Below are 213,024 nucleotides of genomic sequence, written 5' to 3' on the forward strand. Positions count from 1 at the left end.
GTTGTGTTACCTAAGCTGTCTTTTAGAGAAAGCAGTCAAGGATATACTTATATAATTTTCCAACCTGAACTCTTATTGGTACGACCTGAGGACAATGACACGCACACATCAGCACAGTCAGTTCACATTTACATACAGCTAAGAAGACAGAGATGGAGGAAAAATAAAATGGAAGCCCTCAAAGCTTGTCCTAAATTACCCTGCAGATGAGCCAATCAAGTCTCAGTTGGCCATATGTGATTGGGTGTCTGGATCAACACACTCTCTCTGAGGGACAACCCCACATATCCAGGAGATTCCGGGATTAGATGTGACATTTAGGAGTCACTGAAGGACTCTTATCTGTCCTGTGCTGCTTCACATTCATAGTTATGATAAAGTTTCATGGCAAGGACATTTCCCGGTTGTAAACGTGGGTCTTTTGCAGGCAGTTGTAAACTGTATTTGAAAGCCTTGGTGGGAAACTAAGTCAATATAATCTGGGTCCAGGGGTCCAGATGGAGAGGGTAAAGAGGATACAGCAGCCCAGTGCCAACCCCTTGTTGAATGCTAAAATAAATAGAGAAAACAGTTATTTGCTTGCCGCAACAACTACTTTAATGCTCAGCAAACATATTTCTAATACAGATCAAGACCTAGCTCATCTCCTCTCCCCCTTCATCCATATACTATAATAGATGAGGTTAAGATAGTCAAACATAGGTTTGACTAGGTCAAGACAGGACAGACAAGACAGGAGGAGGTTCATGGTTTTAAGATTGACAGATGGAAAATAATTGGTTTTTCAAAAGAGCGATGGGGAGAGAGAGAGACCAGCCGTGTTAATCTGTGTCAGTGCTCTTCTATTCTTAGCCGGTCCCGCCGGCCAGCAGAAATATGAGAGACACACGTGATGACAAGGCCAGATAAATTTAGAGAGCGGGTCAGAACAGTGACAGAACCCCACAGACCAGTACTGGACTCCAGCTGTGTGGATTGTATGTATGTACAGTCTGTGTGTGTTTGTGTCTGGATGGTATGGATGAGCTGTCCAGGAGTATTTCTGCCTGCAACCTTCGTTGAGGGATTACTTCCCTGTATCCTGTTTTGTGCTTTTTTCCCTCCTATCAAAACTCAAGTCATATTTAACACCAGTCCCTTGGCCTCGTGTGGCAGTCAGTTTAAATGGATTTAACATATACTGTACATTTACTTCAGATCAGAAAATGTCAGAGACTGAGTAAAAGGCTCCCTCTAGTGCCTACAACATAAAATACATTTCCTGAAGAGAGAAAAGGTCCAAGCACTTTGTTTTGACGCACAGTATCCGCATGAAACGACTTTTGAAGCACAAGTGTCACAACAAACAGTGCAGGTCTGGTAGGTCATCATTTCATCCACAAGGCACAAAATGTGTGGGAATGGTTGAATGGTGTGTGCATTTTGTACTCAGCCATGTTGGTTAATTACACATCAGTCACTTAGTGTTGCAATACATGTGACATTTAAGTTATCAAGCCTCTTTTGTGGAAGTATCACAATGCAAAAAATGTAGGATCATCAAAAACCACTGATTGCAAACATTGTATAAACATTTCAAAATATAGTCAAATGCAGATATGTGAAAGGCAAACAAATTAAATTTATATTCAAACTCAGTCTTTGTAAACTAAATGTAACAGTTATTTTTGAAAATGTTTGGACTAACAATTGTTAATTTTAACTTCAGTCATGTCTCTGTCTTCAAGAGTATTAGGTCTGCTGTCATTAAAATCAGCCCCAAATCAAATAGTTGACCACTGAATCCATAATTATGAAGGCAATTTTGGGCCTGAATGTTCAAAAGCAAAAATATAACAAACCGTGAGTGTAAAATGAAAATCCATAAAATGAAATCCATAAATGAAAAAAATTAAACTCTAAACGTAAATCAAGAATGGGAACACTAAGCTAAGAATGATCTTAGATTTAATTCCTCGCTTACAGATTCTTTGGTTTGCCTTACAGGGGTTTTCTCATCCAGATTTTTTGTCTTGTTTACAGTTTGGTTTTTGAAGTTTTGAAGTTTTTGAAGAATTTTGTCATTTATGGATTTGGTTTTACATTCCCAGTTGTTAGTTTTTTTGCTTTCAAACTCTCAGACCAGTTTGTAAAGTTACTGGATATACTTATTGGTTGGACAGTGCGTCGTTTGACTGTTAACACCAACTTTCTCAGTCCAACACAGCCTTAAATTTGTCAGCTTGATCACCAAGTGTCGACGCTAATCATTATATCTGATTATCGATCTACTAAAATAAGTTAAAAACTGATAAGGTGATCGACTTCAAACACTTACACAGTAAAATATTAGTAAACTACTACCTTACAGTTCGTACGCAACTTGTCAGTGATGAAGCAAATTTCTAAGCAGAAAATTTTCATTTGGACACAAATCTTATGTGGATAAATGGGAAGTCATTAACTTCACTAACCTCATTAGCTGAGGTTGACATTATATATCGTAAAAAGTTATAAACTCACCGATAAGCATCGTCTCGTCCGGGATTTCCACTCTGAAACGTTTCTCCTCAGTGTTTCTGATTTGAAAATACAGAAAAGGAGACAATAGGAGAAAAATAGAAGCAAAACCGTCATTACACCATGGATGTATGATAAAGTTTTCTTCTCAGGATGTTTTCACTTATTAAACTACCTTCACCACACCTTCCTGCCTTTGTGTGTGTTTGCTTTTAGGTCCTGAAATCCTTAAACTGTAATAAATTTAATCCAGTGTTTCCCAAACTAGGGATTGGGCCCCTCCAAAGGGTCTGAGGGGTCACGAGAAATATGAGGATATTGATTATTAAGGTACTTTACAGCATGTAGACAGTGTTAGACACACATTACTATAAGGACAAACTCCAAAAAGTAGTGTATAGTGTAAGGCACTGCTCAAACTAAAGCACTGCTAACAAAAATGCAGAAACAACTGTGAAAAGGAATTAAAAGGAGTAAAAAAGGAGTAGGTAAACAATTTGTTCTCTCACCCATCGTAACCGTACTGTCGATTAAAAGTAAAAATCATTTCTTCTGGTGAAGCAGAGAAAAAAAAAGGAAACTGGACAAATCAAAGGAGTAGGATTATGAAGTGGTGGATATTGCATTTTGTTTGGTGCAAATAAATAAAAAAGTTTTAAAGAAGTTTGAATCTGCTAGATTGCGGCCTTTACAGTCTTTAGACTTTGCGCTGTCTCATTGAAGAACCTCCCTCTGATCCATTATTTTCTCCCTGCATCCTGATGAAGGCTTCAAAATTTACATCATGCAAAAAACCACAAACATGTGCATCAAAGTTTAAGACATATCACTGCCTCTTCCTAAAAAGGCACCATTCATAAAGGGTTTAGAAGCTGTAATTAATGCTTGAGTCCTGTGTTAATGTTTTATCAATCAGTTAATAGTTTATGTAGTTTATGAAGATTATAATTATAACTAGAGCTGTAAATGTGAAGTGTTGATGCTAAGAGTTGTTACTACTTTATAACATTTTTAAGTTCCCATTCTGTTGTTTGCATGAAGACTCTCTTTGATCAGTCTACTCTGTTTAAATAAGATGTTTTGGCAATGACATGGCTGTGTTTCTATTCAGTGATAATGCACTGAATGTTGGTAAACCATTTATCATCAGATTAACAATTATAAATGTCAATTTCAAGTTAAAACACAACATACTGTACAATACACTACATCCTACTTCCTCGCGCGAGGCTGGACAGCCCGACCCCCAGGCGGCCCTGCGCCCAGCCATCGGGCTCGTTCAGCCTCGCGCGAGGCTGGACAGCCCGACCCCCAGGCGGCCCTGCGCCCAGCCATCGGGCTCGTTCAGCCTCGCGCGAGGCTGGACAGCCCGACCCCCAGGCGGCCCTGCGCCCAGCCATCGGGCTCGTTCAGCCTCGCGCGAGGCTGGACAGCCCGACCCCCAGGCGGCCCTGCGCCCAGCCATCGGGCTCGTTCAGCCTCGCGCGAGGCTGGACAGCCCGACCCCCAGGCGGCCCTGCGCCCAGCCATCGGGCTCGTTCAGCCTCGCGCGAGGCTGGACAGCCCGACCCCCAGGCGGCCCTGCGCCCAGCCATCGGGCTCGTTCAGCCTCGCGCGAGGCTGGACAGCCCGACCCCCAGGCGGCCCTGCGCCCAGCCATCGGGCTCGTTCAGCCTCGCGCGAGGCTGGACAGCCCGACCCCCAGGCGGCCCTGCGCCCAGCCATCGGGCTCGTTCAGCCTCGCGCGAGGCTGGACAGCCCGACCCCCAGGCGGCCCTGCGCCCAGCCATCGGGCTCGTTCAGCCTCGCGCGAGGCTGGACAGCCCGACCCCCAGGCGGCCCTGCGCCCAGCCATCGGGCTCGTTCAGCCTCGCGCGAGGCTGGACAGCCCGACCCCCAGGCGGCCCTGCGCCCAGCCATCGGGCTCGTTCAGCCTCGCGCGAGGCTGGACAGCCCGACCCCCAGGCGGCCCTGCGCCCAGCCATCGGGCTCGTTCAGCCTCGCGCGAGGCTGGACAGCCCGACCCCCAGGCGGCCCTGCGCCCAGCCATCGGGCTCGTTCAGCCTCGCGCGAGGCTGGACAGCCCGACCCCCAGGCGGCCCTGCGCCCAGCCATCGGGCTCGTTCAGCCTCGCGCGAGGCTGGACAGCCCGACCCCCAGGCGGCCCTGCGCCCAGCCATCGGGCTCGTTCAGCCTCGCGCGAGGCTGGACAGCCCGACCCCCAGGCGGCCCTGCGCCCAGCCATCGGGCTCGTTCAGCCTCGCGCGAGGCTGGACAGCCCGACCCCCAGGCGGCCCTGCGCCCAGCCATCGGGCTCGTTCAGCCTCGCGCGAGGCTGGACAGCCCGACCCCCAGGCGGCCCTGCGCCCAGCCATCGGGCTCGTTCAGCCTCGCGCGAGGCTGGACAGCCCGACCCCCAGGCGGCCCTGCGCCCAGCCATCGGGCTCGTTCAGCCTCGCGCGAGGCTGGACAGCCCGACCCCCAGGCGGCCCTGCGCCCAGCCATCGGGCTCGTTCAGCCTCGCGCGAGGCTGGACAGCCCGACCCCCAGGCGGCCCTGCGCCCAGCCATCGGGCTCGTTCAGCCTCGCGCGAGGCTGGACAGCCCGACCCCCAGGCGGCCCTGCGCCCAGCCATCGGGCTCGTTCAGCCTCGCGCGAGGCTGGACAGCCCGACCCCCAGGCGGCCCTGCGCCCAGCCATCGGGCTCGTTCAGCCTCGCGCGAGGCTGGACAGCCCGACCCCCAGGCGGCCCTGCGCCCAGCCATCGGGCTCGTTCAGCCTCGCGCGAGGCTGGACAGCCCGACCCCCAGGCGGCCCTGCGCCCAGCCATCGGGCTCGTTCAGCCTCGCGCGAGGCTGGACAGCCCGACCCCCAGGCGGCCCTGCGCCCAGCCATCGGGCTCGTTCAGCCTCGCGCGAGGCTGGACAGCCCGACCCCCAGGCGGCCCTGCGCCCAGCCATCGGGCTCGTTCAGCCTCGCGCGAGGCTGGACAGCCCGACCCCCAGGCGGCCCTGCGCCCAGCCATCGGGCTCGTTCAGCCTCGCGCGAGGCTGGACAGCCCGACCCCCAGGCGGCCCTGCGCCCAGCCATCGGGCTCGTTCAGCCTCGCGCGAGGCTGGACAGCCCGACCCCCAGGCGGCCCTGCGCCCAGCCATCGGGCTCGTTCAGCCTCGCGCGAGGCTGGACAGCCCGACCCCCAGGCGGCCCTGCGCCCAGCCATCGGGCTCGTTCAGCCTCGCGCGAGGCTGGACAGCCCGACCCCCAGGCGGCCCTGCGCCCAGCCATCGGGCTCGTTCAGCCTCGCGCGAGGCTACTCCCCCGACTTACTCCCCCGACTTACTCCCCCGACTTACTCCCCCGACTTACTCCCCCGACTTACTCCCCCGACTTACTCCCCCGACTTACTCCCCCGACTTACTCCCCCGACTTACTCCCCCGACTTACTCCCCCGACTTACTCCCCCGACTTACTCCCCCGACTTACTCCCCCGACTTACTCCCCCGACTTACTCCCCCGACTTACTCCCCCGACTTACTCCCCCGACTTACTCCCCCGACTTACTCCCCCGACTTACTCCCCCGACTTACTCCCCCGACTTACTCCCCCGACTTACTCCCCCGACTTACTCCCCCGACTTACTCCCCCGACTTACTCCCCCGACTTACTCCCCCGACTTACTCCCCCGACTTACTCCCCCGACTTACTCCCCCGACACCTATATAGGCTCAAATTAGGGTCCAAATGATTTTGAATTTGGGAAGTAATGTTTACAAATACTTCCAAAAGTTGTAGTTGTAAATCAAACTTTGTAAACCTGTAAAATAAATCTGCAGGAGAAATGGAAGTTTGTGCATGTGAAAAAAAAAGTTATCCTTTGGCAAAGACATTTGTATTTGCTGCAAAGACAGACTCTCTGAATAAAACTACACAAATGGTCAGTGGTGAGGGTTTAACACATAAAAGAAATGCTTTTAAGTGTCTGTGTACAGATAAAAAGCAGAAAACTGTAAAACTTAGCAGGTCACACACAGCAGAGTTTCACAGTTTCCTGCTCTGTATCAGCACAGTTGTTGACAAAACCATTTATTTGGTGTTTTTGTTTAACCTCAACACTGATCAATTGTTCATAGTTTTGAGTCACAAAGTCTTTTTTTGTAACAAATACAAATGTCTTTGTCACAAGGACAAAATAATTTTCCCATGCACAGACTCGACTTTCTCGTACAGATTCATTTCACAGGTTTACAAAGATTGATTTACAACTACAAACTTTGGAATTATTTGTGAACATCACTTCACAAGTTCAAAATCATTTGGACCCTAATTTGAGCCTATATCAGTATGGGGTGGAGTCATGAATATATATGACTTACCATTTTTGCTGGTTGTAGAGGACAACAAGGTGTGGTATTGGCCCGAGTTGGATTCCGGCATCCCTATGAAAACATACAATGGTACTGTATTAAATAAAATGACTTTCCATTGCAGGGCAAAGTTGTAGATAAAGTGATATTTTACACCTTGTAGAGTCTTGGTCAGTAAAGTGATAAATCAAACAGAGTTGTTACCAAGTAGTTCCTCAATAATTCATCATTATATCATCAAATAAGTCCCTTAACAACCAATCAGAGACAGCATGTTTCCAAACAAGTATATTAATTGTCATCAATTATCAAAAAACCAACATGGATGTGATTACAAATATGAATACTTGCATTGAAACTTGCCGTCTCTATTTGTTGTGAAGTAATTCATTGTGATATAATGACAAAGTAATGAGGAGCTACTCTGTAACAACTCTGTTTGATGCATCACTTTGCTCACCAAAGCTATGCAAGCTGTAAAAAAAAAAAAAAAAAAAAAAAGAAAAAAAGAAAGTTCCCTTTAGTTTACAACATAGTTCTGTTCTAATGTGTTGTAAATTACTTTATATATAAATATTAAGAACATAATTCTAGTTTTGTCTAATTTGATACCAAGTACAGCTTGTTATGTCTTATTAGTGTACAGTGAAAAGTGCAAATAATATTTGAATTTGTAAAAAGAAAAACTGAACTGAAAAATAAAAACTGAGCAACTGATATCAGTGGTGAGGTAACGCAAAGACACTGTGGAAGACGGTGCTTTTGCCAAATCTGTGAACAGATAGAGAGCAGCAAACTGGAGAACTTGATGCTCAAAATTCCTACACAGTGTACGACCCTGAGGTTACAAGCAAAATTTTGACTCCATCCTTACACTTTAAAAATGATTGGACAAAGACGGTCCAATCACAAAGCAGATTCCACTCAGAGGGCAGGTGGTTCTGTTGCCTTCATCTGTCGCAGACCCTGAATGGTGTAGTAGATTTTAAAGCCAGCGCTGTTGTCCATCTTGAAAATCTACCACATCTTTCAGGATGTGCGATACAGATGAAGATACCAGAACCACCTGCCCTCTATTTGGACTCTGCTTTGTGATTGGACCGTCTTTGTCCAATTATTTTAAGGTGTAAGGATGCCGTCAAAATTGTGATTGTAAATTCAGTGTCACACACCGTGTAGGAGCTTTGAACACCAAGTTTTACACAGTTGTCTGCTTTGTATCTATACACAGACATTGACAAAAGCAGTTCTTCCACGGTGTCTTTGTGTTACCTCACCACTAATTTCATTTGGTCAGATTTTAAAATCACACAGTCTTTTTACAAATACAAATCTCCTCTACACAAACACAATGTCTTCACGTGTTTCTCATACAGATTTTGCAGGTTTACAAAGATTGATTTAAAATTACATTTGGAATTATTTGTGAACATCACTTTATAAGTTCAAAATCCTTTTGATCCTAGTTTAGGTATAGGTATGTGATGGAGTCAGTGACTTACCATTTTTTGCTGGGTGTGGGGCACCATACAGGATGTGGTCTTGGCCTGAGGTGGGTCCTGGGATCTCTATGAAAACATACAGTTATATGAAAATACATTTTCCATTGCAGGACAAATCAAGACATTTTAGGCAGCTTTTCACAAAACAATATTGAGAAACATTTTTACTTTAAATAATTCATTTCACTTACCATTATAAACTCAGTCAAGTGCAAGTTATGAAGTTAGCTCCCATCGGTTTCAAAGGAGGTGACCGCACACAGCTCCAACTGCAGACACTGTTAACAGGAATCCTGGAAAGATTTTTTAAAACCTTACATTACTTGGTTGTGGTTTAAGTGGCATTTACTGGTGCCAAAAAAAAAAAAAAAAAAAAAGAGAAGTTGTTTTTTTTTTTTTGTTTTTTAAACCTTACTGATTGGACAATGACAATCCAATCACAAAGTTCAGTCAGAGGGCAGGTCATTCAGTTGCGTTCAGCTCCATGGCAGATCCTGAAAGGTGTAGTAGATTTTCAAGATGGAGGACAGCATGGGCTTGAAAATCTACTACACCTTAGGGTATAGGCAGAGATGAAGGTGAAGGAACCACCTGCTCTCTGATTGGACTCTGCTTTGTGGGGTTGTGACTGTCCAATCAGATTAAGTTAAAAAATAAATTAAAAAAAAAGAGTCAGTATGTGTACTTGTCATTTTTGAGCATAGGGGTGGGCGATCTGGCCACAGGTCATATGTCAATCTTTCGAGCTTTATCACGATCTGCATTGTTTCCACTGATTTTATTGTGAAAGTCCTAACCGGAAGTAGCGACGTCTTTTTCCGCCGTTCTGACACCAGCTCCAGATGTTAGCTAGCTAGCAGCTCTTCCCCCAACAATGTTGTCTTTATGTACAAACTGTGCCACAACCACAATCACATTTCTGGCTGAGCCCATATGGAGTATTCTTTTGGACAGCACAGTAATTTATGAGGTGTTATAAGCGCTTTGATTTGAAAGTGAAGTCGCTGCTAACCAGCTGCTAGCTAGCTGCTAACCAGCCGCCCCGCCTCCTGTGTGCCGCCTTTACCGCAGGTGTCTCATTGGCTGGTGACATTAGCTCTTGTTCTGCTCAGATGAAGAATAAAATATAATATAATATAATATAATATATGTCTGTGAGCCAAATGCTCCAGGCTGCAGAACAAGGGCCGCTGTCGCCAGCTGCGGTTAGCATGCTAGCTGCGGTTAGCATGCTAGCTGTTTAACAGGTGGCAGTGGGCAGGTTAGCAGCGTTAACCCTGGACATTAACCAGGGCTCTCTAAATGTAGCAGCTTTAATGAAGGCATCTGTACATTCATATTAAAAGTTGATCATATGCCAAAGTCAGATCACCCAGCCCTGGTTTCACAGTTGTCTGCTCTGTATCTGCACAAAGACTTTAACAAAAGCACAACTTCTGTCACATCGTCTCTGCATCAGCTCACCACTGGTGTCTCCAACAATAATATCACTTCTCAGAGATTCAGCAGCTACAAAAACTCTGTTCAATATATCCAGCGTCTCATTTGTGCCGAGTTTCCCTCTTTGCAAACAAAACAATAAGCATCAATATTTCAGTTCATTTCTCTTACGATGCAAAGGCCTCGTCCTCCAACCAAACAGGCTCTGATGAATAAAGTGACCTCTCTTACCTTCGGTGCTGCAAAGGAGCAGATCCGCTGGAGACTGTTGACAGAGCAAAGCCTCAGTTTCTGCCTCATGTTTGTTTGTTGTTGGTTTTTAAAGAAGAAAACGCGCGTTTTCTGCCCAATCAGCGCAGGAGGCAGCGGATAAACAGCGGCTCTCTGCGGCTCTGCGGCTTCCTCTTCTCTTCCGGTTCACCGGCCTCCACACTGCCACAAGGATCAGCTGTTTCTGCGTGTTTGTTCCCGGTTTATATTTCTGACATTACTCATATTATTCTGGCAAAGACTCGACCGAGTCTAACGAGTTTGTCTCCGGTTTGTCTCACGGACACACGGGAAATATTAAAGCAGAAACATGAAGGCCAGAAAAACCAGGAAGTGCCGGTGAAGGAAATGTTTAAGGTTCATAAACTGCAGCGGTGAGTGAAGGTAGAAGCCCAACAACAGCTGTGCACAAAGTTTTACAAACTAGTAAATAATAATCACAACATTCAGAAACATACAGTTCATTTTGAATAAATAAAAGGCTTAAATGTCAGAAGTGCTTCCTGGACCCCAGGAACAGTGAAGTCTGTGTCTGAAAACACGTCACTCTGTCCTAAAGCTGGAAACCAGAGAATCCTCCAGAGACAACACAACAACACTGACTGTGAAATGTTCGCAGCTGTGTCTTCCATCAAAATACTGATTAAAATCTGTCAGTGATCAATGAAAATGTGGAATGCAGGAAATGCATCAGTCTTTGAATCACTCACATTGAGAGCAAATGAACAAATACAGCAGAAAAACAGACTCTGGAGCGATCGACTAAAAAAGTCAAAGGTTTGTTCTCATCATCTACCGCTGAAATTAATTTGAGCCACTGGGGGGAAATGAGTTACCGTGCTGACCCTATAATCTACAGTAGCTGTGTTGTGTCTCATTTGGCTTTAAATTGGGCACAAAATTTGAAATTTGAATCTCATTTCGGGCCGAGAAATGATATAAACATTTTATGGCCTCACAGCATCAGAGCCCCGTTCACTGTTAAAGAGCAAACCGGGTCGACATCGAACATTAATGTTCCCTCTTTGGTTTCTAACTTCAGTGAAGAGCTGCATGTTCACAAATACTGACCAAACTGTTCTGAGGCACAGGAATAAGAACAGTGAGTTCTGTCAAAGGGTTGGTTCTCCTTTAAATGCACAGTCCGGATTATGATTGTAGTGTCCAATCCATGATTATAGTGGTCTGTCCTCAAAGCATCTGGTGCAGAAAAATAACAGACTACATTATAAACATTAAGGTCATTACAAAAGCCTGTAGAAGACTCCAATAGAATTATCATATAAACTTGAAACTGAAAAAAAATCCATGATAGAATTGAGATTTCTGACACATGTATGTGTTCGAGGACAAAACACTGGACTGAATGAACATGAGCAAAGCAGGACAAGCATCTTCCATTTGAAGGTGTTTAATCTTTTGCTTGCAGTCAGTCAGGTGTGAGTGGTTACATGTCTACAAATGAAAGAAAGCGAACATACAGGTCAAATTCTATCACTTTATCTTGAATAAAACAACAAACAATTCTAAATCAAAATCAGTACATACATTATCGCTTTAAATATATAATGGTGGGAGAACAAACCAAGGAGATTAAATGTACCACTTAACAACAAAATACACATGACTTGAGGAAATATAATGAAATAAATGACTCACTCAGGAACAAAGGTGAGAGCAGCTCAGCTGAAGGACAAACGGAGAATGAGCTCAGGACACAGAACAAAGAAAACTCAGGACACCTGTGTGAGCTGCCCAGTCAGCACACCTGTGCTGCTCAGCCCAGCAGTCATGTGACCCCACTTCCCACAAGACGCTTTATTTAAATATCATTTAAAAAGAAAATGCAGTACTCCAATTTGCATTTTCATTTTCACATACTCATGTGTGTACTCATCTACGAACATATTAAAAGGATGATGTTCAAAGACTGAACCTGCTCTGCAGTGACAGTATTTAAACATAATGAACAAACAGCCCTCAGGCCACTGCATTTACATTTACATGTCACTGCGCTCTTTAGGGCTCAAAATGAAAATGCACTCAGTCCTCTCATTGAGGCAGGTCGTCAGTGAGGACGTCACTTCCCTGTCAATTATAATGTTTCTGTCACTGGGGCAGTGGTTGTAGCTTGTTCCCTGTAAGGAAATGACCAGGGATGAGATTTAAAGATTTTTAAATGTATTACAATAAGTGATAAGATGCTGAGAGACAGTCTCATCTCATCAGTGAGGACGTCACTTCCTCGTCTCTCGTCACTTTGTCTGGGGCAGTGGCAGCAGCTTGTTTTACCGTCTGTGTCTTATATCAATACAATTCAATGGAAATTACCAGACACATGATTTAAAGAATTTATCTGTGGGCGTGAATCTCCATCAGCTGAGTCTGCTCCCTCTGCAGCTCCACCTTGATCCCTCACCTAAATGCACTCTCCTTCTCAGTCAGCGAGATCTTGAATTCATTTCAGATATAAAGCCTGTAAAATGATATGAGGGTGATGAGTATGTGATCACTTCCAGTGGTGATGGCACACACAGTAAACTCAGAATAACAAACCTAAATAAATGCAGGTGAAAGACCTTGTGAACATGTTTGTTGTCTCCATTTTCCTGAGAGTCACTCAGCAACAGTTTTTTGACTGATAAATCAAAGTTTAGGAGGATGTGCACACGATGAAGCCACAGGAGGAATCTCCTCTCTGAGCTGCAGGTCTGTGGTGACCTCTAGTGACAGGACTGAAGTGTTGTTCTGTGTCTGAACTAAGTTCAACACTTGGAGGAAGAAAACAAGAAAACAAGACAAGGTTCCTACTATTTAAACATGCGTTTTCTTCAAGACCATGAACTCAAATATTAAACCATAACAACCATATAATTTGAACAGGTTTGTTTGGTGTGTGTGTGTGTGTGTTTGGGGATTTTTGCTGCTAAAGCTGAGTAATCTTGCCCCAGAAACCTGCTAACTACTGTTGATTTTCATACGATTTTTAAAAAATATTAAGATGAGTGAGATTTTCTTTCCACAGGTGACCCACAAACACAAACTCCAGACTAACTGAGCCTCCTTCAAAATAAAGAAAAGCCTCTGCAGCAAACTGAAAACGGCAGCTGTGGTCGTCCTGGATTTCAGTGGTGTCCAGTTTACAGTTTGAACCTCATCTGACACCCTGCACCAATCAAGGCTTCATTGTTTGCTCATAAAGTCTGAGTGTGAAGTGAACACAACACAACTGCCAACATTTGAATCTCAAGTGAGTAACTAATCCAGCTCACCAAGGAGATTAGATGTTCAACAGGATAAACATGACTTGAGGGAATATAATGAAATAAACTACTCACTCTACACGCTCAGGAACAAAGGTGGAAAGATGGAGGGAAGCAGCTCAGCTGAAGGCCAATCAGAGAATGAGCTCAGGACACAGAACAAAGAAAACTCAAGACACCTGTTCGAGCTGCTCAGGCCAGCAGTCATGTGACCCCACATCCCACAGTACACACCATTTAATGAAAAAGAAAATGCAGCAATCCAATTAGCATTTTCATTTTCACACACTCATGTGGGCGTCCTATGACCATATAAAATGAAAATTGAAAAGTGGCAATATTCAAATACAAACTTTACATTTACGGGCTGCTACTGAGTCTGCGCAGGGCCACAAGCTGCTGGGTGTTGTAGTTCTTACGGCTGTGACAAAGGTGCGCTTACAGTCGGTCTTCTGTTTGTTTACCTGCCTGTGAATTTGTACTTTCAACAAATAAACAAAGTAAAAAATGTGAAATATATCAAATGGCCAAAAATGTGCGTATACTACATACCTTTGCTCTGGGGACAGTATGGAAAATTTGAAATGCTTGTGTTAAATACAACACACGCTGACCTGCATATATTTTGTTTTCATGTATGTGTTTACTTGTGATAATTTGAATATGTTAGATGAATGAACAGAATAGATATAACTTTCTTTGATAACTAGATATGTTTTTTTCCATTGTGACATGAATTTTCCATACCACGTTAAAATGAAATCACAAGATAAAGTGGAGAATTGTATTATCTCACCTTCAAATGTCTAAAACAGCTCATGCTAGCCTTCTTAGCAGCTAAAATTTCTATCTTACCAATATTCTATCTTACCATTAAAGCTACCATTAAAGTTATGAAGACCAAAGTTAGCAGCTAATGTTACTGGCACTGTTTGCTTTTCTGAAATTAGATTGTTGGAGACCAAACTTTGCAGCTAAAGTAATTAAAAAGTTAAAATTTTCATAGAACATTTAAGTTCAATAATATTTATGTTAGCTGTCACTGTTCTCTTTCATAACAATATCAATGTTTTGATGGCCAGATAATCACTGTAATTACTGTGACTTAATATGTACATACTAAAAAATCTTGTGTGTCTTGTGAATCCTTCAATGTAAGATGCATTGATGCAAAATGAATGAATGAATAAGCAGCTGGGTCAAAGTAACACAACCAGCTGGTCAGGTGTGAATGAACACTTTAAAATATCTTTGACCCAATGTGTTCATAGTATCCGAAACAACCCAGAATTATGTTATTTATTTATATTTTTCCTACCTCTTTATCCTGTGAAAGTTGTGCATCTTGTATTTTCCTTTCTCTTCTTTTTGTGAAAAACACTATTCAAAGGGGATACTGACACAACAAATATACTTTATATGCCATCAGTTGTCAGAAGCCTTGTTTATGATGTGACAAACCGACTGGATCCACAGATGGAACATCTCACATTTACCTTCCATTCTACATGCACATATGTATAAGACAATATCATCTGCAGTTATTGAATGCTGTAATCTTAACTTGTACAGCTGAGGGTTACTTGGCAATATCTATGAACAGAAAGATTTAGTCCAAGACATTGCATAGGACAGAAATTTAAAACGTTTCCATTGCTTCCACATGGTGGCAGTGTAGGCCTGGTTGAGTTTTTTGGGGCCAGTCAGTTTGAATTAAGAGACAGATCAAAGTTCACAGCCAGTAAAGGATATACATAATTATCGTTCCAAAAGTGCGTGACTATTTGCTGAATCTGGCATGTTTATCCAGATATTCCTGTTTTAATGCTGTGCTCTCACTTCATCTGGGCTTAAAAAATGTATATTGTGAAAAAGTTTTTCTTTTAAACAGACATTTACTTTCAGGGTTGAGCTTTAGTGGCCACATCAGTGCGATAACTAAATCAGCATTTTATTATCTCAATCACATAGAAGGAATTAGAGGTCTCATGTCCAGACAAGATTTAGAGAAAGTCATTCATGCCTTCATCTCCAACAGAGTGGACTATTGTAACTTGTCTGGTCTCGCCAAGAAGACCATCAGACCACGTCACCTCCTTCACAACGCTCCAGTTTTAACAAGACACACATGGCTGTTGTTGAGTCTTTACACTGGCTTCCACTTGTGTGATAGATTTTAGTGATGATGCTGGTTTATAAGTCACTTTACCTGAGGCCAAAATACATTTCTGGTCAGTTAGAAGTATATACACCCAATAGGTTTCTTATATATTTAGGAAGCAATCAACTTGTAGTGCCTTAAGTCAGAACCAAAAATGGTTTAGGTGCTTTCAGCTGCAATGCTTTGTATTTTCTTTTAAACTCTGATTTTATTGCATTTGAATTAGTTTTATCTTCCTTTTAACAGTGATTTTAAATGTTTTTTCTATGCCTTATTGTTTGTTAAGAACTTTGAATAGCCTTAATGTTTGAAAGATGCAACACAAATAATATTGTCTTTCCTTAAAAAAAAACAGAATCAACTGAAATGAGTGACTTTACCTCACAGATATAAGCTTATTCTAATATTTACATTTGAGTTTCTATCCTCATACAACAGGCCTTGTGAGTGATTTCAGCTACTAATTAAAAAATATATATTTTAATTTGATGGTAAGTCTGCTTAATATCAGCATTATTACCATATTTTTAAATTTATATAGACTGATATTCACAGACAGTAAGTGACAAACCATGACTTGACTTACATTTACCCCATACACGTTATTAAACACAATGTTATTTTCAGATATCTTGGAAATCAGTTTATTATGTACCTCATACCATGTGTCTTTCTATGAACAAAGCAGAGCTAAGTGTGTGTATATGTGTGTATGTGAGGAGAAAGTATGCAACAATGTGTAAGAAACATTTTACTGTTGGAGGAGCTTGGGGGGACCACTTTTTATTCATACTTATAAGTAATGTAGTTAGGTAACATAGGGGTCGCTCTTTCCAAAGGGTCACAAGATAAATCTGAGGAGTTGTGAGATAATAGAGCAAAAAAGAAGAAAAAAACCCACTTCTAAACACAAATTTAAATTCTTTTTGGACTTTCCTCTAGTCTCCAGAAATTTTGAATAACTTAAATAAACCCATCTGAACCTCAACTTGTCATGGGCCAAAATGGAAAAAAGACAGGAAACACTTTGGGATGATATTTTTAACCTGTTACTTTTCTGCATGTATTAAAATACAATCTCATCCAGCAGAAGCCTTTGATCCTAACGCCTCACTGTGTTGCCTCCATGAAGCAACATGTATATCGTCCCCTCTCTCCGACTTCCCATACAGTTTGGTCAGGTTGCTGAATCAACAGCATTGTTACCAGGTTGTCATGGTGTCTGAGTGTTGAGTATCATGTCACGCGCCCCATCACAGCTGGGTGTCCCTCCGAGCCTGCAGCCGATCCCATGGTCGCCATGACGTTTCTTACCTTGGCAACCACACGAGGCTGGCAAAGACGGGGGAAGCAGGAGAAGTTGGTGTTGTTGGGTTGTGTCATGTCGTGGCCATAGTGTTTAATAAAAACAGGGTTGAAGGCCAGGCCTCCCATGGGAAGCATCCAAACACTACCACCAACTTAGTTATTTTTGGACAATGTCATTGGGTTTCTGTGTTTGAAGGTAGTTGATAAGTGTTTGTTTTCTCGTCAAAGTAAACTTTATGAAATACGAAATAAAGTCCACACAGCCTGTTTCCGTGGTATTTTTTGGGGTTAGTTTTCACAGTGACTGGATGATGGCAAAACGAGTATACAGTAATTATCACTGTAATGCAATGCAAGTTTTATTTAATCTTAATTTGAGTTCAGTGACCACTTGAATATAAGTATATTGTCAAAGTACTTGTTATGCGGAATGGTCCCTTTAAGTATGTTATATTATTATTATTTTGTGTAATTGGATTATTAATACTTTTATTGATACATTAACATGTAAAGAGCATGGAGATGTTGTTGCTGGATGAAATGGAGCTAATCTTAATTCTTTTTCTTTTTCATTAAAATTTTAATTTTATTTACTTCTGGCTAGTTTCATCTATAACAATAAGATTATCATTATTGTTATAAAATTATTGTTGTAAAATCTCAATCTGTAGTGAGCCATGAGTAACTATAGCTGTCGAATTATTATAGTAGTGGACTACAAAGTACAATATTTCCCTTTGAAATGTCGTGGAGTTAAAGTATACAGTATAGTACTTGTAAGCTTCACCAATGGACAAGGCCAAGTCCTAAATGTTGAAGCTCTGCAGAAGTGTTCAAACTGCCTGCATACTGAATACTGTTTAAAATACTGAATTGGAAAAAGATCTGAGCTTATGTCGGCTACAGCATTTGCACGAGAGGTGATTATTGGTAAACCAGGACTCCGGGCCTCTCCAGGGTCCTGGTGTCTCCAGGGCTCCGAGGTCTCAGGGGCAGGAGTCTGAAAGGGAAAGCCAGAGAGGAGACTCTGAGGCCAGGCTAGCTAACACACCAGCAGGGGGTCTCATCACTCTCTCCACACTTCTGCTGTCAGAGCTTTTGTTTCAGCAACATTACTCACTTGCAAGGCCCTGCATCCCAGGTAACTATACTGCTGAGCTGGTGCTGCTGGAGGGAGAGACAGTACACAGTCTCAGCACAGCGCTCACTAAATGTGGATCAACCAAATGACAGCCAAAGAAGGAAAATACATCAACCACCTTACTGAAAACTTAAATTTAAGATGCTATCACACAACACTGAGTAGCATATTATCTGAGCACAGACAAGACTGTGTCTGTGTCAGCTGCAAATGTATTAAAGTACATTTACTCAAGTATAGTACTTTCAGTTACTTGTATTCTCCTTAGGTTTTTCATTTTATGCAACTCCACTGTGTTTTAGAGGAAAATACTGTACTTTCTACTCCACTACAAACTGAAAGCTGTTGTTACAGGTCACATTACATATAAAGATTTGACATACAAAACATACTGTAGGATCAGCCTATAGGATATTTTGTTACAGGTTAAAATATCCAACACTCAGACATGGATGAGGTTATTTTCACTGAGCTCCTGATTTGATTTAAATTAAATGGAGCTGATTCATGATGGGATCCATTTACATCAAATAAATACCAATATTGCAATAAATGCTCAAATATTATCTTATATTTTTACATTTCTTCTAATTCCACACATTAGTAACACTCTTTCCTTTTGATTATCAGAAAATAATATTTTGTAAAGAAACAGTACACTCTAAACAATCCAAACAATATTGCCTATTTACTTGGAGAAGTAGTCTGACATCTCGACGTGGGAAATGAAAATAAAATGATAAATGCTGCTGACTGAACTTAACACAATCCAGGTTTGACACTCTGTGTAACTTCTGAAAGAACAAATAACACGTTTTTTCTCATACAAATGAAAAGTACAGTTAATTTACAATAGAGCACACTGTTGCTGAATTAAATACTCTCAGATCTTTTCCTGCTTCAGCCTTACTAGCTTGGGTGTGACCAGTAGCATCTGGTTGCTTATGTTAGAAAATGAATAGAGATCATCTTGCGATGGGATCGCACCAGCCACCATGCCCGTCTACATGATGATGTTCCGATACATAAGTACTTATTACTACATTATTATATGAGTAGTCATTAGTCATTACTACATTAATGTTTGAGTACTCTGTATGCACGGGTTGGACCACACCCATATTCATTTTGATCTCAACTACACACCTGTAAAGTTTTGTGACTGTATCTTGTGTGGTTGTGACACTGTTGCAGACAGACATATAAACACCTGCCAACGTACTCCCACTACATTAGGTGCCTCCAGGACCACATTTTGCCAAGATGACACACACACACACACACACACACACACACACACACACACACACACACATCCACACCAGAGATGACCCAGCATGGCTGGTAAGTTGCTGAATAAAGCACATTACTGAGTTAATCATCTGACTTGATGATTATTCTCTGCCAAATACTTAACAGTTAAATTGTACCTCTAAGGACACCGCAGTCTCAACCCAAAGCTGTCTTGTTACTAATATGATTAAATAAGAAAATTAACTGTGTAGGTGTCGAAATAACTACTTCAGTCAAGACACAGAGAGATTTAATATTCAGAATATCGCCAACTAAAAGAAAACTTTACCTCTTTATACTCAACATCACAAAACAATGAGAATTTTCCTCATATACTGGCAGCACATAAGCAGAGAAAAGTACATTGTGTATTTAACAGCACAGAATAGTCTTGTAAAATATTAAAGATGCTGTAGGCAGCAACGGGTAAGTTCAACTTTCTGAGTGCTTCTTATTCTAATCCCACAGTTGAATATATCATTTTGTGTTTCTTTGAGTAGAAAAGTTTGTGTTCACTTCTCCTCACATCCATCTCTGGTGAAAAGATGCGGTATAATAACAGGGTGCAGATTTGATTTCGGTTGTCTCCCATAACCACAGAGCTACTCTTGATTTTAACGACGTTGTGTCTTCTGCTTTCCTTCCATTTACTTCCACTGACTATTCAAATTTACAGCTTCCCCCCTGGTGTCATGGCATATAGCAAAAAAAGAAAAAAAAAAGAAAAAAGTAAACAAAGAGGTAACATGTTGAACATTCTTGCGGGAATCACGCTGTGTTTTTAAATGTTCCTTTTTTTGTTCTAAATGTTTTTGCATTTACTCAGTAATTATCTATGCTTTAATTCTCATCAACCAAATTTGAAATACCCTGAGTAAATATGATTGTTTACCACATTTTGCTGTTTCAAGACTCTTATCAATCATTTCCAAACAATTTTCTCTTTTCCTCAAACAGAAACTTTTCTGCCTAAGCTAAGAGTTTTTTTTTCACACCTCTGACCAAGACAGCTGGAAATATAAAAACACAACTTCCTTATATTGTGTTGTATCATGACACCATATAAATCTTATTAAACCTATTATAAACAATAATGTTTTTCTCAGTCTTGTCTGGCACGTCAAAGGGAGGACCTTAGCAGCAGGGTTCATTTAATCTTAATTTAACCAGAAAGTCTCTTGAGATAAATGATCTCTTTTACAAGAGAGACCTGGCCAAAATGGCAGCCTAGAGTAGATAATACGAGTCACATAAATAATTTACAGCCTTCACATACAGTGTAGCACATAACATAGTGGGATAATTTATAACAGATAAATTCGTCATAAAACATGTTTTAAATGTGGAGATTGAATGCCTGACACGACAGTAATGTTTCCAAATGAATTATTATTACGAGTCCAGGGTGCACGGTATAAATCGTTTTTTTGAAATTCACAGTTGACTCTGGGTTTTCTGAAAATTATCCATCTAGAGAACCTTAAACAAGAGAAAGCGTTTCACAGAAGTTAACCAAGAATGTCTTTGAAAATTAAACGGTACAGTAAATATGAATCTTTCCTTTGAATCTTTTCCAGTTGACTCCTAAACATTACAGTGATGAGCTTGTGATCCAACTATCAAAAGATCAAGCTAATGCAAGAGTGAGTCTGATACATCCATGTACTGGATGTCACTATAAGCCAGAACAGATAAACACAACCAGACAACTGCAAATGAAACAACAAAATTTGTCATTTAAACTGTTCTCCAGGACCACACATAGGCTAAAAGTGTAACTTTGTCAGTTGAACATTAATTGTCATTTCTGGTCATTTGCTGAAACGACTGTTTGTTCCATCTTTTTCTCAATATAAAGGTAAATTGAATGGGTTTTATTTTTCTTGCTGCAAATTGTATGCTTACATATGTGATGATGACCTGTGGACAGATGCCATCTATTTCCTAAAGATGTTTTTAAATACTGCTAAATGCGTTTACCAAGTATGTTTCAAAGGAAAAATTATTGCTGCCTCTGCCTTGCCTCTTGTGCCTTGCTCCACATCTTCTCTCTGTGCCATATTCTTCATATACTGTATATTTGCACTTCGTTTTTTTTAATGTTGTCATTCTGTTTCCTCTGCATTTATGTTTCCAGTTCAAGATTCTCAAATAATCTGTTCAGTTTATGCATTTCACTTTATGTGGAAGACTACAATTTCTCCAGCCTCCCTAATGTACTTTAAATTAACCACCTAAAATTACTCTAACTGCACAGTTGGGAACTTTGTTAAACCAGCTTTCCCTGGATCTTAGTGTGTGCAGCATGACCCAGGCCTGAAAGCACCTTCCACTGTCACACCTGTTTCTCTTTTCTCCCCTAACACCACTGACCCTCCTCATGTCAGACTCCCACACACCAAAACTGACTTGACTGTCTAGGCAATGTTATGTTCTGGTGGCACAAAAATTACTGCATGGATTGTGATGAAATTTTGCACACACATTTATGTCTCCCTCAGCATGAACTGAAACTTTGGTGATCCTCTGACCTTTAATCTAGCATCATCTTCAAGTTATAATCTTCGTCTTTCTGGCACTATTCTATATAGCAGATTAGTGGAAACAATCCCCGTTTGTGATTGGTGTGTGATTTAGCAGTTTAGGTTTGTGTTTATCTGTGTGTCGGTAAACATCTAACATTATTTTTGAATAAAAATTAGAAAAAAATAAAGACAAAATGATCAGATCAGGTGTTATTCCTGTGTTTGGAAAGCATTTTATGAAACCTGAATCTAGTCTTTAATCTCTTATTGAAACTATGTGTCTTCAGCTTTTATTGGTAACAAAAATTTAAAATAACAAAACTCAAAGATTTAAATGAGATCTGTACATTTTGTTAATTGTGGAGGCAGAAACCTTATATTAAGTACTGCATCACTGTTTAGCCTCTTAAAACCCACCTGGTCGCTCTAAAGTTTTTAACAAAGTTTTTGACATGTCAGTGCTTAAGCTTTGGTCAATATTGACATGCTGTACATGGTTGGTTATTTACCAGCAGGCCTGGGTCCAGACTGCTTTGACTGGGGGGCATTAAGAGATGCTGACTGGTCACTAACTGCCACCAGATGACAACTCATTCATGTAGGAGGCGACCACTGACGTTAACGTCACCATGTGACCTGTATTTTCTCACGGCACACACAGCTCGTCAGTCAGTGCTCATTGATAAACTTCTTCAATCGACATATAGGCTAGAGCTGGTTTGGTTTATCTTGACATTACATTATTCATTAGTCATTTTCAAATATAGGGTGATCCCGTATTATAAGCTACGGGACGAGAGGCAACCCTAATTTAGTGGGGCAGTTCTCCCCTGTGCTCATGCGTTGATTTGGGCCTGTTTACCAGCATCATGAATAAATAAAACCAGTGGTGGCATCTCCCTACCTTTGAAGAGGTCGTGATCGTCTTTACATTCCTCCTTTTGTCCATGAATGTTGTCATAAAAGTATTCTAAGTTATGATTATTGTCAGTCCTTTGCAGACTGTCGAGCGACTTAATTCACATCTTCTCTCCACGTTTCTCTCCCACCAGCTGCCTGACAGCGGGTACGCTTGTATTTCTTACCTTACTAGTTACAAACTGGATGTCTCCCTGCAAAGTTATGTTTAGATGTCACACCAGGAGGCCTGGGTAGATACGGCAAACACACCTGAGCGAAAAACCAATGACGCGTTTCTTTCAGTCAGAGAAAGCCCTGTTATTGGTTACTGCCCCTGTCAATCATTTTGAAAACAGGCATTTCAGAGCCAATACTAATTGGCTGTGAGTTATTTAAAAATTCATGTCATGAAGAAGGAAAGTAGCTATAGAGACCAAAACTGTTTTTTGTACCAGGCTGTAAACATGTTTATTTCTGCAAAGTTGGACGTTTTAACATGGGAGTCTATGGGGATTGACTCACTTTTGAAGCCAGCCTCAAGTGGCCATTCAAAGAAGTGCAGTTTGTGGCACTTCCGTGTTGTGGGGTTGCCGCTTGGTATTTATGAGAAAAAAAAGAGACCAACCATAGACTGTATATAAAATCACTGTCCACTGATCAACACTGTTTTGAATGATGGAAAAAAGCCATCAAAATGCTTTTACTACTTGGAGACAGTTATAGACTTTGTTACATCTAATCATAAAAAGTACTAGAGAAATTTAGTTCACTTACTTTTACTTCCTTGTTTACTTATCATTTATCCAGAAAATGAGATGAATAGCAGAAGATAGAGAAGTGGTGTAAATATGTAACTGACTCATTAAAATAACAGCTGTAGCCTGCTGACCTCCACATCTTCTCTCTCTCAAACGTACTGATCCAAGTACTGGAGGTTCACTATTATCTATTAAGATGACCATCTTAAGATACAGATATGATATCGATGAAAGTTTAACTGGCATCTTTTAATAATGCATAATAATATAGATGACCCTAATATTAATATCACATTATGAGAGTGTATTTAAAGATGAGTAATTAATGTGAAAAGAGAAAACATATTACACATCAGAAAATTACTTCTTCTCACTTCATCATAATGATGTCGGTTCAAGTCAGATTTTATCTGTGTGTGTATCACGCTGAGGGAAAGAGAAAGAGGGGGGAACAGAGAGAAGCATTGACTAACATGTCAGGCTGTTGCTTTATGGTTTATTGCTCAGGCTGTTGTTACACCTGCATCATATTTTTTCCTGATTATGATCATCAGTCATTGGCCAGTGCTTGTGCCTTGAGAAAACATCATTACTATAGTTTAGTCTTAGCCAAGCCTGGATCCTATGAGTGCTGGCAGAAGGGAGCCCAGTCAAAATAAGGCAAATTTTAATGTATGAGCATAGTGAGGATATAAGTCATTCCAAGTCCGTGGGCATCAGTCCAAGTGAAATTACAAGTCAGAGGTGCTTAATTCTGAGTTGAGCTGCAAATCTTTTATGATTTTGTCAAGTCGAGTCTAAAGTCATCAGATTCATGTTATGTGACCCGATTCCACACCTGTGATATGCATTGTTATGTAGTCATACCTGCATTATATGTACATACACTGGTTTGGAGATAGAGAGATAGAGAGAGAGAGAGAGAGAGAGAGAGAGAGAGAGAGAGAGAGAGAGAGAGAGAGAGAGAGAGAGCTGTCTGCTAACATGAGTGCAGCTCCACCACCTCTCCCTCTCTTTGGGTGCAGCTTTGTGCGCCATCAAAGGCCCTGAGCAAAGAGACATGAGCCTTAATTGTTGTGCTTTATCAGGGGAATAAAGGCGGGATGGGCATCAATTTAGGACGCCTTTATTAGACTACAAAGTGTGACAGACTGACGGAGAGATAATTGGCAGAGAGGGGAAAGGAGGATGGGATAAAAGAGTAGAAGGACGGAGAGACGAGGAGGAGAGGGAATGTGGATGGAAGCGTATTTGATCAGGCAGTTATGGAGCTGAGAGGAGCAGAAGACTCAGAGGACGGTGAAATGAAACTGAACCAGATGAGCTCGCTCTTTTGGCTGAAGCTACGCAGCTTCTTTTGCAAGAAAGAAAATGAGTCCCTCCATCCATAACTTTACAATTTTCAACTGAGCGTGAGCTGTTTCTTAAAATGCAAAATGTTAAACATTTTGTGGAAAAAAATGTCACAAGTTCAGTGCTCAGTTGTAAAACGTGTTGGATCCTCAGTCTTTACTGCCTGTGGTAATTTAAAATGTGTTCCCTATAGTATTTCTAAAATTTGAATCCTAAATACTTCATTGATTTATTCAGTAATCACAGTTAAATGTCGCTCTCTTTGACATTTTGAAGGATTTCTTGAATTTAAATGTTTGCAGAGTTGAGAGTCGGATATTTGTTGGGGTGTCATATGGTATTTTAAGGCTTTGTGTAGTGTCAGGATGCACTAGCTGCTCAGCTTTCCCGCACTCCACAGCTTGTTAATGTGACAGGATAATGTTGGCCTCCTTCTATTACATCTGAACTAATGTGTTTGTCTGATCATACTGTGACGATATGAGGACTGTAAAACAAAAGCTTAGCATCATTTCCAATCTGTCCGCTACACAACACACTAATTACATCATTTAGTTTTGACGCATGTTGTCTAGAAAATAGTCAAAAATCCATTTTATTCTTTTCTATCCTGTTCTACTTAAGCGGCACCAGATCAGTTGTTGGGTTCACACTCTCTATGTTACACTGTCATTCCCACAAATCACACACACACACTCATCATTCCTGAGTTCACACACTGACTGTGCAGCCCCGAGCCCCCGTCCCTCTCCTCTGCTCTCCACCCCTGACATGAATATATGAGTGTTTTTATGTGCGCAGTGAAAAGGCGTCGCTGAGTTAAGTGGCCTTGTTGTATTCTGCTCGGGCTCTAACGGCTTCCAGTGGGGGGTGTGGATGAGAGGGGTGGTGGTGGTGGTGGTGGTGGGGAGGGTGGATGAAGGAGAGGCCTGCAGCACCATGCCTAATCAGCCTTTCTCGCCAGGGTCAAGACTTTCTGTCTGGGTCCGCGGTGCTCCCTGCCACCGAGGACTCGTCCATTCAAGCGCACAATGTCCCTGTCAGTCCCGACAACACTTCCTGCCTCTGCTGGCTCCAGCCCTCGCAGGGATACACAATATTTCACAGCTCCCAACAATGGCCTGTCTGCCTGCACCCACCATATGGTTACTATGGGCCACAATATTGACACACATCACTAATTATTCAAAGAGCTGAGCGAGTGAGAGAGGGAGCTGAGGAGAAGTGAACTGAAGGAGGCGTCTGTTGGTCAGTTTTCTCTCTGTAGTGTAATGTGAGATTACACTCTGCCTTATACAAGTGCCTATGCAAACACTAAGGGTTTATTTATTTTGGTTTATTACTGTCATCACATTTTACACTGCCTTTACTCCAAATGCACAGCCTCCCTTTATTTTCGGCACAAGCTCGGTAACAAATCTGACAAGGTGCTTATAAAATTTTACAAATCTTAGTCATACTTACTCAACATATTATTTTAGCACAATGCTAGGTTGTAAAAAAGAAATTCCAAAATTTTGTTTTGTTTTTGTCCCTTTTTCGTTGACAGTCTGTGTATGCCTGTAAATTACTGACAATAATAATAATGATTCACGGTTCATGACAAGAATTTCTCAACACTTGTCTCAACATGATGTATAAATAAAGTTATGCGACTCTAAATAAAAGATGCTCCAGAGGGTGATAAACTGATAGATTCATACACTAAATTAATGAATGTTAATGAAAAAAATTCTTGTTTCAAAACTGACTGCTTTTGAGTAACACAAAGAAAAAGTTCTTAAAGTTTGGGATGAGAGGATGTGATCCATGCAGACTGTGCTTTGTGTGAACAGGAGGAGGACATCTGGGCTACAGTCTATGGGCATCCAGCACACCTCTGTCCGACATATGTCTGCTCTTATTCCCACAGGAGCTTCCCTCTGGTGCAGGAAATAATATAACACCATTAAACGATGTGATCTTTGAACTGCCAGGATGCAGAAGTTGCTGGTACTTAACTCGTGTAGAGAGTATATTGGGACCCGTATTGTCTGGTCTTTGACTATAATACATCTTCAAACATAAAACTAAAAATATCAATTTTATTCAGGCCTTGCAGTAGACAAAGAGAACAATATGACAGACTGCTTGTATCCCACAGAGGAAGAGGTACACAGGACAGTTTCATTAATCGTAACGTAAAGATAACAGCTTTTACTTCTCTGAGCATCTCACCCTGCTGTCCAATGTCTGTGTCCTGTATGTTACAATGTACAGTAAAACAAAATACAATTGTTTGCTTCATCCTCACCCTGGAAAGTTAGTTAATTACCTGTTGTCTGCTCTACTGTGAAATTGTTCTCTGATTGTTTAATTGAGCTTCAGTTGCTGTTCCAGTGTGTTATTATGGTTTACCTAATGTTGAATATTATCTGTGAAACACACTGCACTGAATCACTTTTTTCCATCACAGCCTTGGCAGGAGGGAAACTTATTTTCAGAATGACTCAACTACATATTCTTGTTTTCAAATCTCAGAATTAGTTTTAGATCCAGCAGATTTTTACAAACTTTCCACATTTGGGGTCATCAAACTGCGCTGTCAAAAGAATAATAATTATTGTGATGTATCATGAGGAGTGGGTTATAACCCACTAAAAACTAATTGCATCTGATATCTTTGGGGAGTCAGCCGCTACACAGCATCCTTTCACATTCAAGAACAAGACTGATTTTACAGCGGTGATTTGAGCTAAAAGCTAATGCCATCAAAACGACAATGCTGATGTTTTTTTTTTTGTTTTTTTTTTGGCTATTAGAACTAAAAGTATGGTGCAGTTGTGGATGATGGGAATGTCATTACTTTGCAGGTACTGGGTCATAAAGGAAATAAAGTCATTACAAATCATCCTGAAGGGAACAGAAATACTTGCACCAAATTTCATGGTAATCCGTCCAGTAATAGCTGAGACATTTCACTCAAAACCACGTATGCCAACCTCATGGTGGTGCTACAGGAAATGTCAGAGGATTACCAAAGTCTTGACGGTACATTATCTGAGAACCATGAACATTTTGCCAAACCACCCAATAGATGCTGAGATATTCCACTTAGTAAATGGAAACTTTGACCTGCTGGTGGCAGTAAAGGAAAAATCAAGGGATCACCAAAGTTTTGGTTCATCCCCGGGGGACCATGAATATCAGTACAAAACTTCATGAAAATCCATCCAGCTGGTGTTGAGTTATCTCTAGTTTAAACCAACAATGCAATCCACAATTAAGAAGTACATATAAAAGAAAATGAACAACGGCAGTGTTGTCCATGATATTAGATTTTGTTATATTTTAAGACTATATTACAGTGGGAGAAAATGCTGCTGTATCACTTGCATAAGCGAGAATTCACTCCTAAGCCTCTTCCAGTGTCTTCCCAAGGAGTCCCTTTCACAACCCTCTCTCCTGTTCCCATCACTGCCTCTCCTGGCCGGCTCTAGTCCATCTCTCACCACCCCCGGCCCTGGTAGAAGCTCCAGTCTGTCCCTGCCAGGCCCCCGTTCTGCCCCCTGAGTGGTGGGAATGTACTCCTGTGCAGCAGGCCATGACAGGCCCATGTTGGGACAGGCCTCACTGCTCCACTCCACGGAGCAATTGATTGACAGCCCTCACTGAGGGAGGTGGGATTCTTCATCTGTCAGTCAAAATGCTGCTGAGATGAAGATGCGATGTAAGGGACCATAAGGACTTGTGACATATTACGAGCCGAAGCTTCTTCCTCTCCTCTCCTCTCCTCCCAGGTCCTTAGCAGCTAGGTAAAGTTAGCTTGTTGGCTGAGGGTGAAGGTTGCCACAGGTCCAGATGTTCCTGAGGTTTCTGATCCCTCTCGTGGCCCACTGTGATGTGCTGTGCCACATCTGTCTGGGCAGAGGTGTGCCATATTGCTTCCCATCTGCCACATGGCACACCCACACTCACTCTCTCTCTCACACACACACACACACACACACACACACACACACACACACACACACAGAAACAGAGGCACACACATGCAGCGTGCCCAGAAACTGCCCATTTTAACCAGGGCCATAAATAGTGTAATTCATGGGTGTGAAACAGCGGGTTTTTAAGAGTGCTCAGAGGAACGGAGCGGAGCTGGAACCTTTGGCAGCTGACGGACAGATTTTCTGTTCCTGGTAGCCACATGAAACTCTGTGAACTGCACACTGAACACACTGAGACAGAGAGGCAATGAAGACCGTCTGGTGCAAGAAAATGAGAGTCAAACCATCTTTGTCTTTCTATTTCTTTCCCTCTGAATTTCTCTGTCCTTGTGCGTCTCACCATCTGTCTGCTCTCGCTCTATAGCTCTGTCTCAGTCTCAGTCTCACTCTCTGTCTCTCCCCTGTCCTCTTTTTGAGCCAGGGGGGCAGTATGCAAGTGAATGTCACCCCTTTCCCAATGTTACATAGGGGAAATTGACTCCTTAGCCTCGGTGCTGTTGGCAGCCATATGCTGATGTTTTCATATTCCAGAGAAATGAGGAGAGGGAGTCATAAAGACCGCTAAAGCCAGAATTACAACCCTGGCTACCACTGGTGAGGAGAGGAAGAGGCCCCTTCTGTCACACCACGAGCGCTGTTAAAGCCCCAATCCCTCAGACCTAGAAAGTGCAATGGGCTCCTGAAGCGTCACATTAACGCTGGCTTTTTCGTCGAAAGTTGGACTTTTTTTTTTTTTTTTTTTACACATTGCTCCATTAGCAGGTTCTTTCTTATCAAACATTCACAGTCGGGTGGAGGACAAGGCGCAGTTGCTCTGCTGATTGTGGCTTTAAGGGGACATCACTGTCTTCCTCTGTACGGACTGTGGAGCTATAGACAGCGTTTCCAGCTTATCTATATTTCATGCTTTTATTTGCTCTCAGCGTTTAATTAGGCAGTTAGCAGCTCGTTAAATTCTGTTGAGAGCAAACTTTTACCTCGTTGCAAAGTTGTGCTGATGTTGAGCTTTTCCAGGCGATGGAGGATTTTGATTACCTTGCATCCGGAGTGTCATAAGTTATTATTGAGTTATGTTGCCTTTGTGGTTTAGCACCTCATTTTTTCAGGGAGAATATTCTCTTCTGACATTTTAGTCTTCTTATTGAGACAGATGGAGGAATAAATAGTTGTTAAAGAAACCAGAGTCTCTTTTATACCACACCAGTTTGAAGGAATTTTTTGTTTAATTGCTGTGTGAATATGCAAGTTTGGACCCACATTTTATAATTAAACGTCTTATTTATGGTCACAGCTCCCAAAAAGCAAGAAGTTAGCAATTATTAAACTTGCAGTAACTGACCGTTTGGCTACTTGGGGGAAGCATGAACAAGTTAATATGTAGCCACAGTGTTTTTGCTAATCTGACAGCAGAGAATCACAGCCTTTAATCTGTGGGTCATAAAACCAAAACAATGAGCTGAAAGATGCTAAAACGCTTTACACAGATGAGAGGAGCTGCAGAGTCGGGTGATAATTCTCTGTGGGTTATTCACAAAGAATGAGTCCTTTCACATTACGTGTTACATTTGATCCATTGTTATTAAAGATATATCAGTTACAGCCACTTTAAAGATATGGATGCATATCTATTGTGCACTTGCATATAAATAAATTAAAAAAAAAATTGACCTCTCCAAATTCCCAAGTAAAACAAATGTTTCATTCCCGATTTTACAAACGTTTTGCACCCATAGTTCCCCTGTCCACAAAGAGCTGGGTCTCAAACCACAACCAGTGCAAGATATATATGCATTTCTTTTAGTTTTTCATAGACAGAAACATGCACAATGGCATATTAAAAGTGACTCTCAGTTTATGAGCCATAAGTCTGTAGTTAAAATGACCTGGACTTCATCTCTTGCCCTGGGAGCAGGTTGTTATTCTTGGTGTGGTGTCCATTCTTTGCTTCGGTGTTATGGGCCACCGTTAGCAGACGGCCTTCCAAATCAAACTGCCAGCCTGCCGCTCGTAACGAAATGACAAAATGACATGTGTTGACCCCTGATATAGCAGAGAGCATTGCCTCCCTCCACGTCTCGGACTGCAACAATTTTCCAACGTGAAGCCTGTCAGTGGACCTCAAGGTCCCATGTGAGCCAATCAGGGCTGTTATGTAAGTGTAGGGTGTTTGAAAATGGCAGTGGCCGGCCACTCAGATATGGCTTGTTGCTGATAATCGGTGGCGTGGCGTGGTGCGGCGTGCGGCTGACAGATGCCTGCTCCAGCTGGTACAGGGGGGGTTTATCGCCCGGTTGGAACGCGGGTCCTCACACCCCTCCACTGTGCTGGCCACCGTCGCCGTGTTTAATGAGTCACGAATTGCCTGTTTGTCTTCTGCTCCCTGCTGTTTCTGCACTCCCCCTTCCAGAACAATCCCTGAAACACATGCTGCTGCGGTCCGCAGAGCAGCCAGACAGGCAGGCTCAGCCAAACTGTTGTAAAGAACAAAGTTGTCATTTTTTATTTCTTCCTTTTTTGTCATTTTTTTTTCTTCTTGGGTGTTCATCTAAGAGAGGGATGGGTTGTTCTGTAATAAAGCTGCCTTTTCAGATGCTGTGCCTGACCTCGCCAATATGGCTACCCCGAGAAACCAGTACCCATTTGAAGCCCCTGACAAACACATAAATGGCTCTATAATTGGGCCGCTTTGTTGTGCGAGGCGCTGGCTCGTCTGAAAGTGCAGTTCGACACTTTGTGGTAAATGGAGTTACATTATGACAACACATGGCAGTTGCTAAAGGAGCAGAAGCTGGCACACTGATAAGACATAAGCAGGTGGTGTTGATGCAGAAATGGTTTGTTTTAAGTCATTAGAAAACCACAATTTGAAAAAAAAAAAGAAAGTTTTCTGCGGCAGCTACGCAGATCACAAATTCATCTTCAGGCCAGCGACAGAGCTGTGTGACTCGGTGAGAGAGGAAGGATCTGCCTCCCAGACCAAGTAAACACACAGAGACGCTTGGATGACCATCAAATGGAGCATGCACACACACATTTACACACCCACAGAAGGGGTGTTTGTAGCCTGTGTTTGGGGATGTTCTGCAAGCTGCCCAGAACTTTGCCTTAATCTCACCTGTTTAATCTGCAAGGCTGGGCAACAGTTTCTGTAACAGGAACAGGTGGCTCAAACAACTGCTGCTGGACAAACTAAGACAGACTATTCTGTAAGAGTTGATTAAAGCCTCAATCACATTTTTGAGCATATTAATTAGAAATTTATACTTTGCGAATACTTTGATGGAGAAGAAACTTTTCGTGCTTCTTTGTAAACCAGTGTGAATGTTTTTTTTCTTTCCTTTTTTTTTTGGAAATTTGTCACTGTTGAATGCCTTACAAACTTTTTTGGCACCAGCCATATTATTGATTTGTCTTGTTAAACTTACCTGTGCCACTGAATATATGCAAAACATCAGTAAACTAGCCAATGTCCCCCACACACACATACATACATTCACCCACATGGTGGCTCAGGGTGTCTGATGATCAGAAGAGGTGAGAAGTATCCATGGAATCTTGGCAGCGTCCGGATTCGGCCCAGTGCCGTGAAATCCTCATTCTGCGGGGCTGCTCTTTGTGGCTGGCTCTGGGTTCTCAGAGTGGCATTCTTCTCATTGTACAGGTCACCGAGACAGAGGCGGCCGGCCTGAAAAGATCCTCGGTGGTGGGAAACAATGGCTTAAGGCAGCCCATAAATGTCTCCTGTTCAGCTTCGGCCCATTGACTCTTTGCCTCCCCGCCAAGCAGGGCCCTGTCAGACCAGCCCCTCTCTCTAACAGCTTAATTAGCAGAAAGAACAACAATGTCCGAGCCTGTTTTGACTGAAGTAAAAACAAGGAAAGACCCCAAAGCTGCTCTCTCCGCCTGTCATTGTCCCAGTACGGCCCGAGATAACAGAGCTCTGACTTTTCTGTTCAGCTTAGTACAAATAAAACAACATTCCTACACTGTTCCACGAGGAGCATGACGACCGGCTGATGGACAAGCAATGAGGCGAGTTCTCAGCTCTGATCATGTCAGGTCTAAAAAGGCGGGGTTCTGATTTATTACTGTGCTCTTATGCAAATTTTACAACTTCTACCTTTGTCAAAATGTCTCAGTTAGTATGTTTTGCCCATTTTCTATGAATTTACAGCTCTTGCTGAGCAGAGATGCAGAGTGATATAACCTCCACATTCCAGAGGGGTGAATCCTTTACCGAAAGCTGTCCGACCGAAGGCTTTGCTACAAACTCAATATGATTTTCATTTTTCATGATAATGGTGATGGTGATGATGATAATGCAGTTTGCATTGTGATGCTAATGCAAGTTCCTGGCGTCATGGGGAGCACTGTGTGAGGAGACACTGCACTGGTGTCCACCACGCTGGCTTTGAACCTTCTGTTGCCCTTCGATGTCTGACTGACTGATGGATCGTGTCTGTCTGACTGAAAGACTGTGTCTGTCTTTCACTTTGTCCTCCTACTTCTGTGTTTCTGTCAATCAGTTGGTTTGATTTGACTTTTTTGTCAGCCTTTTCCCACTTATGTCTCTTGCCTTTCCATGTCTGTACACATGCTTGTTCCATCTTATTCACACACAGTATCCCTGGCCTTCTCTGGTAAATGTGGCCCTCTGGCACCTCTTCATACCTCGACATTTTTTTATCTGCCTGTCCCATTAATCTCCCTGTCTGTTTGTGCCCCATCTTTCCCTATCCCTGCTGTCATTCTTTGTTTCGTTTCTTTTATCTGCGGCTCACATCAAACACTGGCACCAGATTGATTCTCATGTGAACAAGGCTGCAGTAGGGGGCCAGGGACCTCTTCCCTGAGCTTTGAAGCTCCTTCCCATCCCGTTCACTGCTTCTCGGACCCCCTGCCCAAACACACACACAAAAACACACACCATCTTTCCACTTCCCACTCACACCACCCTGTCCCCCGTGGAAAATTTCAAAACATACCAACTTTTACTTGTCATGTCAGAGGCAAATAAAACCCATTTGTTTTTATTGTGTTAAGCAGAAAATCAGCCCAACCTCAGCCCAAATTAGAGTTGTGCTGTTTGTAAAAGGTGTGCAAGTACAAGTCATCACATTTGCACCTGTGCATCCATTCTTTGCAGCACAATCATCTGCATAAAATGACTAAATAAGGGTCTGACGCCACACTTGTGGAACAGGTCAGTCTTTTTTTAAAGACAAGTCATAGAGAACTGGGAAGCTGGTGTAGTGACTGCCATCTACTGTGCTGTGTTCTGCTGGGGGAGCAGCATCTGTGCCAGAGATGCCAGCTGGATCAATAAATTCATTTGCAAGGCTGGGACCATCATTGGTCAGACCCTGGAAAGGTTTGAGTCAGTGAGGAGCGGGAAGTCACTGATCCCATAGAGAGTGTTATCTATCAGGGACAATCCATCCTATCCCCTCCATGATACACTGCAGAGACAATGGATCTATCTAATTCACAACATTTGTAATTGACAGGACTGATTTTTAAGCAAACAGAGCTGTAAAGTCAGAGGGGCTCTGTATTCCCATTTCAGATTCAGATGTAATTAAGTGATTATTATGGGATCACAGGCAGAAGTCAGGTGAAGTTGTAACTGAGTTACAAAGGGAGGAGGTTGGGGAGGATGGATGTATCAATAAAAACATGGGAGGCTGCTGTTTGTTTCACGTTTAAACAGACCACTATCGTTCCATAATCTAAACAAAGTAAGCTACTTTTTCTAACCCTGTTTCTAACCCTGTTTTATGATGTAACGCTGTCACATCATAAAACAGACTTATCTTGCAACAGAGATTTGTATCGGTTTAAGAAGGCACGGACAAATGATGTCTGCCAAGGGCAATGAGAAATGATCTGATCACTTGTCACTTAATTTGGTGAACTTGTTGGCCTGTCAGAGGTGCAGATTAGCGCTGTACCAATTTTAAAATGTTTTGTAGTTGCAATTGAAAACCAAACATGGAGCAAAAGCTGCTGAATTCATCGAGAATTGAACCAGAATTTAAAACTTTATAACTTTGTTTTCAATATCTTAACAGAAAATAAAGTAATAGTTTGGCCTCTTAAACTGGTCTTATCCCCTGTGTGAAAATATGCTTTTCTGTCATTTCAGGGAACTTAGCCCTTAATACAAAGCGGAAATAAATAATCAATTAACCAGTGGCATGTAACAACAAGCAGCACAACAATAACACACAGGAGCTCACTATAGCTCTTAGTCCAGTGTCACTCTTAGCATCTAAGGCACTTAATACTTGCACTGTGTTAAGGTTTCAACCATTTATTTTCCGTAACGGCTACATTTTAGTTTACTTCCATTTTTCCTGTCACTGAAGAGTTCAAGTATATTGTCATAGTTTTATACAAAGAGGTTCAATGACTATAACCATTATATACGCATGGTCATTGTGGTGATTTTACACCTCTTGTCTAGCCGGGGCTTTGATGAGTCGTCAATAAATCCACCGGAAACAAGTGTTGTTGTGACTGTTTTCTTCACTTGGACGGTCAACCATGAAGTTCAGCCCTGGGACAGCCTTGTGCCTCACTGCGCCAGTATTGTCAATTTCCTGACTGCGTGAAGACGTACAACCCACATAACTTATTTTTTTAACAGCAAAGCCCTTTGAGAGTGTCCGTGGCTGAACCATATTTAACCTTTCTGTGTCAGACCACCCGCTAGTGGCTGGGCCTCTAGTGGCCCTTTCACCACCTCAGTGGCACCGACAAGCTAGCTGAATATGATATAGAGCTGGACCGCAGACGAACCGCACAATTTATTCACCACAAAACCCAAACATCTTTAGAAGATGCGTTGTGCGCTGCCTGACAAAGGCTCTGTAGGCCACAATGCCTCAGCAGCAGTATAAATTACCTTCAGTTTGAGGTGGTGGGTTTTATGTAGAGAACGTCCACACCATGCTCTTCCCATGATAAAAAAAAAACACTTTTTCCCAGGTTATGTCACACACAGGGGTCTAGTTGAGTGAGTAGAGGGAAGCAGGAGCTATATCAGATTTTGTCCTCTTTGGTTATGTTTAGTTTGGGAAACCGTAAGATCACAAAAAGCTGTCAGTGACATTTTAAAAAGGTTTAGTTAACCTGACTATCTAGCTTTTGAGATAATTAATATTACTTCATTATATCTGAAACAAAAAGTTAAACTTTGTTTATTAAGTTGCCAGTAGGGCTGCAACCAATGATTATTTCATTTTTGATTAATCTTCAGATTATATTCTCATTTAATTTATTGAACATTTGGTCTATAAAATGTCAGGAAATAGTGAAAAATTCTTATCATAATTCTCCAAAGCCCAACATGACATCTTTAAATTGCTTGTTTTGCTTGTCTTGTTTCCAAAACAAATGGGCATTGCAGATTTCAGCAAACATTACTCAAAACAGGGATAAATAGTTCATTTGTTGGGGACTATTTTCAGCTGCGGATTAAAACACATTTGGTGCTTTACTGAGTATTTACAGCGGGATGTTGCATGTGAAACTGACTCAAAATAAACTCCAGTGCCTATGTTCATCGTAAAGAACGTTTCCCTTAGTGAAACACTGTTGCTCATTTGCGTGTTTATAATTATAATTTGGACAACAATGGAGCACTGATTCACAGAGGAACAGTGACGGGCATGTTTGACTCCATGAACAAAATAATGTGTGCTTACTAATTACTGGACAGCAAAAGAAATAAGTTACATTACCTTGTTACTTTACTTTCATTACTCAACCCAGCTCCATCAAATGCCTTTAAATAATGGAGCCTCCACTCAGCCTATGTTTTGGAGGTATGTATTAGCTAGCTAGCTTTAAGCTGTAAGACCAAATCCATTAAAAAAACGCAGCTTTCTCATTCATTTGAGTGGACTGGCGAGACAATGTTGGGTCATCCAGCAAAACGGTTTGACCAAGCTCAGTTTTTGCTGCAATGCAGTATCATCTGGCAAGACACCACACTGGCCACTCATATATGTGCAAGTAAAATCACATATAAAACACATTAATTTGTTGCTTCCTGAATCGTTCTTCATGGTCCCACTGGTGCCTTTAACAACACCCCCTGCCCCACCAGTGCAGCCGCCTGTGCAATTTTCAAGACTGTTTTTGACAGTTCTGTTCTCACAGTGAAGCTGTGGGGTTCCTGGATGTACAGCGGCCAACATTAGCATGTCAGCTAAGAGGGTACAAAATGTAAATAGAGCCTGTCTGCCTCCATCATGCTACCATGTACCGGACTGAGGGACAAAACTGATAACAACCCACCACCTAACTCCCAGTCTGAAAGCAAACGAGCCAGCCCCCAAACTGTTGAGTAACAGAGTGTAATCCCTTACACTACTTATTGCTGCAAAAAGCAGTCACAACACTGTAATGTGTTACTGAGTAATTCATTACTTCACAACACTGCAGTGGTGGAATCATTACACAGAATATTATCAGACCTATCCTTTAAATGTTTTCACAGAGAAGTGTGTCATCAGTTTTTCACGCCTCTTGTTATAAAAGTGGTCTAATTTTCCTGTTTGATTTTAATTCATCAGTCAGTCTCTGTCTCTGTCTGTTTTCACTTTCTGGCTCCTTCATCACTGTGTCGCCTTGTCATGACCTTTGCCGATTGACACTCAGCAGTCCCAGATGACTAGAGGACTGCTGAACAATCCCAGTAGGTTAATAATTACTCTGAGTTCACAGTGTAGGTAGCCTGACCCCAAGCACAGCACAGCAAGGCATGGGCAGCCCACGGTACTGCTGATAAATGAACGACAGCTACTGTGGCTCCCCCTGTTTGTTTGTGTTTAAAAGGGGAGCAAGGAGAGCGGGCAACATACCTTCAAAGCGTTCCCGTCAAAGATCTTGGGAATGAGTGGGGATGTCTGAGTATGGGTTTGAAGCGAAGGCACATTGGGAAGTAATTTAAACATAATATTACCTCTCTGCAGCACCACAGTTTCAAAGAACTATCGTAGCTTTCAGTGTCCCAAAGCAAAAATCAAAGATCTGGCAAATCTTTGTCTTATTATTACAACTGATGGATGTAGCTCGGAGAAAAAAAGAGAAATTTTTCCAGCAGAAGTTTCTTTTGTGTTTCTTAAGTTTTCTTGTGTGTGCGTGTGTGTCTGACAGAGAGGATACAGCACGGAGATGGCAGAGCTGCATGGAGAGACAAGAGAGAAAGTCCAGCAGAGAGAAAACGACAGCGCGATGCAGAAGCAGCGAGGCAGAGGCCGTGGCTTTTCTCAGAGATGAACATTAATAATATGACTCGCCACAAAAGAAGCACTGAGATCAGAGAGATCACCTCCATTGTCCCACCATCTCCTACTGACACCCACCGCTCTGGTGAAGGAAGAATAAGAAGAATAGAGGAGCATAACCTGGTCGCTCACCATGCCCCTCTTTTTAAAATACATAATGGCCTGTGGTCCTCCGCTATGCCTTTTAAGTCTGTGTTGTGTTCAGACGTGATGTGCAGAGATGTAGAGGTAAGGGCCATGTGTCAGCTCAAAGTCAACACTGACTTATGGTGGGATTTCAGTTGAGTTATTGTGATCTCTGCAGAGTTTAAACACATTGTCAAGTCATCCAAGCAGTTTCAGGGGATAGTGCTTTCATTTTTTGCCTTAGTCTTCTTTTATTTTTTTACTTGTGGATGGATTTTTTGCTATTCTAGCTGAGTTTATGAAACATCCCTGGGTAGATTTTACCATAATGTTTTCTTTTTTGTGTAACATATTCATTTTGAAACTTCCTGTAATCCTATAATGACCAACATCTGACACTAACCTAGATAACCGATAAAACATAATGTGAGAATTATAGGACACTCATAAGCAACTAAGTGTTGGACGGTTTAACCTGTAAAAATCTTGATCTTTTAAGACTTTTCTGTAAATAATAGATTTTTAAAACCTTATTTTACAGCATAAAGGATTTAGTTCATTGGAGTAATGTTTTGAAACAAGTTGATTAACATTGAAAAAAATACTGAGACGTTCTTGCTGCCCTGGCAGATTTGGAATTTGGAATAAAACTTTAGGAAACTGACTTTAAGATCCTCAACTCCTTATTTTTCTCAGAACCATACATAATGTTTCAGTATCTGATATATAATCTGCAGAATGTACAAGTGCAATAAAAAAGTACAATATGTACCGCTGAAATGTACAGTAAAACTATAAAGTAAAACTATAAAGCAAGTAAATTAAGTAAATTACAAGTATTTAAAATGACCTTTTTTCTGAATAAATGTACTGAGTCACATCCTGAGTTGCTGGCAGGGAGATATGACTTAAATCAGCAGAAAGTTGCATTAGCAGTTATAAAGTGCCCTGAAGTGTCAGCACAACAAAAACATACAGGTAGGCACATAACAAAACCATCAGCGTCACTAACTAAACATGACGGAGATAAATCAACAAGGAAACGCTTCACACTAACACATCAGGGAGGAGATCTACACAGTGCAGCCCACAGCTGAAGGCTCAGTGAGGCCCTGAGGTGCTGCAGAATATCACTTGTGAAAGGTGGACCAGCATCAATAGAGCAGAGGTTCAGTGGCTGACCAGGGGAATCCCTCCGGTCATTAATCATAAGACTGGACAGCCACAGACATGCCACTCTGAGGTGGACAGGTCTGGGCCACTGGACTACAACGTGTCCTTGACCTCATCTATGTTTTTATCCACTTCATTTCTGTGATTTTTTTTTTTTTTTTTTTTTTTTTACTTATCTCTGTTTCTTTATCCTCTTGATTGTAACACTTCCATGCTTGTTGTATCACACCTTCATGGATGAAACAGGTTTTGCGGATACATTTTGACTGATTGATTAACTGCTAAAAGAAGACAGCTCTTTATTCTGCTGATCGGACCCCATATAGCAGAGGGCAGTGTCCCAATTTAGCTTTTCAGTTGTTATTGGCCCCTAAATCAGTGTGAGCCCTAAAGCAATGTTGTTCTAAGATTGGGTCATGACCTCAAAGTGGGCCACAGGAAGATTAATATGGATTATTTCAGGGGGGTTGCTATCCAAAGCCACAATTTTACATCATTTTATAATGTCAAAAGATGCCTAAAAGAAGCTCGGAAAGATGCTCAGAAAAATAATTGAATAAGTAAATAATGCAAAACTGACCACTGACTTCCTGCCCCATTTCCATTCTCTGTCCATCTGCATCTTTTTTCCACCTGTGTTTCTTCTCCTCAAGCTTTTCCTGTTATCTTTCAGGAGTGTTTATTCAAAGCCTGATGGACCTCAAGGCCGCCACACTCGAAGTGTTAAACTCAGCCCTCCGCCACTTTGGCAAATAAAGAAGATGAATGTGTACAAATCTGAAAGCAAACAGCCGAGATTGTCAGCACCGCGGGAACATGATAGGGGCCAAGTGAATGATGATGTCGCTTAGCTCGCTGACAGATCACTTAGCGGGCTAGTGAGAAGACCGCTTTCAGATTTTCCTCTCTTCTCCTCTTCCTCTCCTCTCCAGGGACGGAGCTTTCATCCAGAGCCATTTTTCAGCCAATTTATTTCTTGATGTGGTCTAACCTGGGGCATCTCCCGCTGGGGAGGATTTATGTGGTGATTAATGACGGGTATTTAGCCCAGGTACCTGGGGGAGATGGAGCCCATCTGCACAACACTGACAGGTACAACACTGCACTCCAGGACCAGACAGGACAGGACAGGCCTACAGCAGACTGGAGAGTGGCAGACAGGTGTGATCAGTGTCACTGTGCCACCACCAACCTCCGTTACATGTAGTTTATTACTGTTGCCAAGTGGTTGCTGCCTTGTTTAACCAGCTAGAAATAAAACTTTGCGGAATTATACAAATTCCAGGTGTCTTGTTTCTATTTCTTTCTCCCTCCATCAGCCTTATCTGGAGTGTTTCAGGTCGTTTCCCCTGCATGCTTCCAGAGCATCACATGAAAGAGTGCGAGGAGCCGCTGGCTGAGGCCAGATGATTTAGACATCTATTATACGCTTGAACGCTCTGTCTTCTTCACTCCATCATGGACCATCCCTCAGCAGAACAGGCCCAGATGCCAGAAGGACCCTAATGAGATTAGGCTGCGGACAGGTTGGTGGCCAGTAGCTGTCACAACTACTCTGTCGATGTGTGGAGAGATTTATGTGTATGTGTGTGTTTGCATGAAGGCATACTTGTGTGAGCTTGCGTTAGTGTGTGTGTGTGTGTGTGTGTGTGTGTGTGTGTGATACACAGGTCTATGTGAGTGAGTGCTCGCATGCTGCCACGTTGATGGTGATTAATGAGCGAGATAATCCATAGTCTCGTTCTGTCAGTGATAGACACATCAGCAGACCCCCAGAGCCTGAAGAACAGACTGTGCAGCTCCATCAGTCAGAGCACACAAACATAAACACACACACACACATAAAGGGTAGCACAAATAAGGAAGGAAAGCTGCTGTCTACTTTGTGACAGACTCCTGGTTGCATTCCAGTTTAATATTGGATCAGAAAAATCAAATTATGCCCAGATAATTGATGATATATTTCAGACAGCTAGTTTTACTTTTCTTCTAAATCATTAATTGTCCTTTCCCCTGCACACAGTTTCGTGGACACCTCAACACTAAGGGCTAAGACCACGGTAATACAATGCTAACGATAGGCTGTCCATAAAGAAGCAGTCTGTGTGCACAATGCTTGAAACCCTGTGGCCCCAGACTCCTTTGAAGCCCACTGAGATCAAAAAGCAATGCTCCATGGAGCACAGACTAGGTGAGGAGTATGGGCAGAACAAGAGACGAATGGTTGGAAGCAAGGAGGGAGGGATGCAGGACAATGCCTGCGGGACAGGGCTGCTGACTTCCGAAGATAAAATCATATTTTGAGGGCAGGCGTCCAAAACTCCCCGTCTGCCTCCATCTCCCCTCCTGCCTTCCCTCCTTTCTTCTCTGAATATGGACAATGACTGTTTGCGTTTACAGAACCATAAATCAGAGGTGCCCATTGCCACAGAGCAGCTGGCACGTTTGCCAATAATTATAATTATTAATCATGCTGATTTCACGGTCTTCAGCAGGACGGCAGGAGACTGCACGGGACAGGGTGCGGCTGGCGCCTCCGGGACCGCAAAGCAGGCTGGGAAGGGAAGGGTGGCCTGCAGAAGAGTGGGGGAGGAGGAGGAGAGTAGAAGGGAGGAATAGTAGCTGGAATGGAAGATCAGTGGAGAGCATGAGCAAAAAGACAAGGCTGGAATAAACTCAAACGATATTTCTGATAAACGGTAGTTGTGGTTATTACTGTAACCAGAACAAACCTTCATGAAGTCCTTATTTTACCCCAAACCATAATCTTTCACAAAATCTAACCAAGTCGCTTTTGTGCCTAGACCTTACCAAACCTTGTCAACAGATTTATTCTCCAACTGTGATTTGTAATGGACACAGAGACAAAAGACTATGTCCTGCTGGTCGGGACGTCAGATTAAATGAAAAAATACATAGTTTGTGTGTGCCCTTTTCAACGACATACAGAGAGATTTTGTAGCGACAATGCTTTGGTTAGATTTGGTACGAAAACAATTTAGTTAAGTTTAGGGAAAGATGATGATTAGGGTTAAAATACACACTTAAAATCTGTTATTCCTTGGAAAGTTTTGTTGTCATAGTTAAAGTAATTAACATGTGGTTAAAGTTAAGGAACAATCATGGTCATGCTTTTCAAAATCAAAGCTGACTCTTGGTTGGAAACAAGAAAGGAACAGTAATCTCCATCACTTTGGAGGATGTCACCTGTCTATCCGCTTTGCTCCCATCATCATTTGTATGGATGTAGGTATAATATAGACATATGAATGACATTTTGCGGCGCTTGCTGAAACAATTAACTCTGTTGTTATCAGAAGGACAGTCTCTGTATCAATGTGTTGTTCTGAATGGCAACTATAAACAATGTATTTTGTGATTCAATTTGGAGGACTTGTTGTTTCAGAAACTGTTTTGTGCCATCTTTTCCTCCCACGACTGTCATTTTCATCTTATTTTATTCACTGTGCAGGAATATAGAGCTTCAGGTGATCATTCCAAACACAGAGCCCCTGGAGGACTTGTTGTTTAACTACTCACATTCATTCCAACAGCTGTTGCCAGTTCCCTCCTCCTACCCAGGCCCTCTGTGAACCAGCTGCCTTGCAGAGCCCAGTAAAGCATAGTGAGGAACTGCCAGCTTGTGTCATCTGCCTTTCACATCGACAATACTGTAAATACGAGGACAACTGTATAATTAGACGGTTAACTAGCAGAATATGGTGTTTTCCTTGTTAAAACGTGTGCGCCTTGGGAAGCTGGCCATGTTCCTAACTTGTGTACGAACATATGTGCACCTGTGTGCTTTCATCTGCATGTGTCTATTGTTATACTGTATGTACTTATCGGTGTACTTATATGTACAGTATATATTGCACACTGGACAGATGGGTGCTGCATGGGTGTGATCAATAGAGACTTGAACCCTGTCTTCCTGATTGCCAGTACAAACCCAACAAATACCTTGAGACCTGCAGGGTCCAGCTCTGGTCTGAGGTCAACACATGTCTGTGCTGGCACAAACACACACTGAACAGATGTGTTATTCAAAGCTGGGGACAAACAGCAGCTCAGAGAAGTGTCTCCAAGTCCTAATCACGTGTCCCTGTGTTAACTATTTATTTATCTCTTTTTAAATGTTAAATTTTTTTTTATCATTTAAAATGATTGATGACTAGCTAACTCTTGCTAAAATCACATTTACCCACAGTTAGCTAGTGGGTAGCTAGCAGAGCACATTTCAGTCTGCAACTTTTTTTAGGAATGTGGTTGTTGCCCAGTTCATTCATTTCCCCCATTTCTCCACAGCTCTGTATCGTACGATATGAGCCCCATCTGCTTTTGTTACAATCCAATCACATCGAAATGATACGACTTAAATCCCTCTTGAACCAAACGCCCACAAATTCTCTTTCGCTCGTCGCAAACAAAACATAAAACTAAAAGCGTGATAGGTCACCCTAAATGCTTAATGCGTAATGTAAAGGGACAAATGTCTTTAACATCTCGCTAACATGGAAGCTATTTTAGCTGCTTTAACCTAGTTAGACGTCAGATTCGGTTCATGTCATTTCAACACGTGCTGAGTCACTGGCAGGTCTCACACTCTCGGTGCAGTGTTCGCTCTACATCGTGGTAGCTAGTGGGAACTCTCTCTCTTTCATGGGTCCATTTGTGCTGATGACAAATAACCAGAGTGGGGAAACTCCTCAGCGTGGACAGAGTTTGAACTGTTACTCTCAGGGTGTCGGTTTAGGGTGCCTGTTATGAGGACACGGAGATATCAGTTTTCCTTTGTTCTATAAATGGCAGATAATATTTTAATGTTGTCTGGAGATCGCTTATTTACACAGACTGCTTACTTGACTTTTGCACTTTGACTTTGATGAATGATTTCTTACATATTACTCTGGCCATCATGCCATACTGTCTGTGGATATCCATATGAATCATGGAGTAATTATAGGGAATACTCAAATCACAGATCAAATGGGAATAACAGCAAAAAGCTAGTAGACAGAAAGTATCTAAGTTAAAACAAAAACCAAGGATATATATGCTGATTTCTTAGAACAAAATGAATTTTAATTTCAGTTTGACTCCTCCTTCTGGTTTTACACTGGCAGTATTTAATGTCTGTCTTTCCCTCTCTCTGTGTCTCTACAGGAGGTGGGAAAATTGACAGCAGGTTTGATGGATGACCTCCAGTCAACTCTCCTTCTCCATCACCTCCCCTCTCCATCCTTCCTTCTCCTCCTCTCTCTGTCCCTCTCCTCTGGCTCTCCTTATCCCCTCCATGCATAACATAGCGTCCCCTGGGCAGGCCCGGACAGGGGGCCGGTCTGGGAGGCCAGACCCAGAAACAAAGCACTCTCTGCCATTCGAATGTCCTCCCCCCGGGGCTCTGTCCTCCAGGGAGAGTGCTCTCTGCTGGGCCGGGGCTGTTAATAAGCTGCTAATGAGGAAACAGACCTCTATTCTCTGCTAACATCAAGACAGATGGACGCACACGATATGTTTGTTTTAAACTTCCTACTGATATGACAGATTAGAGGGAAGAAAGGCTCTGATTGGTCTAGGTGGCAAGATCTGGAGGTGTGTGATTGGTAGTGATTTTTATGTCATTATCAATAATTGAAGTAACATTAGTAGTAACAATTACACTAATGATACTGATATAAATGAGAATGCAATAGTTTGCTAAAATGAGCACTTTAATCATGTATGTGAAATGGGAGCTTTTTAAGTCAACATGAATGAGAAGTAGCTAAAGTGCTTATAAAAAATAAAAAATAAAACATGTACTGTGCTGATGAAAATATATGATACGGTCAAAAGCTCCAGAAACGGCTGCTTAAGTTACCTTGAGTTTGGATTGTTTTGGTAAGTGCTGATCAAGGTCGAGCATGAACACTGAAACTCAACACATGTGATTACCTTAAATACATTAGCTTGACAAACAGTGTTAGAATACAGCATTAGTTTGCACAAAATTTTGCCAGCAGTAAAAAGTGGCTTTTCAGAAATGTCTGAAATCTCAGGCATCAGTTGTCTCTGTTAGTTCAAGATTGTTTTGTTATAGTTGCATATGACAAACATTGCAGGCACCAAGAGTTAACAAGTTTAACAAAAGGGTAATGTCAGCTGTCTGACTGAAATATAGCATTTTTCAGGTTGAAATAAGAGAGGATGAATAGATAGAGAGAGACAGACAGAGGAGCCTGGTGGCAAAAGAAATATAATTGTACATTTTATGCATCATATAACCAGAATTTGGTCCATGTTAAACGGTTTGTTTCCGGGTATGTCTTTGCCACTTTCTCCCCACCTCTGTAGCCTCCTTTCCTCCCAGCTTGTCGGAGGAAGCGGCATGCTGTAAACTCTGCAGGCCAGATGTGATCCAAAGAGACAACTGATGGTATTAAAGACACCAACAGGACTAGGAAGTGTGCCTTTTCAAACTCTGCATTGTCTGCTTAGTTCCATCAGTGCAACAGGAGGACTGACAGGAGGTCCACACTCAAGTGCCACGCTTGCATTGAAACCCCATCCTCCCTGTGTCTCGACAGGGGGCCCATGCAGTGCTGTCTGTGCCAAGCAGGCAGCCTGGCTGTGTCTAGCGGTGGGAGGCATAACAGACAGGTATTGATATGGATTTCTCTCCAGTAGGCCCCAGCAGAGAGCCCGGGGGCTGTTAATAGGCCTCTAACGGGATGACCAGCCCGTGGACGGCCCCCACCGACCCCCCAGCACTCGTGGAGAAGGGGAGATGATAACAGATGGAGGGGGGGAAAGGCGCTCTTCCTGTTTGATGGACAGACGGAGAAAGGTGGGGATAAACAGGGGGTGGGGTAGAAGTGAGTGACAGCTCTTAGTGGGGCATCAGAAAGTGACAGTGCTCATGTGTCGGTGCATTTGCTGAGGACAACTCTTCCTCTCTGTGGCACTGTCTGTTTAGACAGCTTAAATAACTGTTCGGGAAATATTTTGCAAGTTCAAGTTACAATGAAGAATTATGAGACTGTTCTTAATATTGATTTTAAAATATAAAGTTTCACATCCAGACTCACCAAAGTTAAAGAGAACTCAACTCATTTCATCAATCAGACTCTTTTTACACGTCTCAGTTTGTTCTACATATGTGAAAAAGTTGTTGAAAAGTCTTTTGTGGTTCCAGAGGGAGCTGCACAGGGAAATACATGATGATCAACTGCATTTGAATCAGCAGCTCTGGCTGTGACTGCAAGTTTTAAAATAAAAAAAAAAATCAGCTGTTGTGGAGTCAGAAACAGATGAGCTCCCTGTGACCTGTTTCTCATCTCTGCTTGAGGAAAGCAGCTTGAGGCTTCATTAGCACAACACACCTAAATCTCTGACTGACCTGTTGGCAGTCAAGCTGCATTGTGGGTAATGTTAGCAGCCGGTTTTGATGAGACGAAGAAGAATGTGTAGAATAAAAAAATTTAAAAAATCATCTTTTAAACAGCCCAAATCTGATCCTGAATAAAGGGACAAACTGTGTTTTCAGCATGAAAACAAACTTTCTCTTTGCCTCAGGCTCTGCTGAAGCCGTTTTGCTCACCACCTATAAACTGAGGCCTATGTATTGCAATGCTCACAGAAACTGTGATGAAGTGTTGTGTACTGCTACTCGACTGCAACAGGGTGGTGGATAGCTTGGCATTTCTCCCTGGTGGTAGTTAGTGTCATGGTTACCAGCTGCTAGATTCCAGTGCAGCATCCAGTGGCTATTAGCACAACATCTGCTGCTGCTGACATATTCAATATAGCAAATCGGAGCACTGCTGCTTTAACGACATCATGTAGTACAGAGAAAAACTGCAGCACAAAGAAACTTTCTCTTCTTTTTACAGAGCAGGACTGTGTGTGTGTGTGTGTTTTATTATAGCTTCATACTGACTGTCATTTAAATGAATGTATGCACAGGTATTCTTTGAAACTTGGATCCACAGGCAGATGTTTGTCTTAAACCTTGCAGCTGCTTCCAGTTTCACCAAGACTAGGTTTTATACATTTAGTGATTAATTTAGATTATAGGGCTTTTATATTGTACTAAAGTGCAGAGATATAAGATGAATCTTGATTTTCATTGACATATTATTCTTTTTTTAAAAAAAAAAACAAACAGAAAAAGCCACTCCTAACTGCATCAAAAGAAATAAAGAAATAAAATAACAGACCAGAGCTGCCAGATTCATGCTCATTTCATCTGTTAACCCTACAACATATTAGTGAAAATAATAACCTGACAACAACAGCTACACAATAACGACAACCAAACTTTTTTCCATAACCATAAAAAGAGAAAGAACCATGTCCACTATACTATAACATGACAATCTCTTAATGTCAATCATTCACATGGTCCAAGAGAGGTAAACAAAAACAAACACAATACTAAAAAATCATTATTTGTGATTAGTTTGAAGACGTATGAACAGCTACCTCTCAAAATATCAAAAACAGGAAACAAACATTTTTTTTTCTATACAAGTACATTTACCAAGCTTTTCATTGCTCTTATCATCATAAACTAGATTTGTAAATGTGTTTGTGTCCTGCCTTAATTGATTTGATCATTTTATTGTACAGATTTTGCTGTGATACGCAATAAAAACCTAGTTATTCTTTGAAATATGCAGTAGTCAAGCATGAAATGACTCCGTGGTAGCAGAAGGGTTCCTCTCTCTCTCTCTCTCTCTCTCTCTCTCTCTCTCTCTCACACACACACACACACACACAGAAGCAATTTTAGATGGTTTATCTGAAAACTCTGACTAAACTGAAACACATAAGATGCAAATATTACAGACGTTCAACAAGGTTTAATGACATGTATGAATTTGAAAATCACCTACTGCAACACACACACACACACACACAGACACACACACACACAAACCTGCACGCACACAGTGAACACACATCCCCCTGCACATCACTGTGTCCTGTCTGATTGGGTGAGGTCTCGAGGGAGTCATTAAGTACAAAGCGTTAACATCTGCCAGACATTACTGAGCCAGAGCAGTTGTGATTTGTCCATATGATGACTCTGGCCCATACAGACGTTGTTTGTGTGTGTGTGCGTGTGTGTGTGTGTGTGTGTCCCTGGCTGCCCACTGCTGCTGTCACTTCTGGTTTCACACCCATGATAATGCCTGTTTATAATTAGAGCTGTGCTTTCCTCGTGTATTTCCCTCTCCTCACCAGTGCCGTGTTCACACCGCTGAGGCGTGCCAAGCGAGGAGTTGGTGCGGACCGGTCGAGACTGGCCGTCTTCACAGCATCATGGCGAGATCGGTTTTAGCTTTTTAACTTTTGGTGAGCCTAAAGTCTGGTTCTGCTCTGCTTTGAGTAGCAGATACCTTTCCTTGCTAGCTCCAGGGTTGCTCCAGATTGAGGGAGACCAGAAAGGTGTTTCGTAGACAAGGCTCAGAAAAGCAGGGCTTATTGTGAAAAGCAAGGTTAAGTGAGCTTAATGGCCAAGTCACGCCAGTGCAGGAAAGCCACACAGATTTTTCTCTTCAACTTCAACTTTAGTGACACACAAATCTGTGCCACTGACCAATAGCAGGCTGTCTTGAAAATGTTGTCCCTTAACCTTTAATATGAAGAATTAACCAACTAAGATAAAGAACTAATTTGACTTGACTTAACCTTGTTTAACTGAAAATCAGAAATCAAAAAGTTTATTTTACTTAATTTATGTATAAAATACATGTCAGACTGGATGGACTTATCTGCACCACTGTTTTCACAGTCCATTAATCTTTATTGAGATGGAGAAATGCTTTCCATGTCTAACTGAAGAAATATTGAAAACTGAGAACTAAAATCTGGAAAATTAAATCAATAATTTTGTGATTAGATTTTTGTGTTAGGTCTCTGTCGATCTGGCTTGTTTGTTGTTCATGGCTGTTTATATGTATTTTATGCCTTAATTAAATTAAAAGGTGAATCGAAGTTAGACTACTCTTATCAAAAGAGTATTGAAATACATACAAAACACACATTGTAACTACAATCCACTGACATGATCTCTGAGGTGACATAAATGTGTGTCTGTCTTTGCCCTCTCCACCAATAACCACCCCGTCCAGAACGTCAGAACGTGTTGACGCATTATTAACATGTTTGTTTGTTCTCCAACAAGCTGTCTGGGTGTTGTTAACGTGGATATTGATCAAAATCACCAACTGTGACGGAGTCCGCCTGGCAGCAGCATCACTGGGGTCCGAACGTGCCAGCTGAATCCAGGCCAGAGGGAGGAGGCTAATGTCTGCTTTAACATCACTGCCAGCTCACAGAGAGGGTTAGGTAGCGGGCTAACGCATGGGTTAACAGCACTGCCAGATCACATACTCAGAGACAAACCTGAGGAGATGTAATGAAAAGGTTGGGTGGAAAGCCTCAGAGAAACCTTGAAGGTGACTGAGTTTCTTTGTTGAAAACCTGCTCAGATATACTTCCATCAGGTCGTCTGGCCAGTGGAAGTGAAGCAGCATCTGGACAGAGTGAAGAGGTGTAATGTATATGTTACTTCTGCTGCCAACTGATGGAAAAGGTTAGACAAGCTGCAAGGTGTAATTGTGGAAAAGTTGGAGGGGTGTAATGTCTGTTTTTCTACTGCTGCTAACAGAGCTGGTGTGATTCCCTAAGGTCTGTTTGATCCATCATTTGAGTTCAACTACAAAAGAAGAGAAAAGCCAATGAAAAACTTGGGTCACCTCAGTCACTCACTGTAAATGCAGTGTTCTCTTTTTGTTATAGATGTTTTTATATAATATAATGTTATTAATGCTGTCAATAGTCAGTTATATTTCAGTTTGAGTGTCACCAGTAGACCATTTTTAATACTGCCATTGTCTCGTCTGAACAAATCATTAAATCCACAATTACACACATGCACCTGAAGTGGTTTTTAGGGTCAGAAGTAATAAAGTAATTAAGTTTTTGTAAGACATTTAACAGAGTCTGCAGAGTCTCAGCAGATTTCAGGCTCTTTTCTTAACAGACTCTTGTACTATGAGCTACTGAAGCCTTATAAAACATTAATTATGTTGTTATGGGGGGGGGGGGGGGGGGGCATCTTACTTTGGACTCTACACTGAGAAAGAATAACTAAATTATTGTATTTCATTATAAAAGACAACAGAATGAGGCCACACTTTAATCGTGTGTGTCAGTCATCATAGACTTGTTGAAATGTTAAAATGCCAAACTTCAAAGCAGAAATATGTTTATACAAAAAACAGTTTTAGTCTCTTTACCTAATTTCCCCTTTAATGACGACTGTTGGTGCCTTTTGCCTTGTTTTGTTGTGAACTGAATAAGAGTAACGTGAGGAAATCTGTGCTCCAGTTTTTGAGGTGAATTAAATTCTAGTATTATTCAATATATAGCAATAATTAGCAGGTATCAGTGTCTGCGCTCACCATACATGGCTTGTTAACCTAGCTCGTTAATTAACTAGTTAGCCAGCAAATTAATTAGCTTCGGGTTAGCCTTCGAGCAACACAACCAGACACCCAGCTGTGCTAACGATGCTAACGGGAGCGCATTCTTACCACAGTTACTAAACTGGGATGCACCAAAGTCTCGGCTCCGGTCACGCCCCACCTCTTTGCCCATTTTTGAATAAGCTGGGAGTTAGGTGGAGTCTGGCTCTGCCACGATGGCGACGGTGGAGGAGCGCGCTCTGAGCTTCAGAGCCGCCCTTCAGATACCCATGGGTGACTTCACGGAGGCTACGTCCACCTTTATTCACAGTGTATGGTGCTAACCCATTCTGCTGCAACACATAAGAAGCATAATAAAGGCATAATTTACATATGTTGAAAAAAGGCATAAGCAGCATTACGGGTGCACTCACTTTTTTAACCTCATGTGGTTTATTGAACATAATCTGGCAAAACTGTAGGTTTGTTTACTTTCTGTCCTATGGTCTGGTGCCTTTTTCATACCCACAATAATGCATTGTTTTAATGCTTCCTGCCCTACCAGATCTCAGCGATTCACTTGGTGAGTACAATGTTATGATAACCAAAAAAAAAAAATTCGAAATTGAAATTTAGAACTAAGTAGTAAAATGTTTGATTAATACTACATTACTGGTGTAAAGTTGCACACTGTTTGAATGTATCTACAGTGGAAGTGATTTCACAGCAGCAAAGACAAAGGGAGATTTTCCTGCTTTAATGACCATTAACTACTAATTTCACTTACTGTAGCAACCACAAAAGGACACCATGTTGCCATCAAAGCCAGAAAAACTTGGTCCACATTCAAACTCCCTTCATTTCAAAACTTTTTTTGTCCCCTGTTTTCATTTTGTTTTCACTGAAGAAACATTATCAAACACATTTTTATTTCATTTTGGACCGGACCATACAAAGACGTGGTCTGATCTCTCTATTTGTGTTGTCTGTTCTTGGCTTCAGTCGTGGCTCGCTCTCTCCTCACGACCATGTTTCACTTTGTCGCCCAGCTCTCCCTGCTGAGAGGGGACTGTCACCCAGCACTGCGCCAGGCCCGGGGCTGGCACACACACACACACACACACACACAAACACACACACACAATTAAGTCTCCAGCTCCTATATTTAAAGGAAAAAAAAATTCTCCTGCTCTGTTTTCCCCGTGCTTAGAGACTTGTTCCTCCGGGCAGATTTTAAGCATGTGGTGGCCAGAGATTCAGATAGATATATCTCTCCCATTAACATCTGCTCCTCTGGCCTGCTCGGCTCATTCCAGAAGGCCACCGCATACACACCCACCCACACATACATTTATACACACACACACACACAGGCACGCATACACTGCGGTTCATCCATGGTTGACAATCAAGGACAGTTGGTTTTGAGCAGTGTCAGGACAGTTAGACTCTCACGGGGAGTCTCCAAACTACAGGCGACTGGCACACAGACAAACACTCAGAGAGCACATTTACGGCCAAACACTGAACGCCATCTGTCAGTCACTGTAGGAGGATATTACTGCTGACACACACACACACACACACACACACACACACACACAATTACGCGCACTCACACAAGCACTTTCCGTCTGGCTGAATCTGTATTTATTACACAAAATTCACACCAAAACTGGGTAGTGTATGGACAAATCAAAGTGTGACTCTGTGTGTGTGTGTGTGTGTTTGTGTGTGCACCAGTATGTCTTCTTGTGCATATTTTGAACATGTGTGTAAACACAGCATGTCCGTTTTGTCAGGAAGACTGCCTGCGTGTTGTATTTCCTTTATTTTACAGGCCCGTAATTAATAACATAGACAATGATCATGCTCACGTGGTTATTTACCGCAGGAAGTAGCAATAACCACAATGTAACCTTGTTACAAGTAAAAGTCCTGCATTCAAAATCTTACAAGATGAAATAAAGAAGTATTATTGGCAAATTATTATTTAAGTATCACCACGCATTATATTTTTATATGTGTACATATAATATAAAAAGAGGAAATTACCCAGAGCCCAGGGTGATGATTTCAAATTACTTATTGTATTTGACCAAGATTCAACATTTTTTAACAAAATCAACAAAAACACACACACACACACACACAAAGTTAGAGAAGTTTCTGTTTATTAACCATCTGTCGATCAATTAATTGTTGCATTATCATACTACTGGATTATTATTATAACTGATGCATTAACATGTCGGCAGCATTTTAATGTTACGGTCATTTTAACCGTTTTACATACGGTTAAACAATGGTGGAAAATATTTATGTACATTTACTCAAGGTCTGTACTGAAGAGCAAGTTCACTCTTCTATCCCGTTACATATCAGAGGGAAATATACAGCTACTTTTCACTCTACATTCATTTGAAAGCAATAGTTACAACTTACTTAAGATTTTACAGACAAAACATCTTTCAAGATAAGACAAATTTGTTATCGATGAAATTACTAAATAATACATTAAGAAGGTAAAACTAGCCTCACCTTGACTAGCTTCAGCTGTAAAATGCTAATTACACGTTCATGCATCATAATAATCCACTGAGGTGCAAATCTGATCCGAGTACTTTTTCTTTTAGTATATTTTTCTGATAATACTTCTGTACTTTTATTTAAGTCGATTTCTGAATTTCTTTAACTGCAGTTAGGTAGTTTTCCATCTATAACAGAGCCTCATGTTTTGTGTGTAAAATCTTAATCTTCAGCGTAACTACAGCTGTCAGATAAATGCAGCTGGACAAACTAATTACCTAATTAATATAAAGTAGCATAGATTTAAGGTAAGACTTAAAAATTGTTTTTCATGCACTGGTCCATTTTGAGATTTGGGGCTGTTTTGCTTCAATAACATGCCTTCTTTCAGACTACTGGGAGGAAATGTCCTAAATACACATTTAGGTGTTTCCTTTACTACACTTTGCCTCTTTGCATCTGTAGATTTCTCCTAAATTCTCCAAAAGTTAGCATACCACCCCACACTGCAACCATCGTCTGCACCATGTTATCACCGGCATCTTGTAAGCTCTCTCTCACCTGCGCAGTGTTACCAGATCCAAACACGGTCACTTCCTTTGTATCAGCAACCAATTGTGAAAGTGCAAACCGGATTTACACTTAAGCACAAAAATCTCATCGGTTGGTGTCAATTTCTGATAATACACTTCTTTTAGATGCATCATGTAACATGCTTTGTTGTTACTGTTCACTTCCTGGTTTAGCTTTCTGTGGGCCCTGGTGTGGAGAAGCTTATCCCGTGTACGACCGTATGTCAAGTGGCAGACTGCTACGGCAAATGCAACATGGAGGCGCTAAAAATGCAAACGAGTGTCGCAACGCCATCCAAAAACCTGTCTTTGTGGGGAAAAGCGGCGCTGAGGCAGCAGCAAGTATGACCATCTCCACTTTTAATGAAGATGCCTCTGTCGTGCTTGCTGCTGTGGAGAGGTTGTGGCTTCAGAGCACAGCTGGCAATGCAATGAGGGAAACTGATGTTTTTGAATCTCAAAATCTGTGGCTGCCACAACTGCCAGTGTGAAACTGTGCGATTAGGCTGTGTTTGCGTGTGTGTGTGTGTGTGTGAGAGACTGTGTTGCTGTTGTGATGTATTATTTAGTTATTGTTGTCCTTCTGGATTTGATTTGATTTGATTTGATTAGATTTGATTATTGATTGTGTAAATGGTGGTTTCCAATAAAATGTATGAAATTTTACAATATATATCTTTAAAAGCTGTTTTCTCCACTTCAGCAGCACTTACACACACCAAACTTTCCACACCAACTTTTTTTAGTGGCTCCTGACAGTATTTTCTGATTTGAGAGAAAATCCTCTGCGTTATAACTTTGACTCTATTATATTATTAAAATGAAAACAAGAACAAGAGTTCATATTTCTTTTCAGATTTTACTTATGCATGTTAGCACATAGTAAATTAGATAATGCATCATTTGTGTATGTAAACACACAATTTAAGAAAACTTGCATTACAGAAAATAATTACCTAGTGTAGGTAATCAACTGGGGAAGTTTCATGGGGATATTTATTAGTTAATGTTTCACTCTATTCACCTGCAGTGAATATTTGAGTAAACATATTATTTTTCCACTTTTCTTATTTTTCACATATTAACAAATTTATGTCTGATTAGCATTATTATTATAATTCTCATCATATATTACATATTATATTATTATGATTCTAACACATTTTCTGATGTTATGTGCTATGTTTTTCACAAATGTTTCTATAGATGAGCGCTTTATTTGAATCTTACAGTGTGAATAACACCTTCTTAAACTAACTTCATCTATTTTCTATTGTCTCCTGGTAACAGATGATATGACCAGCATGAAACAATAACGCACATGGATGTCATTCTGCTGCCCCATCCTCTCACTTCCCGCGACCCGGCATGGACAAAGGGAAGTGTCAACACCACCTCTCTAACTGCACAATTAACATGCAAATGAGCTCAGTCGCTAATGGCAATGGCAAAGCGCTCTTATGATGGAAATATGCTTTCTGTTTTGGCAGTATGGGTTAAACATTAGTCTATGGAATCAGCTGAGGACAGGAGGGCAGAGGGCCCCGAGGCTTCCCTGAGGGCACACACACAGAGAGAGAGAGAGAGAGAGAGAGGTAGACTCAAAGAGGGAATGGCCTCTGCACCTGCTTCACTAACTATGACTATGACACACACACACACACAGAGCATGACCAGGCGGTTATAATCAGCCTCGTTCAGGCTGTCAGCTCAGCCAATAACTTATCCCCTCAACTGCTTTTGTTCTAGCAGCAACTCGGCTGATGCGGCTGCTGCCCCTTATTCAACTGAAATTTATTTTCAATTGCTGCCCTCAGGCATCGGCCCTGCAGCAGCTCACTGACCGAGCGAGTAAACAAACCAGCGGACCACTTCACACACAGGCAGGACTCTTCAGATTGAATGCAGCAACATCTGCGATTGCCAAATGAGATGTTTATACAAACTCTGGAGATATAAAAGCCTTAAATGCCCCTACTGTTTGTACACATCTGACTAAAAAGCTTTATATTTGAAGCTTTGTAAAGCTCATATCTATGATGGAGCTGGCAAGCATCTGCCAGTGTTTTTTTAATTGAAACAACTTTGCAGATTGCAGATTTGGAGGTTATGTTTTGGAAAAGGCAGCTCGGTCACGGGGCCACAGACTGAGGCTGACAGCATTTGTTGCCTTGTTAGCATCAATGTCCAAGAGTGAAAAAAAGGCCTGTTAGTGTGTGTGCATGCTTGAGTGTGTGTGTGTGTGCGTGGAGAGGGTGAACAAAGCAGTGTTGCTCTAAGTGATAAACCTCGAGTGGCTCCCAGTAACAGGTGTGTGCTCTGTAAAGGACCAGTCGTTTGTCAAGCTTCATGAAAAGAGGAGCTGATGGCCACAAGTCCATTCAGTCAGCACTGACCGGCCTGCAAACCCAAATACACAGGATTTATGGAGAGGTCGGGGAGCCTTTGTTATTATTTATCGTGTTTTGGCCACATGACTTCTTAATTTGAAACCTTTCACATGTCAAGGTATATTGTTCTTATCTTTTATATTTATTCTACTTTATGTATTTCAATACGTTCTCACTGTATAGATGTAATGGTTTGCTGTGCAGAATGTTGTCCTGTCTGTCCTTCTGCACTATATGAGCTTACCAACTTCCTAACAATGACTCAACAACTCATTTATTTTGGCTCATTTATTCATCACTTCACACATGATCTATCTCCAATTTATGCTTTGAGGTTTTGAAGCCTGCTGCAGACTTTTACAAAGCAGAACAAGTGGAAAGAAAAGTGCAATGTAAGTGTTTTCTCAGTTTAAAAAAGTTACTCAAATCGCCTAAACATGAAACAAAAATATCTCTGCATTTCTAGTTGTTTTTCACAGCACCTCTCTGCCTCTCTTTTCTTTTCTTTATTCAGTATTTTAATCCTTAAGATATCCTCTCTTTTTTTTATTTTATTTTGTTGTGCTGCATCATTATCACGTCCTCTGCAACTTTCTGTCTTTGCCTCCCTGAATGATACAAAGGTATTTGGATCTCAGTGGGATTGTCATGATTCGGTAAAAGTATAAATTAGGAGTATTTTTGTGAACCCATGCTAAGAAGATAAGCGCTGCCACGATGAAAAACAAAGTGTCAGAAATCATTGTTTGCAAGTCTATAACTTTTTCATGTTTACGTGAAGTGTAGGGTTTTAACTGAAGTGCAGCAGAAAAAAAAAGGGAAAACTTCCACATGACCAACATTTCAGAGTTCAAGCCAGTGGCCATGACACAGTGATATTACCATGTGATCATCATACAGCCTGAGAGCAAAATGCAAGATTTACACTTTCAGAATAAACGGGAAAAAGCAGCAAAAACAAAAAGCAGTGATTTGCATTAATCTCTTTACCATGCAACTGCCATGATTTGCATTTGTCTTGTGCATGTTATTTGCATGTGCATGATTGTTTTGTGCATTATTCTGTGGCTTACTTACAAATGATCCCCCTCCATGAATGTAGCAGTGCTTGGTGGCAGCAGCAGCAGCAGCAGCAGCAGTTGTCTCTGCTTTACTCAGCTCCTAATTAGCCAGAATTAAGAAGTATTTCTCGCCCCATTGAAGAGTCCATTTCCTTTGAAACCAGAGCATAATAAACCTTAAGTAATTACCCCAACTCATGACTATTAACTCGCAAACCGCCAGCTTCCCTTGACAACATCCTCCTCAGTGTTGTGTGGTTAAAAGGCCATTGCAGCTACCCAGCTATTTACATCCCATCTGGCAGCCTGCGAGGGACAGACAGGCTATACTCATTCCTAAAGACAAAAAAAAAAAAAAAAAAAGGAGAAGAAATGTAAAATGAACTCTTTCACTCTTTCTCAACTTAGCCACAAAACTTGTGTTTTCTTCCCTCCAAATACGTTACAAAAGGGCTTCGTCTCCTTTTCTTTTTCTGTCTTTCTTTTTTTTTTTTTTTTTTTAATCCACACACTAATTTGCATGCGGCGAGGCCGAGGAGGGGGTCTGAATGTATAATCTTCTGCATTTAGTAGCCTGTAATCCCGACGCCTTTCTGTGATGTGATTTTCTCCCCTTGGTCCCCCATGAACAATTAACTTGTAATCTCCACAAACATACATTCTGTCGCTGCAGAGATGAGACGGAGAAACACCCAAGGGACCCGGCGGACAAACTGCTCTGCGCTCCCCAAGGCGGATCACTTTCTAGCTGCTACAGGGAACAATTCAACTGGGCTCCATTAGGGCTGCAGCCCACTCCCTCATTTCATCCTCATTTCCCCCTCTCTCACCGTTTGTGTCCGCTGCTCGGAAATGTTAAATAAATGCTGCCTGACCATGTCTGTGTAACTCATCATAAGGTGGTGTTGGTGTGCAACATGGGGCCTGGGGGGCACAGATGAGACGGGAGAAACATCAGATGACCAGCTGATTGTTACCAGGTGACAAATTGTTTTTAAGTGGTTTGTAGTTGCAGAAAATCCAAGTATAGCTCTCGGGATTTCCTCACTTAATTTTAGACCTGTGTTAAAATTATTCATCTTAAGAAACAGACAAAAAAAAAAAAAAATCTTTAAAATGCTGCTATACTCATATAAGGAAGTTTTAATGTCGTTATAATTTAAATGAAATAAACAACGGCACTAATCCGAGGGCAATTTCCCTCCACTAACTCCTCCATATTTAGTTTATCATTAATATAGTTGATCAGTTTCCTGTTATAATCATCCCTGCACTGAATTTCATTATCTTCGTTTATTTCAAATAAGTAAAAAAAATCAAATAAGCGACCAGTGGTAATATAGTCTGTGAAAGTAAACACGTCGTGGCGGTTTCAAATTGAGGCCTAGCTTGAGTTTAAAGTATTACATTAAAAAAAAAAGATCTTTTAAAATAAGATTTGAAAAATGTGCGAGAGGTAGGCTAAACATGCTTTGGTTGAAATAAAGGAACAGATTTGGAGGAATGAAGGTTTGATTTTATCTGAAAATAAATGAAGTTTGTGTAGAAACTATCAATGTGCACACAAGTAAAAAGAAAAACATTAAAACTATTATTTTTAATGTTCTATTTTAAAAGAGGAGAAGAAGAAAAGAAGACAGTGGATATGATCGATAATTTCAGTTTTATTGAAATTTCATCCAGTGACGCTGGGCGATAATAAATATTTCATCAGTCATCGACAATGTACAAAAATAAAGACACGGGGTCTCTGGGCATAACAAATTCAGTTCAGCAAAAACAATCATGCTGGGAAGATTAAACCACCATGCAAAAAGATTTAAAAAAATAAAATACAAATAAAAAACTGGAAATCAGAGCACAAATGGACATACAATGAGCCACGAAATAAAAACAAACCTAAAACTTAGATTTGAAAACAAATTCCCGCGATGGCAGAATCATTTAGCCAAATACATAAATGCCATTAATTTCATACAGAACTCAAGTTTAAAATCCTTGGTACAAGGCACAGAGAGCATTCTTCGTTTTCACAAAATGACGCCTGATACAAAAAAATGTAAAACTAAATCATAATGTTCATGCAGCCTCAGTCACCTTTCACATTGTGGTGTGAGACAAAAAAAAAAAACTCAGTCAAACACAAGAGGGTCGTGGCATCTTGTTGCATGACACAGAACTTTTTTTTTTTTTTTTTTTTTTACCGTCAATTGGCAAAATCATCAGTCTTCATAAGTCCTTGTTACAAGGAGGAAAATAACACTTTTTTTTCTCATACGCCAAACAAGAAAACAGACTAAACAACAGCATGCATCAGTGAGGCCAAATCACCCTCATGCCCTGAATTCTCTATTTACAAACATGATTACATCTCAGTCTCTGCGTGTCTGTCAGGCACACCGGGCATCATTTCATCCCGTCCTTGCCCTCCCCTGTGAGTCTTGTGAGGCCGGTGGAGGTGATGGGGATGTGTGGAGGAGGGGGCACCTGGCAGATGGTGCAGGGACACGGCAGCCCAGCCCAGTGCTGGAAGCCGGAGCCCAGCTGCAGGGCCGGGGGCGCAGCCGTGGAGCCCTTCATCAAGGCGTGGGGTGCTCGGATAGACGTGAGCCCCGGCAGCGCGCTCGACAGGGTGGAGGACGTTGAGGACGTCAGCGCGCTCCCGAGGAGAGGATGCACCTGGTGCGCAGCGGCGGCCGCGGCTGCCGCGGCTGCAGCCGCCGCCGCGGGTCCCCCGGAGTGTCCGCCGGCGGTTCCGCAGTGGAAGGCCGAGTGCTGCCCTCCGTAAATCTCCCCCACCAGCCGCTTCATCTCGTCCAGGGAGCTGGTCAGCATCAGGATGTAGTTCCTGGCGAGAAGCAGCGTCGCGATCTTGGACAACTTCCGCACCGAGGGCCCGTGTGCGTAGGGCATCACCTCCCGCAGGCCGTCCATGGCCAGGTTCAGGTCGTGCATGCGCTTCCGCTCCCGGCCGTTGATCTTGAGACGGAGCTGGTACATTTCCGCCTCCGTGACTTGTTTCTTCAGTTTGTACTTGTTGCTGCTGCTGCTGCTGCTGCTGCTGCTGCTGCTTCCCACAGACGCGGACTTGGCGTCTCCAGACCGCAGGTGCTCGGTCATCTTCTGGCGCTGCTGCTCGCCGCTCTGCGTGGAGGAGGACACGGAGGAGCCGACGTGGTGGTGGTGGTGGTGGTGGTGGTGGTGCGGGTGGTGGTCTCGGAGAAACATGTCATCCATGTCCGGGGAAGAGGCTCTGCTGCTCGGGCTGGAGTCTGAATTCATTTTATGGGTTCGCTTCCGAGGTTGTTGGGTAGGAGGTCGCTGCTGGCTTCCTCCCTCTCTCTCTCTCTCTCTCTCTCTCTCTCTCTCTCTCACTTTCACTCTCTCCTCTCTCTCTCTCTCTTCGGTCTCCTTTTACTCTCTCTGCCCCTCTCTCCTTCTGGAGCCTTAAGTCGCTCCGGTCACCTGATTTTGTCTGCGTCCCGTCTGTCTCACACTCTCATCACATCGGCGACCACTTCTCCTCCTCTGTGACTGCCGCCTCTCTCTCTCCGTGTGTCTCTGCGGTGAGGAGGACACTGATTGTGGGTATTTATACAGGCGGGCAGACAAAAGCGGCTTTCCTATTCATAACGCCTAGTTAGGAGGATGACGTGCCCGTTAGAAAGGGGGCGGTGTGCTTTGACTGTCCCAGTGACCGCGGTGCGCAACCATTCACTGCCATTGTCAGGAGACTGTCGGGGGGCACAGCTTCTTCTCTTCTCTTCTCTTCTCTTCTCTTCTCTTCTCTTCTCTTCTCTTCTCTTCTCTTCTCTTCTCTTCTCTTCTCTTCTGAGATTTTTGTAAACATTTGCTCATGTCGCAGAGGTTGTTTTGATATCTCCTACACTTTATTTTTCAGAAGCTACTGGAGAACTCATTCCGTTGCGGTCGATCCTTGTCTGCTGAGATTTTTTTTTGCGCACATTTTACGCACAGATTCAACTTCTATATCATCGAGAAAAAAATGTTGTTGTTTTTTTTTTTTTAACACGTTTTTATCTCACAGACATAAAATAATAATAATAATAATAATAATAATAATAATGCAGACTGGGAAGAGGAGAGGCCGTGCTGTGTAACCTCTACAGCCTCTCTCACACCGTGGAGAGCGGTGTTTACCGGACAGACAGAATTTGAAACCAAAAGTCTCCGCGGTTCGGCCGGTGGTTGCCCGAGGGAATGAGGAGGAATGGGAAGGGAAATTGCTTTCTCATTCAGCGGCTCCTGCTGCAGCAGGGGTGCAGGGCCTCCGCTGGGACAGAGGTAACATGCCCGCTCCGACACTCGGCACTCTGCCGGCCATATGGCAGCATGTGGGCGTCAGAGTTTACCCAGATACCTCATGTCTGGACCCCCATAAAACTTCTAATCGCTTCCATGTGTTCCTGAAGGATAATTTTTCATTTAATCCCATTATTATTATTATTGTATTTTTAAGTTTTTTTTCTACTCTAAAATAAATTATGAACAAAGTTTATCTTTACTAATACTCAACACTTTATCTAAAAATGTAGACTAAATGACAATTGATGTACTAAAAAAAAACTGCTTACAGTCATTTCAAGAATTCAATTTAATTCAAAATATCTTATTGGTCTCTCGAGGGGCAAACACAAATACACACTAAGGATTCATTCACACATAAAAACGATCTAAAAATACTAAATAACAAGAGTTACAAATGACAAACCACATTTAAAAATAATTACAAACATTAAATATCAAAATCAGGCATAATCATAAAAACATTAAAACATCTTTTATTGAGGAATAAAGCGGACAGACAGATCTGTGATAGTTCTGCTGTGTTAAAATATTGGGAGAATACACTAAATTGAGTCAGTATTGTCTATATTGAGCTGCTGAGAGCGCTCTCTCCACTCTGAAGAGTCTACTCCAGATCTGTTTTGTGGAGCTGGAGTGGAGGAACGGGCCACCAACAATAACACGTGGAAGTAACTGAAGCACTCTTCCTCTGACCACCACCTCAGCATCCCTCCATCCATCCATCCATCCATCCATCTGTCTGTCTATCCGCCCATCCATCCGTCTGCACACCCAAACACCCACCCACCCACCCAGCACTTCAAACCTGGATAATAAAGTCTGTCTCAAACTCTACTCGGTGCTCTATCCTTCTCCAATGAGATCCCCCTGGTAGAACAGTAAAAATGTGTATTCACGGCCTCATTGTTGGCCCAGCAAAAGAGCCCTTCTCATAAAGGTGCTGCCAATGCAAAGAAAAGCGCTGGTCGGCTTTGCTCTCTCTTGGTGGCATTTGAAAGTGTAAAGCTTTGAATACCAATTGCTTGAACTGGACATATGTGAATCCGCTGTAAGCCTACTAATCCTGTCCCCAAGTGTTTCTTTGTGTGTGGGGCAGCCTCGCACACCCAAGAGAAAGTGTTCCTAATCCGGCCAATGTGGAGAAATGTGTGAATGAGAGGGACAGAGGAGAGCTCAGAGGAGGTGTGTGAGAGCATGTGTGTGTGTGTGTGTGTGTGTGTGTGTGTGTCAGGCATCAATTTGTGCAGGAACACATGCTTTTGAATGGGTTTCTTTTGCTTTATTTATGTATTTTGGTGTTTTTCAGTGTGCGTGTTTGTGTGTGTCCATCTGAGGCCCCCAGCTCCACACCACCAGGACACTGGTCTAAATGGAGGCAGTTATTCACCGTTCCCCACACTACTGTCGCAGCAGGTCGCCCCTAATGTGCTCTTTTCACTGCGTAAGCTCTTCGCTTTCCTTTCATTCCTGTGTTCGTATCTTTTTATCTCTTCCCCTCTCTCCTCCTCTGGCACTCTCTGTCTCTGCCTCCTCTTCTCTCCAGTTTCTGGCTCCGCTGGCTTCTTCTCTTGCAACCATCTCTCTTTTTATCTTTCTCTCTTTCATTAGCTCTCTGCCCCATCACATCAGTTTTTCTGGGCAGCAAAAGGACAGTTACACACTAAAAATCATTCGGTCAAAACTGATGCAGTCTTGACTGAATGATTACAAAATACACTAACATTGGTCAAATCAACCCACTGGCACTTGGTTAATTTAATCCAGTATTGCATCTGTGTTATATTAACACTCGAATCAAACTGAGCATTTATTTGCTTCTTCCAAAGATATAATAAACTCTTAAACACATACAACACAGACTTTTTCTTTTTCTTTTTTTTTAGCAACTTTTCTTGGACAGACTATTGGTTCAAGCTAAATACTATGATTTAGACCAGTGGCTCTGTTATTTGGCAGCGGTATTACTTGTTTTATTCAAGGGTCATATATTTTCCTATTTTCCACTTTTCCTGTGTTTCATTTGAAGTTTATTTATATTCATAAGAAGATGCATAGTATTGGTGGTTATAAGTTAAAAGAAACAACATATATCTTGTCTCTCATGCTTCTCTCTGGAGCTTTAACAAGAACGGGGCATTTTGTGTCGGTCTCTCTTCTGATTGGCTGTTTTCTGAGTGAGGTACAGCTGCTCTCTATGCAGAGAGCAGGTATGCATGCATCGATATTCTCTTCTGGCCTTGTTTCGCTGATAAATTAACAGACAAAAGGTTAGTTTTGGGTTTTTTTAACGTTAGCTTACTGTCACAGTAACATGACTGATCAAACTAATGTGAGCCTATCACCAAGATCTAAGGCTCCCTTCAGTTTTTCGTTTGTTTTGTAGGACTAGATGTTAGCATCCATCTGTCTTACCGTTCTCCTCGGCTTTACAGAGCTTTATAGTGAGTTTCAGTTCATTGTTTAGCTGTCTGGCAGCAACTTTGTTTTTGGTTCATTCTCACTTCTCCATTTTTGGCCGCAGCAGGCTGCTGTTTACAGAGAGAAAGCTCTAAAGATCCTGTACACTACCTGCTCAGCACCAGACAGCAGACACACACAGCAGCTGGTGAATATAGTGGAGCATTTAGACACTAAAGAGCCAGATATTTCCCTCAGGAGTTCACAGAGACCACAGGGTATAAGCGAGTGAATATTGGAGTTACATTAAGCAGATAGCCAAAAACTCCAACATGCATGATAATGTTGCCCCATAACTGATGGATGAGCCTCTCTCTTACCCAACTTACAGACATGGGCAAATGTCAAGCACCTTAGCTTGTTGAATGAGCAAAAAACAAAACAAAAAAACTGCTAACACCAGTGTGTAGGCTGGATAAGTAACTAGCTGGCCAGCTGCAGGACATTAAACAGCAGGTAAATGTACCTGCTTTGGTCCGTTTAGATGCTGGTTTGCACTTCAACTTGTTAGCTACAAATTTGTCAACTTTTTCTCTTGTTCCCTGCTGGTGCTCATCCTACCAGTGGCCTGATGATTCCCCAAATACTTTTTTTCCCTAATCCAAAACTTTTTTTTTTTTTTTAATGCAGAAAAAGTGATAACTTATGCGATTTCATCTGCGCTCTAATATTGGAGGATTTTAATGACAATGGAAATGAACACTAAATGAGGGGTTATAATTGTTAATACTATGCTCTATAAAGTTTACAAGCAATCATATTTTAATTTTTAGCTCAGGCTGTTGCATTAGTAGCAGGACTTAAAAGACTCGCAGTATGCAGACATTTTTAACAAAACATCCATACATTTAAGTTTTAAATGCTTCCAACCAGTCCCCCTCTCCTGGGTGGGCCAGGCCACTAGACCCCTTCTAATGAGCTCGGGGCAGTAAACAGTGAATGGAGGCGTCCCTCCAGCAACATGTGACGACAGTAGTCGGCAGCGACTGTCTCACTGTCACTGACACAAACAGTGTCAGCGGAACATCTCTGAGCTGAAAGGCACACGGTGCTTAACAGGAGACAATACACACCCAGAGGGACACACAAGGTCAAGGTCACAGCCGAAGCTATTAAAGTATAAAAAAAATCTAACATTACCTGTTGCATTCAGGGCATATTTTAGGAATGATTACTGTGTAAAATACACAGAAAATGAAGTTAGTTTCTGTTACTGTTTTTGAGTATTTGTGTCAATCAGGAACAATTAAAGCACTGTTTAAGCTATTTCATGTAAACTCCTTTTAGTAATCCCAGTATTGACATTTGATTATGATAAAACATTCTGTAGCTCTGTCTAAAACAGCCTCACACAGTCTAAATAATAATTCAGAACCACTCTGAGTTATCCAAAGTCCAAATCTCTAACACTGTTATGTCTGAAAAAATGTATCTAAAAATCAATGGCTCTAAATAACATTGCCAGTATTTTAATAATTTCTGAATTATCCATTGTGTTACTGCAAGCAGAGGCTCAATTTAGATTTTAATTTGCAGCATTCATTATTTCTGAGTCAGTGTGAATTCAAACCATGATGGTATCATATTGCAATAAATGTGGAATAAACAAACTTTTTCCACTTTTTTTTTGTCACTCACGCATTAACCAATCTCACTACATTTGATACAACAATAATGGCTGCTTTTACATGTTCGGTCATATATTATCCCTATTATTTGGCCACTACTGGACTACGAGTGTGTTGTCCACTGATTTTGTTTTGTTTCTTTTGTGTGAATGATTTAAAAATGATGCACATTGGGTTTTTTGTTTTTGTTTTTCCTGTAGGAGGTAAATATGTCTCTACATGTACAAAATGTTACAATTAAAAAGATATTTTATAACTTTTACAGACTTTTAAATTACATTCAATTGACTCACTAGTCTGTCTGTAGGAATATATATGAGCTCTGTTTAGGCTGAGGCTCTGCTGTTTCTTTCAGGACTACATGAAATATGAATATCAGGGTGCTTTTTTTTTCAACGGTAGCGATAAAGTCCAGACCATTTTACAAAGTGAGTAGGTGTATAGACCAAATGCATGTATAACTGTTGATCTGTACTCCTTTCATTTTGCCCATCAAAGACACCAGCAAACTGCAGTTTGAAGTTTCACAAAAAGAGATTTCACAAAGGTTGAAGCATTCGAACGGCAGATGGAAGACAGCAACACAAGTATTGAGATCCTAGAGTGAAGCCAAGCAGAACCCTCCAGCCTCCATCAAAAGTAGTTCTGAGGTTTATTTTTGAGATTAAAGTGTGACATTTGAAAAGTAAATGATGACTGCACCGCTCAGAAATGTTTGGGTAACTTTTAAAAGCCCGATTTTTCCCCTCTTAGTTTACTTTGGGTAAATTCTGGGTAAAAGAGAATATCAATAAGATTTCTGTCTTTCTCATTTTTGTTTTGTGAAAAGTAAACAAACCTTCAAATTATAGCAAGCCTTTAATTAAGGAGACGATCAAACGACTAAAAGCTCGTTAATTACAGACCTCACAGCCATCTCCGCCAACATGAATATTGAGGTCCTAATTAATATTTGTGAGACTGTTTTGTTCTTGGAAGACATTGGCGTTAATTAGGCAAAAACAAGTCAAATTAACATTTCAGTAATGAAGAAACATACCTTCATGTTCTTATTTCTCTCTGTCTGAACGCGCTCTGATACAAATTTGGCATCTCAAAGCTTTCTGAAGCATGTTGATGATGAGTTTTATCAAACAGAAGCAATGATGTTTTCTGTTGTGCATTTTTCATCCCGATGCACAGCTGCTCAAGGTGTGTATTTCTTGATTGTCTCTCTGCAAAAAGCAATATTTAGTGGTGTGAGAAAAGTCACAATTTAATTGGAATCAGTGCTTTGCCACCTATGGATGAAAGAGCTATCGAATCCAGATTCAGGGTCAGATCTCACACCTTTAAGTAAAAAAAAAAAAAGTGTCAAGCAAAAGTTCAATACTTTTGGGGTGGTAGTGCTGAGTCAAACCTCACCATGACAAAAATACTGGGCATGCAGTCACTCGGTTTTTTACTTTACACCACTACTGACATCATTTGCAAAACGATCCTACTTCTAACCCAGCCAAGTGTTTTCTAAATGGAGAATTAAAACAGGCTTAACCACACAAACTAGTCCTCATGTACAGATCAGTTGTTAAAAAATATTTACACCCAGTGACTGCCAGGTGTAAGCGTTATGTAGCTAACTGAACCAAATGACAAAGCTGATGTGAGCAAACATATGACCCATGGAGCCAATATGGACCTGAAAATTGACCAACAATGCTGATTAATAATGATATCAATCTTGAAGATACCACATTTACCCAGTGCAGGACTGATAAAGGACTATCTTGTCTCTAGCATTTGACTAAATGTATGAATAAAAAAAACTGTGAAACATGCATTTCTGAATGTATGCAAGCAAAAATGAAACAGTTACACTGTCATTTACAAAAGACATATCTATCTATCTATCTATCTATCTATCTATCTATCTATCTATCTATCGAGCTAACTAGCTAAGATATTTTTTTAAATTTTCATGGTGCAACCAGCTTAACTAAATCACTTTATTAAACTAGCTAGTTGGTCCTATTAAACTTGGGAAGGATGATAACTTGAAAACTCAGACACTGTTTATGAATAGCTGGTGTGAAACTGGATTCTCCAACGGTTTTCTGGTACCTTTGGATGGAGACAGGTCAGTAGTTTGCCCCCTGTTTCATGTCTTTATGGACAGCTGAGCTAAGCTAACTGGTCGCTAGCCGTAGCTTTATATTCAACAGACAGATGTGAGAGTGGTATCAATCTTCTCATAGGTGTAAGCATATTTCCCACAATGTGAAAATATTCCTTTAACCTTGATAATTAACTCCAGTATCATCCTCACTTCGGTCATCAGTCATCCTCCTCCTCCTCATTAGACTCACACAGACACTGACACAAGTACACAAAGACACACACACACACACACACGGTTACACACACCACCAGCACTTAACCAGCCTTGAGCCCGGCCCACCAGCTTTTGCAACAAGGTTCTCCTTTTAACTGTCCCTTTCAGTGCGGGACAATTGGACACCTCCCATCGCCTCCTTTCAGGCTGCAGCTCCAGCATCGCCTCCTCTCCTCCCCATTCTGCTCCCTGTGTCACTTTGTGTCCGCTTCGCCCCCTCGCAATGGGTGCACATGACCAGAAAATGAAGCAGGGGTCTCTGCAAGTGGAGAATGAAAGCGAGTATGTTTGTGTGTGTTTGAGAGAAAGCGAGAGAGAAGGAGAGAGATTAACATGTAGGATTTAAGCCGGTGTGATGGGGTGAGGGTGTGTGAGTGGGGTTACATGTAGAGAGGAAAGTTCGGATCAGGTCTGGCACATGCACGCATTTGTGTGTGTGTGTGTGTGTGTGTGTGTGTGTGTGTGTGTCTCACTGACTAATATCTATCTTAATCTAAAAGTGACAAGACCATCACATGCACAGGGTGTGAACCACGCACATTCACAAATACAGTACTCTCATACAAGCGTGAGTGTGTGGGACTGCAGACACACACAGGAAAACACACACACTCCATTAGAGGAGCATGTGAGGCTGCAGGGTGTAAGGCCTGGTTACTGTTAGAGAGATTATCACATCATTAACTGCTAATGAAAAACCAATTCAGACAGCTCTCCTCCTGCGCTCTGTGCTCCCTCTTTCTCGCTCAGTCTGAGATTTTCTTCTTAACGGGGGCAATAAAAAAAATGAGCCATTCATGCTTCTTGCTTATTTTAGTCGAAGCTCTGGATTGTTTTTAATCAACAACAAATTCCAGACACAACGGCCATTGCTGCTCAGACAAAAAGAGAAGAAGAGAAGAGAAAAGATGAGAAACATCCATAAGCAAATCTACATTCAAATATAGCACAAATTTTGACCAACTCTCCTAAAAGTCGGCAGAAAATGCAGATTAATGAGCATTTTCATCCACTAACGGTATGCAAATATTAGGAGATTGGCACCTAAAGATAAACAGCTGGTGCCACAGATTCTCCAGTCAGGTGACATTAAACATCATAGAAGAAGAAGAAGGCACAAAGAGATGGAAGAGATGGTGTATGAAAAAAGCACTGGTCAAATGTTAGAGAAAACGTGGAAATGGTCATTTATCTTTGTTTCATACAATTTTAGGAAATCTCCGCACACAGAGCAAACCTTTTTGTGATATTTTAGAATAGAATAGAATAGAATAGAATAGAATAGAATAGAATAGAATAAAACAGACACTGTAGTGTCATCTGCAAACTTGATAATGGTGTTTGTGCTATGGAGCTGAATGCAGTAATTGATGTAAAGAACGTAAAGATATTTTCTTTTTTTCCGAATTCGCTGCCTCTTCGGTGAGATTTTTAAACACACAAATTAAAAATGTGTATACAAAACAGGTGGCAAAAACTCAATTAATCTGTTACTTTCTTATTTTCTCTTAACTTTTCAAAACAAATAAATGTGATATTTATATACTTTGTGTTTCAAAGGTCAACACTCTTCTGATTTGAGTCCCATTAATGAATCACTAGCAGGCCTGTGGTATAGAGACAGCAGTAGTTACTGTTCACTCAGATTGTTCATCGTCGACACTTCTTGAAGCTGAGACCAGACCTTCTTCTGGAAAGATGAATTTGTCACAGAAATGAATCGTCTGCATATTCTAATGCTTTGAGAGAGAGAGACTGAAGAAACGACTTCATCAAACACATCATCCGTCCTGTGACTTCTTGCCTAGTGACATCAGTTTGCTCCTGTATACAACAGGTTTATATTTATGTTTCTGCTCATGCACACTTTTCTGTACGTGTGTGAAGGCACGTGTGGCATGTGTATGTGTGTTTTGACTGCATGCAGCGATATAAAAACCTCACCAGCACAGGCCACATTTTTCAAGTTTGTTTGACGCATTTAAAATGCTAATAACCAGTTTATTATGTGCTACATCAAATGCAAATGCTTTGTTTTACTGCCGTGAAGTTGGGCCGACGTTAGCATTTGCATATCTTATGTCTGTCTCCTTAGCATGCATGGAGGAACTGGATAGCGGGCAGACTCCCAATAAATAACATTAACAGGCGCATTAGATAAACAAGCGGCAATGATGCTGCTATTAGGGAATGCAGAGCCATAGCCCGCTTAAATGTAGGTGTTTGACACAACAGCATATGGTGTGCAAATTTCCTCCAAATCAACTGAACACCAACGTTCTCTGGAAATGTCAGGGAGAGCAGACGGATTGAAAAAACATCGCTTTAACAGCAGACGCTTTACGATGTTGAGAAAATGCTGCAGAGGAATTTGCCTCTTTAAGACCAACTGGCGGCTGGTGCTCCTTGTGTGTATGTGTGTGTGTGTGTGTGTGTGTGTGTGAATGAGAGAGACAGCAGTTAAGACAATAGTTCAAACTCTAATTGTAAATGAGAAACTTTGTCTAATTTAATGTTCAGCTCACTTTAAGTCTTAATCACCTTCAGGCTCCATTCAGAAACCCACTAAGATGTGAAGTAAATGTTCCATAAAGAAAGTCATATATTCCCATTAAACCACCTCTGGCTGCTGTAGCAGCTATGCATTATGAATATGAGATGGGACATGATGACACTTTAAGGTAGTCAGTTTTGTCCCTTTTTTTTTTTGTTACAGTGGTTGTGCGATGTGGCCTGTTGACAGGTGTTTATTCGTGTGTGTAACACACTGATGGGAAGCTTTAAATGAAATACTGAATGTTGGCTTTATATCACTATTACAACACACAACTGAAAAATCATTTACACTGTGGGTCACAGAGCAATATATACAATAACGTGATAAGATTCAGAAGATTTCAGAAGGTGGTTCTAATAGCCACCATAGTGACTTGTCTAACTTAAACATTAAACATACAAATGCTGCATTTACCTTTTGGTGTTTTGTGATGGGACGTTAGCCCCCAAATCAGCTCAATAAATAGCTTTGTCTGGAACACCTGCCTGTGATTGCACTGATAATACAGGGTGACCCGCTGTAGCTTAAGCTCTATGCATGTTTAGGTTACATTAACAATTGCTTTCTAGTTTTACCTATTGAGCTTTTTGACTTTATATAACATAAAAGTATTAAGGCGTAAGTGTCCTCTTGTTTCTTTGGGACCAAACTCCCAAAAACTCTAAGTGTGTTTTGTAGAGGGCATTACCCAGGTGGCTAAATGAAACTCCTGGACCAACGTATGCCTGGATCATCAGCCTGAGTCTGGCCCACATATTTCTGCATCTGGGCAGATTCCAGCTGTTATCCTCTGGTATTGTCTGACAGCCAGAAGATTTGAAGATTTGTGTGAGCACCAGAATTGGTCCAGATGTGGGAGCAGCATCTGACAATCATGCTGTACATGGGCCAGATTCAGGCAGCGGAACCGAGCTTTAACTGGTCCAGAAAAAAACAGGCCTGTGGCCCAAGTATGGGCCGGATTTATTTTGCTATCTGGATTTGACTCAATGTGCGTTTCAAAATAGAAAATGTGAAAAAAAAACCTCCGTAATAAAATAAATTGAAATAACTGAACTATAGCTGAATTCTTGTTTTGAATTGAAAAGTAGCTGATGAATAGTTTAGTTTTAATCACAACAATAGAAGTAGTTTTGGTCATAAACAAAATCCTGTAAAATATCTGTCCAGCTGAGAGAGGGTGACCAATAGATCACTGTTTTCTTTAGCTTTACGCCATGAAACAAAGCATGTAAATTGGTCAATAACTGACATAAAACATCCTGCTCAGTGTCAGCTCAGCCGCTGCTCTTACACCTCGGCCTGCACAGAATGAACCTGACAGTTTGATGAGAGTGAACATCAAGCTTATTGCTCTCTCTTTTAAAGTGTTGTGGCATTGTGTAAATATGTAATTATAACTGTGTTGGGATAGTCTCCCTTTAACCCAACATTGTCCTCTCTCCTTTCTTCAGACCTCTCCTCTCCTCTTTGTTAAAAGGCCACTTGTGATGAGATGCCAGCGTTCACTTGTTCCTTCATTTGTAGTCACTGTACGCCCGGGCACTCCGGATGAGTGTCAGCTACATACCACAAACAAATGCTGAAGTGTAGATGCTAATGCTCTCTTTTTGTGATTCTCTCCTTCCTCCTTCCAGCCTGCCCAATAATCTCCCCTCCTCTCTCTCCTCCTCTCTCTCGCTCCGTCTCCCTGCTCCTAATCCGCTCCACAGCCATGAAAACTCTCCATGAGAGAGAGATGACCCGTTGTAATGGGTGGAGGCAACCACCCACACACACAGCCGCGGAGGGTCCAGCCAGCACACACACACACACACACACACACACACACACACTTGGCTTGGTTTAGATGGCCCAAATAAGACGTACCGAGCTGGGAACACACAACTGGTTTTCAAGGTTGTGGAGAATCTGCTCTGCTGTCACCATGGACAGTCAAAGTACTTGTCTGGTGCTCAAATGATTCACTGATTCACTGGTTAACGAACTAACAGGAAATGAATCACCAGAAATTTTGACAATCAATTAATTGTTGAGTAAATTATCAAACAAAAATGCCAAACATTGTCTGCTTTCAGCTGCTAAAACATATGGATTTTGCCGCTTTTCTCTCTTTTACGTTGTCCTAAATCACCATGGGCTCTGAGAACATGTGATGCAAATGTTTAATTATCTTCTGACGTTTCACAGATGGAAAATTAATCAGTAATGAAAATAACTGTTCCAACTCTACACTTGTCTCATAGTGTGCGAAGTGTGGGTTTTAGCATTTAAATCTCTTCTTTCCTGTCTGACAACTTTTCAGATGGTCAACTACACAAAAACAAAAGAACAAAAAAAAAAGAAAGCAAGGTGTGACAAAGTTTTTGCATCTGAATGTCTTTTGGCGGGTTCATGGATTCAGCCAATCAGCATGCCTGTTTCATCTGTAGTTGTGACTTAATGACAAATTTATCTAAGGAACAGCACATTTGACCTTCAGAGTAACTAACCCTGTGACTAAAAAGAAATGATGTGACTTTCCTGTATTTTGTGCACCTTTGAACACAAGGATTGAGTCCTTGAGCAAAATTTTTTTTAAAAATCCAAATGTTTAGAAATGGACAGTCTGTAAACTGTCACAGCGAAGTTTTAATGTCCCCGTACAAGAAGATTCCTGCAGCAGGTTTCTGTACCCTAAAGATAACTGAAGCCGCACAGAGTAAACAAAGATCTGATTTCCTGAGCAGATCTCTAACAGGAGGGAGAGACCTCGCCATCAGTGCAGCGCAGCAGCTGTTTTGGTGAGCTGAGTGCGTGCAGGTGTCGAGCCCTCAGTGGGATCATTCAGCCTCTTTCCTGCTGGCTCCTGGACTCCTGTTTATTAGACTGCTTAAAGGATCATACAGCTGCTTTTGAATGTTGTTAGCTAAATGAGTGAAAATTGCACACGTTTTACAATCCCTGCTGACCATTTTCCAAAGCGTGCCGCAAGGTTTGAGTCGATAGTTCTAAACTATAAAAGTTTTAAGTTACTTGAGAAAGATGATCCGTCACAGTAAAAATTCAATTTCTTGGTCCTGTGGTAATGCAGCTGAGAGAAGAAAAAAAAACAAACAAACAAAACGCTTCAAAACAAAAACCTTGTGTAAATGTGTAGTCTGTGGGGTCAGGAATCTGTGCACATGGTTTATAAGCCGAAATCCATATCCAAGCCCTCAGATTTGTGACCCGCGCCCTCAGATTAATGCGTTCAAACAACTTGGTTTGCAAAGTGAGAAGCACAATAAATACAGCGTTACACAATGAAAACACTGCTTCACAGTTGGCAGTGCACTTCCTCGGGTCCTCAGGAACACACCTGCCAAGTCTGAAGTCGATCAGATGAGCTGTGGTCGAGAAAATTGAAATATAGACAAGTAGACAGACCGGTAGAGATTCCTCTATTTATAGTAAGATATAGACTTTTTAATTCCATGGTCCTTTAAAGCCAAACTTACATGAAGGAAATATCCAACAATTCATTACTTCCACTAAGGAAATTATGTTTTCACCCGTGTCTGTTTGTTTGTCACCAGGATTATGCTAAAAAGTACCAAACCAATTTGCACCGAACTTGGTGGAGGGATGGGACGTGGGCCAGCGAAGAACCCATTAAAATGTGGTGTGGATCTGGTTAAAGGGGAATTTTTTGTTAGAATTTTCCTTCACATTGTGAGATAGGACATTTTTTGATATTTTCTCAGTAAATATAGCATGAATCTTGATGTAAAGCATCAGACATATTCATGGTGTTGAGATCTGTGAGTTTGTGCTAATTGGTGCAGATCCAGATAATAATCCAGATCTGGTGGAAGAAAATGATTAGCCTTGGCGGAGGTACGCGCTCCACTGAGTGCCATTCTAGTTTTTGCTGTGAGGGGCCTTCTACCCAGGGACACCCAGTAACCAACACATGCTCCATCTCCACTAAGCTCTCTCTCTCTCTCTCTCACACACACACACACACACACACACACACACACACACACACACACACACACAATACCCCTCCTAGTTAGCGACAGCGAGTCAAGCCACATAGACATGCTACAGTAGCATTTCCTTGAGACCAGCTCCTCTGGTCCTGCTTCAACAGATGGCCCGACAGGTCCCTGGACAGGCCTGCAAGGTGGAGGGAGGGGGCCAAACTAGTGAGGGGAGGGTGGAGAGAGGTTGTGGGGAGGGGGTTTGGCACCCTCTTAGGAGGACTGACGGGGGGTGTAGGGTGGTTGAGGGAGGGAGGAGACATATGTCCACAGCCCTGGCCCCTGCCGATGGACTGTCCCTGCTGGCTGCCTGAGGCTGGCTCGCTGTCACACACACACACACACACACACACACACATCCATCTTTGTGAGGACACTAACTAGCAAACCCTAAACTGGTCCTCACAAAGATAGTGCACACACACACACACTCACACAATAACCTGCTTCTGTCACTTATGAGGACACTGACTTTTATCCTTTGATGACCTGACTGTAACCAGCTTTTGTTCCCATATGGGAAGTGTGTCCTCATGATGTGACACATTTTTGTCCCCACAATGTGAGTAATATAGCACAGACACACACACACACACACACACACACACAGCTACACAAACTTCCTCCACTAAGCCTGGCAGATCGCTGCAGTACAGCTCCTCTCCCTCTCCATCTGCACCTAAAAGACCCACGCGCCCCGACAATGAGGTGACCATGTCACTGCCTGAGCCGAAGCAGAGGGATGGAAAGAGAGAGAAGGAAAGAGAGAGAGAGAGTGAGAGAGAGATGCAAGAAGAAGGGGAGGAGGGGGGAGAGGGAGGACACATTAACAAGCTATAATCTCAACTGCCTTATCCATAATGCATTGTGTGGGCCAATTTACATGGTGCTGGTCCCTCCGGGAGAAAGGAGATCATCCATCACATTACTTTATTAGCTCCCTCACACTCTCTCACAGATGCACACACACGTGCACGCACCCACGTGCACACAAACACACACACATACACTATTATTTGTCTCTGCCTCCCCGTCTTTCTGTCCCTCTGTTTTGTGGGCCTGTTCTGTCATGGTTGTTGTTTCAAACTGCTGCTGCCTCTATAAAACAACTCCAAACCGAGTTGTGTTTTGCAGCCTGTGACAAGCAGGGGAAAAAAAAGAAAGAACAGTAGTTTATCTAAAAAAAAAAAACAAAAACGAGGCAGCCTCTGGTTATGAGTCATGGAAGAGTTTAGAGTCAGAGGATTTAGGTAAATGTCAGAATCCTAATGCTGAGTTTTGTTTTCTGAAGCTAAACTTTGTGTGTAGATGAATAAATCTCACAGCTGTAGATCCACAGAATACAATTAATCCCTGGAATATTTCCTTAAAATAACATAAAGCTCGTGAATTTTCTATGAATTTTGCAAAACTTTAATCTGTACACATCTGGCTAAACATGGGCCCACGATGTATTTCAATGTGGTTATTTCAGACCAGTAATATCTGCTCTATTTGCAAGATGAGAAAAAAAAGAAGCTTTTTTCTTGAACCATATTCATCAGAATTATTTGTGATAGAACATTCAAGATATACTCTATGAACTCTAAATATAACACGATCAAACTAATTTAACTCACAATGTTTTTTCTGTAGGCTAATGCAGATTCCAGTTCAATTTAATTGAACGGGACTTTTAAAGGACTTCAGCTGAACATCAGTCACTGAATAATTTAGATACAGAAAACCAGTGTTTTTTCCATTTATGAAGAAAACATTTTGTCTGTCTCTTTACACCTATCCCATCTTTAAAATCATTAGGCTGCTTTATTTTTCTAAATTGCCCATTCATTTTGTTCTTATCTAGCAGGCTGCTCATGTGGGCTATTTCTTGTGGCATCAGCATACATACATACATTTCTATTATAAAGTAAATCTTAACTTTTTTTGTAGTACTTGTTATTTTTAATTAACTTTTTTTTATTCAACTTTCTATATGATTATAAGACACAACGTTTAGGCTTAAGAAGTTTGAGTTCCGTTTGTGTGTGTGCATAAACTCAAATGGTCCATGCCTATGTCAGTGAAATTAATTGTTGGCACCTTAGGCGCACACACACACACACACACACACACACACATCCATCAGATTCCGCGGTCACCCGGTGAATAAAAAGAGCTGTAATTGCAATCATATATGTGGAGCTTCAGCACTGTGCGCCATACCGTACCATTAGTAGCCTATCACAAATAAGTAATAATTTGCTAATGACAACATTATGTTGAGTCAGTTTAGGGGCAATTAAAGTGAGTGATATTTACATATGCCTAATGAATCACCGAGCGTGGCAGTTCGGGCGGGCTCTAATGAATATTCATCCAGGCATTTCTCCCCTGCGCGCCGCAGTTTATAAACTGAATTATGGCTGATTTGCCCTTTTAAAAAATGAACATGGGCGCATCTCCCACAAGGAGGCGGCGAACAATAACGTCTGATTATAAAAATGTTTTACTGCTAAACTGCCGGTGAGGAGACGGCGGCAGCGTGGTTAAAGCCTCACTTGGAGGGGTGCAGAGAGGGGGGGGGGGGGGGGGACCACCACCTAAAATCAATCCAATTTAGTCCCGGCCTGTCCACCTTTTTAGACTGACATAAATATTTACAGTGTGCATTCAGAGGGCAGCGCAGCATCAGACTGAACATGTAATTGATTTGCTTTAACTGGAGGTAGTTTGTCTTCAGATTTATCCCAAGTGCAGGTCACGGTTCACACCAGCCCTTAAGCACAGAGGGTTGATTTCCATAAGGAGAGCGGCCGATCCTCCCTCCGGAGCCCGGCTGCCTCACCACCGCCACCGCCGCCGCCGCCTCCGGTGATTTCTCCGGTAATTGCCGCCGGTGTGTGTCGGGTGCTGACCCTCTCAGGTGCGGGATCAACAGGCGGCATCAGTTCGCATTCAGAGGGGGCGGAAACGAGATGGGCTGCGCGTTTATCATGCAAATACGCGGCTCTCTGGCAGGTGTCAGATGCAGTCATGGGTTGGTTATGTGGTTTTAACCTGACAGATACAGCTTGTGCCTCTTCAGGACGAACAAATGTCCATTTAACAACAACAAAGCAAAAAAATCAAACTGTGACACTGACCTTTCTATCTGACTTTACAGAGCTATGCAGAGTCTTTACTCTGCACATTTAATCCATCAGAAGATGTGGATCATGTGTCTACAGTATTAGAAATGCTACCATGTCATCATGCACATATATGTCCAAATATCAAAGATGTTTTTGCCACATTCTTTTTTTTTTCATTTAGATTGTATTATATTATTATAGTATGTGCCTGACTCTTATTAGTGATTTAATTTGGACAAATCACGTAGCTACAGAATATGAAAATACAAGAAATCATGACCATGATTTAAATTCACAAGACATGAATAAGTAAATCATTTATTTCTGTTTTTGTTGTATAAACAAATGCAAGCCATGACTTTGTTAAGCTCATTTCTTTTAAACAAATAAATATCAGCCCATGCTTAGCAACGTAGGCTACCTCTGTCCTAAAACAGAACATTCCTCACAAGCTTTAAAGTGCTGAGATGTGTCATGACACATGTTCATTGTATAAGGTATAATAATAACTGAATTCTTTAAGCGTTCACTAAACTTTAAAAAAATAAAAATAAAAATAACAGGACCAAAAAAAAAAAAAAACAACCTTTTCCCTCAAGCTGACAGTCTGCTCAGTCCACCCTCAACACTTCAGGCTAAGTCTGTTTGACTCAAATGTATCTGCTGCCATCTTGTGGTTCAATTTCGGAGGCAAACGTTTGTTCTACACTGATTTGTATAAATAATCTCGCGACTTCCCAGAGGAGGAAGTCTGAGAAAGTTTGCCTTTGATCGGGGACAAGAGGTCATAGGTCAGAGGTCAGAGGTCAGGTTTAGCTATAGAAATGAGCTGAGAGGGATTCATCCTGCACACAAATCCAGATTAGCTCGATGTCCTCCCTGTGGTGATGGCATTTTGGCTTATGAGTAAATCCTTCTGTTTCTCATGGAGAGAAATGTGAGGCACCACCCCTGCTATTAGAGTCAAATCTGAACAGCTCTCAAAGTTTTAATCTTACATTGACGTTATATAACAAAATCTACTCTCATGTTTGAAACCCGAGCGCATCTGTGCATCACATTCTGTTTTCATTTAACTGAATAACTTTGAAAGACACTGCATCTTTTTGCAGCATCCGGCTTTATAAAAACAAACTGGTGCAGGACATCAGCCTGGAAACTCTCAGTCATCAGCATCAGGCCACATTCAGTGTGAACACAGCGGCCGGATCAGAGCTGTTTGAGGACACACCTCATGGTGGAAGCTCCAGAGAAAGAACAAGGGAGTACAGATGACTACATTTTTAACTGCCAAACACTTGTTTGGGATTATATCATGAAATCAGTATACACATCATTTGAAAACAAAGGACACTAGAGCTGGAGGGGTTGGCAGGCTGTTCTGGTCCCACAGAGGGTCTCTCATTATTTGACATACTTTGTCCTAACATGCTGGTAAACAGCTGTGCAAAGTCTTCACATGGGAAAATTATAATTAAAGCGACTGCACATGAAAACAACTGCAAAATATCCAAAACTCGTTTCCTTTTCCCTGTCTTTCCAGGAAAGTTCAACAACTTTACCAGCAGAACACTTTTAGAAAATAAATGCAGTTCTGCAAACAATATGCCCTGATGTTTGGGAAACAGTTTCATTGTTTCTTTGTGTTTATTCTTACAAAGTTTTAAAAATAACATTTACCAGGGAGCAGATTTGGAGCAGCTTTGTGTTGTTTTCCTCCTTAGCTTCAGCTTCAGCTTGAAGAAACGTATTTATTAGCCCAATTTTAAATGCAACATAATCTGTAAACTAATAGACACTTTATATCCCATTTACAGAGGATAAAGGCATTTGCACTTCCTCCTGTTCCCACCTGCTCCCCTCAAAATGCCACTCTGTATCAGTACACAAAGCTGACATATATGACAGATGTCTCTGGTAATTTTGGCAGGTGGAGGTCAGGAAAGGGAAGCACACCATCACTGTCTATGTGTGTCTGGACTGTGTAGGCTTTGACCACTGCTCCCCACTCCAGCACGGAGCTGTGGATGATCCCCAGTCTGGCCTGCTCATGATACGCTGCTCCCAGCTCCCTGCCCAGGAAGATGTCTTGGATCTGGGGTGGGAACAAACCCAAGGATTCTCTCTTCATGTCCGCAATCAGGTCCAGGTATGTGTCTCTATCCTTGTATCTATTTGTGTCCAGGTGAGCACTATTATCTGCGTCGGTGTTTGAGTCTGTGCTCCTGGCTCTGTTTGCATCTGGACAGTTGTGAAGCGGCCTCTGCGGCAGGTTTATCACCGTCAGCCTCTCCAGGTGCTGCACGGCAAAATGTCCCTCCAGGGGAGAAGACGGTGTCCCTCTGGAGGATCCTCCAGGACCGCAGTGGATCAGAGTCAGGTGCCTCACCTCAGAGTTGTTGAGGAGACGTGCCGTGTTCAGTGGTGACGTGAACCAAACAGTTAGACGTCTCATCCGGAAGACGGGTGACGAGTGCGACTGGGGGTTGTGCAGCGTGGAGAGCTGAATGTCCTTGCATCTGCAGTCTGTAAGTGATGGGACGCTGCAGGGCTGCGGGTCCTGGCTGCAGGAGTAGTAAAAAAAGCTGTTGTGTGTCACATAAGCCAGGCGCAGGTCGGAGCGCTGCAGAGCCACTGACACACACAGCAGCACACAGAGGAGAGGAGCAGGAGGCCTGAAGGCCGACATCACTGCTGGAGGAGAGTCTCGGGCAGCATGCCGACTGGTGTTCAGGTATATACACCTGAGCCTACAGAAAAAAGACACATTTGATATAAGAAGAAGTTAAGGTAAGAAAAATACACCCACAAGCTCCATGATCCGTCAGCTGGAGTGACCATCAGGTTCTTGGTCACCTCTTCCCTGACTGCTCAGTTTGGTCAGCTCTAGGAAGAGTGCATTTCTTCCATTTAAGAGTTATGGAGGCCACTTTTGTTTTTTTTTTTTTTGCTTTTTTCTTCCTCAGATCGGAGCTTGGACACAAACCTGTCTCTGAGCTCTGCAGGCAGTTCCTTCCACCTCGTGGCCTGGTGCTAGAAACATCTCAAACATGATCAAGAGAAATGGGAGGCATCTGAACTAAATTTCATAGTCAGAGCTAAGGGTTCTGTTTTCGTTTGTCATTGTGGGGTATTGAGTGAACATTGATGAGGTAAAAAAAAAAAATGTAAACAATTATAGCACAAGGCTCAAACATAACAGAATGTGAAAAAAAGAGAAAGGATCTAAATACTTTCGGAGTGAACTAATTCAGTTCATACAGCTACAAGTTTTGACTGTCCCAAGGGAGTGGGTGTGAACTTGTTCCATCTTGCTGTCGTGCATCACTGCAAAGAGGAATAAAAGCAGCTCGACATCAGTGAATATTCCTGACAGTTTTCTGGCAGATGCCCAAACAAGAGTTAAAGCCGGCATGACTGAGTGAAATAACTGTTTATGTGAAAACAAAACACTCAGGTCACATATGTAAACCCACCCTCCTTCAGTGTGAGTCAACTTTCATGCAGGAGATTGTTGCTATTGGGTATCGGAGTAAAATGGTCTGAGGTCGCTGCTGTGAGGAGAGAGGATGTGGAATCTGTGATGGGTGTGTTCTTCCTGCTCTACAGTTGGGGATACTTTGTCTGGCACAGGGAGCCCACATTGAATTTCACACACACATGCACACACGCACACACACACACACACACACACACACGCACACACACACACGCACACACACACACAAAATTATAACTGTGGAGATTGCTCTGAGATTCCAGAGAAAACATTGTTTTGAAATCTTGGCTTTTACAAAAGGTCTGGGTAGATTTTCTGGTTTGGCAATAATATCAAACCAGAAACATGGCTTTGTGCCTTATTTTGAAGCCAGGACAGAGTTCACCGCTACATTCCTCCTTTGGCCTTGAGTTAACATTAAATAGAAGTGAATCTACAGTATATCTAAAATCCAGTTTTCTGCCTTTTATTTTGTCTGAGGAATCTTCTCATTGCACATTCTTATATTTTATGTGTCCGTTTATTTCAGCTCTGCAGAGCAAAATATTCCAACCCAAGATGCCTTGAATTTTATGGATGCACCATTCCATGAAATGGAATCTTATATCTTGTGCATCATTTATGATTTATTTCAAGTTCAAACTGATGGACTTGCTAGATCTGGGATCTCTGCTAGAATTTAGAACACAGTTTTGTGGGTTTGAACAATGTTTGGCTGCATAGCATGAGTTTGTATGAACTGGTCCACCAGTGGCTCAGTGAGCTTTCCGGGGCTTCCAGGGGTCTTTACTTTTCTCTGTTTTGCTTGCTGATATGAATATCTCACAGCAGATAAAATCCTGTATGGGGAAATTTTAAAGGAACTTTGTTTAAGGATGAAAAGAAGGGATTCAATTTGACGACAGCAGTGTTAGGCCGTGTGGATTAGGTGATCAGCTGTGCTTTGCAGGATAAATTGAATGATATTCTGTTTTTTTTTCTTACTGTCAATGAATCATAATAAGCACAGACAAGCAGAGACCGTCCTGCAGCCCTAAATATTCACCAAATCAAATCCGCAGCTGAAAATAGTCCCTCAAAAACGCACTGTTTATTGCAGTTTGGGTTATATTCGCTTAAATCAACAGTGCCCTGCTGTTTTCAATTGTTAACCTTTTTTTCTTTTTTCTTTTTTTAAAAATTAAAATAAACTATATCTTTGTGACTTTTTATGTAATGATATAGGAAGAAATAGTCTTCCCCACAGGCTGGGGAAGTCAAATAAAATGACCTCCTTCAGAGATATATGTAAGTGGATGATGCTGCAAGAGCAGTTTGAGAAGTTACTCAACACTTTCTGATACATCGGAGTGTTTCACCGTCTCTGCTGTGAGTACAAGCAGCAGAGGAGCAAGACACAAACTTTACAGAGCCAGCTTCCAGGATTACAAGCAGAAAGCTTTCGATAATCAAAAGATTATCAGTGAGGGACAAATGGAGCTTTAAGCATTTCTTTGGTTCCTCACTTTCCTCAGTGCTCATGCGACTGGTCCAATAATGTGACCGGCTGGGAAGCAACACTGCGTTGGAAATGATGTACGATAATGTGATATATTGAACAGAGAATGGGGCATTAGGGGTGGGCAGGTGATTACATAAGATTCAAGATAACCAAGTCACTTTTGTGCCTAAAACCATAAAACATCATAAAATCACACCATAAAACAGAATCATTTTTCAACAGTGATGTGAAACAGTTCTGGAAAGGCAACGACGAAATGTTTTGTAAAGTTGATAGAAGCATCTGATCAGAAAAAAACTTCTTCTGCCAGTAACTAAGCTTATATCCCCAAGTGTTGCACTATTATTTATGGAAAATCTTAATCATGGCGTCTCCATTAAGCTCCGCTGGCCCGTCCACAGCCTGTTCCGAAGGTACTGACCTTTTTCTGACTGAGTAATGATTTTTTTTGTCACGATATGCATGCTATACCTCGTTAGATCAGTTTGAGTCTATAGAATTAGAATATTCAATTTGTTTTGTGGTAACCATGAGCACATGAATTTGATTTATTAACATCTACCAGCATGGTGCACCAGATTTAAGAGCCAGGAGGTGATTCTCTCTACCTGTTCGACGGTCCAGAAGCTGTTTTCTCTGTCCAGTCCTCCGTTATTTATAATCCATTAGTCCGTAAAGGTCCACAGAACAAAAATATATAAGTGTTTTTTCATAATAGTATTCCGAGTTAAGAATATTGTCAGAAAAGTCCTTAACAGATAACAAGTGATTGTTTACTCGCGGCTCACTTCATCGTGTCTCTTCTTCTTCTGTCTCTTCTTTATTTGTGTTAAGTGGGAGCCTCCGTATAATGATCAGGTCAGATTTTACATACAATTTTGAGGTATTTGTGCTTTGCCTGAGTATTTCCATTTTCTATTTTCTATTTTCTTCTGTTCCATACTCCTGCTCCTCTACAGCTCAGAGGCAAATCTTGTATTTTTTTACTCCACAGCATTTATTTGATAACTATAGTCATTAGTTATAGTTACTTTTAATAGTTTCATTAATAATAATTCAAAATATAATCACAAGATAAGACTTTATTGATCTCATGTGATAGTTATTAGAAAGTGAAGTTAGAATGATTTTTGTAGATTAAACTACCCAAAAGCATTTAAGGTAGTTAAGATTTGCTCCACCTTTACCAGGACCAACATTTAAGTGATGAACACACTGATGCATCAATAATTACAATCCAATTGTATGATATATGTTTTACTTAAGTAACATTTTGAATGCAGGACTTTTACTTGTAACAGAGTGTTTTTACACTGTGGCTGCTATTGCTACTTTAATAAAGGATCTGAACGCTTCTTCCACAACTTCTTTTGACAGATCAAATCCCAGTATCACTCTCACACATATTTTGCACAGACCGGTGTATGAAGGTGGACAGAAAGAGTGACCGTCAGAATTCAAAGTGCCACTCTTTGCTTTTTCCTTGAGCCTAAAACTCAGCCTAAAAGCAGTTCACCTCTGCTTATGTCAAGAAATATGAGTCGCTGTCCTACAGGATGGGAACGTATCTTTCCTACTGTGTCCTGCCTGTAACAGCTCTCAGAGTTTCCACCCACCAAGATAAAAATGAATGACCAAATATCTGGTGTAGCTATGAATCACTCACTTCTCACTGAGCCTCAAGTGACTCAAGCTTCAAATATGGCTACAGAGTCATTTTTGTGGGTCAAGGGTGAAAGTTGCCCTGCAAATGTAATCCCAGTGAAATTAGGTCTCTCTCCACTTCTACTGTCTCATCTGTTCTCAGGAGAAAACTCCTCTGAGGCTAACAATAGGATGACAAGTGATATCCTGCAGTGAAACAAAGGATCTGTCAGTAATCCACCATCATAAGTAGGTGCAGTGTTCATCTGTGGCACATCTTACAGCTTTCCATCTGAACAGATTTGCGAGAACGTTTCCATTACATAACACAGACACAGGAATGCAAAAGCTATGTAATGTAATATGAGAATATACAGCAGACAGACTACAGAGGTTAACTGCAGGACACAAACTTATATTTATAGCCCATCAGTGCTAGTGCATATAAAATAAGTTTCCCGGTTTTCTGGTGTGTAACTCACCTCAGGCCGCTGCTGAAGAGCTCGTATGTGAATGCGTCAGTGTGAGGCTAGGATGGGAGGAAAAATCACACATCCAGCTGACGTCAGGATGGGGGAAGTGTCCCACAGAAGAAGCTGTAACTCTCATGTAGACTGAGTTCAGCCTCAAGTACTGTATACAACCATGAGGTATGTTTGTTCTGCTCAGAAAACCAAACCAAACAGGGTCCCACAGAGAGTCTGTGTTTTTAGTGGTTCAAATATTTGTCAAACAGTAGTTTGTACATGTAGACTTGGTATGTTACACCTAGAGCCTCATTTCATATAGCCTATGGTTTTTTTTTTTGGTTTTTTTTTTGTTTGTTTTTTGTTTTTGTTTTGTTTTCTGGTCACACTGTTGTTTACTGGAAATGCCACAGAGGTATGCTCATGTTCACAACACAGCCATATGCAGCAAGTATAGAATTAGTATTTTGTAAACTGTGTTTTAAAACATCAATTACGTGGGCTGCTGTATGTGGAAGTTATATCTAACATAATAACTGCATGAGAAGTGTTTTAATCATTTATCTGAGCGGAACACCGAGGAATTGTTGGCTTAAGTTTATGGAAAAGCTGGTAATTTCCCGACAACGCGACGTAAACATGAGCCAACTGTTGCTGCATTCAAGGGCTGTCGGACATATCTATATTTGACCTTGATCTTGAATTAAAGCTGCAGAGATAACGAAAATCCCACTTTAACAGAACAGCAAGATAAAGATCTGAGTATTTTCTGCTACTTCTGCTTTGCTTCATTTCAGAGGTAGCCTAAATATTCCTCTTTTTACCCGACCACGCAGCTTTAGTCACAAAAGTCACTGTGTTTTCAGATTAAGATTTTATACAAAACAAATGAGGATGTTATGAAATACGATGCAATACTTTTCCATTACACTAACCAGCAGTGTATTAAGTACCTAAAACCGCACACACATTAACAAATTACAACATAAAGTGATAGAGCTCTCTCAGTTAGTATGAATCTTCATAGCCTGTGCTTGTGGTTTTATTTAAGCAACATTTTGAATGCAGCACTTTTACTAGTTGTGAGTAACTTTTTCCCTTTTTTAGGTCTTTAGGCCTTAGCATGCTATGAGGCAAGGTTTCCACAGGTCACTCAGAAGCAAACCCTAAAAGCAATAGTTCATTAACTGTCTCGAGCATAGCTCTGATGGAGTCGAGCTGGCTCAGGGCCCAAGAGCAGCTGCTGTAGCTGAGCCTCCAGTCAAGGAGGTGACCAGTCTGAACACAGGGCGCCTTCAGCTCTAGGCCGACTGTCTGCCCTTAAGTAGCCTATTGCTTGAAATATACAGCGTGACTTAGGTGATAAACTTTATTGCTCATATCTTTTTTCCTTGATGTTTTATGCTTCTGCATAAAACATCTAAGCAGCTCAGAGGATTTCCATCTCTATCTTTAGACCACAATGTTTGTACTTCTGTATATGAACAGACAGTCAGGCTGAACTGTCTTAACTTAAACCAGATTGTTTTTACTCCACTTCCTCAAAGACTTTCATGTTATTAAATCCAAAGCTGATCTGGATCTGTGGAAAAAAGTTCTTTTGCATAAGAAAAACAAAGAGTGATGCAAAAAAAATGGTGCTATGTGGAGTGGGAAGGGTGGTGACCACATCCACACCAGTTCAAGGTGGTTTAAAGATTAATTTCAAGGACTCATTGGATTTATTTACATATATTGTAAAGTCCCAGTGTTATGTGCACATGAGTGATGAAGCATGAGTTAAAGTTTGACATAGGATCATTTTTCCCATCAATTTTTTTATTCAGTCAACAGTATCATGCTACTGATTGCAGACAGAAGCAAACTTTTAATCTGAATCAACCATTAATCCCCTCACTACAAGGCCCCTGTACAACGTAAACACAGTGTACAGTTGCTATTGATAAGGGTTGCACAGATGCAGCATAAACAGAAACACCCCAATGACAAATAAATGACATTTTACTTATGAGAGGCTACTTGCCCTGATTTGTTTCTCTTAGTTTTTATTCCTTTTATAATTTTTAACTTGTTATTATATTGTGTTTTCATTCGCACCACATGAAACACTTTGTGACCTTGGTTTTGAGAAGGGCTACACAGATAAACATTTACACATGTATCTGAAAGCGGGTACATCAATGAGCAAATCTGACTTTATTGTGCAGTTGAAATCAGTTTTACGACACTTCTCTGACATGAGGCAAACCGAGAGTGGTGTATGTAGGCGTGGGTTAGATTTCCGAGGTTTGGGAAAGGCAGCAGCGCGGTGTTGTATCCGCTTTTTAGGAGCGTCCAGCGGAGCTCGGCTAACATCGCAGCCGGGTCCGGGAGACGAGCGGTCCGGTCCCGCCTGTTGTTATTGTTTTTTTCCGCAGTGTCACGATGAATCGTTCGCTTGTCTGATCGCACAGTATCAAGGGGGAGATAACGCACTTTCTGGCTTCAGTAAACCATGCATTCCGGTTGCTTGTCTCCACTTTTGCTCGTCGCCTGGTTCGGCTCCCTCGCATCGGCCTACGGTGAGTGGCTGCTTCATGTGCTGAGCGCTTTGAGTTGTTCAAACAAAACGTATGAAACGACCTACGAAGCGGCGACACGGCCTGAGTGTTAGGCTGTTTTTTTTTTTTTTGTTTGTTTTTTTTTTTTGTTTTAATGAAGATGTGAGATGAGACGGGCCCGCTCGGCTTCTCGTCATTCACGGGAAAACACGGTGAATCCCTGCGAGCTAACAGGAAGCGCCCTGCACGCTGCGCCAGTGGGTGTTTTCCCTGCGACTTATCCACATAAAAGATGCGTATTCTTTGTGAGAGTGTGTCGTTTTGGAGGGCCTTTTCGAGGGTTTATATGTAGACACTATAGCCAGGAAAGCGTTTTTGTCTGGGCCTTTGTTTTGACGACCACCACTTCCTTTCTGCGTCCCTGTGCAGCCCCCATGTAGTGTTAAAACCATGGATGGATCATTGGACGGACCCCGGTGGTCCAGGGGCCCCAGGACCAGATCCTCAGTATGAAGTCACTCATCATATTTCTTGTTGGAAAGTCAATCAGTTTTCTGAATAGAGACTGTATAAAGAAATACTAATTATTATTATTATTATTATTATTTATCATTAGTCCTTTCTATTACTTATTATTCCCTTTTATTATGTAATTATTAGTAATATTTATTGAGTTGGTCTGAGTGTTATTCTTTATTGCCTTTTGCCTTTTTATCTCCCCAGTTGTTTGGTTTGAACTTTTTTCTGTTGTCTGCTTCGAGTAAGATACTGAACAGCTCTGAAACCGCTATAAATAGAAATAGATTTGTTAGCTCAAACATGGCTGATTGACAAACCCGCTAATGAAGACTTATGTTCCTTTTCTTTATTTCCTCTTTGTATTTTTCAGTATTACACAAGGCTCTTTGGTTGTGTAATGTATGGCATAGTCTGTGGGCAGACTCATATCTAGATGGGCGGGGGTCAAACCGGGCAGAACCCACAAACGTGCAAAAAGAAAGAATATTTTTGTTCTGCTATACCTGCAGCACGTACATGCATCAGTATGCATTTCTGAGAATGAAGAGCTATGAGTTAGAAAATCTGCATTTGATGGCCAGCATATAGAAAAAGTAGAGCTGCTGTGGTATCTGGGAACCGCAATAGACAACAAACTGACATTTGAGATTAATATCAACTAGGTTTACAAGAAGAGTTCAGGTTTCAGGTTCTGATTGCCAGGAACCTAATATCAATGTTTTATCGTTCTTTTATTGAGTCACGTTCTCTTTTATCTGCTGGTTTCAATCCCTGAAGATTGGAAAACAGAAAAATATACTAAATGAGGTTGTTAATGCCTGTACCAAAATAGCTGGTATCACACAGGAAAACCTGCAGGATCTCTACAGCAAACAGGTTCTTGAGAAAGCTAAATTCCTCCTTTCAGATTGCTCCCACCCTCTATATCAGACCCCCTCGAATTTAAGCACTCTTTTATGTCCTCTGCCTATCTCGCTCCTAAATTCTGGGAGGAAAAGGTTGTTATTATTTACTAATGTTCCGTTTCTGTTATTATGAATTTACTGTCTTTTATCTTTTGCTCTTGATGTTGTATTTATGTGCCGCGTGTTTTAATGTTTTTTTTTGTTGTTTTTTTAAAAAATGATTTTATGCATTTCCCCTCATCGTAAATTGGGGACAAATAAAGTTACTGGAGAAGCTGACGTTGGAAAGAGCCATTAATTGGGAGGATGCTGTCCAGGGCATTGCAGTGACACAGATTGTGCTGCAGCCAAGACGACGTCTAGACAAATTCTCTGAGCAAACTCACACTTCACCTTACGTCAACTCCCTGCTGTCAGATCTGTTGTTGTGCTGCGGTCAGCGCACTAATGGCTGCAACTATAGCCGCAGCTGATAACAATAAGGGGAAAAACTGTCATGGACGTTTTTGGAACATAACCAACGGTCATTTCAAGAGATATCAAGTTAATATTTATTGATCCCTGTCATCTGTGGGAATTGCTGCAACTTGATCAGCTGAAAACACCGATGCAATTAGGTGCTGGTCACATATAGTCGGTGCCTGTCCAGTCAGCAGTGCAGTGAGAGCACAAGTTCAGTTAGTGAATTTACAGAAAAATGATCAAGCACACTACTAAACATTCCCTTAATAATGTCTTATTAACAACGAATGAAAATAGTAACGTAGTAATGAAAATGATAGATAGTTACAGCCCTGTTATCAGTAACACTGAAGAATTCATGAGAGTAAATTCTTCAAAAAACACATTTCTACCAGTGTATCTGTCTGTGTATGGAGTTGCTCATATCTCTTACTGCTGCAGTTCAGCCCTTGCTCATAATGGTCGTACCTGAGGTCAGGTTGCCACTGCAGTCTTCCTCTCTGTGGCCAGTGTATTTTTTGTTTTGTTTTGTTTTGTTTTTTGCTGTTTCCCAAAGCAGTAGTCATGTGCAGTTTCCCAACACATGAAGTGAAAATTGTGAGCGGAATCGAAATTTTTTCCTGAAGCTGCCGAACTGCTGCTGGTTTCATCTGACGGTGACACAATCTTGATGTCCCAAGCAGATGCTAATGGTCGGCGTCTGAACTGATGTGAGCTTTTTTTTTTTTTTTTTTTTTTTTTTTTTTTTTGATCGGCATCAGCGAAAAAATAGTTGATTCAAATGCAGTCCTTCCTTTGCTGTACTCTACCGGCCATCTCACCCTGCTAGTGTTGTGTGAATGCGACTTCATATGTGCAAGTCACACTGACACTTGCATTGACATACATGGATTTGCTCTACTCTCTCTCTCTCTCTCTCTCTCTCTCTCTCTCTCTCTCTCTCTCTCTCTCTCTCTCTCTCTCTCTCTCTCTCTCTCTCTCTCTGCTACCTACATTGTGCATATGTATAAAAAAAAAAAAAAGAAAATGCTACACATGGTCTGACAGCACCAGATGCTTCAACTAAATTCAGACGTCCACTTTAATGATGACTTTGAGCACAGAAATCTTCCCACTAATCCATAAGTACGGTTTGTGTTGACACACACTGTTCTGTCGACTTCTGCAGCCTCACATCTCGCGGCCAGAGGTAACGTCTCTTTAGTAAACGCAGACCCAGAGCTCAGATCAGCATGAAGTCTTTTTTTCAGTCTGTCCCCCTCACAGATCCGGTGAGTGGGGTAACCATCCCGAGTCGCGTCCGTCCCATAAACTGCTCGGTCACGGTCTATGGGACTCGTGAGTCAATAACATGATGCTGTGTACTGTGGTGGAGGTGTGCATACTGTTGGCACGGCTGTGTACCTCTGGCACTGTGTATGACACACACTGTGTGGTTTGATCTTTCCACTGTGGCTTTCACAAGCTCCAATAGTGTTTTACACAGTGAAGGGTGTTGACAGCTCGTCGTGAAGCATGGTTTGGAACAGTAGCTTACTATCTGGTGCTGAATGTCGACAAACAAGACCAGTGGTGCAGTGGAGGCTAAAGTACTTGAAGGTTTCAGTTGTGTAGTAATTACTGAGGCCCTGAACACAATCGTGATGAGTCACTATATGCAATAGTGTAGCGCAACTTGTGGCTTTACTGGGACTTTCCGACAGAATGGTCACCTTATCTCTGAATTTGCTTTCATGTGCGCCACATTGTCATAGCAGACGTGTTGAAATATGCATATTTATATAATAAGTTGAACATTCGGTGAAGGGCAGCTCTCTCGCTCTCTCTCTCTCTCGCTCTCTCTCTCTCTCGCTCTGAACAAGGGTAAACTGAAATCAGTGACACTGAACTCCTCACTTTTACGACTGCTCAGCAACAATGGATAATTATAGTCGATGACCATTATCGAACGGAAACTCGGTGTAGAAAGATAATGCTGACGGGGGCAGCGCCACAGCAGCTCCGACATTTGCATAATAAACAATCTCAACACATCTTTAACACCTTTTTCTCTTTCTGTCCCTCTTATATCCCACTCACTCACTCGAGTCACACTCATTGGCTGAGCAGCATCACCGCAGTCCAGCTGTTTGTGAAATCAGTTCTTCTCCGCTGTTCTATAATAGTAGTTGCTTCCTGTGTAAGCTGCTGTTTTAGAGCAGTGAAGAAGAATTGATTTCTAGGAAAACTGCTGCTTTTTTTTCCCGTCAAACTATAAAGTTTTTTAATACATAAGATAAGATGGCCTTAATTAGTCCCACAGTGGGGAAATTCACATAGACCCATAGCCTGGCATCGTCGTCAATTCCCGAGTCAGTATTTAAAGCATTTTATTGGAGGCATTTCCAATACTAGTATCAGAACAACTCCAAGAATCATTAAATGTCCTGGCCCCAGAATATTTAACTGGTTTACCCACTGCTTATATTCCAAATGGATCAATCTGGTCCTCTAGTACTAGCTTTCCTAATGTATCTAGGTTTTTGTTCAAATCTGCTGAAGTAGCTTTTAGTTGCTTGGTTCTTTTCCTGTAGAACAAACTTCCTGAGGACTTGAGAACAGGAACTAGTTAAGTCACAGAAGTCAACTTTAACCTTTTCAATTTTCCCAGGCTTACAGCTGAATTGTTATTTCTTTGCCGGCTTCCTCTTTTTGTTGCATCTTTTTTCTGTATGGGTGTGCACTCGTGCTGCAGCGTTAACAGCGCGTGCATGTTGTCTGACGTTGGCCTTTTGCTCTCTTGAGTTCCCTTCTGTTATGCTGTGATGTTTCTGCATTTTCTCTATGTGTTAACTTCATGTATTTGTGCTTTGTTCAGCTTGTGTCCTTCTCTTCAGCGTGCTGTCCATCGCTTTTGTTTTTGTCCTTCTCACCACTTCTCTAAAGCGTTTTGAAGTGACTGTGGCTGTGGTTGAGCTGAATTCTCACTCTGACTGAATGTGTCAAGAGCTGTACTGTCAATGAAACTGTACTTTCATCTCCTCTGAGTTGCCAAGTCAATCAAAGATATAAAAATGAAAGTATAAAACAACAGAAATGTGCCAGTATAGAATAGAATAACAGATTGAACCAGAAAGACAATGATATAAGACATAATATAAAGATATAAAAACTAAAATGAAAGGTATTCAAATGTGGAATGATGTAAAGCTATAACACTTGTGTGCCAACATTTATCCACAGAATTGTTTTATTGCACATAATTATAATACAGCATATTCCTCTTTCACACAACCGTTTCTCTGGGCACCTGAGTTTGCGTCGCGTTACACAATCTTATCTCGCATCCGGTTCATTTTGCAGCAGCTCTCAGTTAAGTTTTCAGTCATTTAGCAGTGACCTCCTTTTGATAGTCTGATAGCATCTGCAGCGTCTTCCTGTGTCTGCTCGATGGTTTTGCTTTTGTTTTTTTTCTGGGAGGCATAAATCTATCAACCGTGTCTGTTACTGTTGTTACTGTTCTCCGTCTTTGTAAGGTGACACTTGCCTACCCGCTTACACTTACCTGCTTCACCCATGTTCACCTTTCAGTCCGTTCAGTGTTTAGTAAATTTTCCTCAGCTGGGGGCTTGACCTTATTCTCAAACTTGACATTCTGACCTTTTTTTGTTATTGGTTGATTTTGAATGTACATTTATAAACTTCAGGTTAAAACTGTAAAGTTGCTTTGAAAACTAAACATTGTTTTTTATTCTTAAAGTTAAACTTAATTCTGTATACATATAATATATTTATAATATATAATATAATATATTTACTGTAGTTTATATGTAAAAATTGTCACACTTTTGAACTGTGTTCCCAAAATATCCCTGACACTTAAATAGTGTGGTTAAGTGTGTGAGAGTTGTGCGCGTCTCGCACTGTCCTGCGGTGACAGCCCTCAGCAACCGACTTTACTGTTGCGGTTATCACTTCTTTTACAGTACATATGTGCCACCATCTGTGATTTCTCTTTCACTCTTCTCACCCCTCACTGTGTTTTTCAACCTCCATGTTTGCTTGTGTGGTAGTTTCTTATCACGTGCATGCATGTAAATGTTAGTGCTCAGAGGAAATGAAACTAAAATGTACATGTTTTATTTTTTTTGTTTATTTCGAAAGCTTTATGATAACAGTGGTGACTCATAAATGTGAGGGAGTGTTCAGTAACTCCTCTGAAAGCGCGATTGAAGCCTTTATTGTATTTATTGAAGTATAAAATGCCACACAAGGGCACAGTGCAGTTTCACATCTTAAAAAACCCCAAACACTCCCTGAGTTTTAATCTAAACTTTTGGGCCTACAGAGGAATTATCGGTATGATGATATCTGTGGGTGTTTGTGGTCTGTGGACACAGGTAACTGCATTACCATGAGGCACACTTGCTTCCTGTACCAAAAGTAAAAGTTCTGGCTTGTAGAAACCTGCACAGAGTACATAAAACCAAACTAGTTTCTGCAGCGCTGATCAGACCTGCTGTTGCAATCATTTCTTTTCGTAATGTTGCTGCTGTTAAATTAAGCAGTAAGCTTAATTGAAGGGATTAGCCTAAAGGGAAAACACTATTTTTTTCTTTTTTTTCTTTTTTTTTTTCTGTGCTCTCCTTTTGTTTTTTTGGATTGAGGAAGTGGGTGTAGACTGGTAGGAAGTATCTTTTTTTTTCCTCTGTTTTTAAGTTTGTGCCAGAAAAGACATTCAGTACATTTTCCAGCTGATTTAATTTACAGAGTCCATCTCATGGACTGAAGCTGCAGTTCCATCCATCATCACGATGCCACCAGGTCTGCAGAAACTGATGCGTATCTGCACTTGTATGCATATGGAGTAGGGGTGTTTGTCGGGCTACTGTGCCCCTGTGGGTGGGAGTGTGTTGGGCACTACTTTTCATACAGTGCCCTCTAGTGACTCAGCCTCCCAGAGTTTTACAGCCTCAAACTCATCGACAAGACGGGCAGCGCGACGGTTCAGATGAGTCTGTAAATGACCTGAATGTTCATGAAATCTCTTCTGCACAGAGGGGGAGTTTCTCCTCATTAAAAGCCTTGTTGTTGTATTTCATTGCTCGTGGTAAAAGTCTTCTGTCAGTGAAAGGGAGGTCCACCTACGGTCTGATATTAATTCCATGGGTTTTGTTTTGGTGTTTAAAGAAGTTGAATGTCAACTTTTGAATGCCTCTAAATATCTGTCATCTCTGTGTCTGTTTCCGCAGTGGAGCCGCCGGCCAATGTGACCCTGCAATGCCACAACCTGAAGAACACTGTGAGGTGGGATTACGGTGTCCTCTCTCAGGGGACGAGGTTCAAAGTGGCTATCAAGCCATATGAAGGGTTAGTTTTTATTTCTCCTTCCACATTACCAACCAAATATCTGTGTTTCCCATTCTCAAACAATATTTTGAAAGACTGTCTCTGCTTTAAAGTCTAGATAAAATATATATATGTATATATGTAAATATGTTTATATGTGTGTGTGTGTGTGTGTGTGTGTGTGTGTGTGTATATATATATATATATATATATATATATATATATATATATATGGATAAATACATGGATGGAAACAAATGCTTGATTGGGGCTTGACTTGTCAATGAATATGAATGTTTATAATCTTGTAATTGAAGATAAGAAATCCTTTTATTATAGCTTTAAAATGTTATAGTGTGTAATTGACATTTATGAAGTGGTTATGCTCTGGTACAAATCCTTTGCAGGTTGGTGTTTGAAATTGTTTCTAGTGAATAACATATATTTAACAAGATATTTATTAATGGCCAACGGAAAGTTAAACTCGTCAGGCAGTGTAAATGGAGAAAATCACCTTTTTTTTTTGTGGATTTACTCACGTTAAAAAAACAAAAAAACTTATACCCACTAACTTTGGTGTAAAAGGTTAATCAAAGGCTGAAAATTCTCCAGAGCAGCGCTGTCACTGCCTCCCTCCATGTTTTGACTGACATTAAACAAACCCATGACTGCTGAGCCATCATGTCGATTAAATAAAGCTTCAATACAAAGAATTAGCCTCAAGGACTTTTACTAATCGAGTTTCTTTATTAATCGAGTTTCTTTATTAATCATTACAGCCCTAGGTCTGAAGCCTAAATTCCCCATAATGCAACCAATGGTATTTTTTCGTCCGACCCTTCCTGCCAGGTTAACGCTGATGTCTTTTAAAGTTTGTATCCCAGATGTTTACAACGCAGACTGTTAGTTATTGATTTGTAGTTTTCAGGTACAAGCTGATGTAACTTCTGACATCACCGGGGTTTACTGTTCATTGCTTTCTCTTGTCAGAACTTAACAAAGTTGCTCTTGTCTTCTTTGTTTCTCCAGGGACCTTCAGGAGATTTGGGTGGACCCACCAGCACAAGAAGCTGACTTATCATTATTCAGTGATTCAAGCACTAGCTATTTCCTTGAGGTTTTTGCTGTGGATGGTCAGAACGAGTCTGTGAGCGCCCCTCTTGACGGACTTAGTTACAGCTATTACCAGGACACACTGGCTGAACAGACATGTGAGTAGTGATGGTATAGCATTTATGCATCTCTCTTGTCTCAAAATCTACACAATCCCTCTGTTGTGTTGTACGATTATAAGTGATTACAGCTGTGTAGCATATTATTGTATCTGGGCTTCCGTTTCAAGTTAGTCTAACTGTGTCATTTCCATCTTCCGTTCTTCTAAAGATCCTCTCAGTTTGCCTCAGTCTCCAATGTGAAATGAGGATTAAACGAACAATTAATGTTGCTGCCATGTTCGGTTTCTAGGTTATCTGGACTTCCCACCGGTGAACGTCACTGCCGAACCAAACGACCATCTCCACATCAGCTTCATCCATCCCTGGCTGTGGCACCACCCAACGCCGCAGGGCAGTCCCAATCACAACCCAAAAGGTCGACAGAGGAAAAGCTATGACACACAGGGCATAAAAAAGCTACCTGAGTTCACATACGAAGTTGTGGTCAACAGCGGGGTAAGACTGCACACACTTTCACTTTCTGTACTGCTTAAGGTTTGTTATGACGTTAAAGAAGCAATAACCACATAGGAATGTGGCTGTAGACTTGTCTGTTCCCTCATGTAATTATCATGTAGTCAAACCGCCGTGTATAGTTGGTTTAGCAGTGGCAGAAACAGTAAAAGTATCACTTTTAATGTGTATATATTAGTAGAAATACAACATATCCCATCATATGCTTGTTGTGCGACATGTGAATGAGCAACATGAGCTGTGCTGGAGCCTCACTATATGTTGTTTGTGCAAAAGAAACAATACCATTTCCCATGCACGAGACGTGTGTGTGAGAAGACCGTGCCAGTGGAGGCCGCACAGGAGAAACCTTGTCTGAACATCAAGGGAGAGGTGGAGAACATAGCAGTGAAATCCTCACAGTCGTACTGCGCCCTGCCACCGGCAGCACCACAGGAGCAAGACTTGAGTAAGTTGAGTACTCTTTTTTTTAAGTTTTGCTGCTCACTCAAAGGGCAGCCTGTCATATTTTGTCAGTTTTCAGAAATAATGGTTTGCGGAAGCTTGATGACATTGCAGTCGTTTCGCGGAGTTCTCGCTGAATATTGGACTGATTCCAAACATTTTTGTCCGTATTAATCCTCTAGATCCAAAAAGAAAATCGGCCACATATTTAATGAAATTATTGTAAACACTGTCATCTTGCAACTAAAGGGTTCAGAAGACGAGCTGTGTCGAATCTCTCTGACATAGATCACATCGTGCATTCACTGCACGGTATTTAAGTCCAAGTCCAAATCCAGTTTTGGAAGGCTGGGAAGAATGGAGACAGTCAGTTACAGCTAGGTTGTGGTGGGTGAGGAGAGCAGGCTGAAGGTCTGATTTACCCTGAAGTCTGTATTCAGCCTCATCTTTTGTTGGTTTGGCTTGTTTATCTGGTGGCTGTTTCACCAACTTCTTACAGTGTTATAATAAAGCAAAGCACCTAGTTTGGGTGAGACAAACTAATGTATAATGTATAACTGGTAGAATCCGACCCAGCTAACACAGGTTTCTCTGGATAGACACTATGCGTGTGTGTATTTGTGTGTGTGGCTGCTTGTCTTTTAAATGTATTCACTTTCACCTCTGTTTTGTCCAGGATACATCTACATCGTGATCGGCGTGTTGGCCCTCAACACAGTTCTTGTTATCCTCTTCATAGTGTACAGAAAGAAGACCAGAGCCTCAACTACTTTACCAAAATCATTTGTATGTTCACTCTACCACTTATAATTATTGTGTGTGTAAATTTCAAAACTCACCTAACACTAATTCCCCTTTGTGTCTTAAAGTTGAACATCAAAAAGACGCAGAACACAGCAGGAACAGCTCAAGAGCAGTTCACCGTGGCAACAGTGGAGCCTGCCTCACCCACACCTCTGCTCCATTCATGCTCAGAAGAGAGTGAAGTCACAGCTACTGTTACTCCCACGAGCGAGCCTGAATTCCGTCTGCCCATCGGGGTGTCAAGAGAGGATAAAGATTTGAATGATGTCGCAGGGGAAGGGCAACCGAATGATGAGGGACATGGGTACATGGAAGGTGGCAACTTGGATGAAGATGAGACAGTAAACTCCAGTGGTGCATCCTCCGGTTACGAGAAACGCCAAGTGTTGGTTGATATGGGGGATGACGAACTGGCTGAGGGCTACCGAACCCGTAACCTCTGAGCATTGTGGCACATTACGTGTTAGGTCAAATGGGCCGCTGTTAGAAAATGCCAAGTAAAAGGTGAACCAGGAACCTTTCTTGTGTTTACATTAATATGTAAGAGATGCACAACAGGCAGATTTAGTTGTAAGCAAAAAAAAAAAAGCATAATTTGATTACGTAAAATAGAGCTAATTCGATCCATCACCAGAACGTCAGCAGCGTAGTAAAGCTACACGTTTGTTAATAAGCCCATCTATGACCCATTCTTCTGCAATCAAACTGTGCATGCCTAGCAGCACTAGTGGGTGACAGAGCATCATATTCATAATACATGGGCATGAGATACAAGGTGTTTCAACAATATATATATATATATATATATATATATATATATATATAGCACTACTATTCAGAAAATCATCAAAGTCATTTTTCATGGGATTAAAGCAATATCCCTGAAAAAACTTGAGTAAAGCCTATTTCTCTGCAGCGGAAACTGAACACATGACCTCATTACATCTTATTTTGACTGTTGAGCTTCTCTCTACTCTGGCATTGTTTAAAAAAGCTGACGCAGAATGTAGTGTCCAGTATTTCACTGTTACGAAAGAAAGAGCAACAGTATGAATAAGAAGAAACAACACCATCTTCACTGGTTACCTGTTTAATTTTACGCCTTAAATCTTCATTTAAAACAGATCCTGGCCTTCATGGATCTGTGTTACTTTAAAGATGTTTGTGCTGGTCAGCTCCCTCATATCCTCAGGTCCAAACAGTTCTGGTTGTTTTATAGATCAGTGTTGTTTATTTGTTTTGTTTTTTGCAGAAGTGCTTTTACAATGACAACAAAGGTCATAGATCCTTTTTTTTTTCTTTTTTTTTTTTTTTTCTTTTTTGTTACAATTTTTAATTCACTGCCTACTGGTCTACCCCTTATTTTACTCTGCATACATGTCAGAATAATCAAAATGAACAAACCAGCTGAAGAAAAAGAGAAAAAGAAAGTAAGAAGGTGTTGCACTATATTAAAACTGGTCAAGATTGAGTTTGTTTTATCACAAAGTGACCAAAGTTTCATTTGTTCTCACCACAAGGGAGCAATGTTTACTTTATAATATTAGGAGGATCTTTGACAGAGACCCCACTGAAGAAAAGCATTTATAGAGATGAGTCCCTGTAAACTGCATCCATTGAGATGAGGGGTTAGGTAGTGAAGCGTCGGGAGGGTAAAAAGGAAGATGCCTTTAAAACATGGAACACCTTTTTAATGAGGTTGATCTAACCCTAACCCTAACTTACTGTAGCTCAGTGAGTTTTCCTGAACCATAACAGAAACACAGTGTGACGAGGTATGCGGACTGATACTTGGATTTCTGCTTAAGTGATAGCTCATTGATTTACCTGCCTGAGGAACCTGCTGAGTGTTGAGCTTCCATCATGTGCAGATGTAACAATAATAACCAATACTAACATGCATATACTGGCAAAGTAAATAAAAATCAGTCTATCACACAATACCGTCTATTCACATCTGTTGCATGCCATTACCTTATTCCCTTTTATTACTGAGCTGAGTAATCAAAATGTTGTATTCTCTGCAAAACAGTGTGTCCTCTAAATGTTCTTGCTAATTTGCACTAGTGTGTTTCTCCATGTAGTTCAGATACTTAAATATTTAGATTGTTAGCACCTTAAATTAAAATGTTCGTCAGAGCATCTTTAACTTTTGTAATGTTAAATTTTTCTGAGTGAAGTGAAAGGAAATCTGGGAGTGGGTATCGTCTCCTTCGAGTCCAGCAACTGCTGATAGATCAGGAGGAGGAAAACAATAGAAATTAATAGATTATTCTTTGGAAATAAGAATGTCTGTCTTCACATGCTGTACAGTTTACTGCACTTAAATTCTTCGTGTGAAATAAGTGGCTAAATGAGTGGCTGTAAAGTGATATGATATTATGTAAAATTACGCATGTATTGGGCTTTGTGCCTTATTGCGCTTTTTGCAATTGCAATTATACATACTTGCATTTGTGTTAATGTACAGTGCTGTGCAAAAGAATTTAGACAATAAATGTAAAAGGACACTTTCAAAAATAATGCAGTGAATTTATCAATTAATACAAAGTGCAGTAAACAGAAAAAAAAACACCAAAATCAAATCAATATTTGCTGTGACCATCCTTTGCCTTTACAGCAGCACCAGTTTTCAAGGCCACTGTTCCCCTGTGGACTTGGCGGCCTCAGTCAGTCTCTGCACCTGATCCCAGACTGACTCCATGAGGTTACGATCATGGGTAGTCCACTTCATCTGTTGCACACTCATTGTTCTGCATGGCTCTGAACATAGTTCTTTATGATTCTGTTTCTGAGGATGCCGTAATGCTGCAGAATGAACTTGAGACCAACCAGACACAGACAAGTATCTAAACGTCTAAAGTGCCTAAGACATTTGCACAGTACTGTATCTTAGAACTTTACAGATCTGTATATGTCTATTTTAGTTTTTTAGCTATTTTAGTTTTTTTTCTTAAATAATGTTGATGTAATATTTTGATGTTAAAGGAAAAACTGAGCTTTTGTGTTTGTACATGTGCATAACATATTGGTATCTGTGCCACCATCTCTAAAATGATTTTCTGCTGAAAAACGACTGTTTGATAAATTTTTTCCACTGTCATTTTACTTTGCGTTACATCATTTAAATAAATACTAAATGTCTGTATTTACTAACTTTTCCTGTTAATATTCTGTTCTGATGAAGGCTATCATGTGATATGCAGATCCTGCGGCCCGCATCTTACGTTGTGTTCACAAAATGTTGTGAAATACTACCAATTAAGGAAGGGAAGTTGGAATTTTGGTATTGTTAGTCAGCCAAATTACAGCTGTGGTATTGCTGTGGGACTGACCTGCTATTTAAATCACTACAACCGATAGTATCACGAGGATTACTATGTAAGGGAAGAAGCACACATACCATGATGTGTCATGACATTTGAGCGATCTATGGTCCTTCCTCTAAAACCAGTAATTTGAGCAGGGGGACCTCTTTTGTGTGTCTGTTAGTTATGTTTCCTTCCTCTTTCCTGTGTGTGTGTGTGGGAGTTGGAAGATAACAGACTTCACTATTAGGTGTATATCCTCCATCGATCGACAGGATTTTTTCTGGTAATCTACAGCAGTGGTTCCCAACCTTTTCTTTCTCATATACGAGTGGTTCTCAAATATTTCCACACCAAGGACCCCTAAACTGACACAAATTAGCCCATGGGCCCATTTGATAAGATTTTGTGCCAGGGTGACCCATCTGATGAGATTCTCACTTTTAGATGTTTTATTATAGAAAGTGTTTGAAACCCACGACCAAAATAGTCAAACAGTCTGTCGTTGTTTTACTCGTGGATGGAATTATAGTGAAAATACATTTTGCTGAGGACCCCCAGGAACTCCCTCAAGGACCCCACTGTGAGAACCACCGTCACATACCTCCACATCAGATGAATTCAGTCAACCATCACAACATTATCCAGAACTTTAAGCCGTCTGTTGTGATCATCCACCATTTTATCACTAGCTTTAGCGTAACCATAAAACCCTTTATTTTTAGCTATTTTATCCATTTATCAACTAGCCTACTTTTAGCTTTTTCATCATTGATCCGTAGCATTTCGCTAACTATTTTGCAACTATTTTAACCAGCTATACATTAATCTGTTAACTAAAATCTAAATCTTAACCACTATCCTCAGTTTAACATTTATCTACTGCTTTTAGCTATTACAACCATTTGTCCATTACTTTTAGCTAATGATTTTAACCACTTACTCGCTATGATTTCAAGCATTTCCCCACCACTTTAGCTCATCATTTATCCATTAACATTACTTTCATCTATTTTCAACCGCTCCTCTATTGCTTTTAGCTATTCCAACCATCTCCACTACATTTAACTTTTTTGTCCATTACTCTTTCATTACTTTGAGCTAATGATTGCAACCTGCAAACATTTAGCTACTAGCCTAAGCTTTTTCACCATTTATCCATTACTTTGAGCTACCTGTTGTAACAACTTATCCTATATTGCTATTTCAACCATTTATCCACTGCTTTTAGCTATTTAAACCATTTACTCAATACATTGGTTGATTCATTTTCCCATTATTTTTAGCTAATCGTTTATACTTATATCAAATCTGTTGACGTTCAACAATCTTATGTAGTCTTAACCCTGCAGGGAACAGAAGTAACCCAAGTTGTATTAATTCTATAACACAAGGATGCATAGAAGTGTTGCAATCTGACACTGAATTGACATGATAGAATAGAAATAGAAAGAAATACATTTGCCAAAAGTTGAAAAATTTCATTTCAATTAATTTTATGATTGATTAAGTGATGTAAGTTCTGAAATTTCATTCACAGAGTCTGGATTTAGTCAGTATTTCCAGGACATAACAATAAAAAGCTTCTGAAGAGATTTATGAATCATATAATTAATAATTAATCAAGTAGAAACATGAAGTGCTCCGGTCTTTTTTTCCTCTATCAGATAGTAAATGCAGTGTCATTGGGTGTTGTGCAACACATTTCCTGTAAACCGTTGTTTTAGCTGATGTTCCAGTAAACGTTTGAACAGCAGATAGTTATCACTTGGTCGTAACTGTGTCAACCTGAAGGACAGAACGGTAATTCTTCTAAGCTTCATAGAACAAAGAGCTGTTAAGGGGAATACATCCTCAGAGAACTCACACGGCTTCATTTGAAGCCTTTTTGACAGTTCACAGCAGGACAAACACAGGTTTAATCTAATGACATTCAACAGAGCACAAACCTCCATCAAGGCTCGACAATCATATATTTCCTTCCACCAGATCCAGAATACTATCTTCTACCAAATTGTACAAACTTGTAGATATCAACACCATGAATACATTTGGTTTCTTACATAAATCAGACATTATTTTATATTTACATTCGACAAAAAACAACTCATAATAGTAGGGAAAGTGATTCTGGGAGTGGATCTGCACCAAAACTGAATGGGTTCCTCCCTTGCCCCTGCCCCATCCCTCCACCAAGTTTGGTGCAAACCAGTTTTTACATATTCCTGGTCACAATCAATCAAACAAACAAACAGACACAGGTGACCAGGTAATAATAAAATTATTCAGTCTCCAGTTTGAGAGTCCTACATTTGAGCATACTGGTTCACTGTCAGACTGTGGCTCAGTCCTGACTTACCAGGACACTTGAATAGAAGGGAAGTGGATTCATAATATGTGCACTTTTCCTGCCATGACTATGAGGTCAAAATTTCAGCTGTGAAAAGGGCCTATTGAAATGAGATATTCATGTCAACTATGGTCTGTGTGTACAGATGATGCTCACAAAGTGAACGCATCAATCCAAATCCAAATTACTGATAAATTAAATGATCTTGGTTTTAGGTTTGCTGCAGGAGAGCTTTATGTTTTTTGTCTTTAAAAACTCCAAAGAACTTTAGGCAAAGTTTAACTGGCTTTTTTTTTTTCAAATTGCACAACACACAAACTCATTATAAACATGCATGAAAATAAAAAATGCAGTTTGTGTTGTAGATAGTGTTATATTAGTGGAATTAAACCAGACTTATTTTGTAGCCCCTAAAATAATGGTTGAAATTAATTTAGTTGATGTGCTGACGCATTTCTTTCAGCTTTCAGATTTTTATCTTTGTTTTTTAATGTATGCCATTGTGTGGTACGCCTGCGTTGTGTTTGCACCATGACACCTGCCAGTGGCTACTAGAAACAAAGAGTCAGTCATCTCGAAGACTTCTAAAGACCTCCCCACCAGAAAACAACTTGAAACTGATCCAAGAAGGTCGAGTCTTTTCTATTGTTACTGTTCAGTTAGTGAATGTATACTATACTACTGAGTCTGAAGTCGTACATAAACACTGGTAAAATGACCCACTTGTGTTTTGTTATGAAACCGGTCACACGTAAACTGCACAAAATGTACTTCTGTATAGAAAAAGTATGAAGCCTTGTAATGTTACCTCAGTGACCTTGTTGGGTCAAAGATAAATGCATCACGGAATTCAAAAGGGGAAGTAGAAAGCATGTTAAAAGCAGCGGTGTTGCTCGAACATCAGTCCAGTCTCTGTGTGTGTGTTTGTTTCTGTGTGCTAGCCTGACTCACCAACAGCATCAACGCCATGATCCGTCTGCTGCTCAGAGCCGTGCTGCTGGGAAACCTGGGCGTCTGTGTCACAGCACAAGGTAACATTTGATTTATTAATATCTATGTTTTAAGACATATGGATTAGTGTGACTCGTGTCCTGAATCTGTGCAGAATATACATACTTCAAGGCATAAGTAAAAAAGTCAACAACAAAACAGGAAATAGATTTGTTTGAGCTAAGAACAGAGTAGAAATTTTATTTGCTTTACATTTTTTCCTAACCCATTACATGGTGGGCCAGAACATAACCAAGGGCTAATTTTAAGAAACTGAAAACCTTTAGAACTTCCTGTCAGACCTTTTCATAATAAAAGCTATCGAACTATATAATTGCTGAAAAACGAACGTTCTTGCGCTTTTATTTTGTAGACAAAAAGAAGAAGTGATTTATTTTGTGGGTAACTGTTAGTACCATGACAGAGATTTATTGTATAAGCATCCGCTGTGCCCTGCTCCTGATGTGATGGGGTTGTGTCTGTCATTCACTCTCAACGTGGATTAAAGTAGGCTATGATAAGCGTCTTCAGGTGGGAGGAGATTCTCTTTTTGTAAGATTTGGAATTGTAAGATAAAAAATTAAAAAAAAATCAGGAATAAAAAAAACAGAGAGAGAGTGACAGGGCAGTGCAACGTGCTCTGAGATTTCGAGACACAAATTTCCATGCCAGGCTTGAAAAAAGTAGTTCTTTGTTTTTGGGGACAGTGGTGCATATTAATGAGGCTCCAGTATTAATGTCTCTCTAAGGACAAAAAGCCCTGGTTCTGAGCAGACAGATGCAAGCAAGGTCATTTGTCTGTGAAACATCAGTGGTCCTAGAGGCAAAATATGATACACCAAAGAAACTACAGTTGCATTTTAATGTGGACAAAACAGTTAAAACAGTTGTAATTTTTTATATAGTTATGCTTGACCACTGATAGCTATGCTGTTGTTATGCTGCTGTATAATGGACACTTATATTACTTATGTGGATGTAAATGATGCTCTTATCTCCTCATAAACCACTAAAGTACATTATCAATAACTTCCTCAGAGCTAGTGATGCTTGCTCCACCCGCCCAGGTGAGGTTTGACTCAGTGGACTATGAAAACATTCTGCACTGGACTCCACCCACCAACAAGACCTCACTGCAGTACTACGTCCAGTGGAAGATGTGAGGCATTACACACACACACACACACACACACACACACACACACACACACACACACACACACACTTGTACTTCTATCTTTGTGAGGACACTAATTGACATAATGCATTCCCCAGCCCCTTACCCTAACCTTAACCATCACAACTGAGTGCCTAACCCTAACCCTGACCCTAACCTTAACCTAAACCTAAGGTGTCTCAAAAAGTGAGGACCGGCCAAAATGTCCTCACTTTCCCAAAATGTCCTCACTCTGTTAGTAAAATACTTTTTTTGGTCCTTACTATGTAGCAAGTACAAGTACACACACACACACACACACACACACACACACACAAATACACACACACAGTATAATCAACAAATGAATGGATTTTGATGTATTATTACAGGGTTAAAAAAGATAAAAGTTTATTGGTCCCCTGGGGGAAAAATCACAAGCTGCCCAGCAGTATATAAAGTAATTGAAATTAGCTTAGTTTAAAGTAATATACGCAATGTATACATTATTCTGAAAAAGTCATTTTACTTCTGATACTCATTGATCTTGTACTTGTAGATGTCTTGCTGTAACACCGCTCCTCTCTGTGTTTGTGTCTCTCAGTTACGGGGAGCCTCAGTGGCTGGATGTGGACGGCTGTCAGGGGATCCAGAACCAACAGTGTGACCTCAGCGATGTGACCTCTGACCTCAGAGAGTGGTACTATGCCAGAGTGCATGCTTCCTCTCCGCCCTCAAGCAAATCAGCTTGGGCCCTCTCCCCCAGATTCAGCCCACGCTGGGACAGTGAGTGTTTACACACCTCCTCCTCCTCCTCCTCCTCCTGCTGCTGCTGATACTCCTCCATGTCTGCATCTTCTAGTGAAAATAAAAGCTGAACACAAGATTTCAGGTTTAAAGGTCAAAGAGTAGCTTATCACTAAATCTAATTTACTAAGTCAAGAAATACAGTGTACTAAATTATTATTATTATCATTATGTAGTACGGGAACTTTATTAAAAAAAAAGAAAAGAAGATAAAAAGAATTAAAGAAATCTGTGAAAAACTCTGACATCAGTAAAACATCAATAAAACATCAATTAGAAAGTATCTTATTAAACTGTGCTTTAAGTTTTCACTTTCTCTTCCCACTGCTATACATAGTAAAAAGCTCAACTTCCCTCCTTTAAGTGAAAAACAACTATTAACTAATTAAAAAAAACAATCATCTCTACTTCCTGACTTTTTTCTTTTTTTTTGTACTTTGTCACTCACCCATGACTATGATTTTGTGTTTCATCATAGCATTAAAGATACATAAAGTAAAATAAACAAGATCCTTCTATCTGCAGCCAAAATCAGCCCACCGGTACTGAGGCTGAATGTCACAGAGCAAAGGATTGTGGTCCGTGTGAAGGCCCTGCAGCTTGTCCGGAAGATGCACAGCAAACTGCACTACAAGATCTACCTCATACACACCAGTGGAGAGGAGGTATACACACACACACACACACTTGGTTTGTGGAAAGAGCTGTGTGATATCATTTGGGTCTATAATTTGGCATCAAGCACAATATGGCATACAACTGTGCTACACAAAAGGCCAATATACACTTTTTTAACACCTATAATGAAGATGTTAACTTGTACTATTATTCTAATTATTATTCTGTAATGCAGCCTCGAGAATACGCCACCGCGCATTTTAAATGCTTGCACATATTCATGCCCATAGTGACGATATGAATATGTGATGGAGAAGACCGCTGATGTCGTCAGGTGTCTGGTTTTGTCTGACCACGACTCCAAAACCTAAAGATATGAAGTTTATGATATTAAATTGAAAAAAAGCAGCAAGAATCTGAGAGAATAATTGGTTTTTAAAGCATCAAACGATTATTACATTTAAACTGCTGATAATTCATTTGCTGCCAGCGGACCAGTCGATGAACTGGAGCCTGGAACAATAAAATATAACACTCATACACAATGTGTGCACTAGAAACTACATTTGAGCCACAACTGTTACTATTATGAAACAGAAGAGGAAGAAGAACAAGAAGAAGAGGGAGAGGGGGCGGAAGAGGACGAGCAGAAGAAGAACAACAAAAACAATAAAAACAAACTTTTTTAAAACCATCTTTAATTTGTGTGTAATGTGACTGTGCAGCAGAACATTTCCTGAGTGTGTAACTGATGAGCCTCCTCTGCAGGAGGAGTTTGAGATGGACTGCTGCTCTAACAAGCTCACTCTGAAGGAGCTGAGCCACAAGGCAAAGTACTGCCTCCAAGCCCAGACCGTGATCACCTCCCAGGCCAAGAGCAGCGCCCGCAGCTCTCTGAAATGTGTCACCATGCTTTAAACACACACAGGTATGAACACACACACACACACACACTCACATCTCCACCATAACTACTGAAGCATCTTTCTTGAAGCAGTGTCTCCTCTGTCACGCCGCCTGAGCGCTGAAGATCACTGATCATTTTGTTTTTACCAAACTGTTTAATTGCGCAGCTTCTATTAAAACACAGAATTGTGCCGCAGCAAAAAAGCTGTTTTATCTGTGAGAAAATAAGGGCTGGTGTGTGTGTGTGTGTGTGTGTGTGTGTGTGTGTGTGTGTGTGTGTGTGTGTGTGTGTGTGTGTGTGTGTGTGTGTGTGTGTGTGTGTGTGTGTGTGTGTGTGCGTGTGCGCTGGACAGTATCGTCAGTCAGTGAAAGGTAACCTCTCAGCTCCAACAAAAGGTCACCAAATGAGAAGTCAAGTATCAGCTGTCGCATAACAACCACCTGAGGCAGTCAGACAGAAAGAGGGAGGGAAAATGAAACTCCTGGAGGAGAAATCTTAGCAGGAGAGTTTCTCCACAATGACTATAATTACCTCCGCTCACCCCACCCTCCTCACTATTTTTAGACCTGCGCATACATGATGTGTAGAGCAGCGACAATGTAGCAGTTATTCCTTTGTGCAGTTCATTAATCTTGTCCGTCTGTCTCCACCTCTTCTCTTTGCTGCAGACAAACATGATACTCTGAACCAGTGGACCTGCCATCCATCAGTTTTAACCATCCATCGCTACCTCGACGGCTGCAGCCACAAATATCCGTGCTAATAAAAAGTCATGCACTTTATTATTCATAGCATTAAGGATCTGACGTTTTGACCTGAACATCTGACTTGAAACATTTTAGCCTCCAGCACGCTGTAACTGCACTGTTTCACTTTTAATTTTTGTCACTCAAGGTCCTCTTGTTTTTTTTTGCCTCACTAGTGAGTGGACCTTGAGTTAAATATTCACTAGTTCAGTTTTCATGAAGGTCTTTACATTTCTGTTTGTTTCCTGGGAATGGAGGAAACATTATACACAATTTCTTTATATTTAAGGCAACAATCTTTGAAATGGTAAAAGCTAAAACACACTACAGACACTTGGAACGGCTTACAAGCGTTATCATAATTACCATCTACTGGCTGTATTAGAGCCAAGTGATATACAGTGCCTCCGGAAAGTATTCACGGCGCTTTACTTTTTCCACATTTTGTTATGTTAGAGCCTAAATTTATTAAAAATAAAAAACAAAAATATAACATGTACATAAGTATTCACAGCTTTTGCTCAATACTTTGTTGAAGCACCTTTGGCAGCAATTACAGCCTCAAGTCTTTTTGAGTGTGATGCTACAAGCTTGGCACACCTATGTTCGGGCAGTTTCTCCCATTCTTCTTTGCAGAACCTCTCAAGCTCCATCAGGTTGGATGGGGAGCGTCGGTGTACGGCCATTTTCAGATCTCTCCAGAGATGTTCAATCGGGTTCAAGTCTGGGCTCTGGCTGGGCCGCTCAAGGACATTCACAGAGTTGTCCCAAAGCCACTTTGTTATCGTGGCCATGTGCTTAGGGTCATTGTCCTGTTGGAAGATGAACCTTCGCCCCAGTCCGAGGTCCAGAGCACTCTGGAGCAGGTTATCATCAAGGATGTCTCTGTACATTGCTGCATTCATCTTTCCCTCGACCCTGACTAGTCTCCCAGTTCCTGCTGCCGAAAAATATCCCCACAGCATGATGCTGCCACCACCATGCTTCACTGTAGGGATGGTACTGGCCAGGTGATGAGCGGTGCCTGGTTTCCTCCAGACATGACGCTTGGCATTCAGGCCAAAGAGTTCAATCTTTGTTTCCTCAGACCAGAGAATTTAGTTTCTCATGGTCTGAGAGTCCTTCAGGTGCCTTTTGTCAAAGTCCAGACGGGCTGTCATGTGCCTTTTACTGAGGAGTGGCTTCCGTCTGGACACTCTACCATACAGACCTGATTGGTGGAGTGCTGCAGAAATGGTTGTCCTTCAGCAAGGTTCTCCTCTCTCCACAGAGCAACACTGGAGCACTGTCAGAGCGACCGTCGGGTTCTTGGTCACCTCCCTGACTAAGGCCCTTCTGCCCCGATAGCTCAGATTGGCGGGGGCAGCCAGCTCTAGGAAGAGTCCTGGCGGCTCCAAACTTCTTCCATTTACGGATGACGGAGGCCACTGTGCTCATTGGGACCTTCAATGCTGCATACATTTTTTCTGTACCCTTCCCCAGATCTGTGCCTCAATACAATCCTGTCTCAGAGGTCAGACAATTCCTTGGACTTCATGGCTTGGTTTGTGCTCTGACATGCACTGTCAACTATAGACAGGTGTGTGCCTTTCCAAATCAAGTCCAATCAACTGAATGTACCACAGGTGGACTCCAATCAAGTTGTAGAAACATCTGAAGGATGATCAGTGGAAACAGGATGCATGTCGTGTCATGGCAAAGGTTGTGAATGCTTATGTACATGTGATTTTTTTATTTTTATTTTTAATAAATTAGCAAAAATTTCAAGCAAACTTTTTTCACTTGTCATTATGGGGTATTGTGTGTAGAATTTTGAGGTAAAAATTAATATAATCCATTTTGGAATAAGCTCGTAACATAACAAAATGTGGAAAAAGTGAAACGCTGTGAATGCTTTCCTGATGCACTGTATAAGCCATACAACTGATCTTTTATTTTAATAAATCGGTGCTCGTTATTCAATCTTGCAGATCCAAAAATATGTGTGTGGGTACATGACCAGAGTCTAACTTTTTTTTTAATAGGCAGATTCTGTTACGGCCTTCTGTCATATGCACATACTCAAATGTAGTGCGCATAAGTTAACCTGACACTGTGACCACAATTTGTTTGCCCTCCAGTGCAGTCACGCTACAGCTGGTTTGTATCCAGTGGACTCACAAGGATCCATGAATGTGAGCTTAGCTTTTTAGCAGGAAGCTTTCTTGTGCTTAGACACCACAGGAGCATTAGTTGACACTATAGAGATGCTAAATTTTGAGTGTATTGTACCAAATGTGCTTGTTGCATGTACCACATTACAAAATAAAAGCCACAAACACTGTTCACACTGGTTAATTCTTTCTCATATGTTTGGATGAACCTTTTTTTTTTTTTTAAATCTAGGAAAGGATTGTGGTGTTCGTCTATACTTTTCTTATTGTCAACATGTTCATATTGTCTGTCAGCACTTTCTTACTTCCCTGTCTGTCATCCCCAAACCCACTGGTTCCTCCTGAAGACTCAATACAGACACAAATACACACTCAGCTGGCAGTCTACTAGGAAAGAATGCAGTCTCACACAAAGAGGTGCGTCTGTATTTCAGCCTACACTCACTGATTACAACAGGCTAGATAACATCAAAGGAACACTCAACAGTACCACAGGCTACAGTACCAGGCTACATCTGCATTGATGCACCTGTGTTCATCATCCAATAATGTAATATGTGAAATAGAGGTCGTTACATGTTGCTCTGAACACTCTCAGTGCACTGCCACTTAAATAGGAATTTAGAAGCACTAACTTGTAATGGAGATTTTTTACCCTGCAGTTTTGCTGCTTTTACTTGAGCTGAATACCTCTTTGCTCGCCCAGCATTAAAACGGAAGAGAAAACAGCACCAAATAATTGCGTTAATTCAGCGTCAAAAGAAAAACAAAAAGGCAAATTTAGTCTTGATTTAGACTTTATTCAAAATGTTGACAAACTTGATACTCTTGATCAATCAGGCGTGAAATAGCCAATACTGTAATGATAACAAAAACGGTTCACTGAAACAGATGTACCCAAAGCTCAATCTGACACAGTCGGTGTGTCAGACATGCTCAGTGATTTAGAGGAAGTGTTGCATTTAACAGGAAGTCTTGTTTTATTTTTTGATCGGAAGGTGATGGGTCTTTCAGCAACAGCTCTGCACTGCGCCTCTGAGGTCGTTTGTGAAGTTTTCATACGGAGTACTTTTCTTTGCGAGGACTCCTCACTAGCAGCTAGTTCATTCATTTAGTGGTTTTGGTCCTGAAGACAGAGAGGCCTTAGTGCTGGTAGAGTTGAATTTGGTCCCATAGCCAGAAGCCTGAATGCACCACATTGATGACTGGTTTCACAGATATCATTACTGCAGTTTGTCAAAAGCAGTGGAATGTTGATTTGGGTATGTCGCGTCATCTTTAACCGTAACAGACAAAACCCTTTGTTTACCACTGGCCAACAAAGTTTTGAGACTGGATGACAAACTGCAGACTTCAGCTTCAAACTGAAATACAGTATTTCAAGGGTAATGTACAGTACCAGTGCATTGTGGTATTTACAGATACCCTTAATTCATTAAAAAAAGGGTAAATCCAGTGATATTTTGACTTGTAAACTGTGCCTTTTACAGCTTGATGATTAGCAAGGCCTTTACAGTGTTGGACCTGGTTTGAAAGTCAGTGGTCACAAAGTACAGAACATGGGATACTTCATATTCTACATCATCATAAGATGCCACAGTGATATACACATCAGGAATCACAATTATATTTACACCATTTGGGAATTCATATCTTACTGTAAATGAGCCCTTGTTTTGTCCTTTAAAAGTGGGACACATTTTCTAATGAACTCTAAAAAACAGACTGAAGTAAGACAGCGATAAAAAGACAAGGGAATATAATCACAATTAAGATTTAAGAATGGGTGTTAAGAAAATTTCTTCATATTGTTTGAGTGCAAGCACCCGGGAGTGACCGTGGAACTAGGTTCAGTATATATCCTGCATCAGACCTCCATACTGTCAAGTTCATAGAGGTCTAGAAAAACAAATGAGGATAAAGAGCCCTTTGTTAATCCAGAGGAAGGCAAATAATCTGGCTCTGAGTTTACGGCATGATTATGAAGTGCGTCTTCACACTCTTTAGCCAAATTATGAACTCAAATGTCTCCAGACTTTCCCTGAGCGCGATGAAATAAGAAATTTGGCTACATGGGGAAACCTTCTGCTTAATGTGACATAAAAAAGTGTACAAACAGAAACAAAAAGAGCTGACTCAGCTAAATGTTGAACCAATTAAACATTGAGAGCAATTAGGTGTATTAAACGATTGACAGCGATGGGGGTAAAGTCGTAGACGCTGAGTAGTCAAGTCAGACAGCGAGAAGAATAAATAACTTGTTTGCATAAATGACAAAGCTGTGTGAGCACATGATATTAAAAATGAGGACATGAATTTGCCATGATGTAAAGTACTAGAAGGCACAGGGTCAGTCCGGTTTACAGCACAGGTATTGCCATTTTGTGCACTCCCATGTTCTAAATGGTGTTTTAAAATAAAACCTCTCCTGTGTGGCCACTCCCGGGCTGACATCATGCTGCGTCATTACGGGTGCAGCCAATCAGATGTCAACAGGGGGATTGGATTATAAATTCAGTAATTTGGGGCAGATTTTCCTGACATGAAAATTCATGCCTGAAGTGCCCCCTCCCCCCTCTGCTGCAGTGCGCTGAGTATATGAAATATTAACCAGAGAAACCTTTCCATAAATACTCTGAGAAAAATCATTATTAGCAACACATGACTGAAGCAGTCATTTAAAATTCAACCCATCTTTTAAGTGAAAAGATTCCATGTCTGCTTTGTAGGACCTCCAGTGTTCTTCTACCTGCAAGTCTAAAATCTTCAGGGCGTTCCAGGAGGAAACATACTTGCATCCCCGCTATGATCCAGTATGTAACCTCTCCCTAGTAAAAACTGTACTGCAGCATCTCTTCACTTTTCAAACAGTCATTAACAGCTTAGATGCAATACAAAACAACTGCCAGCATTAGGCTGATAATGGATAAAAAGAAATATTTACAAACATGGCATAATCTTTTTTTTTTTTTGTTCAACATTTTAAGGGTACATGCATGCATGATTCTCAAGTCAAAAAAATCTAAAAGCGTGATCACACCACTTTGAAACTGACATGGAATGTATCTCCTGCTGGTTGCTAAGGTAAGGTCAAGTCTTTTCATATTAAATTACCTATAAAAATATATATATAAATAAAAAGGTGAGGGTATTGTGTTGCAAAAGCTGCAGCAGCGGTCAACGTTTAGCTGCACCGACAGAACGAGAGAAGGAAGAGGGTGACAAAGTGAGAGAGTGAGAGAGAGAGAGAGAGAGAGAGAGAGAGAGAGAGAGAGAGAGAGAGAGAGAGAGAGAGAGAGAGAGAGATGAGCGAACGATGAGCGAACAAAGGTGGCAGTCGAGCACCGATGGACCAGAGGAAGAGCTGCTGATCCAGCTCTGCAACGTTCTGCTCAGGTTTCAGAACTAGGTGTATGTGTTCTATAATGAGACACAGCAGTGTGTAAGGCATCTCACATAGGAAGACCGTTCTCAAACTGAGATAAGGGTGCACATTCTAGAACTCCTGTGACACAGATGTCCTCTGGAAGTCTCAGACTTGGTTACGCTCTAGAACACTGACATCGCTATGTTCTAGAACTAAGACAAAGCTGGGTTCTATGTTATAGAACTTTTTTTTTAAAAAAAGGCAGCCTGGTTCTAAACCCTCCGGGAGTTCTAGGCCAAAGATTCTGTCTGTATGTTCTGGAAAGCTCTAGATTGTATGGAATGAACTATGACCACAGCAGATCACGTCTTACGTGATTCTAAGAGAGGAACTCTTTCTCCAGCTCGAAGACGGTGGGCCGTGCTGGGGAGCTCTGAATGCGGCAGAGCGGCACAGTGCAGTCTCGTTTCTGGCCTTCTGTGTCCATGTCCAGCAGGGAGCAGCCCACCCCCACCTCTGACGACAGCACCATGTTTAGGTTTTTTGCCGTCTTCTCTCCAGAGTAGTGGCCCAGGGAGTAGCTCTTGTTGCGTCCTCGCAGCAGGGCCCAGGCGTGGGGTTTGGCCCGGAACGACACAGGCCGTGGTCTGGAGAAGGCCTCCCCACCAGGGGGCTTCTCTGATGCTCCGTCCTTCTCTTTCTCCTGCTTCTTCTGTGTGGCTGGAGGAGGCAGAGTTGGTGGGCCATTGGCTGGAAAAAGACAGAGGAGATACATTTTTAGTATGTGAATATCTTTTAAATGGTATATACATGCTAACACCCCCCCCCTTCTGCTGTGTGTTACTAACTGTTGTGGTTGGTGGTGTATTTCTTCCTGCGTAGTCGTGTCCCTGTGTTATGGTTGCTCTGCTCTGGTGGCTGGCTTTGGGTTTGCACTGGTGTCTGAGTTTTAGCTGCAGTCCTGTTAGTCTGGCCCTCTGAGGACACTGCTGGGCCGGGCCTGGGTGGCTCTATGTGATGATTGACAACCATAAGCTCAACTTTTCCTGGGCTAGACTCGGACACCTCCGCCTCAGACTGTAAGAGACACTTGGTGGAGTTGCATTCCATAATGGCTGACATGGAGATGAGATTGACAGGTTGGGTGCAGGTGTGGTTTGAAGAGGCCTCTTCTTTGCGGATGCGACCACTTGGAGGTGAGGTGCTGCGTCGGAACCGGGTTGCGCGCTGAAACAGACCCTCCTTCTTCTTTTTCTCCTTCTCCTCACGCTGGGGCTCGCATTCTTCAGCAGGGGCTGAGTTTTTGAGAGCTTCCCTAATGTCATAGCCGAGCACGACTGAAGCCAGCAATGAGCCGCAGCCATACAGCACAGAGTCAGTCTTGCGGCGAGCTGACGTCCGCTTCAGGCTGTTGGTCGGGGTGAGCTGTGGGGTGGTGGAAGTGGACGAGGTGGATGTGGTGGTATAGGGGTCGTCTGGGGTCTCTGGTGGGCCACCCTGACCTGCCCCGATTCCAGAATCTCCCAGCCCACAATGCCCACCAGGGCTCTGAGGCTGCTGCTCATCCCTCCACAGAGGTAGATCGATGTACACCTGGTTGGGGAACTTCAGCTGCTTTGGTTTGGAACTGCTGTCAGGACATTCCTGGGTGAATGCCTCGTCTTTACCGGCCCCCGCTGAAAACACAGAAGTGGAAAATACAAACATATGACTGATTCCTTCCCTTTACATGCATCACCGGGTATATAAAAAGTACCTTCTGTTTGACAACAAACGACTTCACTGTGTTTGCGTGATAAACCTGAATGGAAACCTCAGGACATTAAACCTCATTTTAAAGTAATAAGCATTCAAAAAACTAAGATGTCAAAACCTATTCGGCAAAATAACAGTCATCAGTCACTTTAGACAAAATATCAACAAAAGCTGCAGAGCAAACTTCCACAAACACAATAATTACTCAAACATCAAAGAAATACAAACATTTCCAATTTATACCGTACAGCATCAGAGTGGATATTCAGCTCACCTTGTTCGGCAAAAAGGGCAGCGAGAGGGACAGACTTCTGGGACTTAACCAGGCTGGTGGACCAGGGATTACTGCCGTCTGACAGAGGGCGCACTCTGGAAACCATGCACAGGTACAGAGGACACAGAAAACATGAATGTTGTGTGTGGGGGCTTGTATTTCCATCTCCGTGAGGACCAGTTTCAGTCTGTCTGAGTCAGCCTGAGCACATGACATTTTGGCTAGTCGCTCACACCTTCGAAACACATTTTGAAAAGTTAAAGTTAAGGTTAGAGTTAGGGTTCAGGTCAGGGTTGGGCATCTCATTGTGATGGTTACGATTTGAGCGGATGTCGTACAGTTATGAGGCCAGATGGGTTTGCTGGTTTCAGCGGCAACATGTCATGTGGTTGTCACTTTTACCACGTGTGAAAGAAGAGAAGAGGCAGCTGGTTTATCATCTGCTCTGTGAGGCCTATCTAGAACTGTTATTGTAGGACGGCTGCAGTAGACAATGGTAACAGAAGTAACCGAAATGCAATGAGTCAGCGCTGACATTACTTTCACTTGTGGTATAAATGATTATGTTGAGTGAGATGTTTCCATGTTGTATATCATTGTAGAAAACCGAAGTGAGCCAAAAATAACATATAGACATGAGGACGTGGTTGTGTTTAAAAACAGGAACCAGACAGGTACAATACAAGCTTTTATTCTTTGTGTACCTGTTTGTATGTATGTGTGTGTGTGTGTGTGTGTGTGTGTGTAGACTCCACCTTTCAGCAGCAGCAGGCCTTTCTTTGCTCTGTACTGAACTGGGGCCCCAGGTTCTTCCTTTCTTCTTGATTCCCTTTTTCACATCATCAAACTCCTCTGGCCTGAAGAGGGTGCTGCGGCCCCATGTTCGGTTGCTCTCATCTTGAGTAACTGTTCACACAGACCACAAGTGATAGCAGAGAGTCAAACAACTGCAGCAAGCTGGCAGGGAATCTGTTGTAGACTTGTTAGTAAGACTATTAAAGGTATTATGCCATCTGTAAAATCTTGGATGGTAGGCTTTTATTGTTATTGTTGTCTGTCCAACTACTAACAGTAGTTAAAAAGTCTAAATTAAAACATAACTTATGAATGCTCTATCTGAAAAGGTGAAGCTTTTTACAGTCATTCTACACTGGATGGATATGAGCCTTTAATCATAATAGTTAAGTTTGATTCTGGAAGATTCAGAGTGACTATTTAACCTTTTTGTACTAGCAAATATCACCAATGTATATTAATTTCTGCACATGTAAAATCAAAAAGCCAAAAAGCAGAAGCCAAAACTCAAGAGGCTGATGTTATAAAAGCTTCTTAAACATGTGGGTTAGTCATTGTGAAGTTATTATGAAGATGTGAGGAAAGGCAGGATCCACCAAACATGTCAGGCTAACAGACCAGGGCCAAGATTACCAGAACTAGAAAAATATAAATTAACAGCACTATCAGTATGTTTTTAAAAGCAACAATTATATAATTCAAGCCAAATGATCTAATATGATTCCAAAAAAATATGACTGGCAAACTGGCCCAGGTCTGTGGCACAAACCTCATTGTCTCTTCTCGTTTGATTTTTAGGTTAAGTAGAGTACCTGTGAAACAATTTTAACCAGCAGCAAACACCAAAGTTATAATCCACACATCAGGAAACCCAATCAACACATACAATCCCCTCTGATGAGAAGCTGTTATGTACCCGACCCTTACAATTGTCAAAGTCAGCAAAACACCACATTCAGGGCTTGGTGCTGTTAGCCACAGAGTCCACCCCCACACTGCACGTGGGTAGCCAATAGCTTGCCTGTGCTCCTGAGCCCAGAGTAGGCTGTGAGCTCGCTGGTCAGATCAACATCCTGTTGGTAAACATACAAACTGTCCCTCTGCATATGGGATGTCACTGAGGAGGGAAGCATACATGTTACCTCTAAACAACATGAGCATTATGACACAGGTATTGTGGTGAAGATGCTCCTAGCTTGTACCTGCTATGCAACAGAACATTTAGTGCAGTTCTTGAAGTGGAAGAAAGACTTTTGTTTCCTCTGCTACAAGTAGCCCTAAATAAAACGGCATATGTCTATGTCCTTTGAAGCATTTGATTTGATTTTGTATTGTAGGCCAAATAAATAAAACTGACTTAAAACACGTATGCAAGTATATGAAGGAATATACTGTGGGGTCCAAAAGTCCTTCACTACTTTCTCATTCAAGTAAATGGCAAAATGGTCTCAGACTTTTGGACTCCACTGTATGTAAGGGCATGAATACATGTCCACAGGTATATCGTGTGCATTAGATGTATCTGTATGTTTTTCATGTGAGGCTGTGAAAGCAAAATTTTCCCCGTCTTCCCTGTGCCGATAACAATATCTCTACTTAAGAACATTTTATGGCTGTTAAAGAAAATCTGATGGTGATAAACAGCATGTATACAATTGCTTTTCTCTGCATGGAATCAATCTACACTGAAACACATGATCCCTAATCAAATATATATTTCATATATTGCTTTAACCTGTATGTTTCTTTGAGGAATATATACATGTTGTAAATGTGAATCTCCCTCTTGGACAATAAATTAACCATATACACAATCCTGTAACTCAAAGCATCTGCTAAGACCAATTACCCACGTGCCACATAAAGCGTCTGCAAGTAGACAGTATCTTTATGGATTCTGCTGATTCTGTAAATGTTAAGGTAGTGTTTGCACCTCTCCCTCCATCATCTCCATTAGGGCTAAACATAACTAATACAGTGACTCTGAGCAACAATCTGCACCCTCTGACTAAATGTCACCATCTACCACAAATGCTCAAGAGGAATTTGTCCCAGTTATTGCAAGGGCGTTGGTGCGTGACTAACAACATTATCAAACTGTTCAAACAACTGGCTGACTGCTTGTGGCCCTGGTGCTTTTGTTCACACAGCTCTTGTCACTGTGAATTACACTGTTCCCATGACATTCTCTGTGGCCTGATGTGATTTCTTCACAATATTAATAAATAAACAGATTTGAATCCAGGCCAAGACCAAGAGTATTGATGGAGGAGGTGAAGGAGAAAAAACAGACCAGACCAAGGAAAACCTGAATACGGAAAAAAACACAAAACTTACGCTGAATGGCTCGTAACCGGGGGATGAGTGTGGGACTGCTGGGAGGAGAGGAGCTGGTGCTATGAAGGCTCCGCCTCTTGTCCATAGAGGGCGACGCCTGCACGGTGATCTTATGCTGGAAGTCTGCAAAATACAACATGGACATACAAACAGGTGCAGTATAGTCAGAGAGATATACACCAACATTTATCCTTAAATGCTTGACACAATGCAAACATGATTGATTGAAAATGTCAGTTTTTCCTGAAATTACTTGACAAATCCCTGAAGATGATCATACGTGATCATACATTGGGACAGTTGTTTAATTTTGTCTATTTTTCCAACCACTGAAACTTCATTCGTGTATTCATTATAAAAGTATTAGCTACTTTTGGAAAACGTCAATTGTCCAGGTTTGGGGTGATATTGCTGTCAAAGCTAGAAAGAACTTCTATTGACTCTTTCACCATTTTTATGAGATGAAACAACCATTTCACTGAGCCAAACAGAATGACTTTAATATTGCATTTTTACTGCAGCATTAAATTATTTACCTCCAAATTCTTCCCATTCAGGATCTAAACTGGCTTTTACACTGCAGGACAGAGCGGATACACTGTGGTATAGCCACAGTAATACTGTCAGCTAATTAAAGCAGTGTGAAAATGCTATTTGCTTATGCAGGGTACCCACAAGACATAGTTTAGTCAGTGAACATCTGACTTTAACTGCCTGTAATTTCCATCTTGAGGTTGGACACAGTTATATCTCAGCCTCCACCAGTTAAAATATGAACCCAAGTGAAGACATCGTTCAGTCTGCTTTCTCACCTGAGGGCAGGCTGATGCGGTTTCCATCCTTCAATTTAAGACGGGACCGTTTGAATTTGCCCTTCCTCTTCTTCACGTTGGGCTTGTCTTTGTTGAGCTGGAAAATGAGGATGTTGAGCTCTCTCTCCAGCACGTTGATCTCCCGCTCTGCCAGCTGCTGCTCCCGACGCTTCAGCAGCTCCTCCTGAGACTTCTGCTGGAGGGCGGCCCGCGTCAGCTCCTCTTCCCTGGAACGTAGCTCCTGGAGAAAGCAGGTATTAAGATGTGTACTTGGTTAAATTGGCAGACAGACTTCTGTTGTATTTTCCTGACTCACTGACTGGGCCAGAGAAGACCGGAAGACACATGGAAGTCCACTGGCACCCTTAAGAAATTGTTTTGATGTCTATTTTTAACTGTTCATCATGAGTCCAACAGTGTTATAGAAGTGCAATGCAAAATCGATGAAGTGCTTGTTGAATGAACAAATAAATGTTAAGTACCTTATGAATTCAAACAGTATTTCTTTCACCTTCTCTGGATTATGATTCAACAGTCATGCACTTTTACATTAATGCTTCTATTTTATTTTTGTACTAGTTATCAAAGTTGTCCTTTTAAAGAACAGTATTCCTCCTTATGTCAGCACATGGTCATCTTAGATATTAGGGTTTAGACACTAGAAAAGAAAACACATTACAGAAAGACAAACAGGTAGAAAATCATCTTATAATACCAGTATAACAAGAGAAAAGCTCTAGCAGACAGAAATCTGTACGGTGGTCAGGAGTGTTAGTCATGTATTAGATGCTGTAGCAAGTCGGTTTCAGGAGATTACTGCCTGCTGTTTCAGGCTGTGTTACATAGCTAAACAGTCTTGTCTCCTCCCATGGCTTACTTTTTCTTCATTCCCTCCATTTTCTCTTTAATTGCTCTCAGCTGAGTATTAATAATCCTTACTGGATGACTTCCATAAAGCAGCTTTACAGTCAAGCCCCTTCAGCCACCCACCTAGACACAGATTACTGTGGGATGCTAACAGGAAATCTGTTGATGCACTGGCTAATTCTACATGTAATCTAATGTAATTTGCAATGGGAAAACATTTTTTTCCTTCTCTTGACTCATGAAAGCTTTACATACTGAACAAACTTGATGAGGTTTTGTTATAGTTGGGGGATACATATTATGTCAGTTGAGTAAATAACGAAACACAAAGGTACGTGTTCAAAATATGGTTAAGCATGTATAACTGGTGAACTAGAATAAATACATACCTCTATAATACAAAAAATAAAAATAATAAATATAAAGGCACAAATTAAATCTCTTATAACAACACCACCACCTGTAGAGATTCCAGTACCCATGTCATTCAGTTTCTCCAAACACTAATTAACCCCCCTTTTTAACACAGCAACAGGAGACTTATACAGGAAGCAGATTAAGGTCTTAACAAGGGGAAGTACGCTAAAGCACCTCGGCACTGATGACTCATTTTCTTAAATGCGTGATTAGCTTGTCCACTGAAAGTAACCAATTAAACTTTTTAGTCTGTAAAAGCTTTTCCCAAGTGATCCAGCACGGTTAGATCCAATCTTAATAACAGATTAGTCAACACGTATCATCACAAAAAAAACACAGAAGAGCAGCAAATAGTACAAGGAGGGTAGGAGATGTGTTACATATACTGTACAGCAGGTTTCCAACTTCTCATACTGTGTGAGAAGAAGACAGTCTCATCACTTTGCTCTACCTTCTCTTTGGTCCTGAGCTCATCAAACATCTCCTGAATTTCCACACGCCAGTCGTCCTGCATGCTGTGAAAGGAGTCCTGGGGCATGGTGGCCATCACCGCCTCCTCAATAGCCGACAGCTGCTCCAGGATGCAGGAGAAGGAGGGACGTATGTGTGGGTCCTGGTCCCAGCACTCTGAAAACACGCATTGCAATGTATAGATTAATACATTAACATACACAGTCACCAGCGTGTATATGTAAGGTTTCATCTACATTTAGCTTTGGTAATCTACCATTGCACAAAACTATTAGTGCTTCCTCAGAAGAAACTACTTAGCAACTTAAATAGTTACAGCAGTGTTATTATGATGTGTAAAATGAGAATATTATCCATATACAATCAGTACGAACAGCAAATATTTTCAGTAATCACATATACAGGCCTGGAGCCAAACTGATTAAGACTTTCTCTCTACAAACTAGAAAAAAAACAAACAAAAAAAAACAAACAAACAAAATAATTTAACTACTCTAGGATATGGTCAAAAAAAAAAAAAAACCCTAAAATGACTTTTCAACAAACTATATTTTAGGACATGCTTTCCTACATCCTGCAGGTACTGCATGGCTGCCTCTGTCAATTTACCTTCCATGAGCTTGGCGAAGGGTTCAGGACAAGTGGAGGGGATCGGTAGAGTTAACTTATTGACTGCAACGCCGTAAGCAACAGCCAGGCCGTCTATCCCTCGGTATGGCACCTCCCCTGTTAGTAGCTCCCACAGCAAGACGCCATAGCTGGTGGATGAGGAAGGAGTATTTAACAAAGGAATAAGGAATAATGCCAGACAAATGAGAAAAGCGGATATTTTACTCTTGGGGCTGTGTGTGTGTGGATGTTATCTGTCACACCTCCAGACGTCACTGCCTTTGGAGAAGAGAGATGACTTGATGACCTCAGGGGCCATCCAGGAGTAGGTGCCCGCTGCTGACATTTTTGTTGTTTTGTGCCACTCCCTGGCCAGGCCAAAATCTGTGATCTTCAAGGTCTTCCTCCCGATGTCGTCATTCTCAATCTTTTCAAGTAATAAAACTGAAAAGAGAGAAGACAGGAACATTGGAGTGAGATCATGGAGGAGGCTGGAAGTGGGATGAAGGCAAAAAAGGATGACAAATAAAGATATATGAGGGAAAGGGCATAAAAAGTGACGAGTGATTGAGAGGAAAGGAAAAGGGGAAAGACAGGATTGGGATGAAAGTGACAGATGTGAGGGGGTAGAAGAGAAGGAGAAAGACGAGTGAAAGAGAAAGGGAGACACAAAGAGTGGGGGACGGAGAAAAATACAACCATGCAGGTGAGGAGATGATAGTCGATATTCGACAGGGCCAACAGCGGTATGCAGGTCATTTATTACTGTAGAAACAGAAGGTTGACAGCGCCACAAAGCACCTGTCCTCAGGTCCTAAAACTGTTTAACACATTAAAGACAGCCGGAACCCTCCAAACCTCTCTGTAACACTACACCTGGCCTGAGAGCCCTGCCACAGTTGAGACACAACCACCCGACATGTGAAGTCAAGACCCTCCACACCAATTATGTGTCGAAAACCTAAATGACTTAAATGCACATACATTTATCTGACTGGTTCTGGGTGAGGACAAAATTGTCCACACAAGATAACAACACTAAAATTAATTTGAGGAAGATAAACAGGATTTTTTTTTTTTCAGTTTTATCAAACTTCACTTTTGCTTTTCAGGTCAAAGTAGATCTGATGTTGAACTAGAAGTGTACATATACACGTAACAAGTTAGTGCTCCTGTTTCTTACCCCTATTTTTTTTAGAGCAGATTCAACTGTAGTTAGACAAACACTCTTCCAATTCCATTGACATGATACAACAAGATAAAGTTTGCTATTCCTTGAATTCAGTGCCAGAAAATAAAGAAATACACCAAAAGCAAATTAAGAGTTAATGGTCTAATGACTGAAGAAAATATAAAATAAGGAAGAGTCTTATCTGTGTGAAAATAATTTGTTGAATAAAAAGCCAAAAAATAGTGTTATATACAATTTCCTGAAGTCCACGGTGACTCCTTCAGATGTTGCTGTCAGTCCAAAAATTAAAGATAGTTATTTTAAAATGAATACAGGAAAAAAACAAAACACTTAATTAATGACTACTCAGCAACTACTTTAATATTTTGTTGATCAACCAATCAACTGTTTCATCTCTTGTAAACTATACAAATTTAAATGAAAAATAAAGAAAATTGAGTAAAAGCTACGTATGCAAAGTATCACATCATTAATACACACAGGAGTAGGAGAGTAGTAACATTTCTCTACGGTCAAATGTTTCCTTTTCAGCAGGAATAAACCTACTCTCAGTGTCTCAGTGGGCTGATACACTAACTGCTAAATATTCTTGTTATCTCTAAACAAGAAGCAGCCTTTTCCATGAAGTGGTGTATCAAAAGCCAAAACAGACCCTTTGATCCTTTCATCCTCTTGGTATTATTTTCAACATTTGCTTTTGCCTCTGCCAAGATCTCCTCACATTACAAACTGTCCCATTTCATTATTTACATGCGGTCTTAACCACTACAGGTTGTTTTGAACATGTCCTATCAGCTGTGAATGTCAAATCCAGCGGAGAAACTAAAGGTTGAGAGTCTCTTTATTTGGTCTTGCAGAGGCACTCAGCTGGAAGAGTTCACAATGTAAAGCAAACAGCCAGGATTAAAAAAAAACACCCGAGTGTGTTGTTGGTGTCTTCACTCTGGAAGTATTCCCATGGGAAAAAAAGGGATGTAATGATAAAGATACATAGTGGAAGTGTTGAAAACACATCAGGGCATTTGGGTTTCTTCTCCTACTGTATTACAAAGTAAATGACTGTTAACAGCTTTCAGTAGAGGCTCTCATATGTGTGTGCAAGTATTATGTGAAGGGAGCAACTGCACTGTGTGTGCTGTATTATCACACATTGACCTTGGACTTACTCCTCCACAGCGGGACCCAACCAAAACCTGCCACAACACACGCACACACACAAACCTGTTCTCAATCACAGTAATGCACAACCGTTTCCCTAAACTACACTTATGTGCTTATTTTATAATCATCTGATATTGTATGTTGCCTTACTATACTGTGCTGGATTTTGACTAGTCTCTCATCATTCACATCCATCAAGCCAGCGCACATGATCCCAACAGTTGGCTTAATTTTGAATTCAATGAACACTCTTCTTGCTCCTCCAGCAACGCTACATCTCAGATAAGTACACGTATTTACTTGCATTGGAATAAAATTTACACATAATAAACCAATTAGGTCATTTAGCTTCTCTACTGCAAACACAAATGTATTTTAACACAACAGGAACAGCCCCAATTAACACAGGAAAAACACAAGCAAACTAGTTTCTATCAAAAACAAATTGTTTTGGGCAACTTTCTTTACACTCATTGAAGGCGCAGTTACAGAGGCTGACAGTTAAGATTTTTACTTAGTATTTCATAAGCATTTTCAAGGGCCATCAAATGATTTCAAGCAGCATTTAACCATAGTGTAACTTCTATGAGTCTCCATTAATAACAGGGGTATTGGTGCCATTACTAGCCTCGGGCACAGAGGGGATCCTCTACCCAACCTGCAACAATGGGAATTCCATTACAAACAGGTTTCACTAGACCAATGATATACTTCCACTTCCTGTTGTCAAGTCCTCTCTCAGTGATTCCATAGATTCCTCCCAGCAGGCTCTGTAGGTTTCTAATGACTTATGATGGCTAAGTTACACAACCTACAAGAACAGTGGTTTTGGGATAAACCCGTCTAATGTTGATTGGCCTATAGGATATCACACCAAATACTTTCTTTGTAGCACAATGATACTTCAGTGTCAGCCCTCTAGAAATTTCTGATAGAAGACCTAGCTCCTGTCTACATGACTCCGTGCTGACGTTATGCTATAAAAACACCTTCAAACGCCAGCCAGCCATTTTGTTTGGCTACTGGGGTCTAGTAGCCGCCAAGCTAATAACACAAACACACCATGTAGCCACTGTTAGTTAACTTGTGATTCAATGTCATGTGATTGATAAAATGTTACATCATCCATTGCATGGATGTGTCCTTGCATACACTGCAGGCCATAAAACTTGAGACAGATGGCTTTCATCAAAGTCAAATAAATACATATCAAGCTAAATAAAGCCTCACTAAATAAAATAGAGAAGTTAAGAAATTGTGGCTGCAACTAACAAATTTTTTTTCATTACTGATTAACCATCTGATTATTGTTCCATTGGTCTGTAAATTGCCTGTAACAGTTTCCAAAAGCCTAAGACCTTGGACTAAAGCCTGACTCCAAAGACATTTTGTGTTGTGATTTTTAGCTGAACAGAAACAGAGCTTATTATCATTATTATGCTCAAATGACCCTCACAATCTCATAACTTCCCCCTTTACTGAACTTCAGTGGAGAGCTGCAACTAAAGATGAGTCATTATTAATGAATTAGCCAATTATTTTATTGATTATCTGATAAATCTTTTAGTCTATAAAATGTCAGAAAATTGTGAAAAATGATATAATGTAATGATATTATAATGAAACAATTTCCCACAAGCCATGCTGACATTTTCAAACACTCCACAGAAAAGCATACAATCATCACATTTTAGACGGTTAAAGCAGCAAATCTTTGGCATTTTTGCTTAAAAAACAGTTGCAGGTTAATTTACTGTCAGTCGACAAATTGTTTAACTGGCCTGTTGCAGCTCAACTCGAATGCATTCAACACCTAAACATGCTGCCGAGACACTGCTTTTTCAGTCATTCACTTTTGCTGTTAAACAGCAGAATCGCATTATATTTTTAAACATGAGTGAATGAATGTTCAGCAGTGACCAAACAGACACAATTATGCTCTGATGAAACAATGGTGCATTTCCTATAGGCATATTTTGTTAGTCTAAATTTTGTAAATGTAAAAAATGGACATCTCTTAGTTAATAGTACATAAAGTTTGTAAAGCAGAGACTAGCTTGGAGAATTAGGTAAGTGTGGAAGAAACAAGTAAGGACTCATCATGGTACTCAGTGACCAAGAGCTCACCTCCAGCCAACACATGCCAGCAGTCCTTCTTTGAAGTCCACCTCCCATGACCTCTTCAGCCTATTCTCATTTCTAAGATTTTCTAAGAAAGGTTCATGTCAGCAGATTTTCAATTAGAAGCTTCATTTCAAATTATTTTGCTACGACTTTTGCATTTGTTTATTTGCCAGAATTACACAAAAAGTACTGAACCAATTTGCACCAAATTCTGGTGCCAATGTGGTTAAAGTAATTTTTTGTATCACTTTCATTAACATTTTCATCCAAATCTTACGAAATAATGTATGGATCTTGATGTAAAAAATTGAGACTTAAGCTGTCAAGATTTATGACTTCTTACAATTTGGTGCAGATCCAGGATCTGGTGGAAGAAATTGTTTGGCCTTGGGAGAGTTCTGTGCTCCACTAAGTAAGATCCTAGTTTAAATTAAGTTATTCTTTGAAATATTATACTGGTTTCAGTCAGCTGTTTCATTTTTCTTCTGTAACCAGGAAATTATGCCAAAACACTGTATGTGCCAAAATTCATATTAAAATAGTCTCAAAAGAAAGAGAAACAATTACAGCAATATAGTTTTGTGACAACACATTGAATTGTTCCAACACTGCATTCAAAAAGCAGACAGAGGTGCTATGGCTCTCGTTGGCATCCTAAAAGTCAAGCCCCAGGCTAAACCCCACCCTATACTGGAAAGATAAATCCAGGGCCTGTGTTCAGGTGAAGTGTGAAGTTAGCACTAGTAAAGCCCTTACAGCTGAGCTAATGCACAAAATCAGGCTATGGGTAGTCAATCATAAGTATTGTTTTGCTCCTGCAGACAAGCTAAAGGCCTGTTTGGATAAATATGTTTAACATGGGAAGGTGGAGTCATGGTAACCTAATTATTATTTATGTATCTCGTGATTTTAATCCTGCATAAATAGGCCACGTCAGTAAACTTTAAGAACTGCACACTGACACGCTGTCACAGGCCAGTAAAAATGCCCCAAAGTTAATAGCAAATGCATGAAAACATCCATGAACATGCTGGTATACTTGGACCATTTCTATGGGCAACAACCTAACTTGTCTATTCTTGTTTTTTCACCAGAATATTTGGCAAGGACACACAATATACATATAGTCAGACAATGTTATCAAATATTTAGAAGTGGGTAAATGCTTGTGTCAGCTATAAATACCCTGTTTACAGTAAACTACAGCTTACATTAACAAACGCAGCTGTGTGTGGCCTTCAATTATCTCATCATTACTGTTAGAGTATTAAGTTTGCCAGCTGCACAAGCTACAAGTGGAGTGTGAAACCTGTTTGGTGTGATAAAAATATTTCAATGGAGCAGACAGTCTAGTTTCTGTTTACTTTAACACTAATTTACGATCAGTTTTTTCCATTGTGAACTAGTCATCAACATTACAAATGTTCTGTGATACTTTGCAATGACTGCCCTGAAAAACTCAGACCCTAAGTCTGCTGCTGCTGCTGCTTTTTCTCTACACTTTCTAACCCTTTTGAAAAGAAAATGTTTTGAAGCAGACAACAGTGCAATGCAATTGGAGATGGATATGCCTCCAAGGCAGACCCCACCCTCAGTCCAACCCCCATTTTATTCCTCTTTCCAACAGTAGAACTTCAGGCAGACCCATCTTTCATGGTGGAACAGTGGGAAGATCAGAAGCAAAGCTGCTGCCTTCAAAGCAGGTCCCACGCTTCTTCCCATTGCCTTCTCCCCCTCAAGGTAAAAAGAAAAAATATATACTTTTTGGGAAACAGTGGGCATACGTTCCTCTCTCTTCAGTGAACCAAAATTATCTCAATTTTTAAAATTTTCTGCAGCAACTGAAACGCAACTTAAATGAAAATAAAAAGCCAATGTCAGAATGCTTTAGGAGACACAGCACAGATGCAGTGGCCTTACACTGTGTTTTCTGTAAAATTGTGCAGACATTAAATAGTCCTGAACTGGATTTTTACTGACACAAGTCAAGTCATCCATGTGTTAAGTACTTTCACTTTATTAGAAATAATTTGGTTGCATTCGCACCTACAGTAATTCATGCATGATACAGCCAAGAAAAGCAGTACTGAGCAGCAAATCTGGGAACAACCACAAAGCCTGTTAATTCTTTTAATATCTTTCTAGCAACAGTGCTATGTGAAACTGTGCTCTTATGATTTTAACAATGTGATACAACTTTTTAAAACAAAATTTATAATGGTATACTAATCTACTACTACTACTAATACATACATTTTTAAATTAAGGCATCCCATTTTCAGTATAACCCTAGGGCTTTTATTTTTTCATGGCATAACAAAGCACTGATGCAACAGTTACGGCAAAAATTCGCCTGCTAACTTGTCATGGCAGTATTTTCGTAATTGTGCCAACAGACTAAGCATGAGAGCAAGAGGGCTTCCTGTAGTAAGCAGAAACAAGGCTGCTAAACATTCCCCGACTAGTCTGTCTCTCCCGGCTGAAATGAGAGTGCCCCCAGGCATTCTGGTTGATGGGAAAAGGATCAGGGCTAATGGCTGGCTAAATCCATCTATCATGGTCACGTCTCTCTGGGCCACTTGCTCCTTGTCTGTCCTCTTCCTTTCCTGGTTTGTGTCTACTAAAGCTTGAATAAACCCATAACTAGGCTAATTAAAACATAACAAGTGTTAAAGGTGTACAGCTAGTACCTTTCGCTGCATTAGTATCTATCAATGTGTGCTAGGGAGCTACAGAGGGGATTGGTTGATTTGGAAGGCAGCTCTTCTCAGCTGTGGGCCCTTTTCCTTTTCACCCTGCCCTGCAACAATAGGTGCAGTCAGGGAGAGGTCATAAAAAACACAGTGAAAGCATCTCCACTCCTCCTCTCTCCCCTCTGCCCATTCTCTCGACAGAGAAAAGACAGGCAGTAACTGTCTGTGTGTCACCAGGGGTAATTGTGGGAAGCCAGAGAAAAAGTTGCCCTGCAACACCTAGTCAAGCTTTGGTAACTTTTCCTCTTAAGATTATACTTATTCTAGAAGTAGAGCAGGGCAACAGAAAAATTAGGGGAGGGAAAAAAGGATTCTCTTGAGGGATATTTTTTTGAGGGACAACAAGTCTGTTTTCTCTCCTGTGGTGAACTCGTTATGACCTAGAAACAAAAAGTGGGGTTTAAGAGGTGTTCTTCTCCAATGCTGTTCCCACAGAAATGGGGTGGTTGACAGGGAAACCCAAATCTACAGATAGATAACTAGGTGTGTTTAGTATTTCCATACCTGATGGTGCAGCAGTGGGAGGATGGTAAAATGAAATGGAAGATGCATGCAAATTAAAACTGGTATCCAAATTGGTAGTCGAAGTGTCTGTCTGTAGTCTCTTAGACTAGACTTATTGTTTTAATTTGGGTATTGGGACAGAAATGTGTGATGGATGGGTTTTTCAAATGTATTTCAATTAATCATTTAATCTATAAAATGTCAGTAAAACAATGTCCTTGGCAGTTTCTCAAAGCCCAAGGTAATGTCTTCAAATGTCTTATTTGGTTTGCTCAGTAGTCCAGTTGGTACTGTTGTTTAAAAGCTATGAGACAACTAATGTGACAGGTTGATAAACTATGATTAAACTTATTTGCACAGTGAGCTAAACATAACAGGTGCACAAGCCCAAGCACTTTGCCCTAGTTGCTGGGTCATAACTGGATGATTCAGTGGTGTGATGGTTGCCATTCTTAATTCAAAATTCAACACGTTCCCTCCACTTATTATTTTTCTTCATCATCTGTGCTAACAAAAAGAAAGCCTTTCTTTGCTTCTGTAACTTTTGCCAGGTCCTCACCACAGAGCTGCAGAATGATGGGTGTGTGGAGAAAGAGACAGGAAGAGGGAGGGGAACACGGGGACAGCATGATGAAGTGTAACAATAGCTTAAGATTGATGGGAGAATGCTGTTGCACACGTTCCAAGCAGAACTCCATCAGTTTCAGTGGCGTTCAAGCACGCATTCCTCGCATACTATCTCTCGCACCAAGATGTGAAACTCCAAAGTTAATGTGGGTTATGTGCGCTGGCTCAGGGCCAAGTTTCAGTGTGATGTCTTGCTCTTATCTACTGCTCTATGAATACTACCACCCCTAGCCCGAGGGAGACAGTTTAAATCAAAGCTGTGAGACGGAAAGAGGGAAAGGTCAATGAAAGGATGGAACAAACTGTGATGGAGAAAGGGAAAATGGAAAACAACAAATCCCATCAAATACCTTCATCAAAAAATCCCTCCAGGGTCCAAAACCAATAAATGTATCCAACAAGTATTGTTCATTTAGCCACAGCCTGATATAACTTAAGAATCCATGACATAAAACTGTAATTCAAAATTTCCAAAATGGCAATGTGTTGTAAATATGGAGCGAAAACTTGCATGCACAGTGACGTCTGCCTGACGTGTATTTCACATATTCATTTTAATCAATGAATATGCTATACAACAATACAACAACACTAGTAAACAGTAGTTTGGGATAACAATCAAACTCTGACACACACATATGCTATTACAGGCTGCAGCTACACACTTGCCAACTAATGATAAAAAAGAAAAGTACCTCCAGCATTATCCTCTAAAGTTTGAAAATTGTGTTAGCCAAAAAGTAGACATGAAAAACAATAAGGAGCAAGAGGGAGCAGAAAGGAACAAGGGAAGGAAGGTAAGTAAAGAGAAAAATAACGAAGTAAGAAGAAAAACCCCCTCAGTTTGTGGCAATAAAAGAGTACCGCTGCTCTCTGGGAGATTAAATATGAACGGAACAAAACAAAACGAGGGCTTTGAGACCCTCCGAGTCCTAGCCATTCTTCTGGCCACAGTAGCCTAGCAACCGCTGCTTGACCAGTCCATTGTGCAAACGTATGTTAAGCTTTTATCCCTCATTAGCAACATTCCTCCCTGCAGGCTGGGATTTTACAGATTAGGTTGAAAAACACAAAAGAGAGAGAACAAATCTTGCTGACTTCCAACATATTACTTTACAGGCTAATCATTGATCAAATAGCTGTATGTTTGTCTGTGTGGAGCATGTGTACACTGCAAGTTGATAAATGACAGGCTGAGTAGTTGAGTGAAGATGGAGAAGTTTAGGTGTTTTTCTGCTTTTATTTTTATATATATATATATATACCTGTCTATGTCCTGGTTTATCCTTAGAAGAAAAACACTGGAGTCAAGCAACCTGACAATACATACCAGAAATGTAGACTAGATACAGCCAAACCAACAGACACTGTGCTTATTAAATATTTAAAAAGGGACAGATTGCTGATTTACAACCACTTATTGCAATTTACCCATTTTCTTTTTACCCCCTGTGTAGATAATTCTCACTCCTTTTATCCTTTTAGACTGACCAACGCACACACAACGCCAAGACGGACAGACAACAGGCCCTCACTAACAGATGCAACACTTGCAGATGCAACAACTTGTTTAAGCTGCATTATTCTGGGTTTTTACTGGGAAAACAACCCAACACACCACAGGGTGCCGTTTGTGTGTTTGTGTGTAGGAGAGAGTCGTTTGTGAACCCACTGCCCTGGTTCAAAGCAAACACATACAGCTTCTCTCATTTTCTCTTTATTTAAATAAGACCATATACTGGCTACAGATGTTCAGACTTCTGACCCTGGAACAATCAACTACCTGCAACTAGTGAATGCACTGTTGCAAACTGGAATAAGTGTCTTCCTTAGTCTGGTTTTGTGCTAAACAGCTTAGCAGTGGGCTGTAGTGCAGTGGAAAAGAGGAATTAATTCAGTAAAACAGATATTTATTCCACTGTCTTAGAATCTTAAGAGTTCCCTAGATTGATTACAGCCTAGAAATGCAATAAGCATATTGAGAATAGTCTCTCCTAAGTTTAGTTTTAAATGCTCCCTGTTTATTTAAAACCTATGCTGTCTCTTGGTCACAGTGAAGTGGCAGGACAAACACATCGACTTGTGTTAGCAGCACTGCGTCTGTTCGAGGGAGTTTGTGTGTGTATGTTCACTAAACATCCGATTAGCTCAAACAGTCCAAACAGCAGTTAAATCCCTTCTCTCCATCTGCCCTTTAATTAACACAAATCGTCATCTTAAATAAGACTACTTTTAGAGTTGGGCTCTTCTACACTGTTCACCACATGGTGTGATCATAAAGCATCATACGCATATTAAATGTTGTTTGAAAAAAATCAACATCTCCAGACACAATGACTGATTGTCCACATTCCAACCTGTGTGATAATGTTGTTTTAGAGTGAAATCAGATTTATTCTTATACTGGACAAATTGCTACTCAAATGCAAACAATTTTACTCAATGGATATACTGTAATATATTATAAATACATTCTACACTGTTGGTAGAATTTTTGGTATTTGGTCTGTATGGAGTTTTTTTTAGATTTACAATGTATTTTATTACTATTTTCCTGTGATTATAAGTGAACTGTAAAATTAGCTGTGAGGATTGATAAGGTATGGACTTCTTCACATGCTTGCACTATCCCTGGTGTTTATTACCTGAAACTATGACTATGTATGAAGGTCATGTTTGTAGCTTATAAATGTTATGATCACTGGGCATATGTGTGTTTCACCTGTATGCAGATTTTTCGCAATCAATCTACAGAAGACCCTCCAAATCTGTGCAACACTGGGAGACAATCTTTATCCTTTTCAAATCCAATCAAATGGTCTTAATTGGGTGATCATGGGGGGTCTGGTCTGTGTACAATTAACATGTTTTGTCTCTACATTCAAACATTGACTCTCATAGCTGGAGATAAACAGACATCAGTATGCCAGAGCTGCTCTCAACATGGCCCCAGGTTGATAAGACTCTATGGTCACAAAGGGAGAAATTGTGTTTGGAGTCATATTACACACATAAACACACCTGAGTTGAAGTGGGTAGCCCATGTCAGTAGGTATATGACTCGTAACATATCCTGTCACCTTAAGTACATATTTTTTCTTAATTATTATACCTCAATAAGTTCTCTGTCTGACTTCTTTTTACCCTTTGACCTCCGGTATTAGCTCTGGTTGGTCAGGCTGGCCTGACAGTGTGGACCAAGTGTGTCTGGTTATGTGGTTGGTAAATCACTGACTTTATTTGAACAACATTTCAGCTTGGAATGGCCCCAAGGGGTGGAGAGGGGGCTGGGAATGTGTGTGTATGTGTGTTAAAGGATGAGAGTGTGAGCGCAAAGGAGGGGGGGCAGTCCAGCTGAACAAACTCTGACTTTATTTCACATCCTCTTGATGGTATCCCCCACTACTTCATACAACCACAGACCTTATATACATCTTTAAATCCATCCTGAGTAAAGGGAAGAGCTGTACCTGTGGTGTCAAAAATTTATAATTACCACATTTCAGCAACCTCAGTTTAGGTTGCAGTGACAAAGCTGTGTTTTCCTGATAACCTGTACGGAAGTGGTCAACATTCAAAATTAGACAAATATCTGTGCCACAAGTTGACCCGTGCAGTAGCCAGGTTGAATTGAGAGATTGTCTGAGGTGGATGGTGCTTAAAAGTAATTGCTTTAGGGGAGGCTATGGAGTTAGGGGACACTAACACAGTTACTCAAGCAGAAATGAGTAAGTGTAGCTATAAATGACTAAAGGAGGATGTGCTGCATGTGCAACAGGTGGATGGTTCTCCAGAAGACCCCATGAGGACTTTCTCTTAAAGTTATGTTGTTCATCTTCATTTCAGTTAAGCACACACACTCACACACACACACACACACTTCAATCTTTGCTTACTGTTGCTAGACTTCAGGTCACGATGGATGATCGGTACCACGGCCTCCTCGTGTAGATAGTGCATCCCGCGGGCTATCTGCACGGCCCAGTTGACCAGGATGTGTGGAGGGATGCGCCTTCCGGTCAGCACCCGGTTCAGTGTCCCGCCTCGGGCATACTCCATAACCAGACACAGGTTGGGCTCCTCCAAACAGACTCCTTCCAGTTTAATAATGTTGGGGTGCTGCAGCATGGAGAAAAGTTTAGCTTCTTGTTTAACACTGCCGGCGGTGGCTGTAATGTCCTCGTCTGGGTCTTGCCGAGCCGCCTTCACGGCAACCTCTTGATCTTTCCATGTGCCACGGTAAACTTTGCCAAATCCACCCACGCCTATGATCTCCTCTAGTACCAGTTCACTGAAGGGAATCTGGACGGGCGAGCTGGGGACCCGCTCTCGTACCCCCACTGACCCACTCGTAGCCGGTATACGGTAAATAGCGGGCTGGTAGGTGACATAGTTGGAGGGGAAAATCCCGACCCGGTGGTTGATTTTACCCGTCCACCATCCCTCGTCCCCGGAGATCGCTGCGTCCTTAGAAAGGACCTCCACCACATCCCCTCGCCGGAGGCTGAGCTCGTCCTCGCCGCTTGCCTCGTAGTCGTATGCGGCTGTCCATAAGGACCGTGTCGGGCAGAGCGGGGCAGAGTGAGCCCACGCCCGAACTGAGGGTGAATCTGTCCAGGCATGCTCCCCGGTCCCATCGCCGCCCGGCCGCCCTTCACCGTTTGGGAAAGCGGCCTGCGAGACATCCATTTCTCGGTGGCCGTAGCGGCACCATAGGGTGCAGAGCGTTTAAAACAAAATGAAAACTTTAAAACAGTAAGAGGTAACTTTTTGAAATCCACATGGTGTCACATCTACGAGGCTAGCTGATGGGAACAGAGAGGAAGTCACAACGCACCCCACAGCAGGGTCAAACTGTGTCCAAAGTCCTGTGGGAGAAAGCGTCTACAACCCCGTATCCACGTCGCCACTCCGGTAAAAGTGTATGAGGGTCAATAACTAGCTAGCGAGGTTGCTGGCTAAAGTTAGCCGAAATACTTTTTAGCATGTGTCACCACTTTATAGGCTGATGGTTAATATAAATATCACATTGGAACTTGACAACTGAAGTCTCAACTCTCAAACAATCTCAGCTACGAGAGGAAATTTACTACACAACATAGCCTCTGCTTCTATTTCATGCTAACATGAACAAGCTAAAGTTAGCTCTCTACCGATGGAGCTAAGTTACTGTTTTCGCAGGTGCCTCAAGAGGTGCACCTGCACCAGCCACTCCAACCCAGATAAAGGGAGCCTCCGAGGGGCAGCTTTCTTTGTCAAAGTTGCTAGTAAATCTCATCTAATTACCGAGTCCCGAAATGTAAAGTTCGCTTGTACGTTTTTGGACTTTTAACAGCAAATTTCAGAGTTTTGGCTAGTGGGTTAGCTTAGCATAGGTCAGCTCTTAACTGCTACGGCAGTTGGAAAAGTTGCTCCTCTCAGCTTTAAGATCGGTTATTCCCAAGTTTATTTCTCCGTCGGTGACGTGAAGAACAGCCAAAGGTTGAACGCTGAGAAAGCGCATCAAACATCCTGGATTTCAACGCAACAATACGGGAATAAAAAAAAAAAACACGAAGAAAAAAAAAACCCCGTCAACCTTAATCAAAACAACCCCCCCAATCGCCGTTTGTCGCCAAGCGGAGTCGGACCCAGCAGTGGCTCATCTGCGGGACGCTGCCGCTGCTCTCGGTGCTGGCTGTGGTGTCCTCTGATTGGTGGGTTTTGTGACATGTGACCACAGAGTCAGAGGGTGAGGAGGGGGAGGGGGGACGGGCCGGGGAGGAGCCACTGTAGGAATGTGTGAGGAGAGCGCGCCTTCAGGGAAATTATGGGAATAGTGGACCACATAATCACACACACACACACACACACACACACACACACACTCAGTTTTCTCCAAACACTAGCTATATGAAGGTGTGAAGGAGAAATATTCAAAGTAGTTTTATAGGCTGCAAATAATATAATATACTATACAGCTACTATTATTATTATTATTAGAATGAAAATCAGTTTTATCAGCCAAGTGACGAGTGTGTGTACTTGCACACACTTACAATGCACTGCATGAAAGACAGTAAACAGACAACTGCACAAAGACAACAATGCTATACACTCAGTTGGCAGTTTATTAGGAACATCTAGCTGAAACTACCGCAGTCTAATACAACAGTTCTGCAATAAACACACACACTGTGTGATATGAGGTCAAGTTTTTATTGAAATTGTTTTCGAGAGGTGTTGGTTCAACTGTATGATTAATTTGGAGGGTGTAGTCTGTGGTGCTGCTGGACTATGCTGCATGAACAGAGCAGTGTTCCTGTTATTTTAGCCTACTCTCACTGTTAAATTTGATGGACAAAATAACAAAAACACCTATCTGTGTACACAGTTGAACAACACTACAAACTGCTGCCCCCAAAGTGAAACAGTTTCAACACAAACTGAACATTATACCCTTCATGGAGATAGGATTTATTGCATTACTGTTGTATTAGTTTGAATTAGGTGTAGCTTCCCTAATAAACTTAAGACTTAGTGTATATAGTTGTATGCAAAAGTCTCAATAAATAACAAATTTTATTCATTTTCAAAGTGAAAAAGAAGTAGCCTAAATACATTCCTTGCTGCAAGCAGTCAGTAAAATCTAGCCTTTCTTTAAATCTTAATGACTTGTGACTTTTTATTTCTTAACTGAAAAAAGAAAGAAAAAAATTAGCAGTAACTGTGGCATGTGCAAATGTTAGTCTGTAGTTAATAAACATAGCTACACTAGTGATAATATAATATAATATAATACAGTACTATACAATAAAATACAATACAGTATAATATAATACCCGTACCTATCCTATTTAGAATGTATTATATATCTATATTATATACATGGAAACTGAGTAGCCTGCAGCCTAGATATGCATGTACAAATACATAAACATACATAATGTATTGTATAAACATTATACGAAGGTCTCAATATAATCAAACACATACATATTTTGCACAGTGGATTGATTGATTTTCCCTGCAAACCGTTTGTGCGAAGATAAACACTGGGTTGGATCACATAATAGGAAAGGATGGAGTGGGAGAGGAGGGGAGGCGGTCGGAGCAGCGCATCTGTGCAAGCAGCCCGAGAGGAGAGGGAGAAGGAGAGAGACGGACAGGACGAGATGATGACGGCGGCAGCAGCAATGGACGAATCGACATCGGGATGGGAAAAGGCAGACGAGAGGACAGCACCGAGGAAGACCGATGGGTTATGAAAGACAATGCTCAGGAGACGTGCTGTAGCTATCACCCCAACATGGAGGCGTAGCGACTGTAGCATGCATTAGAGGAGATCATCTCATTGTAGCCTAGCAGCAGCAGCAGCATCATCATCATCATCATCATCATCGGTCCGTCCAACCTGAGCGGAGAGGAGGAGAGAGGAGGAGAGATGGGCTCCCAGGTTGTGCAGACCCTGCGTCAGGGAGTCTGGGCATCTCTGACCGGGGGCTGGTACCACGAACCGGACCAGAACAAATTCAACAACTCCTGCCACCTCTATCTGTGGATATTCCTCCTTATGTTGCCCCTGTCTCTCCATCTGGTGAGTTTTTTTTTTTTTTTTTTTTTTTTTTTATGAGGGAACATGACGTTCAAGGCCGTGAAGGAGGCGTGAGGTGCCCACGGTAACCTGCCTATAGGTGACGTTTATTATTATTTGCATAAACATGCAAGAACGTAACATCCTTCATTGTCTGGTCGCTGCTGTGGAAGAGAAGCTGTAAAAACGCCACTGTCGCAGTGGCATCCCTGCATGCGGTGACGGAACGCATGGCTGCTCCTGGATGAGGCAGGAAGCGTGAAACTGTAGTTCACTGATATCTTCACGTCATGGCCCTTGAAATAGATGTAACACTGGCTGCCTTACTCTCAATGATAATATCCTGAGTGAGGGAACTCCATCTGGGATTTGTGCGAGTCGTTTACCTTGTAGAGTAGATATGTGGGGAGACAGTTGATCAAAAATGATAAAGGCACTTCTGCCTTGTTTTCTTATAGTCCCACCTCCCTTGAATGATACATCAAATTAAACTCCTAATTTTAAGGGACATCCTCAGTGACCTTTGCGTTCCCTTCACTTTATACTGTATCATACAGCAGGATGGTGGCATGTATAAAGGGAAGAGTTGCAGCTATAGGTCAAATACCTTGACCTTAGCTGTTCGCCAACAATTGCTATGCACAGTATTGGATGTGATCTGATCATGCACACCTACAATGTTACACTGTTATTGTATGTATCTCAGTAGGTTTATCAGTGCACCTAACTGAAAGGAGATATGATTGGTTGAGGATTATGATTATGTGATGTGATTGCTCCCCACATCTCTTCAATCTCTATTTTTGATACAACAAACCAGGGCTAATTTGCAGGCCCTAGACATCTAGCTCCCTGTAATGATCAAAAATGTGTCCCTCATTGATGCGCTGCTTTATAATTTATAAACTACTGGATTCAGGTAATCCCAAATTAGCCATCCATGAATGAGGGTTAGAAAGGCAAAGTAACAGATTCTGCTGTAAGAGTGAGAGTCTAGATGTTTAAGAGCTTTGCCGCTGAAGTTATTCCAAAATGCTGTCTGTCAGTGTGTTTGAAAACAACCTCTGCTTCCCCCGTGAAAACAACACAAGCTCTCTGGGAGAGATGTTTCAAATTTCAGTTTTGTTAGCATTTTATCTGAAGGTCGCACGCAACATGCAGCGCAAGATAAATGATGGTCGGAAGCTGAGGTGCAGTCAAATATAAGCACAAACGCAACCAGACAATAAATTTAGACGGTGAATTCGTACCTCTAGACATTAATAAGAGTCCATATCCCACAAAGCAGGAACTCTCTCCAGACCAGTATGACTCATGTGTCAGCATGATGCAGATGCTTTGTCTTTAATCTTTCTGTTCTTTGCTATGGGCCATTCCTCCCCTGGGGAATCACTAAACTTCATTAATCCACCAATTAATCAAATGAGATCTTGTGGTTCACAGAGCCTGTAATACACTTGGCAAACAGTGAGGCTGTGTGACTGAATAAGCTCTACCTTTTGCTGAATTTCACATACATACAACAAGTAAAGAAGGGACAGGTGGTGCTCTTCCATCTGGAACAGGCTACAGGCTACAGCTTGAAGCATCAAAACAAACACTTCTCTGGTGCAGTCACCAGACTCTGGAGATACCATATCCTCTCCTCTCCTCTCCTCTCCACAGGCCCTGCCCCCTACCACCATGGCTTTGAGCATCTACTGCACCTCCATCACCGTCTTCTTCATCCTCATCAAGCTGGCCAACTACCGGCTGCACCTGATGTTCGATGAGGGCGAGGCGGTGGTCCACAGCAGCCTGTCTGATCTTAGCAAGGCCCAGGAGAAGAAAAGTAATGCCTCGGACTCCTGCCTGCCCGCCAGCATCAGGTAAACCCTCACACACACTTATAAGCTTTAAACTTCAGTCAGTGGGCTCAATCGCAAGGAGCTGAAGAATTCCTTTCTCAAAACTGCAGATGTGGTTTCACCTTTATGGATCTATTAGAGGCCATTCAGAGAGATATGCAATATATTCAGATTCAACAAACTTGCAGTTTTGCTCCTTGTGCCTCAAGCTGCTCCCCTGCCACGTTAGTCATTACAAAATCTAGGCCAGAGGGCTAAATCTCTAATGATACATGTTAATTATTAACATGAAATTGTACATTTAGGCTTGAGACCTCCTTTCAGAATAATGCCACTAATGCTAAGTATAGTATAACCTGTCTTAACATGCTTGACATCCTCTTTTTATACCATATTTAGTCTCCTTTTTCTTCCTCTGCATGTGTCTATTTTCTCAGTCCTCTCCGTCTTTCAGATCAGATTGCCATCACGATCGAGTGTATCAGAGTAGGACACGGTAACTTTCCACTTTATCTCAAAGACTCAGTATAGCTTTGGTGAATGAGCAAGTTAATGAGGGGAGGTCAGTGTCGGCCACTCCGCTCTGACACACTTGATCTGCATAGCTTCCTGACCCCTATATGACTGAGTTTCTTTTCATTTCTTCAGCTCTGTAAATCAGTGTCTTTTGGTGTCCCATACATGAGCGACTGAGAGTGGAGGTTGGATGATTTCCTCTCAAAGTGGAGTATTGACGTATCTATTTCCACAGCGACGTCTCATCCTTCTATCTCTTTCTCTTCATCATCTAATTTCTCCATCGTCTCTTGTCTTTGTCTAATAGGAAGAGCAGCACGGTCCCCGACAGTGTTGCCATGACGATGCTGGCTCGTAAGCGTCCCAGTCCGGTGATCCAGGTGACAGTGAAACAGACTGAAACCAACCCGGGACTGATTGGGGTGGTGAGTGACACCTGCCAATATGAATATACAGTACAGAAAACACTGTGTTGCATTGGTGCTGTTCATTTTAATCATGTGTTTCTCAACTCTCCTCCGCACAGGACTGCTCAAAGTCAGATGAGGTGAAGACCTTGGAAGGTGATACTAATTTTCTCTAGGTTTGAGTAAGATTCAGATGGGTAACTATTAAAGGAAAATCCTGAATAAATGAACAGAGAAACATAACAAATACAGGGCACGAAGCGTCACTGACCTCTGCTGAGTGTCAATATGATGTGAATCATAAACTTTGGCCTTCAGAGTCACCAGGGGCCGGTGTCACAAAGATAGACTTTGACTATAGCTTACATCTAACCAATAGTCAGACTTCAGATAGATGTCTAAATTCACCCGTTGCACAAATCTTAAATAGGACTAATTTGCAGTGAATTCTTTTTTCATGGCTAACCCCCAGTAGAAAAGAAAATCCAACGTTCAAAGATACTTCAGTGTGAAACTGTTTGCACTAGGCTAATCTAAGTCTGCAAACACTACAGATCAGTCTGAAGTATCTTTGTGAAGCCGATCCCCAACTGACAGAGGTGTTACACAGCACTCTTTACCACCGTCATCAAAACACTGAAGCAGGGACTATATTTCTGTTCCGGCAGCTCATGGTGGACCAAAATCCTACAAAGACACCTCATGTTGGTTTTTCCTATAATCTGTCACCCATCTGTAGATGCTGTTGCTCACAATTACAAACAAGAACGCATGCTCTGTCTTAAAATAATGAAAGAACTTCATTTTTCTCATGATATTCCTTATGAAACAACTGAGCTTTGGAAGTCAGCATAGCTTGTCATGTTAGATAGAAATAAGGTGAAGAAGCATAATTGATTCATCGTTTACAGAAGGTGAAAATCACTCTGGGTTTGTTTGTTTCAGTTTTTGCTCAGTTTAGCAATTACAAAGTGCTTAAAATGCCTTAGATAAACCCTCGATGTCAGCCTAACCCGCCTAATGTCCCTGTATATCTTTCATTCATATTTTTTATGACACTCATATCTTATTATTACAGAGGTGTAAAACATTCCCAGACCAGAAGGGCTGCACTTTAGGAACACATGGAAATACGATGGCTTTAAGTGGCCTCCGACTGACTTGTGGGAGAAACATCTGGACAGTTTTTGCGTGGTTTTATTTTAGATTAATGGAGTCAACAGAAATGAGGGCACAAAGTTCTTCTCCCCATGTGTATTTCAAACACTGGATTACATGTTGCTATAAAAGTTAAATCTTGTATTGACGTAGTGAAGTCAGTTTGACAGCTGGAAGTAGCTGTAATGTTTCCATGGGGCTGGGAAATGAATGATACATGTAGAATTTTTTTTTTGTTTCTAAATAGATGACTTCTTAGTAATTCTGCGGAATGCTAAAAATGACGCTGACAATATGTCTCAGTAAAAAGTATACACTTATAGAGTGAAGACAGGATGTAGAGAGACAGCACAACATGGGGCATGGGGCACAGGGCATCATGAATCCACCTCTTGCTATTGTTGCTATTGAAGCCTTGTGTGTGATTTTGGGGAACCAATGTTCTGTGTGCTGTATTGTCAGAATTAGTCATAGCGGAATCCAGTCCTGTTCCTCTTCCCTAATGCACTGATGTAGGTGGGTCAACTACCTTTTCTGCAAACACATCATTGTTGTAAATGTGCTCAGACATGCAAAGAACTAGTGGCCAGCCAGTTTCGCCAGCCACACAGACCAGCTGACTGCTTCCTGTAAATTTATGACCTAATGCACTGCTGATTAGTCGGAGCCAAGTCAGCTGATCAAAAAAGTGGATCTACAGTAAACACCGTGGTGCATTGCATCAAATGATTGCAGAATTGTAAGAAAATGTTGGTATGTGTTTTTAATAGCAGCAGGATTGATCGGCCTTCAGCAGCTCCTTTTATTGCAATGGGAAGATATTTATCTGTGACTGGCAAATAATGCTGAACACAATAATTTTATGTGTTGTCACTGCAGCCAAATGAGAGATCACATTTCCATGGCAGGAATTTTAGGATTAGAGCTGGTTTATTATTATTACACTTTAAATCTACAATGAATTTGCATTTCATTTTATTCCAGGACAGGGTGAGAGTGCTGCAGAGGAGAAGCCTGCGGAGGGAGGGCTGCACCCAAGCCCGGAGCCTTCTCCAGATGACCTCTCCAGTCCCAATCCCGACCAATCCGCCCCCCTGCTGCAGTCCCAGCAGAGGCCCCCATCCCGAGCTGAAAGAGAAGAGATGAGGCCTGGGTCTGCTGGTGGGAAAATGGATGCAGAGATAATTGAAACTGGAGCTGTGAAAGAAGGAATGGACAATCAGAGCTCTTTGACGGGGACAGACAGAGAGCAGTCAGAGCAGGAAAGAACCGCAGAGAAAGACTCAGACAGAATAGAGGAGAAAGACGAAGACAAAGAGACTATAGACAGGGAAACAGCTGATGAAGGTCTGCCTCCATCCAAGGGAAGTGAAGATGAGAGCGAGGAGGAGAGTGAGGGGCAAAAAGAGCCCTCAGATGCCAATAATAACTCACTGGAGTCTCCCAAGGACTGCCAGGATGATTTCATGGACGCCCCAGAGACTCCTGCCCAGGTAGGTCCTCTCAGATGTAGAATCAGATGTAAATAGTTAATTTTTGCAAGGTTTTAATTTGATGTTCTGGATCCATGTGACTGATCTCTCATGCTTCCAAAAAAGGGGACTGTATCTTAAAAAGGAATTCATCTGTCATTGCAATTTGATTATTCTCTTCATCATGGGTGGAACCCGTCCCCCTGTTGTCTGTCAGGCTGAGCCACCGGAGGAGACGTACTGTTCTGATGAGATCGAAGTGGTTCTGGTGGACAACTCCGGCCCGAGGCCTGCGTCGACTCACCTGGACGACAGCGATACAGTCAAGATCATCATCACCATGAGCTGTGACCCTCAGACTGCTGCTCAGCTGGAGGAGAGCGTCAAGCAGAGCATTCTGGAGAATGCACAGGTAAAAATCATTTAGATTGATTTAATGTTGCTGCTTTATTCCATCAGAAACAGAAATATTCTAAATGTCTTGTGCATCATATTTTAACACATTTACCCAAAATTCAGTCTGATATATTTGGTATTTCTAGAAACTTTGTGATATCCACTACAATCTGAAATACATTTCTCTGGGTTTGATTGATGTCTGGCTGCACAGCATGATCCAGTGGTGGGTCAGTTCTCACTGAGTTGTTGTTACACTTAAGGGATAGTGTGTGTGACATTTCTGTGTGTGTCATGCAAGGCTCAGAAGGATGCAGGAGAATGTCACATCAAGATTCCTGTCATCACCTTCGACTCCCCTGAGGAGGAGAAGCAGGAGGTGGAAGAGGGTGAAGAAGGGGCTGCCTCAGAGGATGACCCCACCCCGAAACAGCAACAGACAACGAGTGACGAGTTTCACCTCTGTAAAGAAACAACGAGCTCGGAGTCGACCACACTGGAGTGTCCAGATCCAGACCAGGAACATCTCGGCCTGCAGATGACCACTGACAGAACACCGAGCCCACAGCTGACAAATGATAACAGCTCGTCAGGTATTGATGTCCACTCCCACCATGATGACACAGATCCTCTGGAACCAAACGTGGATTCACAAGGGTTCCTGCGTCTGCCGCCAGCTCTGGGCCGCTACGGCCCTGGTGGAAGGACTCACATCCGTGGGCTGAGCATGGACAGTGGGAAAGATGCCGTGCTGCTCTCAGACCGCTCACACAACACAGTATGTTGGCAGTTTAGCTCTGTTTCTATTTCTGCATCTTTATTACAGTTATCTCCATCCATCTGTCCACACAAACATATAAACATTTGTCTCTCTGTTAGACCACCATGACCAGTTCCAAGTCAGATCTGGAAGCCAAGGAGGGCCAGATTCCCAATGAATCCAACTTCTTGGAGTTTGTTTCCTTGTTGGGGTCCCTCAGCACCAGAGGAGTTGGGGCCAGCACACAGGAAGAGGAGGGGCCAGAACACAAACAGGAAGTGGGAGCTGCAGAAGAAGGTGAATCACAGAAAGAGGGTTTGTTCCTATAGTGACATGTTTTAAAAGCCCTGCACACCCACACAGGTGACAGGGTGTATGGTGGCTAATTATGGCTGTAGTATAGCTATACAGTACTAATATGTTCTCATAATGTATTAAATTCAACAACATAACATCTTGACTTCAGATTACTGTAGTGTTTTTAGCCCTGCTAGGCTCTAATGAAACTAATGTTGGGTGGTTGCTCATTCAGTTAATCAGCTGTTGCAAACCACTTGCAGGCTTGCAGACTTTTAATGAAATAAAAAGGTGATTATGGTACTATTTAAACACAAATTAATGTTTTTTCTGTTTGTGGTCTACACCAACTCCTGAAGGAAATTTTTGTCAAAATTTTTTCAAGGGAATTGAGATTGAACCAAAACACTGAAGTTGTGGGCATTAAAACCAAAACAATGAGCTGCATTTGCACATTTTTTTTTTTGTTTACTCAACCAAACCAAAAAACTACTTTCATTTTTTCCATCTGTTTGCAGAGAATCTGAGTACGACTTCCAGACCAGATGAGACAGTAACAGAGACCAAGACGGAGAGCAAACCAGAGAGACCCAAACCGCCCACCAGCCTGCCTACAGACACACTACAGGCTATACCACCCACACACATCCCAATAGTCTCTCCTGACAGGTACATACGCCTATAGAATTACATGCATCAATAAAAGATGCTGAATTCACTCACGCACACAAACACACACATTTCCATTACTTACACAAACATTTCGATTTTGATTGTGTTTCCTCTCTTTAGTCCACAGACAGATCGAGAGAAGGATCCAGACTATGATTCCCTGCCCTCGCAAACCTCTCAGTCAGAGAGCTCCATGCTGCAGGTCATCTGCAGACCAGAGGCCACCAACAAAGAGGAGGCCTACACCTTCCATACTGTACACAGTAAGCAGCTACCCTTGAACAGAATTAGCATTTGAATATGTTTGAGGTATTAACGTACTATTCCCATTAGTGCCTGGAAATGTAATGTTTTTTGTTTTTGTTCTTTTTTTTTCACTGGAGACAAACTGAGATGAGTCACATATAGTCAGAAGCAACAATGAGGGGCTGTAAATACACCTTGTCAGTGTGCTGGGCTGGTATGATAATATCTGCACAAATATACAGTGCGTGTGGGAGGCACTGCCAGCAGCTGATGTCTTCTCTTTTGAAACAGCTCAAAAAGCTGGCAGATTAAATGACATATTTTTGGAAAGGCTCCAAGATATTCAGCTGTTCAGTTGTTCAGTCATAGTCCAGTCTCGGGCGTCTGTCTGTAATAAATGTAAAAATAAATCCCACACATTAGTTGTTGCACATCACTTATTCAAATAGGAAGTTGTATGTTATCTGTTTGCTTCACCAGGAGACAGGCCTCGTAAGCTGTATGCAGAGAGAGCCCTCAACCTGCCACTAGGAGCCGAGCTCATCACCGGCAACATGTGGTACTGTTCTCTTGCTTTACCCGCATCAAGCCTTCTTCTTCTGCTTTTCAATTCTTCCTCTTCTCATTTTTTTTTCATTCTCTTCCATTGCTTCATTGTGTTTCTTGACATTCCCTCAACTTCATCTTACCTCAGGTAATCAGGTTTATTCCACACATTAACTGTTGCCTTTGTGTTTGTGTGGGCCTCCAGTGACCTGCTGTCGACTTCCTCCAACTCGGAGTGTCAGGACGGCCTGGTGGGAGGTCACGCTGACTGTCCTTTCCAGAGACGCATCATCCCTGCACACAGGCTTCGGCCACGAAGGACGCACCCGGAGATCTTCCAGGTGTCCATCTGCATTCACTTTTCTATTTTGTTCTTCACACCAATAGCATCCATTATTTACTTCACAAGATTTGCTAAGATTAAAGACAGTTACAGTATATGCATGGAAGTATGTATGGAAGTATGTTAAAGATACCCTGCAGGGTTTCGATCACTAATAGTACTATGTTTTTGACACTTTTGTTTGCTATTATTGTTATTACGAATCATCAGCTGGTGGAGATAACATGCCGGAAAATGTTGCAATGTTCCAATGAAGAGAATGAACAAGAAGACTGCTAGCAAGCAAACATGGATGTAAACAAAGTATCGTAGCTTTCAGGTTCTGCCAAAAAAAAAAAAAAAAAAAAAGGTTTGTTAGGCCTCCGTGATACACACAATGTGTTTTGGTGAATGTAAACATAACTGTGACAAAAAACTCCACAGGATACCTTTCACTAAAAAGTTAAAACCAAGAGTAATATAAGACATAACAAATTCAGGAATTCATCCCTCCATCCAAAATTATTAATAAATAACAAGATAAAACAATTGCCAGTCAGCAAGCAATCAATAAATACATCAAATATTAAAATTATTAGTTAATATGTAAATAAAAAAAATCAGCAATACAGTCTTAAAAGAAAAATAAACAGATGAATTTACAAATAAATCTGAAGTTTGAAGTCCCCATAAGGTGACGTAAATGATGTGATACGATGAGTGTTTTCTCTTTGTCAAACTGTGAGTCACTCACTTGAGTCACTGCTGCAGCTTGAAACAGTAGCAATAAGATCGGTCCTGACTGGGTCGACTTCAGGGCTGGATGCAGACCAGCAGCAGTGACATAATGTGCCTGGATCAGTTGTTGAGGCTGAAGCAACACAGACTCGCTGCTGAATCATTAATGCACCACTTTGGGGTTGTGTGTGTGTGTGTGTGTGTGTGTGTGTGTGTGTGTGTGTGTGTGTGTGTGGACTTGTGTTGTACAGCGTGAGAAAGATGTTACTCTGTGTACCTATTATGACCCTGACTGTGTTTTGAGTTATTGCACATGGAAAATCATGTAGATATGAAACATCAGACTCTTTCTCTCTCCTGTATCACTGCTGCTGAATTAATGTGGGTATAAATTATTTGTGTTTGTGTGCAGGAGGAGGACTCTTTGGATGAATCATCAGAGACTTCCACTCAGGAAAAGCCGACCAGGAAGATTTATTACAAACTTGAACTGTTTCCTGGGAAGTGGATCAACATTTTATATGACCGACTCACCCTGCTTGCTCTTTTGGACAGGTAATACACAAAACCCCCTCCACTGTCAGAGGTTATCTAGAAAATCTAACTTGTGTTTCCACTGTGAAAGATTTTACACCATACATCTTTTTCTCCTGTGTCCTTCAAGCTGATTTCATCCACATGGATGCCGCTCGCTAGATGTCTGCTGTCCTGTCTCTTATAGCCCCATCCATTCCATCAGTATCACTTCATTTTAGGCCACTGAAGTCAATATATGTGTATTTTTTATTCCGGGTTGATCAGTGTAATATCTTTTCAATTTAACCACCAATAGCTTAATGTCTATTTTTCCATTCAAATACAGCAGCAAATGAGCATCAGTTCTGTGCAGAAATGATTCTCTTCATGAGCGAGATGATACTGTTTGCCTAACAAGCCACTGATTGCACTACTGTAACCAGTTTTTGCCTTTTCGTATAGAAACCAGGATATTCTGGAGAATTTAGTTGCAGTCTTCATGGCCTTCCTGGTTTCCTTCCTCGGTTTTGTGCTTCTCAACCACGGCTGCTTCAAAGATTTCTGGGTCTTTCAGTTTTGCCTGGTCATCGCCAGCTGCCAGTATTCCTTACTGAAGGTAAAAAAACATCTCTGTGGAAGGTAGTTGATGCTACCCATTCCCCCTTTGTCAGATTCTTTGAATTATAAGAATTGTTTTCGGTTTTCTGCCAGTAACGGTGATTCAACACTGGCTTCTGTGGTTTTGTTTTCCAGAGTGTTCAACCAGATGCAGCTTCACCAACACATGTGAGTTTCATGTCACTTTGTTCCTGAATCTCAGAGGAAAAAAAAAACATGTGAGGTTGTATGATAATTACCAAAATTTGGGAAACTTAACACCCATTACATTGCTGTTTGTTAGTTTCAACTTGTGATTCATGTTCCTCTTCAGTGATGCAGGTTGTCAGTTTTTGGCACATGAGGTCATGAATTTCCAAACAGTTCCCTTTTCATATTAATAATTTTGCTGTGTTTTGACTGATGCACCATAAGTGTGGCAACAGAGGATCTGACCCTTTCTGAGTTGTGTCTCTTAGTTGTGTCATGTTGCTGTGCAGGACACATGGCAATTCAACCTAATATGACCCTAATTTGCAGCAGTGTTCATAGCACTATGTTGCTGCAGCTGTTATAGCACTGTGTTGGAAAGCAGGCTGAACCTCCTAACATCCTAACCTGCGTCCGTTCACTTCTGCGTCTCCCCAGGGTCACAACCAGCTGGTGGCCTACAGCCGAGCGGCCTACTTCTGTATTTTCTGTGCTCTGATCTGGCTGCTGGAGCAGCTGCTGAGGCGGAAGGACCTGCCCGTCTCCACCCTGTACGGGGTCACCATCGTCTGCCATGACGCGTTGCACTTCTTACGAGACCTGTTAGTGGGTAGGGATAAATACACAGAAGAGCTTTGTTTCAGGCTGTTATATGTTACTGTATATTATTTATTTTCTTGTCCTTGACAGAAATGTCTTTTGTCTTATGCATTAAACAGGTTTTACCTACTGCTTCCCAATCACCTTCCTGGTGGGCCTTTTCCCTCAGATCAACACCTTCACCATTTACCTGCTGGAGCAGATTGACATGCATTTCTTTGGAGGCACAGGTTGGTTAAACTGTTTCTAGTCTTGTTCTTTAATCCAGATCCCAGATGAATGTTAATTTTAATCTTCTGTTTTCACTGTGTGCATTGGTGAACTTGTTGCTCTGGTTTGATGCCTGTGTGTTTAATCTGTGTAGTATGTATTCAGTGTTTAAAGCCCCTGAAAACCTTTTGTCTTGTCATTAAATATTCATGGCTACAAATAAAAAACCATTAAAAATAAAAAATAAATAAAAAAATTATATATATATATATATATATATATATATATATATGTATATATATATATCTTTAGGTATTATTCAGTAAGGTATTATTCAGTAAGAATTTAACACTCAAATATTCAAGTAAGCAGATTGATTGACACTGACTACACAACCGACCAACTGTCATCACATTATGGTTTTTACTCATTGCAAAACGCTACCTGAGAAGTTATCAGGGCCTTTAAGTAAAGATGAATCTTAGTGAAAAAACCATAAGACTATTTTGTTTCTCATTGTTTAATTCGTCTGCATGTATTTTTCATCCTCACTCTAATTTGTGTGTCTCAGCTGCTACGAGTCTCATCTCTGCAGTCTACAGCATCCTACGCAGTCTGATCGCTCTGTCTCTGCTGTACGGCTTCTGCTTCGGAGCTCTCAAGGTAGAAACTAACAAACAAAAAAAAGTTAAGGCCTCTTCTCCTTTTTTTTCTTTTTGTACTCAGTTTGTGTTCATGGTCATCCTCCTGGTTACAGGAATAGAAGAAGACAGGCAGTTATAAATAGCGTGCAGCCAGGGAGTTTCACTGATGGAAATAAGCAGAGCTGCAGCAAAATACAAAGTGCTGCAAGTCATCCTTCAAAAGTGACTACAGGATTGTAACTGGTGGAGGAAGAAGCTTTTAAACCGTGAAGATCTAAAAGAAGTAGTTTTAAAAGGTACATGATGGCATGATTCACACAGGTATATCTGTGTGTGTGTGTGTGTGTGTGTGTGTGTGTGTGGTTACAGGAGCCGTGGGACGAGCAGCACACCCCAGCACTGTTCTCTGGTTTCTGTGGCCTTTTGGTGGTCTTCTCCTACCACCTCAGCCGACAGAGCAGTGACCCTTCTGTCCTACTGTGAGTATCTGTGTGTTTGTGTGTGTGATGTTTGCATGCACACATTGGGCCTGACTACCATCCCCTTAATGCAATGTAATAGTTTTAAACTAAATGAAACATTAGAGAGCCAAAGTCACCGACATGAGGAAATGAAGGCCGATGGCTAATGTGCTGACTGATTATTTGTTGAGTAGTTTCCGTACAAGCTGAGAAACAGAAAGTGAAAAAACATTTTTTTCTCTTTTCCACAAGTACTTTTATTCAAACTGTTAAAAGCTGAATAAAAACAATGTCCAGCTACAAAACATTCAGATGTGAATTTGTTCCATAAATCATGAGAAATGATTTCACACATGAAAACCAAATTTCGAGTGTTTTTGTTACAATTTAAATCTTTTCAATTGTTTTCTGCTTTCAGTCACTTTAGGATTTGTATCAAAAAAAAAACTTGCTTCATTCAACACATAAGATCCTTTCCGTCTTAATGCTCCATCCTTCATGTGTAACTGTTTTTAATTACAGATCTCTGATCAAGGCAAAGATAATGCCTGCCTTAGTGGAGAGTGAGGAAGAGGAGGAGGAAGCTACAGACATTAAAGACCCACTGCCTGAGAAACTGCAGACCTCGATGGTAACTAAGGATTAATATAGACATAAACTGATGTAACACAGTTTTGTTTCATCAGTAATGTTGATAGTGGAAGATGAAGAGTCCAGGTCCTTCTCAGCCATTTGGATGATTTAGCATCTGGGGAACAGTTTGTATTGTTTTGAATTGCAGTAGCCTCACAATAATTATCACTAGAAAATCAAAACTCATTAATGTTGTGCACCTGGGTTGTGGAATTCATGCGTGCTCTATGTGAGAGGGCTGCCTTAAACTCAGTGTTGCGAGCGAGAGTGTTTGCTGTCGATCACTGTGTGCGATTACAGGGAATTATGCATCAGAGGAAACAAGCCCCCCCCCCACCGCCTTTTACAGTATTAATGGGGATTGTGAAGCTGTTAACTCTTCTCAAGATTCTGTGTCTTTGATCTGCAAAAATTAAAGTCTCAGAACAATTAGAAGTAATCACTCACCTAAATGAGTCTGACAAACAAACACGTCTTCGTTCAGGGTGGATTATTAATTATTGCAGCTCTCCCTCCCTCTTGTGATCCACAGAAGGAGATTCTACTGTCGGATGTGGTCGTGTGCTCTGTTGCCTACATCCTAACCTTCGCTATAACTGCGAGCACTGTGTTCCTGTCTCTCAAGGTGAGATCCTCACTTTTTATACACTGCCTTTCACTCGGAATCTTTAATTTAACACTGAATTTTTAATAACTTATTTTTTGTCATTGTGTTTCTTTCATTATACACCATTTGTAACCAGCCCTTTGTGACCATCGTGCTGTACGCTCTGGCGGGGACAGTGGGGTTCGTCACCCACTACCTGATCCCCCAGCTGAGGAAGCACCACCCTTGGTTGTGGATCTCCCACCCAGTCCTCAAGACCAAGGAGTACCACCAGTTTGAACCCAGAGGTCAGCATAACTACTGTATATAGTCTGGAGTTGCCTCTTAATTATTTACTTATTTACCCCCAGATCAACAAGCAAAGAGAGAGCACACCATTGTCTAAATTTGTGGATGATAGAAAATGTTTCATTTAATTTGTATCTGGCTCCATATCTGCATTCAGTAGAAATCCCCATAGTGATAGACAGTAATGCTGATTTGATGTTGGTGGCCTTGATTTGTAGACATGTTAGCAGGGATGGTAGTGTCAGCCAGTCACTCCCCTGGTCCAGAGAGGAAAGATCTCAATAACTAGTAGATGGATTGTCATGAAATTTGGTGACAATATCCACAGCACTCGAAGAATGAATCCCTCAGACTTTGGTGACCATGTGGATTTTCCTGTAGCTCCACCGGCAGGTCAAAGTTCTCACTTGTCTAGTGAAATAATTTGACATCCACTAAATGGATTGGCATTTTGTACAGACATTCATGGTCCCCAGATGATGAATCCTAGTCACTTTGGCAACCTCCTGACTTTTTGTGTAATGTCTCGACAACCATTGGCTGGATGACCGTGGAATGTGTTGCACACCCTCCTCAGGGTGAGTCATAAAAACACTGATAATCCTTTGACTTGCCAGTGCCATCAAGTCAAAATGTCATTTTTTTCCCAATACTCTGGTTTGTTACCTGCAAAACCAAAGATATTCCCATGAGCCTCAGCTGTACTTTGTCTTTAGTGCTAATTACCAGATCTGAACATTTCACCTGCTAAACATCAGGATGTTGCCATTGTCATTGTGAGCATGTTAGCCTGCTGATGTTAGCACTGCTGTGCCTATGTACAGCTCCATAGAGCCGCTAGCATGGCTGCACTCTCTTAGTCTTGTTAAAGAATACTGAATTCCGTTTATGAAAATTAAGATTTTATAATACCCGTTAGGTTATTAAGATGTATTAGTTGCTATTGCAAGTCCATCACATTTCAAGTTTTTTTTCGGGATACTCACCTTGGCTGAGATAAATAAGATGAGTCTTATGATTATGACAAACTGGCAGGATTTTTCTTACCAAACACACACAGTGAGGACAAATCCGAGAAATATCTCTCTGTGCTCTAGAAAGCTGTGATTCCGATCTGCTTGTGTAATTTCTTTGTTCTTGCTTGTGTATCAGAGGATGCTGTGCTGATGTGGTTTGAGCGACTGTACGTGGGGCTCCTGTGCTTCGAGAAGTACGTGGTGTACCCTGCCATCATTCTGAGCGCGCTCACTAACGATGGCTTCGCCCTCAGCCACCGCAAGAAGCTGGGAATCCAGTGAGTGGACACATACAGCCACAAACACGCAGCATCAGAGAGAGAGAGAGAGTGTGTGTGTGTGTGTGTGTGCGTGTGTGTGTGTGTGTGTGGTGAACCAGCTGTTGAATCTGCTGTTTGAACTCCTGCCTGTGCCGCCTCCAGCTGTGATGTTCTCCTGACGACAGTCGCTGGACTGAAACTCCTGCGCTCATCCTTCTGCGACCCCAGCTTCCAGTTCCTCACTCTGCTCTTCACGCTCGTCTTTTTCCACTTCGACTGCCCGCGCGCCTCAGAGAGCTTCCTGCTGGACTTCTTCATCATGTCTATCATCTTCCACAAGGTGAGAGGAAGATTACCCTCAAAGATCCAGCAGATGCTTGTCTAGAAACACACAGTTACCCCAAGGTTTTCTCAGCTCTGGCTTGAGACTGCACATTTTTAACAAACAGCAGTGTTAAAGCTGGATTTGCGTTGTTTGAATGTGTGTGTTGTTACTGCAGGAAAACATGAAATATTTTGTGTTCTGTTGTATATGCAGCACTTACATGTATAGTGGAATAAATGAATTTGATACGCTGGCAGTTGACCACACAGGGTTTACTATCATCTACAGGAGGAATGTAATAGATATCACTTTATTTTCCTGTGTGACAAAAGTTGTGTGAGTTAAATAACAGACTCTAGCATCAAATGTTTCAGTATCCCTCTCAGTATTGTGCTGAGCTCTTTTCCCAGGGCTCTGACGCTGACTGTGTGTTTCGGTCCAGATGCGTGAGCTGTTGCTGAAGCTCCATTTCATCCTGGTTTACATTGCTCCCTGGCAGATCGCCTGGGGCAGCGCTTTCCACGCCTTTGCTCAGCCGTTTGCAGTGCCTCGTATCCTTTCTCTTAGACCTCTATGTGTGTGTGTGTGTGTGTGTGTGGAAGTGCATCGGTACCTGCTTTTCTTTCCTTCACTGGTGTGTGTCCAGACTCAGCCATGCTGCTGCTCCAGACGCTGCTCACCACCGTCTTCTACACCCCGCTGGCTCCCTTCCTGGGCAGCGCCATATTCATTTCTTCCTATCCACGGCCCATCAAGTTCTGGGAGCGAAACTACAAGTAAGGCCTGGAGGTGCCACTGAACGTTTTTGGCTCACATTGTGAGTTTAGATTGAAGAAATGTTAAAGAACAGGACAAACTGTTAACAAATCCTGTGAAAATACTGAAGCCAACAATGACTTAATCATACTGATTAAAAAGTCTTAGTCAGCTTGTTAGGTCTTATTTTCTGTGCACAGTCCTCCTGTTTTGTCCAAAAACGATTAAACACATCAACATGTTCCTCATACACTACACTGAAAATTGTGCGTTGTCCAGTGCTTCCTCTTGTTTTAGTAACATTTACTGATATACACTACAGTTCCTGCCTTTTTTCGAAACTTATTTAAGCATTTTTAAAATGAAGTTTTATATTTGTGTCCCGTTTTTAAAGCTTAACATCCCCAGTAGGAACCAGTGGGCTTGGGGCTGAGACCACAGAGATGGTAAAATATCGAGAGATGGACCAACACATTGTTGGTTTTGGTCTTTTCATTGGATTTGTCAGCAATAACAAAAATACAGAATATCATCAGCCTTATCCTTTTATTTTGCTGTCGCCTCCTGCTCAGTCTTTACCAAACAGATAGATATGAAAATTGTCATCAAAATCAATATTTAACACAAGGACATTGCTGATCCCTGTGACCAGGTGACACGTGCCAGCACTGCCTCTAATGTGTTCCCGCTGTGCATATGTATTTGTATCTGTCTGTTTTTTTTTTTTTTTATTGACTCCATCTCGAATCAATCTCATCTTTTTTGAGCTGAGCTAGGCGGATTAGCAGATAAACGTTACATCCCCTCCTCCTCCTCCTCCTCCTCCTCCTCCTCCTCTCTCTGTCTCACAGCGTAGCCCCTCTGTTCCCTCTCACTTATTGATGTGAGAGACCGTTTGCGCTCCCGCTCGCTGAAAGCACTCCAAAAATACTTCTGCTAGCTTTGTTGTGCACACTGCAGAGATTTGACACGAGGCAGCCTGTGATTATATTTAGACTGCGTTGACAGCATTGGAACTGAAACTCGTGACATTAAAACCACTGACAGCTTCATCTCTGCTGGAGTCAGATCTCGGCGCGTGGACAACAGAAAAGTGTTGCACGCGTTTCATTCAGGTTCTTTGTCTTAAAATATTCAGTTTCAAGCATTTCTGATTGCTGCAGGGTGTTCATTTACAACCAGTGTGTAATCTTTTGTTCCTCAGAGGGAACTGAAGATGCACTATAAGAGGACTTGTTCTTCATCAGTGCTTTCTTCCCGAGAAACAGTAGTAAAGTAGTCCTGAGAGGATTTTAAAGTGATATATATATTATCTGTATCAGCTCCTCTCAGCCTGTTTTGGGGATTGTTGTTTTAAAATCGTTTTTGTTGTGTTTTATACACCCTATTTTACATGAGAAACAGTTTGGAAGCTTTTGTCCTCTTAGGCTCAACAGTGATGATGATCTTTACTGTCCCTTGCAGCACGAAGCGTATTGACAACTCCAACAGCAGACTGGTGTCCCAAGTGGATAAAGAGACAGGTGAGCTCTTTCTTACGAGTGCATCAGTTATAGGCTGTTTTTTAAATTCTTTTGTGTCAGTAAAGTTTTTTTTTTCATATCCAATCAGCGCATAAGGTGTAAATCACCTTTGTGTAGTTTAGAATCAGTATAGGAAGGAGGCAACCAAACTTTATCTACTTTTTTCCCCTGATCTTTTCATTTGTTTATTGATACAAGTCCATTCATCTTTGCCCCTCTCTTGCAGGGTGTGATGATAACAACCTAAATTCCATCTTTTACGAGTACCTGACTCGCTCGCTGCAGCATTCACTCTGTGGCGACCTCATGCTGGGCCGATGGGGCAACTACAGTGCCGGAGACTGTTTCATTCTGGCTTCTGACTACCTCAACGCCCTGGTCCACCTGATCGAGATCGGCAACGGGCTGGTCACTTTCCAGCTGAGGGGCCTGGAGTTCAGAGGTACAGTCTGACTATCCCTAGCTCTGTCCGATGGATGGTAAAATAACAAGGCGTCTCCCTGCTTACCTCCATCTCTCATCCATCCTCAGGTACATACTGCCAGCAGCGGGAGGTGGAGGCCATCACAGAGGGCGTGGAGGAAGACGACGCGTGCTGCTGCTGCGAGCCGGGCCACTTGCCTCACATGCTGTCATGCAACGCTGCCTTCAACCTGCGCTGGCTGGCCTGGGAGGTGATGGCCACCAAGTACCTGCTGGAGGGTTACAGCATCAGTGAGAACAATGCCGCCACCATGCTGCAGGTGTACGACCTGCGAAAGCTGCTCATCACCTACTACCTGAAGGTGCGTTCCACTTCAAACTGAAACACTCAGGAGAGAAGAGTTACAGAACTACGTGCATATTAGCATATTCCCAGCTCACTATGGATGAGAAAACATATTGATATTTAGAATTTGTCTATTTTTGAAATTATACTATCTCAGATTTTTTTTACTCCATGAATCTTGATAGACATTCAGTGGAAATTAACACTAAAAATCTTTTTTTTTGTCTCTATCTTTTAAGTCACCTTCTATTTTGATTTTTTTTTAGCACTAAAAATCAAATACTTCAAGATACTGAAGATAGAAAAAAATTATATTGATATTTTTGTGTCAGTTTTGACATTTTCCCATATTGCTGAGCCCTTCTACGTTCAACAAGCTGGATACTTGTCGGTAGAACAGCAGTAAACACAAATTATTAATACATGAATAAATATTAATACAGTGAATCAACAATCAGCTACACCTGGGAAGAAGTAAAAATTCACCACATTTTTCAGCCTAGATAAAAAAATAAAAGATAGGACTAGAGCACCCAGAAATAGTTTGATTTGAAGATGATTTGAAGGTGGGAATTTGTCTAACTGTTCATGCAAATTCTGTAGAAGACCTTTAAATTATGTCTGTTTTTTTTGTCTGTGCTAGCATCATAGCATAGCTGGATGGCAATGTAGGTGGCACCATTACAGAGCTGCCAGCATGGCTGTAGATGCCAGGATGTGTTTTCAAGCACTCCAGAGAAACCAGACAAACCTGGACTCATTACCATCCCTGTCGTTTCTTTGGTTTCTTCTGGTTTGCCTCTCTCCAGTGGCGGACAGAAAACGGAAAATTCCACTTGTTTAAAGAGGCTCTTAAAGATTTGCCTGCCTAAAGGTTAAAGATTTTAATTGGCAGATAAACCAATATCTTCTGCATTAATCATAATTACCAGTAGTGAGCCCAGATGTCAGGAGCCATGTAGTGCACGGTTCCTTCTCTTTTGCTTCCCTTGTGTTTAGCATTTTCCTTTTGTCTGACACTCCCCCTTCACACCCTACAATGTGCCCCTCTGTCTTCCTCTTCCCCCCTCTCCGTCTTCCTCCCCTTCTCCACACAGAGTATTATCTACTACTTGGTCCACTCCCCCAAACTGTCCACCTGGCTCAAGGATGCCGCCATCCAGGAGGCACTGCAGTCCTACACCAAGTGGCACCACATTGAGCGCGACCCTCAGGTCTTTAGTGTGAAGATTGATGAAGACTACGTGCACTGCCTGCAGGGAGTGACGCGAGCCAGCTTCTGCAACGTCTACCTGGAGTGGATCCAGTACTGTGCTGGGAAGATGGAGACGGTACATCACTTAAAGATTATTCTGTCAGACTTCATTATGGGTTAGAGCAGCCGAGTGATTTTCTACTGCTGTTTGTAACGGCTGCTACTGCGAATGTTTTCATCAGTGATTAATCTTCTCTTTTTCCTTGCTTCATCATTTTGTCTTTAAAATGTCAGGAAAATGCTCATCAGTGATGTCTTCCGTTTGCTTTATTTGTTTATCCAACAACAACCTGTAAAGTCAGGCAAAGAGAATCAGCAAATATTCACTCATTTTAGACGCTGGAACCAGTGAATTTCTGATAGTCTTAAATGTTTAGTCGATCATAGAAATTCTGCTCTGCTATTTTCATTTATTCTGTAATGGGAAATGAGCAAAAGAAAAGCAAAAGCTGCACATTGTCACACAACTCCTGTAACCCTTTTCTCATATGAAGAAGAAAGCAACATTTTATCACTTTAAATGCATCATGAGGGGATCTCATATCTCATATCTTCGGCCCATACACCAGTATCTTCATGTTTGTCTTGTGTGTCTTTGTATTTGTGTCCAGCCTGTGGAGAGTGATGAAGACTCTCCTCTGGTTACTCTGTGCTACGCTCTGTCTGTCCTGGGGAGGAGATCCCTCGGCACAGCGTCACACAACATGTCCAACAGGTAAACCTTAGTAAACCTTAGAAAATGACCTGTGACTCTATGAATTGATCAGTGTGGGAAGGTCATAGAGATTCTTTCAACAGGATTTTACTCACAGCAGCATTTTTATTGAAGGTAGTGTCTCTGCAAGTGTTTTTTTATTCATTTATGAAGTGGAATTTGTGTCATTTTTGTTTTTAGGCAGTGATTTCTATTCATGACAGAAGTTTTTCTTTTTCAGGAAACAAATTCAGCCTACGTAGATATTGTACACAGGCTTCAAAAAGTTTTTGGGTTAACTTATAAATTAAATATGAATTTTCAAAACCATCCATATAATTACCAGGAAAATATCAATATAACACTGAAAACGTGATACAGTTAATGAATCTAAAAGTACAGTGAAATTGAATTCAGCATAGAGTGTGTTTTTCCTGCATTCAGAAATACTCTGGATGTCTGTTACATGTTATTTATAAAATATGAAAAGTACATATAATTGTGCAACTTTACTGGATGCAAAAGTGCTGAAAAATTGGTGATGTAAAAACAGGATTAGTTTAATCTGAGATACAGTATTACTGTTGTTGATATTTACCTGCAGCTACACTTATATACCAGAAGGTGGCGTCAACATCTAAATCTTCAAACATCCACATCAGTCAGACAGATTACTGTCACTGCACTCAAATGACTTTTTGTCTAAAAATACTTCATAGTTTCATAAACTCTCTCTCTCTCTCTCTCTCTCTCTCCTTCCTCCCGCCACAAAGTCTGGAATCATTCCTGTACGGATTCAACACCCTGTTTAAAGGCGACTTCCGCATCGCTACGAAAGACGAGTGGGTTTTCGCTGACCTGGACCTCCTGCAGAAGGTGGTGGCTCCTGCCGTCAGAATGAGCCTCAAGCTGCATCAGGTAAAGCGTACTGTGCTTTTAAATGGCTGCTGCTGTATCTTCATGCAATAACTTAGGGACTGTAAACCTGCCTCCCGTCTACCTCTGCTTATTGTGTTGACTTTTCCTCTCTTGCTCAGAAACATTAAAATGTTAATAAAAATTTTTAAAAAGTTTGGACTACTTATACTTTGCTGAACATAAGTTTCTAATAGCACCTTCACTTTGATCATTTCTCCTCCCAAGAGTAGACGTCTCCCTAAAATCTGATTACATCCTATAGTGCTCCATCATGCCTTTCCTGCCCTTTCAGGATCACTTCACCTGTCTGGAGGAGACCGAGGAGGCATCTATCTTGTACGAAGCCATCACAAACTACCGCAGCAGCCTGGTCATCTGCCACGAGAGTGACCCCGCTTGGCGTAAGGCAGTGCTATCGAGCCGTGACACACTGCTCACATTGAGGCACATGATCGATGACGGCACGGACGAGTATAAGATCATCATGCTGTACAAACGCCACCTCAGCTTCAAGGTCATAAAGGTAAAAGGTTGTCGGTGGAAACGGGGGGCGTTAGTGTGTGGGAGAGGTATTTTAGTTTCCAGGTTGCAGCTGTAGCAGAGAGTCAGGGTCAGAGATGCAGGTTTTGAAGTTCATCCTAAAGGTTTGCTACCAAACAACCACAGCAATCACGTTTCTGTCTGTATGGCTGAGCTAAAATGTGTACGTTATCATTACTGAATCAAATCCGAACAGAAAAGTGATGAGGATCACCTGATACCCGGCTCAGGTGCTCTCTGATGCCAAGTGTGAACTGCAGCTGAATATATCTGGATACAAGATAGTAGGTCTGAACAGTGGCTGAGCTGCAGGACAAGAACTGAATGTAGTAGTAGTAACTTTATTTCAGACACATAGGTCCATATCAGTATAACAACAATGATGACATGCAGGACAATAACACAAAAGATAAAATCACTGCAATTTAAAATCCCACAGCGATTATAGCACATACAGACATTTGTTCCAATGTTTCCAGAAAAAAGAGGAGTACTGAAGGTAGTTTCAGTTAAGACCTTTGTGATTTGTGACTTTTTTTGCGTAAGTTAATACACATGTATCTATACATAAAATTCTTCAACACAGCACGAATGGTGAGTACATCACTAGTCAGAAACATATGACTCACACTTGGAAGCTTGAGCAAGGCCGAATGCATCATTTTATGCCACTAACTGCACCGCAAATGGGCCTTCGATCATCCCTGATGATGTGACCTTACTACCTCAGTTTGTTCACTACATTTAGGACTTAATCTGCCATAAAGAATGAAGGACAACTTTTCCTCGGATCCTCCCTGGTTAATGTGAAGGTTAAAGTTTTTATTAGTATTTTGACTCTGCGGTCACATTAGGTGCTCAACATTCCCGCTTGACTCTCAGAACTTAAAGTTTCAACTGTTCATCATTATGGGATAATGTTAAAGGAAGAGTTCAACATTTTAGGAAATACACTTATTTGCTTTCTCACCCAGAGTCAGATGAGATGAGATGAGATGGTCAATAGCACTGTGATACCCACACTGCCAGCAGCCAGATAACTTAGGTTAGCATTAAGACTGGAAACAGCTAGCCTGGGTACAGAAACAAAATCCACCTCTAAGTCACACTAAACCACAACTTGTTATTTTTACACATTTTTATTAAACAAACAAGATACATCATGTTACTTAGTGAGATTTCGAGGTGCTAGACAGAGCTAGGTGAGCTGTTTCCCCCTATTATCACTCTTTCAGTATGCAGATGTCAAAATTGTTCTGCTGAGTTTCAGGGTATACAGTGTATCACCGCTTCAATTTAATTTAGTTTTCATAGAATTGGGATTTTCATGGTATCATAAGCAGCGTCAGAGATCAGGTAATACCGTCGCAATTATGTTTTATGCCAGTGCAGCATAATAAAACTGAAAGTAATTTACCACCGTGTTCTCTGGATCCTTCCTCTGTGAGCTCCTGTGCTATCTCATCTCTCTCTGCAGATCAATAAGGAGTGTGTGCGAGGTCTGTGGGCGGGCCAGCAGCAGGAGCTGGTGTTTCTACGGAACCGAAACCCAGAACGCGGCAGCATCCAGAACTCAAAGCAAGCTCTGAGGAACATGGTCAACTCGTCCTGCGACCAGCCACTGGGATATCCCATGTATGTGTCATTCACAGCTATGCCGCCACATTTTCAGTGCCAGATGGGCAGAGCGTGACGCTTGCACCGCAGAGCTCAGGAATGAAAGTTTGCGTTCATAGAAACACCGCTGAGTTGTTGCCACCTTCACTCTTGCAGCATGCAGGTTTTTAAGAATCTCAAACTGTTTTGATTGAGGCGTTCAGCTTCTTTATCGTCTCTTTTCATGTATCTGATAGTTTGGCATTTATTTTATGATTTTTTTAGGTACGTGTCACCACTGACAACATCGTACGCAGGAACGCACCGCACGCTCCGCAGCATTGGGGGAGGGGCTCTAAGTCTGGAGACCATTCGTTCCTGGCTCTGCACTAAATGGTTACGGTCAGTTCATCCTATCCTATCTCACTCAATAGTGTCTTTTCCTCTTGGCCTCCTCGGGCTCAACTGCTTTCTTTTTGACTGAGCTCTTCAATTAACATTCTTCACATGATAGACATGCTGTAGAAAAACAACCCCCCCCCCTCTTTTTCTTTTATTTCAGTTCAGTCTGTCGGGTAAAAAGAGACAGGGCTGTAACTGAAAGGTCACAGGTTCAGTTCCTGGAGCAACCATCAGTCTCCGAGAGTCTTCTAAGAGTCTTCTTACAATTCCAGCTGAGAACTATTGCTTTGAACGTCCTCAGTCTTGTGCAGCCAAGATGTATTAGGACAGACAAATAATGGTTTCATGTGTTAGATTTTTATTGTGCAGCACTTTCCAGCACAATACCAGTATCTTATCCTACATATGAGGTCTGTTACAGCACAATGAAAATCGTTGAATTTAACAGTGTTTTACAGCTTTGGTTTCTGCAACCCCAACACATCTTTTTCTACAGCAGACTACAGCTCAAAAATCACATTTATAAGTAAATCTCATAAAAGGAAGCGTCAAGCGGATAAAACAATCTTTTTGTATGTTTTCTTTTGTTGGTATTTGGTGTAAATCACTCTGGATAAGGTGCAAACCGCAGTGTAATGCTCGGGCTGCCTGCTGAGTAAGTGCTTCTCTGTGGATTTCCCCGCCGACTTGATGTAGTTTTAAATACATGTAGAGGGACAGTGGGAGTGCAGAGTGGGAGAGCAGCCAATTACTTTGAATTTCTGCCTTGGTTGCAAATGTTGCTTCTCATTTCCCTCCTTCTCTCTCTTCCTCTGGCTCTACATCCATCTCCCCCTCTTTCTTCTCTTTCCCTTCTCAATCCATCTTTTACACATTACCTTCAGCATAGCTCATTGTGTAGGCTCTGCATTAACCTTTTCAGGTCAGCTAATGGGGTATGTATATGAATGTGTGTGTGTGTTTGTGTGTGTGTGGCTCTCTCTTAAACTCCTTAGTGGCTGAGTTTTCCTTTCAGATTAGATTAGATTGTTAATCCTGTTTCATCGGCCTTGAGTTAAAGGTGTTGTCTTAATTTCACTAAGTAGCCGAGGAGCCAAGGAGACGGGCCGCGCCTCTTCAGCCGGAGCACATTTAACTAATTTAAGAGGAAGACTGGCACGCACTAGTGTGTGTCACATATGCTAGCACAGTTACGTAACAACTCTCTCTCTGAGTGTGAGTTTGTGTGCGTGGTTAACCAGCTGGAATAGTCAAGGCTTGCTGAATTTTTTATGGTCCTTTGCCAGTTTGTGTCCTCTGTACTGATGTGGATATGAATAAGTAAATCAGTGTGTGTGTGTGTGTGTATGTGTGTGTGTGTGTGTGTGTGTGTATGTGTGTGTGTGTGTGTGCGTTCTGCAGGGTTCGTAAGGACAACCTGACCAGCTGTAACAGCGGTGTGAACATGGAGGATGTGGACTGTGGTGCCGGTGGTTCGTCCTCACTGAGCCACAACCGCCCGTCCTCCGTCACATCCAACAGCTTGAGCCTCTACCAGCACAGAGCCAGGACGACACACAGCCACAGACACCACAACGCAGGTACACACCAGCACACACACACACAAAGATGGGTCTGAATATCCTTGAGAAAAATCCCCATTCCCCACATTAGTTTTTAATGTGACAAGGACCTAATTGAAGCTGTAAAATTTAAAATCAAGTCTGAATTTTAAAATGTCTGAGTGTGCTACCAGGACTGATATGAACCAGAGTAAATACACACACACACACACACACACACACACACACACACACACACACACACACACACACACACACACACACATACTTGTACTTCTATCTTTGTGAGGACACTCATTGACATAATGCATTCCCTAGCCCCTTACCCTAACCTTAACCATCACAACGGAGTGCCTAACCATAACCATAACCATAACCTCACTCTGATAGTAAAATACTTTTTTTGTTCCTTACTATGTAGCAAGTACAAGTACACACACACACACACACACACACACACACCCCGTCCAGATACATGAACAGGCACTACAATATAAGCAGACGTCATAGCTTTTGAATGTATTTTTTGAATTGATCTCAATTGTTATTTATCTTTAAAGTGAAACTACATAATGATTGAAAGTTGAAAGGATGCATTCTTTGTCTAAGTTGGATTTATTGGCAATAAAAATCACCCTCCAACTCTCTGATTCAAGAGGGTGAAAAGGACTGAAATGATCAATAGTTTAGATTATTTTGCTGTGGCTGGACTAATTGATCAATCAGCTAATTCTTTCAGCTCTATTATTAAAGTATGTATTTCTATGTGTGTGTGTGTGTGTGTGTGTGTGTGTGTGTGTGTGTGTGTGTGTGTATGTGTATTCATGTGTCTGCGTGTTTCTGCAGCTAGGAGAGAGTACCGCAGTCGCTCAGTGCAGCCTCAGAGCCAGCGCCCCCCGGTCACCAGCCAATCAGGGCCCATCCTGGACTCAGGCTCCACCCATGGGCTCGTCCAGCGTCTGTCCAACAGTCAACTGTCCTTCAACACGTCCATAGCCTCTATATTCTCCCAGGTAAAAAACACACACAGGCTTAAGTTAAGTGTGCCTTTACTCAGAGAACAAAGCGCTGAGACGATCGTTCTCTCTCCTCAGGTCCCTCGTCTCTCAGGAGCAGGTGGGATCAGCTCGCAGCTCCAGGCAGCGCAGCATCAGCAGCGCTCCAGCCAGGTCAGAGTGTGTGCCACTTCTGTACATACACACTTCCTGTTTCAAAACTGACGACTTTTAAGATTGAAGGGGATCTGTCTTTTCTGTCATCATTTTTTAAATCGATTTATAACAAACAAATAAAAACTAGCACCCCCCACCATTTCATCTATTGTTAGCAAACTAATAGAGGGAGAAATAAAGGGGGTGAAAATCATCTTCTGGTTCAAGAGGAGGGGCTATAAGAGGAACAACATAATTCTTCAGTGGAAATTAAATGTGTGAGTTTTTGTTACAAGATTTTCATACCACAGCAGCAAGTCTGTACATTCAAATAGTGTCATGTTTATTAGTAAAACCCCTGAACTACACAGCATAGACGCTTAGTGAGTTGATGTTATTGTCACTACAAAGTTTAAGCCAAGGTTCAGGGTTTCATCTTTCTCATTATCATAAAAAAAACAAAAAAACATCCAAACAGCTGACAGCCAAAGCATGTGATCACAGTGCATTATTGACTGCAAGTTATTCTGAGACACAGCCCGCTCTCTCTGGCAATTTGTGCTTCTATGTACCATCCTACTGTACCATTGTATATGCAAGGACTGCATTTTCTCCTCTTGCGTTTTTGCCTTTCCCCCCCAGGTCTCGTCGTCTTCGTCCACTCTTAGCCTGTTGTTTGGGAAGCGTAGTTTCTCCAGTGGTCTGGTTATCTCTGGGCTGTCTGCTGCTGAAGGGGGCAACACCACCGATACGCAGTCCTCATCCAGCGTCAACATCGCCATCGGGCCCTCACACAGGTCCAGCAGCAGGGCCACACAGGTAGGGGACAAATCAACAGGTAGACACGCAAAATCCCTGCCTCTCTATACACAGTGCCTCATACAACAAGGCCATCACTCAGTCCAGCAGTGAGATATAGAGAACAAGGGTACGTTATACACTGATAAACCGATATACACTGATTGTCTCATTTAAGGCACTTAGGAAATGAAAACTTGACTTTTCCTGTTCCCTTACTACAGCTACTTCTGTAGCCAATGAAACTTGGGATTATTATGCAGAGTATTTTTCCTAACATGTTTGGTTTTGGTGACCTTTCTTCTCGCATCACCTTCATGTTAAAGCTACCTCTTGACCACCCGTTTGGTCCATGACAAGGTTTCCGGAAAGCTAATAGCTTGACTTTGAAAGATTAGGAAATATGCTTCTTTACTTTCCTGACAAAGGTTAGATGAGAAGATTTATACCACTCTCACGTCTGCTCCCTCAACTAGTTGTTCAGTGTTTGTACAGATTGATCAGCTGTAGGGCAGACCAGAGGCAGATTCTTTTTAGCTTTGGACTGAGCCAGGCCAAAATGTCATACTTTTCCTTGAAGAGTTTTTAGACTATGAAGGACAGATCAACATGACATATTGTGAGAGTCCCCCAGCAGAAAAACTTTTCCGATTTTGGATGCTTGAGCTCACAACATTACTGCAGCTTATGGTGAAATTGCAGAGAGGAAACATCCTGAGAATAAAGTTTTACATTTCTAGCCCAGTTACTGGTAAAAGGCTCTATGAACATCACCTGTTATATCCAACTCTTTGAATTGTGTGGTGTAATGAGTGTTGCAGCCTGCAGTGATGAGGCTTCAGAATTTAAAATCTAAAGTCAATTTCAGACATGTCACGTGCACTGTATCACTTTCATAGCATTGTGTGGTAATTTGAGCTGTAATGTTGGTTATATAACAGAGAGGATAAGTGATTATTGCTCTAATGCGTCTCTATCTATCTTCCTGTCTTTCTCAGTGGACATCAGAGCCATATGAGAGCATAGACGCGTCCTATTCCAACGCAGCCGTCACAGCGAAAGATGGCACACAGTCAGGTGACCGAGGCCAGGTCACCAGCCAGGGATTAGACAAGACCCAGGAGGAGTCAGCATCTGCCTCAACAGCTCCAGAGGCAACGGATCAAAAGACTGTCTGAGAGAGGGAGAACACACACACACACACACACACACACACACGAGCGTGCCCATACTCATGTCCATATACAGAGAGGACTGTATGAAAAGTTATACATATACACAAACACACGGTGGATTGTATGAGAGCACCCATGCACACACACCTGCCTCCTCTCCTGTCCTCAGCATGTGGTCTCACCCTGTTGTCTGAATGTAAAGTCTGAAAATATGATCTCGGCTCCGGTTGGTGAATTAAAAGACGTTTTTAAATGAGGCTGCCTCTTTCTACCTCTGGTCATGTCATCTGTGATTAAAATAATCCTGCACCATTTCAAAGTGCACACAGTAAGCCATCTAACAAACAATGCTGTATATGTTTCAGCTTTCCGGGAACTTTCCGGAATGGTTCCCATGTTGTTTGAAGTCAACATGTGATCCCTGAAACCTTATGGCCTCCAGTCAGTGTCATGACCCTCACCCCCACTAAATGCTTCTTACCCAAGGCAAAGGAAACACTGTAGAGGACTATAGTACTTGACTGTACATGCAAAATAGTTTTACACTGTGGCTGACTAAAATAGAAAAAAGAAAAGAAAAAAAAAAAAATCACATTTGTGGAAGAATTCAACACTGAAATCAGCCCCAACAGGGCAGAAGATTTATGATTAAACACTAAAATAAGGTGGCTATTTTATGAGCTTCCAATATAAATTTGTTATAAATTTGTTTAAATAAATTTCATCATTCCTCTCCAGAAATGTATAATGTGGGGAAAGCTTTGAAATGCCTTTATGTTGGGAAATAAAAATACACAAAGTATAATTGAAATAATTGAATAAAGTATCCAAATACTTAATCCATAGGGTCATTTTACACTTTTCTGACGGTGGGGAAATGTGCGTTGGTGGACTCACAACCTTATATTTCTAAAATGAACTGAATTAGCTCTAAACACAAGACAACGTAGCTGTAGAAAGTATAGCTGAGACAATCCATCCAATATGTGCTGAGACCCCATGTCAACCTTGTGGTGGTGCTACAGTTAAAATCATTAACGTCTGTACAAAATGTGCCAACTGCGACCTGCTGTAAGCCCTAGGAGAGGTCAGGCAATCACCAAAATAAGCAGGATTCAACCTCTGGAAACCATGACAGACCAACACTGTCATCCTGAGGAAATGTGGAAACCATTTTATTTGTAAAATTGTTACTCACACAACAACATTATCTCCCACACCCCCAGTAAAAGAAAGACACAATCAACATTTGGCAAAAATCTATTAAGTATTTATTGTAAGTTGTTACATTTAGATTTCTTTCTCTAGCAGCACTATTTAAATTACAGATATTCAAGGGCAGTTACCATAGATTGGAGTCTTCTCTTAATACAAGATGTCATTGTGTAAACAAAGACAGAGACTGAACCGTAGATCAAAATGTACCACAACAGAACACGCTGTTAACGTGATTGTAATTCATATGAAGAAAGAAGGCCGATGAACAACAATTTTTTGTCTTTTGAGATTAAAATTTAAAAGAAAAAAAAAAAAAAAAACAATGACTGAAATAAAACTTCCTGTTAAAATAAATTAAAACAGTACAAAATAAATGGAAAAATAGTGAACAGCTTCTTTTATTACACAGTTACGATTTCAGATGGATCTGATATGGTTTCTTGTAGTCCACATCAGTCGCGCTCTAAAATGTTCAGCGTCTGTTTACAAAGTCTTCAGGTGTGTTGGTTTACATGACGATGAAGTAGATTATATGCAGATGATTCAGAGAGATGACACGAAGCTACGACAGCAACGTGAACGTACAAATAAAATGTGTTTCATAGGGAACATTTTGAGTCCAACAGAACATGTGATTTTATATTCCAACAATTCCTTTGACCCCTTGACATCGAAACAAAAGGTAGATTACAATTTTGGCACATGATCCACCAAAGACGCATTAGTGGGACGGTTGCATTAACCGCTGTGTCGGGCAAATACAACCTCATGTTTCTGTCTGTGTATTGAAATTTTACATTGTTCAATTTTCTTAACTTTTATGTTTTCCTTTAAAAAAAGGACTCGACATTTGGGAACTACATGTATTCACTTTACGTGCTGCAGTCTGTGTGATAAATATGAAGCTGGAGCCAGCAGACAGTTAGCTTATCCTCCACAAAACCATAAATTGTTATTTATACACTTGGTTCCTGTATGCACTAAACAAATTGGATAAAATTAGTGAGGTTTTTTTTATAGCGGTTACAGACTTAGCTGGCTAGTCCTAGCTAAGCTAAGCTAACGAGCTGCTGGTTGGAGCTTTATTGTTAGCGTACAGATAAGAGAACTAAAGTGAATATGCGTATTCCCCAAAAATGTCAAACTATTTCTCCACACCCGTCACAGTTTAACTACTGCTAGTGTAAATTTATGAACCAAAATGAGTCCATATTTTCTAAACTAGACTTGGGTGTAATTTTGATGCTACTGTCCTCAGTGGGAAAAAAAAAACCAAAAAACTAAAGACACATCTGTTTTGTACTGTCATGCAGAGAATTGCCAATACCAACATAATTAAATGTTTATCACAATGTACATATTATCTAATGCTCAGTGCTGTTAATTGTAGTACCAGCTCTGTCTTGAAGTACAGATTTACATCCCTGTGAGACGAGGCTAGATGAGATGAGTCCTTCCTGTACTGTCCTACAACAGAGGATGGTGTTTCTTCAAGGTTGGACTAATAAGATAGAAAAGTCTTTTCAATGCTACAGTTATTGGCTTCCTGCATCTCAGGGCGCTTTAGACAGCGATGCTGATCAAGGATTGATGATCAGTTTCCTTTGATATAATTCAAAGTCATGATGAAAAGCAATCAGATCCTTGGGCAGCACGACCCTGGAGGTTAGGGACACAGTGCTCTGAGATGTTCGAGGAAGTTACACATCTTTTGAACTCATGAGTCCACTCTTACTGGCTGCTGTTTGAAGCCCGGCTGCCATTGTATCAGCCTGGCAATTTAATTCTGAAAACCAGAAGTCACATCTGCTTTGTATTTCAAGATGAGGCTCTGCAGGAGATATAAATTTCACTCCACACTGCCTTGTTGAGGTTAAAATTTCACCTGCCTTGATGTAAATAAAAGCAGTCAGGATCTCAGTCATCATCAAAAATTGTCGAGCAGCCAGTGAAAAACAGTGAAAAGGTGAGTTTGACTTCTTGATTAAAAAGCCTGCTGCACTAGCACTGTCCTGGTAAAGTTGCTCTGCGAGTCATGCATGTGGAAATAACCAACCATAGTCTGTATTTGTTAATACAAAGAGGGTCTTTTAGTCATTCTGGTAATTCATGAGACACTCAAAACAGGAATTAAGTACCTATAACTTTCAACATTAGCGAAACATACTAGAAGAAAAATATGAACCTCTAAAAAGAGTTTCTGATATTTTTAATTGTCTGCATACTGCAGTACTTGAATACATACTCATACAGTATCGTTTATAGCAAATAACTGAATTATTTAATTTATTTAGCAAAAAGCATGCTGAATAGAAAAAATGTCACTTTTTTTTGTCGCCTAAAGTGACAGTAAAATTCTTTTTATTTTCACCTGCAGATCATCTCTCGACGACTGTGATCTATCTACACAGGCATGACAAAAACCAAGAGGCTTAGGCATCTAAATCAATAAAGAGAAAAGTGATTGCCTAAATCTGTTAAATACCAACTTCAACCAGTACCTGGACAAACATGATCTCTTCCCCAAAAGTAGCACAAACACCTCTGGAAGAGGTTTGAAAGAGACAACATGAGGGTGTCAGTATTCAACGTAGGAGGAGCAAACATCAGTGTGATTTTTGCTGTGAAACAGGGCCGTCTCTGCTCTAAGTGCTGTTAACAGTGTTGCATGTGTGATGTTACAGAGAGAGGAGGTGAGAGCCCGAGCGAGAGAGAGAGAGAGAGAGAGAGAGAGTGAGACAGACAGCGAGACGGAAAGAGAGCTTGAGGTCTGTTGTGAAGCATAAAGAGGCACCAAATCCAACGAAGGGAACACACAAAGCAGGTCGAGTTTCAAACCAGCATCAGTCGATAAACCTGTCTTCCCTTAAGCCACGATGCACTGTGAGGAATTGTGGGAAAAATCTATACAACATCAACTCTCCTATTCTCACTTCCGTTTCAGTTCAGGAGCTAGATTTTCTGTACAAGAAATAAAAAAACCCAAAAAAACAAAAACAAAACATTATTAGCTAAACAAGGCTCATAAGAGCTGAGTGAATGGTCTTGTAAGTAACTTATATTACTGACATTTCTTATATTTTGCATTAGTGGAATACTTAAAAAAAAAAAAGAAAAGAAAACCCACTTCTGCTGATGTGCAACAACATCAACGCTACTGTATTCACACAGTGATAGTCTGACTGGATGTGGCTACAAAAAGAACAAGAAGTTGAAGAATAGAAAAATAAATTGCTGCTGTTTGCTGACGACATGGTGCTGCACTCATCTGGTTACAAAATTCACAACAGCTGTGCAGTGTCCAGTGACAAACAACAAAAAGATCGTCACGATAAAAATGTTCATCATTTCAGTGGCATTTTTCTTTTTTTTTTTAAATTTTATTCATGAATTACTGGTTATAAAATGTGACTTGCGTATGGACAGTGCACATCTCAAAGGCAGATACCATTAATAACTCATCTTGTCTCCAGGTTCGCTCAGACTCAGCCCTTCAAAGTGAGACTATGTAACTTTTGCGTGAGGAAATAAAACAGTCCGACTCCTGCGAATGAAAAGCTGAATTCATTAGCAGTAAAATGTACCCTTGCTCAATTCGATTACGTCAACGGTTTTGGCGTTGCAGCCTCACTTGGCCTGTTGTGACTACCAGCTTGCTCACTTTATGATTTGACTTTTCTCTGCTTGTGCTACTTTTAGTCAGTATTTTATCATATGCCCTTATCCCTTAACTGTCATCTGTGGCAACAGTGGCCTTTGTTTAGCAAAGGTTACATAGTCTTGCTTTTAAAATGACCAAATATTACAGTGGAGAAAATGACAAGAACAAGTCCTGGGTGAACCGAACACATTATTTAGCTCACAGGTTGGGGCTGGATAACAAATATTTATGACAGAAAGTCGTGATGTGGTTGCTCCTTGAATAAATAAATCCCCCCTTCCCCCCGCCCTCAGTCAGGAAACACTGCACAGGGTCAGCTACTGGTGTTGTAGCCTGAGTAATGAGAGTTGTTCCTGACAGTCAGTCAGTCAGTCAGTCGCTTGAACTGTCAGTTGAATTCCAGTCGTCTATATCATCTTACCAAGACTCCAGCACACAGCCACGTAATGTCAGACAACAACACATTTATTTGTTTTCAGCAAGGTTTCTTTTTTATCATCACGAAGGCATATACTATTTTCTCTGTATATTACTTGTTTTATATATATTTATGTATATAATATTTATATAGAAACAAAAATAAGCGTACATTTTTGCTGAATAAGATTGAAGAATATCAGCAAAGGGCAATGTAAACCATGGTCCATCTAAAACAGGTGAAAGGTGCGGTAGCTCGCCCTTTCCCATCTCACCCACAGTAACAGATTTGCATAGGCAAAAATGGGATTAGCCCTTAGACAGTGGATTCCTGAATTCTTTATAGAGATGCAAAATCTAGTTCAGCTCAACACAATTAAAACATACATACAAACAAAAAAATATATATAATGTTGACTAGGCCAAGCTTTCTTTAACCCCTCTGGTCATAGACATAGTCATTTTTCTGTGCACATTTTTGTTTACAGTGTTAGGCTTCAAGTAGATCTAAAAACAACTTGTACATTGACAACTAGATGTGAAATAAATTAACCAACATGAGAGGTAGTGAAAAGCCTACAGAGACGTTTGTTGTTTCTTTTTTTTTTTTTATACAAAGGAAAAAAAATAAAAACGTGTCAGTAAGGCCAAAGCTTCGCACACCTCCTCCATCCCATCAGGACACTTCAGCTCTCAACCTCTGTTTTTTTTTTTTTTTTTTTTTTTTGTAGTCAACAAAACCACAGCCACGTTTCAAAAACCCACTCACTTGGAACCCATGGAAATTTAAAGACGAAAAAAATCTAAACTCAGCGATGACACTACATCACTTCACATCATCATCATCATTGCTTGTAAAATCCACATTTGAAATGCAGTTATTAAAAATAAACAACCGTGTACTTTTTCCCACTGTGTAAAAGTCACAATAAATTAAGAGGAAAGGACGTAAGCAGAAAACCTGGGCTTCTGCCGTGCCTGTCCTCCCTGTAAAACACTCCCAGTTTTTAACTCATGACTGTCCGTTAGCACTGGGCAGAGACTGGTGCCAGCCTTAAACCTGCTGGCCTCTCCGCTCGCACTGGGGACACTCAGCTCCCCACTGTTACGAGTATTTAATAAGGTACACACATCTCACAATTTATAAATGTAAACTTGGTTTAATTGCACCATAATTTCATTATCTGGTTCTTGGTGAAACATTCTCGTGTTAATTACTCTATAGACTCAGCAACAAGGAAAAAAGAGCTGTACTGCGCAGAAGAGGGATTTGTCTGCGAGAGAGCTTCATGAGTGACAGGCATTCTTGTACTGATTCAGAAAAGTTACAGAGTTGTCTAAATACAAACATCTAAAATGCTTATGTTTTCCTGTAGATGAAAACTTACTCCGAGGAGTAAGTGTGAAAATTGATCCTTTAGTATCAGAAGTCCTTATTAACTCTGTATTCCTCTGCTTCTGATCAACTGGGCGCATGCATGCACAGCTCTTCATTAAAGCAGCTAAGCAATATCAATCAAGCCCTTATGGATATTAATGTAGTCTGCATGTGAGTACTGTATTGCCAAAGGTTAAATATAGTATATTTTCAATAAGGAACATTGCAAAAATGTTGGGTGATTATTGGTTTAGACTTGCCTTCTTGACAGTGACAATTTTACTGATTTATAACCAATACTTCACGACAGAAAACGCTGTTAGCTTGGTTTTGAACTGGCAGGTTTATCTAGTTACTGCAAGAGAAAATAAACCGGAGGGACTCAAAATCCCATGATTCCATGGACTCTATGCTCTAGAGAAGGACCTGTTTATCACTTTTCCAGTAAAACCTGCAAACTAGAGGCAGATGGTTTCTTAATCCAAAAACATGTGGAGTATCCTGAAAGGTATTGTGATCCGTAATTTATAAGATAACCTTCTGACAGTTCAAAACCAGTCTAACATAGTGGGACACAGCTTCAAATAGACTCCAATCTATTATCACTAACTACATCCAATTGCACTTCAATAGTCTTCTAGACATCCTGCGTTGTCTACTCTTAAATTGAATCTAGACCAAACTTGGCACGTGAACTTCAGGTAGTTAAAGGAGGTGGCAACATGGATGCCTACATTTATCAGTGAGGAGTGGCACTGTTTTATTGACACTTTAAGACTGCACTAACCACCGACCCAAGACTTCAGATATCCACCGTGTGACACGATGGATACACTCGAAGGCCCGGTTAATTAAAAAAATAGCATATACTGCACTCATGCACTTTCTACTGCACGTCCACAGGCCAGGAACAAATTCATGTTCAAACGTTCACGTCGTTAAAAAACAAAATGTCCTTTTATATACTAAAAATGTTAATGGGACATTTGGCAAGACCCCCTTAAAAGTTTTTTTTTTTTCAAATTTTTTTTTTTTTTTTTGTTAAGTGTGTAACCGTACCATACACACACATAACCGTTATCATCGCATGCTGTCAAAGTCAGATTAGAAAAACAAACCAGAGTGTGTGAGGGCTGGCAGTGGGATAGAGGATTAGCATGGCTAGCACAAGCATGCTAACTGCTTGCCTTCAGCATGCTGGAACCTACTTAGCCTTATTGAAAAGGCTAGCATGTTAGCATTATTATACCAACCCTTTTCACTAGCTCTGGTAAAAAAGGAAAGTCAGTGTCTTAAATGGGCAGCAGCTTACTGAAGGACTACCACACACTCTCCCAACTTCATCTGCTGGAGAAACAGACATGCACCCGAATGACCCAGACTCTACAGCCTGGTGACAGGTCACATCCAATATCTCTTCACAGCATCTTTGACGCAATGTTTGGCACCTGGTTCGTGCATCTGCAGCGAGATACCGGAGGTGTCCAACTCCAGGCACTGTCCAACAGCTTCTAAAGCGAGAGCCCTACAGACAAAGGCCAGGGCTCAATAACCCTTTCGATTACATCAGTGCCTGCTGCATCTGCTGATGTTCTCCAAGCAGCACCAGCTTTCCATAATGCTCAATTCACGGTGACACACTATAAAGCAAACCCTCTCTTTCTGCTCAGTAATTTCAAAATGGAGATGACTATTTGGAGTCAATGTGGGTTTTTTTTTTTTTTTTTTTTTTCTCCAGCGGCTTGTTTTTTTCCCCCCACATTGGGCACCTGTGCTTGTCAGGCTGTGATGGTCTGAGTTGGAGGGAGGAGAAGGAGGGAGGAAGCAGGAGGGGGAAAAAAAGATGGGAGGTAGGGATCGTTGGACAAACTGTGGTTGCTTTCCAGAAAAACTCCAGCAGCGCTTGTGCTGCCTTTTCTTACATGTAAAGGCATTGTGATTTTCTCAGTGGAGAGATTTTTTGTCTAAAGTTCATGAGTAATAATAATACATGTAGCTGCCCAACCACAATTCTAGCCCTTACTTCTCCCAGTTAAAGAATCCTAAAGGAAAGTGCTTGGATGGACGGACTGACGGATGATGGACAGGTGGATGGATGGATGGATGGATGGGTGGATGGGTAAGTGCTGCTGCCGCTGCTGCTGCCTTTGCTGCAGAAGCCATCAAATCTCCTCAATAAAAAAACTGCAGTAAGCTTAAAATTGGCAGAAGTGTACTTTTTCCCTTCACTGAATAGACAGCCAGACAGAGAGACAGGTCCCCTGTCTTAATACATCTCAATATTCAAATACGGTTGCAGTCCGCGGCTTACATCGTCAAGCTACTGTAGAGAGAGAGAGTTACATGCAGGGCCAGTGCTTCTACTGGTTTAATGGGCAGAAACGCCCCAACTCCCACCAACAACTAGGTGTCATGTTTGGACAGTAAAGAAATAAAAAAAAAAAAAAAACTAATTAAACACATCTGAGGAACGGGACAGAATTAGAACAACAAAATAATATGAAAGAGAATGAGTAAAGAGAGAGAACATTAAAGTGAGGGTAGAAAGCATGAGGTCTAAACATTACAGTACAGGAACAGTTGGCTTGTCCTTTTTGTCTCTCTCTCTTTCTCTCTCTCTTTCTGTCCCCACTGCCTGAGGAGTCCTTGTCCACAGGTAACCAACAGCTGGCCATCCGATTGGCCGTTTCAACCACCAGCTGACATGTGGGTTGGCCAGTCAACCGCAACAAACAGCTCAAATCGCTAGCAAAACAATCACTGGCCAGCATTAAAGGTCTTAAATTGACCAATAACCAACCAGCAAAGGCCCACCTGGCTCCAGTGGAGTTATAAATTGCTTAAAAAATATAAATAAAAAAAAAACAAAAAAACAAACAAAAAAAAAAACAACCAGCTATCTTGGATGTCATTCAGTCTTTTCAATCAAAAAAGAGGGAGAGATTTTCCAAACCCGACTTCTGGCACCATAGTAGTATTTGAAGTTTAAGTAGTAGTCTCGTTGGTGTACGATGGCAATGAGGGAGGGTGGACGGGTCTAGGTGTCGAGGCAGGTGCGCCTCCTGTTGGCCAGGAGGTCTCTGTAAACGGAGGAGTTGAGGAAACGGGGGAAGGAGTCGCGGTGCATCAGGGTGTAGATCTGGAGCTGGGCCTCCTCGTACATCAGGTTGCTGGGCTCGGCCAGGCTCTGGTTTATTCCTTCTCTGACCCGTGAGTCCAGACTCACCTGGGGTAAAGAAAACAAATTTTATTTATAAAAACACACCGGATTTTTTTTAAGAAGTGTGCATATAGCCACTGACTTGATTACGACATTACACACACAAACATGGAAAGTCATGGGATCTTCAAAGTGATTGCAGCATGGCTACAGTCTGCCTGCTGTCTTTCATCATTTTGTCCTGATTTCAACACGTTTTGGTCATTTTACTTTACAGAGTTGTGTGTCAAGTTATAGTTAGAATGACTTAAAGCATCTTTTTGTCTTATGGGATGAAACTAGGTTAAATTACTTTTGATTTCATCTGCAAATTTTAACCAGAAAGGTGTGTTTTTGCTCTGTTTCAACGGTGACTCCCTTCTGATGAATTGACATAAACACAGTCCGTACTATACCTCTTTGGGTGATAATATGGACACGTAGTCTTCGTATATGATCCTGGCTTTTTCATCCACCACGGAGGGGTTCGTCTCCTTCTTCAGCTCTTCACACGCCAGCCAGAAAAGCAGGTTGTCTTCGCTGTACTCTGAGCGCAGGAACTCACGGAAGACCTCCCGGCCCTCCAGCGAGCGCAGCATCATCTCAAAGCTCCGTGCCCACGACAGCACCTCCTCTAGACTGGGGTGTCTGCAGACGGACATAAAAAAAAAAAAAAAAAAAAGAATGTATGCATCGTGTGGGACTGATGGAGGCACACAAACATACAATCATACTGACACAAACAGGCAAGACTGGACTTACTGTTCTTCTGCAGCTTCAATACTGTCCATCTTGGTGCAGGTCTGTCGTTCACTCCTCTCCATCCTGTCTTCGTTCCTGGATTGGAGAGAGGAAATGAGTTTGCTTTCCAAAATAAAAGTGTAAGTTATCATTAGATGAACTAGATGGAGAGCTGTAGTCATATATTCAAATTAACTTTTATATTCATATTGCGAGCTTGCAATAATTGATTGATCATGATCAACACATCCCTTCTCTGTGCAAATACCCATTTACAATCATTTGTTAACATCCCAGAAAAAAACTGCATTTCTCCTCTAACTAGGAATGTTCAGGGCCAAAGCATTTTATGGACAATGCAATAAATCCATTAACAAGAAAATAATCACTAGCTGTGGCCCTGTATCGGATTTCCAATAAGACTGTAAGCCTTAAGCTAAATTTGCACTGTGCAGCTGCACAATGCAGAGATAGGGAGGGGAGATATGTGATATAAATACAGGCTCAGGATAAATCAGAGAGAAATCAAGATCAGGATTCAGATATGGACAGGAATGCTGTATCAGATGAGAGCAAAGAATTGCACCCAAAAATAGAAGTAACAGGCATTTTTATAGATGTTATGTCTGTAAACTGAATTTTTATTATTCCATTGCACATTACCCCTAATGATTCACATTCACACCCATATCATGTATGCAAGGAAGGCTAAGTCGCACACATTTTTTTTCTGTCATCAGGTTGAATGGACAGGATCTGATCAAAGATGATACTGAGGCCCACCATAGGAAACGGGAGATCCAGTCTGACCAACACTAAAGAGTAAAAGTGGGGATATGACCTGCATCAATCTACAAGACCGAATAAACATGAGCTTGATTCCTGGTCTCGCTTCAAGGCTACTGAATCATTGAACTACGCCTGTCACGTGGGGTCAGGTCAGCGAAGAGGTCACAACCTAAAACGGCTTTGATCCACATCAATGTATGACTTCATCTCTCTCTCTCTCTGCAAATACTTATAACTTAATTGATTATCTGATTGTTGATTGATTGCAACTATTTTGACAATCACAAACACTATCTAGTTATAGTTTCTCACTTTGTGTTTTCATTCGTCCTATGCCATTGTAATCTGCATGTTTGGAATCTGGACTGTCGGCCAGACAAAACAAAACAAGACACACGAAGACCTTGGACTTTGGGAAATTGTGATTGTTTTGCAATTTTCTGACATTTCGTAGCCCCAATGTTTTTTTGTTTTTTTTTAATAATCAACTGATCAAGAAAATAAGGTGCAGATAAATCGATAATAAAGGCGACTGTTAGCAGCAGCTCTGCTCTAGCTCATCTCTTCCAGCTGTTAATCGCGCCGAGAAGCATCAGTGTGAGCGTCAACCGACGAAAATAATCTCAAAGTCAATAAAACAATAACGCTTCAGTGAAAGCCTTTCTGTAAACACTCGAAACACACACGGTAGCCTCTCTGTCTATCGCAGCTCAGTCACACTTGCTGAGTCCACAATGCAACACACACTGAGCTGTCTATTTTTGTCCCACCATGGAGGATCTTTCCTTCCTCTTGCTGTCTCTTGTCAAAGTCCCCATTGTGCGGCAGTAATGGGCTAAGCTAGCCACAGCCCCCGGGCGCCCTCACAATACAGCTAAATATACAGGCTGTTCTTCACAGCTGTTTTGCATGTGATGTGTGGATGGAAATAGACGGCACCCCAACCAGATAAGGGCCTTGTGTGAGGGTGGGTGAGGAGGGGTTGGAGGGTAGGGGGGTGTAACACTTTCGTACACATTCAGCCTCAGTCTCTGAAGCTTCACCGCAGCGGCAGGCGAGATCTCCTGTGATTCACACACTCCCACAGATATCTACCACTTGACTTGGCATTATAGTAAAAAAAAAAAAAAAAAAAGTGACACAGACAGCATTCAGTGATTTACATTTAACTCACACAAAGGTCTCAGCTGTGTAACACAAACTTGAACTGAAAAGGCTCATTACCCCCCCCCCCCCCCCCCCCCCTCCCCAAGCCTTCGCACTTACATAAATAAACTTATAGGCTGCTCAAGACTATTTTCCAGGCTCGTTCTGGAGACGCCGACACCGGCATTTGATTGAGAAACGCACAGCGGAGTCACAGAGCACTCACTGCGGGCCCAGTCCGCAAGCTGCCACCACTTCAGATGAAGTGGTGTGAAAGAAGCAGCACATTCACCATTCACTGCCTGTAAACAATGATTCATTCACTCCTCTCTCTGGGCAAGAGTGCAGCCACAGTGAGGCAACTGTAGGAGCGGCACAGCAGTTCCTGGTTTCGGTGCCTTGCTCAGGGGCAACGTGGTGCGGTATGTCTTTGTGCAAGTTTCTGACTTACAGTGCAATCTCAAAGTATTAGGACACTGACATATTTTACCATGTTGGTGGTGTGTTGGTTGGGTTATGAAACTTATTTTCATTATAAATCATTCTTCCCATTTATTTTCAGTTAATCAACAAATAGTTTGGTTTATAAAATGTTCCAAAAATCCACCACAATTCTCCAAAGCCCAAGCTGACACATTCAAAAGTCTCCTTCAGTTTACAATCATAGAGGACAGAGAAAAGTCAGTATTCACATCTTGAGAAGCTGGAACTGGATATTTATCATTTACTTCCATAAAACTTACTAGGTTGCTTTAACTGCATACTGGGGATCATTGTCCTATAAACTGGGGACTGTGCAAAATGTTCCTTCAAAGCTAGAAGTCAACACAAAGCAGTCATAGTTATCTTCAGATCCATTGGGCTCAAGATAAAACAATGAAAACTATGTCACCGTACTACTATTCACACACTGTACTGTAATCATTTAAATACAGCAATGTGACATCACACAGGGAAAACCTGCCTTGCTTTTTTTTTTTTTTTCTTCTCCGCACAGTATTTACTTTTCAAAAACCAACTGGCTCCAGTCTGGACGACCGTTCTGCCTTGATAAAAACATTCAAACTTTAATGGTTTCAAAGTCCTGGGCTTTACTGTGCACCATCCCACCTACCTCATCTCTTCTGAAACAACTGTATGGTGGTGTAGTAAGGAGACAGTAAGCTATCCTTAAACTAAAGCCTCTCTGATTACAAGAGCCTGAGTCGATGCATTACACCTTATCAATTGTTAAAAAACATGTCACTTCAAATGAATGTCACGGGGACTGTGTGCTTCAGTAATGTTGATGTACAGTAAAGCAGAACCCCAACCAAAAACACAAACTGTGACAACTTGCATGGCCCTTTAAAACTGCTGGTCTTGGATCCATGATAATCAATTTATATTAACCCAATGCTGTCCATGACCAAGTGAGACAAAAAAAAAAAAACATAAAAACTGCAGTAACAACATTTAGGTCTTGACGACACTCACTCAGATGATCTCTGTGAGTTTCAACCACTGGATAAATTTGTATGATTTGTGTAAACATTATTACAAAACTTATAAAACTTATAACAAATGACATGATCCAGAACAGAGTATGCTGTGTTTTGTTCAGGGAACTCCCAGTTTTCCTTATCTGAACTGTGGGTCTAAGGACAGAGGAAGCCCTTAGAGGCAAATTTGTGATTTTGGTCTATATAAATCAAACTGACTTGACTTAAGACCTTAAGGCTTCATAATTGTTCAACTTAAAATATGGGTGGGTTAGTAGAACGGTTTAATGGCTGCCAGACTGGATCAGGCACCAGCACTCTGTTAGTGTAAAGTCTTTCTAGGGAGTTCAACATCAGTGTAACATCACAGATTAAACATCAGGATTAAGGGCAGGGCCAACTGTTTGTTGTTTCAGGTACTGGGAGATTTTTCTTTGCTTGGTGATACAACCAGCTGTTGTATCAAGTTGTGAAAGTGAATGCTAAGATCCACGGATTTCCCCTTTTCCTTTAGTAAAATAAAAGTACAAAATAATATAATGTTTAAAGGTGCTGTGTACTGGGAATCTCTCTGTATGATTATATGACTTAATAAGTTTAATTCAGACCTTGATTTGGACAGATGGTTAAATTTAAACTTGTTTCTAAGATGTGTTTTAAAGGTAGGTTCAGTGCAGCTCAAGCCAGCGCTTCATAAGCAAGGTTCCCAATTAATCTCCAATTTATAATAAGTTACTGGCTGCTAAAAAAAAACCAAAAAAAATGACATGCCACATAATTGCTACAGCTTTTGATGCTTGCTTTTGTAAAGCTGTTCATGGTAGTTATGTAGTTATCGACTGGAAATGGAGTGTGGGAAAATTAACATTAATTTATATATAACTGGGGCCTATTACTACTTCAACTTAAAACTGATGTGATATCTTACTCTGTAGGCATGGTGTGTGTAGTATGGTATAGTATAGTGAAGTATAGTATAGTATAGTATAGTACAGTACAATACGGTATAGTATAGTATAGTATAGTATAGTACAGTACAGTGTAGTACAGTACAGTACAGTACAATACAGTGCAGTATAGTATAGTATAGTCTAGTACAGTATAGTACAGTACAGTATTGCATAGTATTGTACAGTACAGTATAGTATTGTATAGTGTAGTATAGTACAGTACAGTATAATATTGTATAGTATTGTATAGTACAGTACAGTACAGTACAGTCTAGTATAGTACAGTACAGTACAGTATAGCACAGTACAGTACAGTATAGTATTGTATAGTATTGTATAGTGTAGTACAGTACAGCATAATATTGTATGGTATTGTACAGTACAGTACAGTACAGTATAGTACAGTACAGTATAATACTGTATAGTATTGTACAGTACAGTACAGTATAGTATAGCATTTTCTTACCAGAGACACTTGCAGCAGCCACACCAGCAGAGGCAGCAGGTGTTGGGTCGGGGCTGTCCAGGGGCCTGGGGTGGGGCCTCGATGTGTGCCGCCTGCCTTTTTCTCATCTCCACTCCACTCACACTCCGGGGCTTCACATTGAACATGCACGGAAAATAAACACAGTTAAATACACTTCAAATGAATAATAATATCACTGAGAGTGCAGTTACAAATTTGGTTGACATGTTTTACTTTTGGCTCACCAGCAATATATCTTATTAGAGGGGGTAAAAATACAGTGTGTGTGTGTGTGAAAGAGAGATGAAGTGAGTGTGAGAGAGAGAGAGAGAGAGAGAGAGAGCACTCAAGCAGGACAGAGAGGATTCCCTTGCTTGTACGGTACGAGGGTTTCTGGCTTCAAGCCCAGTCTTTCACTAGGCTTTGTCGGACACTACACATACATTTCAATGGACACAGACACAGCCAAGAAAAACTGGGTCTTCACATCACGTTCATGGGCAGACACACGTGTGCAATAAATGCACAAATTCATGTGCACATGCACACGCCATGCACATTCATCCTCTGTCTGGCCTCTGAATGTGCAACATCCTCTGCACAGGCAGGAGAGATGAGATTTAAACAGTGATATACCACAAACACTTAAATAATGCAGCGTACATAAATAATGTATCTTTTATACAACGACCCTGTGGTCACATGAATGTGCTGCTGTTGGCTGATTGTGCGTCATTCCATTGCAGATACATGTATCTCACATCAAAGCATGAGCAGAAACCACCATACTATTTCTGCTAATGCTGTGATGTGGCTTTCTGAAGTCTGCTCTTTAATGTATGAGACATGCACCGAAAACGTACAGTATGCAGTAACACTTCAGTCGACAGTTAGCATGGCTGTGACGCTGCACTCAGACGCTGTAATTAAGGCTAACATCAGCATGCTAATGTGCTTACAATGACAATGCTGATTATGTTTATGTTGCTGTTTGTGTATTATGTTTACCAAGTTCACCAGCTTGAGTTAGCACGCTGAATGTCTGCACCTAATTTCAGGGCAATCCATTTCATAATTGTTGTAAAATTTCATTTAATCTAGTGACCACTCAATGGTGTCACTAGATTAAAAGTAAGTGAATCACCAGAGTCACTGGGGGTTCATCATCTGGGGGCCATGAAAAGATGTCCACCTCCATCCAGTCTGCACAAAAGCAGTGGTCCAACTGACCAAAACTGCATCTCCAGAGCAGCACCGCCAGCCAGGCTAAAGACATATGGCTTGCTCTGCGCACAGTTCTACAAAGAAGCAACAGCACAAATTACATTAGATCTTTTTTTTTTCTGTATTATGTGAAGTGTAGATAAACTTTCGGTTCATTCTGAAACTGGTGGGGAAAATTTAATCTCCGTGATGAATGGGAAAGATTGACACACCTGCTTGTGCATAACAGCGTAGTGTAGCCTGTGTGAGTTGTGCGCCCAGCTATGCTAGCACATATTACTCTCTTGACAATGCGCTCCTGAAATAACAGTGAAATACTGCGTCACTGACTACGGGCGAAGTGTTTGTTGGTCCATTGTGCAATGACTTCCACTGTCTCAAGACAGCAATCGGCCAACAGTGCGCCTGACCATACCTCATTTTAAGACCACCATGCCAATGGGCGCTCAGATGGGCACAAGTGTATTTACTCTTTAAAAGAGCGTAGGTGCTGGACTGGAAAAAAGACAACTGCATTGGTCCCAAACTAGCAGAGACACTTTCATTACGCTTTGCGCTGTGTGTAAGATAGGGCCCAGTGACTCACTTATTCACAATAATTCATAAATTCCTCGACGACACCAACTGCTAATTATTTTCCTGATTTACCATGAATCGCTTAGTCAACAAAATGTTAAAAAATAATGGAAAAACAACCACTGATGTCTTGACTTTACTTGTTTTGTCTGACTCACATTCTAAAGATATTCAATTTACTGTCATAGACTGTCATACAACCATAAACTGTTTGGCATTTCTGTTTAAAAAATGACTCAAATGATTAGTTGCAGATTCAGTTTTCAGTTAGATGACTAATCAACTAATTGCTGCAGCTCTAAATCGCACTGTCCCCATTTTTCCTACTATGTTGTTCTTCAGAGCTCAATTATAATTTTACAAAAATATCACTTTCAGCTGCTGCACACTGGACTGTGCAGTGTTCGGCAAAACTTTTCAAAACCGTCTAGTGAGTCAGTTGTTTCTCTGCCGCTGCAGCTCCCTACACAACTTTACTGCACTCAACACAACTCTGTTCTCCCTCAAAGTCTCTGTGGACAATCCTGTGCTGGCCATCGCCTGGGGTTTTCCTCGGCCTTTACGGAAACTTTGAAGGTCAATGTGCCAGTGCCCTCAACCTTGCAGGTAAGAGGGAAGTGAGGAGCCACTTTAACGCCACACAGAGCTTTTATAGGCAAACATAGTGCTTTTCAACCCTGGATAAAAAATACTTCTCTCTGAGAACTCATTCTAATAACAGAGATGATAAGTCTAGTAATGCTATTTTTCATCCTCCTCCAAGTAGAAGGTAACATCTCTTGCTGGGAAAAGACCTTATCCCATTGTGCGATAAGCGTAAACTCTAGCAGCTCTCTCCCAGATAGTCCAACAGCCAACATTTACAACAGGAGACACTGCGAACATCGGCTAAGAAGGGGATGCCACGTCAGAATTAATTCTTCTTCTGTCACTGAATAATGAGCACAAACTCCACTTCACAATCTGGGACATTTCAGTTTAATTTTGCCAAGAGATTCAGTGTGGAAAACGCACTAATTAACTGCAGTCTCGTCGTCTGGGAATCAAAAGTGCGATTAATCAAACAGAACTCTTACCTGTAACGTCATGGTTCAAATTAAACTCCTCATTAAAAGCACTTAAAAATCCAAGTAAATAAGACTGTGCTCTCTCTTCCTTCTCGTTCGCTCTACTCTGCACACAGACATGCAGTTTACTAGAATGACGATATGTGGCAGGTAAGGCTGAGACGACCTGCCTGATATGCAAATGTCATCGCCTGACCAGTGGAGTGGCCATCAGTTATTCAGCGACCAGGCAGCATCCGTGGAAAAACAGGCCGCTAGATGCAAACGACAGCGAGGGTACGGCTTTGTTCTAAAGCCGGAGAAGGAGGCCGCATTGACAGGACATGCAAATATGGAGTGGAAATACAAATACAAAGAGATGAGAGGGAAAAAATAGGAAAAGAGATGATGAAAAAGAGAGATATGAGATCTGTCATATATGCAGCGGTTCTCAAAGTATAGTAGTAGACATTATTTAAATTGCAATTACCCAGCTCTTGCCTGAAGCCTCCACCTTGCTCCACCACCAGTTTATTAGCCAAAGGAAGAGCCGTAAGAGTCTATTCAAGAGGAACTACCCAATTAATAATAACCAAAGCTTGGAACTGGCCCAATCATCATGAAATTAGCCTGATTTTTATGTTTATTATTTTCACGTAGGAGGGTTGGTTTATATAGAGTTGGATATGAGGATATAATCAAATTATTTATTTTTTAATGATTTACATTTTTTTCCCTGCAGAGTGTTTGGGATAATGTCGTGTTAAATGTTAAGTCTTCCTCGCAATAACCAAATAATAATTTGAATAGGAAAAAAATGGTTCCACCTGATTATAATAAACTGCAATTACGTTTGGCATTGGCCAGTTTGATCAGTTATCCAGTCACTAAATGTCAAGCTCAACCTACTGAAAACAGTGCCCTGTCAAGTCTTTTTCAACCTTAGAGAGGAGGAACCAGTGTGTTGGAATATAACCTGATTTTCCACATGGCACAAAAATGAAGCCTGCGTCGTTTTTACCTGCCTAAATAAATAAAAAGGAGCCCAACTGGGCAGAAAACCTCCCAATCTGGCAACACTTGCTACTAGTCACAAACTGTGGTCTTTCACATCAGAAAGCTGGGTGGAGCAGTCATTCATAACTCCCACTTGTAGACAGTCATTCATGCACAGCGACAGGTTACGTCAATAAGAGCTCTAACTCTGAGCAGGACTCACGGTCAGTGAGTAATACGGCCCTGGGAAAGCGTGGAACTTGCTGAGTGGATCAGGCTTTTGTGGAAGTTTTAACATTTCTTTGCTGCTTTTCTACCCAAAATTTCCTCGGCTCACATTTCACCAGAAAAACACACAGGTAAAAACACTGTTTGTGTCTCGGTGTCACTCCATCAAAAGAAAATATAGGGCCTGGAAGGTTTTTATTTTCTTCTTTTTGTTTAAGCAAACTTTTTTTTTATCTAACACTTGATGCTACAGCACTGAGTATCTAAAGATGGAGGAATTATCATTTTAGGTATCAGCCAACTTTGGTCTATCAGCAATAGTTCATATCCACTTGATCAAAACGAATGGCTTAGCCTAAAAATATATGCAGCAGCCTACCAGTCAAGCTGTAGAAATGGAAAATTCACTTGGACTCAAGGACACACTGAATAGATTTTAATGGTCGAAGGTCAAAGGTCAAGGTCAGTGTTATCTCGCAAGACACTTTTTAGCCATTACTCAAAACTTAACACAGCAATTATGACAAAATGTCACACCAATACTTAATATTGTATAAGACTCTGGATAAACAGGGATGTAATCTGAAACAAGCCTGAGTGGCGGGGGCAAACAACCATGAGGCAGTAATTCTAGTTTGAAAAAAACATATATTTTTACTGCATGCCTTGTAACATCTGGCTGGTGGAATGAAATAACAGAAGCTTTCATAGTGTTCTTCTACTTACTAATAATCATTGATAGTCGCAAGAAATGCAAAACTCAGAGCCTATTTCACATTGATTCTCTTGTTGAGACTCCTAAAAGGGTTCATAACTACTGAATGTTACATAAATATTACTCAGTCATAATTTATGATTTTTTTTGTTTATTGAGCAGTACAAATAATTCATGAGAGGTCCACTGTGAGAACACAGCAGAGGCATTGTTATGCTCAACAGCTGTGTCGTTTTTATATCTTCAGCAGAAACAAAGCTTCCAGTTAACGTTCCTGACTAATCACGTCCGATCAATGGAATCTGAGCGCGAGCGTGATTTTAGCAAACAGGATGCAGCTTAACTCAACTGGAAATGTTTGAATATGTTTGTAAAATAAGGAATCTCTGTATTTCACTTTTTTATGCGTGTGTTTTCACTTTGTTGTTATAGGCTATCGTTTATACATTGATGGTGAAAAATCTGATTAAATGTATCAAAAGAAACATTCTTTAGGATAAAATACTCATGGAGATGTTATGAAGTTGCCATTAAGACACAACAACTAAGCAAACTACTACTGCTGAGACTGCGAAATGCAGCTGAAAGCTCTGGAAAAAGCTGGTGAGTCGGACCTTTAGTGAAGACAGTTTTTACAGAGCAGCGCGGTGATGTTAAACAGAAAATGAACCAAGCCTGTTCTTCTTTGCTTCTCTTTTTTCAACTCAAAGTCATAAAGTGGAAAAGAATAAAGAATAAAAACTGTGATGTAATCCCGTCTCCATCAGTGTCTCATTGTGAGATTACAGTGAACAACCACTTTATTATTTTATTTATTTAAACACATTTTTAAACACATTTTATGGTAAAAAAAAAAGAAAAAAAAGAAAAAGAAATCTGAAGCTTTCAACTTTAAATAAATGTGAGAACAATAAACAACACAGTAGTCAAAAGAAGGGGCTGGGAGGAAACTTACCATGAATTAGTGAGTTCCTAAAAACAGGTAAGACAGAGCAGTCATGGCATGAGGTAATAGGTTGCTGGACGATAGCAGGCTGGTTGACGGAGTGACTGACTGGTGGACCGTCTGAGCGTCTGTTTGGCTAGTGGACTGACTGTTTGGCTTGATGGAGACACGGGGCAAGGCAAGGAGGTTCTTTTCACCACACAGAAGAGAAGTTACTGGTCTCACCATCCCTGACCGAGTGGCACAAGAAGGGACACGAGAGCTGAGGTGAGGCGTAACTACTTCCTCCCCTTGTTTCCTTATTTCACTCGCTCCTTTTGTTTCGCTCGCCGTCACCTCCTTGGCTTCCTTGGATCATTTATGGACTTGAGAGTGCAGGGAGCAGTTACAGTCCAGCATCTGAAAAACACACAGAGCGACCAAAAGTTTCACAGTCAAAGCCACTTATTGATTTATCTTTAGTGGCAATAGTGTGGAAATATATCCGCCGCACACACAGTCAGAGAAGGACCTGATGCACTACATCCGCTATGACTCTCTTTAGCTTTTTGAGACTTTATAAATCCAATAACAATATACTGTATCAGCCTTTATTCATTTTTTGAACGTAAGCATTTTTGATGCAAATCCCTTAAATTTGTTGCATGAACAGAATTGTGACAAATATACGAACTGAGCACAACAAGAGCTGAAAAATACACTTGTCAGTGCTCTCTGGTGGACACACTATGTAATAACCACGATCTCTGAACACTGAAATTATTCGTTTATTAGTTTTTGATCAACATTAACGGCTGAAGTTATTTCTAAATTGTTTCCTGCTCGTCAAAAAGTAACAAATTTGGTGCTTTTGTGCTCATTGAAAACCGAGCAGCTTTCAGTTTTGGTAAAGTTATTTAAAGATGTTTCGTTGCTCTGGAAAACTGTAATTAAGCATTTTCACTGTTTTCTGATATATATATATATATATATATATTAGACTAAACACATAATGGAATAACCTGAAGAATAATTAATAGATTAATCAATAATGAAACCAATTATTTGTTGCAGCCCTGTACCGTCTCTAAACCACCTCAAACAAACCTAGCCAACATATATGTTGAAACTCACATATCTGTGATTAGTTAAAGGATGTGGTCAAGATAAGGTGAAATAAACCGAATCAGGAAGTGAATCAGGAAATGAACCAGACGCAGTGAATGACTGATGATACACTTCGTTTAAACACTCATCATGAAAAGGATTAAGCCGATCTCAAACCAACACTCCATCCCAGTCAGATGGCCCTTACTGGATCTCACATGGAGCTAACATCCCCCTCCATATGACACAACATGCTTTCTCAATATTGTTCGATGCTCATGCGAGTTTAAACTGGTTTGAACACAAAAGTTTCCCTTGTATGTAACAAATCTCTGAAGAATGATTTTGCATAGCTGTGTGCAAAGATAAGGCTTTTGTGATGTACTTGTTAGATTTTCGACTGCCTGTTCCCAGGAGGAAGACGGCAACAGAGTCACTTTAGTAACATGCCGAAAAAAGATTAGAATTACGAAAGCAGCTGCTTCTTTATAATGCCTGTGTGTATTATGGCCGAACTAGAGCTAAAATACTTGGTCGATTAATCGATCGGTCAATTGACAGCGAAACAATCAGGAACTATTTTGAGAATCAATTAATCGTTGAAGATTTTTTTTCCAAGTAAACCCCAGTTGTTGTTTAACTCTGCCTCTGTAGACACTAATACTGTAGAGTTCCAATGTTTTAAATCTACAGTAGCGTGAAATGTTTCAGGCACTTTAGATGTTTCGAGTCTCATCCATCACACAATGCTAAATTCATTCTGCAGCATGACAGTGGCCACAAACATACAGCCGGAGACATAAAGAACTATTTTCAGCAATAAGAAGAACAAGGAGTCCTGCAACAGATGGTGCAGCCCCCACAGAGCCCTGATCACAACCTCCTGGAGTCAGTCTGGGATCACATGAAGAGACAGAAGACACTGAGACTGCCTAAACCCACAGAGGGTCTGTGTTATCTGCAAGTCCTCCAAGATGCTTGGAACAACCTACCTGCCAAGTACCTTAAAATAAAAGGTGCACAGGTGTACCGAGGAGAACCTGTGTCGTGGCCACAGCAAATGTTGATTTGATTTATGTTTTTCCCTGTTACTGCACTTACTAAATAAAAATACTCAAGCATCCTCACTTCACTTTTAGTGCCTGAAACGTTTGCACAGTACTTAAAGTTAAATATCTCTACCCTACCTGCAAATGACACCAATCCCAGGTATGCTGATAAGACAGCTGGTACTCTAGCTCCTCTGAATGAAGAGTAAAAGCTGAATGAGATGAATCAGGAAGTCACCCAGGATGTAGTGGCAACACAACCTGGGTTCCTCTGACTCAACACACCCATGGGAACACACCCGTGCTCCCTCAGCTGTGCACGACCTGATCTCGTTTCAGTGCATGAGATTAGATGAGAAGGGTTTAGATAACTCTGTGCGGTGGCAAAATGAACTGGAAAGTGAGGAAGTTGACAAGACACTTTATGGTGGAGTGTGCTGTCGCAGCATTAGAGCTGTTGCATCTGCCCGAAGGCCCATGCATATCTTCAGATAAGAAGTAGGCAGGCTCATCGGACCCTGCTCTCTCCCTCTGTGCACTAGCTGTGCTGGCTAGCTGCTGGGCTGGGTGTTACACACGGTTTCCTCTGCAGCTGCCCGGACCCTCTGCGCCCAGCCGCTGCAGCTCCGAGCAACCGGGAGAGGAGATCTCCTCCCAGGTGGCGGCGCGGAGTGATAACCGTCAGAGAGAGGAGAGCACGGCGCTGACTGTCGCACCGAGATTTTTCAGAAATCAAACACCACCCACTTTCCTCTTGCTAGCTTTAGCCGACCGCCTGAGATCCGCTATCTCTCGCTGCGAGAGGAGGCGGCGGCAGCTGAGCAGCAGCTAGCGCGGTGCTAACGTCAGCTAGCCATTCCGTGTGGAGCATTAGCGCAGAATAATCAGCATCTTACCCCTTTATGTTGGGTTGTCAGTGTCCTAGGGTGATAGGTGTGGAAACGCGATGTCCCGATGCTTATTTAACGACATCGTAAATGGGAATCCCGCGGTGTTATGTCCATCGCCGCTGTTTTTCTGCCATCCGCCCCACTTCAGCCCCTGGATGCACTGCGCAGGCGCGCTGCCACCGCTGCTCTGTGGCTGCAGTCGGCGAGAAGATGCACTGCTGAGGCTCCACATACAGTCTAATGCACACGGAGGGTCACATTACATCCCTGCTGTGCAACAGCTACACCACCACCCACTAAAACATCCATCCAGAAACACTGCCGCATTGACTTCATTCAACATCGCATATTTTCAACACAGAAATGGTCGAAAAAATCCATTGAAGAGCTTCAATTTTCGTCTGCCTTAAAGGCAGAATTTCACATTAAGTTCGACATAAAGTTTAGAAGACCACTGTTCATACTAGAGCTCATCCTGAGCTTATAAACCCGTCGAGAATAAAAATGCCTCTGTAAACTCATTCACAGCCTCGTCTAGTGTGTCATCAGAGACGTTTCTGTGAGAAATAGTCAAATCATATATTTTGTTGATATATGATATTGTTGTTCACTATAAATACACACACATACACTCACAACATACTATGCCTGTGTTTCATGAAGAACAAAATGTGAAATAAAGACAGCAAGACCTGTAAATGGCTCTTTGATTTTGGTCACAGCTGCAGGAAAATACTGCAGATTCCAAAAACTCAAGCAGCAAAACGCACAAAAGATTTGCCCAAGAATTCCTGAATTGCAGAAGAGTCATAAATAAGTAGTGACTTGAAACATATAACTGCTCAGTCCCGTTTCCATCAACCCATATCTTTGCTGTATGTCATTAGAGATCTGTTACACATAAAGGTGAGCAATCGTTTTCCTGACTTTATTGTGCTTTTCTGTAGCTTACATGCTCATGTGTGATCTGTTCAGCTGAGGTCACAGTTTCAATAATACATCATTAGTGCTGAGGAGATGTGAATCGGAGTCTCAGTTTTTACACTGGAATTTTCACTCAGTCAACAACTACCTGCGGCAGGAGCATGAAACATCAGTAGTGATGGCTGTTCAAACTATATTTTCCTACTGTTAACACAGGGGGGCACCAAAACTCTGCTCTCTCTCACACACAGACACAAATGCACACACAATCACGCCTATTCTGTTGCAGCATTGACAAACCTGAATGTGTGTAAATCTACTTGTTAACATTGGGTGAAAGAAACTGACAAGGGCGTTATTACTGCTGCAGTAGCAATTAGTGGCTTTTAGCTGTCAAATGACACATTTCATTCTCAACATGATGACAGGCCAGGGTTTGTAAAGATGCTTGGTTTGGTGCTTTTCAAGTCATTTCATAAGGCGGAAGTATTTATAAAAACTAAAGGGATTGTGTGGTGAGAGCTGCATTGAAAATTGCTATGGAACAGATGTATTTAAGGTATAGATGAATTGTCTAGTCGTCCTCCATCTTTATGCATCTGAAACACTCAGTGTTTAGATATGAGGAACTGGGACTCTCTGAAGGGAGGATGAGTAAAAGGTCATGAGAGGAAAGCCAACGTGGAACATGTGTATGTTCCTTGACACCGCTGGCTCATTAATAGGGATCTGAAGTGGCCTGGATCAGCTCCGGTTTCCTTTCTGAGGAGGATTGCACTGATTTACATGTGAAAAGGTCAAGAGCTACGAAAGCACTACTCTCCTTCACCGTGGTTGTCAAATAGGCAGCAGTGAGCCCTCAACAAGAAAAGTGTGTCTGTGTGTGTGGAGGGATGAACATAAATAAATAAGTTATTTCATTTGTTACACAACTAATTGTGGCACTATTCATGTGATCAACACTATGAATGACTTCTTGGGGCGACTGTCTGAAATGTTCACCATTATCCACTTTACGACGGCCATTTTTTCACTCCACCTTTCATTCTGGTTCTATTCAAGTGTAAACACTTGATTTCCAACGTGGTCGCACAGCATGTCGTACGAACCTACTTCTTTTCCAATATAACCTGGCATTTAGAGATTGGGAGGCTAACAGTGACAATGTTACCTTACAATCTATCCAGTAGCCGTTGAGCCATTTCATTCAAAGCCACAAATGTCAGCATCGCTTGAAGGAAAGTCTGGGGATCACCAAAGTCTTGAAGGTACTTGGTCAGGGAGCCATGAATCTACACACCTTTATGAAAATCTATCCAGTAGATGTTGAGATACAGTATTTTAATCTGGACCACAGCGGTGGATCAGCCAATAGACCCACATTGCCATCCCAAGAGGCATGCTGCCAGCAAGGCTAAAAAAAGAGGATGCGTGTCTCTTCAATCCGATGCTAACCTGCAGACCCCTATGCCATGTTTGCTCCGAGATGTGTTTGTGGAGTTATCTTTCACCCTGCGGTCACTGTGTTTGTGTGATTTATCAAGACTAGCTCAATCAGCTTTCTGTGGCTTTTCTGGATTTAAATCGTTTGACTGCTGCTCTTGTGAGTGTGTGTATGTGTGTGTGTGTATGTGTGTGAGGGTCAGTGATATAAAGAGAGGAGAAGGAAGAAAAATAGGGTGAAAGAGAGAGGGATGCGCAGAGAAGGGCACACATGGTGGTTTGATCCTGCAGTCATACTTAACGGTACCTGTCCGCTTGTCTGAAAGTCTCCCCGAGAAATCACGAGGGCTGAATGCACATTTACAAGAGCATGACAGGTTGGGCAAATCAATAGCTCACAACAACAGCAAGTGTCTGGTCTCCTCTGTGTGTCTGCAGTCAAAGCCACGCTGGGAAAAACAACGATTTTACCTGGCTGAGTCCAAGTCCAGAAACAAAATCAAACAGCCATTGAGTTCAGTCCGATCAAGAACAACAGAAATGTACAATAAATGTTAAACACATTAAATACGAACACTACCTACTGTATAACTCTTCTAACAGACGTCTAAGATTTCTAAAGCACTTTATTTACATTCAGTTCAAACCTGGGTCGCATGCTTATACCTCCCTTCAGCCCAGCATGGAGATTTTAGGATATTCTATTTTTGAGGGCAAGTGTGAGGAGTTTATTCATTTTCATTAGAAGAGTAGATCATCTGTTCATAACTTAGCCGGAAAACTGCACTTTTTCTCATATGTAGAACTTCTGAGCCAGTTTCACCTATTAACCCTTGCAGAGACCGCACTCTGCAGATTAAATCTCTTCCTTATACTTAAATTTCCCTCTGCTTTTTGACATATAATGAACATCTTCTCCTCAGTTTCTAAACTTGCAGTAGATCACTGTCCTCTTGGGCAACCTTCTCAGTCTGGGTTGTTATTTACTGTCTCCAAACTTACCACTGAGCTCATCTCTTTTATGGATCAGACCAAGGTTGCTCTTCTTTTTACCCACACTAGCAGTGAGGTTGTAGAGATTATAAAGTCAGTGGGTCCACCACTGACATTCAGATAGCTAATGCATCATAATGGCATTAGTGATTGCCTGTAGTGCCACCATAAGGTTGACATTTGTGAATTTAAGTGAAGTATCTGAACAACCGTTGGATGTATTATTATGACATTTGGTCGGCAGGCTCCTGCTCCCTGTTGGATGAATTGTACTAACTTTGGTGATCCTTTAACTTTTCATCAGGTCAGAATTTGAATGTGCCCAGTACTTTGATTTCCCAGCATCAGCATCTATACGCTTCTTATTGCTGTTAGCATTTTTGCATGCTAACAATAGCATTACCTGAAAGCACCCCTCTGCCTAAGTGCATCCTCTGGCACCTTTAAGGAGACACTTAGGGCCAGATTCACTAAATAAATGGCATTGTGAAAATGTGCAACTTGGTTCCTAATGAATCTGTATGAGGAAAAATACCTTACAGTTTCTGTGGTACTTGTATCTCACATGCTTTTGATAAATTTCAGTGCCAATTTTTGTGTTTCTGTGATATTTTCCTGTGGTACTTAGAGATGTGTGAGGTATTTTTTGGGACATTTACCACAGGACCATAGATCTTGTGATACTTTGCTAAAGGTTCTGTGGTACTTGTACCCCATGTTCCTCTGAAGGCAAGGTCCTGTGGTACTCATGCAGTATTTTGGGGCATTTATCACTAGACTGTACCATAGATCCCATGGTACTTTACCACAGCTTGTATGGTATGTATAAAAAACTGATGCAACCGTTGACTATACGCACAATCCGTATCTTAAATGCTTGCAGTAAGGAGACAGATGTACTTTGTAAACACAAATGACACGCGAATTGCAACTTCAGTACAGTGATAGAAATAAGCCAAAAACTTTTATTTCACCCTTACTTAAAGTTGTAGTGGCTCAAACATCTCTTGAGCAAACCTTTATGTCTCTATTCAGTCGGAGTCTCTATTTACCATCTATTTACCTTTATTTTCATTTTATGTGAGGTCCTAAAAATAGTGGCTTCAACTAAACATCTTTATTAATACTAAATCAGAGCATCATTGTTAATCTGTTTGATGCTGTTTTGTGTGGTATTCCACATTGCTGTCTGCTACATTTCAACTGACATCCTAAATCATGTCTCAGACTCACAGGCACAATTTGTTGCACTTGAACTTGTCAGTGCTTCGTGCTTACTGGCTAATTTACAAAAAGGAAATGGAAAAAGTAATTTGTATGTCAGTTTCCATGGCATTTCTGCTGTCTTCGTCGTGGGGGAAAGCAACAATGGTTCCAGCTTGGATTCCAACTCCAGATTGTTGCAGTTACCTGGCAGGGATCTTATCTCAGTGAGACAACGTGACATCTCTGAAATTGCCCTTTCACGGGAATTCACCACTGCCTCCCACAGAGTCTCTGCATGCTGCTGTCCTGAGGCCTGACTGTCAAAGCTGATCTGTCAAAAGTGAGCCAGGCTACATGAGCAATATTACCAGTATTTTATGTTATCAGATGGGTGTGGTGTGGTATCTCTGTAGATGTTATTGAGGAAAGGGGCAGCAGTGTAGTTAGTTTTTTTGGTTTTGTTTTTTTGTTTTTTTACAGCATTAAAGTGCATTGTGACTCTGCTGCTGCACGGGCTCAGTAACACCTATTTGCATTTACGTTGCAACTTTAGTTTTTGCTCTTTTCCAACATAATGCAAATCCATTTAATGTCTTATTACAAGAGGAGCACTCTTTCATATAGGGAAAGCACTCCAACTCCATCACTCCATGATGTTATTTTTACAGTACATCATGGGGACAGCTATGAGAACGATAGGTGGATAAAAATGCATCTGATAAGACAAGAGAGAGAGAGAGAGAGAGAGAGAGAGAGAGCCTGAGCAAGATTAACAGTCTTGCACATCAGAAAAGAAATCTTCTCCAACCCTCACCACACAAACCCTTTGGTCCTCCTCCAGTTTTTATTACTTTAAAAACAGCTTCTCCATTGAGAGAGTTGAAGGTGTAAAATATTAAGCTCCAGCAGGCAGAGAAGCCTCTCTTTGGTTGAATAAACCTGGTGGGAACGAAACATAAATCATTATTACTTTGTTCTGATGCTGAAGAATATTATACTGATGTTTAAACTCCACGGCGGAGCAGATGATTGATTGACATAATTGACAACCTTCCAGTACATGCAGGAATGAAATGTACTTTAGAGACTGAAACTTGAAATTGGGAGAATTAATTGGTCTCTCAAACTATGGAGAATTGTTAATGCCATACGGTTGTCAAAATGCATGGTAGAATTAAAATAGGGAAATGGAGGTGTGGGAAACCAGAGGGTATAAGGTCACAGTCTATCCCACAGGAAAACTGCTTTTACGCTGAGAGCTGCTGAGGCAGAATATAACATTTTTCGCCAAACTTGTTGTTGTGATCCACAGGGAACTGAAAATACAGCACTGTTAGAATTTTAGATGAGTTTCAGTGGAAGTCACCCTCAGCCGTTGTGAAGTTACAGCTCAAACACTGATGGTTTGGAAATAAATCTTTGTCTAGGTGTTTCCCACTTAATTGCACACTTTTCTCCAAAGGTTCATGCTGTCAGCCAACACAGCCATTAAAACAGACTCTCATTTGTGCCCATCCAGCCTGAAATTAATTGCTGCTCTCTCCTCAGATAACCTGAATAATCAGGTAAATGATTTTGATAAAACCATGCATTCAGAGACACAAACAGCTGCTGATGGTAAAATGAAACGTGGTTCGTGGAAAGTTAACTGATGTTTACCTTTGATGGGGTTGACATGTTTGTCACAAGGTTTTTAATTAATGATTCATATTTCATTATTTCACATGTAAACAATTTGTTGGTTTTGGTGAAGTGATTCACACGATTGTGATACAATATGTAAGACAAGCTTTTCATGAAGACAAATTTTTATCACCCATTCATTTTGTGGTGTGTGTCAAAACAGAGACTCAAACTCAACTATAAGATTGTATTGTCAAAGGGTAAAGGCATTATTAAAATTATAAAAATATGAAAAGCCTAAAAAAATAAAGCATTTTTATTTTTATTCATGTCCACAAATCCCACAAAAAGACAGAATCCAACAATGAATTGATCCCACTATCAAGCATTGCCTGCATATTAAAACCCTGGTACAGCTCATTTTTCTTTGCTGTATACCTCCATTGTTGTTCAAAACTATAACAGGCCACATGCACCATACACCACCCTGCTGCTGTACATACTAGCTCACCAACTGTGTGTTAATCTGTAGCTAATAATGGTCCCCAACATATGCCAACATCCCTAAAATACGGTGCCCAGATACTATGACATTACTTAGCCTTTTTAAAACACGACACGATATACACTCAGCCAATCAGCTGGCAGCAGTGCAAAGCATAAAGTCATGCAGATAAAGGTCAGGAGCTTCAGTTGATGTTTGTATTAAACATCAGAATGGGGTAAAAATGTGATCTCAGTGACTTTGACTGTGACATGATTGTTGGTGCCAGACGGGCTGGGTTGAGTGTTTCTGAAACTGCTGATCTCCTGAGAGCCCATTCAGTGAGCAGCAGCTCTGTGGACAGAAACACCTTGTTGATGGGGGAGGTCAGAGGAGAATGGCCAGACTGGTTGGTAGGGCTGGGTGATATGGCCAAAAATGTTATCATGATAAAAATTTTCATATCAAACGATATGATTGATATGTTGTTAATATAGACCGGGAGAAAGAAAATGTTAACTTAACAATTTTCTGAAGCCAGACTTTTCAACCACACTGAGGGGTGGCATATCATTAGCAATCTGGTATGATACTGCAGGGGTTACGTCCTTGGACCATTTGGATGTATTGTCCTACAGTGTTGTTGCTGAGTACCTCTCCATCATGGACTGCCTGTCAAAGTCGGCATCTCATCTGTTCCTGAGCCTGTTTCTTAGTCGACTGCCCTGCCTGACGCCTCTCCTGTTCCAGCTTAAGGAGTTCCAGTCGATGTCTTGTCTAGTCCTGAGTCGGCCGTCTAGTCTGCAGCCTCCTGTCCCGTCTCTGAAGAGATCCAGCTCTTCCTCAACCTCCAGAGAGAACCTGTTTTCTTCAGCCTCCAGAGAGACCCAGTCTTTGCTGTCAGCCTCTTGCTTCTCCTCTACAGTGGTCCTGTCTTCATCCCTGCCTTCACCACCATCCTCCTGAATGGCTTTGCCTGTGTGTATGGCCTTGGGGATATCTCCCGGCTGCCAGGCCTCCAGGACATCCTGAAGTCTCTTGCACTGCCCTTGTCCAGCCCTTGGGCCATTCCCCTGTCATCCCCAGCTCCTTTCCTCAGTCCCCTGTCCACTTTTCCCTGGATGCAAAATTAAGGAATGGAACATCTACTGAATGTTAACTTCTTTCGTAGGCATTTGACATTTTTCGTTCGTAGACATACATCTAATAGTTTTTGAAATTCATGTTGTTGACATTTAAGGCAAACTCTCTCGAGATGCATGTGTTTCCCACAGCCGGCGCTCTCCAGCGATTTTAGGTGTCACTCTTAGATTGCAAGTTTGTTTTCTCTAAAAAGTTGACATTTTAACCACAGGAGATTTTTCATTTGACATCAGAAATATACAAGTATGGTGCAAAACAGCAGGATTTCAGAGTGGTCCTGAAGTTCAGCTCTGCAGTACAGCAGGGCAAGTCAATGTTGTGGAGCTGTCATCTTTCATCATTTATCAGTGAAATGTCAAAACCAGTCTAGTGCAGAGCACTGTTTGGGTGCTGCAGCATCAACCAAACAAACACACACACATATGTACACATACTACCTCTATTTGGCCCTCTTTCTCTGAAGCTGTCTGTCAAACCTCCTCAAAATAATATTAAATAATTCATCTTCATTGCTGCAAAGCTGTGATGAATTCATCATTCATCATGCCTGCCAAGAGACTCAGGAATATATTCTCCAGCAGTTTTCCAAGTCAATGAGGCTTTCCATTTGCTCATGGCTGATTACCAAATCTGGGAGATAATCATTTGAAATAAACGTCTCTATTTTCTATAGTAAACTTTCCAGATGCAAAATGTCAGGTATGGTAATTTCTGTCAACTTCAGTTTTAGTAAAGGAAACTTGTTTTCTTCTGAGTGCCTTCAAACTCTCTAAAAACGTGCGAATGTGCACACAGACACAAGAGGATGACCTGCCTGACCACAGCTTTTACCAACATTTCCAAGAAATCTCTCATTCAGTATCCTCAGAGGTAAATGAAACAAAATTTCCGCCCTTTAGCATCCTTTCATACACATTTCGCTGCATCTCTGAAATCTTGACTAGAATTTAAGGTAACAGTTTGACATTTTGTTCTTTGAAATTCTAATACAGCCAGGATGTGGTTAGCTTAGCTTTAGCATAGACTGGAAACATGGGGAAACAGCTAGCCTGGCAAGACCTTTGGACAGAGAAAGTAAATAAGTATGTTAAGCAAAATGTCAAACTATTACTTTAAAGCCCATAGGTGGTAAAGATGCATGACTCTACAACATGAGTTTAAAGACTGAGGCAATGAAAGGCTTGTGGGATCGAAGGGGGTATGATTTTCTGGCTCCAGCTAATGTTTTTACAGTCTTCACTCCAAACTATTTGTCTGAAAATCCTCAACATATTACACATTTTTCCCCTTAAAGAGGTTTAAAGAGGTTTGGGGAATTGAGGGTCTTAGATGGTGTCAAATGTTGCACAGAATGTAAACCCCTCTGAGGCCTCTACATACAGCTAGCCTATGGACAATAAATAAAATTGATTTGAATGAACTTATGACCTTTGGCTTCTGAGAAGGGTTAAACCCTTGGACACCCCTGCATTTCCTGCAATTTACTAAAAACTGCAAACATTTTTTACAGGGATTTTTTTTTGTCACATTGCAAGTATGTGTCAGGCCATTCATCTCTCCCAGCAGTGCTCCTGCCTGAATTAATCATACCATATATCATATTCAGGGGTAAATTCCCTGGGAGGAAACCAGCTGCAACAAAGGAGAACACGATGGTGCAGGAAACACTCATATGCTCGTGTCATATTTGAGTGACATCTCTTGTTTAACCAACTCAGTTTCTGCATGTACACAAAGGTCTCCTGTGTGAGCACATTGGCTACAAGGCTGCTTCTCAAAATTGTTTGTAATTTTGTCATCAAACAATCCAGAAAAAGGCAGAGAAATATGCAACACTTACTGTAAGACCATGCTGCAGATGGAAACATCTCCTTAAAAACATAAAATATTTATTATACCTTTATTACACTTTCTTCATGTTAAATATATCTAACCCTAAGCCCTTCTTGTGTGACAAAGACTTAACAGATATATCACTATACATAAATAATCTGACTGTTTGATCACGTTTGCTGTCCTTCCTCTTTCTCTGTTTGTTCTCCTCCTCCTCCACTCACCTTTTTTTTCCCCAGAGCATACCCTCATCTGCGGCGCATCTCCCCATTCATCCCCGCAGGATGGAAGGTCGTGTCTTGGCCTCGGCTTTGATCAGCTGCTGTTGCCAATTGGCATTTTAAATTAAGTATCGTGAAGAACTGTGTTGCGCGAGTGAGTGAGAGTTTGTGCCAAACATACAGAAAGAAGAGCTCTGAATTCTGGATGAAAACAGAAACAAACCATGCAGGTACAATAAAATGCTCTTTGTGTCTCTGTAGCATACGTGTGGTCATTTGTGCAGCTTTGCACCGTGTGTTTTTTTAAAATGCTGTTTATCTATTGTTTCTGTCACATTTCTCAGAGGTCCATTATACGAAATGTCAACTCAGTCGTAAGCAGGCCTGTGTCACATCGTGTACCAAGAACCCATCATGATAATGAGAGGAATGTGGTTTTATCAGTCACTATGCTCACCTGCTACTTCACTTTTCCAGTGTATATCAGTACTTTATATCCACTTTGGTGAAGAAAAGGAAACTCAAGTGTGTAATTTCATATCTCTAAAACATCCAGTATTCAAAAGTCCTGACATTTAAGTAAAAATATGTATCTATTCTATATTAGCTATTATTCTAACATGTTTTTTGAATACATTTTCAGATAAAGATATTCATTTCTTAGGTTACTATTAGGTTAAAAGGAAATATTAATGTAGCTGGCAGCAGTTTCTTGTGACAAACATAGACAAAAAATCAGCAAAGGATATTCCTTCTTTGGTGACCCTGGACTCCACACATCACTAAGTGACATCTGACTTATATCACCATAATCATCACTGAGAAATGTCGAATGTTTGTAGGAATGCGTGTTATTGCATCCTAATGCTATAAATTAGGTATTAAAAAGACGCTCATGTTCCAATACTGACAGCTGACAATAACAGAGTTAAAAATACCCGTCATGTGTAAACCACTGGTGTGTTAAAGGATATTTATGATGGTTCAAAATGTCCTTTACAGAAATATAAGCTTGTGAGATTTTTTTTTTAATTCACTCACTTCAATTAGACTAAAACAGATTTACCAGTCAAATAAAACAAACAAACACAAAAAACAAAAAAACAAAACAAAAAAACAACAATAAAAATAAAACAATATACTTAATAAGTGACACAGTTGGAAATACTTCTTAACCAAAACATCAGAATATGCTGAAAACCGAATCCTGTGCTGGTGATTTGAACTACAATCATTTCCTTGTGACTTGTTTTATGTAACCTTTGATAATAATTTAAGCCTCATTCAGTCTCTTCCCACCCTCTCCCGAATGTTGCTACCAATGACTCATAACTGGGTTGGTTTCCATGGCTACGCTTGTGTCTGTCTTACCAACTGGATGATATACAGCGTATCTATAAACTCATCATTGTCTCTTTCCTCTTCTCTCCATCCTGTCTTCCTGCCCATTACCTTTTCACCCCCTCTTAAACGCTGATGTTCTGCTTCAGTCCTCATCTCATATCTCCCCCGTCCTCTCCTCAGGGCCTGTTGTTGCTCTGGAAATGACTGAATGAATTTGGCAGGTGAATGTGAACAAAAGTTCAAAAAGAAAAAAAAGAGCTTGAGGTTGCTGCGTTGGATTCATATCCTTCAGATTACATTATGTAGCTGACATGCACCACCCCCTCTGTGTCTTTGGTCATATGATTTCATGGCTCAGACAAATAGTTTAAAGTTGAATTTGTTTGAAGGAACCCTCACCTTAAAGTTGTAACCTTTAAAGTAGGTATTTGTAAGTTTTGCTTTTGCTACATAACCAGTGTTAGCACTAACAGCCGTTTGCTTACCAGTCAAGAGGAAATGCTTCGAGTTCAGCATCAATCTTCATTCCTTTAGACGCCCAAAGTTGTCGCCAGCGGTGGAAAGTAACACCACGTGTTAACTCTTGCCTCTATGACTTCTTTTCCTCTACCGAAGTTAGCATGCTACCCAGCTAGCCCCAGCCTGTCTTGTCAGTTTCTGGTAGCGACACACTGTAGCCTCCAATCTGTCCCTATTATAACCTCTTCTATTATAAAGACAACGATGGCTGAAGCTCTTGTAAAGCTACAATCACCACCACCCACTCCCAGCAAGAAACCGCATTCAGCAGCAGAGAAAACAAATCGCAAAAACGAATAGCCTCTTTAATATTTCAACCCTGTTATTAAGATCACCACTTTTTCAGCCAGAGCTACTTAATGTAGTTTCAGTAAACAACTGCGTCTCTGTATATTAGTCTTCACTGTAGTGTTTGTAATAGTATTAAATTACCAGTTATCGAGAGTATCAGCGAATTAACCAGGACTGAAATCTTGAGCATGAAAGATCCCTTTCAGAGATGTTCTGAGACACATAAAATACCCTGATTTTTTTTTTTTTTTTTTTTTTACACACACACGCAAAAAGTTCAATTATCCCATTAAAAATTTCTAAAATTACATGATCTACTCCTTCACTCAGTGAAAAATCCAGAACCTGTGAACATGCAAATGTTTCTCTGTTCAGAAAATGTAACCACTGCACAAAAGATGTGTCCTGCTTCAATGAGAAATCAGTTCTCAGTTTATGGAGGCTTCTCGTTTCCACATCGCACATGTTGGAGTATCATACTGAACAGTGACTGGCTTCCAATATGTATTGAACTCATAGTTAAGGTGGAAACTTTTCAAAATACATTTCTGAGCAGATCTTTTCTGAGCAAATAATTTTTATTTCTTGTTGTTGTTATATATTCTAATACTGATGTGCGCCAGGCGAGTTTGTGTCTCTTGTCAGTGCAGCTTCCACCTCCTTCTCATCTCCTCGCTCTCCTGCCTTTGCTTTCACCACACACTCATCCATCCTCTCCTCCTCACCTCTTTTCCATCTTACACATCACCTTTTGTGATAACCGTACTTCCAGCCTCTAAATCCATACCTTGCTGTCAGAGAAGCTTTTACAGCCTCCTTTCTTTGAAATGTGCAATCATTTCTCAACGTCTATTCTAGCTCCCATCTCTGCTCCTATCACTGCATGAGCTCCATCTTATCAATAACAATCCTGAGAAATGCACCACACAGTCCTTACCCTCCTCCAGCCCGATCATCTTTTGTCCTCCATTTCATCTGACAAACCATTAGGCTACCCACTCAAAGATCATTAAGTTCCTTTCAAATGTTAAAAAAAAGACATGTACAAATTCTGAAGTGATTATTGTGAATGAATAGCACAGACAAAGCGTAGTATATTGTGTGTTAAGTGTGAAAACCAGGCAGAGAGCTAGAATGCCAGTTGGTGAAAAAAACAGCAGGTGGAAAGCAGGTTATTATAACAAAATGTATTCAGTTTACTATATTTAATGCATTGGATAGCAAACATGGAGATCACACAGACATGAGATGTATTTTCAATGGCTGACATGCTTTTATGCTGACAACATGACAAGCAATGTAAAATCATGGCACACAGTTGGCTCTGAGACAGTCCTCAGAAGAAAAGCAGCGGGATCGAGAAGACAGCTGTGTGCTTTGAACAAAGTGTTTGTCATGTTGTCTAAAAACCTTTTTCCAAGGTGGAATCGGTCCTTCTGCATCCAATAATTTTTTGCAACAAACAATCTGACAATCATGCCAAATCTTTACATCAACTCCTGAGAAAAATATCTGGCTCTTTAGCTGCTAAATGCTCCACTATGTCCACCAACCAGTCTCTGACTGTGTCTGTCTATCATTTGCTGCAGGTTGCATGCAGTGTTTTTTTTTTTTTTTTGTTAGAGCTGCCTGCAGTGTCTGGAACATTTAGGAGAGCAGTACGGGTGAATCAAAATAGTAGGGTTAAGTAAAGGGCATAACACAAAATAATGAGTTGAAAGATGCTAAATCGATCCATAGAGTTGAAGGGAACTTCAGAATCAGGCGATAGGTGTCCCTGAGTTCATCTCAAGCAACCCCCTTGCATTCCTGGAGTGACATGTGTCAACGACCATTGGATGGATTGCCACGAAATTTGACATTCCTGACATTCATGTCCCCCTCTGGATAAACCCTCCCTTAACCTTTCATTTAGCTCCATCAACAGGTAAACAAAATACATTTGCCCAGTTCTTCGGTTTATGACTAAATTTCACAAAACTAATGACATTCAGCCTCAGCTGCACTTTTTTTTATTAGTGCTTATTAGCAAATATTAGCATCCTAACATAACAAAATAACATTTCTGGAAATAATCCATCCATGAAAGGACATGTTAGTAATTGCTGTAATTTCTGATCTGCTGAGACTCAAATACTTGGTCCATTAAAGGTACAATGTACCACTTGTGATTAGAACAAATTGTATGTACAGGTATGACTCATGACACTGCTGGTGATGGTGGGAGGGAGGAGGGGATAATTACTTCAGTGATCAGAGAAGACATGCTCAGGGGCTCATCTTTACTTGAATTCTGAAATTGGCAGAAGTATAACCTTGTTACATTTCGGCTACCCTGAATGAACCCTAACTCATCCTAGACTACATGCAGTCGATCAATTGTTCTACCTTTTTCCTGAGAGGAAAACCAGAAATCTATTCCACTTGCTTCTAAAGTCCTTTCATTAAGACAAAACAAGCTTTCCATTAGTTCTGGGGGAATTCAGCTTGGCAGATTTAGAACACTTTAGCACTGACATGCTTACCCTCTCTTTGCTATCGTCTCTGCTCAACTGTTACCTCAGCGCAAGTCTCCGTGAAAAGCATCTCCTCCTTGTAATTAAAAAGCCTAATTAAAACCAGAGGGATGATCTTCCTCGGAGTACCGTCTGCCCACTCAGAGCAGAGACGGGGAGGGGAGAGGCAGGGAGATGCAGCCGTGAGAAACCTCTCATGGCGAGGCTGTCGCCAGCGTGACAGACTGACAATCCACCGGGAGGCTGAGCCGAGGCGGGACCGAGTCGATAGCTGCCATCATGACTGCTTCTGTATTCACTGCAACAGGCTCTTTAAATCCTAACAAACTAATTAAGTACTTCATGTGGGCAACATCTTCTGCAAAGAAAATTCAAAATTAGTAAATCATACCTTCAATCTAGCTGCGGCCCATCAGCACGGAAACCCTCAACAGACCCAATCAGTCAAAACCGTGTTTGTACATCAGACCTTTTGCACTCCTCCAGCTGCGCTGCTGCAGGGCTGCCAATTTCTGAGTTCAGCTTAGATTTGTTCCTGATCCACCCATGTGCATTTAAAGACGTCTGGTGGGCAAAAGTGGAGTAATACATAAGAATAAGGTTGAATGTTGCAATGAATGATCCTCACGACAAAACTGGAAACACAGAAGACGCTGAAATGATCATGAAACCTCTGAAAATAAATGTTGACAATGTTTAGTTAAATTATTCAAGTAAAGGAAAAATTCACACCACAGATAACAAAATATTGGAGCGACTGGATGGTTTTGTGCGTGTGGTCTCTGTGATAACTTGGCTACGTTGTTTGAATGTGATCAGGTCAGTCAGTTTTTGTTTGTGTTGATCAGCACAGGGAAATAATGCTAATCCTGTTGTGGGCACACTGGGCAGCATCTGCTCTCCCTCTCTCTGAACGCAGCGTGTTTTCCCTGTGAGGGCACAGTATGTGTTATGTATAGCAACATAAATAAATAACAGCCATGTCCACTGCGCCTTAAAATGTCAATACCTCTTTCTAATGAACACGTACGGTTTGTTAAGTCTGCACAGAAGCTGCAGGGGTTTTGTCTGGTTTGTCAACCAGCGTCTCTGCTGGTTGCCTGGCAAGCTCAATGTGATGATAAGACTTCTGGCCACTGTGTCCAGCCAAGAAATAGTTCCCAACCACAAAATTGTCATTGATCTTCTCAAATAACTGAATAAAAATTGAGGTTACTTTGTAAAATCACAAACTAGGCCTTTATGTTTATCATTTACGATAACGTCTATAGTTACAGATAACTTGTTTGCTGAAGGCATAGCAGAAAGTCAAAAACCCATGACCATTTATCAACTTCATTAACATATGTACTATATCTGCATCATTAATGGTTTATTGAAATTACATTACACTTCATTAATGGCTTACAAACATTTATAAGAACATGATTAAAAAAGGCTTACAAGTCGCAGAGTGGCATTAAAACGTACTTGAAACTGAATTGTCAACACCCGTTGCTGTCAGTTTTAGTGAAGATGTTGAGGACTGTGGAGCGTTTGTAATCACAAACAAATTCACTGAACATCCTCATGAATTATTAATGCAGCATCTGTCTGAACTGTGCTACTTAATGTGTTTCTTCAGTAACTGAGGAGAGCATTTTGTCCCATGGTGCATGCATTCTCATAAACACACACACACACACACACACACACACACACACACACACACACACACACACTATTGGTATTGTTTTGTATTTGTCGCTTGATGTTTTATGAGTTTATAAAACCATTGTTGTTTCTGTTGACATCTAGATTTTGTGATCCATGGAGTTATGTCTTGTCTAAATTGATATATTATTTTATTGTGTCTTTTGATAAGAACTGTTATTAAAGGCCTTTGTTGTGTCCCTATAAATCTAAACTAAAACCTGAAACGTGTTTTTCTCCTCAACCAACTGCGTGGTAATAAATCAGGGAGATGCTTTCAGAAATCCTGAAAAGAAAACAGTCTCAGCGCCAAATACGTTTTGGATTTGTTGGTTTCACTGCAGTTTCCGCTGGTTTAGGTGATCCACATCAGTCCTGTTTAGATTGTTCTGCTCCTGCACATTCACAGAGATCTTGTCTTGAAAACTTCTAGATTCAGACAGTGAAAATATACCAAAGCTGTAAGAAACAACATGGGTCTTGTTTTCCACCAGCAGAGGAGGAGATGGAGGTGATAGCTACAGTGTAATTAGGTACCTAAAAAAGCAACACTTCAGCAAACAAAGGGGGGTTGCTGGGGCAAACAATTGTTGACAGATTAAAGTGTTTAACTGTTAACTGTTCTATCAATATCACATTATCCGGGAGAAATTAATCAGGCTCTAGTTGGCTCTTTGCTGGTTTGTTGCATTATTTAACTCTACAGTTTACGGCTGGATTTCAGTTTGAGTAACTACGGAGACATTATTGTTGTGTTTTAACTAACTCCTTATTGTTGGGAATTTGTGCTATATAAATAAAATGATATAATATAACTGCCACTGCATATAAACAGTACAAGCTGTAGTTATGATCTGAAATTTCAGCAAGCTCAGACTTTTTTGTTTGTACCTTAGATGCTGCAGCGATCCAGCGTAAGTGCCATTAATCACTTCAGATTTTTACAAATTTCATTTAATTAATCATGAAAGTTATTTAAAATAGAAAGTGTGACCTGAATATTCTTAAATCCCTCCAGGCACAAAGCAGGTTAGTGTCAGGATATTATTACTGTCATTTGTTTCGGGGATGACGGTGTTGTATTTGCTGGAGGTGTAATGTGGATCACAAATAATTCTTCAGGGACGGAGGTGAAAACCCCCCTGCACACCTTCAGCTGCACCGGTTTAGATGAGGAGGCAGAAACGTGTTGATTAGAGCTCAGCAATGGCAGAAGCAAAGAAAGGAAGAGTTTGTTATTGTGTGTGTGTGTGTGTGTGTTTGTGTGTGTTTGTGTGTGCACACTCATCAATAATAGAAATGAGTCAGCATCCTTTGGGGTTTATTACCCTCATCTCGTCGGCTTTGCTGTGTGCATGATTAGGAGAAACTCTCCGAAGCTGTTTTCCTGGAACACAGTAAGTCTGTGTGTGAGTGTGTGTGTATGTGTGTGTGTGTGTGTGTGTGTGTGTGTGTGTGTGTGTGTGTGTGTGTGTGTGTGTGGAGACATATCTACTGTGGAGGGTTGTTGTTTTATCTATATAGGGACGACATTGTTGAACCTGCCAGGAAAACTCTATTAGAGCTCACGGAAACATCTGTCTGTGAGTGCCCGCTCTCTCTCTCCCTCTTTCTCCCGTCGTCTCTCATTTTTGTGTTCATCCTCGCTTTTGCCCCTCAGACACCATATAATGGTTGTTTTGTGGAAAATGGTGGCGCAGCCGACAACTGCAGCTGATGCTCTCTCACCAAGGCTCTCTTACTCAGCACAAACCCTGCACGTGTACAGCTAACACATTTTCACAGCTGAAGCGGTTAAAGTAGTTTTTAAAGTAGTTTTTGTAAGTGATCCAATGAAGATGAGGACTAGATGGTGGAGAAGATCACAGAAAATAAGCTAAATGTTGATATGGCGGGTGATATTTCTCTGTTAGGCATAGAAATGTGATTCATTGATTTGTTGATATATAAATATTGATTAGCTTTCTCAACACAATTCCATTTTCTAATGTCATAAACTGTGCTTTTGATAGAAATGTTGATATTGCAGTGATATTTCTGACTTCATAAGGGTTTTATTTCATTTGAGTGGTGTTATGTTAATAGTGGAGTTTTTAATAAACAAGAATTGGATCGAATACAGTGTTTAAGGGAATTCTGTGTAAGTCTAATGAATAAAGTATGAGAGTCAAAAGTGGTTTAAATGAGAAATATAATGACCTTTCAGTTTGGCTGCTGGCTGAAAAAAGGCCACACCCATAAAACTTTACGTGGATGTACCCCTAAATCTTTATATTTAAGCCAATATGAGTCAGTGTGCCCTTGTGACTGCAGACACAAGCCCACTTATCCGGTGTTTTGTTGATTTCCTTTTAAAAATGAATGAGGGTAATTTGCTTGTTTAGCTGCAGGTCACTAATGTAAAAACAAGTTTCTGAAAATGTGCTCAAAATAAATATAATCATTTTATAATGGTACAAATACATGTAGTATTTATGCACAAACTGACTTCCTGACCTCCAGTTTGTGACATTTTTGATAACAAAATTAGCACAGTTCTGGAGCAGAAGGAAGCAGGCAGTGGATCAGCAGAAAAGACTGCACGTCTCAACCAAACATGAGCAAAAAGTGTTCATGAAGTCCCATATTTTGCTGAATTTGATCTCACTTTATGCTGTGCTGTATGTTACAGTCATGCAGCATATGATTAGAGAGTGAATGGAGCAAGTTGCTATAAGCGGACTGACTTTGCCTGGCTGAACTCCACTCTAAAATGTGCTGTTCCATTCTTGCAATAAAATATCTGCTTGTTGTAACTACTGCATTAGTACATTTTATTGTGCTCTGGAAGCACTTGGTGAAGGTTATTGAAAGCTGCTGATCTTGGGTAAATATAAAAAAGGTTCACAGTGACCTGAAAACAACTTGGTAATATATATAGGAAAAAGAGAAAAAGTAATGAGAGTTAAGTGAGAAGTCGAAATGGACTTCTCTACCTGGTGGAAATGCAACCAGGCTTTCTATCTCCCCTCAGTGCCGGCTCCAGCCAGCCACAGGACAGACTGACATGTTGACAAATGTGTCAAAATGAGATCAGATGTTGGCAGCGATTCCTTTCGTCTTCAAAATACTATCTGGGAATGTGTTTGAGGAGTTTACTGTGGTGTGCGTTTGTGTGTGAGTAGTTTGTTTAAAAAGCAACAGTTACATCTCACACACCCCATGATAAGCATGTGCACAAGAAAAGCATGGCCAAATACTGGCATCATATTAGTAGAAGATGAAAACAGCTCAGGAGATTGAAGACTGTTGTTTCCATGGATACTCAAACATGAAATTCAAAGGGATGTTGATGGAGCAGATGACCCATGTCGGCATGTCTCATTATCCGGAGGGTTTTGGATTCACAGAACAGTAAACAGTATTATCATTAGACATGACAAAGAACTATGGGGAATGTAGAATCACAGAATCAAATAAAACAAAGAGAGGAGAGGAGAGGAGAGGAGAAGGATTTATGTATAGCATTGCAATTTAGCATCACAAAGGTCTTAAGATTAGGCCTTCCAAGAACAATTTGTAAAATTCCAGGACCTGTAAATGGCAAAAATGATACCAAAATTGCACAGTAAATTCAAAATAACTAATTTCCTGTCGCGTTTAGGGTGTATATATGCAGGAGGCTTTTTTGTAGGTCTTGGCAACATGCCAAAATTCTGTATATGAAGATGAAACACAGAGCAATTAGTGCCTTATTGCAATTTTCTAGGGGGTGCTATTGAGCAACTTTGCCACACCCAGGGGCAAGACCCATAAAACATGTAAATGTTTACCAGGCCTGATGCATGTGTAAGGTTTCATGAGTTTTTGAGCATGTTCAGCTCTGTTCAGATTCAGTTTTACTGAGGAAAAAAATAAATAAAAGAATGAATATCGGTCATTCTCGGTGCTCAGACCCTAATTAATCCCTTTGTGTGGTTGGGAGGTTAGACACACGCAACTGAATAGTAATATACTGATCTACATAGTGGAGGCACACACTTGCTTCACATCTCATAAACTGCACAGAAATGTCAGCGTTTGGGAGAAAGAGAAGAAGAAACATATGGGTGAAAAAAAGACCCTTTGTAAACTGTGTGGAGAAACAATCACCAGTAAAAACACAACAAATGTGAAGTGAAGACTGAAGCGTCCCCGTACACTTACAATTCAGTAAAGTCGGCCATGCATGTTGTCTGCACAGACTCTGGTACAAAGTGTTTTCTGCAGGAACAGCTACAGCTGTAAGTTCTTTATGTTGAATGGAGAACTGACTCTTTAAAGTGAGGCCAGCTTTTTGCCCCCTTTTGGCCTTTTTGTCATACATGTCTACAAACAATAGTACATCTAGACACACTGTACACACGAGCGCTGCGCTTCATGAATATTCAACAGTGTAGGCATTTGCTTTGGTGTTTCACCAAAGCTTTTCTCTGTCGCTAGCATCTCTTTGTGTTTTGTTCACATCACAAATTGACATGTGAATTCACAGGATGACATTTGCCTTTGTATAATCACAATGATTCATATAGTGCACAACAGCACTGCACATTTGTGGGCACAGCTAGCCTGCGCCAGTAACAGAAACGCAGGAGTCATTTTTGTCTGGGTTACTCCAGCATAATTGGTGACAATACATGGTTGTGAAGTGAAGGGAAAAAACAGATGCCTCATTAAAACATCTTTAGAGAACTGCAAATGAAGTCTGAGGCACACCGGAGACCAACTTGTCTGCATTAACTAAAAGGAAACCTTGTCATGCTGGTGATTATTGCAAGGGCAACTCAAATTCATTTATCTGTAGGCTGTGCTCGGATGGACTGTTGAAGCAGCAGGCGTGCCAACACAGAGTTGTTGGCTCTGAGAAGTTGGCCCCGACTCAGCTCCTGCTGCAACGCAATGTCATCCAACAAAACGCTGCACTGGCCAAACAAATACATGCAAACCCATATTCCTGGTGGATTGGTTTGCAACATGAAGGGAGTATTTCTACTGTTTATCTTGCTTTACTGGTAAAGCATAAATCTCACCTTTCTGTGGCTTGTCAACATTTTGTTTTTGAGTGTGGAAAGAGCTCGTTGTTGCCTCTTGTGGCTGTTGGGGTAAAAAGCAGCCACTGTGACTGAGGCTCTCAACGTTACAGTTCAGTGCGACACGGTGAAGTGAAGACGACACTAGATACTGAAAAAACTCACTTGAACAAGCAACATAAAGGCGACATTTATGCTTTATCGTAAGTTTTCAAACAGCATTTTTCAGTTTTGCAAGAGTGACAGACTTTAACTGGTTGGTTTTTCAAATGTATGTCACGTTAACCACTCCACCTCTCTTAAAATGCAGCGACCCCACAAACACAACCCTCTGGCTCTGTTTCAATGCAAGGC

The 213,024-nt window shown here is 41.3% G+C and overlaps 7 protein-coding genes across 8 annotated transcripts; 3 read left to right on the top strand and 4 right to left on the bottom strand.

The window, feature by feature from the left end:
• Positions 1-59,019: 59,019 nt before the first annotated feature.
• Positions 59,020-60,970, bottom strand: olig3 (oligodendrocyte transcription factor 3). Its single transcript, XM_071479750.1, has one exon. It carries the CDS (start codon positions 60,649-60,651, stop codon positions 59,776-59,778), a length of 876 nt encoding a protein of 291 aa, XP_071335851.1. The 5' UTR covers positions 60,652-60,970; the 3' UTR covers positions 59,020-59,775.
• A 17,163-nt stretch (positions 60,971-78,133) lies between these two features.
• Positions 78,134-85,061, bottom strand: LOC139622697 (uncharacterized). Its single transcript, XM_071480205.1, has 2 exons — positions 84,958-85,061; positions 78,134-80,581 (listed from the first exon to the last, which is right to left on the bottom strand). The coding sequence occupies exon 2, from the start codon at positions 80,518-80,520 to the stop codon at positions 79,711-79,713; it is 810 nt and encodes a 269-aa protein (XP_071336306.1). The 5' UTR covers positions 80,521-80,581; positions 84,958-85,061; the 3' UTR covers positions 78,134-79,710.
• Positions 85,062-87,232: 2,171 nt separating this feature from the next.
• gdf10b (growth differentiation factor 10b) lies at positions 87,233-100,784 on the top strand. Its single transcript, XM_071480206.1, has 7 exons — positions 87,233-87,503; positions 94,600-94,717; positions 95,726-95,907; positions 96,161-96,366; positions 96,661-96,832; positions 97,505-97,614; positions 97,698-100,784. Exons 1-7 carry the CDS (start codon positions 87,437-87,439, stop codon positions 98,073-98,075), a joined length of 1,233 nt encoding a protein of 410 aa, XP_071336307.1. The 5' UTR covers positions 87,233-87,436; the 3' UTR covers positions 98,076-100,784.
• A 454-nt stretch (positions 100,785-101,238) lies between these two features.
• On the top strand, positions 101,239-110,839 carry il22ra2 (interleukin 22 receptor, alpha 2). The gene is made up of 6 exons (XM_071480207.1): positions 101,239-104,321; positions 105,319-105,439; positions 106,041-106,222; positions 106,769-106,908; positions 107,630-107,789; positions 108,437-110,839. Exons 1-5 carry the CDS (start codon positions 104,258-104,260, stop codon positions 107,777-107,779), a joined length of 657 nt encoding a protein of 218 aa, XP_071336308.1. The 5' UTR covers positions 101,239-104,257; the 3' UTR covers positions 107,780-107,789; positions 108,437-110,839.
• A 3,097-nt stretch (positions 110,840-113,936) lies between these two features.
• On the bottom strand, positions 113,937-136,415 carry map3k21 (mitogen-activated protein kinase kinase kinase 21). 2 transcript variants are annotated; one of them, XM_071480208.1, is made up of 11 exons: positions 134,629-136,415; positions 122,635-122,815; positions 122,372-122,520; positions 121,743-121,918; positions 120,008-120,248; positions 119,196-119,318; positions 117,880-117,975; positions 116,819-116,969; positions 116,064-116,158; positions 114,883-115,710; positions 113,937-114,784 (listed from the first exon to the last, which is right to left on the bottom strand). In XM_071480208.1, exons 1-11 carry the CDS (start codon positions 135,419-135,421, stop codon positions 114,414-114,416), a joined length of 3,204 nt encoding a protein of 1,067 aa, XP_071336309.1. In that variant the 5' UTR covers positions 135,422-136,415; the 3' UTR covers positions 113,937-114,413. The 2 variants fall into 2 exon arrangements, with proteins under 2 accessions (XP_071336309.1, XP_071336310.1); XM_071480209.1 differs by lacking the exon at positions 117,880-117,975.
• Positions 136,416-137,801: 1,386 nt separating this feature from the next.
• Positions 137,802-167,445, top strand: pcnx2 (pecanex 2). Its single transcript, XM_071480210.1, has 40 exons — positions 137,802-138,308; positions 139,971-140,173; positions 140,976-141,093; positions 141,195-141,231; positions 143,218-143,726; positions 143,923-144,117; positions 144,403-144,879; positions 144,981-145,158; positions 145,677-145,827; positions 145,951-146,093; positions 146,557-146,635; positions 146,828-146,963; positions 148,095-148,237; positions 148,661-148,814; positions 148,952-148,984; positions 149,444-149,615; positions 149,725-149,835; positions 150,387-150,478; positions 150,829-150,938; positions 151,443-151,551; positions 152,086-152,178; positions 152,297-152,447; positions 153,601-153,742; positions 153,887-154,064; positions 154,492-154,600; positions 154,696-154,825; positions 156,270-156,328; positions 156,555-156,770; positions 156,860-157,113; positions 158,195-158,428; positions 158,964-159,067; positions 159,820-159,964; positions 160,257-160,487; positions 161,982-162,139; positions 162,386-162,502; positions 163,904-164,082; positions 164,911-165,077; positions 165,159-165,233; positions 165,858-166,034; positions 167,012-167,445. The coding sequence occupies exons 1-40, from the start codon at positions 138,156-138,158 to the stop codon at positions 167,189-167,191; spliced, it is 6,402 nt and encodes a 2,133-aa protein (XP_071336311.1). The 5' UTR covers positions 137,802-138,155; the 3' UTR covers positions 167,192-167,445.
• Positions 167,446-168,436: 991 nt separating this feature from the next.
• On the bottom strand, positions 168,437-191,561 carry rgs17 (regulator of G protein signaling 17). Its single transcript, XM_071480212.1, has 6 exons — positions 191,397-191,561; positions 188,375-188,764; positions 182,635-182,765; positions 177,824-177,898; positions 177,478-177,709; positions 168,437-177,088 (listed from the first exon to the last, which is right to left on the bottom strand). Exons 2-6 carry the CDS (start codon positions 188,375-188,377, stop codon positions 176,900-176,902), a joined length of 630 nt encoding a protein of 209 aa, XP_071336313.1. The 5' UTR covers positions 188,378-188,764; positions 191,397-191,561; the 3' UTR covers positions 168,437-176,899.
• Between the last annotated feature and the right edge of the window lie 21,463 nt (positions 191,562-213,024).

The sequence above is a fragment of the Trachinotus anak genome, unplaced genomic scaffold (genome assembly GCF_046630095.1).
Source record: "Trachinotus anak isolate AG129_WGS33_773 ecotype Australia unplaced genomic scaffold, CSIRO_AGI_Tana_v1 ptg000007l, whole genome shotgun sequence".
NCBI classification, from domain to species: Eukaryota; Metazoa; Chordata; class Actinopteri; order Carangiformes; family Carangidae; genus Trachinotus; species Trachinotus anak.

Coding starts and splice junctions, on each gene's coding strand:
- gdf10b (XM_071480206.1), top strand. CDS start 87,437: ATGCATTCCGGTTGCTTGTCTCCACTTTTGCTCGTCGCCTGGTTCGGC. Junction 87,504..94,599: donor CTCCCTCGCATCGGCCTACG/GTGAGTGGCTGC, acceptor CTGTTTCCGCAG/TGGAGCCGCCGGCCAATGTG. Junction 97,615..97,697: donor CTACTTTACCAAAATCATTT/GTATGTTCACTC, acceptor TGTGTCTTAAAG/TTGAACATCAAAAAGACGCA.
- rgs17 (XM_071480212.1), bottom strand. Junction 177,710..177,823: donor ATTGAAGCTGCAGAAGAACA/GTAAGTCCAGTC, acceptor GTCCGTCTGCAG/ACACCCCAGTCTAGAGGAGG. Junction 177,089..177,477: donor CCATATTATCACCCAAAGAG/GTATAGTACGGA, acceptor TCTTTACCCCAG/GTGAGTCTGGACTCACGGGT.
- LOC139622697 (XM_071480205.1), bottom strand. CDS start 80,520: ATGTCGGCCTTCAGGCCTCCTGCTCCTCTCCTCTGTGTGCTGCTGTGT.
- olig3 (XM_071479750.1), bottom strand. CDS start 60,651: ATGAATTCAGACTCCAGCCCGAGCAGCAGAGCCTCTTCCCCGGACATG.
- map3k21 (XM_071480208.1), bottom strand. CDS start 135,421: ATGGATGTCTCGCAGGCCGCTTTCCCAAACGGTGAAGGGCGGCCGGGC. Junction 122,816..134,628: donor TGACCTGAAGTCTAGCAACA/GTAAGCAAAGAT, acceptor CTCTCTTTTCAG/TTTTATTACTTGAAAAGATT. Junction 121,919..122,371: donor CTTCGCCAAGCTCATGGAAG/GTAAATTGACAG, acceptor GCGTGTTTTCAG/AGTGCTGGGACCAGGACCCA.
- il22ra2 (XM_071480207.1), top strand. CDS start 104,258: ATGATCCGTCTGCTGCTCAGAGCCGTGCTGCTGGGAAACCTGGGCGTC. Junction 106,223..106,768: donor ATTCAGCCCACGCTGGGACA/GTGAGTGTTTAC, acceptor TTCTATCTGCAG/CCAAAATCAGCCCACCGGTA. Junction 106,909..107,629: donor TACACACCAGTGGAGAGGAG/GTATACACACAC, acceptor CCTCCTCTGCAG/GAGGAGTTTGAGATGGACTG.
- pcnx2 (XM_071480210.1), top strand. CDS start 138,156: ATGGGCTCCCAGGTTGTGCAGACCCTGCGTCAGGGAGTCTGGGCATCT. Junction 157,114..158,194: donor TCATCACCTACTACCTGAAG/GTGCGTTCCACT, acceptor TTCTCCACACAG/AGTATTATCTACTACTTGGT. Junction 165,078..165,158: donor TAGCCTCTATATTCTCCCAG/GTAAAAAACACA, acceptor CTCTCTCCTCAG/GTCCCTCGTCTCTCAGGAGC.